Below are 286,534 nucleotides of genomic sequence, written 5' to 3' on the forward strand. Positions count from 1 at the left end.
ACATGCTTATGATTTTGTAATAAAAACAAGGGGCGTTATTTGTGCCAGACCCCTCTATCTAAAAGATTTTAATGACTCTAAATGTTGTATCTGCTCCCACTTGCCTCACAGATCTAAGGGGCAAATCCTCATAAGGACATAACCTACTTGTCTGAGATAATGAGTAATCATTAAAAATGTGAGTAATAAATAAGCATTTTAGGTCACATTCTCAGGATGATACCAATAAAATTACCCAGCAAAATAGCTTACATCCACTCAATTACACGAGATAAAAAGTTAGGATCCACATCTACCCTATAGTGCTGACTGCAACACAGCAATCCAGCTGCGCAGTTTCCCTGGACATTCTGAGTCTGCCCCACGTGCGCTCCTGCCCAGAGCCTTTGCACCGTATTCCTTGTTGCTGAAGGGACCTTTCCTTGAACGTTCACATGGTTCCCTTCCTTGCTTTGTTCAGGACTTCCATCAAATGTCACCTAGGTGAGGCTTCCCTGACTGTCCTATTTAAAACTGAACACCCTTGCCCTGACAGATGTGGCTCAGTGGGCTGGGCATCATCCTGCAAACCAAAAGGTCACCAGTTCGATTCCCCGTCAGGGCACATGCCTGGGTTGTGAGCCAGTCCCTGGTTGGGGACGTGCAGTGCAGGGGGCAGCCTATCAGTGTTTCTCTCTCCCTCTTTCTCCTTCCCTTGCCATCTCTCTAAAAGTAAGTAAAAATCTATATAAAATAGGGTAAAATAAAGTTGAATACCCTTTTTATCCGTTATATTGTTCTCCACAGATTTTCCAAATATATTATTCTCCACACTTAACACTATCTAGTATGTTAGATATGTTATATATTTATTTTGTTTATTTTTTGTTCCTCCCTAACACTCTAGAATGTAAACTCCATAAAGGTGAAGAGTCTCATGTCTTTAGTTCACTGCTGAAACCCCAGGGCCTAGAATAAGTGGCATGTAATGATGCTGAATATTTGTTGAATGAATACATAAATGAACAAAAGAAAGGAGAGTTAAACAATGTAGCTAAAACTTAAAATTCTATCAGTCAGGATGAGCTAGGGCAGCAGGTCTCAAGTACGTTTGGTCTCTGGACCCCTGCAAACTCTTAAAAAACTATTGAGGACCTAAGAGAGCTTTTGTTTATGTGAGTTAGATCTATCAATAATCACTACATTTTAAGTTAAAACTAAGAAATTTTAAATATTTCTTTATTGATTTTAAAATAGCAGAATAAATTCATTACATGCTAACATATTTATTATGAAAAATATATTTTGAAAAATTGAATGAGAAAAAGTGGCTTTGCTTTTATTTCTGCAAATCTCATAGATTTAATGGAAGACAGCAGTGTTCTCATACTTGTTTCTGTATTCATTTGGCTGCCATATGTTGTTATGGTTGAAATATGTGTAGTTGGAAGAGGGAAGAGTATTTTATTGAATAATAGCCTCCTCAAATATTTGTGGATAGTCTTCTTCGATATTACACCAAAACCCAAACATGTGGTAGTTTCTTAAAGGTTAGTTGCAACATGGAATCTGAAACCATGTCAAAGAAATTACTTGTATACTGTCACATTAAAATGCATTGGCCTATTTTGTTCTTTAAATGGATCTGTTCCCCATCCATAATTTGGTCACTTCCTGCACTGGTTCCTTAGAAAATTTTGATTCACAGAGTCATACTGATCTTCCATATTTTGATATTTCATTATACAATCTTAAAATATCACATTCATTAATATCCCCACTTATCAGAAAAGTCTTTAAAACCTGAGAAGCTTCAAACTCATAGCAGTGGATACACTTGGAATTTTATCATTACCAAAAATACTATGAGCTGTTTTCCTTAAGTAACTGGCTCAGGTGGACCACTTCTAAAAATAAAAAAAATATATAAAATAAAAATATAAAAAAAGAATGCTGTCTAGCAAACACCAAAGTCTGGACAGCCATAGTCATTCATTCAAGTAAAAATGTTACTTCATGAAAAGAGTGACTGGTCCACTCACAATTCACTGCCACAAGTGCTTTTTCCTTACGGCAACCATTACACTTGACAATTGCGTTTGATGTACTTCCCACTTCATCACAGTAGGATCCTAAACCCAACAGGGTATGGCGACCTGGGTGACTGCACAGGTCACACACCCATGAAGCAATCCCTGACTGCCATGGTTAACAAGGTGATTATTTTCACTGATGCAACAAAATATCAGAATAATCCGAATTTGAAACGATTGGAGTGGTGGGAATTGCTCATTTCTTCATGAGAATGCGGACATTCCGATTGAGCTAGGTAGGCATGCCAATTTAGCAAACAGAAATATTTAGGGACAGCACCCAGCACTGTCACAGACTGGGCAGGTCATGTTGGTTGAATTAATCACAGAATTTAATAGCCAAGAAGCTACATTTCCAGAATTCATTCATATATTTTGAGAAATGAAAAAGATGCTTTAAGCTTATGCATCTCCTTTGCTTAAGAATGCAAACCTTAGAAAATCTTCTTGATGTTATCAAGTCATCTTATTTTCTTTATGTATTTCAAAGTAAATTGCAGGCTTAATTACAAAAGAAAGTGATTTACCCATCAGTCAAGGCTCTTCAGGTAATTTATTGGCTATGTAATGAAAGTCCAAGAACGATCTTCAAGGGCAGCTGGTCTGGGCTCACATGATATCATTAAGAGCCATCTACATTTCACCTGCAGTGGCAACAGGCTACCTTCTTCCGTATTGGCTTCATTGTCAGGCTATACGTAATGCCTCAAGCAACTACAAGAACACATCAACTCCAATACCAAATCCAGTGGGAAAGAGTCCATGCCCCTCCATCGCACAATTAGAAGCCCCAGCCTGAGCCTCACGAGCCTGACTGACCTGACTCAGGTGACGTGTGCATTTTTGAACCAATCAGCAGCTGGGGAGATGGAATGCTCTGATTGCCTTAATCTTGAATATAAACACCAGCCCCAACTTCAGAAATAGAATCAGCTTCCTCGTGAACTGAGAATGGGGCTGGAGTGGGTGCTCCAAATGGAAATTTGGGAATTGTTATCAAAGACTGGAGAAGATGCTATATAGCAAAAGCCACACATGTCCATCACAAACAGAGAGCAAGCTACCCCTATCAAGAACACTCTGTGTCCCCAGAAACTTAGAGATGAGCTATGAAGCCAAGGACCATCCTAAAATTTCTGGCTGTGTTTCAGTGTTCTAGGTCACAAGTCCAGTTGCTTGTCTGAAAGTACCTATTTTTTTTCCTTCATGAAACAACAAATCAAAGCCAAGAGCCAGCTTAGGGACAGGAGTCCAGAGTCAAACCGAGGTGCGCTCTGAGGGAGTACACCCTGCAGTTCTCAAGAATGACTCAGGGCCATGAGCGCTATGTGTTCAGATTGGGTTTTAATTTAGAATTGTTTTTACAGTAAACGTTTAAACAAAAAATTGTTTAGTCGCTGTTATACCAGTGTTTTCATTGACTTGTTCAAAATGACTCTACCCATAATTATGCAAATCTATGTAAGTTTTATATAGTTATTTAAACATTCATTTTAATCTATATCTGAATATGCCACTACTAACAAAAATCCACGCAAGCCCCAAGATGCTATTAATAACCAAACCACCACTTTGAGCACCGAGAGTGCGGCTCAGATCTGACTTTCCACCTCCCTTTACCTCCCTTATTTATCTCCCCTATGCACATCCTAAGTTGCCTAAGGCAGAAGCTTTGCCTAAACTCCGTGGGCACTGGGCCAACTCAGAGCTAATAAGAATGATGAACTTTCACAGGAGACGGAGGTAATTGGGCACTGCTCCCGTAGGGGTGCGGGGAAGGGAAAATAGATGGGGCATTAGCTGCCGATGTATTCTCAGGGGACAATTTGCAGGTTCAATCTAACCAGGAAAAAAGCTGCACAAAACACTCTTGTAATGTTCAACACTGGGACACACCTTTGTGAAGGTGAGAGGTAACTCTGTTCAATAAATGGTGCTGGCAAAATTGGACAGATAACATGCAAAAAATGAAACTAGACCACCTTCTTACACCATACACAAGAATAAACTCAAAATGGATTAAAGATAGCCTTGGCTGGTGTGACTCCCTGGATTGAGTGCCAGCCTGCAAACCAAAGATCGCCAGTTCAATTCCCAGTCGGGGCACATGCCTGGGTTGCCAGCCAGGTCCCCAGTAGGGGGCACACAAGAGGCAACCACACATTGATGTTTGTCTTCCTCTCTTTCTTCCTCACTTCCCCTCTCCCTAAAAATAAATCAATAAATAAATTTTTTAAATAGATTAAAGACATAAATGTTAGACTCAAAACCATAAAAAATTCTACAAGAAAACATAAATGATAAAATTTCAGATATTTCTCATAGCAATATTTTTTTTCTGATATATACTCTTGGGCAAGGGAAACAAAAGAAAAAATATAAACAAATGAAACTACATCAAACTACAAAGTTTTTGCACAGCAAAGAAAACCATCAACAAACTGAAAACACAATCCACTGAATGGGAGAACATGTTCACCAATGATACATCTGATAAGGGGTTAATGTCCAAAATTTATAAAGAACTTACACAACTCAACACCCCAAAAAACAATCAATCAATTAAAAAATGGGTAAAAGACCTGAAGAGATACTTCTCCAAAGAGGATATACAGATGGCCAATAGACATATGAAAAGATGGTCAACATCACTAATTAGAGAAATGCAAATTAAAACCATAATGAGCTATCACCTCACACTTGTAAATCAATACACAAGTGTTGGTGAGGATGTGGAGAAAAGAAAACCCTCTTGCACTATTGGTGGGAATGCAGACTTGTGCAGCCACTGTGGAAGACAGTATGGAGTTCCTCAAAATATTAAAAACGGAACTTCTTTTTGACCCAGTGATTCCACTTGTGAGAATATACCCTAAGAATCCCAAAACACCAATTTGAAAGAACACATGCATCCCTATATTCATAGCAGCACTATTTACAACAGCCAAGATCTGGAAACAGCCCAAGTGCCCATCAATAGATGAATAGATAAAAAAGCTGTGGTACATTTACACAATGGAACACATGACCTTAAAAAAGGAGGAACTCTTACCTTTTGCACCAGCACAGACAGAACTGGAGAGTAGTATGCTAAATGAAATAAGGCAGAAATGATCTCACTTATATGTGGAATCTAATGAACAAAATAAACCAACAAACAAAAGAGAAACAGAGGCATGGATACATGGACTAGACTGACAACTGTCAGAGGGGATGGGGAGAGGGGAGTAGATAAAAGAAGGTGAAGGAACTGGCCAAAGAACATACATGCATAACTCACAGACAAAGACAACAGTGTGGCGATGGCCAGAGGAAAGTGGGAACGAGGGCTGGGTAGAGGTGGGCAAAGGGAGGGAAAACGGGGACATCTGTAATGGTGTAAACAATAAAAATAAAGTACTAAATTAATTAATTAATTTTAAAAAATGGAACTGCCTTGTGACCTAGTGATCCCACTTCTGGGAATATATCCAAAGGCACCAAAAACGCTAACTTGAAAGAACATGTGTACGTCTATGTTCATCGCAATGTTAATTACAATCGCCAAGATTTGGAAGCAGCCCAAGTGCCCATCAACAGATGAGTGGATAAAAAAGCTGTTGTACATTTACACAATGGAATACTACACAGCCATAAAAAAGAAAGAAATTTTATGTTTTGCAACAGCATGGATGGACCTGGAGAGTATTATGCTAAATGAAATAAGCCAGTCAAAGCAGGACAAATGCCATAGGATTTCACACATATGTGGAATTCAATTTACAATAACTAACCAATAAACTAAACTAACCAATAAAGTAAACTAACCAATAAAATAAAGGCTCATAAATACAGAGAACAGATTGACAACTGTCAGAGAAGAAGGGGATGGGAGGGGCTAGGTGAAAAAGATAAAGGGATTAAGCAAAAAAGAAAAAAAAAACAGCTCATTGACACAGAGAACAGTGCAGTGACTACCAGAGGGAAAGGAGGTGCGGGGAGGTAGAAGGTGAAGGGGATAAACGGTGACAGGAGGAGATCTGACTTTGGGTGGTGGACACACAACATACAGAAGATATATTACAGAATTGTGCACTTGAAACCTATATAATTTTATCAACCCATGTCACCCCAATTAATTCAATAAAAATTTAAAATATAGATACTCAAAGAAAAGGATGGGAGGGCTGGCCAGGCACCCATGACCTGTCATCACAGGCTCCCAGACTGGCGAGAGTCCCATAATGCAGGACAGTAGCCATGCATTTTTTTTTTTTTTGGCCCATCATCGGATCATTTCCTAAAGTGGGGGCTTTGTTTCCATGGCAATGCAAGTGTCACTGCTGAAACCTAGCTTTCCAATAGACAGAACCAGTTCACCCATTCAATGATTTAATAAATAATTACTGAGCACCGCCTGTGTGCCAGATCCTGCTCTCTACACTATAGTAGCAATGAACAAGTATAACAAATGGCTTACACTCATGCAATTTACATTATGGTCGGGGGACTCCGATGACAAACACACCTGGCCAAAACGAATGTGCAATCAGATGGTCACCACTGCTCTAAAGAAAATACAACAGTGATGTGATGGAGAGGCATGGGCAAGAACTACTTTAGAAACGGTGGTCAGGCAAGACCTCCCTGAGAACAGAAACTTGAACTAAGAGGGCATGGCGACTCAGCTGCACGAAGACCTGGGGAATAGTATTCAGATCAGTGGACTGGCCACTGCAAAGGCCGAGCAGGAAAGGGGCTTGTTCGGCGGGAGTAAGGCCCATGGGACTAATGCAGGAGAATGGTGAGATGAGGCTGGAAGCCAGCTCAGGCGGACAGGGAGCAAGGAATAGCAATGGAAGCAAAACAGAGACCTCCCACTTGCACACTAATAGCCAAAATGATGGTCTCCAATTGTGAATTTTACAAGCTGACGATCCATTCCATTCCCGAGGAGACGGACCTTGAAGTCCTTGACAGGTTCCTTTTATTTGCCCTTTACCGCCATCTCCTGGTTATACTCGGTATGCCCACGCCAAAGTCGACACAGTGGCTTAATGCAAGGCACCTACGGGACCCTGTGTGACTCCGTCCGTGCCCAGAACGTTACCAAAACCCTCCTAATTCCTACTAGTGTGCTAAACTAGATTAGTAACAGGGAGCTTCACAAAATACACAGAGATGGGACTTAGAACAAGAAACTTACATTTACTCGATTAGCTGGACTGAGCACCGGAATAGGACTTTCCAACATCCCCTACCAAAATTTAAAAATAATGCCTGGTTATCTAACAGTACCTGGGTTATGCCCGCTCACAACCCTTATTATGCTAAATTCCCCACCTTTAGGGCACTCTACACCTTAGCAAAAATGCTCTGTAGACACCTGTTCTTGCCATTAAAGGCAATACCAAGCTGATTTTCCCCTCCTCCTCCACATCCCCATCCGCTTGTTCTCACTCCTGCTGTCCCCTAATGCTCCAGTAAAGGGGGCGGGGGTGGACAGACGAAGGACAGGTAACAGCGTGGGATACTTTCGAAATCTAGTGCCCCCCCCAACCATGACCCCAAATATGCTGATTTGGAATCCTGATGATCCTAATTTGCCTAAAGCACAAAAGCTTTGCCAAAATTCCAAGGATACAAGAGCCAACTCATAGCTAATAATGACTTTGAACTTTCACATGAGGTGCAGGCAATGCACCCAGCTTACCAGACACTATGGTGTGGATAGTGAGTCGTGGATAGAATAACTTAAAACTGAGTATCTTCAAATGTATGGCCTGGGCCCTCCCTGCAAGTGCTGTTACCCCAGATCTACACTCCTGCTGACCCACGGGTAACTCCCCTCGCTCCCCGCCCCCTTCCCATGCACCCACAATGCTGGGATTCAGCCATAGTGATCATGACCCCGAGCTGCCATTGCATGGCCTTTTTGCTATGCTGAAATTTATCAGGGCTCCCGTGTCCCCTGGGATGGGTATGGGGCATTCCCAACCCAAACGGACGAGGCCACCGGGCCATCTTTCATCCTCATTGCCATCAGGTTTTATTGGCCAGCCACCCTCTGGAGCCACATCTACCAGGGAGATGGGCTCCTCCCCCCCACACCAGGGTGGTTCTGTCTGTTCATGAGAGGACAGGCAAGGGTGACGCTTCTGGAAAACAAGCTCTATTTGTCGAGCCTGTCTGAACAGGGTTCATCTGGGCCGAATTCCTGTCTCTATTGGGAACTTAGGTTGCTGCAGAACAAAAAGGGAAGAAACGGTACCCCAGATGTGACCCAAGGTTCCAAGGCCCCCAAAGGTTGCCTGAGTGCTGGGTGGCCCTTGGGGACGAGAGTCCCCTAGTATGGAGAAAAGGGGGCTTCTCTGCAGAAGAAAGTGTGATGCGGCTAGAGAAGTGCAGGAGGCAGAATAACGCCCCTCGAAGTCCGCATCCTGACTGCTGGAACCTGTCAATACCACACAATACGTGGCAAAGGGGAACTGAAGCTGCCAATGAAATGTTCGTTTATAGACTATTAGTAGAAATGTGGATGTTAAAGGTGATCCTGGTGGGAAGTCAGAAGACAGTGAGCAACATGCTACTGGAAACTGGAGGCAAGGGGATCTTGCCATCTAGTGGCTTAGGGGAATGTGTCCTGCTATGTGGAAAGGCGAACTTACAAGCCATGAACCTGAATATCCAGCTGAGCAGATTTCTAAGAAAAGTGCTGCAGGTGAAGCCTGGTTTCTTGCCGCTTATAGTAAAAATGCAAGGAGAGAGAAATTGATGAAAGAACTGTTAACCCAAAGCAAGCAGAACTTGATGGTTCTGGAAATACTCGAGCTATCCAAATGGCAAAGGATGCTAACATTAAGAGATTTGCTGTTAGGAAAACATGCTCTGGCCCTGGCTGACGTGGCTCAGTGGATTGAGCACTGACCTGCAAACCAAAGGGTTGCTGGTTCGATTTCCAGCCAGAGCACATGCCTGGGCTGCAGGCCAGGTCACCCGTAGCAGGTATGTGAGAGGCAAACCACACACTGATGTTTCTTCCCCTCCCTCCATTCCCCTCTGTCTAAAAATAAATAATATCTTTTTTTTAAAAATGCTCTGGAGAAAATGCTAAGAAATTGGCTGCACAAACTTTCCCAAATAAGTATCTCAGAAATATGAAAAGTTCTAAGTACTTAGTCACACACAAGATTCTTTGAAATAAGCCCATGAAAAGATGTTCAGCATCATTAGTCATTAGGGAAATGCAAATCAAAACCACAATGAGATACTGCTTCATACTTATTAGGATTGTTGTGTTGGGTTTTTTTTTTTTTTTAAAGGAGTGACAGTATAAATGAGGATATGGGGAAATTGGAACCCTTGTGGGAAAGTAAAAAGGTTGCTTTCTGCAGCCCAGGCAAACCCTGAGGGGCCTGACAGCTGCGACCACAGCGCTCCCAGTAACTGGGGCAACAAGTCCTTGCTCGAAACGGGGTCTGGGTTCCAAGTCCACCACAGAAGGGTATGGGGTGGGGAACTGTGCCTCACTGTGCACCTGAGCATCAGTTTGCGTTCACGTCCACACACAGCTGGGGTGAGGCAGTGGGCAGGCAGTTGGACTAGAAGAGAGATGGTCACCCGCAATGAAGGCCCAGCAAGCTCCCAAGAGCATCAAATTCAAGAAGTCTCCCCTCTACCTGGCACTGGTCTTAACAGGTCTGGCCACAAACTGGGGGGGAACCTGAGCTTCCATTGCACCAGGTAGGGGGCAGTCGGAGCCACAGAGTCATGGAGATTCAGGCAGGGGGTCAGTGTGGCACTTCTTGAGAAGTTTTGAGTTCTAGGTGCAGACGGCACAGCTGCTCTTACGTTAAGACAAAGTCCATTCCTACCACATCTTCTTACAAGGCCTGCCTGGGAATTCCCAGGCACTGGCAAAGAGCAAATGCAACTCCAGATTTATTGGTAAAAAGAAATTGTAGACTTGACTGGAAATTCCCACCCAGCCCAAGTAGCAGCACCAAACCGAAACAAGGAGGGAAGGAGGGAGGGAAGGAGACAGACGAGGAGGTTCTAAATGGGCATGTGGTCTTGGAAGGAGATGATCCAAGGCTCCAGGGGTAGGAAAGACAGCAGGGAAGGAAAGGCGGCCATGGCCCTGCCATCTAGAAGGGTAGCAGCTCTTCCACAGGGATGTTGAGGGTAACATCCATGTCCGGGGTGCACCTGGCAGGAAAGAGCAAAGACGGAGTGTGAGAGGCCAATAGGCGCACCAGAGTTAGAGTAGCAAGGGCATGTCCTCAGGGGAGCCCTGCTCCTTAGAACACGGGTACTTATTGGGGGAGCCCCATCCCAAAACACATCTGCCAGCTCACAGCGCAGCTGTGTAAGGATGCGCCTGTGCACACACACACACACACACACACACACACACACACACACACACACACACACACTGCAAAATGAAAAAGGAATGGGTTAGGCAGGACTGACGTTCCCCTACAGAGATCTAAGGTCAAGAGGAAGCAGGAACTCAGTTCTACCATGCTGGGCGCCCTCAGGTCGAACACTCTTTTTGGAGTCGGATGACTCGTTTGGAAACCTGGCTCCGTGTCACCCTGAGCATCCTATTTCTCCTCTCAGAGCCTCACTCCTCCAGTTGGTACCTGTGCAGCTCGCTATGTGACACATCCCAGGTGGGCCTCAGTTCCCCCACTGGCCAAAGCGGGGTAAGAATCCAACCTCAGTCACTGTGGGAGGATTAAAGGAGATCATGCAGGCACATGCTTGTGCTTGGGAAGTGACAGGCATTACTCCTTCCACACAGGTAGCAAAAGGAACGTGTTCCCGGCTAGGCTGAGGCAGCTGCAAAATGACCACGTACTTGGGTCTCCGAAGCAGAACGTCCGCAAACACGATCTCTCGGGGCTCCCGGATCTGGACTTGGAGCTGCTTCACCTCAGCCCTTAATTTGTGTATTTCCTGCTCGAACTGGTTGACAAACTGAGAGAGGAACAGCAGGGGGAACTGAGAAGCCAGGTACCCCTCAATCAAAGGGAGAAAAGGGCAAAATGGACAAAATCTAAAGACACTTAGAGAAATGGCCTGGGCTTTGTCCCCGGGACTCCAGAGAGGGGCCGCTCTGGCAGGACGGGGCTGGCTCACGAGTTAGTGACCATGTTGGATGGTCCTAAGAAAGGCGAGGGCATCGCAGGGAATGGAGACACTGCCGAGCGGGGGGCAGTGCTTGATAATGAAGGTGAATGAGGGCCGGGGGGATGGTGGAGGCCGCTCACAGACATGACTGACACAGGTGCAAGGTGATGAAGACGAAGAGGGTGGTGATGGCGGTCACTAACCAGGCAATGGGTGATGGTCAAGACAAGAATTAAGGGGTGAAGATAGGGGGTGACTAGGGACAGGAAAATGACGGTTGAGTAGGCGATGCTTGGTGATGTCACTAAAGGGTCATGCCCACTGATGACAGTTTACAAGGCAAGGCCTAGGCCACCACAAACCCCCTTCTCTGATGAATGACAAGTGACGGCAATGGCACCAGCAAGGAGAAAGGCCAACACCAGACTCCCAAGACCTCCTGAGCAGCAGATCAGGACAAGCTTAACACCCACGGGTCCTGGGGGCTGCCCACCCTCTGCTCCCACGCAGAGGGACCATCACCGTCCTTGTCCACTCACTTCTCGGAACTTGTCCACATATTTCGCCATGTTATGGTTCTCACACGTCTTCTGCAGAAGAACCTCCTCATGCGGTTGCTGGGTTTTCTGTGAATGAAGGAGCATCTGGCCCCCACAGGCCCCTCCCTGGGCAGCAATGTGCGACAAAGGCTGGCGGGGGCAGAGCGGTCTGGAGGCAGCGGATGGGGAAGAAAGCCGGACTGGACGGAGGGCCTGGGCGCTCACAGCAGCCGCTGGCTACTCACCACCACCAGAGAGCTCAGAAGCTTTTTCCTCTTCATCTGAATCTCATTAGACAAAGACTCCAGGACCATTTGGCGCATCTCATTAAAGTCATCCAACTCATCCTGGGGGCCACCAGGAGCATGTTGGCCACCAGCCCTGCCTCCCCCCTGGTCCAACAGGACAAAGCCAGGGGCTCACCTACCTGCTGATTGTCCTTCACCTGCTGCAGCTGACGCACAAGGTTGTCAATATGGACCGACTTGACAGGATACTCGTGGTCCATGTAAGTGCTCAGGAAGTTCACTTCCTCCTGTGTCTTCTTGATCCTGGTGTTCAGCTGCTCCACCTGCTGCTTCAGGCCTGCCGAGGTCAGGAGGAACAGGAGGCAGGATCCTCCCTCAAAGACCCCCTCCCAAGGAGGCAAAGCTCTCCTTGGCCAGTGGATTGGGTTCTGGGCTGCAGCGAGCTCACACCAGGCTGCGAGGTGGTGAAAAGTCAAAGCCCTGGAGAGTCTTTTACCCCCACAGAAGAGGCAAAACAGGGCAGGAAAGAAACTAAGGTGGTGCCAGATTCCGAGACTCATCCCAGCTTGCTTGGGACCTGCTCCGTGACCCTCACCAAGTCTACCCCTCTCTGGCCTTCAGTCTCCTCATACGCACACCTCCAACACAGCAAGCCCAGGGAGATGGGCTGACACCGGCACCCACCACACAGCCACAGCAGGATTAAAACAAAGTCTCTCCTGCCGTTCTCCTTGGAGGGCGTCCCCAGTCTCCAAGGCTGACTGACACACCGTCCCTCTGCTCAGGGACAAGAAGCCACGGGCTCAGCAGGATAACCGCTGGGAGGCCTGGGGCCTGGCCCAGGCACTGGCCCCCAGAGCGACCCTGGCAGGAAAGAGAGGCGGGCTTCAATTGGACTCTGGCTCCCCGCTGTGCAACCTTCAGCAGGCTACTTCACTTCTCTTAGCCTCAGTCTCCTCATCTGTAAAATGGGAGAATATTCCCTGCTTCACGGGTAGCTGTAATGACAGAGTGTGTCCATAAATATGAAGACACATGGGACCCGAGAGTGCTGAATGCTCCAAGGCAAGCTATTTGCAACTCCATCTGCCCAAGAAGGGCAGTGATGGGCCTGATGGCACCGGGACAGCAGGTACAAGGCGAGTGCCCTGCAGGTGACCTCCCCAGGGGGCCAGGTGAAGGTCAGGAAGCTTTTTGCATGGATTCTTACCGCTCATCTTGGATTCCTCCTTCTCCTTCCACTCCTGCAGCTCACACTTCATCTGCTGCAGCTTCTTCTTGTTTGAGGACCCCAAGATATGGACGATGGTCTGTGGGAGTGGAAGGGTCAGCTCGCCCACCGAGAGCATGGCTGCTTGGGAGACTCAAGGGCTGCCCTCAAGAGGTCCCCAAACCCAACCCCACTCCCAGGCCCAGGAACATCTCCAGAGGCCACAAAGCAGCCACCTACTCCCCTACCCATTCCAAAGTTCCCCTTTACTACCGCCCACTTCTGCCAATGGCCTCCCCACACACCCGGGCACACAGTCTCCATCCTCTCTCTCACCCAGAATGTCACCAAGCAGTTCGGATTTTATTCCCCAAACTGCATGCAGAGCCACGCCTTTTTCTCTATACCCACTGCCACTATCTTACTCAAGTTTTCTTCACCTCCTGTCTGAAATATAACAACAGTTACCCCTGAGTGGTCCTCTCCTTTGACTGATTCTCCACACGGCAGTCAGACTGATGTTTCTTTAAAAAGCAGCAACCTTGTCCCTCTCCCATTTGAAACCTTCCAATGGCTCCCCTCTGCCCTGTAAACAAGGCCCTCCTCCATCTGGCCTGGGCCAATCTTCTCTCCCTCTGATGCTTTCCTCACGCCTATTGTCTTGCCACGCTACGCAACATGTGGCTCCTGGAGCTGGCTGTGCCCCTTCTTACCCCAGGCCCTTTGTACCCATTTCCTCTGCCTGGAACACTTGCCTGCTCTCTCCCAGTTAATACCTACGACTGCATGTTTCAATCCAAGCATCAGTTTCTCCAGGAAGCCTTCCCGATCCCCCAATGCCTGGGTTAGAGAGCCCCCCTAGGCTCTGAGGCCCTCATCCCCATCGCAGTACACACGAATGTCTTTCTAACTGCCTGTGACCCCAGCAGAATGAGAGCTTGATGTAGACAAGGTGCCCCACTGGTCACTGTTTCCCAAGGGCCTACAAGAAGTACTCAGGAGGAAAAAAATTAATGGATCAGTAACAGAAAATCAGACAATGACTTTGACTAGGTATGGAGAATATTCTACTAGGTTTCCTTGGACTGAATAACTCTGCATTGTCCTTGGTCTCTGTTATGCACTGAATTGTGTCCACCCCCAACCCCACCCCAAATTCATATACTGAAGCCCTAAGCCCTAACATGACTGTTTTTGGAGGTAAGGACTTTAGGAAGGTAACTAAGGACAAATGGGGTCCAAAGGGCAGGGCCCTAATCTAATGGGACTGGGGTTGCAGGAAGAGGAAGAGATGCCAGAGATCTCTCACTCGGCGTGAGCACAGGGAAAAGGCCGTGTGAGAGCCCAGCAAGGAACAGCCGCCCTCCCCGAGCAGGGAGACCTCGCCAGACACCAATCCTGCTGGCGTCTTGATCGTATAGACTTCTGGCCTCTACAACCATGAGAAGTAAATTTTGGTTGTTTAAGCCAAAATTTCTGTGGTATTTTGTCACGGCAGCCCAAGCTGACCCACTGAGGTCCCCAAACTTAATTTTCTCTTCATCTCACAGGCTCCGGTGAGCTCAGTCCCTCTTTTTCCTGGGCAAGCTGCAGTCAGAGAGTGGATTCACTTCTCCATTAAGCACTGTCTGACTCTTCTTCAGCCAAACTCCTGGGTCCCCGGTGACCCTTCAGCCTCTCACCTAGCCTCTCCTCGAGGAGGCCACGACATCCCCTGGGCTCTCTGCATAGTCACTCTTCACCCACTGATTAGAAGTGCCACCACTGGATGAGGGTGGTAATCACAGCTGGCCGAAGGAACACAGATCCTGGCACCAGGCTGCCTGGGCTCAAATCCCAACTCTGACCCTTGCTAGCTGGGTGACCTTGAGCAAGTCACCTAGCTTGTGTTTCTATTTCTTCATACGTAAAATAAAGATAATAATAATGCCCACCCCACAGGGTTGTTGTAAGGATACTTGAGTACATATAAAACACTTAGTATTACACTGTGAAAGTACTTGCTGCTGGTAGTGCTGATGGCAGCTACTTTCTCCTGTACATCTACTGTGTATCAAGTACAGACCCTTCCCCCTTTGGAACGGGTGCTATTGAGTCTATTTTACAGAGCTCAGAGGTTAACTTGAAGTCTCTCAGCTAATAGGTACTGACGTTAGGCTGAGCCTCGCCAATCCCGATCTGATCCCAAAGCCCTGGTAGCTGTGCAACCGGCCGGGAGAGGCCAGGAGAGGGCGCCGGAGCGCTCTAGAGGGCGCCGCGGCAGGTCGGAGGCGCAGAGGCAGAGGCGGGGCCGCAGGGCCACCGGTGAGGCCTCACCCTGAAGACGTTCTGCTGCTGCAGCATCTCGCGCATTTCCAGGGCTGAGCTCTCCTCCGTGTCCTGGACGGTCTTGATCAGTTCCTGATTGAGCTTGGTGAGGAAGTCCCCCTGGTTTTGGAGCTCCTGGAGTGAGGTCTGCCAGTTCCTGAGCATCATCTGTGGGCGAAGGGAAGGGTACGGGAGGCGGTGCCGCGCCAGGCGGCCGGAGCTTCCCGGAATCTGGGGACCACTTCCCTCCCATCGTACACTCGCCTCCTAGTGGCCTCGACCGGTAACTGCGACCTGGGCTGCGAGGCGGCTCCCCATTGTCTACGGGTCACAGCACCTCCCCGCTATTTCATCCATTTGAAATGCCCGTTTTCCCATAATTTTACATTTCTGATGTGGGGATGCACTTTACAGTTAGTGCATGTTGCAATCGAACTGACATATATTTTACTAGTGGGTAAATAAAGGTGCGCCTTATTATCAATGGCTCTCTAGAATCAATGAAATATAGTAGTGTAATAATCATTGTAATAGAAAATGCCCCAGGTAGGTAAAAAAGGTGCCAGAGGCGATGGGCCACATCTGGAGGAGAAGCAGGGAGGCAGGCTGAAGCTAACAGGGTAATTGCTAACATTTCTCATCAGGCAGCTGAGCTGAGTGCTCTCATTGCATACAACACCCCTGTGGAAACAATGAGGGTCTAAGGGTTTGAGCCACGCCCAGCAGGTACACAAAATCTACAATAACACCGCCAACAACTGTTGAGGATCTACTGTATGTTTGAGCACTGTCCTCATGTGGCACATGGCACATGGTATCAGTTCATCCTCTAACAACCCTGTTTACTAACTATTTTACTGATAAGGGGTAAGCTCAGACAGGTTTAAGTGACTTGCACGAAGTCACACAGCCAAGAAGCGGGGACACGGGACCTGGAAAGGCAGATTTCTGACTCCAGTGGGTCTGTCTTTCCACTACACTAAGACAAGGAGCTGAGTGGGCTTAAAGCTGCAAGGTGTGGCTGAACCTCAAAATGATTCAGAATTGGATGTTAGGCAAAAAGACACACTGTGCTTCACATCTCAGCTCTATCACCACCCAAAGGAAACTGGGCACGTTAAGCTCCCAGAGCCCCACTAGACTCATATCGAACGTGGATAACTAACATTCATTTCAGAGAGCTGCTGTAAAAAAAAAAAAAAAATTAGGGAGATCACATTCACAACCAAGCCACTGAGTGGCAAAGCCTCGCACACTCGGTGTGCACTCAGTGAACAGGAGCTGACACCACTGGCACCGGCTCTAACCCTCCGCCCCTGCCATACCTATGTGCTCTCTTCCTTATTCCTTCTCTTTTTCCTTATTTCTCTGTCCTTTGCCAGAACCCTCCTGCCTTGCTATCCCTCAACTCCCATATCCCTCACATAACAAGAGCAACAGGGCAAACCTATGGAGTGCTTATTATGGGCCCGCATCTGTGCTAAGCGCCTTACACGCACTACCTCACTCGGCACTATGATTAGCCCTGCCTCTAGGAGCAGAAACAGACGGTCCGAGGGACTCCGTAAGTTACCCGTGGTCACTCCACTATCCAGCCTCCACATCTCCACACCAAAATATCTCCAAATACGGCCCGCGGGAACCAGAAGCATTTTGTGAATGGGCCAGCATCGCTGGGGCCTGCTCCAGCAATCCGTACTTCTAACTCCTTCCACTCCCAGTGATTCAGATAAACTGGAGAACTGCTGACCTCTGCTCTAGAAATGGATCTTCTCTGACCACCCGACCTAGTGTAGAATCCCTTCTTTGCTTCTTTCCTGACCTTTACCCCAATTTGTAACTGCCAATTACAGTTTGTAATTATGTCTTCCCCTTTCCCAACTTATTTTTCTCCTAGGACTTATCACCACCCAACATAACAGACATTTTTCTTATTATCTTGTTTCCTGTCTGTCCCCCACAAGAATGTCACAGCCAAGAGGGCAGGGACATTGGTTGTTTTGTCACAACTCTAACTCCAGCACACAGGACAGTGCCCGGAGCTCCACGAGTATGGGCTGAATACGCTGATGAGTTTCCCTTCTCTGGGTTTTTTACGTTCATTTATGTCTCTCCCCACTAACACGGAAGCTCCATAACAGCACAAATTCTGAGTGCCTTGTTCGTGGCTCTGTCCCCAGCACCCGGCATGGAGCCTAGCACACAGCAGGCACTCTCAGGAGCTGTAGAGTGAACAAATAATTGTTCTGAGGCTGGAAGGCACAGTCAGGATCTTACTCCATCTCCAAGCGCAAACCAACGGGGTCATTTCCACTCCCTTCCTCTGTTTCCATTCCCCCCCACCCCGTCTCCACAAGTCCATTCGCCACACAGCAGCAGCAGCACCCCAAGGACTCCCGTGAAAATCTAAGTTGACCACATCCCTATTCTACTCAGAATCCTGCAGGCTCTTCCCGTCTTACTCAGCATAAAAACACTGAGTGCAACATGGACTACAGGGCCGTACACAAGCCATCCCGCCTATCCTCACCTCCCAGCATCTCCCCCCAACCCCCGCCCGCCTGCCCGGCAACTGCTACAGGCACACCAACCTCAGGGCCCCGCACTGTGGTTCCTCTACCTGCCACATTCCTCCCTCCGATGTCACCTCCTTAGCAGCCTTCTCTGACCACGCTGTCTAAAACAGTCACAGCCACTCTCTCCTCTGTGCCTCTTTAGCCCCCTAACCTTATCTTTATGCCTCTTCATAAGCTGTTAGCATCACCACACATATTATACACTCGTCTTGTTTACTGTCTCTCTCCCTGAGTAGAAGGTGAGCTACCAACCGTCAGAGGCCACAGGACTGTGAACCCCACACTGAGCACGAGACCTGGCACATAGCGCCGTATTGTGCTGTGTATGATGCGCAGTTTTTTGCTCAAATTTGTGAGGGAAAAACAAGGATGTGCTTTATAGATGGGTAGTACTAATTCCATGTCTATATAAATGTTTTAAATTCTTTTATTTATGCTTACGAGTTAAAAGTGTAACTCTAGAAAGCAATAGCAACATCAGTATGCAAAATAATACCCTGGAATAAGATAATTGGCTTTGTTTCCAACTGTAAATAAATAAAAAATTGAATTACAAAATTAAAACTGAAGATTTTTGTCCTGAAAGTTTGGGCTGAAAACATGGGTGCGCATTATACACAGGGGCGCATTATACCTGGCAAAATACGGTAAGTGTTCAATAAATATTTGCTGACTAAATGAATAAATGACTACAAAGGACAGTTTTAGAAACTGGTAGGAGCACAGGTTTTAGAGCCAAATTGTCCAAGTTCATGTTCTTTATCAAACAAAAACACATGAACCCTTCTACAGTCAGGATAAAAATAACATTAGAAATATGAGTTCCTCCTTTAAGAATGCTGGGCTCCCTCTAAATCATTTTGCAACATTGAAGGTTAAAGGGAAAAAAGGTTTCAAAGCAAATATTTTTCCCAGTTCTTTATAGAGTAATCATTGCTCATTGAGCTATTAAACACTTTCTTGGAGAAGTTAAGAATTCTCCTACAGTATTTTGTAGCACTTACAGTATTTACTATTTTACTTTTTGCTATAGACACGAAAGCCCCCTCTTTCTTTTCATTATTTCAAATACTTTGAAACATTGTTCAGAAGCCATAAAAAAACGATGAATGGTGAGAAAATTAATTATCCAAAATTGTGTCAGCTTATGTTAAAAATTTAAGAGTACGCTTCTAAGCCTTGTTTCAAGATGCACTATATTCCATGATAGGAAAATGAACAAGACACAAATTGCATTCCTAAGGTAGGGAAATGAAAAGGGATTCCGATTGTTTTCCTGAGTCTTAAAACACAATGGCACTTTGCTTAACTGGCTTTGACCCCTGGTACTGCCATTTTCTAGCCATTTGACCTCATGCAAGTCGTTTATCTCCCTGCACCTCAGTTTCCTCATCTATGAAATAGGGATGGTAATAAGTGTGTTCACTGCGTTGCTGTGCGGAGGAAATGAATCGAGTCAGACTCACGAAGTGCTCTGTGCATGTTTGCTACCACCATCCCCCATCCCCCTCCCCCCGCCCTGGGCTCCCGTGCCTGAGGAGGATGCTCCAAATACCTTCAGTAGCCGGGATATGGCCTTTCCAGAATCCAACTTCCCTTTGTGAGGTTCCTGTGCGTTCCTCGGCTGGCCTGTCATCAACATAGAGGGCTTGGAACATCCTGAGGCGTGGGACAGGGCTGAGAGAGTGAGGGCACAGGCAGGCGGGATTCAGGCCCCGAGGAAGGCACCATCCATGAGAGATGGCCCAGGCTCCAGCCTCGCGCACTCACGACTTTGTGATTTGTGACAGTGAGACAAGGATGAAATGCGCATCCATCAGTACGCTCCTGGACCCCACTCTGGGCCTGGATATACGGGATGGAGAAGCCCAGGGCACCTCCACATACCCAGTGACTGGGTATGGACGGGGGGAGGAGAAGAAGAGGGAAGAGCCGGGTGCCTCCGATCTCTCCCACCAGCCTGGCCAGGGCAAGCTCAAACAGGGTAGGGATTGAGAGCAAGGACTAATGAAGCAGCCTGGGTTCGAATCTAGGCTCTGCCCTCTCTCAGCTGTGTGACCTTTCGGAGGTCTCACGATCTCTGTCCCTCAATCACCCCATCAGTGAAATAAAAATAACCATCATGCTTAGCTGATAGGGTTGTCAGAAAAATTAAATAAGGAGTTACTATGTTTTAAAGTGTTTAGAATAGTAGCTAACACCTATTGAGTGATGAATACACATAATTAGTTGTCATTGTTATTGCTAACGACCTGAGGATTGGGATCAGGACCACACCATCAGACAAAGGCTGATGCAAAGCTCCAACTGGCTATGAAATACCTCTAAAAGCTGTGGTCCTGCCGGAAAAGGAATATAGGAAAATAATTCAGATCAGAATAAGGCATTGGAAGGGCACATTCTTAGAATCCTTGCCTCCTCTCAGCATGTCAGCACAGCCTCTCCAACTGTGTCCACTCCCTGCCTGTCAGTCACTTAGTGGCCATCGGGGTTCTCGGAGCCACCGCTGAGGTATCTCAGTGCCTGTGTGCAAGGCATCCTTACTTTCCTTAACAGTGGTCTCAAAGCACTAGAGTGCTGCTGGCAATTCGGATACGCCAGAGAAGCCATGAAGCGCTTCCTTTAAGTGAAAAGGTGAAAGTTCTCAACAAGGAAAGAAAAAAAAATCAGATGCTGAGGTTGCTCAGGTCTACGATAAGAACAGATCCTCTATCCGTGAAATTGTGAAGGAGAAAAAAATCAGCTTGTGCTGCTTTTGCTGTCACACTTCAAGCCACACGAGTGACAGCCACAGTGCATAGTAATTGCTTAATCAGGATGGAAGAGGCATTAAATTGGGGGTGGAGGACATGACATCGTCACGGTTCACTGACCCTCCTCTGACACACCATCACCAGGTCAGTCGGAGCCTCTGCTCCATCACAGGGCCTACGTCATTCAGCTCCCTGCACCTCATCCTGTAGGTGTTGTGTCATCTCACATCATCACAGGGAGGGTGAGAGATTTTTTGAGAGAGACCTCATTTACATAACTTTTAATATAGTATATTGCTGATTCTTTTACTTTTTTTTTCTTTTTTCACAGTATAGTCATTCTATGCGTTTATCAGGAAAATCACCCAATCCAGTTTTCAGATCCTTCAGGAGCTAATTTTTAGCTAAGTATATACATTTAGGATTAGATATATGGATGTTAAGGCAAATCATGAACCAAAGGTCATAATTATAGGGAATGATGTTTTGGTCTCAATAAAATAAAGATCCTTCTAATAACGGGGTTGTCTATCCCCAGAATGGGCTGCGCCAGGGAGGGCAGGCACCGGCGGGTCGCAGGCTCCCATCCCTGCAGCAGCTCCCCAACTGCCCGGGGCCCACCTGTCAGGAGACCATAGTTTCCCCCTTATTGTTATTACCTATCAGAGAAATGGCTGGGTAACTGTCTGTCGTAATAGCAGTTGCCTGTCCTAACAACGGCTGCCTCTCGCTAGGGTGGCTGCTCGTCACAATACTGGTGGCCTCTCCCAGCGAGAGCTGCCTCTCACCATAGTAGCTGCCTATCATGATTCTACTTCATTAGTAGTCATTATAGTTTTTTTATATATTTTAAAGACATTTATTTATTTATTTATTTTTAGAGAGAGGGGAGGGAGGGTGGAAGGAAGGGAGAGAAACATCATTGTGTGAGAGAAACAACAGATCAATCGGCTGCCTCTTGCACAGACACCCACCCCCCAAACTGGGGACCTGGCCCACAACCCAGGCACACGCCCTGCACATGCCCCAACCAGGAATCCAACCGGCAACCCTTCAGTTCACAGGACAGAGCCATTCCAGCCAGGGCAGTAGTAATTATTGTTAATCTCTTAGTGTACTCAATTTATAAATTAAACTTTACCACACGTATGTATGTATAGGAAAAAGCATAGTGTTAATGGGGCTCATTATTATCCTCAGTTTCAGGCATCCACTGGAGGTCTGCCTCTGCGAATAAGGGGGGACGACGGCACATACCTGGTATTTCACTGTAATGAGAAATGGAGTGATTAACAGAGTAATTTTATGCTTCTAATTTAAAATGTGTAAATGAGATTATTTAGATTTAAGTTGAAAGATGTGAGACACTCTTATTAAATGTGTATAAATTCCAACACTTTTAAAAAATATTTTACTTATTTATTTTTAGAGAGAGAGGGGAGGGAGAGAGAGAGGGGAGGGAGAAAGAGAGGGCAAGAAACATCAGTTGGTTGCCTCTCACGTGCCCCCAACTGGGGACCTGGCCTGCAACCCAGGCCTGTGCCCTGACTAGAAATCAAACCAGCAACCTTCTGGTCTCAAGCCAGCGTTCAATCCACTGAGCCACACCAGCTAGGGCTGAATTCCAAAACATTTTTAAAAACACAAGACTACCTGTATTTAGTAATTTGTTTATTGTATGTACAAGAATTATTTAAATATCCAATAGTTTTTGTTAATCAGATAAATGAATTATTCAGAAATGAAAATAAATATATTAATTTTTAATGGGCCTTAAAAGATTTAGGGGAATCTAAAAAGATTTAGGGGAAGTTCCAAAATCACCCTTACAAGTACTTAAGATTTGTAATTTGAACTTAAGTACTTAAGAAAATATATAGCTTTCATATTTCTTTTCATTAATGGTGGTAGTACTGATTTATCTTTTTTTTTTTAGATTTTATTTATCCATTTTTAGAGAGAGGAGTAGGGAAGGAGAAGAGAGAGAAAGGAACATCAATGTATGGTTGCCCCTCGAGCGCCCCCCACTGGGGACCCGGTCTGCAACCCAGGCATGCGCCCTGACCAGAAATTGAACCAGTAACCCTCTGGTTCACAGGCCGGCACTCAATCCACTGAGCCATACCAGCTGGGGCTGATGTATCTTTTTTTAATTAAATTTTTTATTTTAAGATAAGTTCAGGTTACATGCAGTTTTAAGAAATAATACAGAGAAATCTTATGTACCTTTAACTCAGTTTCTCCCGATAGCAGCATCTTGCAAAACTAATTACAGTATCACAACCAGGATACTGACATTAAGATGAGCAAGATACGAAACAGTAACCATGAGATCACTCATGTTGCCTTTAATAACCACACTCACTTCCCTCCCCTTACCATCCTCTCCCCGACTCTGTCTCTAACCCCTAAAAATCATTAATCTCTTCTCCATTTCTATAATTTTGTCATTCCCAGAATATCATACAAATTGAATTGTGCGTATGTAACTTCTGGGATTGAATTTTTTTTTTTTTAACTCAGCGAAATTCTCTGGAGATTCGTCTAAGACATTGAGTATATCAGTAGCTCTTTCCTTTTTATCACTGACCATGGATCAAGCTGCCATGGTATGGATGTACTACAGATTGTTTAACCACTCACCTACGGAAAGATATCTGGATTGTTTCTAGTTTGCGGATATTATAAATAAGGCTGCTATGAAATATTCGTGCACTGGTCTTTGTGTGACAGTAAGTTTTCATTTCTCTAAAATAAAGGCATAAAAGTGCAATTGTTGGATCATTATAGGAATTGCATGTTTAGTTTCATTAAAAACTGCCATATTCTTTTGCAGCATGGCTTTAACATTTTATATTCCCGCTAGCAACAAATGCATGATACAGTTTCTCCTCTTTGTCAGCATTTGATGTTATCACTATTTTTCATTTTTAGCCATTCTGATAGGTGTGTGATGACTTCCCACTGCAGTTTAATTTGCATATCCTTAATGGATAATGATGTTGAACATCTTTTCATGTGCTTATTTACCATCTGTATATCCTCTTCAGTGAAATGTCTCATGTCTTTTACCCATTTTCTAACTGAATTGTTTTTCTGTTGAGTTTTAAAAATTCTTGATATATTCTACATAACAGTCCTTTGTCAGGTATGTGGGTGTGCAAATATTTTCCCCAAGTCTATAGCTTGTCTTTTCATCCTCTTAACAGAATCTTTCACAGAACAAAACTTTGGTTTGTTTGTTTATTTTTTTATAAAGTTCAGCTTACCCATTTATTTTTCTTTTATGGATTAAGCTGTCTGTAAAGTTTAAGAACTCTTTACTTGGCCCAAAGATTTTTTTCTCCCCTACGTTTTTTTCTAAAAGTTTTACACTTTTACATTTAATTTTGATTTCACCCTGGCTGGGTGGCTCAGCTGGCTGGAGCATCATCCCATACAGCAAAAGGTTGTAGGTTTGATCCCCAGTGAGGACCCGTACCTAGGTTAGGGGTTCAATCCCGTGTATGGAAGGGAATGAATTGATGTCTCCTTCTCACATTGACGTTTCTCTCTCTCTCTTTCTCTTCCCTCATATTCCCTTCTAAGATCAATAAACATATCCTGAGGTGAACATTAAAAGTTAATTTAAAAAATAACAGTAATAAGAATAATAATTTTGATTTCATTTTACATTCACATTTTGAGTTAAGTTGCAAGACTTAAATTGAGGTTTGTTTTTGACCTGTGAATGTCCAGTTGCTGCAGCACCATTTCTGGAAAAGGCTGTCTTTCCTCCAGTGAATTGCTTTTGCACTTTTGTCAAAAATCAGTTGGACATATTTGTGTGGCTCTATTACTGGTTTCTCTATTCTGTTACATTGGCCTATATGTCTCTCTCTCTACCAATAATATGCTGTCTTGATTATTATAGCTATATATTAGCCTTAATATCACATAAAGTGGCTCTTCCCATGTTATTCTTCTTTTTCAAAACTGTCTTACCTATTCTAGGGCCTTGCTTTTCTATATAAATTTTAAAATAAACCTGTCTACATCTACCAAACATTGCTAGGATTTTATACGAATTGTATTATATACAATTTGGGGAAAACTGACATCTTTACTATGTTGATCCTTTCAACTCATGAACGTGGTATGTCTATTAATTTAGGTCTTCTTTGATTTCTTTCACCAGCTTTATGTAATTTTCAGCATACAGATCCTATACATGTTGTGTTAATATTATACCTAAGTATCATTTTCTTTGGAGTGATTGTAAATACATTGTTTTAAACTTTGGTTCCTACATACTCATTGTTAGGCCAGACGACTGCATATGTTCACCATTCTAACAGCCCACCATCTTCCCAGTTTTCAGAGTCTTTCTGTTTGTGGTGTTACGTCCAATGTTTTTTAGTTGTAAAAGGGAGGACTAGGAAGGAATGGAGCTACTTCATCTTGGTAGAAATGACTGATTCATCTTTTTGAATACACAAAAGCTTTCCTCAAAAGGACATGACTTTGCACAGAACACGTTACCAACCTAAGCTTTAGTTTCCTTATCTGTAAAATGGTGATGACATCATCTCCATTGTAAGGAGTCAATGGGATAATGACCTCCCTGTATCTCAAGTTTTGTGTAGTTACATGTTTGAGGTTGGGACCATGAACTCCCTGTGACTAGAAACCCAGTCTGTCTCCTTCATCATGAGTCAATAACACTTATACCAACGCCAAGCACATCCTTAATGGGGCTTGGAAAAGTGGATGCTGACTGAATATATGAATGAATGAATGAATGAATGAGGCATCTACAACAGAGCCTGACACAAAATATGTCCTCAGCAAATGGTAGCTACTTTCAAACACTATTATTTACATAGTTTATTTCACTTGCATAAGGCAGGAATTTTTGTGGCCATTTCCAGGGGAAGGAAACTGAGGCGGTGACAGGTAACTGCTAGCAAGAAGGGAAACTGGAACACCAACTCAGATCTATGTGTCTCCCACGCCTACATTCTCTCCTCCTAAACACGGTTATGACTCTGGGTCCTAGAGCCAAACTGTCGAATGTCATAGCCTGGCTATGTCCATCCTACCTGTGCGACCTGGGGAGTTTTATCTGTCCATGCCTCATCTGCAAGAGAAGGTGACAGTAACAGCACCCACCTCATCGGGTTGCTTGAAGATTAAGTGATACTTGTAAAGTGCTGAGAAGGGCTGAGAACAGTATCGGCATGTGCTTGGTATATGTTCATTGCTCTTGTTCTTGTTGGGGCTGTGTCTGTTACATACCTCACTGCCTTTCCAATGAAAGGAAAGGGCAAGCGTTTCCCTGTAGATGATGTCTGAATACGGTTTAGTGTCAAAAACAAAGATTCTGTCACCACCATCAGGCCTCGTGCTCATCACTTCACATCAATGACTCTCAACAGGGCTGTTTTAGGTACCTTGGCAGCGTTTTCACAGATACCGGGGGACCCACCTGACATCTGTGAGTGGGTGCCTTGGGTTCTAGCCATCCCTCGGAACAGGACAGACCCAGAGAACACAGAATTCTACTATGTCCGGTCTGAATTTCCAAAGTCCAACCAGATACTAATGTAGGTGAAAACCCTATTTATAACTATCTGATCCCAGAACCTAATGTGTTTCACATATAAGCACAAAGAATATTTTGCAGGGTTTTACTGTAATGCTGAATTTAACAAGAAAGCAGCTACAATCAAGAGAAAGATTATGCTTTGCCTTGTTTAGAACTTCACCAAGAGAGGGGTACTACTCTGTGAATCATGGCAGCAATGAAAAATCCCTCTAGTATTGGAGTCCCAGTATTCCACCACTTGTCAGTCTGCCTCTGAAAACGTTACATTCACCAGGACTCTACATCTATGAGTTAGCTTCTGACTACTTTATCATACCATCCGGTGGAACCCAACCTGAGCATTACATACTGAACTATATGTTCCTTAACTATAAACGACTTTCCTTTTACATTATAGTTAGGGCATTATATTAATTTTTTATTATATATGTAGGTAGGTTAGAATATCTCTGAAGTTTATTCCAGGATACTAAAGGAATATTACAAAATATTTGTTATGAAAAGGAGTGTTGGGTCTGGCAAGGTTGAGCAATGATGCTTTAAAGAGACTCATTTAGCCCTGGCTGGTGTGGCTTGGTGAATTGAGCATCAGCCTACAAACTGAAAGGATGGCCAGTTGGATTCCCAGTCAGAGCAAATGCCTGGGTTGCGGGCCAGGTCCACAGTTAGGTGTATGAAAGAGGCCACCGGTCGATGTTTCTCTCACACATTGATGTTTCTCTCCCTCTCTTTCTCCCTCCTTTCCCCTCCCTCTAAAGATAAATAAAATCTAAAGAGATCTCATTTACCTGTCACAACAATCCTCTCAGGTATTAGTGTCTTCATTTTACAAATGTGAAAACTAAACCTCAGAAAGATAAATGCCTTTCCCAAGAGAATAAATGGCAGAACCACGATATGAAGCCATGCCTGCCTGAGCCAAGGTCTCGGAACTCCCCTGGAAGAAATAACAACATGTGGCAGAGACAAGCCTGAATTCGCCAAGCCCTGCTTCCTTTTCCTCCTGGGCACACAGCTGGGCTACATTTCCCATCTTCCTTTGTGGTTAGGGGTGGTCAGGTGGCTGAGTTGTGGCCACTGGAATATGAGTGGGAATGATATTATATCACTTAAAATCTGGGCCATATTCTTGCTCTTTCTCTCTCTGTTCCCTCTCTGCTGGCTAGATGCAGAAGTATCCAGCAGAGGACTTCAAGGCCTTACAAAATGTCATAGCCACAAGGTTAAAGGAGCCTAACTAGGTCCCTGAATAATCACGTAGAAAAGATTATCTCCTCCTGCCCAGATCCACAAATGTACTTTGACATATATGAGATATAAGCTTCTGTATTAATGCTTGAAATTGGAGATTGTTAGTTAAAGCAATCAGCCTACCCTAATACACGAGGAGGGGACCAAAAAATGGAATTTATTTATTAAAAAATGTGGATTTATTCTTACATTTTTAAACTTCAGTCATCTTCCAAGTACTGTCCATTTGATGCAATACACCTATTGAGACATTTTTGCCACTGCTGAAAGCAGTTTTTGAACTCTTTGATTTTGATGCCTATAGTTCTTCTGCCGTTTTGGGGGGGGGGGTTTAGATTTTATTTTTTATTTTTAGAGAGAGGAGAAGGAAGGGAGAAAGAGAGAGGGAGAAACACCAATAGGTGAGCGATACATTGATTGGTTGCCTCTCGCACACCCCCAACTGTGGGCCTGGCTGGCAGCTCAGTGCTCTGGGAATCAAACCAGCGACCCTTTGGTTCACAGGCCAGCACTCAATCCACTGAGCCACACCAGGCAGGACTTTCTGCCATTTTCTATTTCACCTCTTCCACAATGGCCAAACGTTTCCCTTTGAGGACTTTTTTCATTTGGGAAAACAAAAAAAATTTGCTCAGGGCAAGTATAGGCGAATAGAAAGGGTTGGGCATGGAGGTCTTACTGTGTTTGGTCAAAAAGTGCTGAACACTCAGCACAGTGTAAGTAGATGTGCTCATAAATCACACGTTGTGTAATGGGCTAATGTGCTGAAAGAGTCTTAAAAAAAATTCGCTGAAGCTGAACTCAGCCTCTGACAACAATGCCAGCTGGTACACTGATACAGAGGGGTTCCTAGAACACTCACCTAATGGGGGAAGCCTGTACTACAAGGAGCCCACCCTCAAAGTAATTCCAGGGTTCTTGGGGGGTCCGCCCTCATAAATGGTGTCACCAAAGGTCAAGAGCACCCACTCTATCCTATCCCCAACGCCCACATCATCCCCCAGGTGCTTCTGTTTACCTGGCTGGATGCTAATCCAAGTCTTCATTTTGCTTTTCTTCCGGTGGCTGGTTTGTAGGACTGGAAGTAGAGTGGGTGGCTTGATTTTCTGCTTAGACTGCTGCAATAGTCCATAATCCTACCAGACATAACCAAATCAGTACACAGCCTGGTGGGTTCAAATCCCAGCTTCACCCCTTACAGATATCTCTAAGCTTGAGTAATTGACTTTACCTCTCTGGACCTCACTTTTCTCATCTTTAAACTGGATCTAATTATAAATCTAACTTCCATAGGTTGGTGCGAGAATTCTGAGAGATATTTATAAAGCATGTGGCAAGTGCTCCATAAACTCCAGCTATCACTTTTTTTTTTATCAGCCAGTCAGAATTTACTAAGCACATCGAGGCTGTGAGGTGCAAAGAACTATGAGAAATAGAAGGCATGGAAAGGACCCAATAGGGAACCAGAGTAGCAATCGGAGACAAATAAGAAAGCAGTATAATATACCCCTATATTGTGATAAAGTGGTGAGAAAACTGAGATTCAGAGACAAGCGCCAAAAAATGTGTGACACAACAGGTCCTAGAATTCAGGTCTCCGGACTCTACCACCCCGGACATCGCTTCCACGGGGGTGGAGAGCAAAAGGATCGCAGGCTCAGGGTCAGCGAGCTCCCTATCCCCGCCCAGACCATTCCGTCCGTACTCACCAGAATCTGGAACTTACGATGGATTGTGGAGCAACTCTCAGAGTCGCTAGGTCTGGAAAGAGTTGGGGCGGGAAAAAACTATTATTTCCAACCAGTGGGGACGCAGGAAGGAAACGTGAAAAGAGCCGTGGAGTCTCGACCCCAAAACCGCAATTTACTAGGGACACAAACGAGCCTGGCCAGAACTCTGAGCGCTGCAGTGAGAGGCGGGGCTGGGGAGACGTGGTCGGGGAGAGGGCGGGGTCAAAAGACCGCGGGGAGACCTCCAACGTGGGCTGGGCAGGAGGACACGCATGCGCGCTTCACCACCTCGCGAGGCTCCTTTTACCTACTTCGGAAAGAAGCACGCCATTGGAGAAAATGGAACAAGCGTCGTGAGTCCGTGGGGCACTGATCTCTTGGGATGCCTATTTATTCGGCCTCTCCATCTTTCCTGTCTCAGCGTGGATTCCGTGGTAACTCAGGCCACTGAAACTTCCCTTGGAGACCCAACGCTTCCTCCCTGTCTGCGTCTCCAAGGAAACGGACTCAGACTACCGAGTGCCTAGAGGGACTAATGTCGCAGGGCAAAATGTAGCTCTCTGCACATTCCACTCAACTTGGTTTCAAATATCCTTCAGTTGGTTGTGCCTAGCATCCTAAAGAATGATGTAATATTTATCTTCTCATCAAACCTACGTCACTTCTTTCCCCATCCTTACTCTTGACTTTGCTTCCTATTTCACTAAGAAACTCATGGGACCAGTAAACTCAAAGGTTCACAGCACCTCATTTACCCACCTACTTGCCTCCCTTCTTTGACTATTTAAATTGTCTACTGAGACCAATTCCTACAATTATACACTGAACCCTAGTCTCACTTTCTCTTAAGATACTTCCACAGCAATTCACCCCGTCTTCCCCCATCACCCTGTCCTCTGTATTATTCCCATTGGCATACCAACATATTTTAAATTTTTCTGTTGAAGAAAGAAAAGTGATCCCTGGCTGGTGTGGCTCAGTAGGTTGGCGCATCGATCTGTAACCGAAAGATTGCAAGTTCAATTCCTGGTCAGGGCACATACCTAGATTGTGGTTCAGTCCCCAGGGCCAGACATGTACCGGAGGCAACCGATGGATGCTTCTCTCTCGCATCCATGTTTCTCTCCCCCTTTCTTTCTCGCCCCGCCCCCCCACTTCCAGCCCTGGCTGGTGTGGCTCAGTGGATTGAGCACCCGCCTGGGAATCAAGGGGTTGTTGGTTCCATTCCCGGTCAGGGCACATGCCTGGGCTATGGGCCAGGTCCCAGGCAGGGGATGTGTGAAATGCAACCACACATTGATATTTATTTCTCTCCCTCTCTTCCCCGGTCTAAAAATAAGATAATTAATTAAAATTTTTTTAAATGACCACTTCCATCCAGCTCCCCACCCATTTCTGCTTCACAGCAAAACTGCTACAGAAGTTTGCCTACTGTTTCCCATTTCTTCCTCCCTCTTCAGTCAGGCTTTCACTCTCCACTTCTTCACTGAAACTGCCCTTGTCAGCGCCACCAGTGACCTCCACTTTGCTAAACCTCAGTCACGTCTCAGTTCTCATTTACTTGGCTCATCTGCAGCATTTGGCACAATGGGTCATTCCCTCCCTCCTTGACACACTTTCTATACTTGGTATCCAGAAAACCTCTCTTGAGTTGCTTCCTACCTCTTTCTCTTCTCTTCTGCTGGTTCCTCCTCTTCTCTGTTTATTATTGGATTCTCCCAGGACTCAAATCTGGTCTTCTTTTTCTCTACCTGCTCTCACTCCATGTGTTCCCTTACAGTCTTATGACTTCAGATGCCACCTCTACCCAGGTGCTTCCCAGACTCACATCTTCAGCCTCCCCTGAATTCCATCCACATATATCCAATTGTCTATTCAGTATCTCCATTTGTACATGTAATAGGCAACTAACAGGCAATCTTTCCCCAGAAACATTTTCACTCAAGTCAAAATGACAACTCTCTTCCTGGAGTCATCCAAATCTGTCTGCAAGACCTTCAAAGTATATCTGGAACTAGACCACTCACTACCACCACCCACACACATACTCTGCTCTTTTCTCATGCGTGGACTGTACTATCAGCTCCCACTCTAGCTCCACTCCAATTCTCTCTCCACTCTCCAGATTTGCTAATAGAGCATAAATTTAAAAGTGTATTCCAGTTTAAAAAATAATTTAGAGCAGCAAATACAGTGGTACCTTGGTACTTGTCTTTGATTCGCTCCAACAAGTGGTGAGCAAGCAGCAAAGCATTTTCTCTTGCTGGGTGGCATCGTGATTCATACAAGTTCTAGCAAGTGCTACAAGAGGCGAGCATGTGCCTAAGTGCTGAAACATTTTTTCGTGTCAAAATGCAACGAGTGCTGGGTTTGACGAGTTCTGAAGCTAACAGGTACCAAGGTACCACAGTAATTTGAAATCATTTAAACTTGAATCAGGGTATGTTACTAAAGAATACCAGGCCAGCCCTGACTGGTGTGGCTCAGTGGGTTGGACATTGTCTCACAAAGCAGAAGTTCTCCAGTTGGATTCCAGGTCAGGACACATGCATGGGTTGGGGGTTCAGTCTCTGGCTGGGGCATATGCTGGAGGCAGTGGATGGATGTTTCTTTCTCACATTAATGTTTCTCTCCCTCTCCCTCCTTTCTCCTTTAAAAATAAATACATAAAATCTTAAAAAAAGAAATACTAGGCCAGAACTCCTAGCCGTATCCCCCTCTTTAAAATCACAGGAAAATGTTTTAAATTGCACTGCACACTATGGTAAACAGAAGAGACTGCTATGGTAATTGATCAGCCGGGTACTCTGGTCTTCCAGGACCCTCTTGGCTTGCCCCTAGAGCTGAAGGAATCACTGTGTTCGGCGAACCCATTTGCAGAGCCCTCTGTACCACAGCACTCCAGCTGGGAAGCTCTGTACCATGAAACAGTTAAAAAGCAGGAGGTAGCTCTATGTAGCAAACACAAGCGGTTGCCTACCCAACACTCATTTCTCGCCAACCAACTCAGCTAACAGCCCCTGATCTTATTCAGATATGCACTGACTTTAGAGGAGGTAGGTCCCAGCCCTAGTCCCAGCTTCCTCCCCAGTAGTCACGACTGATCTAAGCTAGGCTTGGTGGGCCCATTTCCCTTGCCAGTTATAGGCTTAGTCTAAGGCATGTAATAAAAATCTGGACAAAAAGTAGGGTGAGGAGTTCTACTCAAGAGACTTTTGGGAAAGATTTTCATCACACTTAAAAAAAAAAAAAAAAGACATTGCAGAAAAACATTCCCTCATCTGTTTCTAGATACTGTCATATCTATGAGGCATTCCCAGAATTGGGGAACTCTGCAAGGGGAGTTAACCAAATGGAAGGAAAATGGGGGTACCTGTTCCTTGACAGCATTTTTGAGCCATTAAATTAACCAATCCTGTTACCCATGTAGGAAACCCACTGTGCACCGAACTCTTTAACACAGGTTATCTCCTTGAACCCCTGTATTTGTCCTCTGACAGTAGATATTGATATCCCTTTGTAATGGATGAGAAAATTGGAGCTATGAAAACTAAGTCATTGGCCCCATGAGACATGCTGAAAATTGAAGCACTCAGATTCAAACAAGGGTCTCCCTGACTCCACAATTCACTTTTTCTTTCACTGAAGTTGGAAAGGTCACTGAAACACCCTGAAATGTACAGATACACAGAAAGAAGACAATGCTGGCAAAAGAGAATGTTAAATCCATCTCTTCAACCACCCAAATTTTATCAATACTTGCAAAGAACCAGTTGAGGCAGATGAGAAAGGAGTAGATTCTGTCCAGTGCTAACTTTAGCCATGGAATCTGTGCTTAAAGAGGTTTCCTGGAGAGTCTGATGCAAATAGTCCTTGATCCACAATGTCAGAAGCAAAGAGGTTTAATAAATAAATATAAGCCATCTATTTATAACTAGGGGCCCCCTTTCACTCTGACACTCAGCCAAATGATTTCACCCTAACTCCAAGCCCCTATGCCCTGTAAAATGGGTAATTACAGCATTGCTTTGGAAGATTCTATGTGCTAAGGCTTGCAATGTGCTCAGAACAGTACTGAGCACTTCGGCGCCCAATAAATTATAATTGTTATCATGAGTATGTTGGAGATCATTTTTAAAAAAATAATGGAATATAACTTACTTGAAAATGTGTCAAAAAAAGGACTGATGGACAGATACCGTGATATAGTAAAATTTTAACGGAAGTTAAAAATAGTAAAAAACTAAAGATAAAATGTTCACTGTAAAAGTCTTTCAACTTTCTGCATGTTTGAAAATGTTCATAACACAACGTTTAAAAAATCGCATTGTGGTACGCTTTGGGGGGAGAGAGCTAAGTTTTGTTTTAATAGAAAATGTATACAAAAGACAACAAAATGGGCGAGACCTTCAACTCTGTCCCGCCTTTGGGCTGTGAGCCGTTGGTAATGCTGCTTGAATGAAATCATCGAGGACCGCTTGCGAAATACCAAATCCTCGAGAGCGAGGCCCAAGGCTGCCAAACCCTCGCAAGGGACAGGGACCCGCTCCAAGCTCCCTACCCCGTGTCGGTGCCCAGGAGGTGGGGCTGGCGAGCCCCGGCGGAAACGCGGCTCGGCCGTTACCAGGGGGTTCCGGGCTGGGGCAGGCCGCCTCGAGCCGCCTGTAAATATTTTTGGCGGGGCGGGGAAAAGAAGCATCAAATTTCAAAAAAAAAAAAAAAAAGCACCCAAAACCTCACAGCACCGCGCGCGATGGGCGCCCTTTGGCTGCGGGAGCGAGTGGAGGATGCTGGGAAGGAGGTAAAATGGCCACCGGCGGCGGCCCGGAGGAGGAGAGAAAGAGGGGGCGGTCGCAGCTCCTGACCCCCGCGCGCCCAGCGGTCCGGGCCGAGGAGAGCGAGGGCGGCCGCGAAAAGATGGGCTGGGCTCAGGTGGTGAAGAACCTGGCCGAGAAGAAGGGTGAGTTCCGCGAGTCGCGGCCGCCGCGGAGGGAGGAGGAAAGCAGCAGCGGCGTGGGCGGCGGGCTTGGCGCCCCCGCGGGCCTGGCAACGCAGGGTCTCGGCGACTTCCCCCCGGCCGGCCGCGGGGACCCGAAGGGTCGTCGGAGAGACCCGGCCGGCGAGGCGGCGGACCCCCGCAAGAAGAATGGCGCAGCAGAGGCGGGCAGAAGGAAGAAGGCCGAGGGGGCGGCCATGGCGACCCCGAACAGGCCCGGCGCGGCCGAAGACGCGACCGAGCGGCCGCCCCAGGACGAACTCGGGACGGCAGCGGCGGGCCCGGCGGCTGGCCCGAGCAAGGGCCGTTTCCTCGTGCGCATCTGTTTCCAGGGAGACGAGGGCGCCTGCCCGACCCGGGACTTCGTGGTCGGCGCGCTCATCCTGCGCTCCATTGGCATGGACCCCAGCGACATCTACGCGGTCATCCAGATCCCGGGCAGCCGCGAATTCGACGTGAGCTTCCGCTCGGCGGAGAAACTGGCCCTGTTCCTACGCATCTATGAGGAGAAGCGCGAACAGGAGGACTGCTGGGAGAACTTTGTGGTGCTGGGGCGGAGCAAGTCCAGCTTGAAGACGCTTTTCATCCTCTTCCGGAACGAGACCGTGGACGTGGAGGACATCGTGACCTGGCTCAAGCGCCACTGCGAAGTGCTGGCTGTGCCCGTGAAAGTGACCGACAGGTTTGGGATCTGGACTGGGGAGTACAAATGTGAGATCGAGCTGCGCCAGGGGGAGGGTGGGGTCAGGCACCTTCCGGGGGCCTTCTTCCTAGGGGCCGAGCGGGGCTACAGCTGGTACAAGGGGCAGCCCAAGACGTGCTTTAAATGTGGTTCCCGGACCCACTTGAGCGGCAGCTGCACGCAGGACAGGTGCTTCAGGTGTGGGGAGGAAGGGCACCTGAGCCCTTACTGCCGGAAGGGCATCGTGTGCAACCTTTGTGGCAAGCGAGGACACGCCTTTGCTCAGTGTCCCAAAGCAGTTCACAACTCCGTGGCAGCTCAGCTGACCGGTGTAGCCGGGCACTGAACGCCCACCTGCTTGCCAGGGTGACTACAGAGCCAGTTAACCCCTCTTAAGTGCCAAAACTTTTTTTCAAACCATTTTTTATCGTGTTCGAAAGAGATCTTTTCAGACCTACAAAAGACATCTCTTTCTGCCTTCTTAAATCGAGTTTACTCCGTTTCAGCCTTTTCTGAATTGATGACTCTGTCATCAGTAATGACTACCGAGAACTGTAGTGTGCTGGTATGTCGCCAGTCCCTTTGTGTTTTTTAATTTTGTTTTCGTTTTTGTATTCGGGTTGTTTTTTTTTTTTTAATTTTTATTTTTTGTACTTGTTACTCCGTATGCCTTGTTTTCTCCCCGGATTTTCACCCTTTGGGCTGCCTGACTCAACTTCATGCCCTAGGACTAGGTACGAAGCCCAGCATGTGGTAGCCACTCCATCAGCAGTTGCTGACTTGAAAACATTGTTGACTGTGGCTTCCGTCAGGGTGTCTAGCGTTTGCAGCTCTCTCCCTCCCTTTTAATTTGCTGCTTCTAATCTGTGTGGTCTGAGAATTTGTGAAACCAGTGTTGTTAGAAGTGTATGTAATCTGAGTTAATAAGCTCTGAATGGTGGCCAAGGGCCTCTCTTATGGCATTAAAATGCATGGACTTTGTGACAGCTCTTTTGGTGGCTTAGAAGCCATTTTTCACAGAATCATGGAATCTAGAATTTTCCTGTGGGAAAGGACCTAAAAATTGGTTTACACCAATCCCCTGGTTTTCCAACAGTGAAACAGTCCCGGAGAGGTTAAATGACTGGGTCAAAATCACGTAGCTGTCTGGTGCCCAAGCTGGCCTGGAGTAGAGTGCCCTGACCCCACGCCCGGTGCTCATTCCACTACCTCTCGCACTTCACAACATTTTCCTCAACACTTGAGGGCCCAGGAAATCTCATCTCTGCAGAAGAGTGTGCCCAAAGGAATGCTAAGAAATCATCTGGGGGAGGAAGCAGAAAAACTAGATTCAGCAGGGGCTTCTGAATACTTGGGAGATAGGGAAGGGACAAAAGAATATAATCCAGGGTGCACTCATTGCTCCATGGGGTACCACATCTGGATTAAAGTGTGCCTGATCTTTTGGGGCCTTCCACTTCCCAGGTCATTGACACCAGTGACAAATGGGGGTGCTCCTGTGGAAGGAAACCTACCAAAGGTTTGTTTACATTTGCACCTTAGCCTCAATAGTTAGAAACCCCAAAGAAGCAGCTAATGGACTTCATCTGCAACCTCCTGACTCCCAGGAGAAAGGCTGTTTTAAACCAGAATTATAAATTGAGTTAACTCCAAAATGTACTTGCAAAACAGGCCAAGAGAGAGGGCTTTGGGTCAACTGTTACCAAGTTAAAGGAGAAAAGACAATACACTACTTTTAGTTTTTGTCTTCCCTTTGCATTATGTTTTGCTATTTCCTTGTGGCTTAGAATGTAAAATCCATTGTTAAAAGTTTGTTCTGAATAAATATTTATCTTTTGTATTGCTAACACTGCTGCGTTATTTCCTTTCAAAGTGTTAGATGCATGGGTACACAGACCCTACCTAGTTCAATCCATACTTCCTACACACCATTTGTTTGCCTTGCAAATACAATTCCATCCCCTTCGAGCAACACTTAGCACCTACTCTGTTGTGCCAGGCCCTTTGGAGTTGCTCCCCCCACCCCCAAACCCACTGTGCTAATCACTTAGCACACTGTTGAAACTCAAGTTTCAGGTCCCTAAGTCAGCACCAAGGAATCGGAATCACTGGAGCAAGGAAAAACTTTTTAGCAGACCTCCCCACGCAATTCTGATGGGCTACCAGGTTTGCAACCACAGTTGTGAATGGTACTAAGATAGTGAGAGGGACCCCGCCATTGGAAAATTACAAACCAGTGGGAAGGACAGAGAGAGGATGTCATTTTCATCACTTTACAGTTATTGCAAGTGCCAGGAATTGGATGTAAAGTATTCATGGGCTTTTTAAAAATGCCATCTTTCCCAGCTATTAAGGGAAGAAGAGTAAGAGTCCAGGGCTCTTCCTGGAGAGCTGACTCACTCCAAGCTAGTCCTGGAGATTTCCCTCCTTCACCCCAGACCCAACCCTCTGAAGAACTTCCCAGCTCTGATATGTTGAGATGATCCGGTCCTAAGAAAAGTTCCCAGGGTATTGATTCTCTGAATTAATGATTTCAGGGTATTTCCAGAGCTGCTATGGTGTAGTTGGAGCCTGGTTGGCTCCTAGGAACCCTGCCTTTGAGAGCTAGCTCAGCCCCTCTCCACCCGTCTCCCAAAGCAAACAGACCCTCCCCCGCTCCCTTTATTCCTCCCTCCTGTCCTCTCTCCCGCTCTGCCATCTCTTTCCCGTGTCTGCCCCGAGTTTTCCTCCCTCGCAGGGCTTGGAGGCCAGTGGCCAGGAGAAAGCCTGCATTCATCACACTTCGCTCCCCCTTCTTCCTAGCCGGCTACGTGCCAAGAAGCCTCCTAGGAAGGATCTTCCCTCTCCCCTCCCCCGCAACTCTCCTGGAGGGAGCAGAGGAAGAAACTTTCCCTGCCCATCCCCCACAGAATCCGCTCCTGGGCCTCCTGCCTGGCGATCTGGGGAGTGAGCCACGGGTTGGAGTGGAACAAACCTCCCCCAGCTTCCTCTCCCAATCTAGCAGCCCCCAAATTACAATTCCTCACTGTTCACGGGCTCCAGGGGAGTGTGCAGAGATCTCTTAGCTGCCAGGCGCTCTGCATTCACTCGTGAACAAGGCAGTGAACTTGCAGAGGGAGATACAAATAAGACACAAGCAATTTTTAACATAAGTATGTTTAAATACGTTGGAAAAAATTAAAAGTACAGAATTGTCTGAAGTACAGGTTTCCTAAAAGAGATAATGTCTTGTTTGAAACCAGTAAGACAAATAAAAGCCAGATGAAGAGGGAAGAGATATCCGAGCAGCAGAAAGGGCCTGTGCAGCCATGGACAATATCGCTCTGTTGGTTTGGTGTCGTCCTGCAAACCATGTCAGGTTCGATTCCAGTCAGGGCATATGCCTAAGTTGCGGGTTCGGTCCCCAGTCAGGGAGTGTGCAGGAGGCAATCAACGGGTCCATGTTTCTTTCTCACATCAATGTTTCTCTCCCTCTCTTTTTCTCTCCTCCTCTCCCTGGAATCAATAAAAGAAAAAAATAATTTAAAAAAAAAAAAAAAAACAGCCTGTGCAGAGACCTGGAACACAGTGTGTGCAGGCTGGCTGGAAAGTCACAGGAAGGTGTGGCCGGGAAAGGGCCAAGAGGCGGTGACACGGGGCTTGTCAGTGTTATTTGGAGGTTTGATTTTGTACTCACACCCGCGGGTCTGGCTGCCTCCATTGCATTCATTCATTCAACACGTATGTTAAGCACCAACTCTATGCAAGGGAATACAAGAAAATAGTGAAAGCCCATGAAGCTCAAATTCCAGAGTCACACAAATAGCTACATAATTACAAAGAGTGCTACTGCATTAAAAGAAACGTGGTGCTGTGTTTAATTTTAACAAGGAAAACTGATCTGGTCTTAGGGATCAGGGCTAACATCCCAGAGAACGTGTTTGAACTGAGATTGAAAAAAATATATAAGGAGGTAATTGAGAGTTGGGGGTGAGAGTTAAGGGGGGACTGGGGAATCAGCCTAGCAAAAGGGATAACAGGTGTAACAACTCCATGTTCGGAGGAGTCCTGTCCAAATCTAGAAATCAAATGAAGTCCAGGTTTGGAAACAGAAAACCACTCTAGTTATTGAAGAAAGCGATAGGCCCTAGCTGGGTATATGGAATGACTCCTTGAACACCTAGAAGCTGACCTGCCTGGGGAGCCACTGCCTCTCATAGTCAGGAAGGAGCCAGGAGGTCATCTCTGGAAAGGCTGAATTTGAGGACACTGCTGAAGCTGCCACCCAAGGATAGGATGCTGGGTCAGAGAGCCACTGCCACTTCTGCCAGAACAGTGAGATGTCAAGTGAAGCCAGAGACCGTGAGCTGGTGTCTGCACAACCTTCCTTACTAGCAAAGATAGCCAAAACTACTTGACTTCTGCCTTCTTCCCACTTTCCAAACCTCATGCAAGTGCATCTAATTGTTGGAGTCCTACGCAAAAGGAAATATTGTAGCCTTCCTGCCTGGATAGCACAGGAAGGCACATAATACAGTGGGAATGGATGTTGTTTGCCAGCTGACAGAATTCAGCCCAGCCAGTGTGGCTACAATACAGACGGGGAGGGAGATAATAAGAGTCTGAAGTGAGTCTGGAGATCTTAGGGGGTCCAGTCAGCCAAGTGTCTAATTTTTTTTTTTAATTTATTTTTAAGTAGTGAGCTAACTGAGCTGTGTGGCCTCAGGGAACATTACAGAGGCAAAAGAAGGGCCCTTGGGGCTTAGGAGAAAGAAAGAAGCAAGAAAGCATCTGGGGAAAGAGGGTGGGGAAGGGCCGGGTTCACCGACGCATATGCCTCTGTGAGTGTGAGAGAGAGAGAGAGAGAGAGAATGAGTGAATGTGGGAGGATCCCAAGTTTGGAATAAAATCTTGAGTTTGATTTTGGATGTGTTGAATTTGAGGTCTCCATAGAGGATGTCTAAGAGAAGATGTGGAATAGGTGATTCAATATGCACAGGCTTAAATTCTAAGGAGAGTTCTGGGCTTGAGAAATAAACATATGAGCCCCATAGCTAGAGCTTTCACACTCTTTAACCACGCCCCACATAAGATAGATGTACATTTTACATTGCAGCCATCAGACATGTATGCACATGTGTATTTATTTATTAAAAAACAACTATATGAGATGTATATAAAATATTAACCCTGTGGGTAGTTCCCTCATATTTTTTATTCTATTGCTTCATTGTTTTATAAATGCTTATATGACTCATTAAATTGATTTTATAATGTCCTAATGGGTCATGAGAGAAAGCAGAGGGGAGAAAGATTAAAGCAAATTGGATTGTACCTTAAGCAACTCTGTGAGAGTTTTCCCTGATGGAAAAGTATATAATGACAAATTAATAAGGGACAGCCAGAAAGAGGGAAGGAAAACAAGAGTGTAGAGCCATATAAACGGGGGGAGGAGAGTTGCAAGTGGCCAGGATTAACAACTGTATTGAATGCTGCAAGAGATCAAGGAAAATTGACTTTGAGAAATGTCAAGAGAGGGATTGAAGGGTACTTATTGGACTGAGTAATGTGGAAGTTATTGGTGGGGGTATTTTAGAGTAGAATCATGGGGGCAGAAGACAGACTAAGGAAAAATAATCTTAAAATGCCAATCCAACTCTAACAGGAGGCTTCTGGGCTCCTTTGGGACTTTATGCTCAGCCGGAATGCCATTACTCCTCATGGCAACTTAGGAATGGCGCCGACAAGAGGAGTTCATATGGTGGAGTGCGGAGTGGCACAAGAGCAAGCTAAGGATGAGCAGGAGTCAGATCATACCAAGCTGAAAGTGGAGTTCCGTGAGAGTGTACCAGACTTGTGCAAAGCCAATGGATACATGCAGCACCACTTGCTGGCTTGGCAGCATGACTAAGAATATTTAGAAAGGACAGGTTCCATAAAAATACACACAGTTATAGGAAAGAATGGAAATTTTGCAGCATTTTAAAATAAAGCATGGACTAACATCTTTGGAAAGCAGTTTGCTTGGCACTATCTATTAACATTTAAAATTTACATATCCTTTAATACAGCAGTCATTTATAGGAAATGAATCTATCACTAAACTTGGACATGATCACAAATATGAATGTATCAGGATGTTCACTAAAGCATTACTTGGGGTACCAAGGACTGAAAGCAATCTGATTGTCTATCAGTAGAGACCTAGTTAAATAGTCTGGTACATCCAAATGGTAGAACACTATGCAGCTGTTAAAAGGAACAGTTCTATATATATATATATGGAACAATCTCTAAGACACATTTTGAAGTGAACAAAGCAAGATATAGCATGCTGTTTACTTTTTCGTTTTACTTTTTCAGCTTTATTGAGGTATAACTGACAAAATCATTAGATGTAAAGTGTTCAATGTGATTTATATATGTATTAACAATTTTAAATAATGCTTATTTATGTACAGAATAACTGCAAGGATATTAATGAAATTGCTAACTGTGGTAGCTTCTGAGAAGAACTAGATAATAGAGGTTTGGGATGGAAGGAAAACTTATTTTTCCCTGTGTTTTTGTTTTAACTATTTCATGTATTGTCTCTGGCCAAAAACTAATAACAAAAATCAATGCAAAACAGAAGATTTCAAAGAAATTCCTGTAGGCTCTGCAAAGACAGGAGTCCATTTCCTCTATGTTTAAAAATAAGAAGCTTTAATGGGAAAGTTTAATACTCTACAGCAACCAACTCTGGTCTCTCTGCTTCAAAGCTTGGTCTCTTTCAATGCAAAAAAAAAAAAAAACACAAAAAAACAAAAAAAAAAAAAAACAGTCCTCAAAATGAAATTTGATCATGTTACTCTGCAGCTTAAGGACCTTCAAAGACTTTGTGTTCTCCCTGGGGCCCTAGGCCTGGCCTCCTCTGGGCCTCACCCCTTAACCCTGGCTGGGCTCCTGCTAGTCATTCCAGGAATTCACCCTGCCGGCCAAGGTTAACCCTTACCTTCCCCAGCGCTCAGCTCTGACGCCACTTCCCAACTGCAAACTTCCCCAACCTTCTAGACCAGACCTTCTCTCTTACATTTTCCTCTCCTTCCAACAGTTACTGCAGATACAATGATACGTTTATTGATGCCATGGTTTGATTGATATCTGCCTCTCTCTCTCAATTTTGAGCTTTTTTGCTCTTGGCTGTAGCTCTAGCATTTAGCACCATGCCTGGAACACAGTAAAAGGCCAGTAAGTAGTTATGGCATGAATTATCCAGAAATCGCTTGGCTGAGGTTACACATCAGGACATGTGTCTACTTGTCCCTATTTAATGATACCCTGGAGCATAGCCCTCACTGACTCTATGCTGAAGAAGGACTTCTCCATTCATCTTTAAAAAGTTATTCATTCTTTCAGTCTTTTCACATTTGCTGAGGTTCTCCCTCAGCCTGGGAAGGTGGGCCCATCCTCCCTATTTCTCTGAGGCAACATCTCTGAAACGTAGCCTGCCTATTGCCTGACACTAAGAGGCACAGAGGAGGGCGCCAGGCTCCTGGATCCCCAATGCCTAGCTTCCGCACTCCCTCCCCCTAGCAGGAGTGGCCCCTGCCCCGAGCCCCCACTACCTCTCCTCAGGGGCAGGGCAATGATTCTGTAGGCACATGAGGAACTGCCTACCCACAGTCTGCCCTCCCTTTTTTTTTTTTTTTTAATCCTCACCTGAGGACATATTTTCATTGCTTTTAGAGAGATGAAGGGAGGGAAAGACAGACAGACAGAGAAACAAAGACAGACAGACACACAGAGAGAAACATCGATGGGTTGCCTTCTGTACCCACGCCAACTGGGAGCCGAACTCGAAACCTCGGTATGTGCCCTAACTGGGAATGGAACCACAACCTTTCAGTTTAGGGGACTGACCTCCCTTTCTAAAACATTCTCTGAGCCCCCAGAATTCCCTTCCAAAATATCCCTAAGCTTGTTTACAGAGCCTTGGTGGGCCTTATCCTTGGGTCCATCTCAGCTGAGGGCAAATTGCACCCTTGATGCACACTTCATAGGCTTCAGGCTTAGGTCTCAAAGTAGCTCTTTATAAGACAGCTTGGATGTGGTGTCCCTCACTGATAGAATGGGAGGTAGCTGGACAAAGGCTGGGTGCAGGATCCAGGGGGCAGCTCTCTGGGCCAACACATTCTGGCCCAGAACTCCAGGGCTCTTGGAATTCTAACTGAACCTGGCCTTCCAGGTTGTTATGAAGGTATATTTGTCATGGAGTAGACTAGAATATATTTAATTTAACACATTACTGTAGCTTGATGTATAACTTCTGTTTAGAGGCACACGGTATATGGGACTCCAATTGCACTCTTGTTCCGGGCTCTACAAATGCCCATTTGGTTGTGTCATTTCTTAGCTGTATAACCTTTGCAGGACTGTTTCCTTACCAGAAAAATGGGTTTAATGGCAACTGCCTCATCAGGGCTGGTGAAAAAATGAAATGAAACAATTCATGTAAAACCTTTGGCAGAGAGCAGGCCCTCAGTAAACAGTAATTACCATTGCTATTTTTTCCTTTTTGCCCTCTGGCAAAATCTTCCATGATTTTCTATGTGACACCCAAACTGGTCTCTTTTGAAGGGTTTCCACACTGCTCCTCCCTCCTTACCCACACCAGTAATGGTAACCTCCCTGTTCTCTCCACGTAGTCAAATCGTACTCCTTCTTGAATTATGATAATAGCTACTGGTGAGGGCAGTTTACTGTTGCAGGCGTTATATTAAGAACTTGACATGTATTATCTCAGCTCAGTTCTGACACCAACTCAGTGAAGTGGGTACTGTTTATTTCTACCCAAACACAAAGATACTGGTATCTGGAGAGCGGAAGCACTGGCAGCTGGCAAGTGGCAAAGCCAGCGGGAACGCGAACCCAGGGCGCTTTAGGGCAGAGTCGGGATTCTGTCTGCCGCTGCATCCCCCCTGGCAGTGCGCTGGCGACGCCTCCACCCTTAAAGCTCTCAGGGCCAAGGCTATCATCCTCCGTCAGCTCTAGGGGTCTATCTACGGACTTTCCGCCCAAGAGGGCGGGCACTTTGTCTCACGCCACGTTGCCCACATCCTGGATCCTCCCTCCCTCTCTCCGCTTCCTTTCTCTCTCCCGCCCATTGGGTACTGAGTTCCTACCCTGTGTCAGGCTTTGTGTTCGTTCACGTGCGAAATGGTAACAGTGCAGAAGTCAGTAGAGGATGGAATTATATGTCATTTTCCTCTTTCTTCTTTATGCCTTTCTAGTTGGCTGATTTTTTTTTCCCCCCAGTGACCACGCAGGCCAGGTTCCTCGAACCCAGTTCAAATGTTGCTTGGCTAGCTTGGTCGGAAGAAGGCCGTGTCTCCTTAACTCCCAGCCCCCACGCCTGCTGCACCGGCCCTCAAATCCAGGCCGCCCTGCCCCCTCCGGAAGGGGGAGTTGGGGGCGAACGCCGAAATCTGAGTGGTTCTTTCAAGCCTCCGTTGCCGTAGAAACGGGCTGCACAGGCCTTGGCGGTCCATTACACCATCCTCCAGCGACACAGCCAATGGGCTCCGAGCTCCATCCTGGGCTCCGAGCTCCAACCTGGACTCCGAGCTCCATCCCGGGCACCCCCGCCCCACAGCTGCCCGGCAGCCCACCAATGGACAGGTCCTTTAGCTTAGAGCCCGCCCTCGGCCCCGGGACACTACCAATGAACTTCGACTCTGCTTTCCCTCTAGCTTCAAAGTAGCAACAGACTCGATTTTTTTTTTTTTTTAAAGGAATTCTCCAAATTAGAAGAAATTAACAGTAAATCCTCTGCCAGTTGTACCTTGAGTAATCTTTGGCCGGTATTTTATTTAAGGAGAACAAACTTCCAATTACAAATATATGTCATTCTCTTCTAAATTTTAGACAATGAGAATTTAGGCAGTGAAGTTGATATCTCCTCTATGTGGATTTGTTTCATTACAGGTATTTTCATTTAATTTAAAATGATCAAGGAACTAGTCATCTTTCCTTATTTGTATTTCAAATATAATATATGCAAATTAAAGACTCTAAGTTTTTGATACTGAGTTCATGGACATCGGCCTAAGTAATTGGTAGCTGACTTTTATTAGACAACTTAATTCCTGGGTTCAAAGCACATTAAAACTGTAGGATAAATGAACATTTCTCTTAATCCACTGAAGAAGTTCCATTTTTAAGACAGGCTGTGTAATGGCTTTGATGCCCTAGTCTAAATTAAATGTCTTTTTTAAACCTAGTGCCATTTAAAAAAATAATAAACTTTATTTTCTAGAACATTTTTGATTTATAGAAACATTGAAAATGCAAAGTTTTTTTTAATATCCCATCCATCCTGTTTCCTCCATTATTAACATCTTACATTTATATGGCACATTTGTACAATCAGTAAACCAATACTGATATTGTTATTAACTAAAGTTCATAGTTTATTCTGATTTCCTTAGTTTTCACTTAATGTCCTTTTTCTATGCCAGGATCCCATCCAGATTCCACACTGCACTTATCTCATGTGTCCTTAGGTCCCTCCTGGCTGTGGCAGTTTCTCAGACACGGGCAAGACTTACCCCTTTTGGTGTTGACTTTGATCACTTGGCTGAGATAGTGTTTGTCAGGTTTGTCCATTCTAAAGTTACTTTTCTTTTACCTCTTTCCCTGCTGTCCTCTCTGGAAGGAAGTCCCTATGCTTAGCCCAGCCTAAGAAGTGGGGAATTACACCCGGTTTCAACATAAATTATTTGGAATTTTTCTGCATTGAAGATTTGTCTCTTTACCTCTTTTTTTTTTTTTAAGTCAGGCATTTATTTATGTCACTATGGACTCATAGATATTTATTTCACACTGTAGGTTATAATCTAATACTACTTAATTTTGTTACTCAAGTTGTTTCAGTTTTGGCCTTTGCAACTCTTTTGCTTGGCTCCTGTGTCCCTCTGACACGCCCCCCATCTTTGTCTTGTCTTTTCATTGTTGTTCTGGAGCACTCCCTTCCTTCCTGGCCCCAGGCTCATCTTGCATATTTCCTGCCCCAGTCCTAGAATCAGTCATTCTTCAATGGAATTCAGCCCTGATGCCTCCTATTGAAGAATGATGTTAGAGACCAAGATCCAAGCACGAACTGTGCTCATTGCTGGAGTGGTCTTTCTTTGAGGCCTTTTCAACTAACAGGACAAAGAAATATATGCATATATACTAACCTGTATTTATCACATATCTATAAATATTTCTGTATGTAACCATCTGTATCTATATTAAGCTAAACATGAGTTCATACATGTATTTCCAACTCTCATCCATTACTACACGAATCATTCTAGCCTCCATCTCTTGCTTGTCTGTGTTATGGCTCCCGCCACCCACCAACCGTACTTAATCATTCAGTTTCAGTACACACGTAGAGCAGTGTCAGCATTGCTAACCCATACTCCCATGGGAAACTTTATCAACTAGAGCGTAGTACTTCAGTACAGTTTCTTATGCTTTTAGTTTTACAGACTCCACTCATTTCTCAAATTACTTAAGTCAGCAGCCTTTCCCCATCCCCTTCAGTAGGGTTGTTTCATACATTTGTAATACAGTTGACTGTCTTGTCACGTGTTACATTCTATCTTGGGACCCTCCAGATGTCCTAAATGATTTTTAACATTTTTTCATGCATTAATGTTCTCTGTGTTGTACGGTGCTATGGGTGTTGACGAATGTATAGTGTCCTATGTCCACTATTGCAGTGCCACGCAGAAAAGTTTCACTGCTCTGTGTTTCGCCTCTTCAGCCCTCTCCCCACCAAACCCTGACAACCACAGACCTTTATACTGCCTCTACAGTTTTGCCTTTTTGCTTTTTTTTTTTTTAAATAGAAGACACACACCAAGGTATTTTTGTTGTTGTTCTTGTTATAGCTGCCACTCATTGAACTTTTATCATGTCCCATGTCGTGAACTATTATGCTCTTCCAATTTTGCAGAAAATTAAACTGAGGAAAATGACAGTAACTCCCTCAAGATTCAACATTGAACAAGGTTTGACTTCATATCCTGGGAGCTGTGACTGGTTAAAGCCCCAGAGTATTCCCGTGTTTGACATTATGGGAATCCACTATAATTTAGCCAAAAAGATAAGCATGATTTAGGACTTTCTGGTTTACCCAGGCATTCTTCATTAATAGTGTCCCCTTTTATAATAAATTATATAGTCACCCCAAAGAGAAAAGCCTACTGAATTTCAGAGTCAGCTGGGATATGGGCTTTACTCCAGGAGCTGTAGAGATGGACCAATGGAGTGTGATGTCAGATTCACCAGATGGGACCCACTATCCGGATAGAGTCCTCCCTCCCATCTAGCCACCCGCCCTTCCTTCTCCCAGTCTGATTATCCCCCAGTTCCACCAACTGTGCCGCTGCTGCTGAAATGACTCCGACAGTGTCCTCTTCTCGCTGTGATCATGCCCCCAGTTCTGATCTCTCCGCCTGTGCTTCTCTGAGTTTCAAACTACATCTCATGGATTTACAACGCAGCATTCCATCAGGGCTTTTAAGACTTTGGGATTTCACAGAGAAGTTAAAAAACAAAATCTCCCCCCACCTCAAAAGAGAACATATTTTAAAGTTTGGGAATGGGCAAAAAGAGATTACCAATTTTTTATTTTTATTTTTATTTTTGCCAGGTAAAGACCAGCAAAACCTCCATCTTCTATATTAGCACTGTCTATTAGAAATATTGACTATAAAGCAAGCTGGGAAAAAAATTCAATTAAAAAAATCTTTTTAAGAAACAAAGCAAGCCATTAATGAAATTTAAAATTTTCTAAAAGTCACATTTAAAAGGGTAAAAAAACAAAGAAAAGAAGTGAAATAGTTTTAACATATTTTATTTAACCCTATATGTCCAAATAGTATAATCTCAGCATGTAATCAATAGAAAAAAACATTAATGTGATATTTTACACTTTTATGCTGTCTTTGAAAGTGGTGAGAGTTTTGTACATTTCAATTTGCATTAGCCATATTTAAGTGCTCAAGAGCCATATGTACATTTCTATACTATTATTCAGTAAAAGAGCCCCGAAGTACGTACACACACACACACACACACACACACACACACGATCATAATCTCTGAATTTTTTAAGAAAACATTTAGATGAATCAAAAAATGACTTGCCTTGGCCGGGTGACTCAGCTGATTGGAGCATTGTCCCATGCACCAGAAGGCCGCGGGTTGGATTCCTGGTCAGGGCACATACCTGTGTTTCAGGTTCAATCCCTGGTTGGGGCACAGAAGGGAGTCGACCAACCCATGTCTCTCTTCCTCTCTCTCTAAAATTAATAAAAACATATCCTCGAATGAGTACCTTTTTTTTTAATGACTTACCTTGCTTTTATCGTTCTCTCTGATCATTATGAATGTCTCTAAGGATCATGCCCATTTGCAGACTGACATTTTGGAGCTAGACAGTTGCAGGGGGTAGAGTTGCTTGATGGTGCCGGGGACAGCCATGCCCATCTGAGTGGCTCCTTCCTCCTTTCACTGAACAAGATATTCGGTCTACCTTGTGCCAAACTCTGCTGGGTGTTGGGGATAAAAAGGTGAGAGTGGAAATCAGGTGGCTCCTCTGATTTCATGGAGCTTCTGCTCTGCCATGATGTACCAAGTGGGGCTGTGTCTGCAGAGAATTTAAAACAATGAAACAGAGTCAATCTGCATTTTATTATCACCATGTGCCCATAATTCTAAACCACGTCACTGATAAAATTCCACTCCCTAAAGATAAAGTTGTTGGTCTAACTTGAGTCTAAATATTCATAAGCATCAAATTAGCATATTTTAATTACTTATATACCAATAAACATATTCTACAAGGAGGTTAATTCAGAGCACGCCCAGTTATACAGTCAGCCCCTAACACATGCCAGGTCAGACACAGCTACACCCATTAGTTTTGAGAATAAGTCCCTAACAGTCTGGAATTGTTCAAGCTTGTTTCCTGAGCACTTGTGTCTCCAGCCCCTTTGGCACAACATATGTCTGTGTTTAAACAATAGATTTGAAATAAACAATGATAGCACAGTGACTATGAAGCTGAAGAGCTAGAACTTCAGCTGCTTCAAATCTCACTTCATGTCACCACTTAAAGCCTTTGCACTGAAAATTTAAAACAGTAAAACAAAGAGCAAACTGTAAAGTGTGGTAACTGCAAAGTTATTATTTAGTAAAGTTGTATTATATTATTATTATTTAGTAAAGGTGTTTTACAGATTCTTAATTTTTACAGTGTTTTGTCTATAAACTGTAATATAATTAATGTACAGTAATTATTGCAACAGACGGCTATATAGGTATTTTCTTCAAAGAAATATATTAATGTAATTGGCCCTGGTTAGTGTGGCTCAGTGGACTGAGTGCCAGCCTACAAACCACAGGATTGCCAGTTCGATTGCCAGTCAGGGCACAAGCCTACGTTGCAGGCCAGGTCCCCACAGGGGGCACGTGACAGGCAACCACACGCTGATGTTTCTCTCCCTCTCTTTTTCCCTCACTTCCCCTTCTAGAAAAAAAATTAAGTAAATAAAATCTTTTTTTAAAAAAAGAAATATATGAATGTACTGGAAAATCATTGATTCAATACTTATTTCCTTTTTTGTATTGTACTATTTTTACTAACACACAAAGTTCAATAAAAGAATATTTTCACTGTCTGCATTTCTTTTCTTGCCATTATCAGTAGTATTATTCATTGTATTTCATGACCGTTATTGAAAATAATGTCATTTAGAGGAGGTAGGTATTTAAAAATGATCTGTTCCAAGTGACAAATGAGGTAGGTAGGCCGCTGGTACACTGAAGAAAATAAACATGGAGTTAGGAGGGCTATAAGGAGGCGGACAGGTGAAAGTGCTAGAAAGGGTGGGAGAAGGGATTTCACAACACCCTGTGCGGGGACTCAGCAGGCCTGATTAACTGGAAGCTGGTTCAAAACAGAGAAAGTGGGAGAGGAGGTTAGATGAGTGAGCAAGGGTCAGACCAAGCTTAGCCTGGTGAGCCAGGTGAGTCTGTTATTTATCTTGAGAGTGATGGTGAAACCATTGGAAGAGTTTAAAGAAGGGAAGACACAGTGAGATCTGTGACTGGAAAATCCCATCACTGTGTCTTCAGGCAGGAGAGTGGAATGGAAGGTGCAGGCACCAGAACGGAGGCTGGGCAGGTACCCAGATGAGAGATGATGGCAGCCTGCACTGGTGGGCTAGTGGTGGTCAGCTTCTCTGCAAGAGCCTCGCCGGCCTTGAACTCCCATGGCCTGTAAGGTCTAGACTCAGGGACTCCCATCTGGAAGGACTTACGGTAGTCTGTGTGTACTGATAACTACCACATCCCAGTGGCAGACTGGAGTTTGGGGTTTTGTTCTACTTCCTTCTCTGGGCTTCCAAAGGCATTTGAGTGCACTCATCACAGAGCGCTGACTTTTGATTTATTCAATAAATATTTATTGAGCACCTACTTTATGCCAGGCAGCCTCCTAGGGATAAAGCAGTAAACAGACAAACATCTCTGTCTCTTGGAGCTGACATTCTAGTGTAGGTGAGACATCGAAAAACAAGTGAATAAAATAACTGCAAATGTGGTAGGTACTATGAAGAAGATAGGAAAGGTGATGAAAGAGAATTAATGCAACCAAAATAAAGACACCTGATAATACCAAACTTGGGACAGGATGTGGATGAACAGAATCACTTATATGTTGGGGGAAAGGTAAATTGGTACAACTTGAAGTTTGGCATTACCTTGTAAAAGTTAGCAATCACATGTCCTCAGATGTGCAATCACACTTTCCATGCGATACTTGGGAGACCTTCCTGCCATTGAGCACCAGGGACACGTTTAGGATTGTTAACAGTAACACTCTTCATAAGAGCAAAATCCTGGAAGTAACCCAAATGATGGTGGACAGGACAATGGATGGGAGGGAAAATTGTGTATATCCCACAGTAGACCCACAGTAGGAAATGTATGGTACTACCCGGCACAGGTGCAATAATGTAGATGAATTTTAGCACTGTAATATTGAGTGAGAAAGTAAATACCAGAATATTGCATAGAGCATCATACTTTGATAAAGCTAAAGAGAATTTTATTTTTAAGGAAACATATTAGAAAGAAGACAAAAGAGAAATTGGAATCCTCATACACTGCTGGTAGGAATGTAAAATGGTGCCGCAAATCCATCGAGACAGAAAGATTAATGGTTGCCTAGAGCTGAGGGTTAGAACAGAGGTGAGTAGAGTTTCTTTCGGGAATGATGAAAATATTCTAAAAGTGATTGCAGTGACAGCTGCACAACTCCGAATATACTACTGATTTGTACACTTTACCTCGGTGAATAGTATGCTATGTGACTTCTATCTCAATAAGACTGCTAAGTTTGTTTTTTTTTTAATGGATGGGAACATTCAGGATAGACATTACATCAGGTGTAGGAAGGCAGGGGATGGGATGGGAAAGTTCATAGGGAAGGTAGGTTATTTTCAATTTTCCAGTTCTTGTGTTAGGTTGCTGATTTCACTGGTTTTTCTCATTTATAAATGAATACATAAAAATACGTATGGCCGACAATGACCGGCTCACAGACAAGTAATTCTGTACACCTGAGATGTACAGCGACGGGTAAGGAACAGCAGAGAGTGGCTAGGGCAGGCCTCTTAGGACAGTCTCATCTGAGCTGAGGCTAGAATGACATGGTCCAGCCTGTGGGGACCGGGATGAAGAGTTTTCCAGGCAGAGGGGCAGCGTGTACAAAGGCCACGAGGCGGGCCCAAGTCTCCTGTCTTTGAGGAACATCCAGGAGGCCAATATGTAAACAACAACAATAATAGCAGCAGTTACAGGACCAGAGTGAGACTTCTGAGAAGCCCTGAGCATTTAAAAGATGGCGGTGTCCATATGATTTAAAATATTAAATGGAAAAGGTGTAAAAGTGTTAGAAAAAACTTTAAAGCTTTTATTTTCCCCTTGATCACTAGGCGTCAGGGATGTGTTTACATCCATTATCCCATTTAATTTGTGAAAGAACCATATGAAAGATAAACTGATTTTTCCCCATTTTAAGACAAGCAAAGGAGGTACCACTATACGAAAACAGTAATTCTTACTCCGTCTAACACTGATACGACCAGGCTGCAGTTATGAATGTTCAAACTCAGGGACAGCGTCTAGAGAATCCGGGGAGGAAGCATTTGGTAGGGAGCAGGACCTTCTCCTTCTGAGTGCCCTGTGACTTTAAGAGTAATCCCCTCCCGCCCGCGCTGCTCCAATTTCCCTCTAGGGCCCTTGGAGCATCACCCCGCCCCCATCCCGCTAATGCGGAGCTTCACCTCAACCCTTCCCCCATTCCCCACACCCTCAGGCAAGGCTTTTAGCCCCTACGCGCCGAACAGAGGCGAAGTCTACTGCCAGACTAGTTCCCCGCGCCTCGGGCGGTGCCCACCCTCTACGCCCTAGCACAATGCCATTTTAAAGCCCCTAATTCCGACCACTTCCAGCAACTGACTTCGAGGGACTAGGCCTCAGCGGCCCCTCTCATCGCCCAAGTCCCAGTCGCAGTGAAGGTGACTTCTCCCGGGGTTAGCACACACCCCGCAGTGCCCGAGCAGGCTCACACGTGGTGAGCAGGGAGCGCGCAGCCCCTCCCCGCCACGCGCCTCGGGCATGCGTCGCCGACACGCCCCTTGATCAGGCCCCGCCTCCATGCCCGCGCGAGCCAGTCCGTTTCGCGGACGGGCTTTGCGCCCTAGTCCCGCAGCAGACCCGCTGCAGTGTTAGGGGACCTGGTTATGAGACGTCCGCACTTTCTCGAACCTCGCCCTCGGACTGTGAAAAACCGTCCTACTCAGGACTTGGTTGGTAGGCGAGGTGCCCCGACCCCTTGTGCGTTGAGCAGGGAAAAAGAGCTGGAACCGCAAGCCCAGGATTCGAGCCCTAGCCCACAAGTCCTCGGTGCATTGGATGTGAGCGTAATATTCCCTTCTTTCTCAGGATTCTACTGGCGCCTCGAACGAGATACTAAATGAAAGGGGTCATGGGACCCAAAAGCATTGTTGAGCCCCTATGTGGCTGGACCCTATCTGTAGTAGGCAGAAGCAGGAACTACATCTATGACACGATGAATCTACCCCCTTAAAGAGCTTTTCTGAGCCCGGTCTCCCTAATTCTTTTCTGGGACGGTCCAAAAAGGAGCTCCCCGAAAGAGGAGGGGACAGGGCTTACCTGACGGCAGGTGTAACCAAATCTAAAATTTCAAAGGCAATGCGGGGCAGGGGTAAAGCTTTCGGAACCAGATGGGAGACAAGATCGGCGCCCCCCCCCCACCCAGTCCCCAATCTAAGAAAAGAAACCGATCTCATCCGACACCCCCAATCCCAGACGCGAGACCGCGCAGCCCCGCCCCGTCCCGGCAGCCAGCGATTGGGAGATGCAAATACCGGGTTCTCTGCCCAGCAACGGGTGACGCGCCACTCGAGCGCGAGGCGTGGCCCGGCCGCAGCCCAAGCGGGCACCTCGGTGTTTACACGGGGCGGCCCCGCGCGCGCCGCAGCGGCCCGCAGACGGCGAGGGGGAGGGGTGGTGCGCGCGCCGGCGGGGCCGCGCGGGGAGAAAGACACTGGAAGGCAACCGGGCGGGGAGCGGCGCGCGCGGGCCGCGGCTGAACAGGAGGCTGCTGAGAGAGCCCGCGGGGGTCCGGGGGTGCGATTCCTCCGCCCCCGCAAAACAATGTGTAGCGTGCAGCGGGGCGCAACTTGCGGGAGGCGGCGGGGACGCGCCGAGCCCGCCTGAGACCAAGCCGCTGACCTCCCCCCGCCGTCCGTTGGGCCCGAGCGCCCAGCTCCTCGCTCCCCAGCACTCGGGGGCCGGGCCGAGCTGCGGGGCGGGGCCGCCCCTCAGTCGCTGCTGCCTCCTCCCCCACCCCCAGCCGCGGAGGATGCGGACGGCCCCCGGCGGCGTCTAGCGGCCCCGGGCCCAGGCGCGATGGTGCAGCAGCGGGGCACGCGGGCCAAGCGGGACGGCGGGCCGCCGCCCCCGGGGCCGGGGCCGGCCGAGGAGGGGGCGCGTGAGCCCGGCTGGTGCAAGACCCCGAGTGGCCACATTAAGAGACCGATGAACGCGTTCATGGTGTGGTCACAGCACGAACGGCGGAAGATCATGGACCAGTGGCCCGACATGCACAACGCCGAGATCTCCAAGCGCCTGGGCCGCCGCTGGCAGCTGCTGCAGGACTCGGAGAAGATCCCGTTCGTGCGGGAGGCGGAGCGGCTGCGCCTCAAGCACATGGCGGATTACCCGGACTACAAGTACCGGCCGCGCAAAAAGAGCAAGGGGGCGCCAGCGAAGGCGCGGCCCCGCCCCCCCGGCGGTGGCGGCGGTGGTGGCAGCCGGCTCAAGCCCGGGCCGCAGCTGCCTAGCCGCGGGGGCCGCCGAGCGGCAGGAGGGCCTTTGGGGGGCGGCGCGGCGGCGCCCGAGGACGACGATGAGGACGACGATGAGGAGCTGCTAGAAGTGCGCCTGGTCGAGACCCCCGGGCGGGAGCTGTGGAAGATGGTCCCGGCAGGACGGGCTGCCCGGGGACCAGCGGAGCGCGCCCAGGGGCCGTCGGGTGAGGGAGCAGCTGTCACCACCGCCTCCCCGACTCCGTCGGAGGACGAGGAGCCTGAGGAAGAGGAGGAGGAGGCGGCGGCGGTGGAGGAAGGCGAAGACGAGACGGTGGCGTCGGGAGAGGAGCCTCTGGGCTTTCTATCCAGACTGCCCCCTGGCCCAGCCGGCCTGGACTGCAGCGCCCTGGACCGCGACCCTGATCTGCAGCCTCCCTCGGGCACGTCGCACTTCGAGTTCCCGGACTACTGCACCCCCGAGGTTACCGAGATGATCGCGGGGGACTGGCGCCCGTCTAGCATCGCCGACCTGGTTTTCACCTACTGAGCCCACCGTCAGCGGGGCGCGCAAGCCCCCTAACCAGCTGTTTACATACAGGAATCAGGTATTGGGGCCCCTCGGAGGCCGAGGCTGGCACCCCATCTCCCACGCAGCCTCCCCCCTCCTAGACGTGCCCATCCCCCCCTTGAATCCAGACATGCCCCTCCCCCGCAGACACACCCCAAGGCAGCCCAACCCCCACCCTTACCCTGACATCCAAGCTCCTCCCCGTCCTGCCCCCTCCTGCACAGCCACCAGCAGCCAGCCCCCCCTCCGGTACACCTCCCGTTCTTTCCTACAGACCTGTGCCCCTCCCCCACTATGCACTTGCCCCTCCTCGAGGCCGGAGGACACGCCCCTGCCCTTGCTCCGGAATCCCTCCGCCTTTGCCTAGCCCGCCTCCTCTCCTGTTTAAGGGGGCGCTGGGGCCCAGCGGCCCCGAGCGCTCCTTCCCGGCCCCTCCCCTCCCAAAAGGGGGGAGGGGTGCGCTTCTTTTACTCTTGGAGCGCTGGGACCCGCCCCCTTCTTGCGCATGCTTAATGCTCCTTGGGAGGAGGGGGCTGGTCCCTCTGGCCAGCACCCGGCAGAAGTGGGTTGGGTACAGAGCTATCCTGAGAAATATTTTGATCTGGGAGCTGCGGCTTCCTTTCAACCCGACGGGGCGTCACTGCCTTAATGGGAGGAGCACTCAGAAGGGGGAGAAAGGGACTAACTAGCTGGTCTGGAGGGGTTGGTTTGGAGCTTGGAAATGTCCCAAGTGGCATAACCCCCTTTCGCTTTTGGGGTCGTCCAGACCCACCTGCACCCCCCCCCACACACACCGACTACTTGAATGCCTCTACAGCCTATCTTGGTCCCCAGAAACCTCTCTTTCATTCCCCAACCTGGGAATTGGGGGGTAGGGTCTTTCTCTGGAAATTCACCACGAGAGGAAGGGATGGCCAAGAAAACTCAGAACCAAGACACGTAATAGACTGGGTACAGGGTCCTGCTGCTTCCCCCCTCCCCCGGAAGTGCCCTGTCACTTCAGGGCACACTCCCAAGCCTGGGCTCCTGAAGTCCACAACCTTTTCCTGTCACTCAGGCCCCTCTGTGCCTACGGTGATAGTATTCAGTGGGAGAACTGAGGCACGTTGCTACTAGGGGCTTGAGACTGAGGCATGATAGCAGATGGAGTGTCGAGAAGAGCCTCATTTTTAAGACGAGCCTTGTTTTTAAGCACCTGACTTGAGACCATCGATTGGACCAGTGAGACTGAAGGGCGGTCAGAGCAGTGGAGGTGTGCCCTGTGCGCCTGTTTTTCCATGTGAAAAATAGGGATAACGATGCTGTAGGAGGAAGCTGTGTCCATTTCGGGGTGCCTTAGGGACTCTGCTGCCCCTGATGTTACCCGTTTAACTCCAATTCCCCGCTCAGGCCCCGCCCCTCCGGCCTCCGCCCCCCCCCCCCTTGCCCTCACTACCTGTATCTCACCGGCGTGTGTTCACCCCTCCGGGTGTCCACACACTCTCATTCACACACACAAATCTCAGGAACAAACGGTCCCAGAGTCCTCCGGGACCCCTGCCCAGGGTCTCTGCTGGCCTCTGCCCCACGCGTTCCCATCGCTGACAAAGCCACCAGCTGCCTCCTTTACGCTTGGTGCTCCGGCTCTGGGCCTTTCTTGCGCTCTCTCTTTTCTCTCTCTCTCTCTCTTTCTCTCTCTTTTTTAAGTAAACAACAACAAAAAGACAATGAAAAAAATCCAGAAAACGTCATGTGAGTGAAGAGATGTCATTGTCTGTGGTCTTGGAGAACTAGTCTAGTAGCTGAGGGGAGGGGTCCCTCCCATCTGGGGCACTGGCACCCACAGCAGGACTTCCGCCAGTCTGATGCCAGGACTGAATAAAGTGTATTTGCCCCTACCTCGCCCTGTGGTTCTACATGTCTGTGCCTTTCTTCAACCCTTCTCAGTTTTCCAGATTCAAGTCTTTTGCTTTAGCGCTGTACATGAAGAGCTGGGGGTCCTGGGCAAGGCACTTGGCCCCTCCAGGCCCCTGTCTCCCTCTATCTCAGGACTCCCTGACCCTCATTAAGGATGACAGACTCGTTCCTGCAGGGACCGGGCAGGCGACATAAATGGATGAGAGTCTGGGTGGACACTGGCTTCATGACCCACTTCCAGGTGGGGGCAACTGCTTGCCTGCCCGTTGTGACCTTGTGGGATTGCAGCCCACAGTGGCCAGGTGGCTAGGTTTTTCAAGAGAAAGTGAAGTTTGGGTATTTCTGAATATCTCAATTTCAGAATGAAAGCGGACTCAAATATTTTAAAATCTTTGTGGGCCAAATGAAGTGTATGAGGCATACCTGGTCCTGGGGGGTCAGTTTGACCCGTACCTTAATGAGGATTAAAAAACAGGATTGGGCCACACTGTCTGGGCTCAAAACCTAGCTCCATCCACCACGGCCTGCATGACCTTGAGCAAGTTCCCTTCACCCTGACTCCCATCTGTGTAACATGGGAATTGAAAGTACCTGCTTCTTGGGGTGAAATGAAGTTTGAGGTGAGAAGCATTTAACATGGTGCTCCATAAATTGTATTATTCCTTTGTCGAGAGGAGGAAACTAGGGTCAGGGTGGTGAAGTAATTCACAAGAGGACCTGGAAGCGGCCAAGGTCAGACACAGGGCTCCAAATCTTGGTGCTGTCTCTGTATTACTCAAGGGCGCCACTTCTCCCTATTTGAAACCAGATGGTGTAAGACTTGGCTCAGGGCCTGGAGTGGTGGGGTTGGTCCCAGTGCCTGGCACATAATTGGCCCAAAGTATACATTTCTTGAATGAGTGAAGAAAAGCAACGAGCCACAGTGATTCCTGCCCTTGAGGTTCTCGCCAGTGAGTTTTGGAAACCAGGACCAAGGCTTTTCACAATTCTTTCGTCCCCCTGGGGCCCCTCACCCTAGTTTTCCCTCTACCAGATCCTGTGGATTCCTCAGGTTAGACAAAGCCATTTCCCCAGTAAGAACCAAGGCCAAGTGTGCAGGCCTTATTCAGAGAGGGTCTTCGGGCCCTGGGATACCCGTAGATGACATCTGGAGGGCTAGAGCAGGTTTGGGAGGGCTGAGTGCCTACAGAAAGGTGGCCTGGGGCAGTGTAGAAATTACAGTGCTAGCGTCTCAGTTTCTTGATGGGAAGCAAAATGACAAAAAACAAAAAACTGTAAGAGTTGAGGTGTGGAAGACGTGTGTCACTCCGAACCGCCCCTGAGGAAGCTGTGGGAAGTATGGGCAGTGGAGAGCTCTAGCTGTCAGCTCTCGAGGGTCTGTCTGCTCCAGCTGCAGCGAGCCTCTCACCCAGGGCGGCCTGTCTCCCGGCGTCAGAGTGAGGTCAGGTATGACTGCCTGGCCACCTCACATTGGTGCGAGGCAGACGCTGGCAGGCAGTACTTGCATTGCCCGCCCCCCACACTCCCCCAGGGCCCCGCCGTGGGGCGTGGGGGGGGGCTTTGCCAGGCCTGCGTCACCCGTTGATTTCCTGTACCCAGTCCTGCCTCCCGTTTTCTTTTCACAGGTGTTTATCCCTAATAAATATTTTGCACCCCAAATTTAGTCTCTGTGTCTTCTTCTGGAGAACTCAGTCTGCAAGGGAGGGTGCAAGGGGCTGGACAAAGGGCGTGGTTCACTGGCTCGGCAACCGTAGCCGGGCACCTCTGATGCCCCCCACCCTTGGGAGGTGGTGTCAGGGGCAGCCTCTTCCATGACCCCCACTACTGCCCCAGACTCACGGTTGTACCCTGCCCAGTAGGCATCACGGAGACAGGCCATCTTCATCCCACAAGGCACTCCAGAGCCTCTGCTGATGTCATTCTCCTTCACAGTCTTTCCCTGGTCAAATCTTCACAGCCATCAGCAGTGTGTGTGTGCCCTTCAGAATCCCCAGGGTGGGGGCAGGGCAGTGAGAGGGAGGGGAAAATACCTGGCCGTTCACAGTGCTAGAGCGCTGGGGGACCTTCGGGCCAGGCCCTGCCCCTTTGCTGGCCTTAGTTTCCTTATATGGAAAGTGGAGGAGGTGGAATAGGAATAGAGGAGACACCATTTACTACTCGGTTCCTTCCATTTCAGAAGGAAATGGATTCTGACCTGAGAAAGGTGGGGAGATCTACTTATGTGGACTCTGGGGACACCTAGTGGCTGAAAGGAGTAGGAAGCAGTTGGAGCTGGGGGTCGGGGTGTGTCCCACAGCGTTGCTGCAGTCTGCCTTTAGGTCAGGTCCTTTGCCTGGGTTATTTGAGCCATCTTGGTTCCAAGACTTGAAAGACACTTACACACCGATATGTTGGTTATGTATTGCTGCATAACAAATTGCCAGAAACTTAGCAGCTTAAAACAACATATGTGTATTATTTTACGGGAGTCCAGGTCTGCCTCAGCAGGGCGCTGTGCTCCGGACCTCACAGGGCTGCCGTCAAGGTGTCGGCTGGGCTGCATTCCTCTCTGGGGCTCGGCCTCCTTTTCCTAATTCACATGGTGGTGGGCAGAATTCAGTTCCTGTGGGTAAGGACAGGGTTCCTGTTTTCTTCCTGGCCGTCACCTGGTGCCATATTTGATTCCTCAGAACCAGCCACTCAGCTTCTTCCTTCAGAGGCCATCTCACAGGGTGGCAGCTTACTTTGTCAAGGCCAGCAGGAGACTCTTTCTCAGCTTCGAGTCACTTGACTCAAGCTCTCTTATAAAGGACTTGCTTGACTCAATCAGGCCCACCCAGAAAAATCTCTGACTAACTAAAAATCAACTAATTTGGGACCTGAGCTGCATCTGAGAAATCCCTTTGCCGTATAATGTAACCTCATCACAAGAGTGACACCCATTATACTCACTGGTGTCACCCACAGTGGGGAAGGGCTTAAGTCCATCCTGCATACTGGAGGGTGGGAATCATGGGAGCCATATTAGAATTCTGCTTAACTGTGGATTCTCAGGCCTATAGCTCCATTCCAACATTGCCAGACCCGTGTGTCTAGCTGCCTTCTTGTCATCTCCACTGGGATATCTAATTGGCACCCCAAACTTAGCATAACTAAACATGAAATCTTGCTTCCACAAAGCTCCCAAGCCTGCTCCCCAATCTCACCCACATCTTCACATATTAGTAAAAGGCCAAAAATCTCAGCCGTTTTGGCTCCTCTTTTTCTCACAGCTTCAGATTCCTTGGCTCTGCCTTCAGAATGTGTCCTGTGTTGGCACTTCCCACCTCTTTCATGGCCACTCTCTTGGTTCTGGCCCCCATCTTCTCTCTTCTGGATCTTGTACCAACCTCTTCATTAGACTCCTTGCTTTCTCCTTTGCCCTGTTCACAGTCTTATTTGTCCACACATTCACTAGAGGGATCTGGTTAATCTATAAATCAGACTGTGTCCCCCCACCCCCTGCTCAAAACTCTCCAGGGCTCTCCATCTCATTCAGACTCAAAGCCAAAGGCTTGTGGCCCACCTGGGCACCCACCTCCAACAGCTTTTTCCTTCTCTCACCGTGCTCTAGCCATATTGACGTCCTTGCGCTTCCTCAAAACTGCTAAGCACACACCCACCTCGGGCCCGTTGCACATGCTATTCACTCTGTTTGAAATGCTCATCTTCCAGATATTTACTCCCTCACGTCTCCGCTTCAATGTCACTACCTCAAAAAGGTCTTCCCTAACCATTTACACGAAGTGTCACCACCACCCCCTTTATACTGTCTCCTTTGCTTTATTTTTCTTTATGTATTCATTTTTATTTTTTTTAAGATTTTACTTATTTATTTTTAGAGAGACGGGAAGGGAAGGAGAAAGAGGAGGAGAGAAACATCGATGTGTGAGAGACACATCAGTCAGTTACCTTCTGCACACCTCCAACTGGGGACCTGGCCCTCAAGCCGGGCGTGTGCCCTGATGGGGAATCAAACCAGCGACCTTTCTGTTTGCAGGCCAGCGATCAGTCCACTGAGCGACACCAGCCAGGGCTGCTTTGTTTTTCTTAATAGTATCTAGCACATATAATTTTTATTTGTTATCGATATTTCCAGTTGCATGTAAGCTTCATGAAGAAGACTCCACACCTTAGGTTATTCAATGTGTCATTCACTCACCCAGTCAGCAGACATTTAACGAGGGTTTGCTTATGCCAGACTCTGGGCAGGTAAAGGTGAAAAAGACAGGCGTGGTATGTTCTCACTGAGCCCACTAACCTGAGAAGGAGACAAACACGGGTAGGGTGCACTGATGGAGGTGGGCAGCGGGGCTGGGAGCACAGAGGAGGCACAGTCCAGGCACGGAGCAGGCTGTGGTCAGTGATCTTCCAGGAGGCGGTGACTTTAAGCTGTGAGACCTCAGTAGGTGGTTGTGCTTTTATTTTATTTTATTTTTTAAAGATTTTACTTATTTATTTTTACACAGAGGAGAAATAAGGGAGAAAGAGAAGGAGAGAAACATCAGTGTGTGGTTGCCTCTCACGTGCCCCCCTACCGGGGACCTGGCCTGCAACCCAGGCACGTGCCCTGACTGTGAGTCAAACCGGTGACCCTTTGGTTCGCAGGCCGGCACTCAATCCATTGAGCCACACCAGCCAGGGAAGTTGTTGTAGTTTTAGAACATGGCTTCAAGTCCTTTGACATTCTTTCCATAAATATCTTTCCCTTGGAACCTGGGCTGGCCTTTGTGATCCACTTGTAACCTATAGGATGCAGCAAAATGATGCTGTGCGTTTCCAAGGTTAGGTCACATTGAAGCACCATGTAAGAAGTCCAACAACCCTCAGACCATCATGTGGTGAAGAGTCCAAAACACATGGGGAGACCACGGGTAGGTGCTGCAGGTATGCAGGCACCTGCTCAGGGGCCAGACATGTAGACAAAGAAGCCTCCGGGTGACTCCAAGTCCCCTGTCATTCCAATCACTCCCAGCTGTTGCAGTGTCTTCCCAGCTGAGATTCAGCCATCATGGAGCAGAGACAAGCCACCTCCTCTTGCTCTGTCTGAACTCCTGACCCATAGTGCTCACGAGCATAATGAAATGGTGGTTATTCACACTTCTCGGTGGCGGGGGGAGGGCGGCGGGGTGCAGCAATTATAACTAGAAGAGTAGGATGAAGCTTTCCAGACACCAGTAAAGGCAAATGGGAAAACTCAGAGAGGCTGACATGGGAAGAAGCTGGCTGTGGCTGGAGGGGTGATGGGGAGAGAGGAGATAGACTGGGCAGAACATGAAGGGCCTTGAAGGCATTTGGACTTTCTCTGAAGTCTCCACACTGAAGCCCAAGGGGTCTTTTGAAAGCACAGATCTGACCAACATGGAAAACCTTTCGGTGGCTCCACACTACCTTCAGGATAAAGTCTAAAGTTCTTGACCTGGCATTCAAGGGCTTTTGCAATTGATGTCTTTACTGTTTTACAGACTCTTCTTCAGCTACCAGCTATGCCTTAAAACTGCCTCGGCCATGCCAGGCCACTCTCCATGACAGTGGCCTCCCAAGCCGTTTGTCTTTGTTCTTGTTGAGAAGTTGGAGCAACGCTGGGCTAAGCACATTGCCTTTTGGTGCCTCAGTGCCCTCCTCTGTACAGTCAGTTGGCTGGGCTAGAGGCCTTAAGAACGCACCCAGCCTGGCATTGTAGGAGCCTACAAAAAGGTGGGAGAAAGGTGCTTGAAGCCAAACCTGCCGGTCTAGCTTCTCCCAGGTTGCCTAGCAATAGATTCCAACCCTCTCCACAATCCTCAGAGGTCTCTTAGCAACAGGATTTCCTGTTAACTAAATGAATGTGAAGTTCTGCCTCTTTTATCTTAAAAAAAAAAAAAAAAAAAAACTCTTACACCATGGATCTCTTTAGAGACCTGGATATGAACCCAGAATGGAAAGAGGCCTGAGTTTGCAGTCACTGGGTGATTTGCTCTGTGACTTAAAGAAGTTACCTGACCTCTCTGCTTTTAATGTAGATTATGAATACCCGTCAGGTGTTCCTTAAGGCTTTCCCTCTCCTCATGTGTGTGTTTTATTTGACTGCTAAATTTATGCACTCCTTTTTTATTGCATTTTTTCCATTACCATTAATCCGCCTCACACGCCCTCTCCCCACAATCACCGCACTGTTGTCCATGCCCATGAGCCCTTTTTCCTTTTTGCTACATCCCTCCACCCCTAACTCCCCGCCCCCTATAAGTGTCATCTGCTCTCCATCTATGACTGTGTCTCTATTTTGCTTGTTAGTTCAGTTTGTTCATTAGATTCCCCATATGAGTGAAATCATATTGGTGGATGAGTGGTATTTGTCTTTCTCTGACTGGCTTATTTCACTTCACATAATGTTCTCGAGGTCCATCCATCCTGTTGCAAAGGGTAAAATTTTCTTCTTTTTAGGGCCAAGTAGTATATTATTGTGCAAATGTCCCGTAGTTGTTTTATCCACTCATCTATTGATGGACACCTGGACTACTTCCGTATCTTGGTGATTGCAAATAACGCTGCAACGAATATAGGGATGGGGTGCTTATGTTCTTTTAAATTAGTGTTTTGGGTTTCTTCGGATATATTCCCAGTAATGGGATTTATCCACTCTTTCAACAAATTTTTACTGAGTGCCTACCCTGAGCCAGGCCAAGTCTTTAGGACTGGGGATTCTTCAGTGAGCAAAACAGACAGCCCCGGCCTTCGTGAAGCTTTATGCCCTCGCGGATGGAAACACACAATAAATCAGGACTTAAAGAGATAAAACAATGGCATGTGGTGAAGGGGATAAAACGTGAGAAGAGGCCACTATTGCAGATGAAGTGCTTGTATCAGTCAGGGCGGACTAGAGAAGCAGAGGAGAAAGAGCAGAACCGTGGCTTCGCCCTTTGTCCTGCCGGTCTCCTGTCCTGCCTGTTCCTCTTGGCTGCGCTCAGCTGGGTGCCAGCTGACAGGGGCAGCGGGGAACTGCAGCCTGGGCAGGGAAGGAGCACGGAATGGACTGGAAGGCAACCAGACCCAGAGCTGTCTGGGATTCCTGGTTGGCCCCCAGCATTTTCCTTTCACTTCCTGCCTGCCAACTTTTGGGAACCCTAGGATGATCCTCTTTTCCTCCTCTTCCTCTTCCTCCTCCTCCTTTGAACATTTTGATACTTTAAAAGAATTGTGGTAAATACACACAACATAAAATTTATCACGGCAACCACTTTTAGGTGTGCAGAGCCGGGGAATTAAGCAGCCCCATAGCTGTGCGACCCCTGCCACCATCCATCTGCAGAGCTCCTTTCCTGTGGCGAGACGGCAACACTATACCCGTTAAGTAGCCCTTCCTCTCCCCCTCTGCCCAGGCCTTGGCAAAAACCATTCTACTTTCTGTCTCTGTGCTTTGACTATTCTAGGAATCTCATATAAGCGGAATTTACATTATTTGTCTCTTTGTGACTATCTTGCTTCATTTAATATAAGGTCCTCAAGGTGCATCCACGTTATAGCAAGTGTCAGAATTTCCTTCCCTTTTAAGGCTAAACAATATTCCATCATATGTATATATTACATTTTGTTTTTCCACTCATCCATAATTGGGCACTTGGGTTGCTTCCATATTAACTATTGTGAATAATGCTGCTATAAACATGGCGTACAAATACCTCTTCAAGATACCCTGCTTTTAGTTCTTTTAAATGAAATTGCTAGATCATATGGTAACTATTTTTTTCATTTTTCCAGCAATTGCCATAGTGTTTTCCATAGCAGCTACACCATTTCTCACCAACATTATATCAGGGTTCCAATTTCTCCACATTCTCACCAACATTCGTTATGTATTTTCTGTTTTTTGTTGCTTTTTTTTTTTTTTTTATAGTAGCCATACTAATGGGTTTCAGTTCCTAGGATCATTTTGAGATTCAAGCCATCATGGGCTTTTTATCCCAGGCTTGTGCGAGGTTTTTTGTTTTTGTTTTTTTAGCATAAGAATTCTCTTGAAAATTTAATCATCTTATATACTTGACGTTAGCCAGTTGCATGTACTGAAATCACACCCATAATTTGTTTCAATACATAGTGCTTAGGTTTGCTTAATTTCTTTGCTTTCTTACCCCAAAGAGCTCTCTTAATTTAATGGCAGCTGTCAGGAATAATAGGTGGTAAAGCCACACCCTTAATATAATCTTGGCCCCGAATCATTTTACCCATCTGAGAGTATTTTCTATCCAATACCTTTTAAAATCCAGTCTCTTACTTTAATTGACTTTAGCCTGAGATACTTTAATCAATAGAGAGGTTTTTTTAAATGGGTGTGAAAGCCATATTCTTCACCCAGAGGTTTTCAACTTTTTGCATCTCATGGCACACATAAACTCATTACTGCAATTCTGCAGCACACCAGAAAATATATTTTTGTCCATCTGACAAAAAGAAAATAGGTACCATCTTTATTCATTCACACCAGATGGCTCTTGTTCTGTTGGTCATTGTCATTTTTTATTTGACAGTTTAAAGGAAAATAGGTCAGTTCTCCCCGCTAAATAATCAGTATTGCATGTTTTAAAAACTCTTGCAGCATACCAGTTGAAAATCGCTGCCTTAACCTAATCTTTGCCTTGGAACATTTTAAAAATTAATAGATTTTACTGTGCTCAGCACCTTTTAAAAGCTCATTTCTTTCTACTTGGGTTTAAGAGGCATTAGACTTTTCCACTGCTGCAAGGACCTAAACTTCTGAACTCTATTCCTTTTATTTATGTTTGCAAATGAACCAGTTCTTTCTTGAGTTCATTTCTCTCTTAAACATTTGGACAAAGGCTTCCAAAGGTGCCCTTATTATAGTCTACTTCCCAAGTCACCACCGTAAAGGTTTTACAAATTGTTTTCCTTTTGCGTAACAAGGATTGCCAGCTTTCTTGCTTGCTGTGCCAACCACTAAGGTATTGCCACTTATTTTAGTTTTGGTTACATAAGCAACCTAAAAAACTACTTCTGGTATCGGTTTCTTTATGAGTCAAGATCGGCTGGATCGTGGCATAGTTAGCAAATTATGTGACATATCAGTGGATTGACAGAGTAAAGGCTTATTTCTTACTGAAACATATTCTGATATTGTGACTCTTCAGAGCATCTGTCCTCCCCTCAGAGACTCAGCCATCCGGGCTACTTCCCTCTGCTGCCACTGCCGTCTTCTGACACTACTGTGTCAGCATGCAGTCCCCACAATTGTCGTGGCAGGAGAAAAGATAACTGGAGGGTCATGTACCAGCTCTTAAGCGCTTTAGCTTTTCTAAAACATGGCCTCTCGAATTATGTGACATTTCTTCTACAGAGAGTTGGAGAGTATATGTTTGCCCCTTGAATCTGACCTCTGGAACCAACAAAATAGGGTGGAAGTGACACTATGCTGGTTTCTAGACTCTAGCCTTAAGAAGTGTACAGCTCTCACCTCCTCTTTCCTGGGTTACTCATTCTTGGGATCCAGCCACTGGGCTGGGAGGAAGCTTGACAAACTGTGAAGTCCCACACAGAGAAGAAGAGAGGCCCCTGGCTCTCTGCCCTAGCTGAGCTGCCACCTAACTGTCATTCCCAACTTGCCAGCCATGTGAACAAGCAATCTTGGGAGTCATCTTTCCAATCCACAGGCAGCCCACGCCAGCTGACGCTAAGTGGAACAGATTCAAGCCTTCCCACTGAGGCCTACCCGGACTGCAGATTTGTAAGCAAACAAAATGATTGTTGTTGTTTTAAATCACTAAGTGTTAGGTTGGTTTGTTATGCAGCAATAGCAACCAGGAACTAGTGCTTTGGCCCAGATAGGACAGGCATCGCTCTACTCGTAGCTCATTGGCCAGAACAAATCACATGGCTTTTGTCTAACTTCAAGGGGACAGGGAAATATATGTGAAGCACTTGGAAGCACCAGCTGTCTATGTCTCTACCACAATATTTTAATAAAACCTCTTTGGTAAGGTGACTTATGAACAGAGATCTGAATAAAAGCCAGAAGCTAGCAAAAAGCAAAAGGCAGAGAGACAAACAAGTACAAAGGCTCTGAAGCCTTGAGGTAGGAGTTTGCCTGATGTGCTTGGTTCATTCCAGGAACATCAAGAAGGCCAATGTGGCCGGAGCACAGTGAGTGAAGGAGTGAAGGAAGATGAGGTTGAGGAGGTAAGGTGGTGGGGGAGATACAATGATAGGCCATAGTAGGGACGGGCTTGGGACATGTACTGCTGCAAAACTATCTCACAATTTAGTAGCTTAAAGCAACACCGTTTGATTATATATCAAGATTCAGTGGGTTTACAGATTCAGTGGCATGGTTCTTCTTGCTCATATGACAGCCTCTGAGGGCTCCAGTGGGCAGGAACATCCAAGATGACTCATTCATATGTCCGATGCGTTAGCTGGTGCTAGCCGTGGGCTGGAAGTTTGGCTGGCCCCGGCAACTGGAGCGCCTCCACATGGCTCGGGCTCCTTCAGAATGTGTACTGGGGTCCAAGAGGGAGCAATCCACAATGCGTGTTCCAAGACGGGGAAGAGAAAGCCGGGCCTCTTGAAAGCTAGGTCCAGAACTGGCACGGCATCATTACTTTCACCACATCCCATTGGTTAAATCAGTTGCTGGGCCAGTTCAGATCCACGGGACGGAGAAAGAAACTCCACCTCTCAAAGGGCAGGGTGACCAAGAGTTTGTGGCCGTCTTTAACCCATCACAGTCTTTTCCTTTTGCCCTGAGTGAGATGAGATGTCAGGGGAGGGTTTTGAGCAGGGGAGGAGAGAATCGACTCACACTTTAAAGGACCGTGGTTACAACTTAGGGAAGAGACCACTCAGGGCAGGGTGAAAGCACTGGGTGGCGGGAGAGGCAGGGGTCTGAGATGGTGGGCCACGTTGCCAAAGTAGGGCCCTGACGTCCAGGTTTGTCACGCTGACACTGGACTGTCCATTATTGTGAACACTAACTGCATTTAGCTGAACTTAAACTTAAAGTAATTAAAATTAAATAAGATTTAGAATTCAGTTTCTTAGTCATACTAACCACACTTCAAATGCTTCATAGCCAAATGTGGCCAGTGGCTCCCATAGAGGCAGCCCAGATACAGAACATTCTTATCTTTGCAGAAACTTCTATTGGATGGCGCTGCCTTAGACCTTCTCATCTCCTACAAGTTTCTGTGTCTAAAATCTTGAACTACAGGGTCCCACACTCTGACTTCAGACCCCTTCCCTTCCCATCCAGCTATTTTTTTGGACTTCCTTGAGCTCCTCAGTCTAGAATGCCTGCATCTTCTCTAGATTCATCTGTTCCCCTCCTGGGCTGCCTTAGCACCCTTCCCCACTGAGCCAGGATTCTCCTGAGGTTCATTATGGGATATGCTCTCACCTCTGTTCCCTGCATCCCCATCACTCCCTCCTTCTGCCCCCGCCCCATGCCCATCCAGGAGAACCTCACTCAACCCAGGAGCTGGGGTATCAGCAGCCTTCTTCACTCCCGTTTCTTCTGACACTGCCAAAGAAAGTGAGAGCCATGCGGACCACTGTCTCCACAGATCATGGCCTCAGAGTCATCAGAGCCAATTCAGAGTTTGCCACATTGTTACCAAATGACCTCAGGCGAGTGACTCATCCTCCCAAGACCCAGGCTTTATCATCTGTAAAATTGGAATTATCATAGCTCCTATCTCATGAGATTACTGAGAAGATAAATGATCCAGGCACAGAGTAAGTGCTCAACAAACGATATTTATCACTGCTTTCATTATTATTATTAATTGTTCCAAGTCTTCATTACCTTTTCTAAAAAACTGTGGTAAGATATACATAACAGAAAACTTATCATCAGTGACATTTAGTACATTCACAATGTTGGCCAACTCTCACCACTGTGTAGTTCTAGAATATTTTTTAAAAGATTTTACTTATTTATTTTTAGAGAGGGGAAGGGAGGGAGAAAGAGAGGGAGAGAACCATCAACATGTAGTTGCCTTATGCACCCCCCACTGCGGACCTGGCCTGCAACCCAGGCATGTGCCCTGACTGGGAATCAAACCGGCAACCTTTTGGTTCACAGGCCAGCCCTCAATCCACCAAGCCACACCAGCCAGGGCTAGTTCTAGAACATTTTTATCACCCTTAAGAAAAACCATTAAAGCAGTACTCCCTAGTCTTCCCTTCCCCCAGCCCCTAGGAACCATTAGTCTGTTTTCTACCTCTATGGATTTTCTGACTGGATATTTCACATATATAATCATACAAAATGTGGCCTTTTGTGTCTGCTCTGCCACCCTTCTTAGGCCTCCTGTTGAACTAAAACCTTTCTTTTTTTCTTCACAGATAACGGGTCTTGTTTTTCTCAAGAGCATTCAATTTATCAGGTGTCATGTCACTCAACTCCCACCTATACACTAACGTAACATTAATAGTAGTAACAACACGATCCAGGTACTTTGCTAAGTGTCCTAGATGAGCATCTCATTTCACTCTTTATAAGCCTCTGAGAGGCAGCCACTAATATTATCTCTATTTCACAGTCAGGGAAACTGAGGTTCAGAGCAGATAAACCGTGTAAATAGCAAGTGGCGAGACCAAGTTTCAAACCTGGATCTGTTTGACTTCAGAGTTCAGCTCACCACCAGCACACTCTACTTCTTCTCAGTGGCCACTCTCCGCTCCCTCCCCAGGAATTGGCTAGTTAGTTATGTAGCAAAGGACACTGGATTCTTCCTGTGCTGGCTCAAGCCTAGCTTATCCTTCCCTGCCTTTAACCTCACCCCTTCCCTTCTCCTCCAGAACATCATCCATCCCCTTTCTGATATTATCAGAGCTGAAGCTTGTTCAAATGGCAGTGGGCTGAAATTGTCTAGTGGCTTCTTCATTCACTTGTCTGATGACTGAACTAGGATGACTCAAAGGCCAAGTGTGGCTGAGGCTGCGGTGCCTTTCTGTGGGCTCTCCATGTGGTATTGGCTTTCTCACACCATAGCAGCCTCAAAGTAGGCGGACTTCTTGCACAGAGCCTCAGGTCTCCAAGAGCTAGAGCTTCCGGGGCAGTGGGCAGCCTTCCACATCCTAGTCTTGGAAGTCAGGGCACAGTATCCACTATACTCTATTGGTTGAAGCAGTTATCAGCTCACTCAAGGCACACAGAGAGGGTACAGAGATCCCACCTCCCTACAAGCGCTAAAGAATTTGCAGCCATGTTTTAAATGATCACAGGTTGTCTCCCCCCCCCCCGTCTCTTTAGTTCATTTTAGTCTCTAACACCCCCTTGAATCCATTTCTCTGCAAGCTCATTAGGCAAGACATCAGCGTCTCTGGTCTGGAGTCTCCTGGATGGTTTCTCTGCTGCCACTCTTGAGCTTTCTATCCTGTTCCCCTAAGGGGCTAGCAGCCAGAGGGATCTTTTTATTATTATGTTTTTCATCCTCACTAGGGATATATTTTATTGGCTTTTTGAGAGAGAGGAAGGAGAGAAAGAGAGATTGATTGGTTGCCTTCCATACTTGCCCTGACTGGGGATTGAACCTGCAACCTAGGTACATGCCCTGACCAGGAATCAAGCCCACAACATTCTGGTGTTCTGGACAATGCTCCAACCCACTGAGCAAACTAGCCAGAGCCAGAGGGAAATTTTGAGTGCAAATCAGATCACATCCCTCCCCTCTTTACAATCTTTCCATGGATCTCCATTTGTCTTGGATGAAGTCCAAACTCCTTATGCGGTCCTGAAGGATCTCATGTAGCCTGCCTCTCCACTCAAGGCCTATAGTTTGAGCTCCGTCTCCCTGACTCTCTCTCTCTCTGTTAAATGAGTACAGTACATATAAGGCATTTACACAAGCCTCTGCACATAATGAGCATCATACAGGATGGGGCAAAAGCAGGTTTACAAAACACAGTTTATTCTTGTATTATTTATTAATTATTGTATTGTTTCCACAAAAACAACGGTAAATCTACTTTTGCCCCAGTCAATACATTTGATATTATTATTAGTCTGTGTTTAGAAAATATTTATTGAGCTGCCCACTCAATGCCAAGCACGATGCGAGGCTCAATATACAACAATGAATGAGAAAAATGTGTGGAGTTCATTCAGCCTCGTCTACCAGCCCTTAGCAGGAAGAGAGACAGAATGGATGCTCCAGACATGAAGATATGTCTGTGCAGTTGTGCCCAATTAAGCTCAGAGAGGCGCAGTGACTTTCCCAAGGCCACACAGCAAATGTGGGACAAAACCAAGGTCGTAGGCACATGACAAGGAATGAAGTGATGAAGCTGCCTGGCAAAGGCTTGCTCTCCACGGAGATGAGCCATAGGCAAACATTGCATAGGGCAGAACCAGGGGTAGGTTGGGAGAGAGAACAAGGGAGCCTGTCTCATTGGCTCCTTCCTAGGGAAGAAAGCTTCTTTTCCAACCCCAATCCCAATTCCCTTCTCAAGATAAGGGTGGGGCGGGGGCGGGGGGCGCAGAGTGGGGCGGGGGCGGGGGGCAGGGTGGGGAGCTGATCCTTAGCAAGGGGTAGAGGCTCAAACAGGAAAAAAGATTGGGGAGAGGATGGGGGATTCAATGAGAGGGCGAGGGCTTCAGTGAGAGATAAGGGGCCCTGGTCAGGACTCAGTGAGAGGCGAGCCTCAACGATGGGTGGGGGCTCAGAGAGAGAGACGGGAGCCCGTGAAGAGGGTGAGGACTCTGAGAGAAGACGCGTATTTGCATACTGGGGTGAGGGCTCCATGAGGGGACTGAGCCCTGGAGAGGGTGCTGAGGGTACGGTGAGGAAATGAAGGCTCAGTGAGGGCAAAGGTCTTCAGTGAGAGGGACTGATGCGAGATTCGGGTGAGGAGTGTGAGGGGACTGCATGAGGGGTATAGTCCAGAGAGACAGTGGGATCTGTGCGGGGGGCCTGGAGAGAGAAGGGAACTCTGGAAGGGGACAGGGGCTCGCGATCCTGCAGGGGTCCGCAATCTGCAGAGCTACTCCTTGGGGGGGCCCATCCGCCCGGACTGCGGCGCAGGCGCGACCGAACCCGCTTTTGCTCTGCTCTCGCTCCTGCTCCCGCTCAGCAGAGACAGCAGGCAGAGAGGTGAGTTTAACCCCACTCCACGGGCGGCCCGACCCCCACCCCGAACCCCCACCCCTGCCCGAATGCCCAGCCCGGGCCGTGTCCCGCCTCGGGCAGCACTGCAGCGCCCAGACCCTCGGGTGCCTCGGGCTTTGGGAAGTGGGATCTCAGTGAAGTAACAAGGTGCAGCGATTGCACCAGCCATCGCCCCGAGACATCTCCGGGGTGATAGGATGGGCGGAGGCTTCAAAGGACAAGACCCATATCTCTACTAAAAATCCATCCCCCCCGCCCCGACTAAGTTTACCTCTAGGGGAAAGGATGAGGTTACTCTCGACCAGGGGACGGTGGTCGGGTCAGAGACATTGGTGCGGGGGGCGGGGGGGGCAGGGAAATTGGCCTGATTTCTCTGGCCTCGTCACCCCAGGAGGGCGTCCCTTCTCCCGGCCTGGGTCGCGCCGGGTGCCAGAGTGGGCGGGTCTGGGGCTCTGGGAAGGACTGAGGGGGGCGGTGCAAAGAGGCGCGATTCCATCCATCTCCAGGCCCTCAGCCGGTCGTCTTCCCGCGCGCCCTGCCCCCAGCGCCTACCCGGCCGCAGTGCCCCCTCACGGAGGCTGGGCCCCCTCCCCTTCCCGCTCCCTTCCCAGAGAGCTCCTCCCCGCTGCCGCCTCGGGGCGCCTCCCCGGCGTTCCTGTGGCAACCCTGGTCCCTGGTACCCGTGCTGGGTCCGCAGCATCCTCTCCCTCCCTCCTCCAGAGCGCCAGACGGCTGGACCGCCTCCCGGCCGCCGGAGGAGGCGGGGGGAGGGGCCAGGCCGAGGGGGCGGCAGCGTCAAGGTCACCTTCCTTCTCCGCTGCCAGCAGGATTGAGTAATAACGTGTATTTGGGGAAGGGCAGCGAGTTGCAGGGGAGGAACTAACCCAGGGCAGCCGTGCCTGAACTCTCTCCCCGCCCTCTGCTTTATTGTCTTTAATTAAGGTCGCTGCACTAACTCGGACTCTTCTGCGGGCCCCATTCATTCTCCCACCCCCGCTCCTGGGCTCTTCAGCCCGGGGCGGTCCCCGCACTGGCCACGCCTCCTTAGAGCTCCGCCCCGCCAGCCCTCCCCAGCCCTCTGGCCCTTTCACTCCGCCTTCGCTTTTAGTCTCTGCCTTTTCCCTGTTAATTCCTTCCTTCCTTCCTTCCTTCCTTCCTTCCTTCCTTCCTTCCTTCCTTCCTCCCTTCCTCCCTCCCTCCCTCCCTCCCTCCCTCCCTCCCTCCCTCCCTCCCTTTCTTCCTTCCTCCCTTCTTTCCTCCCTCCCTTCCTCTCTCTTTCTCTCTCCCTCCTTTCTTTCTTTTTCTCCTCTTTTTCATCTGAATTGTAGGTGGGGGCTGTGAAGAGCGATTTACAGGCAAGTGTTAACTACAGCACACCTGTGACATGTGTGGATCTCTGGGGGCCCCAAGAATCACAGCAGCACACACTGTGGCTGTGTGTGTGTCTGTATGTGGGTCTCTATTCATGTGTGTTTGTATGTGTATGCTTCTCTATGCTGTGTGCGTGTATCTGGGTGTTTCTGTTATAATCTGTGGGCCCGTCTGGAATGTCTCTTTGTGGTGTATGTGTGTCTTTGTTGGTGTGTGTCTCAGTGCTGTGTGTTTATGTGTGTTTGCCTGTGTATGTTTCTGTTTGGGGGGGGGGGGGTTGCTGGTGAGTCTCTCTGCAGAGATTTGAGGGCCACATCTGACTGGCAATGAGAGGAAGGCTGGAAATTTGTCTTCCCCTTCAGTGTAAACTCATTGCTTTGTTTTGTCTGAAGCTGCTCAGAGGGGCTGAGGGCCATCATTGAGGTGGGGAAGGCAGGAGCCTAGTCCTTCCCCAGCATTGCCCCATTCCCTCACTTTGATTCCAGTCCTACCTGGGTGTGGATACACAAAAACCTGTCATTCCTGAGACCTGTGGTTCCCTTTGTGAGAAGAGAGGTTCTTAGATAGGTGTGTTGGCGACCTTTCAAGGCCGAACAGGTTCACGGGATTCCTGCAGATGGAAGAAAAAGTCACAGTGCCATGGGGATGTTTGACATGCCTTTATTCAAGGGTGGGCGATCCATGCGTGCTGCAAGCTGCGTGGCCCCCCGTGGCCCCGCGTGGCCCCTGCATCCTCAGAGGGAGCCCCTGCCCCCTTATATACTGAAGACAGACAAAACCAGCAGGGAGCCAAAACAGGTCGAGATTCTGTGCATTTGAGCCCACTCAAGACTATGGAAGTACTTATCGGGCCCAGTCTCAAGGTTATGAGAGCACTACTTACCTTAGTTCCCCAGACACCTGGGTGAGGAAGCCAGATTGCCTCCGTTTACCTACAATAGGCTTCTCCAGAAATCTAACAGCCTTGACCCTAAGGGCCCCCGATCCCAAGGGCTCCTGACTTTCACCTCCTGTGGAGTCAAGTTTCCTTGGGACTTGGAGGTTGTTGCCTTCTGAGTGGCAGCCCTGGGGAGAGATCTTTTCAGGCCTTGCAGCTTGGGGAGCTCTGCCTGACTGGACAAGTGTCAGCCAGGACAGTTACCCCCGACGGTACCCTAAAAAAGGGTGGGGATTTTGAGAGATGGGGATGAGGACCCCTCACTCCAGTCATGGGACTCAAAAAGTTCAGGATAAAAATAATCATGAAGAAATTACAGTAATAATAATCACAGCAGCTACCACTTCTTTTGGCCCCGGAACACACAATAACTATACAAAGCAAGGTGTAATCATTAGCTCTGATTTACAGATGAGGAAACTGAGGCTTAAGGAGGTGAAAGCACTTGTCTAAGGTCACACAGTCAGGAAGTGGTGGATCTAGGATTCCAGTCCAGACAGTGAGGCTCCAGAACCCACAGTCCCAGCCACTGAGTGGCCTCCAGAGCAAACACACACCTTTATTGACATCTACAATTGCCAGGCACTGGGCTAAGCACTTCAGTGGGTTGGCTCTTTCACAGTGTACTAGGGAAAGCCAGGCCAGGATTGCAGGAGGCCCGGCTGTGCTATGGTGTGCGGTGTCTTAAACAGAAGTAGATGAGACAAAGATTTAGGAGCCTGGGAGGGTCTCCATGGACAGCTCTAACTGACCTTTCCCTCTATTCGCTCAACCTTGCCTACCCCACAGGAAACCAAGATGCCAAGCTATGACCGTTCCTGTGGATGTAGCCGGGGCCCTAATGTGGAAGACGGCAAGTGGTATGGGGTCCGCTCCTACTTGCACCTCTTCTATGAGGACTGTGCAGGTACCGCCCTCAGCGATGACCCTGAGGGGCCTCCTGTTCTGTGTCCCCGTCGGCCGTGGCCTTCACTGTGCTGGAAGGTAAGGCCAGATGAGAAACAACTCGTGATTTCCTGTCGGGGAAGAGGTGGACTCAGTGGATAGAAAGGAAAGGGATGATGCAGCAGTTAAGAGTCTTGCTACATTCAAGCAACAGAAAACCCAATTCAGATGAGTTTAAACAATAAAGGGAAAATATCGCTTATTTTACAGAAGAGACCAGAGATTGTGTGCTTTCTGGCAAGGTTCGATTCGGCAGTTCAAACCATCACACCAAGGACTCAAGATTTCTCTTAGTCTTCAGGCTTCCCGTGCGGCCCCCACCCTTACAGCCCCTGTTAGCTTCGGGTTCTTCCCGCATGTTCGCAGCTGGCTGCTACTATGCTGACCCTCAGTCTTCCACTCCACACCATCCAAGGGAAATCCTCTAGTATTTCCTTCAGAAAAGAAACAATGCTTTTTATTTCTGGAAGTCCTAGTGAGTATTGCATTGGCTCTGATTTGGTCACTTGCCCAGCCCTGAGCTAATTACTCTGACCAGGGGGGTGGTTTATGCCGATTGGCAGGGATGGGGGTTCATCCCAGTTAAATATTACTGTGCTTTCCAATGATTTATTGGGTCATTGTTGTCAGGGCAGTGGAAGACATGGGAGAAACAATCAATGTTCATATCAGCCAGGGAGGGTGCTCGGTTAGGGCGCACTGTGTGGGTAAAGTATGGAGGTGGCAGCGAGCCAAGTCCCTACAGTGGGCATAGCTCTGTGATAAACACTGTTAGAAGACTGAGGCACAGAGTCCCTTCCCTCTGCTTTCAAAAGCCTTTAATATAGTGGGGAAGTGAGGTGCCAACCGGAACCGAGTGAGCGCACAGCCTCAGGCCAGGTGTGCAGAGGAAGCCAGGAGAAGGAGCGCTCTCAGTGCCTGGGGTGATCAGGGAAGACTTCCAGGAGAAGGCCAGTGAGTATTTTACATTTTTAAAGTCTTCTAGCCAGGCAGTGTGCTAGGCTCTGGGGGACACAAAATTGAAGAAGACGCAGTTCCTGTCCTCAAGGAACTCCTAACTGTGGTTCATTTAGTTATTCTGCCAACTTTCCCTCAGATATTACTCTCTACCAGTACTGTGCTAGGCATGGGAGACACGTAGCGAGCCAAAATAGACGCAAGCCTCTGCTCTCATGTCTCCCTCAGCTCTCGGTCCGCTGGGCAGGCAGACATCACTCGCACAGTAAGCAAAGTACACACCCTAGTATACACTAAGGTGAGTGCACTGAAGAATGAATGGGCACAGTGTTTGCACAGGGCAGGTGACTTGACCCAGTTCAAGGGTGTCCTGGAAGGCTTCCCTGAGGAGGTGAGGTTTAAGATGAAATCTCAGGGATGTGTAGGAGTTGATAAGAAAGAGAGATAGAGGGTAGATGGCACAAGGGGATAAGATAAGACCCAAATAATGGTGGAGGGGGACTCAAGAGTGGCAACAGAAACCCACTGCTAGGTGGGAGCTGGGAAGGAAATTAATCAAGAGGCCTCAGGATTCCAAGTAGAACATGACAATGTGTGCTCCTTGTCAGAAAGATCCTAGCCGGTATGCCCTGTCGTTCCCACCTCTTCAGGTTGGATTAAGCACTTGCCTTTAAGTCCAATTGGGATCCAAGGTGACGCCTTGTCTGAGAGCCCCTAGTTGACACTGACTGCCTCCCCATCTGTCTGCCTCTCTTCAGATCAGCCTGTCCTCGGGGACTCTGCTTCTGCTGCTGGGTGTGGCAGCCCTGACCACTGGCTATGCGGTGCCCCCCAAGCTGGAGGGCATTGGAGAGGGCGAGTTCCTGGTGTTGGATCAGCGGGCAGCTGACTACAACCAGGCTCTGGGCACGTGCCGCCTGGCAGGCACCGCGCTCTGTGTGGCAGCCGGGGTCCTGCTGGCCATCTGCCTGTTCTGGGCCATGACCGGCTGGCTGAGCCAGGACAGCAAGGCAGAACCCTTGGACACGGAAGCTGACAGCCACGTGGAGGTCTTCGGGGATGAGTCAGAGCAGCAGCTGTCTCCCATCTTCCGTGATGTCAGCAGCCAGGCTTGGTTCTCGCCGCCTGCCAGCCCCTTTGGGAAATCCTCCGTGCAAACCATCCAGCCCAAGTGGGACTCTTGAGCTGCTCACACGGCCAGAGGAAGCACCAGGCCCAGAGTCTGGACCCTTCCTTCTCCTACCACACCCCACCCTCCCATTGTCTCTTTAACTTTTCCCTGTCAGTGGGGACCCTCATTTCTAAGCTGCCAGAGGCTCAACTCCAGGTCACAAAGTCTGGAGCTCACATCCCCATGCCCATTCCCAGGGGGGAGGGCCCCAACTCCTCCAAGATGCCAATCTTCTCCAAGTCCACTCAAAACTTCCCAGCCACCCCTGCCTTCCCCAGGCCCTTCAGGGGCAGGAACATCTCCCTCAATCTGTCTGTACTCTTTTCTCTCTGTGACCAAACCCCTACCCTTTCAAACCACCAGCTTCTGCCTCTGTATTATAAGGGGTTTGGACCAGATTCTCAAGTTCCATGACTTTCCTATTCTCCCCTGATGTACGTGTTACCTTCTATAGGCAAAAATGGGTGTGGGGTGGAGCAGCAGGGGCATTCTTATCCACCCCGGCCAGCTGCACCAGGATGCCTCAGGATGGGTCAAATGTGCCCATTGGGCTTCCTGTCCAGGATGGCACAAAAATATTTAGCCGCTGGAGTATGTTTTCTTCATGCATTTTGGCATCAGAGCCTCTGTCCACTCCACCCTGGGCTATTACTGGCCCCAGTGTACAGATGAGGTGGCTGAGCAAGGCTGGCCATCTGCAGGAACACCGACTCACATCTGTTGACTCCTCCTGAGCCAGCAGTTTAAAAAAATATATTTTTAAATATTTATTAATTTTAGAGAGAGAGAGAAACAGTGATCTGCTGTTCCACTTATTTATGCATCATTGGTTGATTCTTATATGTGCCCTGACCAGGGATGGAGCCCATAACCTTGGCATATTGGGACGAGGATCTAACCTATTGAGCTACCGACTGAGGGCTGGGCCAGCTCTTATTCTACAGCTGTAGCAGGGTCCTGCACTTCCGGGCTTTCGTGGGACCCGCAGGGGCTAGGGACAGGCTGCTTGGCCCAGAGAGACTAGCTGGAAGCCTGATGATCCCAAGTGGCTCAGAAAATACTTTGAACAGACATTTAAGTGGTCCCTAAGAGCTAGGGGCAGGAGAACTGGAATGGTTTTGTCCCTCCAAATCCCGCAGAAACAATCACCCGCAGGTGACGCACCGTCTTCGGTCTCCGCCACTAGGGGGCGTTCCAAGACAGCTGGAAGGAACAGTCTATGCCACGCCCCTACTCCCAGGCTCAGTGTCGTCCCCAGCCCAGAGGGACCTCCTGGGGTGGAGGGGAGCGGGTGCCTTCAGACCTCTACTGCCAGGTAGGCCCTACTGCCCTTGTGCCCCAGGCCACCTCTTCCATCCCACCTTCCCATTCAATAAACAGCTGGGGTGGATCCTGACTGCTTTTTTCCCTGGACCACTGGGGCATGGCGAGGGAGGAAGGAGGCTGCCCTGTGTGCTGGGTCCTTAATTCCATTATTTCTCATTTGCTCCTTGGGAGAAAGGAGATTATTACCTTCATTTTACAGATGAGGTAACTAATGGTGAGAGAAGTAAGGCAACTTGCCTAGGCTTCTGGAGGGTGAATTTAAATGCCTGCTGGGAAGGAAGTTGCTCAACCATTTTGACAACCTGCTGCCGCAGCCCTGACGGAGAGGAAAGGCAAGGACAGCTTATTTTAGGGAGGGAGATGGAGCCAAAAGTGGAATATTGACCAGTGATAAGAACAGCTAACCCCTACTGGCACTTACTGGGGCCCAGGCTCTGTTCTGTGTTTTACAGACCCAATGCGCTGTCCACACCTCAGAGAATGGGAGCTCCGGCCTCCTTGTTGCTCCCGGCAAAAGCTTGAAGTCATTTTTGACTCCTGTCTTTCCTCACAGCCTCAATCCAATCAATCAGCAAGTCCTGTCAACTCAACCTTGGAAATACATCCTGTACCCAAACATTTGTCACCAAACTCACAGCCACCTCTCCTCTGGATTATTGCATCAGCTTTTTCCTGGTCTCCTTGCTTCCCACTTCTCCATCCCCCAAGTCTAATCTTTACAGATCAGCCAGATAAATCCTGTTATGTAAGTTAGGTCGTATCCTCCTTTGCTCCGTACCAGCTCAAGGTCCCCACCTCACGCAGAGTAAAAGCCAAAATCTTCCAGGCTTCTAGCCTCCAGAACTGTGAGAGAATAAATTTTTGTTGTTTTAAGCCACATAGTATGGGGTGCTTTATACAGCAGCCTTAGGAAACAAGCTGTAAACTGGTGCAGCCTACAAGAGAGGTAGTGTGGCAATATCTAAAAGGAAAGCAAACATGTCCTTTGATCCCTCCTTCTTGTGCGGGTATATCTATAGGTTCAATAATACATATTGGAACTTGGAACACAGCAGCACTGTTTGTCACGGAAAACACTTGGGAACAACCTAAATGTTCATTGATAGGGGACTACGTAATAAATCATGGTACAGTTACACACTGGAACACTATATAAAAGAATGAAAGAGCTCTTCATGTACTGATCTACACAGATCTTGTTAGGTGAAAAGGTTCAAGGTGCAGAACGCTATGAATACTTTTAAACCATCTGTGTAAAAGGAAGACTTATGGGCCTTGCTTGTACATGCATAAAGTCTCTGTTGCCTTTGGTGTCTTTGGGGAGGGGACAGGGGCTGGTTGGCTGGGGAGAGGGGTGGCAGAGAGACTTGCAGTCATTTTGAATTTTGAGCCATGTGAGTGTATTTCATTTAAAAATATAATTAACTTTAAATTTTTAAAAAATAATATACTTGATTAGACACCTTTAATAAATTGGGGAGAAGGGACTTCCCTTACAGAAGAATTTCAATAAGTAGACACCAGAAGATTGAAGGAAGTGCTAAAAGGGGTGGGTGAAACTTTCAGGTGAAAGAGGATACCTGCATAGTCTCAAAGTATCTTCCCTCTGAATATTTATTAATTTTTGTGGCGACTTTAACCTGTGTCCTCAAGTTCTTTGGTGCTCTGCCGTCCAGGTGGTGAGGCTTAGTTTCCATCTCCTGAGTGTGAGCTGGACTCAGCAACTTGCTCCCAAAAAATAGAAGGTGGAAGGAGAAAAAGAGACTTCACAGCGGAGAAATCCGCCAGGCACTACCTTAACCAATGATACTGTAGGACCCTGAGTGATGCAGCGGGGAAATATACTTCACCTGTGTGGTTCTCATCCCCCCAGATCCGTAACTTCAGCCTAACCATGGTAAGACCCAATTAAAGGATCCTACACAATCGGACCAGCCTTATTCAAAAGTGTCAAGGTCATGAAAGACAAAGAAAGGCCAGGAAACTCACCGATTGAAGGAGAGTATCTAGGAGGGTGTCTAGTAACTGGCTGGACTGTCTTTGTAACTCTTGGACAAATCTAAAATTATTTCCAAAACAAAAATTAAAAAATAATACAATTGTTCTGGTCAAGATGGAGTAACAGGAGTCAGGCTCACTCTCCCACCAGGAAGAACCAAAGAATGAACCAGGAAATAAATGAATGAGAGGAGCCCCACAATTGCCCCAGGCAACCTCCCTGAGTTTCCAGCCTGGGCACAGATTTCAGTACTTTCTCAATAAACAGAGGAGCAAGTGGACAGGAAATGAGTAAGGGTAGGGAAGATTTGACGAGCACTGCCACCCAACTTGACCTAACTGACATTTGTAGGGTGCTCCACACAACAAGCGCAGAATACACAAGGCCTTGGGCCGTGGTGGCTCCTGAAGACCCAAGGGACACATGGGGGCCCTAAATAGACACAGAGCTCATAGCTGCCTCTGGTCACCCTCTGGTGCAGCTCAGCAGTTTGACAGCCTTCCCCTACCTCAGAGGGGAGCTATTTTTGCTCTCTCCTGCATTCCCTTCCCTCTTTGAGGTGGGGAGACTTGGGAGAAGGAAAGAGGAGAAGGGGAGGGAGAAGGAGGAGGGAGAAAGAAGGGGGTGTCCACCTTCTGCTCCACTTCTTATGCCAGAGCCTGAGCGCCCACCCCCACACTACCCAGAGGCTCTCCCTCCTTCCTGCTGAGTCTTGCATTTCCTCCCTCATCCCAGCTGACCCAGGGGCCAGCCTCAGAGAAGCTCCTCCACCTCACCCCCAACTGGACAAAGAAGGGGTGATCTGGCGCCTTTGCCTGGCCCCTGGGGACACTGTGCCTGGGCAGGGAGCTGAGAGGCCCCAAGGTGAGAAAGAGAAACACAGGAACAGTCATATAGATGGGAAAGGTGTTAGTGATGGGGGGGAGGGAGAGTGTCCGTGAGTGTCAGATAGGGAGTCCAAGAGGCAGAGGGTCTGCAACATTCATGCCCCAAACCCTTCGTCCCAAATCTTACGTCAAGAGCAGGCTGGGAGTAAGGCAGTCGGCCGGGTTCAAGTCACTGTGTGAGCCTGGGAAATTTTTTAACCAATCTGAGCCTCACTTTCTTCATCTCTAAAATAGGGCCAATAAGGATACCAAGCTCTTGAGATTGCTTGGAGACCTAATGAGCTTAACACTGTGCCTGGCTCATACAAGTGCCCATTAAATGCTAGCTATTGTCATGGAGGAGGAGAAATCTGAGGTTCAGAATCAGCAGGCAACGCACAGGTTATACTTAAAGATGACTCAGACATGGTCCTGCCCTCCAGGGACTTCTAGTCTAGCAGAAAGAATAGTCTGATAGAGAGACAATGGGGATATAATAGGGCAAGTGCTGTAATAAAAGGTAATGTCACATGTCGCAGAGGACAGATGCAGGGAAATTCAGAGGTATAGCCTTTCTCTGTGCCAGGTTTTGCAGTCAGTCCTTTACACAGACGACTTCTCTTAGTCTTCATAGCACATCAGGTGGTTATCATTATCTCTAATTTACAGAATGGGAAACTGAGCCCAGAATGTTTAAGCATCCTGCCAAAGGTTGCACAGGTGAGATTTGAACCCAAACAACCCAGGGTCGGAATGCATCCATAGATACAGAGGTGATGCCAGTCCCCCCAGATTCTCTCAGCTAACTAACCTGATGCGGGGTGGGGTTGCACACACAGCCTCTCACACAGGTTCACACAGACACGGGCAGGCCTGTGCGTATCTACCCAGATAAACATCAATTCCTGCCCATGACAAGAGCTCAGCAAATCCTCTGGAAAACCATCCCACTGGCGTGCATTGTTGGAAGAAATTAATCAGCCCGAAAGACCACACAGACGCACGCATCCATATGTAAATTGGTGGACTTGTATATGAGTCCTTGAATAAGCATGTTACATGCGTAAAGAGCTGGGCTTCAAACCCTGGTCCTGCGATACTAGGAAGTGGAGTCTGTCTCTATTGCTGTGCAGTTGTGTTCATGAGTGAACAGATGTGCCACAGTTGGCACCCCACGCTGACGTTTCCTGTGACCTTGGTAGCATGACATCCTCTCCCGGACCACATCCTCACAGGTCTGTTCACAGGTGTGCTCTGTGGATGCAGGGTGATGAAACCAGTGGCTCTGGCCTTGCTCCAAGTCAGCCTGAGTTAGGTCACCGAGGGCTGGGAGCTTCCTGTCCCAGCCCTACCCAGCCCCAGAGCATGTGACTTGCAGCCAAGCCCTGGACATCAGGAGACTGGTGATGAAAGAACTCAGGATTTCATAAGCTGCTGGCCCAGGACATGTGAGAAGAGCAGGGAGAAGAAGGGAGGAAAACAGGATGGCCACTGGGGTGTGCCCTTGGCAGGGTGCACAGACCAGGTTTGGCAGGGGAAGAGCTGCTGAGCCTGGGCATCTAATGGGGCACTCAGCGGAGGCAGGCTGACTGGGGGCGTGGAGTGGGAGGGAGCAGGATTGATTGCAGCGTTGCCCCATGCTGATCCTGGAGGCCCACTGCCCGAGAGAGTGACGGAAGGGGTTCTGCAGCACAGATGAGCAGAAGAAGGGCATGAATGTCTCCTCTCCGCAGACCTTGAGTGCCCGCTCTCAGCTCACCCTGGGCTGGGCTCTGACGAAGCCCAGTGAACAGGGTGGATACAGCCCTGCCTTTGCACAACTGACAGCTCAAGTGGCACCAGTCAGGCCGGGCGCAAAGTGGCTCAGCCGATGTGAGCAATCATCAGCGTGTCCGGGGGAGCAAGTGTGAGCAAGAGGGGTGTGTGCGTGCGTATGCATGTGTGCCCGAACAGCCTGGCATCTGCCACTGTGTGTGTCCCCATGAGCACAAGCACAGCCTCCTTCTTCCCGGCCCCAGGCCTCTACCTGCCCCAGTCCTGCCCAGCCTTGGAAGGAAAGCGCGCAGCTCAAAGCCGCCTCCCTGGTGCCCAGGGGTGCGGGGCGTGCCCAGGCACCTGCTCACATTGCATGCACCGGAAGTGCCCTAGGGAGGCCCAGACCGATGTGGAAATGACACCTTGGCCACTGAGTCCTCACTCTGGGCGCAGGTACTGTACGTGTTCTGGAGACACATTGACCAGCTGGGTGATCTTAGGCCTGTCAGCCTCTTTGAGCCCCAATTTCTAATCTAAAAAATGGGGTAAAAATACCCACTTCCAGCCTTGTTGTGAGATCAACTCAATGCATCATGATCCCAGTAAGCCATGATTATTTTTCCAGAGGCCTCATCTCCTCACCTAGAGGGCCTGTTCCTCAGCAACACCCGCCGGGCCTCCTAACCCGGTTTCCCCCACGACGCTTCACCACACAGGACTCAAATAAATACACGCCATAAGGATTGCTGAGCAAAGTTGTTCTTCATACACGATGATAGCCACTAGCTCTTAAATAATACTAATCAGCAGCAATTTTGAGTTTTATTACATGTCAGGCATTGTGCTGAGCACGTTCCATGCGTTCATCCAACAATTAATTGAACACTTAGGTGCAAGGCTTCTTGCTAGACAAAGGGATACAGCAACCCTGCCTTCAGGGTTCTTGCTTTCTAGTGGGGGCAGGAGGGACAGACAATAGCATTTAAGTGCGTAATTGAGATCACTTCAAATGCTGACAAGGGCTGTGAATAAAAAGACAGTTATGGATTAGAGACAGACTGCAGAGCAGAGGCTGGTGGGGTGGGGTGCAGGACCCTTCACGGAGGGTCTCCTGGAGGAGGTGCTATCTGACCTGAGACATGAAGGAGGAGAAGGAGCCCGGGGAGATGGAGGAAAGGCTCGAGGCAGATGGAGCAGCAAGGGCCAAGGAGCTGGGGCAGGAAGATTTGGTTTGTTCAAGGGTTAGAGAAAAGGGGGTGTGGCTGGAAGGCAGGGACGAGGTGTACGTGGAAGGAGATGACTCACCAAGGCTGGCAGGAGTCAGCCCCTTGATTATCTTCTCAACTTTGCAGACAAGAGAACTGCTGCTCGCCAAGGGCATGGCTGGCCCCACGTTGCACCTCTGATTAGAGGCTAAGCCGGGGTTCGAATCCAGGTCTGTCCTGGCTTCAAAACCAGGCTTTTTCTTTCTTTCTTTTTTTTTTTTTTTTTAACTCCAGGTTGCTACAGAGACACACATCTAAGCGATACATGCCAATACGTGCACATCAGCACATACGCTCTGCCCGCTAACCCACAATGAGGGGGTGTGGGCTAGACTGTCACCGAGAGCTAGACTAGTAGACAGCCTAAGGTACTAACTAATATTTTCGCTGGTGCCTTAAGAGGCCAAGTAGGAAGGCTGGATGTCCCCTTAGCACCAGCCTTCCAGAGCCTCTGGGCCAGGGAAAACTTAAATGGCCGGAAGAAGGAAATGGCTTCCTAAGGAAGGGGGTGGGACCCCGGAGTGGCCTGCGGGGGTGCAGTGCTGGAGGGTGACGGCGACAGTGACAGGGCATGGGCACCTCTGGGAGGGGAGGTCAAGCCAAGAACAGAGGAAGCAGAGGGAGCTGAGGCTGCGAGCAGAAGCACAGCCCCTGCCCGCCAGCCACCTGGCCTCTTCTTGCCCCCGCTGAGTCATCTCTCAATGGGGCGCTCGCCGCCCACCGAGGCGGCCTCGGTGGCGCTGACCTTGAGGGGTTCTCTTCCTGATCTGCTTTTGCGGCTGTAAAATGGGAAAAGATTCATCTGTCAGGACAAGAGAAACATGTAAAAGCTGCATGAAGACACTTCGGTTTTTCTGAATCAGGCTGGCAAAGATCAAAACCTCGATAACAGCCCTCATGGGCTCTGCCAGCAGGGGGTCGATTGGATGGAGGGTCATCAAGAAATTTCCATCCAAAATGCAAATGCACAAACTTTTGAATTAGTCATTTTGCTTCCAGGAAATTAGCTCAGGGATTCTCTCCAGTCCTCACGTACGAACCCCGCAGCATTGTTTGTTATAGCAAAAGACTGGAAATAATGAAATGTTCATTGGCAAGGAAAGGTTTCAACAAACCAGTATATCCCTACAATGGAATACTACAAAGCTATAAAAAAAAATCAGGAAGGTCTTTCTGAACTGATGTGGAATAATCCCTAAGGCAAATTGTTAAATTGAGAGAAAAAAGCCTCCTGAAGGACCGGGTGTCTGCTCCCCTCCGTGTGAAGGGGGAGAGTAAACAGCGAGAGCTGCAGCAGGGCCCGTAAAGGCCTTGCTGGCCACATACAGCATCCTTTTGCAGATCCGGGGCCTCCCCAAACCCTGCCTGCAGCTCTGACCTCAGAGAGACTGTCCTCTCTCCTTGCCCTGACTCAGCACAGCCCTGGCTCACCCCCAGTGGCCCTGGCTGCCTCCACACCCAGCTCCCACCCCGCTGAGTCACAGTGTGGGGCTGGTCAGAGGACGGCTCCGTGGGGCCCCCCAGTTCAACCCAGCCCCTTGGCCATCCTCCACCTGAGATGGGGTAAAACGACCAGAGGGTAGACCAGCAGGAGCCAAGCTCTTGCTGCCTGTTCCTGAGTGCAGCCCTCCTGGCTCCTGAGAGAGTATCTCTGACCAGGCCTCGGTTAGAGTTGGGGTTTATCTGGGGACTGAGGTCACAGGTAGTGAATGAGAGCAGCCATTTTCAAGCTTTTTCATCTCATGGCACACATCAACTAATTCCTAAAACCCTATAGCACACAAAAAAATACATTATAGTTTTCACCAATCTGACAAAAAAAATAGGTATGTTTTTAAAAGAGTTTATTTATTTATTTTAAGAGAAAGGGGAAAGGAGGGAGAGAAACATTGATGTGCGAGAAACACGGTCACTGGTTGCCTCTCACACACCCCAACTGAGGACCTGGCCTGCAACCCAGGCCTGTGCTCTGATTGGGAACTGAACCAGTGACCCTCTGGTTTGCAGGCTGGCACCCAATTCACTGAGCCACACCAGCCAGGGCAAGACAACATAGGTATAATTTTGATTCATTCACATCAGGCAGCTATTGCTGTGTTAGCTGTTGTCATTTATTTTTATTTGACAATCTGAGGGAAAAGAGGGCAGTGCCCTTGACTAAATAGCCAGGCACTGCATGTTTTGGAACTGCTTGCAGCGCACCAGCCAAAAATCGCTGAACTGGAGCTAAGTGTGTCTGCAGAGCTGTCAGTCAGGAGCTGGAATCGGACTTTAGGTCAGGGGTCAGCATGGGAAACAATGCACCCATCCGTGACCAAGTCAGCGCTCAGTTTGGGGCCAGGGTCAGAATTTAGCCACAGCTGGGGCAGCGATCAAGGCTCAGTGTTCAGGCTGCATCCAAGATTTCAGGGCAGAGTCCTGTGCGAGTCCAAAGTCAGGGAATAGGGTTCTGTCTATGACCGGAACTGAGGATCTGGGCTCAGACATTGTCCAGGGCACCGGCCTAGTCTTCTCTTTCTCCACAGAGGGACTGAGCCTGTGGGTTGTCTCTGGACTCCTCGAGCAGCACCTTCCAGCCTAAAGTGCCATCCCCCAGGCCGGTGAGCTGCACCTGCCCCAAGCCTCCCCTCCATCCCCTGGCCCTCCCCAGCCACTCCCCAGGACCAGGCCTGGCTGGGTGTTTCCTGCAAGTCCTAACAGTCCCCACTCTGGCACTTCAGGGGACCTGGGCGGGGGTTAGGGCTGTGGGGCAGCACTATGTGCGTGACCCAGGGGAACGCCTTGCGCAAAGTGCTCAGGGGAACGCCTTGCGCAAAGTGCTCTCGTGCAACTGCCTGCTGGCTGAGCATCTTGACACCCGGCTCCTACTCTCCATCCCACCCAGCAACCTTTCTCAGAAAGGGGATGGCTGGGCAGTGGCCTGGATTGAACGCCCGTAATCCCTTTGCTGCCAAACCGCTCACGGTTTCAGGACCAGCAGGAGGCAGGCAGGCAGGAGGGGATCAGATGACAGCAATTCATCAGCAATTCCAGTACTAGGAGGGGGTGGGACTGGGGCTCCCTCCTCCTCCCAACTGGAAGGTAACAAGAGAACTAGGGAAGGACCCCTGGAAGTTTGGAGAGCCCCACCCTGACACATACAGCAGTAATTGTGTGGCTGAAGCCAGGGAGGGACTGGTGGCTGCCCAAGGTCATCTGACTGTCAGAGGCAAGATCAGAACCAGAAATCAACTTTCCTTCCCTGTGCAGAGTCTAGCTCCAGATTAGGGAGGGGACCCCTGAGGAGGGCCTGGGACCTCCCCAGGAACCTTCAACCAACCTCATGAAGACTCCTGAAACAGGACAGACAGATGCTTTCAACCACACCCACCTGGATTCAAGCTCCCCTGGTTTGCTGTGTGATCCCGGGCAGGTTGCTTCCCTTCTCTGACACGTTTTTTCACTTGTGAAAAAAAAGGGCATATATTCATTCTTGGCTCACAGAGTTGTGGTCAGGATTATATCAGGGAGCAGTTGAAAGACACAGCCCAGGCCTGCCACATGGGGAGGAGGGCTCAGGAAATGTGTCCCTCCTTCTGCCGTCACTCTCATCTCTCAAGCGGGGGTTGTTTGGGGAACTGGGGGAGAGGCTGGAGCCTAGTTTCTATGGAAATAACATTAGCCACTTATCATCAAATGCTTACCACATGCCAGGAACTTTTCTAAACACTTTGCCTGTGTTCATTCATTAATTTCCATTTAATCTAATAACAATTACCAATAACAATAAGCAGTTCAATAACCCTATTTACCCAGGATGGTAAAGAGGGAGGATACTGTTATCAATTCCATTTTACAGATGTAGGCTCTGGGTCTCAGCGTAGCTATGTAACCAAAAGCAGGTCCAGCTGCAAAAGCCAATACTCAAGAGGCAGGTGCTGATATAAAGGTAAGTGGTTTACTTTCAGGTGGCGACAACCTGGAAGATGGGGGACTCGCTTCTCAGAGCCGACCGTTACAAATCCCCACTATCAATTTTTCTTTTTTTATTTTAAAGATTTCATTTATTTATTTTTAGAGAGAGGGGAAGGGAGGGAGAAAGAAAGGGAGAGAAACATCAATGCGTGGTTGTCTCTCACGTGCCTCCTACCAGGAACCTGGCCAGCAACCCAGGCATGTGCCCTGACTGGTAATCGAACTGGTGATCCTTTGGTTCACAGGCTGCCACTCAATCCACTGAGCCATACCAGCCAGGACCCCCCTTACCAATTTTTTGTCCATTTCTATGGAAGTTAGAAAGTTGAATTCAAAACATTTAAGAAAACTAGAAAAATTCAGGATCCAGTCTAGTTCATAAGAGAAAAATAGCCCTGGCTGGTGTAGCTCATTGGATTGAGCCCTGGCCTGTGAACCAAAGGGTCACCGGTTCGATTCCCAGTGCAGGACACATGCCTGGGTTGCGGGCCAGGTCCCTGGCAGGGGGGGTGTGAGAGGCAACCACATATTGATCTTTCTCTCTCTCTTTCTCCCTCTTTTCCCCTCTCTAAAAATAAATAAAATCTTTTAAAAAAGAGAGAAAAATAAAATTTTACAGATAATTAACTGAACTAGAGTTTAATTTATACAATTGAAATATAATTTTTCTCCTAAAATCTCTTTTTCATCAAAGAGCCAAATCAAGACTAATTCATTTACCGCATTAGGTCCAGTTTCAATTTGGCCTGATTATTTGCATAAACACAACAGGAATAACAATTGATCATGTAGGTTTTCACAAATCTACGCTGCTGGAATGTTACAAAGAATCTTCGGATTGAGCTTTAGTTAGTCTCTCAGGGTGAAGAGGCCAAGCCACACGGTTGCCATCAGGCTTTGCCCCAATGCCTATAGGTTGCGTAAACTCTTCAAATTCTCAAGGTCCTCAAAATGTCTGAGGTTCTTTCCTGCCATCTCCCAAGAAAGGAACTTTTGCTCGTTAGCTGGAAAGAATGCCATGAACCATATGGATAAGTAAGGTATCCGGCCATTTCTCCAAGGGGCTTTTATAGGCTCCAAAGTCAATCTTTATTCCTTAAAGCTTCTTGCTGACATCCAGAGTCTAGGCATGTCTCTCAGACGTGACATTCCAAAGTATTGGCTAATAAAACCACAATTGGAAGCTGGAAAAAAAATCAGATCCTATTGGATTCATGCAAATAAATATATTGCCATGAAAATAATGATACGCCTTAAGAGTTTCCAAATTCTGGAGGGATCAAGTAGGGAGAAAAAATATAAATGCTTCACTATTGCTACAATTTACCAAATTGCTCTGTGAAAACAAACAAGTTTTTTTTAAAGTCAGTAATATTTTGAACAAAGTCACAAGAACAATAATTATCCTCAGTTTATTCAGTCCCACAATCAATTCTTGTTTATCCTGATTATCTGCCAGTATCTCTATGAACCCAGCCATTTCCCAGATCCCTACAAATCCCCATCTATTTCAAAGGTGGGATCTGAAAATTTATTCCCAGAAACTGATATTTTAGAATAAGTCAGCAGATGTAACATTTTTTGCAAATGCTTCAAAATACAATGGCTGTCTCTAAATGACAAAAACATATTCAAAATGGCCTGGTTATAGATCAGATTACAATCAATTGACAAAGGAATTTGCTTTTTTTTTTTTTTTTTTTTTGGTAACAACATTTTAAGACAACACTAAAACTTACAAATGAAAGTGTATCAGAGTAATTGATTAATTAATTTGTCCCTGACTGCCAATTTTACCTGGGGGTTTATTTGGGGAAATAACAATTGATTTTGGAAAAATCAAAGGGAGCCTTTGGCTTTTTCACTTGTCATTAAAATTATCATTCTGCTTTACTATCTATCAATGTTCCTTTCTTTTTCTTTTTTATTCCTAGTTTCCCTGGTTTCCATTTCCCTTTTTGAGAAATTCCTTCTCCAATGTCCTTCTTTCCTCTACATCCTTTTCCCTTATCCTTTCTTACCTTTTTCACTTCCTCAATTCTTTCTGTTTTCGCACCTTCCCTCTACACAACCTTCTGCAACTTCCACAGACCCTCTGTGACTCACAGGAGCCCTCTGCAACTTCCACAGACCCTGTTTGACTTACACAAACTCTGCAACTTACTCAGATCTTCTTAGTTTGTTTCTTCTTAACTCATTCAGAAATAACCAACTTTAGACTAACCTACTTCCAATTCTATTTCCTTCCACATATACTGTCATAATATATGTTTATACTTTTTATTGTCAAAACCATATATTTTTCCCAGCTCAATTAGAACTTTCAATTTTTACTTCGGTGCATACAAAACAGCGAAGATCAAACCAAGTCCCTAAAAGACGAGAAAGCTAGCAAAAAACGGTAACCAAAATTTCATTTCAGGCAGAGGAGAGAAACAGAGAGAGCTCTCAAACAGAAGCAGAATTCCTCCCACAGAAAAACAGAAAACCAAAACGTTAATTCTAGGGACAACGAAAAATCAGTAATTAGCACTCTTTAGAGGGACACATTTATGAATACATTTTATAACTTTCAGAAATTGTTTCCATTGGCAAATACATTTACATTTTTAAGAGGCATAATAGAGATAACATGAGCTTTTTTTTGTAAACCCAGGCAAAAACAAACATATTTTATGTTAATAAGTTTAAAAGACATTATCCAGAGTTAAACTACTCATTTGGATTCCTGTTGATTACTGCATTCCTTTAGCGTGCTCAAAAGTAAGCTGTTCGATAACCATATTTTGTCGTGTACAATGCTCACTCTTTTGCCCAAAATCCTGAGGGAAAAATAAGGATGCACATTATAAATGGGTAGTACTAATTCCATATCTATATAAATATTTTTAATTATTTTATTTATGTTTATGCATTAAAAGCATTACTCTAGAAAGCAACAATATCCATATGTTCACAAATAAGTGCAAAAATTCCTTTATAATACAAAAAACATGTGTCTAAATATAAATAAATAAAAAATTGAATTAAAAAATTAAAATGGAAGATTTTTTTCTTGAAAGTTTGGGCCAAAAATGTGGGTGCACATTATACATGGCAAAATAGAGTATCTACTGACCTCGACAGCTTTTAGGAGGCTGGCAAAGCGGGGTGGGGGAGACCAGGCTTGACATGGCTTTAGCAGCTTAACTTTAAAATGCCCTTTTTTTTCCTTTTCCTTTTCTTTCTGATTTTCACTGTCTGAAAGGGGAGTGAGATCTTTTCCACTCTTTAAACCATCAGTTGAAATCCTTCCTGAGTAGAATCCTTATGATGTAACACCACAAAAGCTTACACATAATAGACCATATCCCATTTACCAGACCTTTGGCAAAACGATTTGAGATTGAGATCAAACGTTCCTTTCAAAACAGAAACCAAAACAAAACCTAAAGCAAAAGACAAAGTTCAAACAAATGAGTATTCTCAAATTAAATCCTCTAAAAGGAGGAACTGGGGCTAGTCTTAGAATCTTATCTCACACCAACCAGTACTGCGAACGACCCCCACGAGGTCCAAATGGCACGAAGCCCTAATGGCAGAGACAGAGGATTCCCGGTGCATACAAAACAGCGAAGATCAAACCAAGTCCCTAAAAGACAAGAAAGCTAGCAAAAAACGGTAACCAAAATTTCATTTCAGGCAGAGGAGAGAAACAGAGAGAGCTCTCAAACAGAAGCAGAATTCCTCCCACAGAAAAACAGAAAACCAAAACTAATAGATAATCAAAAAGCCATATGAAACAGGAAAAGCAAACAATACCCAACCAAAACCAAAAGAGCACTCCAACCAAATCCTATAGTGGGGAACTGGGATTTTTTTTTTCTTGTCACTGAGCTGTGCCTACTGATGAGCGGCGCCTATTGATTCCTACAGAATCCCAAATGGTTCACAGAACCCAAGCGATGGGGCCGGGGCTTCTGGTTGTGCACACCAGGGACTTGACCCAGTTTGGGCTCCTCAGTCCACCAACAACCCTTTTCCTTTCACCAGCAAAGCATTTAAAGGCAGTTGATGCCTTGCAAGGACTGGGGCCCCCATAGTCCCGTTTGGAGTCACCATAAACTAATTGAAAAGAATTCTGGCTGCCTGCTGCTGCAAAAGCCAATACTCAAGAGGCAGGCGCTGATGTAAAGGAAAGTGGTTTATTTTCAGGTGGCGGCAGCCTGGAAGATGGGGGGCTCATGTCACAAAGCCCATTGCCCCATCTCAGTGGAGGCAGACGTTTTTATAAGGAGGGTGAGGGGAACAGAACAAAGAGATCAAGGAAGGGGGTTGAAAAGTTCTCTACATGCAGACTAGCACAGTCCATTGCAATAAGGCAAATGATGGTCCAGTGCACAACATTCTGGTTTAGACATCCTGACTTTACGTCATGCTGGCTCCACAGTTGAAGGTCAGCAAATCTCCTGAAGCTGGGATGCCTGAAAGTTGGCGTCTGTATCTTTTGAAGTTAGTTCCTGGGATTCTTGTACAAACCTGCTCTTCATCTACAAGTCACACATTCATTAGTCTCAGCACTTACAGAAACAATGTCAAAAGAATGGTGGGGTGCGTTACAAATTCCCACTGTTACAGCTTAGTGACTTGTTCAGTGTCATATAAGTAGTTCAGGCCAAGGAGGTGGCATAAAGCAGCCAACAAAGACCACCCCGGCTTTGAGTGAGACCAACTGGTTGTCTAATCCCATTGCCTGCCTCGCTCCGCAGGCCAGTGAGGTCAGCTCTCTGCGCCCCAGTTTCCTCATCTTCCTCCAGGGATGAAAACAGCAGCTTGGTGGGGAGGTCCGGAGGATGCAGTGAAATGATGTAAGGAAAGCACCCACAAAGGCCCATACTGAATCCATGGGCACAAGAATTACGTTCTTTGCAAAGAAAACCCAGGCTCACAGGGCAGACGGAGCAAGACCACCCAGCAGGGCTATGGCTGCCACTGGGCTACCACTGGGTTGATGCTGCCCCCACACCGGCCTGCCTGCCTTCCCCAGGGCCCAGCCTGAGCCAGATTCAGATGACGAAGGGTTCCTGCAAAGCCCCTGGGAGACCCTAGAGAAGGAGGAGGTGCCCAGGCTCCTATTAAGGGCTCCCCAAGAGGAGCAGAGCTAGAGCTGCAACTATTGAGTCACCTGCCACCTTTCCCAAATCCATTTATTAGTTCTATAATCTTCTTCCGATCAACTCATTTCAAAATTTATTTAAAATGGAATTATTTTATTTATTTTTTTACTGTTGTGCAATTACACATGTCCCAATTTTCCCCCCATTGCTCTCCCCAGCCCCTCCCACCCCTAAAAGGGAAATTTTTAATTACTGACCTGAAATGGAAAGTCACTATTATTTGCCGTAAAGGTGAGGCAACTGTAAAATTAAATACCAGGAAAACAAAACAAGATTCTTAAGTTCTAGTTAAATCCCATTTCTTGTGATTACTTTGAGCTAAGTCCTGCTTTTTTTCCTTAATATATTAGGTATTAAAGATACAGAAACTGTGAAAAGAGATCCCCCCCAAGTAACTGGAGGAACAGGAAGAAAATCAAAAGGAAATATGCACATCACGATATGATTCAATGTTACGTAATAGAGTTCAGAGACCCTAAAACCATCTGGCATCTACCATTGCTGTACATATCATATCTTGGAAAACGCTGACCTAATCCAACTCTCTGTTCCTATCTTACGTATAAGAAAACCAAGGCCCCAAAAAGAAGAGGTGATTTGTCTACAATCTCACAGGGTCGGTGGCTTCAGCCAGACCTAGACTCTAACCAGAACTCGTTCCAAAGCATCATTTCCCTTTAGTGGGGAGAACTTATAAAGATAAAAATTTAAAGACACCAGTCATGGGATTTCAGGCACATAGCAGTCACCAGCGACACCTGAGTGGAATGGAAGGACGCAGGCTTGCTCCTATCATAGCAGGCCCTCCGACCCCCCAGCCCCACCCTCCCTGGGATCCCAGCCCTCTGACTTCCTGCCCTCAGCAAGGGTCAGAGTCTGGGCTCCGTACAGCTACAGCAAGTAGAAGTACAGCTACAGCAAGTAGAAGTGCAGCCTGCGTGGCTCAGACACGTGGGCAGCAGGTGTTCTGCGCCTGGAGAGAAGCGAATTTATGACAGCAGAGCTCTCTCTCCAGGAAAGTGCACGTTTTTACATTTAATTTGTTTGGCGAGGCGGGGGGGAGGTGTCGGTCACCATTTATTTCTTGCTTTTTAGCAAATTCTTATATAGCAGTTATATTCCAGGCACTTCAAAATTACCTTATTTAATCCTCATGACAAACCAATGAGGTAGGTACTATTTCTAGTCCCATTTTAACCATGAGGAAACTGAAGCACAGAGAGCTTAATTAATTTACCCAAAATCTCAGCACTTGGAGTTGGTAAGATTTGAACCCAGGAAATGCGGTGTGACTCTAACATGCAGCTGCCTCGCTGCATTTAATCCTTAGGACTAATGCAAGGAAGGCATAATTAATTGCATTCTATGGATGCAGAAACTGTGGCGCAAGGCTATTTTGCATTTATGTTGTAGATCCGACAGACTCTTCACTTTTTCGCCTTACACCCTGGCACATGTCAGGAATTCTTCGTCTGGGGTTGTGCTATTCAATACAGCACATGTGGCTATTGCACATTAAAAATGTAGCTAGTGTGACCAAGGAAATGAATTTTATGTTTTATTGAATTTTAATTTTAAAACAGGTTAAATACTTTTTCCATTAAATACAACTTAACCTAATTATTTTGGTAGACAACATTTCACTTTAACCATCGACAATTTGGCTTCCATGCTGATTTGTGTCCAAACTAAATGTAAAATATACACCAGATTTTGAAGATATTAACATGAAAAAATTAGGTTATCTCATTCATAATTTTTGTATCTGTTGAACTGATGACATGCTAGCTGTATTGGATTAAATAGAATATATTATTAAAATTGATTTCACCTGTTTCTTTTTAGTCTTCTGTAATGTACGACTAGAAAATCTGAAACTAGACATGTAGCTCATGCTACGTTCCATTGGAACATGCTGATCCAGAGAACTGAGATTTGACATCCCCAGCTGTGACAAGGGACTCAGACTTGGGGACCAAGCCCAGAGTGTTCCGGAGAACATACCCGCAAGTGTGACGGAGGCTGCTGGCTTGTGAGATGCCCCTTGCCAGTGTGGGCCATGGGTCTGTAGCGCCAGCTTGAAATCCAAACCATCTCATACAACAAGCTGGGTGGTCTTGGGTAATTCCCCCCTTGACTTATCCATAGAATGGAGGTGACAGTGTCCCTCTCACAGTTCCTGAAGGGCCTCAGGGCCTTTGCACTTACATTTCCCTCTGTTTCCCCTCACACCTTCGCACTTGTCTTCCCTTTTCTTCCATAAGATTCTACTTTAAGCATCACCTTCCTAATGATTCCTACTGAAAATATCCAACCCCAGGCATATTTGATAGAGAACAAATCTATCCTATTTTAGGGTCTCAAGACCCTACATAACACCTGCAATCTATTTTAAATGACCTTGGTTTGTTGATTTTCTTTTCTTGATAATGGCTTGTCTCCCCACTGATTTATAGAATCTGTGAGGACAGGGATAGGTCAGTCTTGTCACTCATGAGTCTGCTACATTCAGAACATGACACAGCATGAAGCAAAAGGTTAGGAATAAACCCAGCAGGGTGCCAGCCACATAGACCTGCTCAGAAGACAACCATCCCTGTCTTGTTTTGCCCCTTAGAGCTGTGAGACCTTCTAACCTGAGTCTAGGTGTCTTGGTGTAGAAAATGAATTCATTTTTCCCTCCCAGGCAAGGGAATCTTCAAGGTTAAATGAGATCCCAGAATCCCCTGCTGTTCCCTGAAGGCTCTGAGACACAGGTGAGCTGGTCCCTGGGGTTCTGGAAGCAGGGAAACAAAGGTGACTCCCTTGGCCTCCCATTCAACCTCTGCCTGAGGAGGTGGGGTTTTTTTGTTGTTTGTTTTTGACCTGGTATATTTCAACATCAAGACCTAAAAAGGAGTTTCATTGAAAGGTGCTTGGTGCTAGGCTGCCCAGGGACATTTCGCCAAACAGCAAGCGCCACTGTGGCCTGCCATTCCTGGGGTGCAAGTTCTGTTACAGGTGCCTTCCCCTCTCTGAGCCTCCATCGTGCCCACATTTTTTACGGAGCGCCTACAGTGTGCTACACACTATTCTAAGCATTTTACATGGATTAACTTAATTCAAGCAACAACCCTATGAAATGAGTGCTGTACTATTTATAAGCCCATTTTATAGAGGAGGAAACTGAAGCAGGTTTTAAGTAGGTTTTCTGAGGTAGCACAGTGGGTCTGGGCAGAGGTAGGGTGCACTCTTAGGCAGGCTGCTTTCAGGGTGCTTACTCTTAACCAATAGGCTGCACTGCCTCTATCAAGTGGACGCTGTGAGGGCCCACCCAACTTCATGCTTCCCCAGGGCACTACACTGGCTCTTTTGAGCCCAGAGTCAGCTCCTGTAAGTCTGTGGTTTTTGCGAAGTTCCTGGGCTGCTTTCCCATAGCTGAGCCTCGTGCCGCACCTTAGTAGAACGGGGATACAGGAACTTCCTGCCTGCCACGGGTTCTCTGAAGGTTAAATAAAGCAATGGTGGGAAAGTGCCTTACAAACGGCAAACACCCGGGAGACTCTCACGGTTTCCTCTTTGCCTCCTCAGCACCATCTTGAGAATCAACGACGTTCTTCCCATTTCACAGGTGAGGAAACTAACGCTCAGAAAAGCAAAATACTTTTTCCAAGATGATAGCGGGAGTCAGTGGCTGGTGTCTACGCTCAAACGTGGGCGCGGGGCGGGAGGGGAAGTGGCTGGAGACGAGACACCCCGCGAGGGCCGGCGAGGCAGGTGGTGCCCCGGGCCAAAGCCGGAGCGGTGCGGGAGGGGCCGAGGCCGCGAGCGCGGGCGTGACCCGGGGGGGGCGGAGCGCTGGGGACGGATGGTGCAATCCTCTGCTTGAGCGCATCAGGCCGCGAACGATTAGCTCAGGTTTGCATCACCCAGCCAGCAGCCCAACGAAGCCTGGCGTCCGGCGCCTCCGGGACATTTGCCTAGAAGCGGCGGCGGCTCCGTACGCGTCGGGCTGTAGGGTGTCGAGGCCAGAGCTCCGACGGGCACCGAGCTCAGCCGCAGCGGAGCGGGCCCCAGTCCACCAGGGGTGTCCCGGCGACTCGGAGCTGAGGCGGCGGCAGGAGGGCAAGGTACCGGGCAGAGGGCCGGGGGCGGGACACACACACACACACACACACACTCACAAACTTTTAACAAACCGGCTGGTAGGGGTGGCAACCTGAGCCTAGTGTATCTGCCGGGTCTCAGGTGCTGCGGCTCCGCAGAGCTTGGGGTCGCCCGAGTGTGGCCAACTCCGACTGGGGAGAGGCGGAGCGCCCCGGGTGTGGGATCTGTGTCCCGGGGTTGGGGGTCGGGGGGCGGAGAGAGTCGGACACTGAGTTGTCCAACTGTGGCCCCTTTGGGTGAGTATGAGGCAGGAGAGTCGTGTGGTTTGGTGCGAGGAGGTCTGTGTGTGAGGGACTGTGGGGGACATTGGAGGACTGTGTCACTGTGGGGGTGCGTCTGCAGGGGTCCGCGTGAGCCTGTGGGGTCAGGGTGGGGATATGTCTCGGGGCTCTGCGTCTCCGTGGACGGTGCGAGCTGCGGGGATGGCCGAATACCTGGTAGCCGGTGTTGGCTGTGCGGAGGGCTGGGCTGCCCGGGGGGCAGGAACCCGGGCAGGAACCCGTGCCGGGCGCGTGGGAACGCGGGTGCAGTGCGCGGGACGCAGAACCCCGAGGAGTGGCAGGCGTCCGCCGCCGGTGTGCACCTAGCGGTGCGGCTACGGGTCTGCACGTTGCGTTGTGCGCGCGCGTGTTTGGGTCCTGGAGACGGTGTGTGTCTTACTTACAGACAGGGAGGGGGAGGGGAGGGCCCAGGCCCGCCCCTTCTCACAGCCCTGGGGCCCAGCCTCCTTCCCTTGGACTCACTCGCTCCGAGCCTCCCTCCGACCCTCGGTTCCTCCGGACACCCGGCGCAAAAGCTTCCGCTCCCGAGGGAGGAGCCTGGCTGCGGGCGGAGCCTGGGGCGGGTAAAAGGAGGGGGAGGTGGCGGTGGGTGGGTCACAGACTGTGTGCAACCTTTGGTATCAGTCGTGCAGTCCTGAGTGTGATAGGTGGGAAAGCTGTGTGTGTGTGTGTACGTGCAAGCGTGGCCAGGGAGAGAGACGTGCGTGTCACTTAATGATGTGTGCGCTTCTGTGGATATGTGTCTTGGCTGGCTGGCTTGGACAAAGTGTGTTTTTGAGGGGCATGTGTACACCTGTCTCCCCTGTTGTGTGTGTTTGGTATGACCCGCCCTTACCACCACCCCCCGCCCCCCACACCGGCATCAGGGTGGCAGGGATTAGAGGCTGCCTGCATCCTGCAGTGGAACTCCCTCAGTGTTGCCTGCAAAATCCCTAGTCCAATGGGATGGGGTATCTCAGGCCGCACCAGGCTCAGGCATGAATAGTGTCAAGGTAACCTGAGTGCTGTACAAACCACCGCCCCTACCCCACCCCTCCATCCCCCCAACTCCCGCCCCAAAACCAAGCCAGGGTGTCTCTGCTTCACAGGGCACAAAGCATCTACACAGCCAGGGATCATCTTGCTTGACTCGGAAACGCCCATGAGATAAGCAATGTCCTCCTAGCCTCATCCCTAGGGAGATTTCTGAGACTCCCAGGGGTAGCACTTAACCTATCCTCAGCTATGAATAATAATAATAATAATAATAATAATAATAATAATAATAATAAACAGTAGAGACCATTTCCTGATACAGGGTCCTGTAACACGGCCATGCAACTTTATTTTTTGTTTTTATTTATTTATTTTTTAAAAAATATTTTATTTATTTACCTTTAGAGAGAGAGGAAGAAAAGGAAAAAAGGAGAGAGAGAAACAGCAATGCCCAAGAGATACATGGTTGCCTCTCACACGCCCCCAGCAGGGGACCCACAGCAACCCAGGCATGTGCCCTGGCAGGGAACTGAACCAGCAGCCCTCCAGTTCTCAGGTCGGCACTCAGTGGTGTGGTCCACTGAGCCACACCAACCAGGGGCTTTACATTTTTATATTTATTTTTTTTAAAGATGTATTTGTTTTAATTTCTTCACCACAAAAATCCTATGAACTTCGCATCCTGTGGAGGAACTAAGGCTCAGGAAGGTTGAAGGCCTTGCCCAGGGCCACCCAGCCAGGAAGGGCCAGCCAGGAATAGATCCCGGGAATATTTGATGACTGCCACCCCCATCGCAGTCTTACCACGACAGGATTATGGTCTTTCACCCAAGGTGGGGGTCCCCTCCCTCCTTCCCAAGGCAGCCCGTGCATTGGGAGTAGCATGATTGGAGAGTTGGGCGCCAGTCTGAGAATCAACTCTGATATTTCCCCATTAATCCTGCCTCAGACTGTTGAGAAGATCTTTAATTGGGGTGAAGTCTCTCTCCCTCTAACACCTCATACCCGAATCTCTTCGTCCCTCGTCTGGAGTCTGAACGGATGGGCAGATGAGTCCTGGAGAGAACTTTTCTGCCCTGACATGTCATTGCCTGTTCCTCTACCCACCACACCCAGTTGCACAGCTGCAAGGGTGGTGGCCTCCTTCACTGTTGAATGAATGAAGTCTTGGGGCCTCTGCGAGACCTCCCCTCCCTGCCTCACTTCCCACCTGATGACGAAGCTGAGCTGGCAGTGGATGACTCTGCGTGTGGGCTCTCTGATTCTAGTAGCTCCTGGGCCACCAGGCAATTCTAGATAAAGTTCACAACTGAAAAAAAGAAATCCACTCTACCTGTTTTGAAATACTCAAGCAGTAAATGAATGTAGAATCTTTATTTTTAAAATATTGAACTCAAAAATTCACTTCCTCCTGACCAGATCCCTTTTTCTCCTAGGAGTCTCCCAGGAGGCCAAGAGCTACTGTGTAGTACTTTCGTCTGGGTCCTGCCAGACCTTTTCCTGTGCATTTCCAATCTATAGCTATATAAATATGGAGATACCTCATAGTGTATGCTGCTGGGGTTTTTTACATAAATGAGATCATCTTAGGTGTAGTGTTCAGCAGCTTGCTTTGTTCACTTGATGATATATCCATTCCACAGTATGTACTCAAGTGCACATACCTTATTTATTCATCATCCTTCCTCTCTCCTTCCCCACTCCATCCCTCCCTCCTTCCCTCCCTCTCATGGGTACTAGCTGCCTACCCTATAATACTCAATGGATATCATGCAGTCACTCTTCCTTTCTTTCACCAACCACCAAGCTGCGTGTTTCCACTTCACTCTTATTTCACTTAATAGTTCACTCTGCAGATCTTTTCAATTAGCAATATAAAGAGTTAACTCAGTCTTTTAAATGGGTGCAGTTGTTCCATGTATGGGTGAAATATAAGTTAGGTAACCAGTGTCCTGATGATGGATGTTAAATTGTATCTATCACATGGGCTGCAGTAATAACCTTTGCACTGGTATCATTACATGAATAGGTCAAGAGCTTCCTGGTCCTTTTTCAGAACTGTATAGTATTCTACTATCTGGCTCTACCATGATGTTTTAACCAGCCCCTACTGCTGGACACTGGGAGTGTTTCTGGCCTTTTGCTCTTAGACTCAAGGCTCTGAAGAAGAGCATTTGAATTGGAGGACAAGTCACAGAAGCAGGACACCCAGTCAAGGGTGTGTGCAGTTTCAGTTGAATGCATTCTGCCAAATCACCCTCTGTCCAGGGTGTGCCTTCCCAGCAGAGGAAGACAGTGGCCACTGGACAGCCTCACTTTAGTGTCTTCTCCTTCTTTCTAGACACAAGCCACCCGTCCGGCGGTTCCTATGGGTGCTCCCTCCAGGAAGAAGAAGTTAAAGTTGGATGATGACCTAGACACTGAATGTCCCACCCGGAAACAAACTCGAAGTGGACCCCAGCCCAAGCTGCCCCCCTGCCCACTGCCCCTGAGACCACCTCCTGCTCCAGGCCGTGCCCCTGCTGTGGCCACTGCCTCCTGCCTGGGGCCCTATGTCCTCCAGGAGCCTGAGGAGGGCGGCCGGGCCTACCGGGCCCTGCACTGCCCCACAGGCACCGAATACACCTGCCAGGTAGGTGCCCCAGGGGCCGCTCTCCTTCAGCATCACCAGGGGCCTGGAAAGAGCCTTGGCTGCAGAGGATGGTCAGGGCTGAGGAGTCCTTATATTCACTCGGTCCTGTGTGTACTGGGGAAGCGGCCAGTGAGCCCCTAGTTCTCTGTCAAGCCCCAGGCTAGGTTGAGACCAGAGAGGTAGACCAGATGGTCCCAGCCCTGGGGAATTCATAGCTTAGGCCCCCATAGCGTGATACATGTTGTAGGGGTGGAGCTTAGGGGCCATGAGAGCACAGGGGAGAAGCCATTCAAGGGGGTTTCCAAAAAGACTGAGGAGTTTGCTAGGGAGGAGTGGGAAAAGCGAGGGCTGGGCGGGAGACAGCTGTGCAGAGAGGCCTAGAGGCGTGAGAGCTTGGCGTTCCCAGTGGCCGAGCGGAGAAGGTGTGCAGTCCGGGCAGGAGGTGGGGGCTGAAGGCCATGGCCTGTGAAAGTTCTAAGGAGTCCTAGGCTCCTCCCAAGGCTGTGGGGAGCCACTGAAGATATTTGCACAAGAGAAGAGGAGCTATGGTAGACCTCAGAACTTCTGGGACCCTAGAGGGCATTGAGCCTACCCTGTGGCCATTTTACAAATACAAAGACTGAGGTCAAGAGAGTAGAAGGGTCATGCAAGAATCCACATAACATTGGGCCTGGCTTCCTAGGGCACGGTCTAGGGTTCTTGGCTGAAATCAGGGACTGGGCAGAGCTAAGGCCCCCTGAGGATCAGGCTCAATAGGACATTGGCAGGTCAGAGCCCAAAAGGACAGAGATGAGAAAGTATAATAACAGGCACTGACTGCTTAGTGTACGTAGTGTCTTCTAATCTTCACACACTTTATGAGGTCATTATGGTTATTGGGCCCATTTTATAGATACAGGACACTGAGGATCAAAAGGATGTGGTTACTTGCCACATGGCAGAGCCAGGAGGTGTCAGAGCTGAGACTGGGCCCTGGCAGGTGGAGCCCAGAGCCATGTGCCCCACGCTGGGACAGGTGGTTCAGACATGAGCAGGACAGGTTTGCTTTCCAAGGGCAGGTGTATGGGAGACAGGAGAGGCCCGGTACATAGGGAGGGGCAGAAGGAGATCTGGATCCCTTGGGAATGCACGGAGAAGCAAAAGGACTTAAGCCCCCAACTGGGACCAGCAGCAGCTGGCTCCGGCTCCTGCCGATGGGGGTACAGAGGACAGGAGGACGCATCTGGACATGCGGTCCAGCCATCAGCTTTGCCAGGGCCCTGGGCTTCCTGAGGCAGGTCCCCAGTGCTCTGCCCTAGATGCTCTAAGGAGCCCCTGAACTCTGGGTCCCCTTCCTGCAGCAGCATCACAGGCTCTTTGCTGTTCCTACTGGAGAGGCAAGTCCATGCCGAGGGGAGCGGCCAAAGCAAGCGGGAACCAGAAGCCACACGCTTTCATGTGGCCCCAGTTATTTAGAAACATGTAGGGGAGTCTACTGGGATGTGCCTGTCCCTACACCAGCATGAGCTGGGGGGGTTGACCTGCCATTTCCACATGGCTAGGGTTTTCTGATCAGCGTATAGAAAGATAAACAACCTGTCTGTAAATCATTGCCTAATTCATTAACTAAACAAACCAGTGAGCACCAGCAAGCACCATGCTGTGGTTCAAAAACAGACAAAGTTCTGCTTTCATCAAGCTTGCATTCTAGTGAGGGACTCGGACAAGCGAGCCAGTAAAACTTATGTCAGGTGATCTAAGTGCTATGGAGAAAAGGCTCGGAGCTGGGAGAGAGAACAGGGAGGGTAGGAGGTGCGTGTGCTTTTAGCTAAGGGAGGTCTGGGAAGGACTCTTTGAGAAGGTGACATTTGAGCAGTGACTCGGGAACCAGCCCTGTGGTTTTCTTAGGGAAGAGCATCCAGGCAGGAGGAAGGTCAACTGCAGATGCGCAGAGGCAGGGATGTGCTCGCCCTAACTCAGAAAAGTCTGTTTTTGGATTATTTCCTCCGTGCCACTCACCTTTATTTTTTAAGACATATGCTTACAATTTTTTCCTAATGGATTAAACACCTATTGCATTCTGTATTTTTATTTGCTCAAATAGCATGCAAAAAGGGTTTATACCAGCTGGGCCACCGACTAGCCATGTGGCCCCCAACGAATCACCTTCCTGCTCTGAGGCCGTAAAGCCCCAGCTCATTTCCTGACAAGCTGAGCCACTCTCACCGCCTGCCTGCCTCCCTTCTCTCCCCGACCCCGCGCAGCCCTGCTGATCTTTGGTTGTGTTTCTAGAGCTGATCAAGCTCTTTCTTGCCGCAGGGCCTTTGCACTCTCTGTGGCCCCCATGTGGAAAGCTTATCCCCCAGGCATTTCTGAATCACTCAGCTCACTTTCCCAGAGTCCCTTTCGAACCACACATTCTAAAATAGGTGCCCTCTTCCAAGAAGGATGTATTCCAGCGTCCTTCTTGGCTCCTTTACAACGCTTATCAGAATGGTGTTGATTGCTTAGTATGCATAAATATTTAGCTTTTGGGCCTGTGTACTGTGTCCCGTATTGGACTGTGGGCACCAGGAGGGCAGGGACCATGGCTGTCAGTCAAGCTGGGCACCCAGTGGCTGTTGCAGGTAGGAATGAATGAAGGGTGGGCAAGCGTCCATTCTAGAGAGTGGAAGCTATGGTGGCGGTAATGATGGACATGAAGTTACCTCTGTATCATCCGCCCTTTTGGACTTCCCTGCTTTCAGGGTTATTTTTGTTTGGGTTACCTGTTAGTTTTCAATTATCTTAAGTTTAAGGCCATATAAGGAAGCCGTAAAGAGCACTTGATGGCTTTGTGGCCTCTCCGCTTTGTCAGGGTGTAGTAGCTTGCTGCCGAAGCACTTGACACAGTGTGTAGCACCCAGGAGTGTCTAAAGGGTTGGCTGTGACTGTTTCCAAGGCCAGCCTGGGCTCCACGCGGGCCCCACCCGCGCTCACGGCCCTGCCCCACCCACAGGTGTACCCGGTCCGCGAGGCCTCGGCGGTGCTGGAGCCCTACTGGCGGCTGCCCCCTCATAGACACGTGGCACGGCCGGTGGAGGTCCTGGCGGACACACGCCACATTTACGCCTTCTTCCCGCGGCCCCACGGGGACCTGCACAGCCTGGTGCGCCGCGGCCGCCTGCCTGAGCCTGAGGCCGCTGGGTTCTTCCGCCAGATGGCCGCCGCCGTGGCGCACTGTCACCAGCATGGTCTAGTCCTGCGAGACCTCAAGCTGCGGCGCTTTGTCTTCACTGACTGTGAGAGGTGAGTGTGGCAACAGAGAGCCCACCCGCAGGCACACCCAGGAGATGTGTAGTAATGGGGAAACTGAAGCTCAGGACGGCAAAGGAGCCTTCGCAAAAAGAGGAGAAGCCGGGACTAGTGCCACTGCCTGGTTCCCAGGAAAAAGTTGACCCAGTCCTGTTGGAAGCCCCTTGGGGTGGAGCATGGCCTTTGTGATAATAGGGACGGTGGTGAAGGGCAGAGCTTCACTGTCTGACTCGGCCTGGGTCCTGACAAAACGAGGTAGGTACTGTTGCTTCCACCCGACAGGTGAGGAAACAGAGACACAGAAAGGTCAGCAAGGCCCAAGATCCCAGAGCTAAATAAATAGTAGAGCTGGGATTTGAACCCAGATGTGACTCCAGAGCCAGGGTCCTAATTCCCTCGGAGCTTGAGAGCGGGGAGGCCTGGCTGGGTTCCTTGCTCTCTCTGGGTGGCCCAGCGTCTCTGGACCTCACATTCCCTATCGGTAGGGGAAAGGTCTGGATTGGCAAGATGGTTCCAGGACTTCAAGGTCACAGGCAACAGCCAAAATGAGTTCCCCACACAGGACCCTTTTCCTGTAAAACTGAAAATCAGTGATTTTTGGAGTGGGGGACAGAAAGGGACCTGGCATCTTGTCCCCCCTCACCTACTCCTGGGACTATGCAGGATGGTCGTCATGAACATCCATAAAGAACATCGATTTCATTTCAAGATTCTTTGGGCGGGGAGGAATGTGACCCCCTTGAACTTTTAAAAAACTTTTTATTTTCAAATACTTTTAGACTTACAGAAAAGTTGCAAAAAATAGTCCAAAGTGTTCCCGTATTTCCTTGACCCAGTTCCCCCTAAGGTTAATGTCTTACACGACTATAGTACAACTACCACGACCAGGAAATTAACCTTGGTGTTGTGCTATGAACTTAACCACTGATTGGTTCGGATTTTACTAGTTTCCCTCTCTGCCCTTCTTCTGTCCGGGATCCGCCCAGGTCTCCACCCTGCATTCGCAGGTCACATCTCCTTGGCCTCCTCCAGGCTGACGCAGGTCCTCAGTCTTTTCTTGTCTTTCTTGATCTTGATACTTTTAAAGAGTACGGGTCAGTTATTTTGTCGAATGCCCCCAATTAGGATTCAACTGATGGTTTTCTTACGCTTAAGTTGAGGTTAAACATTTTTGGCAAGAATATCACAGCAGTGATGATGGGCCCTTCTCAGTGCCCGGTATCAGGAAATACATGATGGTGATATGTATCACTGTGATATTAACCTCAGTCATTGCTTACGGTGGAGTCTGCCACTGTTTGGTTCCCAACCTAACCTTTGTAATTAATAAATACCTTGAGTAATACCTTGTAATTAATAAGTACCTCAAGGTGCTTTGAGGCTTTGTGTGTCAATACCATTTCTCTTCAAACTTCCACCCACTAATTTGAGCAGCCTTCTATCTTCCCTGTAGCAGTTATTACAGTGATGTTTGCCTACGAGAGATTTTCTAATTCCTTCTTTCCTTCTGCGTTTTATACTCTCAAAACATGCCTTTGGTAAGAAGTGGAATATGAAATTCATAATGAGTTTTAAGCCATTGCACAACTTCAAATCATTTTGAGCTTAGGGTGAGCACAACACCCCCAGACCTCCTAGAGGTGAAAAAGTGCTTCTTTCTCTTTTCAAGGCAATAGTCTGAGAAGCACTATCAGTAGAAGAGGGGCTGAGGGGTCAGACAGACCCGGGTTCAAATCCTGATTCTACTTTTTAACCTGTTGTTTGGCCTTGAGCAGTGGCTTCACCTGCCTAAGCCTTGACTTCTGTATCTATAAAATGGGCCGATAATGCTGACACGAACCCCCACACCGTGCCCCCGCTAACCCATGCCGTAATTCGCAGCATTGGTCACCATCTGTGAAATGCCAGCAAACACTTAGGAAGCGGTGTCATAGGAATAAAATGAATAGCAGTGGGCATAGAATGGTTGTTATTAAAGTAATCTAGGTGCTCACTGGGAGGTGCTTAAAGCAGAAGTTGCAAATGGTGGGCTACACATTTTTGGGGGGCAGGGTGCCCCACATATATGTTTATTTTGTTTTCAATTGAAGTAGGTTGCCAGCATTTCCAAAATGTGGACTCCTTTGTTAAAATATGATTTCTGGCTTCCCTTGGAGAAACATAGAAATGTGGGGTCCCCTTGGGAACCATGTGAGCGGTTCCTAGCACTGGGTGTCGGGGGCAAGAGCTGACATCCACATCCCGGCCCCATACCCTGTGGATGTAAAAGGGTGTGTTTCTCACAGGTTCTGTGAGGATGAAATGAGACGCGCTAGGTACCAGCTCAGGGCTAGGTGCCCAGTGGGCAGTTCATAAATATTGACCGTAATGTTGTTAACATTACCCTTTCTAGGCAGCGTTTGTGCTGAGATGTTTGTCCCAGCACCACTTCCTATTTCTCTCATTTTATTACCTGCCTGGACCATAAGTTTGCATCTGTTTTACAAGATGTTTAATGCCCTCAGTACCTCCCACCCCAGGGACCGTTGGGAAATGTGTTCCTTTCAAAGTCCTGGTTCAAATTGAATTGCTCTGTGACCTTGTGCAACGGCTTGACCTCTTGGAGCCAGGTCTCCCTCATCTGTAAAATGGGCTCAGTCGTCCAGCCACACAGAACTGGCTCAAGTCTGCCAGATAGCAGAGGGCACTTGGGGAGTGGGTAACATTCAGGGTGATGGTATGAGGTGGTGACTTGGGGGTTCCAGCAGGAGCTGACACCTCTGTGTCTCTCCCTGCGGCAGGTCGAAGCTGGTGTTGGAGAACCTGGAGGATGCCTGTGTGCTGACCGGGCCGGATGACACCCTGTGGGACAAGCACGCGTGCCCAGCCTACGTGGGACCCGAGATCCTCAGCTCACGGGCGTCCTACTCAGGCAAGGCGGCGGATGTCTGGAGCCTGGGTGTGGCGCTCTTCACCATGCTGGCCGGCCACTACCCCTTCCAGGACTCAGAGCCTGCCCTGCTCTTCAGCAAGATCCGCCGGGGGACCTACGCCCTGCCTCAGGGCCTCTCGGCCCCGGCCCGCTGCCTGGTCCATTGCCTCCTTCGTCGGGAGCCAGCTGAGAGGCTCATGGCCTCGGGCATCTTGCTGCACCCCTGGCTGCAGGAGAGCCCGACGCCCTCAGTCCCGGCCCAAGCCCACCTCTGGGAGGCTAACCAGGTGGTCCCCGAAGGGCCAGGGCTGGAGGAAGTGGAGGCAGAGGAGGGAGAAGGGGAGGTGTGTCTCTACGGCTAGGGCCACCCTAGCAGACTCTCCGCTGTGAACTGTGGGCTGAGTCTGGGGCATCCCCAGGCTCTCTCCTACCTCTTTGGACTGAGGCAAACCTGAAGTGCCTTCTAGGAGGGAGAAAAGAGGAGGTGTGTGTGGAGCATGCTGTATTCACGCCTGTGTGGATCGCACACCTGTGCACACGGGCTCACGCATTCGACTGTCTTTCTTGGGAGCTCCCTGTGTGCTCTGTTCTAGGTGCTGAGAACACAGCTCTGACCAAGAGACAATATCCTGCTCACAGAGCTGATAGTACTTTTCCATGCCCACAGGCCATTGTCTTGTACTGGACTGGGTGCACTTACTGCAGGTGACGACATCCACTCGTGCTGGCACCCGGCACCTCTGCCCTGGGACAGTGCCTCTACAAACAGCCCAGCTGCCTTTGTATCTTCTACCTTTCAGAGAAAGGGAAGCATCCTGTGCCAAAGGCTTCAGGCCCCCCGTCCCCTGCAACTTAGGGCTCCAGAGCCCCGGCAATGCCGAGAATTCTGCGCCAGCCGCTGGGCCCTCCTGGTCACGGGATCCTCTGTCCAGGCCTGAGCCCAGGGTCTGGGCTGGAAAGCATGCAAACTGTGAGGCGGGTCCTCATCTGACTCAAAGAATGGTTGGGAACGAGGGTCCAGGCCTGTCTGCTGCAGCAGCCCCTGACCTGAGCACCGGAGCTGGGGGACAGGTGCAGGTGGGGTCTGCCCCCTGGCAAGTCCTAAGCCCAGTTCTGGGGACATTTGGGGTCTAGGACCCCACATCAGCACTATAGATTTTGTATACCATGAGTATATATTTTTACTTTGTGCCTAATAAAGGAGTTATGGAATACTTGTATTTCTCCCAGACATTTCTTCTATCCTCTCTTGTCAGCTTCCCCAGACCAGCCCCACGGCAAGCCCTCTGCACTCCCTCTCTTTCTTCTGGAGGCAGTGGTGTCTCAACTGGGAAAACTTTTGCCTGCAAGTAACTGAAACCCGGAGTCAGAGAAGCTTAAAAAAGAAGGGGGAGGAGGAGTCCTGGCTGGTGTGGCTCAGTTGATTGAATGCCGAGTTCTGGCCTGAAAACCAAACTGTTGCCGGTTTGATTCCCATTCAGGGCACATGCCTGGGTTGCAGGCCAGGTCCCTGGTTGGGGGCACGTGAGAGGCAACCACACATTGATGTTTCTCTCCCTCTCTTTCTTCCTCCCTTCCCTCTCTCTAGAAATAAAATCTTTTAAAAATAAAAATAAAGGCAATGTATTTCACACAAAGTACGAAGTCAACAGGTAGGGTGGGCTTCAGGGATGGTTGATTCAGCTCTCAGACTTGTTAGCAGGAACCCAGCTCCCCTGTGTCTTTCTGTCTCTGTTGTCCCTGCTGTCACATTAGAGATATCTGTGACCTGAGGAAGGAAGGTGGCACTGTGGTACTTGAGAACTCAATACGCTTGAATCAAGAGGCTTGGTGTTTCTGGGCTCCGTCCGTTCCCTCCTTTCTGTGTGGCTAAGCCCTGTCCGTCCCTAGAGGCTGGACCTGGAACCTCATCTGACACTTGCCAGAGAAGGCCCGCCTTCCCCTGCGCCACTGAAGCCACCGAAGCCCTCATGCAGCACCCCTGCATCACCCCCTGGGGTGCTTGCTTAAAAATGCAGGTCCTTGGGCTCTGCCCAGACCTAGTGAGTCAGATGCCCAGGGGTCTGCTTCCTAACAAGCGTCCTAGTGATGCTGCTGAGCATCCTATTTGAAGAACCTCTTTACTGGGAGAAATCCGGATTCCTTGGGGACTCAGAGCTCATTTCAGTCCCTTCTGTGCCTGTTTGACGCCAGCCCAGGTGTAGAACAGGTATAAATTCTGCCCGCTTGTGAGACTAGGATGGCCTCACAGGTGTGGGAGGGCTTTATCAAAGGTCAAAATCTGCGCCCCCACTACTGCTGTGCCAGCTTTATAGGGAGAGACGTAACTCTTACACCCTCATCATTCTCGCCCCCTTACCTGGCTTTGTGGTTCTTCAGAGCACTTAGCACTGCCTGGCAGAACATTCTAGATCTGTTTGTGTTAGTTTCATACTATGCTTTGTTTACGATCATGTCCCAAGCTCCTAATATAGTGCCTGGCATACAGAGCAGCTCCGTAAATGTTTGTTGAATGACTGAATGAAAGCTGTTGCTCTGTAGATCCTACATGCCTGGAGCAAAGCCGGGGCACCTATTACGGATGGTTAATGTTTACTGTGAGCATATACCACGTCCCAGGCATGGTACAAGGCCTTTACGTGTATTATCTCATTTGACACGTGAGAGTCAGCCTCAATGCTCCTTGACCCCTGGCATCCATGCCCTCGTTAGTCCTCTCCCACCCTGAGCTGGGCTGACCAGTGTAACTAATAGGAGACTGTGAAAATGGTGAAGCGTGACTTTTAATGCTAGGCCATAAAATATACTATGGCTTCTGCCTTGTTCCCCTGCATCTTCCGTTCTGAGGAAACCAGTTGCCATCTGACTAGGACACTCACAGAACCCTACAGAGAGGCACATGTGGCAAGGGACTTAGGCATCTTGCGATAGCCAGCACCAACCAGGCATATGAATGGGCTTTCTTGAAAGTCTATCCTCCGGCCCCAGCAAGCCTGCAGTTGGCTGAAGCTCCAGCTAAAATCTTAACAACAGCATCATGAGAGACCTTTAGTCAAATGACCTAAGAAACTGCTCCCAAACTCTTAACCCATAGAAACTGCAGTTTTAAGCTACTAAGTTTTAGGGTAATTTGTTACCTACTAGTAACCAATAACTGATGCAGATTCTCACAGCAGCCCCATGAGGGAGGTACCATGATGGTCACCGTTGTACAGAGGGACAAACTGACACCCAGAGAGGGGTGACGTCTTGTCTGGGGTCACCCAGAGAGTAAACTGCGGGGCTGAACCCAAGTTTGAGTGACTGGAGTTTATACGCTGGCATAAAGGATGTCCAAAGTGGATGCCAGCTCAGCCCTTGAGGGACCAAGGCTAAGACTGGAATGCCCGAAAGAATATATCTGCTCCTAACACCAATTTGTGCAGGTGACCTCGGGGCTGAAGGGAACGTGACCACCATAAACTGGCAGAATCAGCAGGAGAAACAAGGCAACAGGAGTGAAAACCAGCAGAAACACACATTCGGAGTTTGGATAACGATATTATCAGACATAGACTGTAAAACAAAAATATATACTAATAGGGCTTAAATAAAGAACAAGCTTGAAGCTATGGCCAAAGTATAGGAATTATATCAAGAGGCCTAACAGACTTGAAAACCTAAATGAACTTCTAAAATAAAAAATACAATAACCAAAATTAAAAATCCAAAAGATGGGTTAAACAGCAGATTCGATGTGGCTAAAGAGAACATTACTGAGATAGGGATCAGGCATCCATCACAGATTCAAGTATTCCCACATAGACACATCATAGTGAAAATGCAAAAAAGCAAAGACAAAGATAAAACCTCAAGAGCATTAGATGGTAAAAACAGAGATTTCTTTCAAAAGAACAATACCACAACATGGATGAGCCTCAAAAACATTATGCTAAGTGAAAGAAGGCAGTCACAAAAGACCGCGTATTGCAAGATTTAATTAAAATGTCCAGAATAGGAAAATCTACAGAGACAAAGAGTGGATTCGTGCTGGGGGCTGGAGGGTGGGAGATGGCGAGTGTCTGCTAATGGGCACAGGGGTTTTTTTTGTTTATTTTGAGGGGGGATAAAAATGTTCTAAAGTTGGATTGTGGTTGCACAACTTTTAAGTGTATTAAAAAACCATTAAATTGCGCACTCTCGGCAGGTGGATCTTATAGCATATAAATTATATCGCAATAAAGCTGTTTTAAAAAAGAACAGCAGTCAGACTGACAGGTGATGATGTCTCCACAGCAACCACGGAAGCTAGAAGACAATGGAATGCTGCTCTCTTCAAGGCGCTGGAATGCCAGCTAGAATTCTGTACCCAGTAAAAATGTCCCTCAGTAATGAGGTCTAGCTCTGGCTGGCTCAGTGGATTAAGCACCAGCCACCAAAAGGTGGTCCATTTGGTTCCTGGTCAGTGCACCTGCCTGGGTTGCAGGGCAGGTCCTCAGATGGGGGCGTGCGAGAGGCAGCCAATTGATGTGTCTCTCACACATCAATGTTTCTCTCTCCTCTTTTCTCCTTCCCTTCTCCTCTCTCTAAAAATAAATAAATAAATAAATAAATAAAATATTTAAAAGAAAAAGAATGAGGTCTAAATAAGGACTTTCAAAACAAAAACCAAGAAAGTTTATCACGAGAAAATTGTCCTAACAGGAATTTTAGAACAGCAGTTCTCAAACTTGGCTTCACATTACAAACACCAGACAGTGTTAAAAACTCCTGACCCCTTGGCCCACTCCCAAGGATTCCCAATCAATTGATCTGAGATGTGGCTTGGTCTTTAGGATTTTTACAAGCTCCCCCACGCAATTCAAAAGTCCAGCCGAGGTTGAGAACCTCTCTTTTAAGGGATGTATGTCAGGCAAAAGGAAAATGATCCCAGGTGAAAGTCTGAGATTCATTCATTCAACTGACATATAATCCGTAAGCACCAGGAACACAGCAGGGAGCGAAAGAGACAAAGTCCCTGCCCTCTAGAAGAGGGAAACAGACAAAAAACAAGATAAATAAGTAAAATATGCTATTAGATAGTAATACATGCTTGGGGGGTGGGGGTGGAATGAAGCCAGGAAGGAGACTATGAAATACCGGATGTAGATGCATATATGAAATTTCAGATAGAGTAGACACAGAAAATCTTTCAGTAAGAAACAAAATAAAGGGAGAGAGCAAGCCATGAAGATATTTGGATCGTGCAAAGGCCCTGAGGTGGGTGTATAGTCTGCCTTGTTCTAGGACTCAGAAGGCCACTGGGGCTTGAATGGAGTGAGCCAGGGAATAGTAGTCAAAAAAAGGGAGGAGGCAGTTTACAAGTTTTACCAGGCTTTTGAGTGAGATGGAAACTATTGGGAGTGTTTTGAGGAGTGACATAGTTTGATTTACATTGTAACAGGACCCTATGGCAGCTGAGTGGAAAATGGACAACAGGGGCCAAAAGGAGAAGCAAGGAGCCCAGTGAGGAGGTTGTAAAACCCCCGAGGAGAAGCGACGGAGAACAGCGGGATGGGGTGTGGAGAGGGTGAGAGGTGGCAGATTCTGGATCTATTCTGCAGGGGGACCCCACAGGACCTGATGATCTATGGGATGAGGGGTGGGAGGAAAATGAAGGGGCAGGTTGTCTGGAGGATGCCAAGAACTTCCAGCGTGTCGCAGGCAAACGCAAACTTCGTTAGCAGCCCTTTAAATAAACAGGTGGAGAGCAGTCTGGCTGGCTGAGGGTGAGTTCCTGAGCCCTCCGGGTCCGAATACAAATCCGACTTGGTGGTCTCGGGCAGTTCTTAAACAGCGTCTTCGTTTCCTCGTCTGCAAACCCAGCTAAGGACCGGGTCTGCGCACCCCTGTGCTGGTGGCTTGGCGGAGCTGAGACCCACTCCGTCCAATCCCCGTCCGCGGCCGCTGCCCCGCCCCTGCCCCGTCCTTCCCGTCCCCCCAGCCACCCGGCGGAAGTGCCGGCTGGGCTGGGCAGGAGAGAGAGGGTCGGGGGAGTCGGGAATCCATCCGAGGTGGAGTGGGGCTGCCCGGGGCCGACAGGTTGAGCGCCCGGGGCCGCCGTGGACTGGGACAGGGCAGTGTGCGGCTGCGACTGCCTACGGTGGGCCGGGTGCTGGGGGTAGGGACGGGTAGGGTGTCCCGGATCCTGCGACCATCTCCCGCCCCTACTTCCGGGGCCGCCACTTTCACTTTCTCTTCCGCCGAAACTGCTCCCCTCCTTCCGACTCACTGGGGCTGGAAGGCTGGGAGCTTGGCTGAAGTCACGGAAGCCGGGGCGCTCCCAGCGGGGAGAAGTGGGGGCCCTGCCTGGGGCTTCCCAGCGTCCCGGCGGTGCGGTGTCGCCCCGCCAATACCAGGCCTGTCCCGTTTTTTTCGGTCGCCCATTGCGGGCTTGGCTCGGTGCCTCCTGCCTTTTCATCTCCCACGCAGGGTCCCGGCTTGTCCCCTATCCCAGGCCCCGTCCCCGATCCTCGGGGAGTGTGATGCCACCGACTGCTGCAGGGGACACCGAGGCACAAAGAGGGCTCAGGCCACGCTGGAGGCCCCTGGCCGGGGCTGAATTGCTCCTGATCGCTTGCCCTCTGCCTAGTGACCTGGAGATAGCATTTCCCCGGAGCTAGAGCCCCCTCCTGGGGTGATGGGAGCAACCACGCCAAATGGACGAGAAGACCAAGAAAGGTGGGCAGAGGCTGGATGCGACTGGGAAACTTCGGGTGGAAGGTTGGCTCTGCTAGGACCCTTGCTCCCCTGCCGAGAAAGGCCTGGGAGAGGGGCTTTATCCCTGGCCTCCCTCTGCCCACTCGCCCTTCAGTTTCCTCCCTTGGGGCCCAGTTACTATCGGAGCTGTCTGGTCATTCATTTATGCGGTGGCCCTGAGGCCTCCGTGGGCCAGCTCTGGGCTGAGATGGGAGCTCCCAGAGGACACAGGAAACCTCCCAGGCTGGTGGGGGAGACAGACCTCACTGATCTGAACACCAAGGGTCCTTGCCTTCCCTCTTGCCCTCTCCACCTTGTGTTGTAGAACATAAATCAGGTCATGTCACACCTGCTCAAAAACCCTCTGGTGCTTCTCTGGGTTCTTAGAACAAAGCCCAGAGCCCTTGAGTGGCCCACTGCGCCCTTCTGGCTTGGCTGACCCCATGGTCTTCCTCTGTTCACCCCTTGGTTATTCTTCTGGAGCCCTCCCTGGCTGTTTCTGATCTAATCCAACCACTTCTTCAAGGCCTTTGCTCTTACCTTTCTCTCTACCTGGAACACTCTTCCCCAGTTGGGTCTTGAAATATCCAGCTTCTCCTCTTTCAGGTCTCAGGTTCAATGTCACCTCGTCCTAGAAGCCTTCCCTGATCTCCTTGCCCTGTTTAGTTTGTTGCCAGCATGGACCACAATCTGTTTTTCTCTTCTATTAAACTTGTCTGTCTTCTTACTAGGGTGAAAGGTCCTGTTTATATAATTCACTGCTGAATCCCACTTTCTGGGACAGTGGCTGGCACACAGTAGGAACTTAGTAAATGCATACTAGCCAAATGAATGGAAGTAAGGGGGACCTGGGGATATGAAGGAAAAACAGAACCAAATGAGGAGGAAGGGGTACTGGGGCGTATCAGAGAAGGCTCCTCAGGATATGTAGGAGTTCACCAGGAAGACAGAAGAAGCAGCATGTGCAAAGGATCCCCTCCTGTCTCCGCCCTTACCCCAGCTCCTGAAAATTAACCCTGTGCTAACTTGTGTCCACTGTGTTGAATTTTAGCCGAGGAGATGGCCCTGAGACTTGCCCGAGCAGTGGCAGGCGGGGATGAGCAGGTGGCTATGCAGTGCGCCATCTGGCTGGCAGAGCAACGCGTACCCCTGAGAGTGCAACTGAAGCCTGAGGTGTCCCCAACACAGGACATCAGGTGAGGAGTGCATGGCTGGCCAAAGACATAGGGCTCGCTGAACCCCAGTGGGCCATAATATATTCTTGCCGATAGAGTTACTCTTTTATTTTTACCTCTTTCACAGAATTTATTTTACACTTATTATACCAAACGGCATCTTAAACACTGACATAGAAAACGCCTAATAAGATAAGGCAAAGACAAAAGTGTTTATCTTATGAGAAATGAGATACACCATCACTTATCATCTTAAAAAATGATTGAACTTTAACTTTCTTAAACATATAATTCTTTAAAAATTGTATATTTATTTATTTTAACCCTCACGAAGGATATGTTTATTGATTTGAGAGAGGAGGAGGAAAAGAGAAACATCTATGTGAGAAAGAAGCATCTATCAGTTGCTTCCCAAACACGCCCCGACTGGGGATTGAACCTACAACCTTTTTTGGTGTATAGATTGATGCTTCAACCATCTGAGCAACCTGGTGAGGGCTAAGTTTTTTATTGATTGATTGATTTTTTTAGGGAGAGAGGGAGAGAAACATCGATTTGTTGTTCTGCTTATTTATGTATGCATTAGGTTGATTCTTGCACGTGCCCTGACCGGCGCTCAAACCTACACCTTGGCATAGTGAGCAGTACTCTAACCAACTGAGCTACCCAGCCAGCGCTAACTTTCAAATTGAACAATGCATTCACGAAACAACCTGCAGACTTTGAGTGTTAGCAAATTAAAGAACATTTTTAAGCAGACACGACTGTCCTAAATTGTCTATTAAGTAAGAATTTTTCACACTTTACTTATAGTAGCGGTAATGGCGGAGCTGGAGAACATTACTCCTTCTCCGAGCTGTCCGGCGAGAACCACCAATAGCGTGGTGGAACTCGGGGCCCTTCCAGTGCCACTGCTCCCGCTGCTTGCAGAGGTCAGCCCTCGCCTCTCCCCGTGCCTGTGGTCTAGTTTGGTGATCCACTGGGTGTCAGGCTTTCTTCTGCTAGCCTTGTGGAATGGGTTGGCGAGAACAAACTCGGAATGTGTACGTGGAATCTTCAGCAACCCAGCAAGGATTGAGGACTCTCAGAGCCGCGCTAGAACAGTCATTCTTACCGGCAGGCTCTGGTGTCAGGAGACCTGCCTTCAAACCCCAGCTCTGTCACTAATCAGCTGTGAGATCTAGGGCAGGTTATTTCACTGCTCCGAGTTTCAGTTTTTGTCATTTTAAAAATGGGGCAATGGTAGCAGCTACCTAACAGGGTTGTTAGGGGCTGCTTTAGGATGTTAGGCCTCCTGTTACAGAAAAACACGTAATAACAGTGGCATAGACAAGTTTGGTGGCAGGCAGTCCGGACGCGGAGGATCTGCTCCTGGGGTCCTCAGGGTCTCATGCATCTCCTGTCTTGTTATTTTGCCGTTCGTGGCCTCCTTTTGAGGTTCACATCTCAGTCCAAAATGGTTTCTCCAGCTCCAGTCATCATATCAGCATTCTTTTTTTTTAAGATTTTATTTCTTTATTTTTAGAGGGAAGGGATAGGAACGAGAAAGGGAGAGAAACATCTATGTGTAAGAGATAACCAATCGGTTGCTTCTCGCATGCCCCCAATTGGGGACCTGGCCCGCAACCCAGGCACGTGCCCAGACTGGGATCGAACCAGTGACCTTTCAGCCCACAGGCCAGCACTCAATCCATGGAACCACACCAACAAGGGCACATCAGCCTTCTTATCAGCAGGGAGGAGGAAGGGAAGAAAGGTAGCTCCTCCCACACTTCTTTTAAGAGCACATACTTCTCAGAAAGTTACATTTCTTCCACTTGATTTCTGTGGACCAGAACTTACTCCCCTAGCCACACTCAGCCTGAAGGGAGGTTGTAAATAGAGCCAGGCAGACTGCAAGAGCGCAGAGGCTCTTGCTCTGGCCGGGCAGCTCAGTTGGTCAGAGCGTTGTCCTGACTTGTCAAGGTGGCAGTGTGACCCCTGATCAGGGCACATATGAGAATCAACAATGAATGCATACATAAGGGGAACGACAAATCCATGTTTCTCTCCCTCTCAGAAAAAAAAAAAAATCAATGAAGTTTTTTAATGAAAGAAAAGGAATTCTGGGGTTCTCACAGCAAGAGAAGCAAGAGAAAGTGGATACTGTTAGTCTTTGGCCCAGGAAACCTGCAAAAAAAAACCAGCTGGGATTTTGATGAGGGTTACAGGGAGTCTCTAGATCGATGGGCCATTTTGTTTGAAATAAAATACTTACGTATCCTCTTCTTGATACATCAACTTGAGAGGGTACCTGTGCCTTCCTTGTTATGAAAATGAGGAATTTAACGTACTCCTCTCTCACCTTTCCTTTTCCTGACTTTGTGATTTTTGTGAAAGTATTGCAGTGCAAGTCTTCCCAGTTGACGCTTCTTGACCCCCCGCCATCACAGCACTGTAGTTTCTGCTGTGAAACCGCTGCTGCAGCCCCCTGCCCGTGCTGTTCCGCTCGTTGGGTGTGTCCTGCAAGGTCGACAGCTGATTCCTGGTGGGCCCGGGCCCGGGCCTGGGTGGCAGCGTGCGCCCCCGGAAGGGTGTGTACAAAAGGCGGCCAGTCAGTGTTTCTCTCTCACATCAGTGTTTCTCTCTCCTTCTCCATAACTTGCCCCCTCTCCAAAATACAAAATGTATGTATATTAAAAAAAAATACTGCTGCGCCACAGCTTTGTTTATAGCCATTGTACTTGTTAATATTATAATATGATTAGCTGTTACATCAATCGGTAAAAGATGAGTGTTGAAAGAGAATTGTTTTTATGAAAAAGAAGTTGATTGCTTTAGAAAGACAACATAGAGACATGTTACAAAAAAAAAACAAAAAAAACAAAAAAACAACTTACCACTCTAGGGTGAGGCAATTGTAAAAAGAAAAAAGAAAAAAAAAAGATAAAAATCCAAAAGAGTTCTGTACTGAGATGCTTTGAGAGTGTCTTTAGGTTTTTGCTCCACTTTAAAGAAGCTGATACTGCAAATCATGGACTATGTATGGTGGGCACGGTTCATCCAAAAATAAAAAACGGGAAACTCCCAAGGCAGGTTCACACTCAAAAAAAGCCACTGGCCGTTCCCCTGGAGATCGGCAAATAACTGTGTATATGTCACTTGTGAGGTAAAATGAAGTGTTTAAGGTTTGTCTGTGACTGTTTCTGTGATTCTCCGCTTGAACGGATTTTCTGATTGAACTGATCAATACTGACTGAGGACATTGGATATGAGGGCTCCAACTGTTATTTTTTTGTTATTAGTGCTAACGTTATAGCTTTTAGCTTTTGTTTTTTTAAACTATCATTAAGGCTTCTGTGCTTTGTCTCTAGGTTGATTCTAAAAATCTAAACCCACTAAAATAGCACTTTCCATTGAATTATGGAAATATTATTCATTGTAGGACAAGTAGTACTATTGAAAGTGTATACACTTTTTAAAAAAATGCATAATCTTTATTATATTTTTTCCATCACCGTTTTGTCCCCTTACCCCCCGCAGCAGTCACCGCCCTTTTATCCCTGTCCATGCGTCCTTTTTGCTTGATCCCTCCACCCCCAACCTCCACTGCCCCCCACCGACCAGCTGTCATCTGCTCTCCATCAGTGAGTCTGTCTCTCTTTTGGTTGTTACTTCAGTTTGTTCATTAGATTCCACATATGAGTGAAATCATGTGGTACGTGTCTTTCTCTGACTGGCTTATTTCCCTTCACATAATGTCCTCCAGGTCCATCCATACTGTTGCAAAGGGTAAAATTTTCTTCTTTACAGCCGAGTAGAATTTCATTGGGTAAATGTCCCATGGTTGTTTTGTCCATGGGACATCTATTGATGGACACTTGGCCTGAAAATGTATGTATGCTCTTTTATATTTGAAATGTTTTGATGGTGAAGGTCTAGACCTCTTAATTTCCTTTTAGTTCTCTTCCATTCTCCTGCATCAGACTCAGCTATTTGTATTTCTTTTATTTCCAAAACTTTTCCTATGGGAAAGTGGATAGTAAACTTTTGAAGTTTTTACATGTCTAAAAATGTCTATATTTTGCCCTCACTTCATTGATAGTTGGCTGGGTGTTGAGAATCATTACCCTGAAGAATTTTTGAGAGTATTTTCTGGAGTATTTAAAAGTAAATCTCAGATATTATTTCATTCATGAATAATTTGATGCCTTAAAAAAAAAATAAGGACTCAGCCTTGGCCGGTGTGGGTTGGTGGATTGAGAGCCACCCTGAGAACTGACAGGTTGCTGTTCAATTCCTGGTTGGGGCACATGCCTGGTTTGTGGGCCGGATTCCCGGTCGGGGGCATGTGGGAGGCAGCAGATTGATGTTTCTCTTGCATGTTGATGTTTCTCTCCCTCTCTTTCTCCCCCCTTTTTCTTTATCTAAAAAATAAATAAAATCTTTTTAAAAAAATAAGGACTCAAAAGTAACCTTGATACCATTTTCACACCTAAAAAATTATTAGTCCTTTAAATCCTCTAATACTCTGTTTATATTCAGATTTCCCTAATTATCTCATTACTGCTTTTTACACTTGTTTGTTCCAGTGTGATCTGCACATAACATGTCTTATTATTGTCTAAGCCTTTTTTATTCTCTATTTTTATGCTATTAATTTTCTTAAGAAAACTGTTCTTTGATCTTTAGAATTTTCCTACATTCTGGATTTATTAGTTGCCACCACAGGGTGTCATTGACTATCTCTCCTTTTTCATGTGAACTTGTAGTTGGATCTGAAGGTTAGGTTAATCAGGAGTCACTTGTAAATTTCCAGTTCTTCCTCATTTCCGATTGCTTGATGCAATGTTCTCCTAGATCTCTCTGATGGTATGAAATGAGCTTTACTGTTACTGTTTTGCTTCCTAATTTATGTTTCGTCTGGGATCATTTCTGGTTTTTCATCTTAGCTCTCCCTTTTTATGCTTTTGGTCTTCCAAAGCTGCTTTAGGATCCTTAAGAAGGCTGGTGTTTGAAACTACTTTCTCTGGAAAAAGACTGTTTGGATTGAAATCCTGCCTCTAACACTTATTAATTGGTTGCTTGGCAGAGTCACCATAACCTGTCGCTCACGTTTTTGTCTGTGAAATAGGGATAACAGTAGTACCTGCCTCACGGGTTTGTTGAGAGGATTCAATGAGTTAATTCATATCAATTCATATCACGTGCTTTGCAGAGTCTTAGCATTCGGTAAATAACAACTGGGGGCTGCTGGGGGCTGCTCAGCTGAGGAGCCAGGGAGGGAAGGATAGAAGGGGTTGGGGAGGCGGTGAGGGGCCAGGTCAAGGGCCTTTGTGTGCACGGTGAGTGCGGAATTCCTAGGAGCAGTGCGTGGCCATCGGAGGGGCTAAAGCAGTGGATTCTTATAAAAGAGGAAGCACAGGGGTGCGAGAATTCAGGAGATAGGCCTCTCACACAGCCTGGGGGCTCCTGTGCGTGTGTGTCCGTGTCACGCGCAAGCGTACAAACTGGCCCATGCTTACAGCTGGTGGCGGAGGTCGGACCCGCAGCCGGAACCCTTGTTCCCACCCTGTTCTTCTCTGCAGGCTGTGGGTGAGTGTGGAGGACGCTCAGATGCACACTGTCACCATCTGGCTCACAGTGCACCCTGACATGACAGTGGCTTCCCTCAAGGACATGGTGAGTGAGCAAACAGAAGGGAGACATCAGGGCCGAGGCTTCCCATTTTGCCCTGGCTGTACCCCGGTCCCCCTTCCCACTCCCTCTCTCTGCACCCCACCTCCGCCAGGTGTTCCTGGACTATGGCTTCCCGCCGGCCCTGCAGCGGTGGGTGATCGGGCAGCGGTTGGCCCGGGACCAGGAGACCCTGCACTCCCATGGGGTGCGGCGGAATGGTGACAGTGCCTACCTCTACCTGCTGTCAGCCTGCAACACCTCGCTCAGCCCTCAGGAGCTGCAGCGGGAGCGCCAGCTGCGGATGCTGGAGGGTGAGGCTCTGCTCCCGAGGGACGGGACTCACCTGCGGTCGGGACTCACCTGGGGTCGTGCGGCTAGACTGGAGGAGCTGAGCCACAGTGGGGAAGAGAGGCCAGAGGACCCCACCCTGGGAGGGAGTCATGTCGGGACCCATTTTGGGAACAGCGGCCTAGGGGAGAGGACCTGAGTTCAGGCCTGGCTCTGGCATTTCTCCGCTGTGTGGTCTCGGGTGAGGCCTTGCCCGTCTTTGCTCATTCGTTTTCTAAATTTGTAAATTAGATTAGATGATAATCACTAGTGTTTAAATGTTTTACTTCATGTTTTTAAATATTTCAAACCTGCAGAAAAGTTACAGAATTGTACAAAGAATTGTATCACAAATTCCTGGTGGACCTTTTGTGTGGGTTCCCCAAATAGTAACATTTTACCACATTTGCCCTGCTTTATCATCCTGTCTATAAAATTATTATAAAATCTCTTTGTATCCATATAAATAATTTTTTTCTGAACTGTTTTCAGATTAAGCTGCAGACATACTGGCCCTCTCCCATAAATGCTTCAATTCAGCGTGTATCACCTTTTAAAAAAGACTCACTTTCTTGTACTACCACATGCAGCTTTCAAACTGAGAGAATTAACACAGATACAGCGCCTTCATCACACGTCCCTTGTAACATAAGCCCTGGCATTCAGTTGCCTCTCTCTGTCTCTCTGAGTCTTTGGTCTCCTCAGTCTTCCCTTGACCCTCCTGACACAGACGTTTTGAGTCCAGGCCAGTTTTTGGTTTTTGTCCAATGTCCCCTCATGAGTGGACCAGTCAGTATTTTGGCAGGACCACCGCAGGAGTGTGGCTTGTCCTGGGTGCGTCACTTCAGAGCAGTGGATCTCCGTTGTTCGGCAGGGTTTTTAAGCCCCGAAGACTCAGGAGCATTCTCGGGTGGCGGAGGGACCCTCAGCCAGATCTGGGTCCAGCTGGTAGGACCAAGCTGGAGACTCATCCAGGGAGGAGGGAGAGGACAGGAGGGGCTCTGTGCAGGATGCAGGGTTCCTGGCTGACTAGGGCGTGTGGACGAAGCGGGTTGCATGGATCCGCCAGACTCTTAACCGTTCTTTCCAGATCTGGGCTTCAAGGACCTCACGCTGCAGCCCAGGGGCCCACTAGAGCCGGCTCCCCCGAAGCCTGGGGTCCCGCAGGAGCCAGGGCGGGGGCAGCCTGACGCTGCTCCTGAGCCCCCACCGGTAAGCTGTCCGTCCCCCGTGTCCCTGACCCCGCCTGCCCTGGCCCCTCGGCGCACTGAGCTCACGGAGCCCTTCGTCCCCAGGTGGGCTGGCAGTGTCCTGGCTGCACCTTCATCAACAAGCCCACGCGTCCTGGCTGCGAGATGTGCTGCCGGGCGCGCCCCGAGACCTACCAGGTCCCTGCCACGTACCAGCCGGACGCCGAGGAGCGAGCACGGCTGGCGGGCGAGGAGGAGGCGCTGCGCCAGTACCAGCAGGTGGGCGGGATGTCCCCAGGCGGGCGCCTGCAGGCTGGGCCGGGAGGTGGAGGCCAGGAAGGGAGGCCCCTCCGTGCTGCTGCTTCTCCGCAATTGCTGCCTTGCCCCCTCACGGACACAGGGCAGGCAGTGACACCTTCACTTCGCTGTGACCCTCCCTCTCCTGGAGGTCATCCTGTGGCTGAGACCTTGCTCCCTGGCTGTGACGCCCATCCAGGCTCACATGCCCTGCCTCTAGCTCTGACATACACACCAATTGTGCATGAAGTGCACCTGGTAGACACCCTGGCTGCGCCCCATCTGCCACTCCTTCACCCGCCTGTGACCTCCTAGCTCTGCTTTACTCAGCCTTGACCTCACCCTGGACCCTTCGACCCCTGATTGCCCTGCCTCTCTGGCCGTAGCCTACCCCTGATTTCCTGTGACCCCAGGACCTGGCCCCTCTCTGCTCCCAGGGGGGTTGACCCCTCCACCCCTGGGGCCTGCACCTCTCCAGCGCACCACCAGTTGTGACCCAAGCACTGATTACACTGAGGGGCCCAACCGTGAGAGCTCCCCGTCCGATCAGATGCCCCCATTTCCACCTGTGTGTCCTTGGGCCTAGTGCCGCCCTGACCCGCCCGAGCCATCACCTCACTCCTGGTCCCGTCTACAGCCTTGGCCTGGCCCATCCTCCCTCCTGCCTTGCTCTGCTCCCTTATGTACCACTTCCCCCTTCACACACCCCTGACCTACTCTGATCTTGACCCTCCTCCTCCACCTCCATCCCCTGGCCAGGCCCCAGCCCCACCCGGCTTGGCAGAAATGGGAGCCCTGTTACCTCTGACCTGCTCCTCAGACTCTGGCCCCCCTTCCTTTCCCTACTACCATTGCCCCCTCGCCTGGCTTGGCCCCTGATTGCAGCCCAGCTTGTTTCTGCCTAGCCCTCCTCTTGCCCTGGGCCCTACCCTTCCTAGCAGCTCTTGCTCACGCTCACACTCACTGCCTGGCCACCCCCACCCCTACCCGGGGATCCTGTCTCCCAGCCTTGTCCCTATTCTGGGAGGGATCTGACTGCAACCCCTCGTTGCCCACTTCCTGGTCTGACTGGCCCCCGGCCCCGCCCCATGTGCCCAGCGCAAGCAGCAGCAGCAGGAGGGGAACTACCTGCAGCATGTCCAGCTGGACCAGAGGAGCCTGGTGCTGAACACCGAGCCCGCCGAGTGCCCCGTGTGCTACTCGGTGCTGGCGCCCGGCGAGGCTGTGGTGCTGCGGGAGTGTCTGCATACCTTCTGCAGGTGCGGGCCCACCCCCAGCCAAGTGTTGATGGGCCACCAATTACCCAGGGCAGAAAGGGGGTGGGTCCTGTGCTCACATCTGATTGGATACCCACAAAACCCTGCCAGGTAGGCGCTGTCTCCCCATTTTGCAGGAGAGGAGTGTGAGGTACACAGCGGCCGCATGGCTCGGGCATTCTGGCCCCAGAGCCTGCGCCCCTCACTACTCCCGACCCAGGCCCATGCCATGCCGGGGCATCGCAGTCCTAGCCCTGGCCACCTGAGCCAACCTCTGGCCCTGCACCTGGCTGGTGGGCAGCCTGCCCCCTTCCAAGGCTTCTCCCCAGGCCCATCCGAAGACCTGGGCTGGGGAGAACACATCCTGACATTTGGTGAGCAGCGCCTGGGTGCCAGGGGCTGTGCTCGGCCTGGGTATCCAGGAAGGAAAGTTCCGCTTCTGCCTTCTGGAGTTGGCATTCCAGTGGGGATGCCAATTATTTGTCAAATAATCACTAATACGGTTGTAAATTGGGACAAATGCCAAGTACCAGAGGATTATGGTAAAAAGAGCAGGGGCCAGGGAAGCCCTGGAGGCCGCTGGTGTGGGTGCGCGCCTGGCCTGTCTGCAGGAACAAGGGTTCGGTGTGGCGGGAGCAGAGGGGTGGACAGAGCTGCCAGGGGCGTGAGTCATGGGGACTCCGCGCAGTTAGGGGCTCGGGCTTGTTCTGAGCCTTGTGGGATGGGAGTTGCTGGGGAGGGGCATGGTGGACGCAGGGAGCCCGGGAGGAGGCTGCTGCAGTCCTCCAGGCAGTCGGGGCTGGAGAACTGGACCGGAGCCGCGGGGCGGCCGGGAGTTGAGGCCATAGTATCGGGCTGGTGGGAAGGACAGGAAGGGAGGGAAGTGCTGCGGAGAAGCCACCAGGGGTCAGACCAACGGTGTGAGAGTGGAGCCCCGATAGGTGGGGTTCTGACCCTCACCTCCACTCCATCCCTCCCCCAGGGAGTGTCTGCAGGGCACCATCCGCAACAGCCAGGAGGCGGAGGTCGCCTGCCCCTTCATTGACAACACCTACTCCTGCTCAGGCAAGCTGCTGGAGAGGGAGATCCGGGCGGTAAGGCCGGGGCGGGGGCGGGCGGGGGCGGGACACCCCGGTCCTAGGGCGCCAGGCTCGGGCAGCAGCCGTATATCTAGAGCCCTCTTTACGTGGGATGCTGGGGACCCAGGCAGTGAACAGGGCAGGAACGGGGGGAGATAACTAGTCAGGAAACCCCCTTGTGAAGGAAAGACCGCCGAGCAGTTAAGAGTGGGCCTGGGTGACCTCCAGGCAGACAGCCCTCAGTGCCGCAGTCCTCTCGTCTCAGATAACGTCAGAGTTAGAGTTAGTTTCTGTTTCAAGAGTTGCGAAGATTACAGCAGAGGATTTGTGCAAAGCATTTAGAGTGGTACTTGACACCTGGCAAGCCCTTGTCCGTTAGCTTTTGCTGTGTAACAGGTCATTCAGACTTAGTGGCTTAAAACAACCGCATTTAGCTCATGAATCTGCAAGTCAGTAATTTCGGTTGGGCTTATCAGGATGATTCTTTTGGTCCAGGTTGGGCCTAGCTGATCTCCTCTGGGCTTAGCTGGTGGGTCAGCGGTCCTGGACCGGCGTTCCATGGTCTTACTGAGACGGCCGGGATGACTGCGCCTGCCTCCACTGAGGCCCCCCCGCCTTCCAGCAGGCTGGCCAGGCTGCTCACTGGCGTCTCAGAGGTCCAAGAGCAACGGGCGGCAGCCTCAGGGCAGGAGTGCTTTCCAAGTCTGCTCCTTTCACACTTGCTGCTGTTCCACTGGCTAAAGCAGGTCACATGCCCAAGCCCAGATTCTGTGCAGGAGGGGACCGCCCGCGAGTGTGGAGTCAGGGAGACGTGAACAAATTGGGGCCGTTCCTCCAGCAGTGTGTCACAGTGCTATCTCCGTCTGCACCTGCCTGTGTGTTTGCTGTTGTTATTGTTACTAACGGTGTTATCACGTTCTCGCTCTGATTGTTGGTGCTCTTGAGCAGGTCCTCTCCCTTCTCTGGGCCTCCCTCTCCCCAGCTGTGAAGTGGACTGTTTGGCTTAATTTATAGGTTTTAAACTGCTGAGGAATGGCCTTCCCAGAACTGGGCATCTTGGGATTCCCAGGCAAAAACATGAGGCATAGTCATGTGCCTATGGCCAAAGGGGGCTGAGGTCCAAGTGGGAGACCCCACAGGCACACAGACCAGACCCCTGTTTCTTCCCATCACTCCTGCCTCTCTCCTGTGACCCTTCTTCTGAAAACCCTGCTCCCGCCACCCCCCGCCCCTTTCCCCAAGCTTGTCCTGGGGCCTAAGGAGTTCTGCCCCGGGGGGAGGACAGGCAGAGGGGTAGAACTGGGGAACTCCCGCCCTTTACCCCAAGAGCAGCCCCATTTTTATCTCATTTGTGGGGTGTCTGAGGAGGGCAGCTCCAGGAGTTGCTGAGGCCCCCTCTCTGCCCTGGGGAGCCCGCAGTCGGTGCCCAGAGGTGTTTCCTGTGCAGTCCACCTATGCCCTGGGGCCCCTGCGAGTGACGTAACCTCAGAGTGACCTGAGAACAGGCAAGTGTGGCAGAGAGGAAAAGGGACAGGGATCAACAGAGCCATTCAGTGGGGATTGTTTCTACAAGAACCATGCCTAAAGCATAGAGAACCAGTAGAGAAATGAAAGAAAAATCAGCATAAAGCCCATCATCCCAGAAGATCCCTGATTTCGTTTTTCTCCTGTTAACTTCAGAGTCTCTAGGATGACATGTTTTTCCTGTTTAAATCAACTTTATTAAGGTCTACTTTGCTTCCAATAAAATGCACCCATTGTACGTGCAGTTGGGTGAGTTTTGACAAATGTATCTTGTAACCACCACCCCAATCAAGATCTAGAACATAGGCATGATTTTTATTTCATTGGAACTGGCAGACACACAGCTTTTGCTATTTGGCTACAAAATCTTTCTAAATATTATTATAAATCTCCATGGCACATCTTGTTTATACCTCTTCTGTTAATAATCCCAATGTCTCAGTTTGTAAGTAATGCTTCAGGAAACATTTTGCTTAGTGTCTCTTCTTATTATTTTCTTAGGATAAACTTGTAGAAGCCAGTGAGTCCCAAAAGGATCAGAAAGGTTTGGGATGGTTGTAACATTATTGCCACGTTGTTTTCTCAGAGTGAAATGTACCAGGATTCTGGTTGAACCCCCTATTTCCCAGCATTGCTTGTTACCATTTTTGTGTATTTTTTGTTGCAGTAAAATACATATAAAATCTACCATATTAACCCTTTTTAACTGTGCAGTTCTGTGGCATAAAGTATATTCATGTTGTCAACAATAAAAATAAAGGACAAAAAAGTATGTTTACATTGTTGTGCAGCTATCATCACCGTCTATCCTCAGAAGTTTTAATCCGCTTTCTGAACGGAGTTTTTAAATACTGATGTGAAGAAAAGAGCCTGGGGTGGGGTTGGACTGTATGGGTTGGGGGCCTTCAGGAGGATATTTGGTGGCCAGGAGGCCACATGCCAGGTGTTCCGAGCCCTGGAGACCAAGGCTGTGGTCTCTTGGCAGCTGCTGAGCCCCGAGGACTACCAGCGCTTTCTGGACCTGGGTGTCTCCATCGCTGAGAACCGCAGTGCCTTTAGCTACCACTGCAAGACCCTGGACTGCAAGGGGTGGTGCTTCTTTGAGGATGATGTCAATGAGTTCACCTGCCCCGTGTGTTTACGCGTCAACTGCCTGCTCTGCAAGGTGGGGATGGGGACCCACGCTGCTTAGTCACCTTAGTCCTGCCAGGAGCTCACTGCCAGTCGGTGCTTGTTCCGCAAAGGGCCTGGTTGTCATGACTTCAAGCTCCCCGTCATTGAGGGTGCCCGGCCCCCAAACTGAGCCTAATCCTTGGGCCAAGCGCTGACCCTGGACTGAAACCTGATCCCAAGTCCCTCCCCAGACAGAACCTCCATGTACACTGAGCTCTGGCCCGGGCCTGAGCCCTGACCCCGGCCTGAGCCCTGACCCCATGCTAAGCCCCAGCTCCTGCCCTGCACTGAGCCTGGACCCTAAACCCAGGCCTACCCCTGCCCCTGACATCTCAGCAGTTGATTGGTAAAGAGACTGGCCAAGAGTAGGCACGTCCGAGCCTAGCCACCCTAAGCAGGCTTAGCTTCCGAGCACCAGGCTTGCATGTGGACCTAGCTAGGCACGAGGGGCCGCAGCCTGGGTGAGAGGGGGTCTAGGGGTCTCCGTGCCCGTAAGGACTTGGAATAAATGGGTATGTAGGACTATCATACACGCTGACCCTGGCTTCACTTGCCTGGCCTCAGCAGGGGGATGACTTAGAAAGCGAGGTCCTCTGCGGAACAACCCTTGGAGGCGCTAGGTGTGTGCGGATGCCTGTTCTGTGCCCCACCTCTCCCAGGTGCCTACCTGGGGAGCCTTCTCACCTCGAGCCCCTCACTCGCTGCAGGCCATCCACGAGCAGATGAACTGTAAGGAGTACCAGGATGACCTGGCCCTGCGGGCTCAGAACGACGTGGCCGCCCGGCAGACGACAGAGATGCTGAGGGTGAGGCCGGGGCAGGGCTGAGGGCTTTGAGTTGCGGGAGCTAGTAGGGGCATGGGGACTTCTCAGAAAGGGCTGCGGTTCCCAGGGCCCTGAGGCTCTGACCTCCCTGCTGCTCTCACTCCCATCTGGAGCTGGGGCTTGGGGATAAGCGCTCAGGTGACAAGCAGCAGAACAAGTGACTGGGTGGAGGAAGGGAGGAGACTGCAGAAACGGAGCAGAGGAAAGTGACTCACTCCACCATCCAGGTGGCGGAGTCTGCAGTCTCTGCGGCGGGGAGGGGGCCGGGCAGGGGAGGGGCCGGGCAGCCACCCCGCCGGCCCGAGGTCAGCCCCTGCTCTGCCCCAGTCCATGCTGCAGCAGGGCGAGGCCATGCACTGCCCGCAGTGCCAGATCGTGGTGCAGAAGAAGGATGGCTGTGACTGGATCCGCTGCACCGTCTGCCACACCGAGATCTGCTGGGTCACCAAGGGCCCACGCTGGGGACCGGGGGTGAGTCCTTGGGAAGCAGAGGCTCAGGGGAGCTGTGGGAGGCCCCCCCACATGGGCCTTGCCTGAGAGTGAGGAATATTTTGTGATGTGAAAATTATATGAAATCTGGCCCTGGCTGGGTAGCTCAGTTGGTTAGAGCATCAGCCTGATACACCAAGCTTTTGGGTTCGATCCCCGGTCAGGGCACATGCAAGGGTCAACCACTGAGTGCATAAATAGGTGGAACACCAAACTGAGGTTTCTCTCTCTCTTTCTCTCTCTCTTTACTCCCGCTTTCCTCTTCCTCTCTAAAAATCAGTAAGTTAAAAAATAAAATTAAAAACAAATGATATGAAATCTGGATTTTAGGACTGCCACGCTCATTCCTTCACATACGGTCTCTGGCTGCTTTTGTGCTACAGAGGCAGAGACTGGCCCGTGAAGCCAAAAACTGTCTGGCTCTTTACAGACAAAGGCTGTGACCCTTGCCCTAGAGGACAATGATTAAGGGTTCAGCCTGGAATCGGGGTGGCTTGGGTGCTTGACCCTGGCACACGCGTGCTGTGCAGGGCAGGCTGTTCTGCCTTCTCTGAGCGTCAGCTTCTTCATCTGTAAAATGGAGGTGGCACCTGGGCCTGTCCCCCTCAGGCTTGTCAGAATCAAAGGGAAAGGTGTGAGAAAAGTGCTTAGCAAGGTGCCCATCATATTGCAAGCACTTCGTATGTGGTAGCTGTCCAGGGTGCGTTGCTGGAATTGGGGGTCATGGTGGTTCCATACACACAGGCATCGAGAGAGATGGAGGCGGAAGGAAATGGCCGCTTTCCGTTCTGCCCATGTGCCGACCCTCACAGAACACACGGAGACCCCCAGCCCCTCTCCCTGTTCTGGGTCTGGGATAGGCAGGCAGAGGCCATGCAGTTGGGGTGCCCAGTGGCCTCCGTCAGGTCGCCGAGGCTGAGCGGGCCAGCTGAGAAGTGGGGGGAGCCTGCCCAGACGACGGCCTGGAGTGGAGTGTGCACTGTGTTGGGGTGTGAGGGAACAGCGGGGGGCACTGTCTTCCCTGCCCTGACCTTCTCTTCCGTCATCCCCCAGGGCCCCGGAGACACCAATGGGGGCTGCCGCTGCCGGGTGAATGGGAGTCCTTGCCACCCCAGCTGTCAGAACTGCCACTGAGATGAAGATGGCCCGGTCCCCACGCTGACCCAGCCTCATGTCCACAAGCTGCTGCGGGACAGGGCAGGTGCTTTGGCTCTGATTTCTGGCCTGGGAGATGCCTGTGTGCTGTGCTGAGACGGGCCCAGCAGAGGCCCACGCCCCTGGGCTGCATGGGCGGCCTCGTTTGCTGTGTGTGTTGCAAGTGCCCTGCCGGAGCTGTCTGTTGTCCACAGCCGCCTCTGCCCCAGTGCCTTTGCCCTTCCCCTGGGGCTTGCTGGCCAGACCTCTCATCTCTTCTGTGCGGCTCCCACTCCGCCTGGCCTAGCCTTAAACACAGCCCTGGCTAGAGGCCTTGCTGGATGGAGCCTCTGGGAGCCTCACGGGAGTCCACCCTCTCACCCCCGTCCACCACCGTTTCCCACACCCGGGCACTCGCAGCCTGCCACTTCCCCTGCCGGCTCTCTGGGGCTGACTTTTCTCTGGCTTTGCTGTTGAAGGCCTGGGGCCTCTTAGAACTGCTGCTAATCCCATTCAGAGCCAAGAGGGAGACCAGGGAGCACACCCCCCTAGTCCAGATTCCGCCTCTCCCTCTTTGCCGCTGGTGTAAGCCAAATAAAATGGTTTTCCAGGAAGGGATGTGAGTGATGTCTGTGAAAGGCACGTGGCCTGGGATCCTGCACACACGCACGATCCCGAGCTCTCCAGGAACTGCAGCAGGAAGCATGTATGAGAGCTGCCTGGCACCCCTGCGCCCAGCTCAATGGGGCAGGACGCTCCCCGCGACAGGCGGAGTTTGCAGAGTGCCGAGAGAGACCGCAAAGCCAGGCCTGCAGATCCGTGCGGGCGTGGGGGTGGGGAGAGGCTGAGCAGCAGGTACGGGCTGGCAGGAAAAGCTTGCAGCTGCCTCTGGCCGCTCAGTGGACATCCAAGGTTGGGGAACAGACATTTCAGGACCAGGTGAAGCTCCTGCAGTTGAGGGGTTAGGTTGTCCATCCTAATTTTAACATCTCAGGCAAGATGCCACAGTATTATGTAGTATTGATATAGTCCAGCAATATTTGTTAGTCCCCTTTCTGTGCCGGCCAGAGGTTAATAATACATAGTTCTGGGTGTACATTCTCTTAAGTTTCTGAGGCCTTCCCCGGTGAGATCGGGTATTTGACGGCCCGCACGCTGGGGCTGTGATGTGGATCATCACAACAAGCGGAGCATGTCTCTGCTGTTCAGGCCTGCACTCCTGGCTCCAGAAGTTGGGGCATGTGGTTTTGGGGGAATGGGCTCTATTTGAGCCCCTGGAAACTCATTGCCACCCTGCCCTTGGATGCCAAGACTAGAAAGAGGCGGCCCCGGGCACCGTGAGCAGAGCTCTCAGAGGACAGGCATGCCTTACCCACTCCCTGTGCTGGCTCACAGCGCTGAAGGGGGGCCGCCCCCCGGGGAGCAAGACATGGCCAGCAGAGCCACCGGCTCGGAGGAGCAGGAGCAGCTGAGACCTGGACTGCAGGAGTGAGACGGCCCGCTCAGGGCAGAATGCTCTCTACCAGCTGCCCCCGCCTCCTCTCCTGCCGGGGCCCATCTGGCACCCTTCAGGGGCCTGGGCCCAAGAGAAAGGCAGAGAATGTTCTCTTGGTTGAGAGGACGCACACTGTACATCCTCTGTACCAAGCCACCGTCTGTACTCAGTCCACCCAGTACTGTTTGAGAAATGTGAATTTGTTGCCATTTTGAAATGGAGAGAGAATCTATAGGCCTAGCCTTTCTTGAAAGGGTTGAAGTGTGATAATCTCAGGTCTTCAATTCCATGTGGCAGGAACAGCCGGGTCACACAACAGAGCTCTCTTCACGAGGGTGCCCACCACCCGCCGGGTGACCATGGTCTTCATCACCCCCAGTGTGCCACACGCTGGGGTATTTTCAATGCCCTTGCACCATTTCTCCTCTCCTAAATATTAACAGGTAGGAAGGACGTATTTCTTGACCTATGGTTGTATAAAAAGGGAGAGCAAGGCAGGCAGAAGGCCTCACTGGCTGTGCGCGCACTTGGCCCCCTTCATCCACAACGTGAACAGGGAGTTTGAGTTTGAGGCAGCCTCCCGTGCCATACTCACCGTACCAGCGGGGGGAGGACTAAAGTTAGGTTCCCCCTGGCCACGTGGCTCGGTTAGAGCGTCTTCCCAGTACGCCCACTGGGGGTTTGATCCCCAGTCAGGGCATGTACAAGAGTCAACTAATGAATGCGTAAGTGGAACAAAAAAATGGATGTTTCTCCCCTCTCCCCACCTCTCCCTCTTTCTAAAATTTAAAAAAAAAAAAAAAAAAAAAAAACCACGACCAGCTCATGGGCAATCTCTACTGCAGGGTCAGGGGGAGGTGCCGCCCTCTCCCAAGGGGTTACCCCAGGCTGGGGCCCCAGACTTTGGGAACCAACCCATTGCCAACTGGGCAGAGCAGACTTGAAACCACACCCCATGGGCTTCAGACTCAAACCACCTACCTGAAGCAGCAGCAGGTCCCAAATGTACTTCAGGGGCATAATCTTTGTCTCCCAGAACAGGAGGTGAGCACAAGCCTGCTGCTCAAAAGAGCAGCTGCTGCTGCTGTGAACAGGAAGTGGAGGCTGGGCCCTACCATCTGTGCCAGAGCTAACACGTCTTCCTGTAGTGTCGCCCCCTTCCTCTAGTAAGCCGGGGGGGGGGGGGGGGGAAATGCCGCTATCAAGTAGAGGGCCTTCGTGAAGGCAGGAGAAAAAGGCAGCAGGAGCCAGAGCAAAAGGCACCAAGGGGACAGCAGGGCGGGGAAGGGAGACGCGGTCAGGCTGAGGCTCAGGCTCCACCCTCTCTTGCTTGGATTTGGCAAAAGCCTTTGGCCTAGTCCTTTGTCACCACTTAGTCCCTGAGTGAGCACGGGACCAAAGTGTAGGGCTGGCTAAAGGTATTTACTGATGAATAAATGTTCACCAAAACAGAATCCAAACACTTGCATGACCTTATAGTGTGTAAAGCATTTTCCCAAACATTTCATTAAACTGTCCACATGAGATGGGGCTACCCCTATCTTACTGTTATTGACAACGAGTCTGAGACGTTGTCACTTGCAGAAGCTCAGGCTGCCATGAAGTAACACACTTGCCATGATGCCACCAGTAATTCTCTCTCTCAACCCACTTTTGCTCACGGCCCATCCTCCCCTCCACAGTGCTCAAAGCTGTCCTGACCTGAACTCCCAAGTTCCCTTCCACTGACATTGCCTTCTCCATCTCTCCATAGGCCCCAGACTCCAGTCCTCCTGGGCTTTGCTGCCTACAAATCACCCACTTTTTATGTAGCTACTGTTTGTACACTACTTTTCCCTCAGCCTTGCATGTCGTGTGCTATTTTCTGACACCACTTCTCTAATTCTCCAGCACCAACCGGCTGTCCAACAATTCACTTCTGACACTGGAGTCAACATCAGATCCCACAAGTCGAAGGGCTCAGGCCCACGAGACTGCCTCCCTGCAGGCGCCCGCCGCAAATACAGTGCCAGGCTGCCCACGCTGCTGCCTGGCCAACTTCAAATTCAGGGGGTTCCACCACTCCCTCTCCTATCTCCCTCTCAATAATTTGCTAGCAGGGCTCACGGAATGCAGGAAAACACTTACATTTGCCAATTTTTTAATAAAGGACATAACTAACAAATGTCTCAATGGTAGACATGAATACAGCATGGTATGGGGAGAGGGTGCACGTCCCCCGAGCCCTCTCTGGGCGCACCACCCTCCCTGAAGCTCTTAAAATCTCTGAATGAAGAGTTTGTAGAGTTCAATCTCCAGCCTTCCCTCACCTCCTAGGTCAGTGGGTGGGGCCAAAATTTTCCTGTCTAACCACTTGGCCTTGGGGTGACTAGCCCCAATCTGAGGCTACCTAGGGGCCCACGGTAAGTGACCTCATTAGCATAAACTCAGGAGGGATCAAAAGCGATTCATTACGAAGGACAAAAGACACTCCTAACAGGAAATTCCAAGAATTTTAGGGGAACAGGGGACAAATTTCTTTTACTGTATATACTTTCAATGTTCCAACTTTCAAAATCCTACTCTTTAGACTTAACCATCAACTCCTATAAAACTGCCAGTGAATCTGCTACTCAAAGAAAAAACGTCCTTGAAGGCAGCTCTGATGTAGAGCCCCCAGATGCAGCGATCCCGGGGGCAGCCCTGTTCTCCACCAGTCGGAGCTCAGGGCAGCGAGGGCAGCTGGCCGGTGGCAGTGGGGCAAGGCCAGGGAGCTGAGATGCCGGCTCAGCCCTGGGCGCCCTCCCCTCTGGCCTCTGGGCCAGGGAAGCGTTAAACAAACATCCCAGCTGACGTGGCTTACTTGCCTCCGTGATCAGCCCATCCTTGGGGTGGAGGCGACAGGCAATGGGCACTACTCCGGGATCCTGCTAACCAACAGCTGGGGGGTGTTAAGATGCTGTTTGAAATGGATGGCGAGAAAAAGCTCTCTCAGCTCCTTTGCGGACAGACACTACCGGTGGAGGCAGAGTTGTGTTCACAGCAGGCTCCGGGTAGGTTCCAAACCTGAACGTCGGCCTTCAGGAGCAGGGGCATCCCCAGAATAGTGTGGGAGATAGTCAAGAGCACCCCCGCCTAACATCCCACACCGCCCGTGCCGCTGAAGTGACCGGCGGCACGTGGCAGCGGCGGGAGCGTGTAGGTCGCCCTGCCTGCAGACGAAACAGAAACAGGGCTGCAGGCGTCACCCAGCTCTCCGGGCGGGCGAGGCGGGCGAGGCCGACCGGGAGGCCACAGATGGTCCCAGGCCAGCGGGGCGGGGCACAAGGCCAGACGTCTAAGATCAGATTCCACTCCAGACAAGTGTTGGACAGGACAGAATGACAGAAGAGATGATTAGTAACCACGTATGGCTGTGTATTTCATATAGGGCTCTGTACAAAATATTTACACATATTCTTTACAGAACAGTAAACCACCTGAAGGTAGAAAGATAATGTTTTATTCTCATTGACGCGGTGAATCCTGATGTCAGGAAAGCTATAAAACAAATGAACTTGCTCCTTAGGTCATAATAGAAGCAAATGCCGCTTGCTTCCTGGGTTCCAAAAAGCTGTGTGGCCTTGGGACCCTGATCACATGCACCCCCTCACGTCTCCCCCATCAACTCCTTCAGTATTTACAGACATGCCCGAGTGCTCGTGGCAGGGCACGCCGGTGCTGCTGCGCATTTGTACCAAGAGGACAAACACACTGAGGGAGAAGACTGGGGATACGTCACATCATCCCCTCTGGATCCTGAAAGAACTACCTTTGTCGTATCTTCCGCTTTCTAGGTTAACCCATCCAAATCACACTCACCCAGGTGGGACTCCCACTATAGAGAATGACCCATCGCTAAGAGCTTTTTTTGTTTTAAAGTGCTGAATGTGACTTAATGTAGAGACACCTCTCCTAACCTCCCTGGGCTTGCCAGCTGCCTGGCATGCTAAATGCCCTCCCCTCTGCACACAGTGGGCATGAAGGAAGGATGCGGAGGCCTGGGTATGGCAGGTAGAGTGCTTCTGGCATGTTCACATTGAAACACCTGTCAAGACAGAACAGTGCCAGAGAGAGACCAGGACAATACAAGTACATGGCTGCTTCATACTATACAACCCCAATTCTTTAAAGAAGCAAAAGGCACTTTTTTTTCAAGCCAGAGTTAATCGAAAACAAACCTGGCTTCACTGACAGGAAAAGCTGTCCCAGAAGGACTGAACGACCCATCTTGTCCCCTACGGCCTGCAGGGTCCCCAGGCAGCTCAGTGTAGGGCACTGGCTGTTGCAGGCCCCTCCACACTCTCCAGGCTGCAGTCTGTCCCTTTCTGGGTGCTGAACATTTCCACTGGCATTTCCGACCAGGAAGGAGAGACCAGCAGTTAAGAAGATAAATCAAACCCAAAAAGCAAAGCCTAGGTAGTGAGTGGGTGCCTGTTCGGGAAGAGATGGGTAATCGGAAGAAAACCGCGATGGAGACACAGAGCGGGCACTTCGGAAGCGAGGAGCTGTTTGCAAACAGCAACTCTGGCCAAAGGGAAATGTGAAATAATTGCATAAAAAGGAAACCTCAGGGTCTTCGAAGCTCATCCTTCTGATGAGAAACAATTTTTTTCCATGAAGGAACTATTATTTTTAAAGTGAGGGTACTTTACATGTTGAGTGTTACATAATTCTAAAAATAGCAATAGAAGTGTCTTTTACAAGCAGCTTTGTGTGGCTTGTGGAAGACAACAGACAGAAAAAAAGGGGCAGTTAAAACCAGTCTACATCTTGGCTGTAAAATTCAACATTCCTTCCCATTTGACTGGAAATACCTGGGATTTCTAGGCTGAAAATCGGTCGGATTTACCCAATAACCTAGTTCCCACCTGTCCCTTTGATTTCTGACCGGCTGAAAGAGCTGCTCTTAAGAAGGGCCACTCTTGTTCCCGGGCTATCCTGCTCTGCCCCCTCACCTCCGTGCCACTGCCAGACATCCTTAGCAGTAGCTCCTTCCCTCTTTGTCCTGCCAAAGCAGACAGAACAGGAGGCGGGCAGTCAGCGGTCCACCTTCCTTACTACTAGGCAGCCAAAAGGGTCCCCAGTGACCAGGCCTAGTGGGTTCCAAAGGTAGTTGGGAGCTAAAAAGAACAGAAAACAAAACAAAACAACCCACCACTTCCTCCAACACAAAAGGAGGCAGCGGAGAGCCCACTCAGAAGCCCACTGTGAGGGAGAAGAGTTCTGCGCCCAGGCCCCCAAGCGCCCAATGTCAGACAGGCTCTGCTACTGGCCTCTGAGGCAAAGGCAAACCATGGCCGGGCCAGGGAGGGTGGTAGGAATAGAAAACCCTTGACAGAAATCCTTTTAATAAAGGACATTCCATCCCTCTCCATCCTTCCATGGAAGGGCAAGACCTTAAAGTAATGTCAGAGGAAGAACCTTCTCTGGCATTTAGGGGAACAGCTGCAGCTGAAACTTAGGGGCCCACTCCAGGGCACTCTTCACCACAGCCAGAGCGGCCGCTCCAAGAGCCACCGTCAGCCCCATCACCGCCAGTTTCACAAAGCGGTTGGTCCTTGGTTTGGTCAGGATGTCCTTTGCTCTATCCTCCGCCTGCAGAAGTCCCCGAAACCGCTGCCGCAGCACCATGTCGGGCCTCTGCTGGGCTGACGCCAGCTCGAAGTCTTTGAAGGTAGAGGCTGCCGTTCTGCAGAGGAGGAGGAGATAAAAAGGAAATAACATGAAGAAACAGAGAAGGAAAGAAAAACTAGATTAAATAGGCTGCGGGCAGAGCCATCCATTGCTCAGAAAACTCTTCTTCATGAAGACCCATCAAAACTGAAGCAGGGATTCCTCTGGCATAAGCACAGACCTCTGGGAACACCCCCACAGCCCTGTCGCCACCAGACGCCATCTCCCATCGCTCCTGCCCACTGACAGACACCACCGACTCAACCAGTGGCTTGGCCTCACTTACTTCTCAGCCTGCTGCTGGGCAGCCGCCTCCCGAGCAAGTTCCGACGGGGGAAACTGAACAAAGAGGTCTCCAGCTCTACTAATCAGTGTCTCATAGGGCAGGTCCTGAGGGATTTGGGACAACAGGTGGTGGACCGAGGCCATGTCACAGTCACATTCCAGGACTTCCTGCTCTCGATACAACACGATCTGTGGAGAAGAAGGCTTTGCATCAGGGACCAGAACACACGAGGCCTTGGCCACATGCATTTCATTCTCCTGTAACAGGGCTCACCCCTTATGTGTGGCAAAATCCTGTACCCATTTAGGAAGCAATAATGCACAGATCTGAGTGCTTTTCCTATTGGGCTGACCCTTCCTGCTAGAGGCAACCTTCTACCCAATGCTGTGAAAGACTGACCAATTAAATGAAGGAGATTCTTTTAAGAGGAAGAAGAGGCGAAGGATTACTGGAAGATTCCTGGAGCTCCAGCACAGAATAAAATGGTTCAAAGCAGTAGGAAGAATGGGCTTGTTCTCTTTAAAGAGCAATGAAGAGCACGTGTGAGTCTACACCTGCACCCCCACCCCGATGACCCGGGCCCCCTGCTAACTGGAACACCCCCACACCCCTCAAGCCATCTCAATGTTCTACCATACCACCACACTCCTTTTCTTAAACCTGGACTTGGCAGTTTGTACTTGTTCCAGGACATGTTGACAGGAACACATAATTCACAATGCAGGGGAGCATTTTAAAGGTTCAGAAGAATCAAGCAATTGTCTTTGTTTAACCAGCATTTCCCAAACTCATTTTTACACAGAACACATTCTTCCATGATAGCCTCCATTGCCGCTGCATAGAATGGTGTCCAGGCACACCAGCCTGGGAAATGCTATCTTTTTTTCTTAAGATTTTATTTATTTATTTTTAGAGAGGAAGAGAGGGAGAAAGAGAGGGAGAGAAACATCAATGTGTGGTTGCCTCTTGTGCGCCCCTAACTGGGAACCTGACCCACAACTCAGGCATGTTCCCCGACTTGGAATCGAACCAGTGACCCCTTGCTTTGCAAGCCAGCACTAAGTCCACTGAGCTACATCAGTCAAGGCAGAAATGCTGTCTTAAAATGATCAAGCTGCTGGCTCATGGCCTGTACCTACCACAGCTGTAAAGTAAATGGGCATCAGGGGGTGGCAGGCCAGGAAGAAGTCGTATAACCGCACAACATGCCTGAAGTCAGACAGCACATGCCCAAACCAGGTGATGAGCCAGCTGAGGGCAAAGATTGTCCCCACCTCGGCACTAGGAACAAGGAAATCCAGATGTTAGGTTCCCTGCTGAGTCATCCCTTTCCTTTTTTCTGGGCCTTCTTTGTCCTCAGTGCTGTGAGAAGAAAACATTTGGGAAATATGCTTTCTGGAAAATTCAGCCACCTAAGAATTCAGCATTTTTTCCCTCATAAAATACAAAGTCCTTAAAATGTACCCACCATCATGACATTAACACTACAATAGGATCCCAGTCACCTTATTTCACTGGGTGATCTCCTGTGGCCAACAAATGTCTACTACAGGAAAAAGAAGCATCTATTTACAGAAAACAATACCATGATTTTCCCTCTGAGAAAGTCATACCCTTTTGGGGGGCACAGACACATATTCTCAGGCTTGAAAATACAACTCTATTTTTTTAGTTAATATGAGATGACAAGCATCTTAAGACATAGATATTTTTTTTAAGATTTTATTTAATTACTTTTTAGAGAGAGGGGAAGGCAGGGAGAAAGAGAGGGAGAGAAACATCAGTGTGAGAGAGAAACATTCATCAGTTGCCTCTCACTCGTCCCCAACCAGGGACCTGGCCTACAACCCAGGCACGTGCCCTGACCGAATTGATGACTTTTCAGTACACAGGCTGGCAATCAGTCCGCTGAGCCACATCAGCCAGGGCAGACATAGCTATTATTAAAATTAAAAACAAAAGAAAGAAAAAAAAGTCAGGCATTGGCCGAAGACACATTTCTAACTTAATTAAGAAGGAAAAAAAATCATATATGAGATTTGCAAAGAAATATTTCTTCTCCTTGGTATTTTGGCAAGTAACACCATCCACCTTGTCTTTCTTGCCTCTGGACCCTACAGGACTGTACTTCTCCTGTGGCAATAACCTCAAAGTCTACGTTGGTGCACTTACCTCATCCTCCTCTCCCCACTAGATGTAAACTCCTCAAGGGCATGGGTTGTCCCAAAAGAGCATAGCACTCAAAAAGTGTTCCAAGACTGTGTACAGAACTGAATTATCCAGATTACTGATAACTGGAAAGGACAACTCAGAAGAACTTAACACTAATCAGTATAAGATGATGATGAGCTAGACTTGTGAGGAAGAAACAAAGGCTACAGAAAGTTGAAGGTGTGTGTGTACACAGACACATATATACCTCTGCATGAAGTCATGGAGTTCTGGATTCACCTGGTCAATGATGGGCATCAGATAGTTCAATATATGTTTGGTGTTGTCCATTGTTCGATCCATGAAATCCCTAGGGGGAAATAGTAAGCTTGGTCAGACCAAACACTTAGATCGGGGTGGGGGTGGCATGGGGCTCAAGCCACCAAAAACACTGATTTCAGTGTTTTCACTGAAGGGCTGAGGAGTTACCCTCATGGGGACCTGGGGAGTGATGCCTGCCTCTTATGTCCCTTTGTGCTGGTACCTGAGATGGTGGGTAGATAGTTTTTCTACCAGCGACGTTGCCAGCCTCTCTCCTACAACCAACAGAAATGTGACCACGATGTCATGGTAGCCCTGGTAGTAATGCAGCTGAGGGTTGCGCTCCAAGATGAGGAGGATGATGTCGATCAGCTCTTCCTGGAGCCCTTCTCTCTGTTCTTCTGGCATGCCTGCGGGTGCGGGGGTGGTGCACGTGAGCGTGGCGAGCAGCCAAGTAACACAGAGGTTAGGAAAACAGACAGCAATGGATTTACAGAGAAAGTGGTTTTTTAAAAAAATTTTATATATTTATTTTTAGAGAGGGGGGAGGAAAGGGGAAAGAGGAGGAGAGAAACATTGATGTGAAAGAGAAACATTGATCGGTTGCCTCTCGTACACACCCCAACTGGGAACTGAACTCACAACCCAGGCATGTGCCCTGACTAGAAATTAACTGGTGGCATTTTGCTTTGTGGGATGATGCTCAACCAACTAAGCCACACTGGTCAGGGCTCAGAGAAAGTATATAAAAAAAGAAAATCTGCATCTTAGTAACACATCGAGGTCCACACACATAAAGGAAATATGTGGCATGCAGAAAAGAGCCACCGACTAGCCACCTCACAGCGGGAGAGCCCGGACGCCTCCTCAGCCAAGGCGCCCCAGCGCACACGGCCAGCAGTGGGACTCTGGCCGCACGTGCCTCCTGATGCGACGCACCAAAAAGGACTCCGCGCCACTTCTGCGGTATTCCTGTCAAGAAGGTATAAACCTAAATCTAACGCTGAGGAAATACCTGACAAACTCAAATTGAGGGAAATTTTACAAAATAGCTGGTCTGTCATAAAATACAAAGGAAGTATTCCAGATTAAAGAAGGCTAGAGATATGATGCTTGAAATGGGAACTACATGAATTTGTACTTCCTTTTCCTAAAAAGGACATTACTGGGATAAATGGTGAAATCTGAATGGAATCTGTCGATTAGATAGCAGTGTTTCTTAAATGTTTTTCACTGATTTTGATAAGTGTACTGTGATTATATAAGAGCCTTGTTTTTCAGGAAATGTACCCTGAAATATTTAGGAACAAAGAGGCATGATGTCTGTAATTTATTCTTAAATAATTCAGAAAAAATTTATGAACGTGTATATGGCTGAGAGAAAGCAAATATAGTCGGATGTTAACATATGAGAAAATCTGGGTAAAAGGTATGTGGGGAATTTTTTGTCCTAGTTTTGTAAACTTACTGTAGGTATGAAATCATGTAACAATAAAAAATTTAATTGCATGTTCCCCTCTGAACCAAACTAAACATCACAGGAAATATTGATCTCCTTGATCCAAAGACACGGCTGGAAGCAGGGCAGCCTTGGGGGCGCTTTGTGAACAGGCAGCTGGCCCCGGCAGCGGTCAGCGTGGCTCCTCAGATCACCCGGTTTTTGGTATGAAAACACCCAGTCTTGGCCTTTGGAACAGCTTTAGAAGAATGGCACACCACATAGCTTTCCTACACCATTAGTTTTTTCAGTTAAAAACAGGTCCTGTAAGAGATAACAGCTAATGTAGGGGCCCAGACTAAACTGAACAAAAGGTTTAAGGTAAGAGCAAAGTTCATCTCTTACCTATATTTACCTCACTCCTTCTCAAAAGGACACACTTGCAAAGATAAAATAAAAAAAGAAAATGAAGTAAATCAGGTACAAGGATAGGTAAGGTCAGAAAGTAGTAACAGAAGACATTAAACCTTGTTTGAATTTTCAGTATATAAGAGCGGTCAGCTAAGCTCAGAAGAACGTGAATGCGAAAACAGTATTAAACAAACCACATGGTAAGTTCAGCCTACGGAAAGAGTATCATAGACTGATGTTACATAAATAAAAGAGGAATAATGGACTCAGAGGGAAAACAGGGGGGAGAAAGGGAGGCATCTGTACCAGCTGGTCTATTCCCTAGCAGCAGAATAGGGAGACCCTGCCTCACCTAACCTATGCACCAGCCTGAACCTCTTTCAGAAACTTTTCCTCTCAAGCTATTGGCCTCAGCTTACGCTGTAGACTTTCCTAAAACCTCTCAAAGGTCCACCAACCCCAATTAAGCAGCCACTATCCTCAGTGTGCCCTCTACCTCTCGCTAAGCAGCTTCCAGCACTAGCAGCAGCTGGCCTCCAAGTCCAGCCTAGGCAGCCAGCAACTGCAGATCACATCGCAGCTCCTACCGGGTGACCCTGGGCTGGGCACAGGCAGTGGCTGACCTGGGGATGCACCAGAGCCCCTCCCCTGAGGCCCCAGAGCCAATACACCCGGTGGCCACTGGCTGACTTCAGGCCACCTCAGAGCATTGCCCAATGAGCTACACAAATGACGCACCCCAAGGGTGGACTTGGCAGGCACCAGAGCCCTGCTAAACTGAATCCCGCTCTGTGGGGTCAGCCGCTGCACAACAGCTTGTCGGCTACAGTCACAGACAGTCCTCACAGCCAGTCAGCCTAAGGGTCAATCCCACCCACTGATGTGTCAACAGCAATCAAGGATCAACTACCACAGAGGGGTGCACACAACCCACACAAGGGACACCCCTGGAGCATCTGGCCCAGGTGACCAGGAATCCGCAAGAACACCTACTACATAAGACTGCTCTCCAAGACTGGGAGGTGTAGCAAATCTTCCTAAATACACAAATACAAACACAGAGAGGCAGCCTACATAAGGAAACGGTCCTGGCTGGTATGGCTGAGTTGGTTGGGCATTGTTCCGAAAAGTGAAAGGTCACCAGTTCACCTGCTGGTCAGAGCATGAGCCTGGGTTGCAGGCCCAGTCCCCCGTCGGGTGCATGTGAGAGGCAACTAATCAATGTTTCTCTCACACATCAACGTATCTCTCTCTCTCTCCCTCCCTACCTCCCCTCTAAAAATAAATAAATAAAATCTTAAAAAAAGAAAAGACAGGATAAAAAAAACTAAACAAGGAAATAAAGAAACATCCTAAGTTAAAGAACAGAACAAAATTCCAGGGCGGGGAAAAAAAACTAAACAAAATGAAAGCAAACAACCTACCAAGTACACAGTTCAAAACAGTGGTTATAAGGATGCTCAATGAACTTAGGGAAAGAATAGATGAACTCAGTGAGAATTTCAAGAAAGAGATAAAAACCATAAGGAAGAACGCATCAGAAATGAATATAAGAACTGAAATGAAAACTACATTAGATGGAATCAACAACAGATTAGATGAAGCAGAGAATCAAATTGGTGATTTGGAAGACAAGCAGAACACACACAAGGAGAACAGCAAAAAATTTTTAGTTTTTTTTAATGAGGATAGTTTAAGGGAACTATGGTACAGCATCAAAGATAACAACATTCACATCATAGGAGTGCCAGAAAGAGAAAAGAGAGAGCAAAGGATCAAGAACCTATTGAGAAGAAATAATGACAAAAAACTTCCCCGACCTGGTGAAGGAAATAAACATGCAAGTCCAAGAAGCACAGAGTTTCAAACAAAATGAACCCAAACAGGCCCACACCAAGATACATAATTAAAATGCCAAAGATTAAAGACGAAGAGAGAATATGAAAAATAGCAAGAGCAAAGCAGTTAGTTACCTACAAGGGTACTTTCATAAGACAGCTGATTTCTCAACAAAATTTTGCAAGCCAGAAGGGATTGGCACAAAATATTCAAAGTGATGAAAAGCAAGAAGCTACAACCAAGATTACTCCCCAAGGCTATCACTTAGAATTAAAGATGTACAGAGCTGCTAAGACAAGAAAAAGCTAAAGGAGTTCATCACCTCCAAACCAGTCTTACAAGAAATGTTAAAGGAACTTCTTCAAGAAGAGGAAGGAAAAAGACCAAAAATATGAATAACAAAATGGCAATAACTACATACCTATCATTTATCAATAACTATACTTTTGTATTATTATAAAAGACATATTATTAAATGTCTTTTGATGGATTAAATGTTCCAATCAAAAGACAGGGTGCCCCAGCTGGTGTGGCTCAGTTGGTTGAAGCATAGTCCTGTAAACCAAAAGGTCAACAGTTCAATTCCAGGTCAGGGCACATGCCTAGGTTCAGGTTCAGTTCCCAGGAAGGGCACATAAGAGAGGCAACTGATTGATGTTTCTCTCCCTCCCTCCCCATTTTTCTAAAATCAATAAGCATGTCCTTGGATGAGGATTAAAAAAAAAAAAAGACACAGAGTGACTAAATGGAAATGAAACAAGAACTAACAAAACTCACTTTAGATCAAAAGACAGATATACTGGAAGTAAAGGAATAGAAGAAGATATTTCATGCAAGTGGAAAGGGGAAAGAAAACCTCATGTAGCAATATTTATATCGGATCAAATAGACTTTAAAACAAGGCTATACCAAGAGACAATGAAGAACATTTCATATACAATAGTCAAGATATGGAAGCAACCTAACTGTCCATCAATAGATGATTGGATAAAGAAAATGTGAGACATATATACAATGGAATGTTAACTTGGCTATAAAAAAAGAATGAAATCTTACCATTTGCAACAACACAAATTATGCTGTAGAGGTAATGCATTTAGTAAAATAAGTCAGATAGAGAAAGACAAATACTACATGATTTCACTTATATGTGGAATCCAAAAAACAAAATAAATCAACAACCAAAACAGAAACAAAGTTATAGATATGAGAACAAACTGATGGTTGCCAGATAGGAGGGTATTAGGTGGCTATGTGAAAAAGGTAAAGGGATTAAGAAGTACAAATTGGTAGTTACAGAACAGTCACAGGATGTAAAATAGAGCATAGAGAATAATATAGCCAATAATGCTTTAATAACTATGTATGTTGCCAGGTGAGTACTAGACTTATTGGGGAAATCACTTCCTAAGTTATATAAATGTCTAACAACTATGCTGCATACCTGAAACTAATATATTGAATATCAGTGATAATTAAAAAAGAAAACATGAAAAAAATAAGTTACAGCAAAATATAAATGTCACTTTTTTTTTTTTAATAAAAAGAATCCCATAGCACTTACTGTCATCTGGTAACAACATAGGGTAATAAATGTGATATGAATAAATGTTTAAGAACTATTCTCCCAACAAAGAACACCTAAAAAACACAAACTGTATTGCTTCTCAACAATTTCTCACATCATTAGTCATTTCTAGTTGGAGACAGTTTGGAGAAGAGTAATATTATCTCTTTTAGCATGATCTAACCTAGCTGTTTTCTTGACTTCGTTCTAGAATGAATCTCTTTTGCATCATCTAATACGAGGCTCAGGTACTCATCCAAACCAATGATACGGCCCTCTAGCTGCATATTCACTTGCTCATAAAGCCACACCTGAATCTGAAATCTATTTTGCAAGTATCTGAAGACGAGGTTGATGGGCTGCCTGTCACCTTCTGCACATCTTGGCCCTGGCCACAGCGCACACCATGGTGACAGCTGACAAAGGCCTCACTCAGCCGTGTACTACCGCAAAAAGCTACTTCTGGAATCTGCAGGTTTCTTTTTTAAAAGTTTATCTTCAACATATAAGCCTAAATTAAAGCTATTAAAAACACACAAATAAAAATCAAAGCAGTAGGATAGGAAAAGGGGATTGGACCATAGGCATATGTTGTCATAAGTTGTATATATACAAATACTGAATCATGTTGTACACCTGACACTAGTATAATGTTGTATGTCAATTATACTGCAATAAAAATAAGTAAATAAATAAAATTAAAACAAAAAACCAGGATGGCAGGCCACTGGCTGTATAAGAATCACAAAAACCTCTCCAGGGGGCGAAGATGTAAGCAGGAATAAAGGCTCTTTAAAAGACAAAATCCAAGCCAAATCATGGGCTCGGAAGAGCGAGGCAGTGGGTTCACAGCCGCAATGTTCAACCTTCGTCATCCCATGGCGCACGGAAACTAATTACTAAAATCCTGCGGCACATCAAAAAATACTTTAGTTTTTTTGCTGATCTGACAAAAAATAGGTATAATTTTGATTCATTCACACCAGATGGCTATTGTTGTGTTGGCTGTTGTCATTTTTTTAATTTGACAATCTAAGGGAAAAGAGGTCGGTGCCCCTGACTAAATAGTCAGGTAGTGCATGTTAAAAAAATTTTTCCCCTATGGGCATGGGCTTTATTTTGAGAATGATTGGGGGAAGAGAGGGAGGAGCTAGGACTGGTGGATATATGGAGGGAAGGGCACCTTCCAACTTTCTCAACTTTCTTTTTAATTAAGTGCATGTTGCCCGGAGGTGAGGAGGAGTGAGAATAGCTGCAGAAGTGAGAGGAAAAGGGAAGGTCATGGAATGGACGCCAGGGCCAGGATATGGGCACTGGGGGGTGGGGAGGGAAGGCACCCTTCATATTCTGAGACTCAACCAAGGTCATTGCTTGATGCCAGCTTTCCCACCCTCCTCGGCCCCCGATCCTAGCTCCTGGCCCAGATGCCTGCTCTACTAGCTCCATCAGCTTCCCATGCAGAGGAGGGGGATGAGGATGTGGAGAACGGTGGCACCCGCCGCCTCCAGGTCCCTTGCCTAGGAGAACTGCTCACTCAGCCTGCCCTGAAGTCCCAGCCAGAGTCAGGAGGTCAGGAAGCCAGGGTGCAGGCAGGAAAACAATTGTGCCCTTCACCACCCCTCCTGACACTCTGCCCCTCCCTGGCTCTTCACATGAGCTGGCAACTCTTGGCTCAATCCTTGTCTATCTCGCCTTCGCCCTGTTCCTCTGGTCTGGCTGTCTGCCAGCGGAGTGGATCACTGCAGTCCTTGGTGTTGGGTCAGAACAGGGCAACTACCTATGGCCACGAACCAGGGAGGCCACTGTGGCCACATGGAAGACATCCGTGACACTGTGCTCAGAGGACCAGGAAGATCGCTCCACATAGGACACGGCCCCCACCTGCTTGGCCAGCACAGTGCCCTGCTTAGGCGTAACAGGGATAAGCCCCTGCTTGCACAGCCCCCTCCGTGTGGCCAGGTCAGCCTGCATGTCCAGTTTACAGCCAACCAGCACAACCTTGGCATTGGGGCAAAACTCCTGAGTCTTTTCTCTCCTCGCCTCTTCTTGAGGACACTGCAGTGTTTCTGGTCTGCTAATGTTAAAGTAGATGAACACAGTGTCTGAATCATGATAGGTCAGGGGCCAGATGTTACCACAGTTAAGAGGAATTTAAAGTGTCCCACGTGTTTAGGCTCAATGCGGCACTTGTCCGTCTCAAAGCTCATGGTGGGGACATACCTCAAAGGGTAGGAATCCTTGGCGAACACACTACCGCAACCTCGCGGTGGCCGCTCTGCCACCCCCTGGTCCCTGCTACATACTGCCCACCTTCCCTGCCCCACTCCCAGGCCTCACGGGCTGCCCACACTGGCATCGCGGGGGCTGTGCTGAGCCCCCCGCCAGAAGCGCTCTGCCCCCCTCACCCCTGCTCCAGTCCGAGCCCCTTAAAAATTCTTGCAGCACACCAATTTAAAATCAAATCACTGGTTCAAAGGGTCTCGTTCCCTTTGGCAATTCTCTTCTCTTTATGTTCCTAAAGGCAGAGTTGCCAATGGAAGAGAAATAGATCATAAATACGAAGTTTGGTACCCAATTTCCTTCATTGTGAAAATGGAGACGATGGTCATTCTCCTCATTCTCCCTGGAATGGGAGAGCCCTTTTAGAAATGGACTCCAAACATGAGGGAATGGCCTCCCTTCTAGTCCAAGGAATTCAACATATGTGTATGCAAGATATCACTATTTATAAACCTAATCAAAGACGGTATTAATAGTTCTTGTTAGTGTCCACTTCTAAACCAACCTGCTCTTTAAAGCCAGACTGATGGTTCTAGCAATTCCTACTCTCTTCTGTGGCTCTGAGAGCAGGGAACAACCTGGTCTTCCATTTACCCCTTCTAGGCCAAGGGAAATTCCCTTTGGCTGAGGCTCTCAGCGGGGGCCTGAGAGTGACAGAGCACATGAAAGAATGACTCAGCAGACTGGGAGCTCACGTCTGGTCCCAGTGCGTGCTGAAGTGGAAACGCCCCGGGCCTGGCAAGCATCGACACAGGAAAGTAAGGGCAACTGGGACAGAAACCTCCGTGAAATAAGACAGAGAGCTCCTCACCAGGAGGAAACCGCCGTAAGGACCGCCGGACGTCCAAAAGCACTTGTTGGTAGTCCTTGCTCATCTGTCGTAGGTTTTTCCCTATTGGAGGAAAAGGAACATGTCATTGTAGGAATGTCAGGGAAGCCAGATCAGGAGTAAAACATTCTGGTATTAGACCAAAGCCAAGGAGGACATATTCCCATGTTTTCCTGAAGACAATATGACTCAAAATACAACATGTGGAGAGGAACCCCGAATTTATTTCTAAACACGTTTGATGCAAGTCCTGATGACTGTAAGAGGAGGGGTTGCAATGCCCAGAAGGTTCACAGAATCAGGTGGAAAGAGCAGCAGAGGAGAAGTGAAGAGGCCAGGGGCCTCCCACGGCATCATTGGGTAACTGCTCTGAATTTCAAAGTCCGCATCTGTAAAACCGCAATATTTCCAACCTGGCCAGTGTGGCTCAGTTGGCTGAAGCATCATCCTGTAACTCAAAGGGTCACAGGCTCGATTCCCAGTCAGGGCACATGCCTGGGTTGTGGGTTCAGTCACCGGTGGCGGTGGGTGTGAGCGTGTGAAAGGTAACTGATCAATGTTTCTCTCTCACATTGGTGTTTCTCTCCCTCTCTCTCTGACTCCCTTCCCTTCTCTCTAAAATTAATAAGCATGTCCTCAGGTGAGGGTGGAAAAACAAATGGCACTATTCCCTTCCTTAATGGAACTCTCAGGTTACTGTAAACATCAAAGAGGCCAGGGGCCCCCTGTGGCATCACCAGATAATTGCTCTGAATCCCAAAGTCCACATCTGTAAAATGGCAATATTCCCTTCCATAATAGACCTCTCCAGTTTCTGTAAGGATCAAATAAAATCATAAATAAGATCAGAAACCATAGACCACTGAACAAAACTCTAACATTTATAAAGTCTACGGAGCACTGAGCTGTTCAGAAAGGAGTATTAAGATAAATTCACATAAAGAAGAACCTAATGTCTCTCTCTTTTTTTAGATTTATTTACTTTTAGAGAGAGGGGAAAGGAGGGAGAAAGAGGGAAAGAAACATCAATGTGTGAGAGATACACATGCCTCCAACTGGGGACCTGGCCCGCAACCCAGGCATGTGCCCTGACTGGGAATCAAACCAGTGACATTTCGATTCACAGGCCAGCATTCAATCCACTGAACCACACCAGCCAGGACCTAACTCTCTTGACCCAGAAATTCTAAAACTAGAGTGCGAATAGGAAGCAGTACTTGTATTCAGGTGATAAGCCCGATACAGTGTAAAAGTAAAGAGGCAGTCTCTAGCTACTGTATTTTATAATAATATGTACATACTACACATGCGTGTATATATCTAAAACAAGTATATATTTCCCTCAACCCAAACTGAGTATTGTATAACAAATCTACATTTCTTTCACAGACCAAAATCAAAAGGTACCAGAGGAGACTGTGCAGAACATCCCCACACAGGTTTCAGTTTATAAAGATATGGGAAATCTGGACCCTGATAGGAGCACATCATCTCAGGATGCAGAGCGTCAGCATGGCAACGCCTTATCCTTCCACCAAAAAGTTGACTGCTCTGAGGCAACCCAATTCAAAGACAATAACAAGTGGTAACTTAGCACCTGCCAGGCTGCACTATGACACTGTGAACTTTCATTGGCGGAGGCCGCTTTAATCATCTCCAGCATCCGGCACACCACAGGAACACAACTACTATCTACCAAATGAGCAAAAGAGTCCCTAGCAGTTGGACTTTTGCCCCACATGGCAGAAAAGCAATCAATGTCTGTCGAGTGAACGAGTGGCCAAGTGTGCTCCCTGCTCGGTAGCGCTTTCATCGGTACTCTGCTCTGAATTCCAAGGAGCTCCTTTTACTACAGCGGCCTTGCAGGTTAGTTCGGTAACAGCTTTTCACAGAATTACAGAATTTTAGAATTCAAAACGACCACAGTATCTCCCAATAAAAAAGTTATTTTATGTTTTTAAAAAAAATATTCCTTCTCCCCCGGCTTAATGTTTCTCAAAATGTAGTTCATCTACATCAGAATCAGGTGGAGTGCTTGTTAAAATACAGATTCCTCTAAGTGAATACAGACTGGAACAGGCATGTTTAATAAACTCTCCTACCCAGCCAATAACAGCTCCCTGCACACCTACCTAATAAAAGCTTATTCCATTTTTGAATAAACTTCTACTTATTAGTTTGGCCTTATAGTCACAGTTGACCCAATCATACCCTAAAATGCTTCGGATTCACTCATCTCCTCTTGGTCTGACATTAGCATAAAAATCAAAGATCCTGGAATTCTGTTTCCCTTGCCTCCTAAATAAGCTCCCCTCACAGGATCCCCCCACCCCCTTACCTGGTATAGGAGGTGGGTCATTGGTGTTGATATTGAGGAGCTTGGGCCACACTTTTCGTCTGATCTCATCGGTCAGGAGCCCTCCTTCGCTAATAGCCATGCGTCTCAGGGCAGCCACATCAGGGGGATCGCTGTTCAGAGCCTGGTATATCTCTGCCACTTTCTTTTCCCTTTTGGCGTTAAAGCCTGCAAAAACAAGCAAACAAAAACAAAACAAAAAAAAAATGCGGGTGTGGGTGCATTAGGCGCATATTCAGCATGTGCACATTTTCTTCAGGGCTCAATCTCATAATTTGGTCTGAGACACAGGTAGGTATATTTAAAGCCAACCTACAGATATTTAATTAGCACATAACGTGCAAAACAGTAAGGAGATATATCATGTAAGTAACCAGCAAGGAATTATAATTATAATAAATGCTCAGTAAATTCAGTCATATCTAACAGTTACCGTTGATGTTTTCCTAATAGAATGCCTCTTCTTTCTTAATATCAAGCTTTAAAGCACATATATCTCTCTAATATAATAATTTTTTCTGTAGTTTATAGAGGAAAAATGTATATGTACGCCACCAAAATTCAATACTACATTTTTAAAAAAAAAACCACAAAAGTTCCCAATTATTGGTAAAACATCAGAATCACAGAAATATTTTCAAAATCAGAATGTAAAAGGGTACATTTGGGTCTCTAGTGTGGATGGTAAAGGAGGCATGATACTACACACAAAGCAACTGTTTCTTAAAAACTATATTAATTACTGTGATCAGGAAGTAATGTTTTAAGCATCTTACATCTGTACATGATAGTTTGTTATTTATACACATAAATACTGTGTTTTTACTGTTTTTACAGTAAAATACTGCATTTTACTGTGTTTAAAATACTTTTTAGGAAAACCAAGAGCTTCTGGTTGATGTTTATCCTATTTTTTCTATTTAAAATAAAGTAACAGGTTCTTACAGTTTTCATGCAGAATATCTAATTTTGGGAATGGCAAACACAAAAAAAGTAAAACAAGACACCGTAAAAGAGATGTCACAAAGGAGTGCCTGATACTTTCCAAAAAAAGGAATGCGCAGACACCAGGAGCTCAGAGAACATCATGGGTCAGACTGATCTGAGAAGTTTAAAAAGGAAAAGGAGGATTTTAAGAGGCTGGGAAGGGAGAGAGAAAAAACACAGAGACAGGAAACACAAGGCCCTTTCATTTAACAGTAAACAGACTCATTCAAAATATTTATGTAGCATATACTAGGTGTCAAGCACTGGGGTTACATATGGTAGAAGATGACATTAGAAGGTAGGTTAGGCTTTAGAGAAGACAAATACTGAAAAGTAGATTAGGTTTAGAAGGGACACTAAGCAGCTTTCCTCAATAATTTCCTATTCTGGGACAACAATATACAAACTGTTTCCATGACAAAGCTGTACATTATTAATACAAATGAAAGTTGGTACTAATCTTCCTGGTTACCTACCTATGGGAGCTGTGATATATAAATTAGCTGGTTTGGAGTCACATGCAATGGGAGGTGCAGAGAGAGAAATAACATAGGTGACTTTTAACCTAAGTAAACCTGTTTTCCTGTCTATTCTGTTTTTTCCTTGGTAACCTAGTAGACTGACCGTCTCTTTCCGTTTGAGAGATTCCTGGTTCATGCCTACAATCCTGGCATAACTGTTCACAGCAAACCCCTCCTGTGACTTGTACTTTCAAGTATGTCCCAGCTCAGATGCGAAATTAAATGGTTACTCTACCTAGAAATCATAAAATTAAGCTTCAATTTCCTCTAACAGTGCAACACCTAACCAGTTAAATGTTTGTTTACAAGGTACGTCAAGCTCCTGGCTTGAGTGTGTCCATCTGTCTGTCCATCATCTATCTGTCCATCTATCCACTTGTCCATTAGTCTATGCATTCATTTATCAGTCCATTATTTAATGAACATCTACTTGTAGATAGCACTGTACAAAGGAAAAAAGATTAATTTGAGCTCGGAGTAGTGTGGCTCAGTTGGTTGGGCGTTGTCCTGCAAAGAGAAAGGTCACCAGTTCAATTCCTGGTCAGCGCACATGCATGGGTTGCGGGTTGGGTCCTCATAGGGGAGCCTACAAGAGGCAATAATTGATATTTCCTTCCCTCTCCTTCTCCCTCCCTTTCCCTCTCTCTTAAAAATAAAAATAAAAATAAAAATAAAAATAAAAATAAAAGATTAATGTGACTTCCTCCCAGCCTTTGAGAGGCTCTCCCAGTAGGGAGGGACACAAACCATTATTATTCATGATATAACAGAGTCATGAAGAATTATGAAACTCCAGACAAAAGAATGACTGCTCCTCATGCACTCGGGAAAGGCTTCACCAAGACTCTACTCTGGTACATTCTTTAAGAAAACTTTGCACACGGGAGACTGGTTGAAGAGAAGGCATTCCGGGGAGACAAAAGAGTGTGTGCAAAGACCTCGTCACACGAAAGAAACATCGTGTCCAGAAAACACAGAAATAATTCTGTGAAGCTGATGTGTGAGGTAAAGGGAGAGGACAGAGGCTTGAAGGACTGCAGTAAACGTAGCTTATGGAGAGTCTGGGCTTTATTCTACAGTCAAGGGAAGACAGGGAGGGATTTTACTTTGGGTCAAAGGACCACACTTTGGAAGAGAAGGGTATATGTTTTCAAAGAGGGATTGCAGACACACAGGATACAGAGAAGACTTCTGCCTCAGAAGACTGGGACACAATATGAGCAGGAATTGATTAATTTCCAATAATGAATATAAAGTACCAGATAACCTGTAATTTTTTTTTCCTTAGAGTTTCCTTATATTTTCTACACATCCCAAATTAAGAACACTTAAATGGTAATATGAACACTGCTTGAGGTAAGCTGGTGTTTAGAAGCCCTGTTAATCTACCTACTAAGAGTGTGGAAAAATTTTCTCTATTTCTTTAGATATATATCTACCCTGCCGCTCCTTCCAAGTAAGCTATTCAGCAATCTAGGGGAAAGAAAAACCAGTGCTTGTATCCTGGAGAAAATAACACTGCTTGCAATCAGCTGGATTTCCACTAGGTTCTGGTAAATAATCTGCCAGAATTTTTACTCATTCTGAACCCAAACCACAGTTCCAGTACTTAGTTCTCTTAACACTCTGTTCCAATTCTATTTTTAATCCTGCATTTTGAAATTTACTACTATCTTCTGTTTTCAGTGCTCTGTGGGAATGCATTAAATATATACAGAAAAGAATTAAAAAATTAGCTTAGCTGTTGTTCCTTTGGAAACAGTGGCCTGTAATAAACGACATTATTCTCCCCATACTACTGTTAAGAACATACCCACTGTGCAACTCTAAACAGAGTCCTGCACTGCTTAACAACAGGGATATGTTCTGAGAAGTGTGTTGTCAGGCAATTTCGTTGTTGTGCGAGTATCACAGAGTACACTTACACAAACCTAGGTGGTATAGCCCACTACACACCTAGACTATGTCGTATACCACCTTCATATATGTGGTCTGTTACTAACCAAAACACTGTGTGGTATGTCTATAGATTTGTAGATTCTTTGGCCTTTTTCTAAAGGTACTGCTACTTCCCAGAGGAGGATGCTGCTCAAATGGGAATTTTAGCTGCCATGTGTTCAGGCCCCAATATCACCTTCATCAATCCCACATTCGAGTGATTAAGTATTAATCGCAGATGAGGAAGGCACTCCTAAGCATGCCACCCCCCCGTACACAAATATTTATTACACCTAACATATAAGCTCTCGTTGTGACATAAAAAGGGAGGAGAAAACAGAAAACTCAAGTGAGCTAGAGATATATAAATTACAGAATGATAAGGTCAACAGCTAGATTACGCAATGAGGAAGAAAAATGTTAGCGAAGTCTCAGCTGAAACTAATTTACACATTTCCTCTTCACCTCAGAGAAAAATCATAGAGCTATTTCTGGGATACTCAGGAAAATATTAAAATTAATACTAACTACCCTGTTTTAAGATCAATTTTATATATGGATTTTAGGGTGGGACACACACTTCTGGGCTTGCGAATGTTATCTTTGGGCTTGGGGTAGAAGCCCCCATTTCATCGGGAGGCAGCATATATGTAATGTCAATCCCCCTGAATCATTTCTTCTCCAATTTCTTTTTGCCTCACTTATAAAAGAGATGTATTACATATCCCAAAGTTGATACCTCCCAAATGCCTTTAACAGGAAGAGGTCTTGGCTATCATAACCACGACAAAATGAAATGATTATCCTACAGCTGGCTGCAAAACATAAGACGCTGCTATAAATAAATCCCTGATGCCTGAAAAGCAATTCATTCACCACAGGAAAAAAATGATACAGGCACTACTTGGCCTGCTCTCCATTAAAACGATCATTTTAATAAGGGGCACTGAAGCAGCATTTCTTAAGAATTCAGGTAAAGATGGCTGAGCCCGTTATTGTCTCAAACCTTTCCCAACTCTGGCTGCAGAACCCAGGTAAAGATTTCTACTTGCTCAGAGCATCAGGTATCTCTAAAAGCCCCTGGTTTGGGGAAACAGATACATACTATATATGAGACAATGACTAAAGATGAACTCTACCTATGCTTCCTCTAAAAGTTTCTCCATATCAGCAAAATATATATTAATGACTTACAGTAGGTAAAAGATCTACATATGAGTACTTAATAATGGAATCTTATGTGAGAGTACAAAATTCCACACTTATTACTTGGTTTAAGCTTGCATATCAAGAAAGCTTTGTAGCCTTTAAATAAAAGTTAAACTCAAACTAAGTAATGCTAGCTTTAATGAAAACAATGGAAGAGGCAGTCAGAGGGAGAGAGAGAGAGAGAGAAAGGGAGAGATTCCCTCCGACAGTCACCACTCTGTCCCACCCCTCGAACTCCTAATGTTGATACTGAAAATTATCTTGAAATTTTGTCCTTGAGCCCTGGTTAGGGGCTCAGCTGGTTAGAGTGTTGTCGCATACACCAAAAGATCATAATTTCAATTCCTGGTTAGGGCACATGCCTAGGTTGTGGGTTCGATCCCCAGTCGGGGCGTGTACGAGAGGCAACCAATCAATGTTCCTCTCTCACAGCGATGATTCTCTCTTTCTCCCTTCCTCTCTTTCTAAAATCAATAAACACATCCTCAAGTAAGGATTAAAAAAAATTTTTTTTAATGCTTGAACTTAGTATCTATACCAGAGAAAGACAGTAGGAGGGGAACAGCCTTACCTTTTCCTGAGTAAGGTTCCCATTAAAAACAAAATTAGACAAAGTAGCCTCTGTTTTTGAAGGTCCTATTTAGTTTCAACGAACAGTACCAGAGTTAGCAGAGATTTGTTACATGAAACATAAAGACAAGAACCAAGCACGTATTAAGAAAGACTGCTTTACTCTAACAATGCAGAAAAATATTATAGAGAGTAAACCAATCGGATCATGAACTCTACAAAGGAGAGCTTCTAGTGGTAGTAACTTTGTCAATTCTCTAAAAATAGTCTGATTTCTAAGTTCCTCCTATTCATCCAGGGTAGTAAAATCAAGGAAAATGGGAGGTAAAGTCTCAACACCTAGGCACAGTTGCACTACAACAGGTCACAAGACCTGTACCACTTGGGGCATTGACTATTATTATTCCATGAAGAAAGATGTCATACAAACACCAGCAAAGGGTCACAAAGTCAAAGGGCTCAGGGAAGTAACATGATGAGTGAGCTGCACTTCCCTCCAGGACTAGAATAGGAGAAAGGGAGATAACAGAAAATGAGCCCAGTGGATATCAGGTGCTTCATCAAAATATGTGAGCTGAACATGTTATATAGTTCTACAATATTATGGATACCACCCATCAGAGGATGGAAAAGTGGGAAAGCTACGTTAGCCTTCTCAGAGGAAAAAAGATTATTTTACTTGGTGCAGAGTAAACATTATTAATTTTAACTGTCATGTCTTAATGATATGTAAAACATATTTGAAAACAGCACACAACAAAACTATGATTTCACAGAATTGTATGAAACACTTATTAAACGATATAAAAAACAGAAAATTCCTTTGTTCACAATTAAATAACATTCAAATAGGTGGAACAGGAATGAGACATAAAGTAGATTAGTGTTTGCCAGGAGCTGTGGAGACCGGGGAGTGCAGAGTGATGGGCTTTCTTTTTGGAATATTAATGTTCTGGAATTAAACAGGGGTGATGATTGCACAACCCTGTGGAAGTACCAAGAACCACTGAACCGTACACTTTAAAAGGGTTCGACTTTATGGTAATTAAAAGAAATAGGTGGTCATGCATACTACCTATGCAAATCAAGACCGCGACAGATGAATGAAGTTTGGGAACCTGCCTTACAACTAGGGAGGCGGCACGAGGAGTCTGCGGACGGGGCCGGACAGTCTCAGGACGGAGGTGAGGCCCGGCCTCAGCTCCCAGAGACCAAATTCTCCCTTTCAGATGTGACAAGGTAGGGTGCAGAGTCCCCGCCCCTTCCTTCTCACTGGGGACGTGGCTCTGCCACCACGGTTTCTCGGGTCTCATCAGCATCCGTGGACGCCCCCGCTTCCAGGCTCTGTTTCCCTTCAGCCTTTTCCTCTCTCACACATCCTGACCCCTGTTCGGGGCCCTGGGCACATCCTACGCGGCCTGTCGGGAGCCCCTTGCGCCGGGGCCCGCTCCTTCGACAGCTGTCCCCAGCTCCTAGGGTCGCCCCTGTCGCTCAGGCCGCCCTCGCAGGCCACTCCTCGACACCCTGGTCGGATTCCGTACCTGCCTTCTTCGCGCCGCTGTCACAGCGACTTGAGGTGGGGCTGTCGCCCTCCGCACTCCCGGAGGCCATGTCCCGGGGGCCCGGGCCCAGGCCCGAGCCCCGGCCGGTGGTTGAGCCGAGAAGAGACCGGGCCGCCGGCGCGGCAGCCAGAGCCCGCCCCGCCCCGCAGGCTCGGCTCGGTAGCCAGCTGCGCGCAGGCGCGTAGGCATCCTCGCACGGGCTCCGCCCCCGCGCCGGCACGTGACCGTTCTCTACGCTGGAGCCGGCAGCCGTCACCGGGGCACACGGGCAGGTACCCTAAACCGAGAGAGAAAGTGCAGGTAGTGCGTCAGGGAGAGTTCCACCTGAAGGGTGGAGCCGGGCACTCTTGAACAAGTGTGTTCTGCACCAGATTTTGTCATTTCTTTTTTATAACTTACCATTTTTCTTATTTGTAAAGAATATTGATTAATAAGAAAAGTACTGGACTCAGAGTTCTTGGGAAAGTGCTTAGAATACTATTAAACATATAGTAACTGCTCAGCAATTAGAAGCCAGTGTTTTGCTTTCCAAGGATTTTGCCTCCTGTCCCACCTCTCCTCACATACTCCTGTCATACTTGGCGACTTAAGGGTTTTATCAGAACCATTGTACATGGTTCCGCAGTTCACTGCACAACGCCAGGAAGCACCGTTCATATAGATGATTATGTGACCAGTGCCCCTTTCAGTTATACAAAACTGGCCACTCATTCAAAGTGAGCATCTGTCTTAACAGGTTTTTAACCACCTTCTCATCTCTAATGACTCCTTTCTCTCCAGTTGGCCACCCATTCTCTCCGTCACCCCCTTATTGTTGTGGCCGGAAACTGCCCCACTCCCCTCGAGTTCCCATGATTTTGGTTGGTGGATGACCCCCACCAAAACAGTTCTTTATTCTCCCCAAACCTCCAGCCCACTTGGTTTACTCCTGGCCCCTCTTGGTCTCATCCTGCCCATCCTGTTAAATCCAAGTTCCGTGGTCTATCTACCATGAAAGTGTAAGTCCTTTTTAAAAAGTTTCTCTGGGTAGCTTTCATGAACAGAAAAGATTACTTTGAGGTTAATTTGATTTTTTAAACTAATATTCAATTTATTAAAATTAGAAATCCCCAAATGGAGTTTTCTTAATTTCAACTGACACATTTTACAATTCCATTCATAAATCCAGAAAATTTTAACCATTTCTTTGGTCCCATGAATAAATTTGGTTAAGTAAAAGTTCCATTGAAGATTTGAAATTGTATTTATAAATTTAATCATTCACTTTCATCTTTTAAGTATTGCAACTTTCTAACAATGCCTTTGAGTCCTTATGTAATTCTTGTAAATAAATAACTTATAAATATGTTGAGTCATGAGCTCTTTTAAATGTGTCAATACAAATTTAATAAGCCTTCTAAGCGGAACCTATTCACAAGTCAAATCTGTTGTCCAAATACACATTTGTAATCTGTTACAACGATCTGTTAGAATTCACAAAATTATCTTAAATATTATAAGAATTTCAACCATCACATTTCCATGGATTGCTTAATGCAAAAACATTAGCACTGTGAGTTTAAAACATTTCTAGTCTTTATTCTAAATCATAGTTGAGGTTAAAAGATGCTTATTGCTCTGAAGATTTGTCATCCCAAGTTTGGGAGTAATAGACTCAAGCAATTTAGGGTAATTTATTCCCTCATTACCATGCTGGCGGGTGGATTCTTGCGGTGGTAGTGATGGGACAGTGACGCACTCCCCTCCCCACCATCACAATTCTAGGGCTAAGGAGGCTTGGGCCAGCTCTCATCCTCTGTAAGACAAGAAGGTGGCTGGGGAAAGGGAGAGGCTCAAGCTTCTGCCAAGTGCTCGGCAAGACAAACTAGGTGTCCCGTGGAGATAACCAGTTCCTGTCCCAGGCTCATACCCCATCTTCCGGGCAGCACATTGTTTAATCGCAGTTCATCGGGAATGCCAGTCATTTTGCCTCATAATTCCTCGTGCCTACTCTCGTTGAAAGGAGTTCTGGTGGCAGATGAGAATTTTTTAAAAAGCCTTCTTGGGTCAATAGAAAACAAGCCTATGATTCAAGCATTGTGATGGTCATGGCTGTTGCCCTGTTGCATGAGTTTGGAGCCTGTAGTTGAACCACACCCTGCTGGGCTGGTCTTTCAGGGGGCCCAGGAACCAGGAGGCGTGAGTATCTTGGAAGACGCCAAAATACAAACAGGTATATCACCGAACTTACTTGTTTGCTTAACAAATATTCATGAACCTAAACCAGACCAGGCCAGTGCTGGGACCCAACATAATGAAGTTTTATTTTCTGTTCTCTCAGGGTGGTAGGGAGATGGACTCTTCAACTTACAAGAGATGACAAGTCCTAGGAAATGGGAAAGAAGTTTAGAAGGTTCTAGAAGCCCAAACCACACTTAGAAGTAAAAGGGTGATAAAGAAAAATGTCCTGGGGTAGTGATTTCTAAGCTTATGCAGAGGGATGAGTAGTGTAAGTCAGTTGGTAGGGGGAAGAGCATTCTAGGCTGAGAAAATAGCATAGGCACTATCAAGAAGCTAGGAGAAAGCAAGTCAGTCTAAAAACTAAGTGCTTTAGTATTCTTTTAGCAAAGTATGAAAGAGAAAGTGGAACTTTGACACTAGTGAGGACAGAGAAGTATGCAAGGGCAGGTCAGGCAGGACCTCTCAGGAGTTTGGACCGGGTGGAGTTAGCAGGGTGGAATTAAAGAATTTTTAGCACTGAACGTGGCCTTTGATGTCATCTAGATTAATCCTCATTTCCAATATAAGAATCTCCCCTACTTACCCGTACAACAAATGTTTACAGAGCACCGAACCTGTGCCAGGCTGTGAGCTGGGATGTAGTGACACGTGTCGAATGGCTCAGTTTCTAATGGAGGAGACAAGTAAGGCCAAGTGAGCAAACAGTGAGACGGGACAACCTGTAAATCTGAAAGAACATGGAAAATCCCAGTGTACATGCCTGCATAATCCCTTCCCTGTGAGTGTGGGCAGCGCTTGTGAACATGATGCGACTTCACTCTTGTGATTAGGTGATGTTGTAAGGTAAACATGAGGGAATCCGGCAGATGTAATGAAGGTCCCTAACCAGTTGACTTTGTAGCCAAAAGGGAGCTTGACTTGGGGAGAGTCCTAATCAGGTGACTCCTTTAAAAGAAGTTGCAGGTCTTCTCTGAAGAAGACTATTTATTTATTTATTTATTTATTTATTTTTTAAGCAAACGTATAATTTATTTTTGGAGAAAAATAATTAAAACTAAGGTTTTTCATTACAGGGGAGAAATAACAATAGGAAATCATACCATGGTTACATGTTAATTACCACATTCTGTTCACTTTAGATGTGCTTAACATGTATTCACTGACGATATGAACTTTTGAGTTTTAAAAAATCACAAACTCCTGTCAACGTAAATTCATAAACGTTGAAATAAATACCCTAGAAATAAGTAAAGTTTAAAAACTGAAGCCTTTGACAGTGTTTATAGATCAACCTAAATGTTAAGTACAAATAGTACAGCAAACAAATTGACATTACTACTAGTTTCCACTTAATTTCTTCATAATATGGCTGTCTGGTGTTGCATTCATAAAGATACTTCCTACAACCACATGGGTACTCCAGAGATTATGATGAATCACTTTTCAGCAGCCAAGATCATCAACAGAGAATCCTAAATGTTGATAGCGTTCATCTGTTTCAAAAAGAATGTTGTTTGTATATGGTCCAAAAAATGCCAAACCAGATAGTGGGTCAATAAAGTCAGCCCAATAGCCTTCGGCTCGAAGAGCGTAGCATATTTCCTTAGCACCACTGATGAACTTTTATAAGAGTATTTCTCTTTCATTTTCTACCTCCTCACTCCAAATAGTCCTATCATTCTTAGTTTTCTGTGTTACAGTCAGAATCATTAGTTTGTTGGTGGTCACTTCTGGAAACAGCGACTGAAAATCTCTTCGCAGCAATTCTGGACATGTTTGGATTACACACTTTACTTTGGCACTTTCAAAGTACATTTTCTGCACTGTTAACTTCTTGTTCAACAGGTGCATCATTACCCTGAAATTCATTCACATATTGTGTCATCACAAACTCGTGTCTTTCACTTGATAAAGGTTCTCCAAGAATGTCAGGTAAAGTTTTATGAACCTGGCTTTTCTTCTGTGACATGGTCCCATTGAGGTCACAATCAAAACCTATGTTCCCAGGAAGTTGGAATCTCTGACCCTGAGGCCCAAATGGTCCCATAACTTCATCAGGCCATATTGTTCGAGAGCATGTATCAGGAGGTGCAGTGGCCACATGAGACTCATCAGAACCTAAAGATCCAGCGGTTGAAAAGGCTTTGGGATTGACAACCCTTTTAACTAAAGAATAAAATCCTGGGAGATAGGAAACCAATCTGGCTCTGTTACAGAGCACATTTTGGCCATTTCTAGAGGCGAGGGCAGACGCAAAATATCTTCGCTTTCGTAGTTCCGCCAGTCACCACCACTGCCTCCAGCTGTCCAAGAACCTGACTCTCCCCACCTTGATAATGGGGACCTGAAGGAGACATTTAAAACAGCATTCTCCTGTTGGCCTTCAAGAAGTGAACCTCCATGTGGAGAAGGCCACATGGCAGGAAACAGCGGTGGCCTCTAGGATGTCAGTCCTACAACAAAAGAAACTGAACATGGTCAACAGTAAGCTTGGAAGAGGGCATGGAGCCTCGCTTGAGACCACAGCCTTGGCTGACAACTTGATTTTAGCCTGGTGAGGCCCTGAGTAAAGGTCCTGGCTGGCCCACATTTGGATACCAGCACCACAAAAACTGAGATAATTAAATTTGTGGTATTTGGTTACATAGCAAGTGACTGAAAATCTCACCCCACAAAAATCTCAGGCAAAGATTTATTTATTGGCTCACATAACTGAAGTTCTTGCCTTTCTGTATCCCCTACCTCCATCTCTCAGCTGCCCACTTCTCTATGGTGACTGAATTACAACCCCACCTAGACCATGGGATCATAACATGACCCTGAGAGCCTCGGGTCTCACCACACTCGCTATACACTGTGAAACACCGTGATTTCTTTGTCCCGGCATTTCCAAGGAAAGTGTTGATGTGTCTCACAGACTGGCTTAGTCACCTGCCTAGGCCTCAACCAGTCACAGTAGTCGTCATGTGCTGATTGGATAGGTCAGAGTCTGACGCTCTACCACGGCGGAGCCCTGTCCAAAACCCTGGGGCTGAGAGTGGGAAAGAAGTGAAAGACATAAATTTTAATGATTGCCCTCAGATTTACAAAACACATCTTTTTTTAAAAAAAGATTTTATTTATTTTTAGAGAGAAGGAGGGAGAGAGGGACAGAAACATCAATGTGTGGTTGCCTCTCATGCAGCTTGCAACCCAGGCATGTACCTTGGCTGGGAATCAAACCAGCGACCCACAGGTTTGCAGGCCAGCACTCAATCTACTGAGTCACACCAGCCAGGGCTACAACACATATCTTTAATTCATCAGTTTAATACCCTTCAAATACCCTGCTTCATATGTAGGAAGTCTGAAGACCTTACAACAGTAGGTTCCCTTTTCCTTTCTATTCTTCATGCTATTGCCATACTTTCATTTTCGTCTTAAATCCCTTCTTTTCCCTATCTCCTCCCACTTGCCTGCCCACCCCATGCTTGCAGACAACTACTTTACATTTTGTGGCTATAGTTTTGCATTTCCTACAATTTTATATGGCTGGAATCATACAGTATGTAGTCTTTTTGGTCTGGCTTTCAGTCAGCAAAATTATTTTGACTAATTCATGTTGTTGCATGTATCAAGTTTATTTCTTTTTATTTTCTTCTCTTAATCCTCACATGAGGATATGTTTATTAATTTTAGAGAGAGGGAGAAATAAAAAACATTTATGTGAGAAGTTGATCAGTTGCCTCTCATCTGTGCCCTGTGTATGAAACCCAAAACCTAGGTATGTGTCCTGACAGGGAATCAAACCCATAACCTTTCAGTGTAGGGGACAATTCTCCATCCAACTGAGCCATCCAGCCAGGGTATTTCTTTTTATTGCCCAATATTTTATCATACAGTCATAAAATTCACTTCCCCATATGCTATAAATACACAATTCATTGCTAATATTTTTGCTTTAGACCTGAGGTTAGCAAAGGAGGGCCCATTTGCAAGCCAAAACCAGCCCAGTACTTGATTTTATATGGCCTTTTACAATTTTAAATGATGGGGGGGGGGGAATCAAAAGATTACTGGCACATAAGAATAACATGAAATTTTAATGTCCATAAATAAAGTTTTATTGAAACACATCCATGCTCATTTGCCTATTGTCAAAGACTGCTTTTATGCTGCAACAGTAGAGTGGTTGCAGTAGAAATCATGACCCACAAAACCTAAAATATTTATCTGCTCCTTTACAGAAAGTTTGCTGACCTCCTACCTTAGACTTGTTTTTAACGTAATTAAAAATTCTTTTTCTTTCACTTCCTCCATTTTCCAGTATTTCGATCTGTTGTTCCACTTATTTATGCCTTCGTTGGTTGATTCTTGTATGTGCCTTGACTGGGGATTGAACCCACCTTGGTGTATCAAGACAATGCTCTGAGTTACATGTCAGGACTACTTTTAGTATTCTTAATTTTGTTTTGCAGATCTATATTTCTGTCTGGCATTATATTCCTTATGCCTGAAGAACTTCCTTTAGTATTTCTTGTAGGTCATCTGGGAATGTATTTCCTCAGGTTTTCTTTTTAAAGCCAGGAAAGGCTTTATTTCTCCTTTATTTTTGAAAGGTATTTTCACAGAGTATGGAATTCTGGGTTGATAGTTTTCTTCTTTCTTTCAGCATTGAAGTCACTCCGTTGTCTTCCAGCTTGCACAGTTTCTGGTAATTCTTAGTTTCCTTTGTAGGTACTGTGTCACTATTCCCTGAACTGCCAGTAAGATTTTGTTTTAGCATTTAGAACATGATATGTCTAGTTGTGTGTGTACCTTTATTATGTTTGGTGTTCTTTGAGTTTCTTCAACCTATGGCATGTCTGTCAATTTTGGAGAATCCCCAACCTTTATTTATTTCTTCAAATATTTCTTTCTGTGCGAGTTCATTTGGCCTCTTGTGCCCCAGCGATCCACTAGGGGGAAGAGCATGCCCTGGGGAGCTGCTGCAATGGGGCCCAGGAGCCACCACAGAGAGCAAACCAAGTCCAGCCAGCACAGGTGCCCCGCCGCGCCCAGGCTCAACCTGAGGCAGAGCTGTTTGGCTGAACCCAGTTTAGATCCATTGAACCCAGATCAGTTGCCCTAGGGATCTGTATCCTGTAGGAAGATAAAAATTTTTGATGAAAGGACCAAAGAGCAAAAGAAAAAAGTTAGTATTGTTTTCTGCCAACCTTTATTCCTAGAATCAGCCTTTTCAAGTGCCAGGGGATTGTTTCAGTTTTTACCTTCAAAGTCCCTGAGGTTCTCTCTTAACTCTCTGGAGGCATTCGAACTGTAGTCCCCAAGGCCCATCTGTACCCGAGCCCTGTGCCTTGGGGCCACTGCGATGTCAACATCCACTTACCTTCAGCATGCATTCTTTCTTTCTGCCACCTGGGAATTTCCGGTTCATTTGAAATTGGTTATTTATTTGAAAATAAGTGTCACTTTAGTCAGCATCCTCACATATTTGGAACAGAAGGCGGGGGCCTACATGAGTTAGTTGTCTACCATTTTAGGTAACCTGATTTTTTTCCTGGGGAACTTTTTTTTTTTTTTTTTTTTTTTAACACAGTTGAAATGACTCCATATACACAATTTTGTTTTCTGTTCTTGTATTTGAAAAGAACACATTTCCCTATGGGCTTGTGTCTCATCTGTCTCAAACTCCAGTATTCAGTACCGGACTAGGTTCATGGACACGAACAAATGTTTGTTGAAGGGCATCTTACATAAACACACTCTGGAAAGACCAGTCAAGGTGAGTGCATAAGGAACCCTGGGCTGAGAGGAAGCTGAGTGGGTGAACAGGGAACAGAATGAGATATATACCTCAGGAGATGGGGAAGAGCTATGGTTATTGGGACTTCCTCATAGGAAGCTCATGGCCCAGTTCACAGAACTGATTAACACAAAGAATCAAGGTCCTGCCTTTCTGTGTAAGTCTACAAAGTATGTTCAACTCCGACTCATACAGCAGGATCAGGAAACCACTTACCAGCTGCTGTTGCTTTCTTTTTCTCACTAGAGCCAGGAAAATGCTGCCAAAGCAGGTGATGCAAGAGTGAAGCCGACTCTGAAACACCCAGTCCCCTGAGGAACTTCACCAAGGAACAGATTGGCCATCCTATAAACTCCCATCTGGAGGTACCTGGGGGACACCTTCTTACATTAAGGCCAGTTAGAATCCCTGGTGATTGTGGCTACAAAGCAAACCCAGATAGTAATTTGCAACAGTGCAGAAATAGTTGGCTTTTAGTAGAGAAATTAAAAATTTAGAGGAGACAGAGTGACAGAACTGTGGGGGAAACTCTAAGATGATGGGAACAGGGCAATGGAAATTAGAGCTGATTTGTTGAAAACCTGTCATATTTAATGTATGCAGTTTTTCTTCTAGGAGACACTTTACTGCCATCTACTGTAGAATTGTAGAAATAAACCCACAAATGTATGGCATCCCTATAGATGTGGCAACTTCTGCACACAATCTGCACTACTACAGAAAAATCTGGAGCAGTAACGAGCATTTAATTCAATTCTCTATTAGACACTGTGGTGGGCACTTTTCAAATACGGCATTTAACCTGAACAAAATCCTACGAAACAGGTACTTACACTCGTTTTATAGATGAAGAAAATATGAGGACCCTTAGGGCAGGGAGGAAAAGGAGGGCATGGCCCTGAGAGGACAGAGGGGCTGTGTCCCTCTGCTGCTCCTGGAGACCTCACGTGGGCTGTGGCTCCATGGGTGTTACAGCGTCTTTGTGACTTGGTACGTCTAAAATGTTTTATAATAATTTAAGTCACTGTGAAGATTCAGAGAAGCCAAACAGCTTTGATTAGAACCACGGCATTTGCAGTTCTACTAGGTTGCTTCTCTGAAGTGGTTAAATTTAGCACAGAAATCATATTATAAAACCTAGGAATACTTGTTTACATTAGGATTACAGACACAAACTATCTGTAACACTCTGTGTATCTCTTCTACTTGGACAACAGTCTGAATTTCCTATTATAGGTAAGTGATGGAAGGCAGAGATAATTTAGCATCTGGGTCTACTAAATTGGTCAAGATCATTGTTTAGCCTTCACTTATTTCAACAAGGGCTCATTAAACAAACATTTTCTTATGTTAATTCAGTCTGAGGCTTGTGGCTTATAATTACAGTTCCAAGACTTAGGACAAATTTCTTCTGATCTTGAGATGTTCTTTATGCAACAATACTTCTATTAGCTTCTTTGTGGTGGGGAGTGGGAAGGTGGAAGTGGAAATAGAGAATGTAATTATCATTTATTAAGCATCTATTTTGAGTCTGGTGTGGTGCTGAGCAATGTCCTTGTGCTATTCCACTCACTCCTCTTCAATCGTGAGGAATACTGGCACACTTTACAGGAAAAAAGTTTTTTATAATGATGTACCGATTAGTTAGACATACAAGGTCATCAAGGAGTTTTGTTTTTTTGAAGATTTTATTTATTTTTAGAGGGGGGAGGGGGAGGGAGAGAAACATCAATGTGTGGTTGCCTCTCATTCGCCCCTTCACTGGGGACCTGGCCCACAACCCAGGCATGTGCCCTGACTGGGAATCGAACTGATGACCCTTTGGTTCGCAGGCCAGCACTCAATCCCCTGAGCCACACCAGCCAGGGCATTTATTCGGGAATTTATATGCAGGTGGGAGAGAGACAATAAATCAACAAAATAATACTCTAAGAGTTCAGGGGTTAAGAAAATAGGGCAATGGCACAGTGGTAGTGATGGCGGTGGGACAGGCAGAGAGACACTTTAGATTAGGGCAGACATCAGCTAAGATCAAATGGTTTTTAAAAAAAGATTTATTTTTAGAGAGTGGAAGGATGGAGAAAGACAGGGGGAGAAACATTAATGCAAAACAAACATTAATCAGTTGCCCCAACAGGGAACCAAACCTACAACCCAGGAATATGCCCTGACTGGGAATTGGACCAGCGACCTTACTATTTGGGGAACAACACCCAACCAACTCAGCCACACAGTCAGGGCTAAGATCAAGGGTTTTAGACCCATTTTGAGGAGGGAAGAGGGGACTACTTTACTTCAAAGCATTTTAGCTAACTTTTTCCTCAAGTTAGGAAAGGGCCCTGGAAAGACAGCCTCACTAGTAAGCATGTTACCAACAATCAGCCACAGTTGCTAAAGCTCAGTCCCAAGAGAGGAGGAATTCTCTCTCTAGCAGGGGGGTAGGCAAAGACTAATGATTAAACTACTTACTCAAACCCAACTCTAAAGGGAGGATCTGCCAGTGGGTATCTGTAGGCAGTGATGACAAAACTAGACTTTTCAAGAGATTCTCAGTCAGTCTTAATTACAACCACACTTGACAACAGGTGAAACAAAATGAAATTTAAAGACTGAGAGGAAATTAAAATTTCCAAGTATGTCAACCGATAAACCAATCTCCAATTTTCCCAGTACTTTTAGGGCTATAATAATTAACCATACTCTGAAAATCTTTTTTTCCAAAACATATTCCTGTTTCTAATAGGCTCTAACAATGTAATCTTCCCATACTTCTCATGTATAAAATGGGAATATTAGAAATTCAAGTTCATGTTAGGCATTTCAGATATAAGATACTATACAACAGTTCCTTTTATCTAAACCATACTTCTCAACTCCCAGTACTGATAGCATGCAGATGCCATTAGATAGTATGCAATGAAGATTTAAATGAAACTAGGAATTTGGGATAACATTTCCTGAACTCAATTTTTAAAATTTGTAATTAAATAAGAAAGAACAAAAGGCAATTTAAGTATATACTTTCGTAGAATTTATTCATTTGGCATTGCTAAGCAAGTAAACTCAGTTTCATCTCTTTTACCAGCCCTCGAGAGTTTTGATTTAAGCTGCCAAATACGTTCCCAAAAGCTCATCAGCTCAACTTCATTACAGGCACCGCATCTTCGACAAGTTGCCCCCAGGGCCGGGGGTATCTCCAAGGCTGACCTTCCGCAGGGAGGTCTTTTCTGCTGTGAGCAGCTGGCTTCATGGGTCTTTTCATTTAAGCATTACTCAAACTTTCTAAAATGAACGTCAGAGCTGAAAAGGAATTCAGAAGGCAACTCCTCCAGTCTCCTCCTGACCGAACATACACAGAAGTCCAGAGAGGTCCAGAGATCGTATAGTCACTTGCTAACAAAGTCAGGACCAAGAACTAATCCTCTATACAGGGGGCCAAGGAAATTAGGTTTATAAAGGACCTAACAGGTGCCACTTAGCATTTACAGATTCAATCCCAAGGATGCAGTGGCCCTATTTTATAGATGAAACCAACTCAGAATTTAAGTAACGTGCCAAGCAGCCAAGTACTTGACATGGGCAGGAATGAAACCAGTCCTGTTTATGAACATCATGCTCACTTACACTCTAAACATCAAAAACTCCCTGACTTTGGTGCTCCTCAATCTTAAGCTATCCCACTTCGAATCTCTATCAACCCAATATTAAATTCAAAGTAAGTGAGAACTAAGCCATCTATCACACACGGTGTCGGTTGGAGAAGCATACTGCTCAGGCTGTAGGGATATTTCATTTGTTTTAATGTTTTTATTTAAAAAAAAATTAAAGACCTTCATGGCACAACTTCTTCCCAGCACAGTTATGTTTTAGTTATACCAATTACAATACAATTACAACCAATAAACCAAGAGGGAGAGGGGGACTTCTGACTTCAAACTTAAAAATGGGGGGGGGGGGGGGAGCCCACTTAAAACAAAGTTAAAAATTACTTAAAAAACCTTTCAGAGTAATTGCCAACACAACTGTTTTATATTGGCATTCCATTTCCTGCCATCTGATCAATGCAGACACAGGTAGTGCTGAGAAATAAAGTGTCCCAATACAAGGTATACAGATGAGGTAATTTACAACAACAAAGAAGTTGTTACTCTGTAAACCCTTGCCCCCCCCACCCACCCAATTGGGTCTTTTTTTTTTTTTTTTTTTCATGCTTCTGCAGTGACTCCGTAAGTAGCATTTAAAAAACTTCTATTTCTTTTAAAAGGCTCTTGGGTGGCATTTCAGAGTCCTCTGCATTCACCTTCAGTTTCTTGCAAGGTCTGATGCGTGTTAGGAGGTTCATCTGTCTGTAGCTCCCCACATCAGCCTCTGCTACACCTAGATTCTGAGCTACAAGGATGGGGGTGTGAAGTCTTGATTTACAACAACCCTCCTCCCCACCTAAAAAGAAAGAATTTATTAGTCATAAGTGTCCTGTTGAAATCACAATCCAGTGCAAATGTAATCACAAATTGCATCTCTGGCACATCTGGCGCTTTTAGCTTCTGCACAAATTCAACATGGTAACCCCCACAGCATTCTAGGGCATAAAAGGGTCAAGAACAATAAATATCCACTATAAGTGGCCACAAGGAAAAAAACCACCCTGCCACACAGTCAGAATGTTTTCCCTACAGTTGAGAAGCATTGTAAAAGGAGGCTTCAGCTTTCTCTAAAGTTCACCATTATATTCACTAAAGCCATCACCTTGATAAAGTTACTAGAGCCAAGATGGGTTACAAAGTTAGTTAAGTTCATTAAATTCAACTCCTCAAATAATTACATTTACCTATGATGCCCAGGTGAGAAAGGCTTATGAATCTATAAAGGTAGGAGAATGGGGAACTAAGACTTTAGGCTTTAAAATGTTGGAAGAATTTTTCCTAGTCCCCACAAGCAGCTACTGTAATGAAATTAACAGGAAAAAATACAGAGCTGATGGTTTTGCTATTGTGCTTAAAAAACTAGGCTTCCTCAGTGAAGCACCTGATAAACTTAGGTGGTTGGATTACAGTGGAAAATCCACTTTACATACACACAAACACACAAAAACTGGCGACTTTTTCCATCCTCAATCCCTGCATTGCTGAGACACAAAATGAATTTTATGGCAAAGGATCCTTAATCCCCAGAGACGCTTTGGCTTGTGGTGCTTTTTTAAGGCCTCTCTGCCCTGCCCGGTACCATGGGTCGAACGAGGGGTGTATAAAAATGGGGGCTTAGGAAGCCTCCACGGTACAGGGCTGCAGGCCCCTCAGATGTGAACGTGAGACACCCACCCAGCGAGACCTTTACACAGGGAACTTAAATCTAACCTTGATAAATAAAACCAAACGTTTATTTACACCAAAGAATTCCAACACTGGATCTTTCACATATGAAGGACAAAGTATTATATATACACACAGCAAGGGGTGGCAGGGCTGTAACAAGAGAGTTTATAGTTTTCCCATAATTACAGGTCTACCATTTCAGTTTCACTGGAGACAGTGGCTCTGCTCCTACCTCTCAGATACATTTACAAGATTGAGGGGCAGGTCTTCTCACTGGATGGCATGTGAGGATAGGGGAAGATAAGAGGAAAAGAAGGTAGAAAGCTTAAAATGAAACAGTGTGGCCACATCTCCCATTAGCTCTTAAAGCACTGTTAGCATGAAACCCATATAAACAAGGTTTTTTTCTTTTGTAAAAAGCAGTAAGTTATACCCAGTAACTAACTGAATTCAAAATGGCCAAGTCAAAGAAAACTGAAAAAGATTTTGCCTTCCCCCTCCTACCAGCTATATATGTTGGGAGATAAAAGAGGAGAGGACCAAGGTAAAGAGCCTGGAAGGGAAGGTTATTCAAGTTTTAAACTAAACTGAAACTAAACTTATAAGTGAGTTAGCTTTAGGGTCAGGTCAATAAGACATGATTCATACTGAACAGAAGTTTTCAGGACTTGGGGTAGTTTTTCAGCATTTCAATTAACTATTAAGACATATTTCCACTAGATTCACCAGGAGAACCCCACTGAAGCACTTTGGGAGTTAGGTGATGGAAATGACTAGCAGGGTGCTGCTTTCATAGTTGGGTCCCCCTTCCTTCCTACCTCCCTTGAAGAAGCTACATTTTTGTAATCTCTGAAAAACAAAATGAGATACAAACCCCCCAAAGTGTGGGATGGTAGGGGAGCAATGGTGGGCATGGGAAGAAATCTCCACCCAACTGCAGCTGCTGGAATTGAGGCTGGTTTATCTTTGTTCTTTAGTGATGAGGAACTGAATTTGGAAGGGGAGAAAAAAATTTATCTGTGAAATATTCCACTTGCAGGTAATTTTTCAGGGAATCCCCTGAGTTATGAAAAGTTTGAATTAAAAAAAAAAAAAGGAAAAAAGATAAAGAAAATCAGCCTATTATAATTTTTTTTTATGACTGAACTACTATAATTCCACAAGCAACAGTTCAGACACGGTGCTTCTTAAGTATTTCACCCCTCCCCGCCAGGCGCAAGCTGCATCAAGGAGAGAGTGGACTCCTCCACCTCTGCTCAGGCATCAGGAGACATAAGGGGCCATTACTGCTGGGCGCCAGCGGCAGCTGGGACAGGCATCCCGAGGGGGTTGGCAGCAGCAATCACTGGTGAGCCTGCCAGAGGTCCGAGGGGCGAAGGGGTTGGCACTGAAGAAATCCCTGAAAGAAAACAGCTGAGAGTGAGGCAGGGACACCAACCATGGAAATATTAGTCACCAGTTTTTCATAGTACTTACCTCAAAAGTGACACAATAATAATTGTTTACTGAAGGCATCTCCTTCACAGATTTTTACAAATTAAACTAATTTCAAATTAAATTCTTACAAGTTAAATTAAAGTGGCAAGTTCTAATAAATTTAGGAAGTAAAGAAATACATGACTGGCAAGTTTAAGCAGTCTGTCCAAGGTAAAAAGCAAATTGGCAACTATGCTTGGATTCTACCCGAGGCCTATCTAGCACAGCACTGTGCACATTTCCTGCTCTGCAACCTGTAACACAGTGGCCAACAGCCACATGTCACTACTAAGCACTTGAAATGTGACTAGCACAACTAAGAAACTGATTTTTTAATTTTATTCAATTTTAATTAATTTAAATAGCCACATGTGGCCAGTCACTACCATAACTGAACAGCGGAGGGCTAGACTCAAAGCTCATGTGCTTACATCAGCTGCCAGCTAAAATTTCACAACTGCTTAAAGTCCTTTTTTTTTTGTGGGGAAAGGAGCACCCATCTCTAAGCTAACATAGTGTTTAAGAATTTATTTCCATTTCATTTCTTCCACTCATCTAATGATCAGAATTAGAGGACAACTGCTTGTTAACTGTTCTCAATCAGCCAGTTACTCAATTTTCAAAATGTTTTTTGAACAGGCAATGTATTTACATGACTCAAAATACAAAAGGTTTAAAATAAAGTACACAATGAAAAAATCTGCCTTGCCCTGTCACTTGGCCGATTTATGGCACTATTTCTGGGGTATATCCTTACAGAAATACTTAATGCATTTACATGAATATAATATTATAATCATATTTATATAAGAATTATATATAGGAATGTGATTATATATTTTTGCCCACTCCTGGTCCTGGATATGGTTCTGTAGCTTGCTTATTTCATTTCACATTACCTTGGAGTTGGAGCTAGAAAAGAACACAAAACACTCATTCTTTTCTCTGGCCATATAGCATTCCACTGAATGAATGTCTCATAATTCATTTAACCAGTTCCTGAGAGCTGTTGTCGGTGTTTCCGTGTTACAAATAAGGCTACAGCAAATAACTTTGGATAGACATCGTTTTACATATAGGCAGGATATTCAAGAGAATGAATGCCAGAATGCAGCCAGTTCTTCGAAAAACTGCAATAACAGCAATTCTTTGGGGGTGTCTGAGTAAATGCCCTCACCACCCCAAGTGTACCCACACAGATGCTGCCTACACACGTAATTCTGAGAAGAGGCCTATAATTTCTTTTGAATAACTGTGTAGTCTGTACAAAAACTTGCTCTAAGTCACAGAAACTCAACAATAATAAAAAATAATTTCATATAAACCTTTATAATTTACTAAGCACATTATAGTTGCTCTGGAAAAAAAAAAAAATCAAAGAACCATTCTTATACACACATATACCCCATGTACAAACCCCTCCTCTACTTCCCTCAATTTCTTGTTTCTGAGGACCATGTATGTCAACTACTGTCACTCTAAACTAAAATAAAAGGACCCATTTCGTTCTTCATGACTTGTTGGGATGTTCATGTCCCACAGTGAGGAATTTTAGGATTCTGGCCTAGAAGAGCCTGTTGATTGTCTACTCAAGTATACCAAGTGTCAAAAGCATCCTGAAACCCAGTGGAAAGAGTCACACAGGTCAGGCTATCATTATAGAACAAAGGAGACCCACAAGAAACCAGCCAAAAACAGGGACCAAATCAGGCCACAAACACACAGAGAAGGATAACTGACTTCTACCTTTTGTTTTTAGAAATTTAACAAAAGCCCTACTGGTATGGCTCAGGGGGATGGATGTTGTCCTGCAAACTAAAAGGTCGCTGGTCAATTCCAAGGCAAGGGCATGCCTGGGATGCAGACCAGGACCCCAGTTGGGGGCACGCAAGAGGCAACCGCACACAGATGTTTCCTTCCCTCCCTCCCTCCCTCTCTCTAAAGTAAATAAAAATCTTAACTTAAAAAAAAAAAAAGGAAAGAAAGAAGCAAACTCTGGTGGTGTGGTTCAGTGGATTAAGTGCTGGCCTGTGAACCAAAGGATCGCCAGTTCAATTCACAGTCAGAGCCCACGCCTGGGTTTCAGGCCAGGTCCCCAGTAGGGCGGGCACACAAGAAGCAACCGCACACTGATGTTTCTCTCCCTCTCTTTCTCCCTCCCTTATCATCTCTCTAAAAATAAACAAAATCCTTAAAGAATAAGTAAATAAAATTGTTAAAAAAAAAATTTAATAACAAACTGACCTGACATCATATTGGCGCTGCTGACAGGCGTACTGCCTCCTGGCATGCTAGATGAGCCCATTCGAGCCTGGTCCTTAACAACAGTGTCTAGGAAAAAAGAGAAAAATGTTAGGTTCTGTTATGTTTAACAATTGAACTACTGGTCTTAAAGCAGTTGCCCTCATTCTTTGAATTTTATTTACACTTCATGTTATTCCCAGAAGAACTTAAGGTGGCTCCGTCTTCACCATGAATTAGACAAATAACAGAAAACAGAATCATCTTTCCTGTCAAACTAGTAAAGGCAATCTCTTAAATGAAATGGTAGGAAGATGAGGTAATTATCCATGGTAGAACTAATTTAAAGCAAAACCGATTCCATTCGGGTTTAATGAGACAATATAATCTAACTTCACTTAGAGGGTGATATATTATCAAAGTGAACTGATCTTACTGCAGTCCACAACTCAGTGGTCATGCACAGTGCCATATAGGACAAAGCTGTAGGTTGTGCAAGTCAGTACTATTACCACAGACTTCATGTCCGTCTGCTTCAGGTACAGGAGGATGGGCAACAGTATAATCGATGAACTACAAAACCACCCCACTACTCCAAGGAACAATCCAATGTTGAAGCTAACATCAAAGTAAGGATGGGGTGAGTCTATGTGACATCTTCGCCAAGGACAGCACACTTAGCCATACTCACAAACCTAAGTCAAGGTGTTCATACAGTTAAGACTTTCAAGCTGCCTCGGCTCTCTCCAATAAATGATAACCAGAGACAGGACAGATATAGGGCTATGTCTTACAAAACCACTCCAGGCTGTCTAGCCACTGAGAAGTATCACCCACACAGTAAGAAAAGCAGTTACTTAGGAGCAATCATATTAAGTACTCTGTTGGACAAGAATCCTTCCAACAATTCTATAAGACAGCTGCCATTACTGTTGCCATTTGAAGAAGCTGAGGCTCAGGCAAAAAGGCTTTGCCACGAGCTAAGCAGAGCTGGGATTCCAACTCTCTTTTGTAGGGCTTGTGAGTCCAGAGCTTTCTTCACAGCATGTATTCTCTTTTGCCTTGCACAGTCTGCTGGGCAGGCCTGCACAGGCTCTGTGGACTGGACAGCTGGACTCACAGAAATAGGGGTGCTCCATGGCTTCCCTTGCAGTGAGCCGTGACTGGTGATCGTATCGCAGCAGCTTGTCCAGGAAATCCAAGGCCTCAGGGCTGACAAGGTGCTGGTTTTCACTGTGGACAAAGCGTTCCCATCGCTTACGGGAGTGTCTGCAGAGCCAAATGGGGTAATGAGAAATGAACCAAGGTGCAGCGGAGAAGCCCAACATTTCACTCCTAGGTTTTCCTTAGTGTCTGGGAGCCTAGCCACTAGCAAAAAGAGATCAAAACTCGAGAGAGTTTTATAGCACTCTGTCACTGGGGGTACAACCAAGCTAATTGGAGAGACTGAAAACTGCAGAGTTGCACAAAAGAAAATTCTGAGTCCTCACAATTTTACAAAACATAATTCAGTTCCTTTACAGGACTGAATACTTCTGCACACTAAGAAGGATCAGGTGGCTGGGCTAACCAGGCCTCTTTCCCATCCCCACACACATTCCTAGCATCTCTGCCACTTGGCAGCAAAGCCTTTGCATCAGGGAAGTCCACCTCCTGGTAAGTGGTGAATGAATTAGTACTGTGTCTAGCCACTATTTTCAGAGTCCATATTCTGCAGATCAGCCTTGAAGCATGCATTTTCTATTGCTATTTCTTTCACTTAGAGTGGGTTTAGTCATTGGGAAAAGCAACCTAAATCAAGACAATTTGATATTTGAGTCAACTGTAATCCTTCTACTAGAACTGACATTCCATTCATTTTACAGGAATCTTCTGACTACAATCTCCACACACAGACTCCTTTACATAAATCTGGGAAAATGGCCATTCAGTCCATTGTTTTTATCACAGGATTACCCGAGTAGCATCTGTAGCACTGACCCACTGATGCTTCAGCAATGTTGGCAAAGAACCTATTTTTTGAGGATCCAAAGTGTCAATCTACAAAGTGTACCTTAAAGCACTTAAGGCACGGATGCACAGATTTTATTTTATAACTCACCTGCCCAAGATATCATTGAAACGTGGATCTAATTCAATGTTGTATTTGTCAATATAGTCATATAAATCTTCTGTCCCCAGTACCTTGGCTATCCTCACCAACTAGAATTGTAGAAAAGACAAAACCCCATACAAACACGTTACATGATTAAATAATCAATTAACCACGACTGGATTAACAGAAAGGGATCATCATGGCTATAGGCATGAACATTACACCTAATTTACTTCAAATTTCTATACACGGCAGGAATGGATTTCCACATAAAATTCCCTAAATCAGTACTCAATGTGACAGTGTCAAAAAGAAAAAAAAACAATTATAACCTTCCCCTTGAAATGTCTCTCTGATGAAGTCTTATAATTTTCCCCCTCAAAACCCAGCTACAGGTGTCACTTCTTTTGAGAAGCTCCCCTTGTACACTCAGACCACTCATTCCCACAACTGCCTTTTGTACCTTGTCTACAATTCTACTCTCACATTTATAACTGTAACTTATTTCCTTATATGTTTGATTCCGTTACTAGATAGACTATGAGCTACTTGAGAGGCTGAACTAATATTTTTTTAATATATTCCCAATCCTGCATGGCACCTGATAAAAGAGCTGTTGATTTTAACTGATCTTCAAGGGGAAGTGAAGCTAGTATAAAGAATATCATCTGTATTTCTACTGACATCAACTCAATCTGTATAAAGAGACAAAAAAGGATCAAAGAAATACCATATATAAACCAACATGTTGAAGAAAACATTTTCAACTCTAATGAAAACTCGTATTAGGAGATTCTGTTTCACATGTATAATTTAAAATAAAACAAACACAAATGAAAAATACTAGGGGAAAAAACAGTGATTTCAAAAGGCTAAACTGGTAGCTCCCAAAACACCAATATGAGAATCAATGTTGAGTTGGCTGAATAAGCCATGAATTGAAAATTATTCTAGGGCCCCACTCTCTGAGATTCTGAATTAACAGGTCTCAGGTTGGGGTTGGGTGTTTCAGCAAAAATCCACTGCAGTTTCTACTAAGCAGTCAGATCTGGCCATCACTAGGTTAGACCAGTAAACTCCCTAAAGGGAACAACTTATATCACCTGATCATAATTGTCATGTCCATGGAAAAATGGCTCCTTCCGGAAAATCATACTTGCCAGCATACAACCCAAGCTCCACATATCCAAACTATAATCGTACATCTGCATTAAAATAAAAAAAGAAATCAGTTATAAATGAAAAAACAAGAGTAAATTATCTTGTATTTTCAAAATAAAAAATTGCTCTTTATTAAAAAAAAAATCGCTCCACTAAAAAGTCCAAACACCAATAATATCTTCACATATTACTTTTCAATTTTCTATGCATTTCCCGTTTTAAAACAATCTGTATATACTATTTTGAATTACCTTTTCACTCACATAAGAACATCTCAAGTTGTTCGCCTATGGAAACTTTTTAATGTGTAGCATTATTTTATTGCACAAATGTTTCAGAATTTAATCTTTAATTTTCCCATAATAGGATAAATATTAACCTATAAATAATACAAAAATATTTTTATGCATAAAATGTTTGAGCTCATGATTACATTCTCAAGATCCCAATAAAAAAATTTCTAGGCTAATGTCCAAACTTTTTAAGGTATCTGATAACACCTGGGAAGACTGGGCATTAAAGTACTCCCAAGGACTTTGTTTATGTGAGGAGAAGGAGGAGGGCATTTTTATTTTTAGCAGAGGAAAGGTCTTTATATATAGAATACATTTATGAAAATCACAAGAAGGCATTTTTTTAGTTTAGTCCTTAGGCTGGTTAAACCTAGCTTACTACTCTCAAACTAGCTCTAGAGTTTCTAATTAGAAAAAGTTAGCTTTGGTGTAATTTTTTTTCAGTATCAAATGCAGATCAATGGATATTCTACTGACATTATGACAATAAAAATGTAAGTTATGGTAGATAAGCTGAGGTGATCTATATTTTATATTTTACACCTGTATAAAAGAGATGCCATGGATGTGTATAAATGATCTCCTCAAAAGCACAAAATTGTATTTTTCACAAATTATGTACAAAATAAACATAAACCGAAGTTTTATTTGCCTTTCTCTTCTCACCTGATAGTCTACAAGTAGCTCTGGACCTTTGAAGTATCGAGAAGCAACTCGGACATTATATTCTTGGCCAGGATGGTAAAACTCAGCTAAACCCCAGTCTATTAGCCGTAGCTAAAAGGGAAAAAAAAAAGAGAGAGAGAAAGTCATGAGCAATTTTATCTTTCAAGCTACTCGACATGCTGTCTTTAGAGTACTCTTTTAAAAATACAAGCCATGTCACTTTCCATTGAAACCCCTTCAGTGACTACTTATTATACAGGGGTAAGCAAAAGTAGGTTTACAGCTGCCCATATGGAAAAATACACAATACAAAAATCAACTCCGTGTTTTGTGTACTCACAACTATAAACCTTGTTCTGCTCACCCCTGTAGTTAATAGGAAAAACAAACTTGGAGAGCTGTTTAACTTGACATACAGGGTTCTCCATGACTTAATTCTTGTGCTACAGGGAGACTTGCTGAAAGACAATTTCATTCTGTGCTTCTGCAAATTTCTCAAACTGCTCACCTGAATAGTGTCCAGACTACCCAACCTAGACTCCTATTGGTGAACATCTTATCTTTTAAGATATATAAGTTAGCCACTTCACTGGAAGTTTTTTCTAAATTATCAAGTAGAACCATTGCCTTTAGCCCTCCTTGAACCTCAAGTATACTTCTTTAAGAGAACCTATAATACTTAAAAAAACAAAACCCTCACCCAAGGATATGTTTACTGATTTTAGAGAGGAAGAGAAATATCAATGTAAGAGAAACACTGGTTGCCTTCTGTATACACTGTGACAGGATCAAACCTGTAACCTTTTGGTATATAGGCTGATGCTCCAACCAACTGAGCAACCTGGCCAGGGCAAACCCACAACTCTTCTATTGTATTTTTGTTTTCTATCTTTCTTTTTCAAAATGTACTGCAAACTCTTTGAAGGTAGGGACTGTTTCATTTGCCTTTTAATTTTGAAAATTCAACATACTGCCCAGGACACATGAGAAAAATAAAAAATATTTGTTGAGTGAATGAAGAGAAAAAGGACATAAAATGGCCCTTATCAAAATGTATCTTAAAAGTGGAAAGTACTAGCAAGGACAAAAGGCAACCTTATCTGTCCACTGTTCAAAGTATAACTGTGGTTTGAAGTGTCGGTAGTAGGCCTGCAAATGCCTGACTACTCGTCACTGTCTCTCCATAAGTTCACTGTTAACTAGGTACACTGTCCTCCTTGTTTTGGTAAACAAAGGGAACTACAACAAAATGTACAATAAAAAGAATAATAAAAAAATAGTTTACTTTTAGAGAGAGGGGAGGGAGGGAGAATGGGAGGAAAACATTGATATGGGAGAGAAACACTGGCTGCCTCTCTCATGCCCCCAACTGGGAATCTGGCCTGCAACCCAGGCATCCACCCTGACTGGGAATCGAACTGGCGACATTTTGGTTTGCAGGCTGGCACTGAGCCACACCAGCCAGGATGAAAGTATTTCTTTTTTTTTACAGTCTTTCTCTTCAACCCCTTAATAAAAGTGCTCTAGAGCTATCCCTGAGTTTCCTTTCCTATAAAATATTCCCAGATGACTATTTCTGGTCTTGTGGCTTCACACACAACATATGAGCATTTCTCACCTATACTCTCTGGCCCATGTCTCCTATCAGCCATCTTTCCATCTCTGACCACCTAACAAACATCTCAAAGCTAAACTTCTCATTATTCTGTTTCTCCCACAGCCTCCCCTCTTCTTCTCAGTTAAAGGTCATACCATTGATCTTGTCATTCAGGCCAAAAAATTTCACTCTGGACTCCCGTGTCCCTAATACCCCATATCTGCCAACGAACCTTGTTGGCTCTACCATATTCTGACCATTATTATCACTTCCACTCCTACTGCGCTGGTCCCAGCCACCCTGACTGATTTACTGCAATAGCCCCTTCTCCTAGTCAAGCTACTTTCATCTTGCCCTCTATTCTCTACATAGCAACCAGAATACTCCTTTTCAAAAGCTTTGTATTTAAAAATTATTATAAATTCACAGTAATTGGAGATATTATATATCCTTCACCCAGCTTTACATTTCCTCTAAGGGTAACATCTTATATAACTACAGCATAACACCAAAACCAGGAAACTGACATTGGCACAATTCACAGACCTTATTTTTCTCCAATTTTACATGTTGGGGTGTGTGTGTATGTTTGTATATATAGTTCTATGTATATTTATCATGTGCAGATTTTAATAACTCCTACCATAAGATACAGAACTATTTCATCACCAAAGATGTCCCTTGTGCTATTTGTTCTCCACTTTCAAACCTGTGGCAACTCCTGTTCTCTAACTCTATTATTTTGAGAATGTTATTGTAAGTGGAATAATCAGCACAACTTTTTGAGATATTTTTCCCACTTAGCAAGAGATCCAACCAAGTTGTTGCATTATCTTTCCTTTTTATTGCTGAATAATACTCTTCAGTCATAACACTGCATGGTATAAATATACCAGTTTGATTAACCATTCACTCACTGAAGGGCATTTTTCCTCCTCATTTCAACTATTACAAATAAAGACCACCTTCAGCCCTGGCTGGTGTTGCTCAGTGGATAGAGCACTGGCCTGTGAACCAAAGGGTCATTGGTTCAATTTCTAGTCTAGGGCACATGCCTGGGTTACAGGCCAGGTCCCCCGTGGGAGGCGCGTGAGAGGCAACCACACATTGATGTTACTCTCCCTCCCTTCCCCTCTCTCTAGAAATAAAATAAATAAAATCTTTTAAAATTATTTATTTATTTAGAGGAACAGAGGGAGAAAGAGGAGAGAAACATCCATCGGTTGCCTTCCACATACACTCCAAGTGGGACTGATCCCACAAGCCAGGCATATGCCTTGACTGGGATTCAAACCGGTGACCCTTCACTTTATGGGACAATGGGCTCAACCAGCTGAGCCAGAGATGTTTGTCTGGCTTTTAAAGAACCTGAAAAACTATAAAACAATAGTCTGTCACTTTCCAAAATGGCTGTGCCACCTTACATTCCCACCAGTCATGTACGAGAGACTTGAGTTTCTCTGCATGAGATGGAGCAGGGGCAGGGGGGAGAAAGATCTATATGAGAAACATCAACTGGTTGCCTCCTATATATGCACCCCTACCGGGGACCCAAACTCAGGCAAATGCCCTGACTGGTAAGTGAACCCACAACCTTTTGGAGCATGGGATGAAGCTCCAACCAATTAAGCCACCTGGCCAGGGTGACGTGTAGTAACTTTTAAAAATGCAAGTAAGAGCTTGCCAACCCTTTCTTCAAACCCTGCAAAATCTTGCATCTTCAGGCAAAAGGTCTGACAATGATACTTAAAAGTTTTATGTGATCTGGTTCTCTTTACCTCTCTGACACCATTTCCTCCCTATTTCTCAGGTCATTCTAATCCCAGGTCTATCCTTACCACTGTTCCAACAACCCAGGCACATTCCTGCCACAGGGCTTTTGCATCCTCTATCTAGGACACATTTCTTCCCAAGGTTGCATTTCCTGAATATTTCATCCATTTCACAACTGTGCACATTTAATTCTCATAACAACCTGATGGCAATGCAGGGCAAATATTATACCTGTTATACAGGTAAGAAAGAAGAGGCAAATGAGGACAGAGTTACTGTTTTGCCTACTACACTAATCTGTTTCCTTCTTGATAGTATTCTTAGGAATGTGAATAAATAATGGTTTAAACATTCTTATTTGTTAATTCATTCATCGAAGATGGGTTGTACAGTCTAGCAAGCTAATGAAGACATTTGTCAGTCCATCACATTACCTTTCTGTGCTCATGATCAATCATGACATTATGGGGCTTCACATCTCTGTGCATAATTCCCATGCTATGACAATAATCCAGGGCCTGTAAAAGAAATAGGTAGAAAACAATTAGCTTGCTCAAGAGTGATTTTCTAGTCCAAGTTCCTTACTTATTCCTCCATTGTTTCTTTTCTATCCTTGCAGCACCCCTGGGAGTTACAGTTAGGACAATCACTGCTACAGCCATTCTTCAGAAACTTGCTCAAGATCCCAAAGTCAAAATCATGGCCTCTGAATGTTAACTTTTATTCTTACACAGTTGTTACAACATCCTTTCTGTTCAAAAAGACCCAAAGTGTACACCAATTGCATCACTTCCAATTTTTCTCCCTTACTCAAATTTTGGATTATTTTCATAAACATAGACCCCTCCAAAGAAGAGAATTGATCTGTACTACAAAACTGTTATTCATAGACCAATAATTCTTTAGAAGTTAAGAGTTTACAATAGGGGTTGCTAAAACCATGGCCTGTATATGGCCTGTAGCCTTTTTTGGTGAATGTTTGTGTTAATGGAACAGCCATACCTATTTGCATGTTGTATGTGGCTGTTTTCATATTACAACAGCAGAGCTGAGTAGTGTGAGAAAGAACCTATGACCACAAAATCAAACATTTTATTGTTTATCCCTGTAGAGAAGTTTGCCAACTCCTGATTTATGATATCAAATCCAACTTGAAAACCATGTCCAATCTCAAACTAAGGTGAACTGAGTAGCACAACCGTTGGGATTTGCTAATCCCAGCTTTTAAATCATCTGATGTCTTTGGCCAAATTCTTGTCCTTCCTTGAATTCCTATGGTTCCAGGGCTAGGCAAGCATACCCTTAATTTTATGAAGTCCTGCTTGCCACAAGACTACATGAGTCAATGGAAAGATCAAATATCTCTATTGGCACAGTCTCTTCAGGGTACTTCTAAGGTTCAAATGCAGGCTTTACGTCAACCATCATTTAGTAAGAAACTTTAGCCAACTCCTAGCAATTTTCTCATCTATAAAGCTGATATTGTGCCTACTAGGAGCAAGATTTTGGTGATCTCACTTTAGAAATCAAAGTCCACTCTAAACCATCATCTCTAAGCAGAGATTTACATAATCCTTAGGACAATGACCCTTTGACAGCTGAGTTTACTGTTTTACTTGTTCAATTTTAAGTGAAATAAAGTACACCAGAAGCTAGAACACCAGGAGCTATTTTTACAAGTTTAAACAATTTAACTGTTAACTTTCATAGGAGCAAGATGGAAATTAAAAATATTTAAGGGGCCCCAGCTCTCTCCTAAATACCCTTTCCAAAGCATTCTAAAATTATATTCTTAGCAAACCCTATTCTATAACCTTTACATTAGAATTCTGATGTTATTAACTTATTAAAAACTTACATGAAGAGGACCCTTCTTTCAACATATTTTACAAAGAGTCATTTGGGCTATTTAACAATGGGAAGTTCAATCTAAAGATACTTAGTATCCAAGGTTCCCTTACCTTCAGAATCTCATACATGTAAAATCGAATATCATAGTCTGTTAACGTCTGGTATAATTGCTGTTAAAGACAAATGCAACATTTAAGCCATGAGACACTGCTGATGGAAGGCAATTTCTCATCTTCAGTTGTAGTAATTCCAACCAAGACTTGGCTTACTTGCTACGGTTCCAAGATCTTTCTCTACACCAGTCTCTACTTCTCCAACATAACATTCACTTTAAAGAGATACTTTGAATCTTTAACTCCATATGCAAAAGTCAAGAATTACTTTAACTTCTATTTCTGAAACTATAATCCACTGTTGGGAATATACCAATTTATGTAAGCAACATGCATTTGATATACATTTGCAATTGAGTTTGCTTTTCATTTACCTCCAGACCTTCTCATAAAAGGCATTTTGGCAAATACACAGCCTCCTTAGTAGGGAATTACCCCATCTGCAGATCACCAGTGGGTATGCAGATGGCTTGCTGACAACTCTGTCAAGCCAATTTAACAGAATTATTCCTGTCCCAAATTGAAAGTAAATTTTGAACAACTGTTATGTATCCTCTCCAGTTGTCAAAGAGTTATGGTCTTAAAACAAACAAACAAACAAAAAGCACAAATCATTAAATGGTTAGCGATGTCATCTGACATTTTCTTTGAAGTTACTGTTTTGATTCTAAAACAGTTCTTCCTTTTTTCCTTATCTCAGCAAAAGAATTCAACCATTTATCGATACCTAAAATTTTCTGATATTGGACTAGTGGAAAGGTAAGTCAAATACCTTTACAACTTAAAACCCAAGAGAGTGTCCAAATCTTCTATTGTACTAGATTTGAGAATTGTTTGAAGTAGGCTGCTGGATGGGTTGGAAGTCAGAGAGATCTACGGTAGAGGTACGTGTTGTAGCAGAATTTATACCACCCTTACCTACCCATTCCTTTTTAAGACCTAGAGCCAAGAGTTTCTGAGAAATCTAAGGTATAAGCAGACCTCGCTTTTATATCCAGTACATTCCTTCTGAACACTGCCATTTTAAAGTGAAATGCCCTTGCCAGATTTTGTCTAAACACGTTATTACTTTCATTAAATTTGACATCAGTGGAAACTGTTAAGTGAATAGTAAAGATGGTGAGAAGTAAACATATTGGTCATTAAAGAGGGCACACAATAAATCAAAGTGCAAATACCAAGATGTGGAAATTGGCAGTTTGTACAGGAGTATTTCTACCTTAAAATTTAACACTGAAGAAGAAAAGCTCTTTTTAAGCAAGTTAGAAGGAAGCTCTTCTAATGGCATCCCTACAAGGCCTACTACATGGTCTAAAAACCTAACAACTTGAAATGGTTGGTTATATATTATACCTTGAAGTCTGTGTTGTTTACGTGTTCAAAAACCAAGGCAGGGGTTCGTGACTAGGGAAAAGAAAAAGAAAACACACATTAGCAATAGCCCCGGCAGCTTTAATGGGCACAATGTTTGCGGATGCTACGTGGTGAATTTGGCAGTCCTTGCCTCAGTAGTAGGAAACCCTCTATTGCTACAAGCCCTCCCCACTCTGATCATCACCACACTTAGGTCATTTTTGGGATGGATTTCAAACAGAAGACATGGAGCTGAAGTCTCACCAGGCTCTAGGCAGCCCGACAATGCGCCCATCGCCCATCGGCATCGGACCTGAGTTTGCAAAATGGATTAACACATTTCAGTTTCCAGTGCTATCAGTCTCTTAGCCTAGAAGAATAAGAAATAGTCTGTGGGTGGAGGTCTCTTTGAAAGAAAGACCCAAGCTAGTTAAACGCTATAACTGATTAAGTACTTGTAAAGCAGCACTTAGTGGTAGAGTGGGAACAGAGAGAGGCCAGCTGTGCTCTGGGTCAAACACCACCTCAGCCCTGGTGGGCCTTGTTAGCATCTACTATACTCACCACAGGGTCTTTTACAATGTCTGCCAGTGTGATGATGTTGGGACCGCCTCGCAAATTCTCCAAAATCTTTATTTCGCGCTTGATTTTCTTCTTCTTTACTGGCTAAAAGGGTAAAAGTACATTAGTGAAGTAAAGTATTTCAGGGTATTTTGGCAGATAATGTAATACATAAATGGCTTACTTATGAGCTCCTTGAAGGAAGGAAATGTGTCAGACTCATCTCTGAATCCCCTTCTCCTAGCCCTGTGCCAGGCACTCTGTAGGTTACTTAGCAAATGCTGAATTGAAAGAAAAGTTTTCCATTCCAAAGACCAGATCTCCTCTGCAGAATTAGCATTTAATTCCAATCATCAGTCTTAATGTTAACTTTTTATAACTATACAAAGTAGGATTATAAATGGTAATAGTACTAAGGTATACCTCGATAAATCTTTTACCAATTAGGATGAAACATGAGCTTTCTGTTCCTTCCTGTAAGTCTACAAACACCCAACAGAAGTGAGGGAAACAGGACCAAGATCAAGGATGGCCAAACCATCTTTGCGCAGCACACTGTGGGTTAAACGTGGGCCTTGACGTTAAGACTGCCTAATGCGAATCCTACCTTCATTACCTGCTGGTTCTGTACCTATGGGGAAGTTACATAACCAAAGACTTTAATTATGGGTAAAATGATCAAAAAGAGTACCTACCTCATAAGATTGTTTCAAAAACCAAATGAAATATATGAAAAGATCTCAGAATATGACCGGGACACAATATCTGTCTAGCCTCATGATCAGTATTCCCCTCTCTCCATTCTAAAAAGACCACTCTGCAGAGCCCCTTGAGTGTATCTTCCATACAGTCCCCCATTTTCTCCTCACCCATCATTTCCACATCTGTCCTGGGGCAGAAATGCTTTTCATTTTTCTGAGGAGGGCTTTGGTCCAACTGCACCTCCTCCACAAAGCCTTCCTCCTAAATAGTCTAAAGTGCTGGTCCAAAAGAAATATAATGCAAGTCGCATAGGCATTTTAAAAAAAGAGAGACAAAATTAATTTTAGTAATATATTTTATTTAACAAAACATATTCAAAAGCCTTATTTTAACATGTAAATCAATATAAAAAATTACTAATGAGCAATTTTATATTCCTTTTTCTTTTCATACTAAATAAGCCTTTTAAATCTAGTATATTTTATCCTTACAGCATATTTCAGTTTGGACCAGCCACATTTCAGATGTTCAACAGCCACGTGTGACCTGTGTCTACCATGTCAGACCATGCGGCTCTTCCCTAGGGGAGCTAGTCACTTTGGACTACTGACACACTGGATACAATTCTTGAAAATTGTTTTAAGTAACTATCATTTCTTCACTAACAAGATCAGTGGTTATTTCAATGATCAATAACCTGGATTTTTTTTAATACACAGATTCCCAGGATCCTCCTATGTTTGTTGAATCAGAATCTGTAGAGTATTTTTTAAAAACACTGAGCCATGCCCTGACTGGTGTGACTGGGTTGGTTGGGCCTTGTCTTGCAAACTGAAAGGCTGCTGGATTGATTCCTGGTCAGGGCACATGCCTGGGTTGCAGGCCAGGTCCCCGGTTAGGGGTGTGCAGGAGGACCTGATAGATGTTTCTCTGGCACATCCATGCTCCTCTCCCTCCAAAATTAAATCCTCATCCTTACATAATAAAGGTAACAATCTACTAAAAACAAAAGCATGAAATATAACCAAAAATAGAGAAAGTCAGTATTAGACAATCAAATCAGTATTAGACTCAGAGAGAAGACTAAACCTTTATTCCCTTCCTCTTCCACAATCTAGCTGTATGACTCATGTCAAATCACTTCTCTTTCTTTCGTTTCCTGATCTGTCATATAAAGGTAATCTCTATTAATTTCAGAGGACACAATAGAGGTACTGAAGCACTCCAAAAACACTTTCAAATGCTACTTTAAAAAGGCATCACTATTACTTAGAACAAATCTAAATTCCAATATCTCTGAAATTACAATCTCTCTCTTCTTGTACTAACCTTGAGAATTTTAACAACAACTTTTTCATTATTTGTGATGTTGATGGCTTCAAATACTTCACTATATTTACCCCGGCCTAATTTTCGAACCAGCTGGTAGTCATCTTGATTTCTGTGAACAAAGAGTCAAAGTCATAATGATTTCAGAAGTTCAAATTATCAATCACTAATTCAACTTATAAAATTCTATTACCAATAAGAAGAAAAGAAATAAGAGGTACCAGTAAGAATAAAAGAAATAAGAGGTATTTCAAATAATTCCCAAGTTGGTTTCTTTGTATTTCTTTTTAATTGGGCCAATTAAAAATGTGTATGTGTGTGCATGCATGTGCATGCGTGTGTTCCACATCCTAGAATTAGAAAAATGTAAGCCTTTCAATCCTACACTGTTTACATCTTTATTGGCATACCACACACAGACAACTTGTTTTAGGATCTACTACGTATGCTTGCCTCCAACAATAGACAGCTTTCCCTTGGAGAGTAATTTTTATATATTCCTATCTCCCGTTGCCTGGCCCAGTGATGGCGCTTAACAGGAAATAAATACATGTTATAAATATATTTCAATTAAGCACATTTTGGGAGCAGCTGATTTTTAATGGGCGCTTTTTTTTTTGCAGATTAAATGGCTTTCAAATATATAGGCTTGACCTCCCTCCTGTCCATCAAGGCAAGCCCTGAAGGCAGTCCATATAATGGAGTTTTGCAAACTACACTACAGATAATGAACCACAGTTAGTGGGTCCCTTCCTCTACTTTTGCCTGTATTTTTTTTACGACCACTAAACAACATCAGAGGTAAAAATAAATAAATAAGTAAGTAAATAACATGCCAACATTCTCTCTCTGCTTCTCCTTACAACTTAGAGAACTTTTCTCTAAACAATGACAAACATGGTCCATTTAGTAAGGCCTAAATTCTATTTATTCCTGGCTGGAGACACTGAGAATCCAACATGTAACAAGTCAGCCATTCATTTTCCTCAAGCAGCTAAAAAGAAAGTAAATGAACAGAGAAGGCAAAGGTAGAAACAACAATGAACAACTTAATAATCAAGGCAGGTCTAGGGGAAGAGAACTCTTATTTCTGGTTGAGTTCTCCTCCTGTGGGAAGGCACAGAAAACAAAAGCAAGCAACCAGACAGCACCACACCAAAAACTCAAAAGGGGTATTTAGTGCCATTTTAGCAGAACTAAGTGCAAAATACTCAATTTGAATAGAGTAGTTGAAATTTCTGTAAGACACAGAGGTATTCTAGATCCTAAAGCCTGTGATATAAGGAAAATTGTTACATTTATCAATAATGGCAACATTTATTGGTATTGTACCACTGGTTCTTGACACTATCTTTAAAGCACACTGTGCCTTCTCGGGCAGAGGCAACGTACCCAAATATGATTAAAATATACCCACAACAATTTTGGGAGTCTATATTTGTCCACTTACACACTATGGAAGTCACATGTGGACAGATATAAAACGTAGCCTCTAAGTTTTCAAATGGTTTTCTTTTGCATTTGAATGTCAAAATGCTTTTATCACAAAAATGTATGACCTGATCAATTAAATACATATACCATGTTGGAACGAGAAATGCAAACACGCAAATGAGACTGCACGGAGAATCCGGAGGGCAAAGGCAGCTGTTCAGGCACAGCGCAACTGTTCAAGATGGAATTTGGGCTGAATTCCTGTTACACATGCCTAGTCTCATGACAAAGGCAAATGTTTAGGGTTTAATTTTGCTTCTGATTAGAAAGAGGACACCTTTCTGGAGAACTGTTTCATCCTTTAGAATCATGAGAGAACATTCTCTGACCTCAAAAACACTTTATGTAAGAGTTTGGTGTTTTCGATGTCTATTAACTGCAAAGCCCTTAGCTGAAGCAAGTTGACAGGTAACTCTTGGTTATCAGCTTTGTATAGAGAATATATAAATCAGAGGAAAGACGACTGAAATGTTTCCTAAATAAGCCCATCAAAACTGTTAATTTGTCAAAGCAATACCTTGCTTCTTCATTGAAGAAGAAAACTCAAATCAGACTTCAATCTTGAGGCTTATAAATGCACAGCCAGAGAGGTTTCCTGACATAAATTACTCAACAAATCCACAAGAGTCAAGCCCTTTGGGTGAGTATAGTGAAGTAAAAGGAAACAATTACCCCCATTCCACCACATGTGACTCGTAATCCCAGTACTCCCGGGGTCTGTGCGTATTAACATCTGTGTAAACTCTGGCCCTGCTTGGCACGGGTCCCGACATGTCAGACAGGTTGGCGAACAAAGCTGAACTTGATGTTTGGAGATCTGGCGGTCACCGTGTCCAGAGGCAGCTGGGAGTGAGGGGTATAAGACTTTGTTTCAGAATGCTTTTCTTCAAACTGCAAAACAAAATGCACAAGGGCCCAGGAATCATTTTTTAAAAGCATACAGGAAGAAAGAAAAATCAACTTACAACAATGGCTTTAAATTTACCTTTGGCTCGCCTACCTATTAAATCAAAGAATATATACCAATGCTGTTAGTGTTTCCCTTAGCATACAACAACACCTATTATTAGCCCAAACACTATTCTGCAAAGTAACTTGTTACCTCCTCAGCTAAAGTTTGGATAGCCTGGAAGGGAAAAATGGCATTGAGAATAGATCCAGCATTACTACTATTTATACATTCTACAGAAAGTTGCCAAAAACAGTACTTTTCTTTTTGCAGCTTTCTACAACTGAAAGGCTCTGGAATGGTGGCAAAGCAAAGAGTACAAACCACCAGTCCAACTCTAATTAATTTGACAAAACAAAGAAGGAAATATAGACTTGTTCCCACACATCAAAGTTCAATATCATTTTATATGGATCCAAACCATTTGGGGAATCTTACGTAATTATCAGTTGACCCTGACCACTATTTGAAAGATACACTTGATTGCATTAAATTTAAAAATAAAACCTAGTAATTTCCCCTTAATTTATTTAGTATAGGTACAAGTTTAATAAAAACTGATAGAAAACAGTAAGCTGAACTAATGCAAAATTTAAAAAAAAGTCCATGAAATTTTGAGAAATATGCTTTCTACTAAACTGGTAAACTAAGTCTCCTTTATGATGTCTTCCTTAAACATTCTCTGAGATTCCTATAGCATTTGTTGATTTCTGTTACTCTGTATTTAATTACAAATGTATTGAGTCTCCAGAGATCAAAACCTGAGGAGGACACATCATCATCTATGCAGTTTTCTCATTAAGACTTTGTAACCACAATCTAAATACAAGGAAACACTGGACAAACAAAAAACGAGGAAGATTCTGTTTAAAGTGTGTGTGTGGGACATACAATGTGCTCTTCAAAAACATCAATATTATAACAGACAAAGGAAGGCTAAAAAAACAAGATGACTAAATACATGACCTACCCTATCCTGAACGGGAGGGGGGGTGGGAAATGCTATTAAAAGACAATACTATCAAGATCAAATGACAAAACTGGAACTTAGATGGTAAGTAAGGTATACTCAAGAGTATACTCACTCTGGCCCTGGCTGGGTGGCTCAGTTGGTTAGAGCGTCGACCCATATGCCAAGGCTGCAGCAGGTTTGATCCCTGGTCAGGGCACATACAAGAAGCAACCAATGAATGCATAAACAAGTGGAACAATATATCAGTGTTTCTCTTCCTCTCTAAAAATCAATTAAAAAAAAAGAGTATAAACTCACATATGATAAAGCAAATGTGGTAAAATGTTACAATAGGTAAATCTGGGTAAAGGAAATACAAATATTCTCTTTATTAATTTGTTGAAACATACATTTTTAAAAATCATGGCAAAATACACGCACAATTTACTACTTTAACCATGTTTAAGTATAGTTCAGTGGCATTAAATACATTGACTTCATGTGCAACCATCACATCCTCTGATCTCTGTAATCATTCATCACCTCAAACTGAAATATTGTACCCACTAAACATCAACTTCCACCTCCCCCTAGCTCCTTGTAACCACCACTTTATTGTCTCTATGAGTTTGACTATTCCAGGTACCTCATATAAGTGGAATGAGATTATTTGACCTTTTACATTTGACTGACTTCACTTAGTATGTACGTGTTCAAGATGTTTAAGATTGAATAATACTTCTGTGTATATACAGACCATATTTTTTATCCATTCATTGGTCAACAGACACTTGGGTTATTTCAACTTTCAGGGTATCATGAACAACACTGTGATAGATGTACAAATATTTTTCAGAATTCTTGAACTCTTTTATTCATTTATTTTGGGTATATATCCAAAGGTAGAACTGCTGATCACATAATTATGTTTAATTTTTTGAGGAACCACCATATTCTCTTGTACACTGGCAACATCATTTTATATTTCCATCAGCGATACACAAGGGTTTCAATTTCTCCACATCTTTGCCAGCATTTTTATAGCAGCCATCCTAATGGTGTAAAGTGGAATCTCACTGTGGTTTTGATTTGCCTTTCTCTTATGATCAGTGATGCTGAGCACTTTTTCATGTGCTTCTTGGCTGCTTATCTATCTCCTTTGGGGAGAGAACTACTCAAGTTCTTTGCCTATTTTTTAACTGGGTTTCTTTTTTTTGGTTGTTGAGTTGTAGTTCTTTATCTTTTCTGGCTATTAATCCCTATGGGGTGCCCAAACCACAGCTTGCAAGCTGTATGCAGCTCAGGATGGCTATGAATGCCGCCCAACACAAAATTGTCAATTTACTTAAAACGTTAGGAAGTTTTTTTGTGACTATGTGTCACAATGTATTTCATGTGTGGCCCAAGACAACTCTTCTTCCAGTGTAGCCCAGAGATGCCAAAAGGTTGGACAACCCTGCATATGATTTGCAAACATTTTCTCTGTACTAGTTGTCTTTTCATTCTGTTGACAGTGCTCTTTAATGCACAAAACTTTTAAAGTTGATAAAGCCCAATTTATTTTGTTTCCTGTTGTATATACCTCTGGTGTCATATCTGTATTATTTTTTTCATCTCATGTAAATTTGAAGTTACTTCCAAATAAAAGGTTAAAATAAAATTAGTATAAGAAAACTGAGGCCCAGAAAGAAAAAAGTTTACCCACAATCACATATTTAACAGCAGAGCAAGGACCAGAAACCAAACCTCTGGTTCTTGTGACAGGGATTTCTTTTTGCCATGTAATCATAAACTAGTAGGACAACAACAGCTGACATCTACAAATATTCATTATGTGTCAGCCAGATATGCATGTGGATTTCACTTAATCCTCACCACACAAATGGTGAGAAAGTTGTTATTCCCATTTTACAGATGAGGAAACTGAAGTAAAGAAAGGTTAAGTTACTCGGCAAAAGACAGAGCTGGAGGAGCTGACATTCAACCAGACTATTAAAATGGGGATAAATGTATTTACCTCACAGGTTTGTGGTAAGGAGTCAATAAGTTACTGAATATAAGCTGTTTAGAACTATGTCTATTTGAGAGCTCTCAAAGACGTATTTATGACAACTGCATGTTTTCCAATGCTGTATTTAAGCTGGAGTTTAACTACCATACACAAAAAAAGATATGCCAGAAGACATGACTCCTATGACCATGGTTTCAGTGGCTTAAGGCTTTAAGAGGATGAGTAAGAGACTGGGATGGGGATTAATGCTGTACTGGGAAGTGAATCAAACACAATCAGTGATACTCCCCCTTTAATACAGGAGATCAAAACAGCGAGGTATTACCTATTCATGAATTCTCCCATGCACAAAACTCCTGTAACTTGCCTCTGTTAAAGTCTGGAGTCCCACAAGTATACACTTTAACTCTGAGGTCCTTTGAGTATAAATTCAAATGGCCATAAAACAGCAAAATTGTTCAAGTACTTACTAAAAAGTCAACCAAAACAGTTTTAAAAATTATTTCCAAATATTTTTTCTTTGGTTTTATAAAACAACCAGGGTGATGGTAATCTAATTTCTTTACTTAATACTGGTTAAGTGTAAAAAACACACACAGACATACCAAGCAGACACTTTTATTGTAACCTTTGTTCTTCCCAAGTAACAAGGTCCTTTGTGCCATAGGACTGCCGGCTTTTTTTGATGGCTATACGCCTGCATTTACAACAGTGAGACATGAGAAAGATGGGTAAAGGTGCGTCCATGTGTACACATGCGAACAGCCAGAACAGTATAGACAACAGCTGAAACCACTAGAAATACTGTCACCAGATTATTTATGACTTTTAATGAAATGATACCGAACTTTTAAATTCTTAGCTTCTCTGATAAAAAAAAGTATCTTCCTTTTTGGTCTCCATATTCCTTTATAGGCATTTTATTCTTTTGCTTGACATTTTAAACCTGTAAGACACTCTTTACCTGTGGATCTCAAAGCCCTTCTACTATCAGCTTAAGAAGTTTGTAAAATCAACACAAATTTAGTAACTGGGATGAGATGCAACAGGGTGATGAAACAAGCAGTGGAGAACTGGTTTCAAATCCCTAATTGGCTACAGGATCTCTACTGGGCTTCTTCCATCTTTGGATTCATCACTTATAAAACCTGCCTAACTGCACTAGCAGACTGAGGAGATCAAATGAGGCAACTTCCAGAAAGGGCTGAGAAACACCAAACACATGTAAATTATTATTACACCAAAGCTCCTTAGTGAAAACTAATATGAAGAAACCTATCTTTAAAGGGCCAGTCTTCATTCTTAGCTTTTGCTAAAACACAAAAATTATAGAAGCTGTCATTAACTCCCAGCCTCTGAGGGGCAACTCATGGGTGGACATGACATTACAAAATGAAGCCTCATTTTTCCCTGGAAACCACCTGACTCACATGGAAAACATCCCTCAACTCCCATTTATTAGCCCATGTATCACAGCCTTACTAGCCAAGTCTTCCTCTGCTCTCTCAAGGCTCTGGCATTAGCCATGAAGAGCAGAGCAAGACTATTCACTAATGAAACTCAAGATTCTCAAGTACTTGTTTGACTGGCCCTTACAGTTTTTTATGCTTCATTACCTGGTACTTAATTTATGAACTAGTGGATTTGATTCTCCACTAGGAGGACAACTAGCTGTTTTGCACACCTTCCTCTCCCCGCTTCACATTACTGTCATACATACCAAATAATCTGCTTACAGTAAGTCATTCACAGATTTCAAATGGCTGGCCTTCAGTAACTATATGGGGAGAAGATAACAGGGTTCTTGAGCTCAGCAACTTCAGATAAATAAAATGATGCAAAGAAAGAAGGAAGGGTGGTGAGATGGGGGTAAAAGGAGGAGTGAAAAGATAGGAAAGAGAAGTAATCAAAGATAAACATTATTCAAAAATAGTATTTCACTCTTACCTCTTTAAACCTTTATGTATAGTGACATGCAGCTTAACATGAACAAAATAAAAGAACAGCCTAAATTTCTCAGTTACTGGTTTGGTTCTTTCATACCTTCCTTCCTTTGTTCATCCCTTAAATATATGAGTACTACAAAAAAGTACTATGCCAGGCCTTCAGAATATAAAAATGAGCAAGACCTAGCATAGTGAGACAAATATGCCTTTATCTGTAGATTAAGGATAATGGAAATTCATCAAAGAGTTTTAATCAGAAAAGTGACTCATGTATGTTTTTAAAACGTTTGCACTGGCTGGTTATGGGACAGGCTGAGAATAGATTTAGTGACGGACAAAAGGCTGTTAACAGTCACTTATGTGAGAGAGATGACGGACACTTGACCAAGGGCTGTTAGCAATAGAGGTAAATGGACTAACATGAGGAACAAAAATTTATGGTGTAAAAATAACACCTCTGGGTGGATTGGATAATGGGGTAAAGAGTGGGAGGTGAGTTAGATTTCTGGTTGGATAGACTGCTGATGCCATTCATGGAAATAGAAAACATGTTCGAAAAGAACTCACCAGCCAGGTTTTTTACTTAAGGTTAAAATGGCTTTGAGACATCAAAAAGGATACTGAATAGGAAATTAAATATCCCAAGTCTGGAGCTAAAAAAGCTTCTCATCTTTGAATATCTTAACCTCCCAGCAGGTCCTTGAGGCAGGCATTTCTTTCCCTCATCTACAGATAAGCTCAGAAGCTTGACCAAGAATATCCACTAGAAATGGAGTTGGGATGCAAAGTCAAGCTAGTTGATTAATAAGGGTTCAAGTCTTCATTCCGACAGAATTTAAATCACTTTCTAAACCTCATTTACAGTAGTCATCAAACCTCAATTTCCCTATTAGACCCACAGCGCCCCCAAGTCAAGATTTATGTGAAATCTTTTTACTTTCCGAAGGCTTTGCACTTTGTATGATGCACAGCAAGTATTTGTTGATCAAATCAATGCCAATTTGCTTTTATTATTTTTACTTTTTCCTTTTTAATTGAATTTATTGGGGCAACACTGGTAATGTTCATTTATTTTTAAAAAATAAAATAAGAATGAGGTTGTCTCCAAAAGGCAGAGTGCCCCCAGACACTTACCATCTGGTACAACACTAGAGGGAACTAAAAGATCAACTCAAGGGTTCTAGAGTAACTGTTCCCTTTGCTCTCTTTTCCTCCCAATATTATAGCTTCTTCTACTAAACAACAGGGCCACAATTAAGATTTGTCTTTCCCTACAACAATAATAAAAATTAAGAAAATAGTGGAGAAACTTTATTTTAGCAATTTTTATAATAGTTATTTGAAGTTTGAAAAAGTGCCTGAATCCTGAATATCCTCAAGGTCAATTCTCCTTCTCACTGTCCCTCACACCTGCATGCCTCAAGAAAACCTAACTTATCAAAAAGTATTACCTTTCCCAATAACTTCCATTTAAAATAACCTTACTTAATCCTTACTGTTCCCATGCAATTGCATAAAAGCAGATGTAACGTCAGTGGCTAACAATTTCAGACCACTATTTCTATCTCAAAAGCTCTCAGACTGACTCTGAAGGCATGGCTAAGTTTTGTTTGTTCAATGCTTAACCTAACAGAAGCCAATTATCATCAACTATGACAAATTATCTTCTCAAAAAAATTTCCCCTACTGAAGTCAGAACATACTTATAACCAAAGCCAATTACATGGATAACTTATTTCATTGCTTGACCTATTCTTTATAAAATGCAAGGAAATGAAAATTCCTTTAAACAATAAGGTTAAAATATACACTGCTAAAATCAGAAATTTATTGACAAAAATGAAACATAATAGAACTAATTAATTTCAAGAAAAACTTCTCTTGCCCTCTTCAGCCAGTCTCTCCCTTTAATCTCTTCTGTATGATTTCTATTTTTCAACCTGACAACTAAAACGCGAGAGCCTAGTAAATGGTCTAATACTAGAAAACTGTACAAGTTGATTAGTCATTTGTTCTAATGTACTTTTATAGATTAATTTTCTAGTAGTAGAACTGTAAAGATTATTCTGGAACTTAAAATTTAAAAAGTTAAGTCCACTTTCAAACTGCAATACAATTTTATTAGTTCTTATGACCCTAATGTTTATTAGGGTCGCTATCTTCAAAAAGAAGAAAGTCCTCCTGCCATCCCTAGCTCATCCACTGTGAATGAGCAAGATCTCAATCATCCAGACAGGACAAAGATTTCTATCACAAAGAATGAGAATGTGCTTATATTGCATTTACTGCATGATTTAGGACTGCCTGTTGAGAGGAAAAGCAGTTGTATGAGGAAAACACCACCTTTTAAGCATTGCTGCAGGGAGTGAATTCTTCCTAGCAACCAGGCAGCACGTACTAGTAGGAGAGAAGCAGGATTTGTGGAACAAACTCCGAAGAAGCAGCGGAACTACGTGTATGTTCATGCTTTGTTATAGAAGCAGACAAATACTGAGTCACATGAACTTACCTTTTCCCCTTTCAAAAGTGGCACTGTTTAGAAGGCCATATGAACACAAAAAAGGATTTAAGTAGTTAATACTACCTGGAACGCTTGCCTCAAAAGTCCACAGTTGCCTTTCATTTCTAATACTCTCCTTTTAAATCAAGAGTAGAATGTCCATTCGATAAGCATTTATTGACCATTTACTATGTACCAGGAAACGTGCCTGTGGCCAGGAAGACCATTACAATCCCAAGTGATCAGTGCTTAAATGAAATAAGGCCAGGTGCTCTGAAAGCACTGAAGGGAATTTAAGTCACCTACCAGCCTGGGGAAAAGCTGTCAGGGAAAAAATAACACTTAATTTTGACAAATGCACAGGAATTATTCAGGTGAAGAACACTAAAACAAGAAATTGTAAAGCACAATATTTTAAGAAAGTTAAGAATTTTTAACACCTGTAATTTTGACACTAAAACTGCCAAAGGCTGGCACACCTTGTTATCCCCTATAAAGAAGCAAATCCGACCAGCGGCCTTTTTATATCTGATTTGGAGAATACTGGTGCATTCTACTTGCCTGTTTCTGTGTGCCTAAAAGAAAAAAATAGAACCACTAATTCACAATTATTGCAATTCAGATCTCACTCTTTCTTTCTCTACTCCTCACACAATTAGTTTTACTGCAGACGTTGCAGAGCAAAATGCCTAGAAAGGACAAGTAACTAGGGGGTGTAGATGATCCTTAAAAGTGCGATTAGAGCTTCTTAGTTTTCAAAGTAAGAAACCAAGATTTTTGCAGATAATACCCCTGTTTTCGGTAATGGTGGCTAGTTTATTTGGGTCAACCCTCCCAATGTGAACTAAAAAGAATGGATTAAACTAACTCACTCACCCCCCACCCCTCCTCCTTCCCTCTTCCTTTTTCTGTCTCTCATTCTTAAAAAAAAATGTAAGCAATTATAGCCAAAAGTGAACCCATAGAAGCAAGCAAGTAATAAGCAAGCCCAAAGAGTCTGTTGATCCCTAAAAATTAAAAATTTTGTTCTGACAGAAACCAAAGCCCAGTGTTCTCATAAGATGAAGAATCGAATAGGAGAATCCCTCCAGAATAAGCTGAGATTTCAGTTACAACCATAGGGTGAGAGTGAATGGAGCTCGGGCCTGGGGCAGTGGAAGGTCCAAGCAAGTATTACAGCCTTATGGAGGGAATATCAGATCTGAAGCTTGTTTTAAGGTGGTCCCTGGACCCGTAATGTCCACAGATGCCTGACATGAGTAAGCTCTTGGTGGAGAAAAGTACCTTCCTATATGTTCGGGCCTTAAACAATTCCTACAAATAATTTTCCAAACACAACATCCATCTTGTAATCAACTATGCATTGAAGAAGAAGACCCCAAAGTAAAAACCCACAGAAAAAGAACAGACCATAGAAAAGACCCACAGAAACTTCCGATCTTAATCAGACTCAAACTATGAAATAACTATGCTTATAGGAATAAGATGTTTCTAAATATCTGCAGGGAACAAGATACTTTAAAAACTAGGCTAGAAATTATCCACAGTGTAGCAGAGAAATCAAAACAAAGGAAAAATAAGAGAGGAATAATTCTGTGAAAGGTTTGATATACTTTTAATAGGTATTACAATAAAAAGAAAAACGGAGTGAACAAAGGCAATGTTACAATGGTTGAGAATTTCCCAGAAGCAACCAGATACAATCACATTCCAGAAACCAACAAATCACAAACAAGACCAATAAAAAGAAATCCACAATATGTAACAAAATAGCAGAAAAGAACAGAGACAAGGAGAAATCTGAAAAGCAAACAGAGAAGACAAGTTTACATTCAAAGGAGCAACATGAGAACAGTTGATTTTTCCAAAAGCAACAATGAAGCCAAGACAGTTTAATACCCGCAGTGTGCTGAGGAAAAAAACCTGCCAAATTAAAATTCTATATCCAGTAAATACCTCTAAAAAAAGAAGAAAAAGAACATAATCCCATTAGGAAAGTTTGATTTGAAAGAGAAAAGAAGGAGCAAGAAAGAGGAAAATTTATGTCAAAGTTCGAATAAACATTGACATTGACTAACAACAGACTTTGATATGTTATGGTTCCAAGTTATAATATCTATGATGGCTGTTTATTTACAGGACAAAAATACCATGTATTTTCAAACTAGAAAGCAAGGGGAGAATTAAATGATAAAATGAATCCAAAGAATGATATAAGAAAAATCATAGAACATAAGACACAGATAAAAGTTAAATAGAAATATGGCTACTTATATTAAAATATAAATGAAATAAATTATCCAGGTAAAAGGCAAACACTATGACAGACTGGATTAAAACAGAAACCCAAATGAACCAGAATAACCAAAACAGTTAAAAAAAATAAATAAAGCCAGAGGAATAACACTAATTTTAAAATTACTACAAAGCCACAGTTATAAAAACAGCACGGTATTAGCGAAGGGGTAACATCAATTGAACAGAATGGAGAGTACAGATATAAGACCCACACAAATATTGCCAATTGATTTTTGACACAGGTACAAAGGCAGTTCAATTAAGAAAAGAAGAAAAGAAAAAGAAAAGTTCAATTAATCTTTTTTATAAATGGTTTTGGAAAACCTGTATATCCATCTGCAAAATTAGGAACTTCAACTTAAACCTCACACCTTGTATTAAAAAAGGACTTGTACCTATAGTAAGTAATTCAACAAGAAAACTACCCAAACAATGGGCAAGAGATCTGAAGACACCTCACAAAAGATATAGAAGCATAAAAAGATGCACAATATTTTTAATCTTTAGGGAAGTCTAATTAAAATCAAAATAAGATACACTATATAGATCTATTAAAATGGCAAATATTTTAGAAAGTGAAAAAAAATGACAATAAGCTGAAGAGGATTCAGAGTACTAGAAACTACATAATTCATTCCTGCTGGGAATGCAATGTGCTATGGCACTTTAGAAAACAGTTTGGCAGTTTCTTATAAAGATAAAATTACATTTTTCATGTGACCCAGAATGCTACTCATAGCTATTTATTATAGAGGAATAAAAACATGTTAATAAAAGTCCATATATGTACATTTATAGAAGCTCAATTCATAATCAAAGACTGTTAACTAAGTGGATAAATTGTGGTCCACCCATACAATGGAATACTATTTAGCAATAAAAAGGAACTAACCATTGATACGACCTCTATGAATCTCAAAAGCAGTATGCCAACTGAAAGTGGCCAGTTTCTGGCCTGGGTAAATCCCTCCCATGACCTGCTAACAGCAATCAAGGCCCAACTACAAGAGGAAGGTACACTAAGCCCACACGAAAGGTGCACCTCAAGCACCCAGCTTGGGTAATAGGGGAGGCTGTGCCACTGGACACTACCGGACACCTCTACATTAGGCCACACTACCGAGGTGAGGAGTCAAGTCAGAGCAGCCCTACCTAATAGACAGAAACAAACCCAGGGAGGCTGCCAAAATGAGCAGACAAGGAAACATGGTCCAAATGAAAGAACAGACGAAAACCCCCCAAAAAAGAACTAAACAAAATGGAGATAAGCATCTATCAGATGCAGAGTACAAAATGCTGGTTATAAGATGCTTAAGGAACTTAGTGAAGACCTCAAGAGCATAAAAAAGATCCAGTCAGAAATGAAGGATGCACTAATTAAAATAAAGAACAATTTACAGAGAAACAACAGTAGAATGAATGAAGCCGAGAATCAAATTAATGATTTGGAACATAAGGAAGCAAGAAACAACCAATCAGAACAGCAAGAAAAAAGAAACCCCCCCAAATGAGGGTAGTGTAAACAGCCTCTGGGACAATTTAAAGCCGTCCAACATTCGCATCATAGGAGTGCCAGAAAAAGAAAAGAAAGAGCAAGAAACTGGAAACATATTTGAAAAAATAATGAAAGTAAACTTCTAATTTGGTGAAGGAAAGAAATAAGATGGATGCAAAGAGGCCCACTCCAAGACACATCATAATTAAAAATGCCAAAGGTTAAAGATAGAGAATCTTAAAGGCTGCAAGAGAAAAACAGCTAGTCACCAACAGGGGAGTTCTCATAAGACTCAGATGGTTTCTCAAAAAAGACTTTGCAGGCCAGAAGGGACTGGTGAGAAACAGTCAAAGTCACAAAAAGCAGGGACCTACAGCCAAGATTGCTCTACCCAGCAAAGATATCACTTAGAAACGAAGGGCGAATAAAGAGCTTCCCAGGCAATAAAAAAAAAACTAAACGAGTTCATCATCATCAAATCATTCTTATATGAAGTGTTAAAGGGATTTAAGAAAAAGATCAAAATTATGAATAAAATGCAAAATAATACAAATCTATCAACAACTGAATCTAAAAAATAAACTAAGGAAACAAGAAAAGAGAATAATGGCTATGGAGAGCATTTTGATGGTTGCCAGATGGGAGGGGGTTATGGGGGAGTGGGTGAAGAGGTGAGGAGATTAAGAAGTACAAATAGGTAGTTACAGAATAGCCATGGGGATGTGAAGTGTAGTACAGGAAATGGAGTAGCCAAAGAACCTAAGCAAGACCCATGCTTTCGAACAATGGTTTGGGGATTGCCTGAGGGAGTGGGTGGTTCTGGATGGAGAGGGACAAAGGGAGAAAAAATGGGACAACTGTAATAGCATAATCAATAAAATATAATTTTATTTATTTATTTATTGAGAGGGGAAGGGACAGAGAAAGAGAGGGGAACATCCAGATGTGGTTGCCTCTTGCATGCCCCCTATGGGGGACCTGGCCTGCAACCCAAAAAGGTGCCCTGACTGGGAAATGAACCAGCGACCTTTTGGTTCACAGGCCGGCACTCAGTCCACTGAGCCACAGCCAGGGCAATAAAACATAATTTAAAACATTTTTTAAAGACAAGTTTCAAAATATTATATATTGTTTGATTCCTTGTATATAACATTTTTGAAAAGATAAAATTATATTAACTGAGAACAGAATAAACTGCCAGAGAACAGGGGTGGGAGACTTGGTGTGACTAACAAGGGCTCAGTGTCCTGGTTGTGACAGCGGTTACTTCAACATGTGTGTGTTATAATTCATAAAACTGAAAACACAAAGAACCAATTTTTTTGTATATTAATTGTAAAAATTCAATTTACAAAAGGGAAAAAAATCCTATCAAATCCCAAAACATTGTGCCCTAAAACACTGAATAATTAAACACAGGATAACAACTTTATGCCAGTAAATCTGAAATTCCTAGAGGAAAGACCAAAACTGACTGACACACACACATTCACAAAAGAAAACCCTGAACACTTCATAACCAGTTCAATCAGTATTGTAACTGGGTATCACTTTACAACCTCTGTTCTATCCTAACATCTTTCATTCTCTGGTTTCTCTTCAGATCATATAAATCTTTCGCCTTTTACTAATGTCTTTCTACTGCACAACTTAACACTTCCAAAAAAGTTACTAAAAAGTTACAAATTTTGTAAATGTTAAGCAAGTGAGTATTGAATATACTCCTCCCCTCATTCCCCACCCTGTGCCTTTACAATGCCCTCCAATTCTGCTTGCTAGGGGAATTCCTCACTCTTCAAGAATCAGTTTACATCCAGATGAGGCCTTTCCACTCCTTTCCAAAATAGGAAAGCACTTCCTCTGGAGCCAAAGCACCTCCACATACTCATTATGGCATCACATGTTTTTCTTTTAAAGATTTTATTTATTTATTTTTAGAGAGAAGGGAAGGGATGGAGAAAGAGATGGAGAGAAACATGTGAGAGATACATAGATCTGCTGCATCTAACACGCCCCCTCCACTGGGGAAGTGGCCTGCAAACCAAGCATGTACCCTGACTGGGAATCAAACTGACAACCTTTTGGTTCATAGGCTGGCACTCAGTCCACTGAGCCACACCAGCCGGATCTCATCACATGTATTTTGTTTATACACTTTTCTCTTAGCAGATAATGAGCTCAAAGATCTGGACTCTTATTTCTCTTAGTGTATGCCCTGTATTTATCATAGTGCCTAGCATGGTGTTCCATACGTGTTTGAAGAACTGAATATCAAGACAGTAGTAAACAATATTTTGGGCAAAAACTAACTTTGCTTGCATATGGTCCTTCTGTTCAAAATTAAGAAAAGCTGCTTGGCTGTATGGTGGATATTTAATCTGCAGCTGATTTTAAAGATGCTCTTCAGTCTCACATATAAATGTTATCACACACATTAACACCAGAGGTAAAGATCATACTATCACTTCCCAAAGAGATGTGAAACCAGTCAATGTGTGAAAGATGCCTCTTTGGAGCCATAAGCTTTTATGAGGCTGTGTGATTTACCCAATGTGATGAGCACAGTGCCCAAAAATCTTTGATAGAGCTACAGAAAAGGTTCAGTACTGTTACTGAAAGACATGAACCTTGAAGCCACTAAGAACAAATATGACTTTGGATCTGTCACTTCACCTGTCTGATTACAGTGAAGAATCTACAGAATATAAGAAATACTATTCTCTTCCACCCCTTCCTCTACTGTCCTGGAGGTAGATTACAAAGATAACAACTGTACTTCCTGAGGTGATGGATAAGCAATAACTAATCATGCAGGTCATCCTAAACTTGCCAACAAAACACAGGCTGGAACTGAGGGTGGCAAATACTGGCTGACTTCCAGTTATAAATGTATGTGAATGTTTATGGTAAGACAGTCCCTGCTTCTTGGGATTTATACTGATTACTTCTAAACCTAACAACTCCAAGACCTAGGGAATATTATTCCCATTTTACAGAAGGCAAATATATCAAAGTAATTGCTACAATGTCACAGAGAGGTGATTTAAAACTATTCTGTTTTAGATTCACAGCCTATTCATTCTGTTCTACAGCAAACATTTATGTCCTATTTGTCTCACACAATGTTTCCCTCCTAATTTTTAAAATTGAGGTAAAATCCATGTAATATGAAATTCACCCTTTAAAAAAATTCACCATTTTAAGTGTACAATTCAGTGATTTTTAGTATATTCACAGTGTGTGATCACCACCACTTCATTCTAGAACATTACCAACCCCCCAAAAGTAACCCAATACCCTATAGCAGTCATTTTTCACACCTCCCGCCCCTTTTCCCCAACAACCACTTGTCTGCTTTCTGTCTCTATGAATTTGCCTATCTTGGACATTTCATATAAATGAACTCATATGACATGTGACCTTGTGTGTCTAGCTTTTTTCATTTTGCATGTTTTTCAAGGTTCATCGATGTTGTAGTTTTATTCACAGTAGTTAATTCCTTTTCATGGCTAAATACACCACATGGATATACCACATTTTGTTCATCCAGTCAACAGTTCATGGATATTCGGGTTTCCACTTTTCAGCCATTACGAATAATGCAGCCACAAACATTCCTATACAAGTTTTTAACAGTGTTTTTAGAAAATGAATCAGCTATTAAGGTGAATTATGTGTTACAATGTTTTGTAATAGCCCTGGCTAGGTGCCTTAATTGGTCGGAGGGTCAGTCATCTTGTACATTAAAAGAGTTGTGGATTTGATCCTCTGCTGGGGAGCCTGTGCAAGGCAACCAACCGATCAATGTTTCTCTCCCTACCCCTTTCTCTTTCTCTTAAGTCAATGAGCAGCATATCCTCAGCTGAGGATTAAAAAATATTTTGTGATAGTGTGACTTAGTTGCCAACACTAACCTCAGTTTCTTAAAAAAAAGGAAGACAACGTCTGTCTGGTACCAATGATTCTATATTCCTGCACTGACAAAATCACTGATCTAGTGAGCTATCCAACAATGGACTCTAAAACCCATCCACTGGAAATGAGACAGGTAAACCTGGACAATTCTATTAATTTAGCTTACTGGCCCAACTCCTGTAGATATTTGAGTTAGCAATCCCTGCTCTACACTAAATATATAAACTTATAAATAAACCGACATTTTAAAAAGGTAACTGAGAAAAAATACGGGCAAATAAAATGTTCAGCATTATCACATGCAATGGCAAGCACATTAAAGATCTTAATTTAAGACTATTTGTTCCTTAGGGGAGGGGAGCGGGGGTAACAGGGGAAAGAAAGAGAACATGTACAAAGGACCGGAAGACAGGGACAATGGGGTGGGGGTTGTCTTTGGGAGCAGAGGTTGGACAGGGCAGGGGAGAGCAATGGGAGGAAAAATGGGGACAACTGTAATAGAACAACATTAAAAATAAATGAATTTTAAAAAAGACTATTTGTTCCTTGATTTAAGTTTCCTTTACTAGTCCAATTAGAAACTCTAAAAAACACCTTGGAGCAGTTCATAGTATGTTGGGTTTTTTAAAAAAAGATTTTATTTATTTATTTTTAGAGAGATGAAAAGGGAGGGAGGAAAAAAAAGAGAAAAACATCAATGCCTCTCATACACCCCCCCCAAGTGGGGACCTGGCCCGCAACCCAGGCATGTGCCTTGACTGGGACCTGAACCAGCAACCCTTGGTTTGCAGGCCTGCATTCATTCCACTGAGCCCCACCAGCCAGGGCCACAATACGCTTTTTGTCAGTTAAGAAATACAGAACCACCCTGACCCATGCAGCTCAGTTGGTTGGGCATCGTCTGGCAAAGTGAAATTGCCAGTCTGATTCCTGCTCAGGGAGCCTATGAGAGACAATCAATCAATGGTATTCTCTCTCCCTTCCTGTCTATAAATACATACATACATACATCTATCTTACCTTAAAAAAAAAAAAGGAAAAAAGAAGAAAAGAAATACAGAACTGACAATGGATCTATGGAAAAATTCCAATGGTCAAGGCCCCTTCCCCGCACCGCCGCAGCACTCCTGGCTTACCTCTCCCACCTAGCACTGCCCCGGCACTGTTTACACACCCATATCTAACTGAACAAAGCTCGAAGGATAGAAAAAACTGTATCCTCAGCAGCCTACCACTGACATGTAGAAGATGGCCCAGAAATACTTGTTGAAAGAATATTGTGACAAATGATAAATCAGGCAAACGTTAAAGTATTAAAAGTAATAAAGAGGGAAAACTATTACTTGGACAACACAAATTATGACACTGAAAATGGAGTTCATCAATGAGATCAGAGGTCCATAAACCCCTTGTAAGTAGGTACCAAGTAGTATGTGCAGGTACATTTTTTTTGAAGAAAAGGTCTCTAGCTTTTATTATGGGCTCAGAGGAATCTGTAAACCCCAGGAGAATTAAGAATTGGTGAGTCAGACAAAAGGAAATGTACATTTTTAACATTGTAAAACATCCATTTTAAAAGGTTAACTTGTTAATTTATACAACTATTAAACAATTAAATTTCTTAAACTAAGTATACCATATTCTTTCCTGAAGGAAGAGAAGGAGACAATGTATCTTTGGCTTCTATTTATGTTCTAGAATGAGCCCCAAGCTTGATGAATGATTAACAAAATATCAGCTCCACAGTCAGTCAGGTGAGGACATTGAGTTTACACAAGGGAACTGTATTTTTGCTTCACATTGTTATTTAAAAAATAAGAACTTGAATTTCTTCATAAGTGTTCAAACTTCAATCATTTAGTGTCTTACATTTTTAAGTATATCCCTTGAATTATACATAAAAAGAGAATTTCTTAAGGGTCAGAGAGATACTTAAAAATGGCCTTTTCTGAACTTAAAGCTAAGATTATTTTAAGACTGGTGGCCTCTTGAATCTTAAAACTGTTAAGATACCATTACTGAACTTTTTAAATTAGTGCTCCCAGCCTTTTAAAAAGTGAAAACATAAAAGAGAAAATAATATTTGTATTGCACACTGGAATAAATGATAAAGACCTTCGGACCTGGTCACTGACTTGGATGCCCTGTACCCTGCCGCAGGTGACCAGGGGACTGACAGGACCAGTATCTCCAAACACCTGTAATTTCTGATATAGTACACTGGCTGAAAATTGCTGTTTAACTGACCTATGGAGACCATAAGCTAAACGTCAAAATCCACGCAGGTTGAGAAAACTATTTTGTAACTCCCCTTAATTCAAGAGCTATGCAATTATCTTCACACCTTTCGAGTACAGTCCAGATATGACACCAATAAGCAACCATCTCTTTTGAGAGAACATGTATTTGGAGGTCATGGAACAAAAATCCCAAAACAACGAACTAAACCTTTTAACCCTAACTTGGAAGAATAAGCCAAAAAAATTAGCTTTTTCCTCTGCTTTATGATTCTCCTTTCCTGTCTCAAATTTACGTGGTAAACATGGCCAAGAACATTATTTCTTATCTATCAATGTCATATAAGTTGTGGTGTTTTTGTTTTTTAAATAAGAGAAAATTATACAGGTAAAAATGGTTAACAAGTGGCTCCTTGACAGTTCCCCTAACCCACTCTGACCTTCAAATTCCAAGACTCCAAGTGCACACTGAGTAAGCAAGAAAACAACCTGTTTGAAGCCAATAATATATTTTTTTCTGGTCCTGCTAAGAGCTGAATTCAGAATATAAACATTCACAGTAACACCTGATAACTCATTAAGTTACTGCTTGCTTAAACTTACAGGATATTTAAGGCATTATAATTCTAACATATCACTGAGCATTCTGTTTTTATTCCCATTGACAAAGTTGATAACGTTGTTATTTTAAAAGGCAAAACACTCAAGCATTTCCATAAAACAAGTCAGCAAGTATGGAGTAACAACAAAAAAAAAAAGTTGGACCCTCTGTGTGAATTTTATTTCTCCACCTTTAAATGAGAAAAGGAATCAAACTGCCGATGTTACATAAATAATATAGCAAGAGGGGGAGGTCTTCTAATGAAGGGAAGCACTGTAAGAAAACCCAAGCAGTTTGATATGAATTAATACAGTTCTACCTCAAACACCTGACAGAAGCCTGAGTCCAGTACATTCTCCAATAATACAGAATATAGTGAGTGATTGCAAAAGATGATATTGTACATATTTTTACCAGGCAACACAGGAAAATAAAGTCACAATCTGACACTTTATTCCATTGACCACAACTTTCTAGAAGCGAAATATAGAAAACTTCAGTTGAGACCTAGAGTAATCTAAAATATAATCGAGTATTTATGTATATAATAATTATTGCTATCATTTGAATGCCTCTAATAAGACAGGCCTGTTATGAACATACAATCTCATTTTTGAAATAAACATGTCCAGAAGTTAAATGACCTACCAAGTCACAGGATTACTAAGTGGCTAGGGCCAGATCTGAACCCAACTCTGCTTAGATTTCAAATCTAAGTAGATTTTCACTAATTCAACTCTCCCTAATTCTGAACATTGATTCAATAACAGCCTATCATAAATACAATGAAATGGACTGATTTAAATGTGGAGGCAAGGTGAAGGGTGGAGCTCATGAGTTGCAACAATCAGAAGTCTTCATTATTCTCTTCCATGAGGCCACTAAGGTATAAAAATCAGGTTTTACATGATGGAAGAAAAACTCCAAGGCACATGGCTATCTGTATTCATGCTATATAATGAGTCAGAAACACAAAGAACACATTAACTACTGAAAATTACTGATAAAGACAGGTTCCCTCTCTACCTAAGGAGTGTGTGACTTAAGAATACAGAACAAATAAGAAAGCAAATTGGTGCATTACCTAAGAGAACAGGACATACAGATGATGTCAATGTGGGATAAAGTTCTTCAAATACATCCCTAACATACAGATGCACTAGTTCCCAAACTGCAATCAAAGAACCACCGAGAAATAAGACCTCTGATTCAGGTTCACAAGACTACAGGTGAGCAAACTTTGAACTTTCCCCAAATCTGAGATGGGATTCACTTCTCCATCTAGAAGCAAGAGAACCAAACGTTCATGAAGATAGAAGACTACTCTGGTAATATGCACTGTACACAAGTAACAGACACTGGGCTTGAGTTACATAATGACCCACCCCTAAACAGCAGCAATCCGGTACCGCACCCAATCAGGAGGCCACACCAGAAACAGGAAATACAGGTCAAAAGGACTCATTAAAAAATAAGAACTCCTGGCAGCAGAAAATGAAAATAAAGAAAAAAGAGTAGCAGCACTGACAATGAACACATTGTCACTGACAGGAAAGGGTAAAAACTCATTAGTCAGGTACCCAGCATTTCATAATTTATCTCCTTTAATCCTCACAGTAACCCTGAGATAACATTATCTGCTGCTTTAGTTGTTAACCCTCACTTGTGAGGGTTAATAACTAAGTACTACGAACCCCCATTTTACAGGTTAATAATTAAGCTGTCCAAAGTAGTTATCTCAATTGTTTAGATGACAAAAATCCAGGCTTGAGAGACATTAAGTAACGGTCCCCAGACTTGGTCTGCCTCACTCCAAAGCTGGAGTTCTTTCCAGCAATTCTGTTCCCCCCTCCGCCCCGCCACACACCAAGTGATGTCAGTTGAAGAAATCCATTAAGAATGAGAAATTCTCCACTCCCTGCCCCAAATTTCTGTAGCTGTTTCAGAAACTATACCTGAGATACAAAGCCAATAGGAGTATTCATAAGAAAACTTCTCAGAAAACTACTAGTTGTGGAATAATAATTATCACAAAATGTCCTCAGTTGTAAACTTGAGGACAGGGACAATTTAGAGATCCTTAGCACAGCACCTCTCTGAAATGGAGTAGGCACTGAGTGAGGAGTCTGTCGAATGAGTAACATCTCTTGTTACTCATAGATTATAAATTCAATAACCCAAAATGGCTATTTTGTACTTTGTAATATAACATGATTCACTTCTTTAGGAAAATAATTTACCAATTCATTTTTAACAAGGTTGCTTTCTTAAATTTTGTAGAATGTTAACAAGATAACTAAATTGAGAAATGCCCATTAATGCATCAGTCATAATTAAAAAAAAAAAAATCCTCATGTGAGGATATGCTTATTGATTTTAGAGAAAGGGGAAGGGCGGAGGGAGACAGACAGACATCATTTTGAGAAGGAACTATGCAGGACACGCCCCAACTGGGGATAGAACCCGCAACCTTTCGGCTGTACAGAGATGACGCTCCAACCAACTGAGCAACCCCACCAGGACCCAAGCAGATTATAATGTTGCAGCGAACAACAAATTTAGAAAAATCCACAAGACCAAAAAGTGTAAAAAGAAAAAAAGTGGCCAATATAAAAGTAGTTAAGATGTGACACACATAAAATTACAGAAGATTATTCTAAGTATACCCTGGTATTTAACCCCAAACCCCTCACTTCAGATAACATGGAATCTTCTATGCAAGAAAACACTGTCACCACTAATGTAAAAAAAGCTTGCCCACCATAGCAACTGTTGCTAAGTAGGTGTCTTATGTCTAAGACATAGAATTTGTAGAAATAAGTGAAATGCCACTCCTAGCATGCTACTGTGAATTCATTCACCTTAAACTTTTAAAAAGACTCGATTTCTATAGTGTGAAAAAAGTTTGGTCAGCAACTAAGTCTGCCGATACCTCCCCTGGAGCATACCAGATATTTAAGAAAAACTGCCACTTGTCTATAACCCAATGTAAATATATCCTTTGTTCCAATGACAGCACTTCCTTAATAATCCTAGAGGAATTTCTTCATTTGAAAAACGAGCTGGCCTAGTTTTCTCTCTATTAAGAAACAATTAAATGATACACTACTTTTGAAATTATCCATCTTAGGAGTTCAAAGAAATTTAGGTGTATGAACACACTAATACTCTTGTGAAATGAACAGGTCACCCAATGAACTGTGACAGACCAAGACCAAATCCAGTTTCTCATTTTAAATCAACTATTACAGGAATTATTACCTTAAAACGCTAAGTCCTTACCTAATCGAATGCCAAATCATATCACTTCTTAATTTCTGAACTTACACAAATTGTACTGTAATATTTATGCAAAAGTCATATAGTTGTCACAACAATAATATGTTATAACAGTTAACATCTTTTGGGCACTTACTGTGTTCAGCACTTTGCTATATGTGTTACATGCATTACATCAATACTCACAATTACCCCATGAGGAAACTGAGGCACAGAGAGATAACCTGTACAAGGTAAAATCTGGAAGGACAAGGCAAGGAGTGGTTGGTGCACAGGGATATATAGCAAGTCCTCACTTACTGTTACCTGTAAGTCACAACTTTAAGTGAAATGACACATCTGGAATCCCAAATTTGCCCTGGTCAGGCAGCTCAATTGGCTGGAACACCGTTCCATACACCAGAAGTTTGTGAGTTTGATTCCAGGTCAGGGCCAGTACAGGAGGCAATGAATTGATGTTAATCTCTCTCCTCTGCTTCCTCTCTCTCTAAAATCAATAAACATCTCCTCAACTGAGGGTTTTTAAAAAAAGAAAAAAAGGAAACCTAATTTTACCACAGGCTAATTGATGTAAACAAGAGTCAAGTTCCAATGGCATCTCACCAACCTTCTAACGAAAGGACATTATTCCAGGACTTGCAGTTCAAAAGCCATCAATCTCCATGGCCTGGACCAGGATTCTAGGCCAGCTCTAGGGCTAAGATACTTACTTGGTTGAGCCACTTAACCTTCACGTGACCCAATTTCCTTTATTCTAAACCCAGAAGTCCAACGATAATCTCAAAAGTCTTTCATACTCTGAAATGCTCTAATTTTGTAATCAGGTAACTAATTCAAAAAGAAACAGTCTCATTTCCTCCATTCTCTGAAGTCTCCCTCAGTAAAGTTGAGAGCCCACATTTTATGAATCTAATTCAATAGGCTGAAGAACAAAAACTACTTTTTCTTAAAAGCTAGACTCCCCTCTGCAATTATGATCTCCAAATATGACTCTTAACCTCAAATGACAATGTCAGGGAGAAAAGACCTTACAACACCTTTGGGTTGGGATGGGAGGTATGAAAGGACAGATCACTATACGTACTGGTGGTTACCAATTCATAAAAACAATCACCCATTTGTATGTCCTCTAAAAAATAAAACAAAACAGAAAATAAGTCTTTAAACAGTTGTCACAAACTCACTGCTTTATCCATCCAATGGCTGGTGTGGCCCAGTGGACTGAGTGTCAGCTTGCGACACAAAGGGTTGCTGGTTCGATTCCCAGTCTAGGACACATGCCTGGGTTGCAGGCCTGGTCCCCAGTAGCAGGCATGCAAGAGGCAAACCACATTGAGGTTTCTCTCCCTGTCTTTCTCCCTCTCTCCCCCTCTCTAAAGACAAATACTTAAATCATTTAAAAAATAAAATAAATTTTAAAAATTAAAATTAATGAAGAGCCCTGGTGGGTGTTGCAGTGGCTAGAGCACTGGCCTGCGAACCAAAGGTCTCTGGTTCAATTCCCAGTCAGGGCACATGCCTGGGTTGTGGGCCTGGTACCCAGTTGGGGGAGCACAAGAGACAACTATACATTGATGTTTCTCTCCATCACCTCCTTCCCCTTTCTCTAAAAATAAGTAAATAAAATCTTTTACCCAACACATTTATTATAGTCATGGAAGAATAATTAATTTATAGAAATCCTACTAAAATGGCCTTATAGCTCTGGAATCTACATTAAGACTAAGCTGGTCAAGTAGCCCCTTCAAATTGCATATAAGGACAGTAACAGGATACTTTAATATTAAGGAAGAGATATAGGTTCCATTCAATCCCATCATTCCGCAAAGTCTTCCAGGACCAAATCACTTTATAGAATAATCTTTGCCTCCTTTGTTCTCCAGAAAATAATCCCCCAATGATTCTTAAACAAAATCAGCCAAACCATTCTATTAGTTTTCTATTGTTGCTGTAGCAAATTACCAGAAACATAAAATACAAATTTATTATCTCACAGTTTCTACAGGTCAGAAGTCAGGTGAGCTTGGGTGGGTGCGTCCTCTACTTAGGGTTTTACAAGGCCCCAAATCAAGGTGTCCACAGGGCTATATTCCTTGCTGGTAACTGGGAGTAATCTGTTTCCAAGCTTATTTTGATTGTTGACTGAATTTAGTTCCTTTTGGGCACAGGACTGATGTCCCCATTTCCTTGCTGGCTGTCTGCCCACATTCCTTCTTATGCTTTCCATGTGGCCCCCTCCAGGAATGGCAGGCTGAGTGCCTCTCAGGCTTCAAATCTGACTGTCTGGAGAAAGTTCTCTGTTTTCATGTGATTACATTGGACCCACCCAGAAAATCCAGGGTAATATGCAATAGAATAATTTCCTATCTGCGAAGTCCCTCTGCAATGTAATGTTAATAGATTCCAGGGATGAGGGTATGGACATCTTTTTTTGGGGGGGGGGGGGGGCCCACATGTCATTCTCTCTACCGCATCCACCCTCTGGCCTTCCAACTAAAGCTCATCAAGTCAAAAATCCCACCTGTCATCATCCAAGTCAGGTGTGGATGAGGCTCTGGCTATAATGCAAGGTCTGGCACAAATAACACCCTTTTTTTAAATTACAAAATCCTAAGCATGTAATTCTGTAACATAACAATATCACACTCAAGCATACCATATGACATTTTATGTGAAATGTTCAAGTTAACACCATAAATTATTACACCCATATTATTATCCTACCAACCGCACTCAAGCAGGTGTTACTTCTGCCAAAGCCTGTACACTTAACTACAACCCCTGGTGGGTCAGGCACATTGCAATGTTATAAACATTCTAGTCCAAACAGGAAAAATGTAAGCAAAAACAGATCCTTTGGTCCAAAGCAGTTTCAAAACCTGAGCAAACTCCATTCCATTTCAAAACCAGAGGAAAATCCTCAGTGGCATTCAGCTCCACCTCTCTGGGCCCTTGGTTCCAAACATGCCTCCCTTTCCCACTTGTTTTTTGGCGAAAAGCAGCACAGTTACACCTGAGTAGTTTTACCAGCCTGCTTCCTGCCAGTAGAATTTAGGGGATTCACAGCCCTCTTTAACTTCCTATTGTCTCTCTCAATCCAAGCTGTCATTGTTTCTGCTGGAATCCAGAAAGCTTTACATGAATTCACTCCATTAGTCAGACTCACAACCACAAACCAAGGAGGCTGCAACTTCAGGACTGCTTGGAAATCTCCTCAGCCAAATATCCAGGTTTATCACTTACTAAGTTTTCTTTTCCATGTACCTACATGACACAATTGTAAGATTCTTTGCCACTTTGTAACAAGGAGCCTCTTTCCTCCAGTCCCCAGTGCATACCCGACTACCTGAGCTCTCACTAGCAGAGGCACTAATATCCACATTGCTAGTAACAATCTGTTGTTCTAGGCCTTTTTCTATAATACTCAAAAATTTTCTGGCCTCCACTGCCACTCCCATGTTTTTAGGTAACAGTACCCCACTCCTGGTACCAAAATCTATACTAGTGTTCTATTGCTGCCATAACCACCACCACAAAAGTAACGATTTAAAACAACAGAAATTTATTGGGTGAACTTGGCTATGTCTCCTGCTTAGGATCTCACAAGGCCAAAATCAAAGTGTATTCCTTGCTGGCAACTCTGGGGAAGACTCTGTTTCCAAGCTCATTCAAGCTGTTGGCCAAATTCAGTTCCTTGTGGCTGTAGGACTGAGGTCTCCATTGCCTTGCTGGCTGTCAGCCAGGGCTGGTCTTTGCTAGTAGAGACCACCCACATTCCTCCTCATGGTTTCCACGTGGCCCCCACTAGCAAGAGCAAATGAAGTTCCTCTTATGATTCAGAGCTCTCTGATTTCCCTTTATGCCCCCTCTTTTTAACTTCTAGCTGGAAAAAGTTCTCTGCTTTTAAGGGCTCATGTGATTAGACTGGACCTACCTGCAAAATCCAGGACAATCTTCCTATTTATTTAAAAATTCTTAACCCTAATTACACCTGCAAAGTCCCTTCTACCATGCTACTTATGTAAAGATTCTGGGGATTAGAGTATGAACATCTTTTTTTGGGGTGCGGGGTGGGGGTGGGGGCGCATTCTGCCTACTACAAACCCAAACTCTATGGAAGATTTTAAACTCAGTTCCTAAAGAAAATTTTTCCTTTCACCAAAAGAGTATGGAAAGAAAGGTGTATGTTCAGAGATAGAGACAACAGTAAAATCAAGGACTCACCCTGAAGAGAATAGCTAGGTGACAGGGAAGCTTAAAAATACATTGTGGAAAAGCAGCTGCTACTTGTTTCATCCCCAAAGAGCAAGGCAATTAATTAATCCATTAGGCAGAAAGTAACCCATTGCACCCCCTTAAATGCATTCTTCTCTGCTGTATTCTGCCCAAGAGGACACAACTAGACATAAGTTGCCCTAGGGTGACCTTACTTTGTAATCATTCTAAGCAAACTTTCAAAACCTTTTGCTCCTCATTCAAGTCCTACACCCTCCTCCAACAGAAATGCAACTCACCTATTTCAAAGTCACAAAAGGACAAACCTATTCAGGTAAAACTGCAGGTGAACTTTTTAAAATGATGGGAGGGAGAACAAGTATTGGCCCTGATCTTTCAGTCCAAGGTCCACCAAGCCAGTTAACCCAAAAGACAATGAAACTAAAACACTGCAACAACTACAAAGATAATATTCTGAAGCGTTAACTACTGTCAGATTCTCGGCTATAAATTTTACTTAGAACAGGGCAACCTCAAATATACCAGCTATTACTATTACAATACTATTTACAATAACATCTATCGAGCACTTACTACCTGCAAAGCACTGTGATAAGCACTCGATACAAATCTCATTTACTCATTATAAACGTATAATCTAGAGAATACTATCACACCCATTTTACACATTGAAAAATTGAGGTTTACAGAGGTTAGGTCACACAACTATGTGGTAGTAGCGCAGATATTTGAGAACCCAGGCAGTCTGGTTATTTACCACTGGGTCTATACTCTAACCTCTTAGATGGAGGGGGTCTTCCAACTCTCAGAAAAAAAAACCTTCCCCCCTCTAGCTTTCTTTTCATTTCCTCTCCCCACACACCCTTCTCATGGAATACAGCAGTTGAAAGATAATGATGTGTTCTCAAATTAATTTGCCACCTCCTTTCCAGAACTCTTTCCTTCCCACAATAGCAAGAGCCAAGAAGCAACTTCTCCTGACCCTGACTATGCTTCCCAAAAACAAACTACAGAAGCTCCACCCATCACCTGCCTCGGCTAAAAATGTTCCAACGCCGGGGGTTGGGGGGGGGGGGGCAGGGGAAGAAACGAAATAAAAGCCCTACTCTTTCAAAAGGTCACTAATAACATATACTCTTAGCCAGCCTTTAATTCTACATTTCTCTCCTCTTCCACCCAGGCCCCCAACTAACCCTTAACTCCAACTCCAACCCGGTCTGCCCCACTTCGTCGTTCCCTCCTCCTTTCTCCCCAGCGACCTCGCCCTGAGTTCCCTCCACCTTGCAGCCCAGTCAGCAGGTGGGAAGCCCAGCCTCGCCCACAGGGACCCTTGGAAGGCCCCCACTCCAGCTGCTAGGCTCCCCAGGAGGGTTCACACCACCCTACCCAGCAGGCACCATTCCCCTAGGCACCGGCCCCCAGCATCCCCACCCCTCAAGCTTCCTTCTCCCTCTGGCGACCCCCTCCTCCAAGTTGCCCCCTAGTCCCCGCCCCAGTGCAGCCCTCTTCCCTCTATTAAGCTGGACTCCCGAGAGCTAGTTACCACCCTCACGTTAGCATCTGACCCCAAGTCTCGCTCCCCGCCCTGGGTTGGGGGTGCGGGTGGCCCCGGGCCTCCCGGATGGGTTGCAGGCGCCTCCGCTGGTGTGTGTGTAGAGGGGGGGCAGGGGGAGGCGACGGGCCGCTCGGGAGTATGCTGGAAGCACAAGGGGCGGCCGCGCCCGGCTGCCCATCCTGGGCCAACCCCCCACCCCCCAACGGTCTCGCCTGGCGGCTCCCAGGGTACCTGTGGTGCAAGCGGCAGCAGTAGCGGCCGCTCTCCCCTCTCCTCACACAGACAATATGGCGGCGGCGGAGGAGGAGACACACGGCTCGGCCGCCAGCCGCAGGGACCAGAGCGAGGCTGCAGCCGCCGCTGACGGAAGCGGAAACACCCTCCTACTAGCAGGGGGGAGGGATTACTTCAGGCTCCGCCCCCAGCGGAATCGCGCTGAGTGCGGCCATGCTGGGATGTCTTATTGTAGCCCTTGGTTCACTTTTGGACTAGGACGAAAATTGGAAGGCGTCCTGCACGCAAATCATAATAAAGAGACTTGCAATAATTGAGCGCGTTTTACTTCAGTAGCTTTAAGAGCTGACGAGAGAGCAAACACCAACTTTTCCCTAAGTGTACAATTGGTTTGACCCAAGATAAGATGGCGGTCCCTAGGTTGCCCGCACTTCACCAAGCTGACGAGTCCCATCAGTCTACAAGCCGTCCCGCCTTTCTTGAAAAGAAGCATGCGCGACCTGCAGAGCTGTAGAGCGAAGCATTTTGGGAGTTGAAGTCTCTTGCTCGGACCCCTCGTCCAGAATTAGGGTTCCAGCAGCACATTTTTGTCTGCTCAAACTTCGAGCTCAGAACAAGCGAACGAAAGTTGGACCCTGGGAGTGGTGTGGCACAGGGGTCGAGGAGGTGACGATATTGACTTTCTAGAGACTGAGACCCAATTCCTGCTTCCCACAGGAGACGTGTTTAAAAGCTTCTCATCCAGAACAGCGTTTTCACCCTTTAGTCTGCCCCCACCCCTCGTTCTTCCCCGGGCCACATCCCTAAAGTAACCACAGGGCACTTTCCACCGTGCAAACCTGATCGTGGCGTCTTCTTGGTTAAAAATCTCCCAAGATTCTCCTTTGTACACCAAAGATAGCAAATCTCTCCTCTTGACATCCAAGTATCTACATCATTGGGACACCCCCCCCCTTCCATTTCTGTCCCTCCTTTCTCAAATTCTTGATGCACCCACCTGCTAAAACTGCAAATTATTCCTGGAATTTATCCGCGTTGCTTTCCTCCCTTCACACTGGCAGTTCCTTCTGTTACTGTTACTTCCTGGACTGGATAACTTACAAAAAAGTCCATTGAAATAATTTAAGGATCCTTTCTTCCGAGGATCTTCCTTCCCTTAAGCTTCCCCAGACCGAGGCACCATCATTCGGCAGCCTGAGTGGTCCCTAGCCTGCGTCTTCCATGAGACTGTGAACCCCCAGTGGACCGGGCTGAGTCTGATAATCAGCCTGTCCCCTGCAGCCTTTGCTAAAAGCTGGCATAGGTAAATGTTACTGGGAGGAATTCAAGAATTAGTCTTACTTCTGATGGGGCAGAGGTGTGAGGGCTGGAACAAGGGTGAGGAGGCTGGGTTATTTTGGTACTACCAGCTATTATCCCAGAGCTGCCTCAGAAGAGCTGCCTCAGAATAGCTGCCTGGCCAAGGGATGAACCTTCTCCCCACAAGCTCCAACCCTCCTTTGGCAGTTTGTCAGCTGACTGGCACCTCTGCTCTCAAAGAGACAGTTTCCTCCCCCATGGGATGGCATGGGGGTGGTGGCAGCCTCAGACTTACAGCGATGGCCTCAGGTAGGTGGCTGTGACTTTTTTTGGGGGGCCTCATTGTCAGACAGGTCTGTGATATTTGATCTCAATAGGCTGGGAACCCACAGTATTGGGTGCCCTCAGGCTGATCATTTGCTGGGCCTCTGTTTACCCACCTGTGGACTGAGGAAGTTAGAGAAGATGATCCCAATGTTTCGGTGAAGCTGTCTTTCAAGAAATGACTAGCCTTCCACTGAGCTCTTGGACCATATCTTTTTGGCTCTCATGGCTCTGTTTTCCCCACCTTTGTTCACATTCATTCAGTTTATAGCTATTAATCATTTGCTATGAGCCAGACATTGGGCTAGGTGCTAGGAATGTGTTATAAGCAAGACAGATATCAGTTCCTTATGGAGCTCACTTTCTAAAGGGAGAAACAAATAATGCACAGGTAGACAAAGGAATAAAACAAGTAATTTTAGGTAGCAATAAGTGGTATGAAGGAAAAACATAAGCAGATGAGAAGAAGATAAGAGGGGGGAGAACTGTAGCCTGAGTGGTTCAGATGTTCACTGTGAGGATGGAACAGCAAGTGCAAAAGTCCTGAGACAGGAAAGAGTTGATAAGTTTGAAGGAGACAGGGCAGCTGAAACACTGTGAATGAGGGAGAGAAGGTAGGAAATATGGTGGGAGAGGGGAGAAGAGCACTCAGGCCATGGTAAGGAGCCTGGGATTTCATCTGAAAAGAGTGTGGTATTTACCAAGACTTAGCCCTCACACCTTTCCTGTGATCTTAGGCCCCTTATACAGCATTATTTTTCATTCTTTCACCCAACTCTAGACTCCATCCATGACTTAATTCAGAGGGTTTACCCAGGCACTCACATATAGTCCCTTTGTGCTATGCAGGACATGGTTGAATCCCAACTCCTGCCATCTCCTAGGCCAGCCTGTTATAGGCGTCTGGTCCCAAGAAGCTCCCAGTTTCCAGTGTCCACTAGTTATGGAGCCTCCAAAGACCAGCTCAGTTATCTTTCACATTCACTCTTTCTGACCCCCCACATCACAACTCTCAGGCTAGACTTCCTTCATACAACAGCAACAGCACAGTTAAGGTGTTGACAGTAATTTCCCTGTGCCACACACTGAATGTTCATCATCTCATTTAATCCTCACATCAGCCTGAAGAGGTAGGAACTAAAAGTATCCCATTGTACAGATGAGGAAACTGAGGTTCAGAGAGATTGCAGGACATGCCCAAGGTCATTTGTCAGAGATAGAATTTGCATTTCAACCTCGGTCATACTAACATACTCACTGCGCTGAGAATGTAAATGTATCAGCTTTTTATTGGTGCTTAACAAATCATCCCAAAATAGAGTGGCTCAAGCCAACAATCACTTATTTGGTTGATTCTGTGGATTGGCAGTTTGGATTTGTCTCAGCTGGGACAGCTCTTTTCTGTTGCCTGGGCTCATTCCTTCCCTTGCAGTCAGCAAGCTGGCAAGGTGGGTGTTGCTATGTGGCCTCATTCACAGGTCTGACTGCTGAGTGGGGCTGTGGCTTAAGTGCCTTAGTTCTCCTCCATGTGGCTTCTTCAGCAAGCTAGCTCAGGCTTCCTTACATGATGGCCTCTAAAAGGAAGAGAACAAAGGCAGCAAGGCCTCTTGAGGCCTAGGCTAAGAAGTGCCATAGAACCACTTTCACCGCATTTTCTTGATCAAAGCCCATAATATGGCCAGTTCATACTGAAGAAGAGAGGAAATAGGCTCCATCTCTTGATGGGAAAAATATCAAGTCACACGGCAAACAGCCATGTGCTTTGTTCACAGGCAGAGTTGTTGTGGCCATCTTTGCAAACAACATATCATACTAGGTGGTCATATATAGAACTGGTTAAGTAAATTGTGTTATAGCTATACATGGAGCTATTAATAACAAACAGAACTAATTTTTTTGAGCACTTAGTATGAGTTAGGCACCGTACAACATGCCAGATGTATATTAACTCTTTTAATCCTCACAGCAGCCCTTTGAGACAAGTACAACTTTTATCCCCATTCAGAGAGTGAGCATACCAAGTCTTAGAGAGGTTAAATAACTTGTGCAAGGTCACACAGCTAGTAAGTGGCAAAGCCATTAAAAAGAATGAGAATTTAACATCCTTACATGTAAAACTGGCCCTGCCATACTGTTATGTGATAAAGAGCAAGAAACAAATCAAAAGTTTGGTCAAAACACACTTAAAAAACACCTTAAAAGTGAGTAGACGTATATGTGTTGTATAATTTTACATAAAAGCATGGAGGGTTTACAACAAACTACTAAGGGAACTTATCTCTGAAGACAGGAAGAGGAGGGAACCTTTACTTTAAACACTCTGTCTGCATTATGCACATTTTTTCTGTTTGCATTTTTGTACAACAAACATGAATTTTTATTTCAAGACTCCATAAAGAAAAAGTATTTTAAAAATGTCTCTCACCTCTGTCTTCATTTGATTTTTACATTTACTGTGGTTTTTTTTTTCCTTCCTTTTTTCAACACTGCCCCAGTCCAGCCCCTTATCAATTCCGGCCTGAAGTCCCGTGACTGCCTTGGGAGCCCCTCTCCCCACCCTCTCCCATGCGTTCTGCACACCGCAGCTGGAGGAAAGTTTATTAGCCACCATGTTTCTTTCTTGCTCAAAAGTTTTTAGTGGCATTGCATTGCCTTCGGGGAAGTCCAAACCCCTTGGCCTGGCAAAGATGGCATTTGTAAATTTGACTCCAGCTTGGTCGGATTCCACCTCTGTCACTTTCTTGCAGTATAACCACGGACAGACAAGCTATGTGACTTCTCTGGGCTTTAGTTTCCTCATCTGTTGAAAGAAAAAAAGGAAAGAAAAGAGGGAGGGAGGGAGGAAGGAAGGAGGAGAGAAGTAGTTTGGTTGGGAGAAAGGGAGGGGGAGAGAGAGAGAGAGAGAAAGTGGGATATAGCATGGCATGTCTTGAGGCAAATTAGATTATGGTTTTAATGGTCCCCCCCACCCCCCCGCACCCATTTCTGCCTCTGCCATAGAAGTGGAGCTGTCATTGGTGCATTGCGTCTTTTGAAACAGAATCCCAGTCAAAGTTGCTATAGCAAAGTATAGGCTAAGAATAGTTTTCTATTTTGGTGTTTAGTTTGTATCAAATTACATTTTTTTCCCCATGAACTCCTTCTCTTTTGAATGATAGGAAGCTAAACAGGTAGGAAGAGGATGTTCTGTGTCAATTTAGGGAAGCAGTAGCTCCTGTCCAAATCCCCACCATCAAACAGACTGGTCCAGAAAAATCTGTTAATACATGGAGCAGGCCTGATCTGGAGCCAAGCCCAGCAGAGCCCAGACAAGATCAGCCAAACCCCAAGTGACTGCAGATGAGAGAGAGAGAAATCAATGTTTGCTGCTGTTAGCCAAAGGCTTTTGGGGCAGTTTGTTATGCAATATAATTGTAGTAATAGCTAGCTGATTTACCCATCTCATATGGCTCTCGTCAAGATTAAATGAGCTGTACAGTAAAGTCCTTTAAAAATTTGATGGCAAAGGTACAGGCAATGGGAGCCACTATTATTGGGGGTGCAACTGTGAACAAAAAAAGTCCCTGTTCTCATGATCTTATGCTCTGTGGAGAGATGTGTGGTATGTCAGATGGTGATGACTGCTCTGGAGGAACACAAAACAGGGAAGGGAGAAGGGAGTGCTGAGGTGCAATTCCAAATGGGGTAAATGGTGATTCTCGAGCAAACACCTGGATGAGATGAAGCAGGGAGCCATGGGCTATGTGGGAGAAGATTGTTGCAAACACGGGGAATAGGATGGGCAAAGGCTGTGAAATGGACTCATGCTTTGTGGGTTTAAGGAACAGCCAGTAGATAGGGTGGTTGAGCTGAGTCACCCAGAGGAAGATGACATTAGGGAGAGACCGCAGGGCTAGATCGTGCACAGCCTCGTAGGTCCTTGTGAGGACTCTGGCTTCTGCTCTGCGCAAGGTGGGGGTATTGGTCGGTTTTGACCAGAGGGAAGACAGGACCAGATCTGAATTTCTACAGGAATTCCCCAGCTGCTGGGTGTAGAAAAATGAAATGGGAATGAAGGTTGAAGCAGGGAGACCGGGTAGGAGGCTACTGCCACAGTCCAGACAAAAGAGGGTGATGGCTTGAGCTAAAGTTAGACTCTGGGGTTATTTTGGAAGCAAAGACAAAAGGACAGGTTGGGTATGGGGTGTTTGAGAAAGGTCTGGAGAAGATAACGCCAAGGTTTTGGGACAGAGGAGTTGAAAGAAGGAATTTGCCCCTAACTGGGATGAGAGAGGCTGTAGGAGGGGAACTTGGGGGTGCGGGAGAAGAAGGGAGGAATGAGTGGCGCCACTTGGGGCTTGGTAAATCTGAGGCACCCATCTGACTTCCGAGCGGGGATGCCTAGTTAGAAGCTGCACGCAGGAATCTGAGCCCAGGAGAGACGTCCAGGCTGGAGATGCAGTTTTGGGAGTTGTTAGGGACTGAACTGCTCCTCCCCAAAATTCAGATGTGACTATATTTGGTAATAGGGCCTTTATGGAGGTAATTAGGTTAAATGCAATCATAAGGGTGGGGCCTTAATCTGATAGGACTGCTATCCTCCTAAGACAGGAAGAGACCTCTGAGTTCTCCCTCCCTCCCTCTCTGAGTGTGCACAGAGGGAAGGCCCTGTGAAGACACAGGGAAGAGGCAGCAAGCCAGGAAGGGAGTTCCCACCAGAAGCCAGCCCTGCTGGCACCTTGATCTTGGACTTTCAGCTCCTACAACTGCGAGAAATAAAAAAATAAATGTCTGCTTTTAAGCCACGCAGTCTGTGGTATCTTGTTCTGGCAGCCCAAGTAGATTAACACAGGAGTCCTCATTGTAAGAAATGGTTTTTAAAGCCAGGCGACTAGGTGAGATTTCCAAGGGAGTGAGCATAGACAGAGAAGGGAAGAGGACCAGGGACTGAGGCTCCAGCGTTAAGAGATAAGGAACCAACCAAGGAGCGTGAGAAGGAGCAGCCAGTGAGTATGTCCTGAAGGCCGAGTAAGGAAAACATTTCAAGGGGGGAGAGTTGATGATCTGTGTCAAATGTTGCTGAGAGGTCAAGGAGATGAGAACCAAGAGCTGATTTAGTACAGCGGGGGGCGTTCTTGCTTTGACAGGAAAGAGTTTAGGCAGAACGGTGGGAGTAAAACTCTGACTGGAGTGGGGTTAAGAGAGGGTAGGGGAAGATTTAAATACACACATACAGAAAAACAGAAAGGAAAAGGAAATCTTCTAAGAGTAGCAAGTCAACTAATAAATCTAGAAGAGTAAGAATTAGAAAATCACCATTGGGCAGCCACCATAGTAATTGTTGTTTCAGGGGAGACTCACAGCTGCTGCAATCAGTAGTAGGTTAAACTTTGTGGAGAAACAGGATATTTGCACAGTCTTAGAGTTTTCCTCACAAGATAGTTATTACAAGAGGTAAAATAGTAACTTTACAGTGAAGAAACCCAGCGGACACATCAACCAACTGATCAAAGTGAGCGTCACTGTACATGGGGCAAATCGACATCGTGTGCCGCCTGATGGGAGGCGCTGAGAAGGACACAGCATCCCTTCAGTGGCATTTCTGCCAAAAATGCTTAACTGATTCCTGAGGAAACATTAGACGAACCCAGATTCAAGGGCATTTCTACACGATAACTGGCCTGTACTCTTCAAAAATGTTGAGGTCATGAAAGACAAAGAGTGACTGAGGAGCAGTTCTAGAGTAAGGGGACTAGAGACACAGCACTGAGGGTGATGTGCGACGCTAGACCAGGGAAAATGGTTTCCACTCCCTATAAAGGACATCAGAGGAACAACTGGTGAAATTTTAGTAAGGTCTATGTATTACATAATAGTGTTGTGTCAATGGAAAAATTCCTGATCTTGGCTTTTTTTAAGAGAGTGTCCTTGCTTTAAGGAAATACACACTGCTTTTTAGGCATAAAAGGACTCATGTCTACAACTTACTGCAAAAGAGTTGGAGGAGGGGGGAAGAGAGAATGATAAAGATGGTAAAATCTGAGTGATTCATATTTGGGTATTTTTTGGTACTATCTTTGGACCTTTTCTGTAATGGGAGGAGAGCAAGTAGAGACGCCTAGGCAGTGACTACAGACAAGTTTTTGAGGGGTTTTGCTTTAGGACTGAGGTTGGGATGGTAGGGGGAGAGCAAAGTGGAGTCAAGAGCAGTTACTTAAATGCAGAAATATTAGCATGTTTTTATGTAGATTGGAAATAATGATGCAGGAGGGAGAAGACAGAGAAGGATGGGGTCTATACACAAGATGAGACCACGGCTTGGGACATAGATAATTGGGCCATGGTCACAGAGGAGAGGGCAGAGTATTTATAAATGGTAGCTGTGTAGGAGAGGAAGCTTGTGGAAGCATTTTCTGATTGCTCTGATTTTCCCTGTGAAATAAGAAGGAAGGTCTTCAGCTAAGAGTGGTAATAGGGGAGAAGGTGGCAGAGGTGTGAGGAGAAGTTAGAAAGAAATTGCCTGGGGGAAATGAATGGGCCGAGGGCACTGTAGTGTCCAAGGGAACCGCAGTGAAGTTGTCAGGCAGAATTTAAGATCCCATTGGGGCTAGCCATCAGGAAAGTAAGGTGAGACCAGTCCGCACGGTGGTGTGTCGTTCTTCAGCCTCGTTTCACTGCAGGGGAACAAGCAAAGAGGAACAGAGAGTTGGTGTCAACCATTGTGGGTTTAGCCAGAGAGGGGCAGAGGCATCTCTCGGGAGTGTGCAGTGCGTGGGGATAACGACACCCACGGGCTTTAATCAGTGAGAAGGGAAGTGAGGCTCAGTGGATCAGAGGTCCCAGTGGGGCTGGATCGTCAGACTTGGGGCACGGGAGAGAGTGAGCTGGAAAGATAGGAGGTGATGGTCATCGAAGTGACTACTTGAAATTGAGGGAATGGGGTGAGGGTGCAGGTAACGAAGGTGACAGGTCAGCTGCTGGGGGTGGACTGCCACGGTGGCAAGGCCACATGTTGGTGCCCCCAGCCAATAGCCAGCCATTGAGCCTTCAACTAATCACAGGCCTGGCCAATATCTGGCTGCAACAAAGAACTGCCCGCCTGCTTCTTTCCAGTGTTCTTGACTCACACAACAGTGAGAGAAAAAGCAGTTGTTTTAAGGCACTAAATACAGGAATGGTTTGTGATTCAGCAACAGTAACCAAACAGAACTGCTGGCCCCACTGGGGTTTCAAGGACTTATTAAGTCTTAATGCCCTAAGGCATGGGGTTTGTTTTTTTTTTGTAATGAGCTAACTTCTCCACTTCCTCCATTTGGTTGTTGGAGGCACCAGGGTTCTGAGAGGTTTAGTGACTTATCTAAACCTGCACAGCTCGTGAGCGGTGAGGTGAGTTGGGATCTGAGCCCAGGCAGTGTGGCTCAGAGCTCGTTCTCTCACCAGCGCAGGAGAGCGGGCTGTCCCCAGTGCGTGGTGTCTGGCACGTGCAGGCTCGTGCTGAACGGTGAATCGGATTGTGCCCGGGATTTCCTCTGCCTTCCATTTTCTCCCAGTCCGTGTGGTGGAGGAGACAGGCCATCTCCCTCCTCTGCTGGCCACTTGGTCTGCCAGTCAGTGGGTTCTCCTGAGTACCTACGTTGAAGCAGATACTTCTCTAGGTTCTCAGTACCCAGAGGGAAACAAATCAGGGTTCTGTTGGAGCTCAGTCAAGCGGGGAGAAGGAACTTAGACAAATCTATTCCTGCAAACTGGAATTTTTGCTAGGAGAGAGCAGCAGGTGGGGTATGAGAGAGCGTAACAAGAAAAGCTGACCTAGTGGAGGGAGTAAGGAGGAGTTTCCCTGGTGAAGACAAAGAGGGAGTTGTTTATGGGCTGACCAAGGAGGAGGAGCAGCTTGGGCACACGTCCTGGGACAGGAACATGCCCGGCGCATTAAAGGCCCACGGAAGAGCCCAATGTGACCTGAACATACATGGGGAGTGGGGAGTGGAGAGAGCATTGTGGGAAATGAGACAGGAGGAGTGGGCCGGGTCCTGTGCACCAGGTAGAGGAGTTTGGCTTAAGAACAATAGGGAGCTATGGAAGGTTAAATCAAGGGAGTGACTTCTTATGATTTTACATTTATAAGAGATCTCTGGCTGCTGGGGAAGGAGTGAGGAGGAGCGAAGCAGGAGTGGCCTACATGAGAAGGGATGGTGGCACAGGATGGAAGTGGTGGAGAAGGAGAGGACTAGGTCATTTTGGGACCTGTTTTGGAAACCGAGGCCCCATGCTTCCAAGGACAGCACCCCCGGCTCTCCCAGTCTGCTGGGGCTTTCAGAGACTTCTGCCCTGTGGGGTGACAAGTGGGCAATTGGATTGGAGGGTGGGCAGCCAGGGAAGATGAACCCTGACCTTCTCCTGGTGTGATATAGAATTGGGCTGTGAAGGAGCCACAGGGACCTTACTGGGCAAATGGAGCATGTCCTTAGAGGACCATCGACACACTCTCCATTTAACGCTGGGCAGGCCACTTCCCCACTGTGAGCCATAGTTTCTATCTCAGTAACATGGAAAAGAATAGACAGTACCTACCACACTTTGTTGATATCACCCCTATTTTACAGATGAGAAAACTGAGCCTCAGAGACAGTCACTGTCCCAGGGACACCCATGAGTAAGTGTCACAGCTAAGGTGGGAACTCAGGCCACACCTGTACTCCTGACCTCTCAGCTCCCCCACCCACCTCTCTACCCTTGCCCGGGCGCCCTTTAGGCTCGCAGATATTCAGCTCACCCAGCGCGATCTTTCCAGAGACCCGGGAGAGCCGGAGCTGGATACTGGGTTGGTAGGAGCATGGGCTTGTGTTCAATTTCCAGCGCCACTCAGGGACCTTATTCTGTCTGAACCTCGGTCTCCCCCTCTGTGAAATGAGGTAACACTACACACCCAGCGGGGGAACTGTGAGGATATAATGCGTTGTACGTGGAAGACACTGGCCAGCCTGGTGCCTTTTGCGTGCCTGCTGCCGCTGTGACTGTCATGCAGGGTAACTGTGGGTTGAAACCCTAGGGACCCAATGTTCCTTTTAACAACAGTTGTGGTTCTTCTTTTCTTTTCCAAGATGAAATTCCTGGATAACATAACCTGCTGACTCACATCATTTTCAACATAAATAAGATCCTAATAGTAACATGAAAGAAAAGCAGATGAAAGTAATTTAGAATAAATGAATAAGTAAATATTTGGGCACAATACATAGGAAACATCACAAAGTAGTTGGGAGATGGTGGCTGTGGGTGGGATCACTGAGAATCTGCGGGCTGAACCGTGAGCTCCAGCAACTCCAACACCGTGACCCTGTCTCAGCTGTGATTGTCCAAAATGTGAGCGGCTCTAGGAAAAGTTCTGGACCAAACACAACCCGGTCTGGTGACAACTTATGTGGAGGTCACTTTCCTTGCAGGGTCACTGTGTAGTAAAACCAAGCAAATACACTCTATGCTGGAAAAGGCAAAACTATAGAGACAATGAAAAGATCAGTGGTTGCTAAGGGTTTGCAGGGAGGAGAGAAAGGATGACTAGATGGAGCACAGGGCATTTTGGGGGCCAGTGAAATCCTTCTGTGAGGTTCTGTAATGAAGAATATAGAACGTTATACATTTTTCAAAATCCGTAGAGCTGTGCAACACCAAGAGTGAACCTTAATGTAAACTATGGATGTTAGCAAATAATAATGCATCAATATTGGTTCTTCCGTTGTAACCAAGGTATCACAAGGTATTCATAAGAGGAGACTCTGTGTGTGTTGGGGAGAGGGAGCGTGAGGTCCTCTGTCATTTCTGCACAGTTTTTCTGTAAATCTAAAGCTGCTGTGAAAAATAAAGCCTAATAAAAATTAACAAAACAAAACAAAACCCACACACATAGTGTTTGCATTGAAACAGAATTTGGCCCCAGGCTCAGATAATTAAAAACAAGGTTTTCAAAGATGCCAATTACTAAAGGAAAATTTGAATATTACAGAGGACTTGAGGCCCACCGCAGGACGTCTGCGCTCCGGCTCCCCTCCTGCCGCATGCCTGGGGCGCCCCCCCATCGCTGCGGAGTGCCCAGGCTCCTGGCGGTGCCTCCCCGCTTAGGAGCTTGGCACTAGACCTTCGCCCTTTGCACCTTTACCATGAAGAACGTCCTTCAGAACTCACAGCCATCTGCTTGTTGCTCTTGAGTGATGGCAACATGGTCACCTGACTGAGAAATCTCCTCAGCCTCAGGAACCTCAGGGTGCCACCGTGGAAACAGCTTGCCCTTCAGTTCCAGAATTCCGACTTCAAATCTACACCCCAGCCGCTTCCTCATTGTGTGAACTTGAGCGAATCAGATCAGTTCTCTGTGCTTCAGTTTCCCCATTGATGGGAAAGAGGGTGATAATACTTGCCTCACTGAGTATATTCATTCATTTGGTAAATAACTATTGAGTACCTACTGTTTGTACTGAGGATACAACAGTGAACAAAGAGATAAATAAACATCCCCGTCTTATTGAAACTCACAGTCTCACAGGAGGATAGACAAAAATCAAATAAATATGTAAGATAATGTCAAGGATGAAGAAAAATAAGACAGGGTCACAGAGGAAAAGAGAGTAGTAGGGCAAGAGCTCCAAGGCTTTCCAGAGGAGGTGGTATTTGAACAGAGGCCTGAATGAGTGAAGGAGCAAGACATGCAAGTATGGCGTAAGAGCATTACAGGCAGAAGGAACAGCAAATAACAAAGGCTTGAGGTGAGAACATGCTCGGTGTGTTTGAGAAACAGCAAGGAATCCAGTGCAGCTGGCAGGGAGCGTGGGAGAGCAAGGAGGAAATTAGGACAGAGCAACAGCGTAAGAAATCTGGGTTTGAAGTTATTCACTGGGGAAACCCTCTGATGCTGTGTGTCCTTGCATGTAAGAAAAGAAGACGGGCATGCTCGAAAGCCAGCCTTCTGCCCGTGACCCTGGTCCATTCAGTGGAAAGTGTCCTTCCTCTTCTCCCCGGTGTCATAGAGTTGGAGGTGGAAGCCCCAGTCGGGCTGCAGTTCCCATAAAACGCCACCAGGTGGTGACTCTAGGTTGTGTTTCTAACGTGGAATAGTGATTCCAGAACGTGGTTCCCAGACGTTGTCAGATCTTCTGGAGAGCTTGGTAAAACACCAATGGCTGGACTCTACCTTTGGAATCATAGTTCTGGGGTAGGGCCCAAGAATCTGCATTTCTACCAAGTTCCAGGTGATGTTGATGCTGTCGGTGCAGGGACCCCGCTGTAAAAATCCCTGGTTGGAGCCCTGAGGTAGAAACACAGGTAAGGTAACATAGGTGTCTGACCAGAATACTCCATATCTTCCTATTATATTTAGAATTAAATTGAGGCCTCTTGCAGACACCGCCCCCCCCCCATCCTCACCATGATTCAGGCCCTGCTTTCTTCCCTCGCCCCACTTCCTGCCAGTTGCTAACTATGGCCACAATGTTCCTTGAAGCCTGTTTCTGCCTCAGGGCCTTTGCACATGTTGTACCTACCCCCTGGGTTGCCTCTCCCCCAGCTTTTCCATTGGCTGGCATCCTCTCGTTCCTCACGTCTCAGCTGACCTGTCCTCTTTGGGGAGGCTTCTAGGCCCCTCAAGCTGGCGGCCCTGCTCGTGTTCATCCTGTATTTTTCCTTTTTAGTGCTTATGGAGATTTTTTTTATTATTTATCCTCTATCTCAATTAACCAACCATCTGTCTCCTCTCTAGACTTTAGGCTCTTGAAGGCAGGGACTATGTCTGTCTTGTTTTCTGATTTACCTCAAGTGCCCAGGATGGTGCTTGGCAGCAAATAATGGTTGAATAAATGAGAAAAAAAGATGAAGGGATTAAGCAAGCAAACAAAAAACCTCATAGACACACAAAATAGTATGGGGAAAAAGGGGTAGGGGAAGTAGAAAAGGGTAAAGGGGGATAAATGGTGGCAAAAAGAGACTTGACCTTGGGTGGTGAACATACAATACAATACACAAATGAGAATTGTACACGTGAAACCTATGTAATTTTATTAACCAGTGTCACTCCAATAAATTCAATACAAACAAAAAAGACATCCAGTCTCTTCTAGAGGATCAGTGGGTAAACAGGGTACTTATAAATTGTATGACATGCAGCATCAGCTCACTCTAGCCCCAGGCCTGATGGTCAGAGTGTACTGGAAGGAAATAAAAATGAATAGCACCATGTTTGCAAATCGTTTACAGTCTTGTGAGTGTTCTTAGCTCACTGTCCACTTCATTTGGTGAGCATGGGAGCTGCTGCCCAGCGTTCCGGGCTGTTGGGCAAAGACACTATACAAATAACAAGCTGAGAGGCATTCAGCACTTTAAAATTTATGAAGTTCTTCTACCTCCATCATTGCATTGTGTTCTCGGGCTTAAGAAAAAAATCATCCAAAACTCAAAAATAAAACAAAAGGAGGACTGCATGTCCTTTGTGTTGCATGCTGCAGCATTGTCCAATAAGCCCATTCAAGGGTTAACTAACTCTCTTGGGAAACAGGTCTTTGTTTGACTTGTCATTTTTTAAATTTATTGGGGCCCTAACTCAGGGAAATTATGGGCTCACCTGTAGATTTGAGTTGCAAATCATTTTTCTCCAGTAGAAGACGCACCACAAAGGTTACATTTGTTCTGTCCTGTAGGACCTTACCCAGTTTCACTTTGCAGTCTTATTCTGGCATTCATTTAATGCTAATGAATCACATATGGTTTTGGCACATGCTCACTTTTTGTTGGTATGAGAGCCATGTTTTTAACTTTTAGAAAATTAGCTTGTGGGACCAGCACCATCTTTGTGAGAGGGGCGGATGTCCCTGTTGTTTACATGGGTCTAGTGAAGCTCAGAGGGGTAGAGCCATCATCTCCATGAGTAAAAGTGGTGAAGCTGGGACTTGACTTTTTGTTGCCCTGACCTCTGAGCCCCATCCTTCGGTGATGCCATATCCTGGTGCCCCATGCTGTTTTGGGTACTTTATAAACTCATCCAACTTAATTCTCAACTCAACAATACCAATGATGTGTTACTCTTTCAATTATAGAGATGGGGGAACTTAGGAGAAGAACTGGAAAAGAAATTACCCAATGTCATCAAAGTCTTCGAAGGCTCATGGCAAGCTTTTTGGAGTTAGACAGACCTGAGTGTTGGCTCTGGGCACTCGTTCTAGCTCTGCGACCTCATGCACATTGCTCACCTAATAAGAGCCCCTCCCCTGTGGGGGCTGTTGGTAGTGTTTACAAACAAATCTAAGCCTGGGACCCACACAGTGCTTAGTGGCTTACTGTTGCCAGCCTCTCTTGTTTTGGAATCTGGAAGGAAAATGGAATTGATCTGGCATTGGCCATTGCCAGGCTGGCTGGGATCAGAAGAATTCTGGAAGGGACAGGCAAATGCCTAGGGAGAATGGGGAAAGGAGTTGCTGAGCAGGAGTGTGGGAGCTCAAAGGAGTCCCCAGGGTGCTACGGTGGGTACAGGTATGGAGGACTAGCCACACCTCCGATGTGTCAGCCAGGAAGAGCAACAGAGCTTGGGCTTTGGGGAGGCAGCCTGAAGCTTCCAAATCTGTAAAATGGAATAATAATGACTCTTCCCTGTTTTGGATCAGTGTGAGGCTGTTGGGGGATGGTGGGCTTAGCTGGTGCTGTATTAGAGTGTCCTCTGGGACTTGACTCTTGTCTCAGAGTAAATGGAGCCTCGACTGTGGCTTTTGTGAAACCTGAAGATGTCATCAGTCATGTAATGATAAGGGAGATGGTAGATAATATCTGCGATAGCATAGGGAGGTTCTTCCTCAGAGTTCTGGGCTCGTTGGGTCAGAAACATGGCACAAATACACAGCTGAGGGTGGTTTAGGGTTTTGTAATCTCCAAAGTCCTTCCACATTATTGCATTGCATCGTGTGAAGACACATTCTGAGGCACAGGGAGGCTAAGTAACTTTGCCTAAGGCTACAGAGCGAGCAAGTGCAGAACTGGGTCTAGAACACAGCCTAGTTCCCCAGCTGGCATCTGAGTGGAGAGATGGGTCACACAGCAAAATGGGTCACACAACAAGCTAAGAGGCCTGTGAAGGGACCGGAGGCTCTTCTGGCCACGCCTGCTGTCCCCTGCTCCCCATATCTGCCCCCTGGAAGCTGCTGGAGGTGAGGAGAGAGGCAGGGGTAGGGTGCTGAGCCTGAGGGGAAGGCAGGCTTTAGGACCCAGGCCAGGAGTAGGGGGGGGGAGAGGATGGAGGAAGGTGCCTCCTCCTCTCCCTCCCCCACCAGCAGCTGAGGGGAAAGATAGTGGCCTGAGGAGAAGTAGCTAGAGCCCAGAGGAGGACGAAAGGAAGAGGCTGAGGGGTGGAGGGAACAGCTGCAAGGGGAGGAAGCAGAGCCTGGAGCCCCAGGGGACAGGGGTAGGGTGGGGTGGGGGCAGCCCAGGCCCTTGGACTAGGGTTCTGGTCCCAGACCCCTGACACTCCAGACTCCACAGGTAGAAGGATCCTGAACTGCGCAGAGGTTTTTCCTCAACGGAGGTCCCCGTCACTGCTGTGCTAGGTGATCCTGGGGTCCCCGAGGCACGCCCAGGGCCCGTGTCCTCAGTGGCTCTCACACCAAGCCCAGCTGAATGACCGGATGGACACTGTCCGCGGCATGTTGTCATCTGTTCATTCATTCGTTCATTCATTCATTTGTTCAACAAATATCTATGGAGGGCTCACTGTGTGCCAGGCTGGGTTCCCAACAGTGAACAAAGTCCCTCTGAAGAGAAACTCCGTTCCTCTTCAGGGAGCTGCCAATCTTGTGGGGGAGATGAACAAAACACAAAACACAAATCAGTGTACAATCACACATCAGACTGTAAAGCCAGTGAGTAGATGACGAGTGGGTGGAGCAGAGCTGTTTTCTGAGGGTGGTCAAGGAGGACCTCTCTGAGGAGGTGACATTTAAGCAGAGATCTGAAGGAAGTGAGGCAGCAGCCGTGGGAATCTAGGGGAAGAGGGTTCCGAGCAGAGGGAATAGTCAGCGTGCAGGCCTTGCGGCGGGAGCACGCCTGGCAGGGAGGAGGCTGGAAGGCCGAGAGGCCAGCGGGGATGGAGGTGGGTGAGTGGGTGACGTGAGTGACAGAAGGTGAGGGTGGACAGGAGCGGCAGGGGCTGAAGCCGGCAGCACAGGGAAGCTTGTGCAGCTGGCTGTCGTCAAGGACAGCAGCTTGGCCAACAATCAGGAACACTAAATATGAAGGGAAATAAAAATGTCATGCATGCTTACTACTCGTCAGGCACTATTCTAAGTGCTTGGTATTTACTGTTCTTTTAATCCTGGCTGTAACTTTGAAGGTGGGTAGTTTTTTCCTTAATGTATATGTCCATTTATATTTACATAGATTATCTCTCCCCCTCTTTTTTTATTGAGTGAAAATTTAGTCACATACAATTAACCATATAAAGTTGACAATTCAGTGGCATTTAGTACGTTCACAATGTTGTACAACTGCCACTTCTGTCTGGTTTTGAAACATTTTATCGCCAAAAGAACACCCTGTACCCATTAAGGGTAAGTAGTGTTTTTATCCTCGTTTTGCAGATGAACAGGGACATGTGGTGGTCCTAGCCCCAGGTCACACTGCCAGGAAGAGGAACAAGCTGGCTGCAGGTGTTGAGGGGAACATGATGACAAGCTCCCCCGGGAGCTCCAGTCCCTTTGGACATCCCCAGGTACCAGTTCCCAACTGCCTTATAAGGAGGGCGTGCCTGTGCCCCTTCTTTGATTTTGTTTTATGGACGGGGTGGGGAGCACTTGATGCCAGAAAAAGAGGGAACACTCTGGAAGGCAGAACAGTGGCTCCAGCACTGTTCACGTGGAGGGGAGTGAAGGCTGAGTTCAAACCCCAACTCTCCCCCTACCGACTCTGTCATCTTTTGTTTAACACATTTTATTTGTTTGTTTTCAGAGAGAGGGGAAGAGAGGGAGGAAAAGAAGGAGAGAAACAGAGTGGTTGCCTCTTGCATGCCCCGAACTGGGGACCTGGCCCAGAACCCAGGCATGTATTCTGACTAGGAATCAAACAGGTGACCTTTCTGTTTGCAGGACGACGCCCAACCCACTGAGCCACACCAGTCAGGGCCAGCTGTGTGATTCTTGAGCAAGATCCCTCTCCCTCCACTTTTTTCCTTTTTTGTGGAGTAGAGATAATATGAGCACCCACTTCACTGGGTGCTGGGAAAAGTGAGTTACCCGTGAACAGTTATGTGCTCAATAAATAGCAGCCTGCATTCACATTGTAGCACTCTCTGCTCCTGGAAATAAATTTGGTAGCTGCCTAAATGCAACCTCAGTGTTGGGACTTCCAGACCATCTGGAAGGAGGTACCCTTCATTACTAGAAAGAACTCAGTCTGACTGGTAAGCGGTCATAGATTCTGAAGATTGAGAGCATGGTGCTAATTTTTTTTTTAAACAACTGTATTAGGAGATAATTAACATAAAATCAAAGGTACTCAAGGTTAGCCATCTTAAGTGTGTCTTTCCCTGGATTTTGACAAATGTACGCCCTGTGTAATCACCACCCAATCAGGATACAGATCATTTTCATCACCCCCAAAGGACCCTGCCGCCCCTCACCCACCAACCCTACTTCCTGGGCCCAGGCCACCACTAATTTGATTTCTGTCACTGTCGCGCTTGTTTCTAGAATTTAGTGTATTATGCATGGCAGAAGTCGGTAAGTGGAATCAGACAGCATGTATTGTTTCATTCCTGGCTTCTTTCGTTTGTCTTAATGTTTCCAAGATTCATCATATTATTGCAAGTATCGGCTGTCTGTTTCTTTTTATTGCCTGGTATTATTCCTCTAATACTGCTTACAGGCCTCTAGTGGGTCAGTTGGGCTTTTTGTTCAGTATAGAGCCTGCCCTCAGTACATGTCCAAAAATCCTCTGCTTTCTGTTCCTGGGCCTTAGGTGCAGCTCCCTCCCATGGGAAGGAGAACCCAGTCTGAGTGGGTCCTGGGAGGGTGGAAGAAGCCCTCACTCACAGGGCAGGCCACCCCTAAAGGACACACTCTCACTCTCGCCAGCATCGATTACTCTTAGTAAAGCTCTGCCATTTTCTCTCCTCCAGGGACTCACTCCCAGGCGATGTCACCCAGCTCTGTGACTTTAGTCCACCCATATCCTGATAACCTTTAAATGTAGATCTAAAATGTAGACCCAGCTTCTCCCCTGAGCTCCAGATGCTGATATCCATCCAGCTGTCCCTCAATTGTGCCTTAACCTACTCCTCCTGCATTTCTTCCTGACTCAGTAAAAGGGCCACCCAACACCTAAGGACATCTGGTCTCCTCCCACCTCCTCCCTGCTTCTTGTCCACCTGCTGGCCCTGGTGGTGTCATCTCTAACATACGTCTATTGTAGAGTCCCATCCCATCTCTTCCACCCCACCATCGCTTTCATCTTTCAGTTGACCTGCTATGGCAGGAACCCCAGCCGGCCATGTAGAAAATACTCATTTCAGGCTCAGGAGCTGATGGCCAGGGGCGGGTGTGGGCTTCCAGGGACACAGCCGGGAACCCCAGCTCTAGAAGTGACTCCTTCTGCTACTCATTGTGTGATCCTCAGCAAACCACACCCCTCTGCAGTCTCAGTTTCCTCCTCCCTAAAGTGGGGATGAGTATGTCTTGCCTCACGGGCCGGGCCGTTGAGAAGGTCCAATGAGATAACTTTGCCCGAGGTGCGGGGAGGGAGGGGAGGCCTCCAGGAGGAGCCAAGGATTTCATGCCACAGGTATTTTTTGCACAGCTACTATGCGCCAGGCACTTGCTTGGTTTGGAGGACGTGATGGCAAACATGGATATCACTATCCTTGCTCTCAGAGCTTTAATGGTGGTAGGAGAACAGGAGACAGAGGAGGGCACCCTGGCATGGCTCGCAACGGGGCATGGAGAGGAGGCATTGGTCAGAGCTCAGTCTGTGGGGCTCGAAGAGCCGGCATGGGGCCGGGGGAGGAGCCCTCTTCTACCCTAAGCCATGGGAGGACATGGGGGAACCTCAGACATCAAGTTCAGCCGGGGCTCTTGCCCAGGCGAAACAGGAGTTCTCTTTCTAGAGGGGCAAGGAAGGAGCCCGTACTACCGGGCTATGGGGAACCACCTGCCCGTTCGGGTCACATAGACTCCCCTCCCCTACTTGTCTGGCAGCCTCAGCCCCAGGCTGGGAACCTCCCCAGCAGGGACATCCCTCCGCAGGAGGCCAGGGCCCTGACAAAACGTTTGGGGTGCTCATGACAGCATTTCCCAGCTGGCCCCCAAATCAACTCCCACTCAGCCTCTGGGAGAATCTCACTCCATTGAGCCCCCAGGGCTCAGTTCTCTGCCTCTAGGCTGGATTGGACCATGTCCTGGCCCAGGAGCGAATAAAAGACCCCTGTGTGTGTGTGTGTGTGTGTGTGTGAGAGAGAGAGAGAGAGAGAGAGAGAGAGAATGAGCGTGTGCGAGTGAGTGTGAGCGTGAGAGAGAATGAGTGTGAATACGTCAGAGTGTCAGTGGATGTGGGAGAATGAGTGTGATTATTGCATGAGAGAATGTGTGTGTGAGAGATTAAGAGAAGTGCGCGTGAGAGAGAATGAATGTGTGTGTGTGTGACTGTGCAGAGCACGAACGATCTCTTCTGGCAGGACCAGGCAGCTGGACTAATGGTCCACTTCCCCCTGGTCTGGAGGGCCCCTCCCGGCCCCCCGCTGCCCTGATGGGCCAGGTCAGCGCCCCCCCCCAAGGAGTCCCCAGCCGCTCCCCACTCGGCTTTCCTTGTATTGTGCACGGCCTGGTTCCTCGAGGAAATGGGGCGGCTGTTGGGTGCGGGGGCGGCCGCCAGCAGCCCCACCCCCTTCCCCCCATTGTCACTCCTGGCTTTGGCCCTTAGCCCCCGCTGCCGACACTAAAAATAGTCCGGCTCACAGGGAGTCAGCCGCACCCCTGAGCGGGCCTCCAGGCTTGGTGTGAAGTCAGGTTGCCAGCACGGTGCTGCGGGCAGGGGATGGGGGGGTAGGACAGGCGGGTGGGGAGGGGCCACAAGCGGCCTGGATCAAAGCACATTAGGGTTATGGGAACTCAGGTGTCTTTCTTCCCCTCTCTAAGCCTCAGTTTCCTCACCTGTAAAATGAATGTAAGGATTCCTGCCTGCATGGCTGCTCTTCAGCGTGCACAGAAGTGTGGCTAGGTCCTGAGTGCTCTGTTCTTGTCCTGCCGGGAGGGGCGTGCTGCCTGAGTACCTGGAGGGCCTGAGGGGAGAGGGTGTAAGGCCCCGTCCTTACCCCGACCTCTAGTGGCTGCCAGGGACTTCCGTTTCCTCCCAGCAGAGAAACCCACAGGGGAGTCCAGAAGCGTCTGCAGGTTTACCTGGTGAGCCCTGGCAGCTAGCAGCCCTCTGTCTGCGCCTCTGAGATCAGGGTGAGATCACACTGTGAATTATGTGGCCAGCCTGGGGCTCAAACTTGTGCCTCCAGCCTCTGAGAGCTGTGTTTTTTCCGCTTTAAGGGTCTGCCTCCATGCTGATGACTCTAAAGACTTCCTGGCTGGGATAACCCTGCCTTTCAGTCCACAAACACATGATTCATTGAAAAGGAAGACGAAGACATTGGGTAGTGGGCACTGATGTCCGAGCTCAGGGCTGGGGGCTGGGGAGCTCCCCAAGAGCTTACGTGAGTGGACAGCGGGCCTCAGAGGCCACCTGTGGCCTCGGATCTGCGCCTCAAAGGGGGAGATAGCAGCACGTCTGTCTGTCTACCAGCCTCTTTCTCCCCTTCTTTCTTCTTTTGTTCTTTGTTTTGTTTTTGCCATGAAATATTTCAAACATAGGCTCCTTTATACATGTTCGGAGTCTCAAACTCTTCGAATTACTCTTGTCACAAGCTTTTGTGACTGTGTCTTCCACTAATCTTGGGTCCTGGGGCAGAGGCTGAGACCTTATTATTATTTCCCGTGTCCCCCAAACCAGTGAATACTCATGGTGGGAGTGGGCACCCACACAACCCTAATAATGTGCAGATTTGTCTCCACCCACATGTATTTTGGGACTTGTGGGGACACTTTGTCATCTAGTTTTCTTTGTAAATCTTGTCTATTGGTTCTGGTTTCCTGCCTAGTTGCTTTGTTTTGATGTGGGGATTTGGAAAGTTTCAAAAACTGGTTCCCCCTCTAGCACAGCCACCTTCACAGAAACTTGGCTCTTTCTGAATATGTATGCATATGGGAAAACAAAACAAAACAGGGCTCGAGGGATGGAGGGCGGAGGGCCGGGTCTCCTCGGACTCGAACTCGGACTCGGGTTAAGGTCTGGGGCTCCCTGCACCAAGCAAGCTTAGGCATCCCGCCTGGTTCTTACCCAGACGCTGGTGCATCCTGCTTTTTGGACTGTGCTTTGCACTGTGTTTTGACATTGTTCCAAGTCAGTATACAGAGGACTTCCCCATTTAACAATAAAAATGGCTGCATATAAAGAGGAGATTTCTAGCTTTTTTGTATCATATACCCCTTCATCTGATGACAGGATAGACCCCTTCTCATAATCAGTTTTTTTAAGCACATAGAGTGCCTGATTACACTTTAAGAAGCCCACTCTACTGGAATGTTATTACTGTAATCATAACAAGGGTTTTGATGCTGGAATGGATGCATTTCTTTAACAGCACATTAAATCAAAGGTGTGGGTGCAGGTCTCAGGTCTTGAGGAGCATAAACAGTTTGTGGAGGTGCCTGCAACCACTGTATTGTCACGCAATGGTGTCTTCAACTTCTGTTGTGGCAAGGCTCCTGCTAGCCCTGCTGTGGCTCAGGGTTCCCATGCACATTTGAAGGACATGCTGCATCTTAGTTAGAGGTTAGTGACTATAAAGTTGTTATTTTTCCCATCCAAGTTCACAGAGTCCCTGAGTTTGGGACCCCAGATTAAACCCCGCTAACAAATGTGGCTGTCTCTCTTTTTATTCGCTGGGTCTCTTACTGAAAAGTTACCCTATTTTAGCATTTCTCCACATCTTGCCATTGTACAAATGGGAAACTGAGGCCCCGGCTGAAGAATGGGCTGGGTTGGCAGAGCCCAGGGCCCCGACTCCTGACCCAGGTGCTCGCCCAGCTCTCCCCGCCGCCCGGCTGGAGGAAGGGAGCCGGCAGGCCTGCCAGGAGCAGGTTGGCAGCTGGTGTCCTGTCCTGAGAGTGACCCGGCCCTGCCTGCGCCCTGCACCCCACCCTGGTCGGCACAGCTGTGGATGCAACAGGAGGCTTGGCTCCGTTTCACCCAGGCACATTCCTGGCCTGGCCACAATTTTTTTTTTTTTGGTGACTCTTTCTCCCACACCCCCCACCTTCACCCCCCTTTTCCTAAAAAAGGCTCTGTCTCTCCCCAGAGGGTCCCTTTGGGCGCGGCTCCTGGAGGGAAATGTGGCCTGGATTTCCTGGAACACACGGAGCTGGAGTCCCAGTGCTGGGAGGAGGGGAGCTGCTGGCGGCAGAGGAACACCCTGCCCCCCAACATAGCTGGATTCTCTGGAGAAAGGGGGTGAGCTGGAGCCTCCATATTCCCATTACATTGGCCCTGGGCACAGAGGCACCTCCGGCTGCTGTAGTGATGGGCATTGAGGCACCCTCCTGGGGAGTCATGCCTCTGTGACTTTGGACAGGCCACATGGTCTCACTGAGCTCTGCTTTCCTTGCCCGTTAGAGTGGAGCCTTGTGATCAGGACCCACCAAACTTGGTGGCCAGTCCAGTGAGGCGCTGGTGTGCTTGGGCCCTTCCTGGACCCCAAGGGCAGCATCAGCAAGTGGGATGTTTAGGGGCAGCTGGGGATGCAGGTTTGGGGATGTCGTTGGGCAGGAGTGAAACTGGAGACCTTCCATCCTTCCTTCATTCATGTGACAAATACCTGTTGAACACTTACCATTTTGCAAGCACTGGGGCTTAGCTGTGAGCAGGAAGCCGAGTCCTCGCTGCCTCCTCGGGCTCACAAATACCCAACAATAAACACCCCCTGTGGGGTCAGGCAGAGATGACTACTGTGGGGAAACATAAAGCAGGTGTAGAGTCAGGGAGGGCCTCTGCCGGGGTGACGTGCATGAAGGGGGGGGCGCAGTGTGTGCTGAAGGCTCTCGCCAGGTGAGCAAGGGAGCGAGTGGGGGAAGGAAAGGCTACGCACAGTGGGAGATGAGCAGAGAGAAGCGTGGGACCTGTAGGCTGAGGCCAGGACTTCCCTTGATTCATGAGAAGCCACCAGTGGCTCTGATTGTTCAGTGACACGGTTTGTAAAGTGAGTCACCTGGGGGTCCTACAGGAGATGTGTATGTGGAACACCAGCTGGGAGGCCAATCTGCTTGGGACCCGGCATAGCTTCTTGCTGGCTCTGGGACCATGGGCAACAGGTTTCCCTCCTCGTGCCCCAGTGTCCTCCTCGGTAAAGCGGGGCTCATAGCATATGGATAGCTCAGAGGAAGGACCCTGAGAGGCACAGCCGCAGCTCTCCATGGTGGGAGCTGCTCTTTTTGTGAGTCTCCGTGGAATGCAGCTATTCTCTTGGGGGAGAGGCACTGGTGGCAGAGCCAAAGGCTGTCTTTGAACCTGGGTGTGGGTGTGGCTTTAAGCGAGGCTGCTCAGCTCTTGGGGACATGTCGGGTTATGAAAGCTTGGATGGGCATATCTCAGTTATCTGTGGCCCTTTTCCCTTTTTGGGCACAGAGCTGGATTTAGGGAAGCCTCTGGGACAAAGGAAGGGGAGCAAGGAGCCACCCTGAGATGTGTATGTAGGGCGGGGGGCAGGGTCCTCCTGAGTTTTTCTGTCATCTCAGGATGCCCTGCCAATCACTGACCCTTCCCCAGAGGAAGCTGGGACCCAGCTGGTATGCTCATTCATACAGCCTTCTCTCCCCTGCCTTGAGCCTCAGTTTCCTCATCTGTGAGGTGGGCACCGCAAGTCTCAGCCCCTGTGGAGATGAGGAGGTTTGAGGAAGCAGTGGTTTGTCAGGCATGAGGTGCTTGGACAGGACCCTTCTGTTGGGATGGGAACCCCCTGTCTGAGCACTGTGCTAACCCCTCTGTGCATCAGCTGAAAGCCAGTGTGACCAAGTCACTCTTTTGGAACCTTCGGTGGCTTCCCTTTGCTCTCCAGATAGAGAAAAAACTCCTGTCCCAGGGGTGCAGGCCTCCAGCCCTTCTCATTAGTACCAACTTTGTTCTGGCACGAAGGCCTTTCCATTGCTCCTTGTGCCCTTTCCCTTTGGCCTAGTCAACTTTTACTCCCTGTTTAACTCAGCTGTCTGGTCCTAGAGGAAGCCCACACTGGCCTGTTGCCTCGGTTGGGTTCACTGATGCCTGGTCTAAATGGTGCTGTCTGCTCTCCTGGTAACACTTGTCACTGGCGTGGTTTCACGTATTGGGACAATTTCCTGGTTATTGACTCTGTCCATGTTAAGACTGTGTATTCCACAAAGGCAGGCACCTTGTCTCTTTCACAACTGTGTCCTCAACATCCAACACAGTGCCAGCACATAGCAGATGCTCAATAAATGCCTGTTGGAAAAATGGAGGGATGGAATCCTCTTGACAACCAGAGGAAGGAGGTGGTATTATTCCCTGTTTACAGATAAAGCACAGGGAGGTTAAGTAACACGCCCCAAGGTCAGACAGCCAGAATCAGATGGTGTCTGTCTGGGATGTCTGCCTGCCAGCGGGGCCCAGAAGGTGGGCAGATGGGGTTATGCAAAGAGGAAACAAGACCACTTGGACAGGGTGGGGGTATAGGGGTGAGCCCCACCCATCCGTGTTTTCTACTCAAGGATGATGGTTTGTGGCTGTTTTCCTCAAGGGCGACTCAGGTGACCTTCAGGTTGGGGCCTGCTGAGGTCCCAGGGGCTGGCTGGGTGGAGGGCCCGGTCTGGCTCAGGCTGCCGTTCTGGCCCCTTTGCCGCCTGCTGGCTTCAAGCACAGATTACAACTTCCCCTCCTCAGCTGTCTTACGCAGGCCACCTCCGGCTGGCCATTGTCTCATTGTTTGCTGAGGGAAGCTCCAGGAGGAAATTAACCTGCTGCTCACCCCAAGCAGGGAGTTTCACCCCTCGTCCCTACTGGGAATGCCTGGGGGCCGGGCAGAAGGGGGTGGGGCAGGTAGCAGACAATACAACGGGCAGCCTTGAAAGGAGTGAGCTCCCAGGCAGGGAAAAATGCAAGCAGAGGCTACAGTACATTCACTGGCAAACATTTATTTGGCCCTATCATGGGCCAGCTGTGTGTGTGTGTCAGAGAGCTGGAGATACAGATGTGAGACAAAGGTCTTCTTAAGGACCCTGTAGCTGATGAGATGTGCTTTGCAGGGCCCTGAAAGCCACATGCCTCTGGGGCCAGGCAGGTAACAGAAACCTGAAGGCATGTGAGCAATAGAGAGTGGTGGGACCTATGACAAAATGAAAACTGCATGAGCCTCCTTTTAGAGGACTTTGAGTCTAATTTCATTTAACAAGGTGCTATTGAAACCAAATGAATCGCTCCATACTGATGCAGCCTGTAGACTCCCAGTCTAGGCCTTTAGAAGGGGATTCTTATTCTGGGGTGAAACTGGACCATTACTCATTATTGGTGTTCCTACACCTCATTCCCTCAACCCACCGCTAACTTTAGCTGTAGCTACTGTGAGTACTTTCCAGCACTCTGACAGCCTCTCATTTCAAGTGCCTGTCAGTCTTATGGCTTCTCTGAAGCCTTGGGAACTCTCTCAACCAGGATCTGGGAGGAGCTGACATGCCTGGGGAAACCCTTAATCACTCGAGGGTAGGAGTTGGTGCATAAGTTTCTCAGCCTTCTACCCGTTGGAGGTGATTCCTCTTGGTTGCTCAGATGGTCTGAATGAGATAGGACGCTGGTTGCCTGTATCGGAAACTGGCTCACTAACTCACCTTTACTTCCCTTCCCTTGTCTCACTCTCCCGGATTCCTCTGGCTTCCTGGGCTACTGCTACCCAAATCCTGGTCTCCGGCTCTAACTTCAGGGGAACCCAAACTAAGACAATCTCTAATGTTCTTTCCAAATAGAGTTTATGATTCTAACCTTATGTGATTCTAAGATTGACTATATTAACTCTGTGATTACACATTTTTATAAGTTAACCCATCGGTGGTTCCAGAATGACATCATTCTAGTATGGCTAAATCACACCCATCAGCCATGAACTCAGGTATGCAAGAAATAAAACGCGCCATTTTCTATAACTGAATTTTGCTTCTCCTGAGCTCCTATTTTTCCTGATGTCAGAAAATGCAAACTTCAATGAAATAGAAAAAGTCCAGCCATTTTAGATCTGAACATGATAGAATGAGTCGAGCTTTTCCTTTCCTCCTTTTTTTCCTGGGTGTTTAGTCCTGGATGGTGGGGGCATCTCAATATTGGTTGGGGATGAGAGGGGGTCCGTGACTGGTATATCTGAAGCCATAGCGCACATCCGGCCCCCAGCCTGCCTCCCCCGCTGGCATCCACTGGGAAAATCTCCACCCATGTCTATACTTTGACCTCAAACATTTTTGAATCTTACAAGCTCTAGTACATGAATTCACTTACATATTGTGATGTCTGTTATGAAGGGAAAAAATAGGGTGGCAGAGAATGGCTCTTGAGGAGGCTTAATTTTAGACTAAGCGTCTAAGGTCAGAGGAAGCCATCAGAAGACTTAGCAGGAAAGGGAGATGTCTGAGTTTTATCTGTAGCTGTAAAACATTTGGTAACATTGAAGGCATTTCCTGCACTTTTGGGTGCACCTTACCTTTCCCCTATTTGTTAGTGGCCTCTGTTACCTTAGAGAGAGGATAATGGGGCAGAAAAGGAAGAAATTATTTTCTTAGTCTCTAAGGCCAAAACTTCTGGTTTGCAAGAGGCATGGAAGTTTAGCCAAAGCCCTGAGTAATTTGAGGGTATACAATTTCTGCCATAACTAGTAGAGTAAGAAGAATAGATGAGTCAAATTAGTTTTTCTGGTTAGGAAATGAGATAAAGATTATCTGGGAGGTGGGGAGAGGGAAGCGTAGCGGTGATCTGACTTCCCTTCCTTCTGCAGCTGCTGATGGCCCCTCGGCTGAAGACTACGTTTCCCAACCCCCCTTGCAGTTAGGTGTGGCTGCAGGACCGGGTTCTGACAAAGGATCAGGTTCTGACAAAGGATCTGTATGTGAACTCAATGGTGTGCACAACTTTTGGGTCATGTATTTAAAGACAAAAAGGGCTTCTTTCCTCCCATTTCTAGAATTTGACATGGTAGACAGGGCTTGAGAAGCCGTCTAAGTCCACAAGATGGAAGCTACATGTGAAAGATGTTAGAGCAACAAAGCGGAAAGAACTAGGGTTTCTGGCACCACGGGACTCCATATCAGCTTGGACTGCTCACCCTCTACCAGTTAATGAGAGAAATCAACTTCTATCTTATTTAGGACACAGTTAGTTTGGCTTGTGTTACAGCAGCTGAATTAGCATCCCAAGTAATACAGAGAGGCAGATATAGGAAACTGCGGAACATGTAGATGCGGCGCAGTGACCCTGAAGGAAGGACACAGAAGCCTGGGGTAATCTCGAGGGACCAGATAGCAAGACCCAGGTGGCACTGCTCCAGGTCGAACCTAAGGAAACCACAAACCTCGATGCCTGAGTGAGTGTGCAGGCCCCCTGGACCGGGACCCTTTCTGCACAAATCAGGAAGTGGGGGAATAAGTGACTGAGGGGAATAAAGAGACAGAAGACACCTGGAACTGAGAAGGATTAAGCTGCTACTACCCAGTGGAATAGAGGCTATTTATTTTGAGTGTGGGCTGACAGTTATATCTGCTTCACATTTTACTACTATTATATGATGATGATGATGATGATGATGATGATGATGATGATGCCTAGCCCAGCAGTTCCAGGAGGCTAAAATTTCTCCATAAATGTTTGCTGAGCACTGAGGCTCAAGGCTGAGGCTCAGGTCCCAGCCCAGCCACCAACTTGCCTTGAGCATTGTGTACGCCTTCTCTGAGCTCTGGTGACCTCGCTGGGGCCATAAAGGGGTTGGACTTCACAATGTCCATGGTGGCTCTTTCTGCACTGATGTTCTGTGATTCTCCTCGGTGTCTGACACTGGAGGGAGCTCAGGAAAAGTGTGATAAAATGTCTCTGCCCCAATCTGTGGAGAGACAAGACCCAAATACATGGGCACACACATATATACACACTTAAGCTAACATGGATAACGAATCACTAAGTAGCTGGTGACCTTGGACCAGTTACTGTACATCTCTGAGGCTTGACTTCCTCACATTTAAAATGAGGATAATGATAAATACCTTTAGGGCTCACATGGAAATTAAACGAGGTAGTATATGTAGAGCACTGCACTCAATGCACATGATGAAGGTTTAATACATGTTTGTTTTGCTGAAGATTGTGAATCATGGCAGGAACCAAGCGACAGGTAGAGAAGGGCAGGGCTAGGAGGCCTCGAGCGTGGAACAGAGAGATCCCTGGGGGCCAGGGTGTGAAGAGGCTCTTGGATGAGGCGAACCGTGAATAGTGCAGGGACGTGGCAAATTGTTAGCAGAGGAAGAGGAACCACTAGAGGAAGAAGGAGAAAACAGACAAAGGGGCAAAGCGGAGTCAGGCTTGGGAAAATCATGTCCTCCCCTGAGCCTTATTGTCCTCATTTGTAGAGTGTGCATAACAATACCTGCCTTGCAGGATTGTTGCAGTGGTTTCTTGAGATGACATAAATCAGGTGCCTGTGAAGATGCCTGGCTCTGGAACCACATCAAATATTTGTTTCATTTCTTTCCCTGGAGAGTGGACTCACAAAATATCAGGGTTAGAAGGATCGTCAAAGAATATCCACGGTGCCAAGACGGTGTGGCTCTGTTGGTTGGAATGTCATCCCGTGCACTAAAAGATTTTGGGTTTTTGATCCCTGGTCAGAACATATACCTAGGTTGCCGGTTTGGGCCTGGTTGGGGTGCATATGGGAGGCAACTCCCCAATGTTTTTCTCTCACATCAATGTTTCTTTTTCTTTCTCTCTCTCTTTTCCCCTTCTTCTCTCTCTAAAATCAATGAATGTATCCTTGGGAGAAGATTAAAAAAAAAAAGTATTCATTGGTAACACACACATCTATTCATGAACTATTCACCCATCATCCATCAGTCTATCCAGCTATCACTTAGCCATTTTTCATTCATTCATTTAAATGCCAACAATTCATTCATCATCCATTCACCATCCATTCAGCCAAATACCCATTTATTCTTTACCTGTCATCTCTTCCTTACCCACCATCATGCATTCACCACCAAACCGCTATCCATCTACGTATCCATCCCTCATCAATCTATTTATCATCCATACAGCCATTCAGCGGGCCACCCATCATTATTCCATCTATTTATCATCTATCCATCATTCATCTGCCTACTATTATAATCATTAATAGCCATCCCACCTTCTCTTCTGCATTCACTAGTTCCTCATCCATTCATTCTTCATGCATCTATCCATCTATTTATCCCTCATCTATCCATCCATCCATCAATTCATCCATCCACCCATCCATCCATACATACATATATTATTCCATTGGTCATTTATCCATCCACCATTCTCATACATCAAGCATCCATCCAACATATTTTTCTCATTCATTTCTTCATATCTATCATTCACAAGCCAATCATCAATTCACCAATTTATTCTTCATTTATTCTTTTTTAAAAAGATTTTTATTTATTTATTTTAGAGAGAGGAAGAGAGGGAGAAAGAGAGGGAGAGAAATATCGAAGTGTGGTTGCCTCTTGTGCGCCCCCTACTGGGGATATGGCCTGCAACTCAAGCATGTGCCCCAACTGGGAATAGAACCAGTGACCATTTGATTCGCAGGCTGGCACTCAATCCACTGAGCCACACCAGCTAGGGGATATTCTTTATTTATTCATCTTCCATTCACTATCCATCCTTCATTCACTCTTTCCCTAAACATTTTTTATTAGCCACATCTCTCAATGTCTATGCATCTTACATCTATATAACCACATACAATTCATGTAACCATTTTATTGTCCCTCTGTATCCATCAATCCAGGCATCCATTCATGTGTTTCATTTTTCATATCACCTGTTAAGTAATCTGTACTAGGGATACAGACTAAGTAAATTACAATCTGTCCTCCAGTAGTTCAGAATCTAGTAGGGAAAGACAGACAAGCCAGCAGTTATACATAAGCTGATGGCAGCTGAGACAGAGGAATGATTGCACCGCGCACGGTTGGGGGAGAACACAGAGAAGAGAGCCACACACTACCTGAGGGAATGAAGAAAAGGTTCACAAAGAGGGTGGCAGTTGAACTGGGTCTAGAGGGATGAGTGGAAGTTCAACTGGTGTATTCGTGGGGGGAAAACTGAGTCCTAATGTGAGGAAGAGGCTGGGCACAACCATACTGAGAGTCAGCAATGGGACAGAGACTTGCAACCAGACCTCCGGCCACCTAGACGGCCCTGTTTCCACTTCCCCAATCTGGGAGGACACGTCAGTGAAGAAGCCCACCTCCAGCCGTGGGAGAGTGCCACTGCTGCTGCGGGGTCAGGCTGCAGGTTGGGTAGCAGAGCTTTCCATTCAGGGAGCAGTGCCAGCAGGGGTCCTAGGCCAGGCAAGGACTTGACAAGGGAATAAAAGCCTGGCCTTGGGAAGGAGGGAGAAAGATAAGGACAAAGTGAGGTGAGGGACACTTAGATATGGGCTTCTTAGGTAAAGCTGGATCAAAAAAGAAACCCCTAGTATGTCCTTATTACCTTTACTCAAGCAATTAATAATAGTATCGTGATTACTCTAACAGCCACATTTTATTGAGCATAGACTATGTGTTTAACACTGTGCTATATGCCTTCCACACATATCTCATTTTGTCCTTCACCCACAGAAACACTAAGTAATTACTTTTATTTCTATTTTACAGATGAGGAAACTGAGTCTCTGGGAGGTTAAGCTAGGATTTAAATATAGTCCAGCCACAAACTCTACCTTTTTTCCATGGCTTTCTCTCATTACTCCTTGGGCATGGTGTATGGTTATGCTAGTCACTGAGCAGGGGGGATGGGTAGGGAAGGAGCGGAGAGAGAAGAAAGAGGAGACTCATACATGACTTAGACACAATTATTCACTTAGTAAAATGTATACTCCATCATACTGGAGGTTTTTCTGTACCCCCAGACTCTTAAACAGTGTCTGGCACATAGCAGACACTCACAAAATGTTTGTTCTTGTCTGAATTCTATTGCAAAGAAAATGGATGACCCATGAAAATAGAGAATGTAAAATGTAGAATATAGGAAACATACAGGTTCGTATGTTTTAACACAAATCCAAAGCAATAATAACATCAAGAACATAGAATCATAGAATTTTTATGTCTCTCAAGTCTGTGCGTCAATGATTCGGGACGAGCACCATAGAGCTGGGGTCCCAGCTCCTTCCGTCCTGTAGTCCTGCCGTCCCCAGGGAGTTGCGCTGCCCAGACGACCCCCGCTTGCCCACACCGCCGCCGGCGGGCAGGGGGAAAGGCAAGGGGCAGCCGCGAATCAGCAGACGCTCGTCTCACTTCTGCTTCCATACCACTGGTCAGAATTTAGTCACATAGCTACAGCGAGAGGCAAGGGGGGCGGCTGGGAAATGTAGTCTTTATTCTGTGTGGCTAAGTGTTCGGCTAGAAGTTAGAAGTTCTATTTCCATAAGAGAAAGGGAGAATGGATATGAGGGGCAATCTTTGGTTTCTGACAGAGAGGAGAAGACATGTGGGCACCAGCTGCCACCACAGTGTGCAGACTCTGTAGGGAAAGACGGCCTCTCTCACAGGAGACTGCAAGCGCCCTGAGGGCGGGGGCCTCTTCTAAATTTTTTAATCCTCACCCCAGGATATGTTTATTGATTTGAGAGGGAGAGAGAGACAGAGACAGACAGACATGGATCTGTTGCCTCTGGTATGCACCCAAACCGGGGATTGAACCCACAACCTAGGTGTGTGACCTGACTGGAAATTGAACCCGCAGCCTTTTGGTGTAGGGGACAGCACTCCAAGTGACTGAGCCACCCGTCCAGAGCCAGGGAGCTATTTGAATTACCCTAATGTCCCTGGCAGCTTCTAGCTCAGACTCACAGAGGACCTCTCAGACCCTGGGTGCAGACTGATGATTTGATGGAATCAGAACAAGTGGGCTAGAGGGTTATTGCTGGTGATGACCAAAGTGGAGGGGGTTAAAGGTCAGGCTGGGCGTCTGGGAGGCAGCCAGACACAGCGGAGAGACACAGGAAGGCGACTCGCAGGAGGGCTGGACTGGGTAAAGGGGCAGAGAAGAGGCTGAAAAGGCGGAGGCAGCATGGAGGTCAGGGGAGGATGGCTTAGTTAACACAGCTCTTTCCTCAGTGGGTGCTCAGCAGCCCACACAGCGCCTTGGCCTCTGTTAGCTCATGGGTGAGGATAGATAGTGCCTAGGCTGGGAGGGGAGAAGGGGGACGTGTGTGTCTTGAATACCACGAGCCCATTCCTGTCAGAGAAAACCATCAGTGGTTTCCTTCTTTCCTTCCCTCTCTCATCCTTTCTCCCCCTCTCTCTTCCCTTCCCTTCCCTTCCCTTTTGTCCTTCCTTTCTTTTCTCCTCTATTTATTCAATTTGTCCCAAAAGTTTGAATCCTTCTTCCAGAAAGCATTTATCTTGTACTGGGGGCTTCATAGAGGTGTCCAGGTCTGTTCTAAACTGGGTGACACATAGTCCATTCTTTCTTTCTCTCTATATGCATGTATATGTATATAAGTATATGTCTAGAAGTACACATAGACATATGCATCATGTGTAGGTGTATAATCTACATACATACATATATAATCATATGTGTCAGGGGGCACTATGCTAGTCTCTGGGGAGCACAGTGGTGAGCAAGCCAGACAAGAGTCCTTGCCCTCATGGAGCTACGGTCAAGAGAGATAGATAATACAAAACTAAATGCACACATAGCTGTTATTATTAATTATTAAATCAGCCCTACAAAGAAGCACAGAATGCTCTGACATACTGACTATTCAGTCCAGCATTCATTATACAAATATTTTAACAACAGAGATTATGTTAGAAGATAATTTTTCAAAAGAATAAAACCATGCCTCTTGTTCAAATATAAAATGAACATGTGTCAAAGTTTTCATTTAAATCATTAACTTATGAGGGAACCAATAAAGTTTTAGAACTGGTTCAAAAGAGAATCCAAAGAAAAGATGCACATGCGCACAAATGAAGAACGCTGAAATTAATTTGCTAAAGATGCAAAATTGTTTTCTTCCAAGCAGACTGGGACTGGTGGGAACCAATTGCACCTCAAGCAGATAAAACTTATTTGCATCTCTACGAACAAGAATTATTTGTATTATGATCAGTCTTGTTACAACTTACAGAGATGTTTGATAGCTCAAAGGTAAAGTCATGATCACCGTGGAATCAGATAACCTGAAATGTGGTGAAGACGATGTATAGCGTTCCATAGCACATCCAGTGATATTTGTGGGTTTTTTTTTTCCTATTTCAAAGTCCTTTACAACTTTCCCTGATACGAGTCAGGCCTGTGCTAGGCATCGGTAACACAGAGGTGAGTTGTGCAGACACTGTACCGGCCTCAGGGGGAAGGTTATAATGCGCCTTATGTTCTAATAGTGGGTGCGGGGCTGGGGGATGCACAATTTCTGGAAGCCAAACTGACTCTTTGCCATTTTTGTTTAAAATCAGATTATAAAAGAACTTTGTACCCTGAGAAAAACCAGGGCTCTTCTGTCTAGTTCTAAATCCCCAAATAAATGATGTCTTGGGCCTTTCCTGTGAGTTACTGACTCCCTAACAAAAACTACTTTATTTCACTTCTGCGAAACCCCATCTGACAACATGTGATTGCCTTTGCAGATATAATAATCAGGTGAGAAAATTGCTGTTTTTTTCTAGCTTGGACAGACTAACCCTTGGTAATATTTTTCCCTTGAAGTATTTTTTATTTGGTGATATATTGTTCTAAAACCTGAGCCTTCTTGTAACACTTCTTTTCAGGTAAATTTTTGTTTGATTTCTAAATGTTTTTGTCTCCTAATTTTCTTTGAGACACAACACATACACAAAAACAACAATAACAACCATCACCAAGATAATTACAGATTGTTGTAGGTGCTGTGAAATCAGTAAGCATAGTGATACAATACAGATAAACTTGGGAAGAGAGAATTGCTTTAGATCAGGGGTCAGCAAACTTTTTCTGTAAGGGACCAGACAGTAACTATTTTAGGCTTTGATGGATATCTAGTCTTTGTCACAACTCTCAACTCTGCCATTGCAGTGGGAAAGCAACCATAGACAATATGTAAATGAATGGTTATGGCTGTGTTCCACTAAAACTTTATTTATAAAAACAGGCAGTGGGCCAGATTTAGAATATGGGCATTGTTGGCTGATCCCTGTTTGAAATCATGCAAGAATTTCCTGAGAGTATGATATTTAAGATGAAACTTGAAGAACGAAAAGACTCTCGCATTCCAGGCAGAGAGGACAGAGTGTACGAAGACCCTGAGGTAAAAAGTGTTTGGCGTATCTGAGGAACAGCATAGGGGTCAGTGATGGAAGCACAGTGACAGGGAGAGCGTGGGAGACGAGGTCAGCGATGGTGGCAGGGGCTGGGTCACACAACACCTTGTGGACCACAGTAAGGAGTATGGAATTTGTCCTAAGAGCAAGCTATTATAGGGTTTAAACTGTGGAACGACTATATCAGATTTTAAGTTTAAAAAGAGAACCCTGGCAGCTGTAAACTAGAGGGGCACAAGATAGAGGGGTGAGCTTAGCAAGTGGGCTACAGAGTAGATGACAGCAGAATAAAAGATGGCCCTGGAAATAGACAGAATGGTTGGACTGGAGAAGCATTTTGTAGGGCTGGACAGGTACTGCGTGGGGTCCTTCTCAGCATCAAAGACAACCCCTCCTCCCGCTGCCTGCTGCAGGGTGCCTGAACTCCTCCCCCCCGTCACCAGGGCTTCCTGATGTGGACCCCGTGAACTGTCTGGCCTCACCCTCTCTACTCCTGACTTTTGCCTCGCTGCCCCCCACTTCCAGAAAAATGTGCAAGGTTCTACAGTAGAGCCTTCTGTCTCCTGACCTTGTACAAGTTCTGGGGCTCACTTGTCTGTCAGGCGACAGGCTTCCCCCTTTAGACTGTGAGTTGCTTGAGAACAGGAGTTACCACCGATTTATTCCCACAAAGGGAACAAAGTCACAGAATCTTGATAAACATCAGCTGACTGAATGAACAACAAACCCATAGTGCCTAGCAGAGGGCTCCAGCCATGGTTTGTGCTGATGCTCATTGAATCGATTAGTTTATAAGACAGTGAACAAATGAAAGGAATGAATGAATGAATGAACTCATGGTGCCTAACAGCAAGTCTGCTTACAAAACAGACTAATATATTTTTGTTTTTATTATTTAAAAGTTGAGTATATTTAAACCATATATATCCATACGGTTTAAAGAATACAAAAAGGGATATTGTGAGAGTCTCATTCCCACTTCTGGTTTCCACCACTTTTATTAGTTTCTGATCTTTTCAAGTGTCTTCATGCAAATGTATGCAAATGAAAAAAAATATATTGTCAGTGCCCAAGGCCACGCGGTGAGATCTAGCTGGGACTGAGCTGGTAAGGACTTGTTGTCCATCTCTCATTTACCCTGAAGCTTGAATCGGAGCCCCACACTTGGGCTTCATTCTGGCTGGGGCCTTGACCTCCCACCTGGCCTGCAAGCAGGGGAGGCACAGCCCCTGCCTGGAAAGAGACGGCCAGGTCCACTGCTTTCTAACAGCGGGCTGGCGGTGACAGGTCCCACCTGAGCTGCTGCTAGGTGGAGCCACGCCTGACTGAAGGGCAGCGAACCCAGAGCAAGAGCCTTCCTCCCTTTCCATTTCTCCTTCAACTTGTTATTAAGGAGAAAGTCTCCGTTGAATGCTGGTGTGTTTTTAGCACCTCTCTTAACACTTACTTCCCTTTATAACAGAGAGCTGGCCTCCGCCTCGGAGCCTTCTGCAGGCAGCCAGATCTGGCAAGAATTTAATGACATTGTTTTGTTTTCATTGTACTTATTTTTATGGTTACCTTCTATTTATGGCATGAGATACTGGTTTTCCATTTATGGAGGGATTTAAGTTCCCTTTTGAAATGAATATTTTTATGTTTTTTAAAGGAGGGCCCATTTAAAGAAAGAAAAATGTTATGTAACTGGCAGCACAGGTGGTACCCATTTTAAAGAAGAATGTGATGGGCCGAAGAGGATGTAATGCCTCTCGGTCAATTGCTTCTCCCGGTCCCTATTTAACAAAAAAGACCACTGAGGCGTAGTGAGGGGAAGGGACTTTCTCAAGGTCACACTCATGACACGGACTGAGAACTGGACTGTCTGGTCCCCCTGTAGTGGGGACAACCTGTGCCAGAGGAGTAGGGCAGGGGTTAGAGACTATGTGCGCTTTCGTTGGCCAGGCCACTACACAGGCCAGGGGCAGGATCCTCCAAAGCTGACCAGGTCACAGCTGAGTGCACAAAGGACCTGGGCCACAGGGGAGGAAAGAAGCACGCTGGTGTCATCCGGCACTGACCGTGTGCTAGACTTTGCCCCAAGAGGAGTCAGGGATTCAGGGGAGAGGTATACGCTGCGAAAATAACTCACGTTCCTGGAGGCAGTGTGACAAGTGCTCCAACTAAGATATTGCCAATGCCATCTGGGGCTTTTGCCGGCAGAGTGGTCATTTCCCCATTTTCTCTTAGGAAATCATCCTTCCCCCTCTCTTGCCTGTTGTAGCTCAGGCCAGGCAAAACCCACACCCACAGTAAGGGTGGGCACTTGACTAGGCCAGGCCAATCAGAATGCTTCATCCCTCTGGCCATAGAGATTGACATAAATTTGGCCACGTGGCCCAAGGCAGGCCAATGGGGGCCTTCCCCAGGACTTTTGCTGAAACTACAAGGAAAATGGCCCATTCCAAAGGGGTTTCTGAAAGGATAGGTCATGATCCAGAGCTGCTGGCAGCCATCCTTGTCACTAAAAGAGGAGAGGGTCTCTGAGAATGAACCTGGCATTGAGGAAAGCAGGATGAGACATAGAGACAGCTAATGGTATAATGTCATCTGGATTCAGCCTTAAAATCAGTGCCCTGAACTCAGTTCTGGAAGCCAATAACTTTTTTTTTTAAGAGTTTATTTATTTATTTTTAGAGAGCGGGAAGGGAGGGATAAACGAGGGAGAGAAACATCGATGTGTGGAGAAACATTGGTTGCCTCTCATGCGCCCCCTATTGGGGACCTGGCCTGCAACCCAGGTATGTGCCCTGACTGGGAACTGAACTGGCGACCCTCTGGTTCACAGGCCACCACTCAATCCACTGAGCCACACCAGCCAGGGCAGATGGAGAGTTTTAAATATTGGACCAGCGAGGTCTGTGCTTTTAGAGAAGTCACTTTGGCTATTCATTGCAGCATTATTCCTAAGAGAAAAGACCAGACATAGACACAACAGTATGGTGATTTCCAGAGGGAAAGGGCGGGAGGAGGCAGAAGAAGGTAAAGGGGGATAAATGGTGATGGAATGAGACTTGACTTGGGATGGCGAACACACAATACAATATACAGATGATGTATTATAGAATTGTATACCTGAAACCTGTATAATTTTATTAACCAATATCACCCCAATAAATTCAATAAAATTTAAAAAAAATATTTGGAAACATCCTTCATATCCACCAAGTGTGGACTCGTTAATATGTTATGGTACATATTCCTCTCGAAGGGAATAATATGCAGCTATGAAGGTGAATGGGGAACCTCTTTATGCACCAATATAGAATCATTTCAATATTTTTAAAAAAATGAAGCAAAGTGCAGACCAGGGTATATAAAAAGCATCTATTTGTGTTTTTTAAAAGAGAGAGGGTAAGGTCACAGAATATCTTCAGCTATATTCACAGGAAAATAGCCAATGGAAGCCTTCCCTCACAAGGTTTTTATGAAGATTAAACGAGTTACTATTAGGCAATTGCTTAGGAGAGTGCCTGGCACCCAGTAGGCACTGGATAAGAGAAAGGTTGCCTCAGGGGACAGAAGGGAGGTGCCTGAGAGGTGGGCAGAAACATATGTTCACCGGACATTCTTAGGTACCTTTTGAATTTGTTACCGCGGGCAAATAGTTTTGACACTTTTTTAAGAATTAAAATTAAATGTATCTCGTTAGATAAGAGATAATCTGTGAGGGGTCACACTGGCAAGAGGTTCCACTCAGAATTCCCAGAATCAGCTGGAATCGGTCAAAGGCTACATGGTGTGGTGTGAAAATCAGGACGTGAAGAGAAGGCAGAGGGGGACACCAAAACATCCACACCCCAGGGCCCACTATAAAAAGCACATTTAAAAACACCAGACTGGAAATGTTTTTTTTAATATTATTATTATTTTAAATAGCAAAAGCGCGTCCCCCCAGGAGGCGTGTTGCAGCTGCAGCGACGGCGGTTCCCAGGTGATGTCAGCCCTGGCCAGGCGCCAGCCCCGGCCCCTTGGAGACGGTCTTGGTGGGTTCAGCTTGACTGTTTTTCCTTCCTGAGACTTGAGGACACCTTCCTGTCTCAAAGAAAGCAGCCTTTCCAGGGCTTTCTGAGAGTCGGGGTGGAGGAGGTGGTGGGCCTGGGCTGAGAGGGGAGGACAGGCGTTGGGGGGGCAGTAAAGGAGGGAGAGAAGGGGGAGCCCACATCCAGAAGCATGAGGGTGGAGAGAGCAAGACAGGCCAAATCCTGGGTGGCTCCTTAACCATCCCACAGAGGGCAGGAGGGGATGTCCTCCTTGGGAATCCATGGCCTGCCTCCCTGACCCCTTCCTCGCCTTGCCCTGGCTGCTGCCTGGGGGACAGATTGGGGTGGGGTGAGGTTGGGGGGTGAGAGACGTTCCCACGGAGTTCCCAGCTGGTCAGCGCCTTTTCTGCTCCCTGAGGTCTGGGCCCATCCCTCTCTCCTCTATGGCTGAAGGCCTGTTGCCAGTGTCTCCCGAGCTTCCAGGCGGCGTGGGTTTTCTACAGACAGACAAACTGCAGAGCTGGGTTCTGGGTCCAGTTGCATTTCTAGCTGTGGGGCCTCAACCCGGCCACTGCTCCTTTTGGAGCCCCATCTGTGAAATGGGTGAAATGGATTTTGCAGGCTGGCGTGCAGCCTGAGTGAGAGCACAACGCCTCTTGGTCCTTTGGCAGGTATTTGAGAAGCACCCACTGGGTGCTGGCACCGTGCGGGGCACCGGGGATGCTGCAGCACGACGGCAGCCAGAAGGCGTGGCGGGGCAGGGGCTCTGTGCTGGCTCTGAGGCCTGGGGAGAGGTGCCTCTGCCTTGGAGTCTCAGCATTTAGCCCCAGGGCAGCAGAGAGCGGGGGTGGGGGGGGCGGGGGGGCCCTGGACCCTGAGCACTTGGTCCACATTCAGGCCTGTCACTTAGTGGCTGTATGACCTTGGGGAGCCACGCCTCACTGGGTTGGGGAGGAGTTGCTGAGCGACAGGGCTCACGCAGCGCCGGACCGGAGGCGCAGTTGTGATTGCTCTCCAAGGCTTGCCCTGCTGTCGCCCCTTCACAGAGCTGCCCAGAGGATACGCCGTCGGGGGTCATCAGGTGCCCCATCATTCGTCTGATGCAGGGGTGGGATGCATCCGATTTGCAGAACTTTTCACACTCGGCAAGGCCTTCTCTTATCTCTGAAGCATCATTTTTACTCTTCCTCTCTCCCAGCCACACATCCCCACAAGCCTGGGAAGCATCCATCACATCTTTATGGTTTGCTCAGACCCTGCTTTTCTGATGGAGGCTCCACAAGGCAGGCACCACCTCTGTCTTACTCTCTGATCACCCGTAGAGCCTTGCATGGTCAATACACGTTTGTTGACTGACCGATGGGCTGACGCACCCCCTTAAGTTGCTCTGTGAAGTTAAGCTCTGTCCTGTGGCCTCCTTGCTGTGGCTAAGGTGACGGCATCTGGAGCCAGACCCCCTGGGTTTGAATCACGGCTCCTGCCCACCTCCCATCCTTGAAATGAGGATGACAATAGTACCTACCTATGCAGGTTGTCGTGAGGCCATCGTGTAAGTCACTGAGAGCGGTGCCTCTGACTAGTGAGCCCTGTCAACAACACTTGCTCTCATACTTACCGCTGCTCTGTGACATGTTACCAGGCAATGACTGGGACACATGGAATCTGGTTCTGGTTTATCTATGACTCAGTATGTGACGTAGGGGACATGCCTCACCTGCTCTGGGCCTCGGTGTCCCCCTTGGTGACTTCCATTTAGACCCTCCAAGAATCCGTGTTTGAGCCTCTCCAGTTCTGGCAGTGTCAGTAATGCTGGGGAGCCTGTGGGAGACGCAGCTTCCTGGACACACCCCCAGACTCAGAAGCCCTCGGTACAGCCGGGCCCTGGGCTCCTCTGGGCAGAGGGGGGTGGGGTAAAGAGTCTGGCTGGAGGATGCTCTCTGCCGTCCTGTTCTGGAAGCCCCGGTTTGGCTGGGCCCTTATAGGGTTAGGTACCTACCTGGTGAAGACCTGTGGGGCAGTGGTTGAGAGCTCATTGGGCTCTGCAGCTAGAAAACCTGGTTCAAATCCACTTGCTTATCAGCCCCCATGTGACCCTGGGCACGTTCTTTAACTTCCCTGTGTCTAAATTTCCTCATCTATAAAACGGGGCAATAATAGTACAAATTGTTGAATAGTCTGTATTAATTAACTTAGGTAAAGTGCGAAGACCAAGGACTAACTCCTAGTAGGCCCCCAAAGAGTCAGGCATTTTTCCAACCTTAAAAGATCTGAGCATTCAGAAAAAAAAAAAAAAATCAACTCTTAAATTTTACCAGCCTTCCCTCCTACAAGGCCAGTCAGTCCGAGTTCACAAAGCCCTTCTGGTCCGCCGTGTGCAGGCTGCCCCAAGATGGAGAAAACCAAGGCCCAGAGATGGGCAGACACCCACCCAGGTCACACAGGAGCAGTGGCCCACCTAGGCCAGGCCAGGTCTCCAGCCTTGCGGCTAGCTCACCCTCCGTGCCTCCCGGGTTTCTAGGCCCCACTGGCCTGCCCTCTGACCCCGGCCCCCTGGGAGCCTGATCGCAGACCCGTGGGGTCTGAATGTCTGGTCTGAATTAGACACGCTGAGAAGCAAAAGCTGGCCGCCCCCCCCAGCAGGCCGCCTGGTGGGACCGGGCTCACAGCTGCTGAGGCTCACAGGGACATAAATCATGGTGGCAGAAGGCTTGGGGGCTGGGAATACCTTAGCCTCCCAAAGGGCACGGGGGCCTGAGAGTCATGGGCAGGGATGCCTGGGTCCACTGGGGTTATTTTCCATCCTCTGTTGGAGCAGCTGAAGCAAGGGAGATGAGAGGGGGCCGGGACGCCATCTGGCCGGCCTCACGCCCTAGCAGGCCAAAATCGCGACTTCAGCTTCTTATTCTGCAGTCATTTACAAATCCACAGAGAAGTAGCTAAAGTAGTGAAGGGAACTCCCTATACCCTTTACCTGGATTCAACAAGTGTTAATAGTTGGTCACATTTGCTTTATCCTTCTCTCACTTGCACATTTTTTTCTGAACCATTTGAGAGCATGTCCCCTCCATCATGTTCCTCTACCCATTAATAACACTTCAGGGTGTATTTCTTCTTTTTTTGTAAGAAAGATTTTATTTATTTATTTTGAGAGAGAGAGGAAGGGATGGAGAGAGAAAGAGAGGGAGAGAAACAGCAATGTGTGGTTGTCAACGTGTGTGTGTTGGGGGCAGGGGTCTTGCACCCCCAACTAGAGACCCAGCCTGCAACCCAGGCATGTACCCTGACTGGGAATCAAACCAGCGACCCTTTGGTTTGCAGGCCGGCACTCAGTCCACTGAGCCACAGCAGCCAGGGCTCAGTGTGTATTTCTTAAGCACAAGGAGACCCTCTTACATAATCATAGTGTTAGCAAATTCAGAAAACATAACATTGACCCATACTTTTATCTGTTGTGCTTATTGCTATTTTGTCAACTGCCCAATAATGTTCTCTGTAGCATTTCCCCCTGTAGTACAGTATCTAGCACAGTGTCATGTGTTACATCTTGCTGTTCAGGTCTAGGTTTTTGATGTCACGTCCACATGAAGTAAAACCTGCAGACAGAGTTGAACGGAGATGATCAGCTACACATGGATGTCCTAATGTTTTTGTAAATCCTCTACTTAATGTTCTCGTGGTAATGCACTATACTTGTGACTGTGTATGGGTGCACAAGAGTTAACTTGCCAAATATGCCATAGTTTTCAGAATTCTGTTTTGTGGTGTTTTTATTTTTTTCATGTAACAGGAGCCTAATAAAATGGAAGTGGCTCCAAATGCTGTGTGACTACGGTCCATTGCTGTCCCTCTCTGGGCTCTGGTTGCCCCATTGCCGTGCGCAATTTCTGAGGCATTCCCACTCGCAATCGTGAACTTAGGGAAAGGAGCCCTGCATGCTCCCTTAGAGGAGGGAGACCTGGGTTCTTGGACGCCCAGCAGGTTGCTTCCTCTGGATTGGCTAAACCTCCTCATTGTGAACTGATGGACTCTAGAGCATTCTTGCTCACGCTGATGTTCCTTGCATCCAAGAAGGTTTGGGCCGGGGTGCAACCTGGAATGTTAAGCCTCTCCTTTATGGTCCGAGGTGACCTGGCTGAGGTTGGTCATCCGCTCCCTCGACCCTGAGATTCTTTTCCCTGAGCTCTCTGACTCCTCTGGCTCTGAGTCACCCTCCCTCAGGGAGCCTGGAGCTGAGTTGGCCCATCCTGAACGCAGAACGTGTGTGTGTTGGGGGCAGGGGTGTTAGCCAAACGGCCCCCAGACGTACTGGTCTGCAGCTGTGCCTCTCCCAAGTCACGTGTATTGGGCTGGCCTTGCAGTTCACAAAGGCTCGCAAACATTAACTGTCCATTACCCAGGAAATCAGGGAAGACAGGGAGCTGCAAAATGTGCAGAATGGAACACTATGCAGTAGGAAAAAGTATGAAGCAGCTCTTTGAACACTGGAGTCTCCAAGGTATGTTAAGCAAAAAAATTCAGAATATGTAAACTGCTGTGACTTGTATGAAAAAACTGTATGTGACTTGCCTGTACCTGCAGACTATCTGTGCAGATACAGATACAGAATCCCCAAGGCCCTGGTTAACAGCGATTGTCTCTGAGAGCTGGGACCCAGGGAAAGTGGGGAGCGGGGAAGGAGAGTTATTGTCAGTTTCTTCTGTATTGTGCCTTCTGGACTGTGAACTCTGTAAGTGTACTAGCTACTTTAAAGGAAATACAACAGAAAGAACCGGCCTGAGCAGAGCGGAACAAGGGCTCCTGGGATGCTGCTAATGGCATTTCTTGATCTGCATGTTGGGTATACAGGTGTGCTCAGCTTGTGAAAACCCATTATGTTGTACACTTAACTGCACATGCACTTTCCTCCATGTATGCTACGCTTTGATACACAGTTTTAACTTAGTGTGCTGTAAATGATTGTGCAAATATGTTTCACAAAAACTGCAGGATTAATGGTAACTGTGCTTCTCTCTGGGACGGGTGATCTCTCTAGGGTCTTCTAGCATTTGATTTTTTTTTTTTTTTTTTTTACAATGAAAACATAAGCAGAGAACCCTATAAATACTTTTTTAGAAACAATTACCAGTATGGAACATTTCCAGACGGACACACAGGAAACTGATAACAGCAGTTGTCTTTGGGGCGGGGCCTGAGGGAGGTATGTATTTTTCACTGAGTACTATTGGATACAGTTTACTTACCCTGTGCATAAATGGTCTACGAAAACGATTTGACAAGGCAAAACAAATACTTATCATTTTGTCCCATCTATTTTTGCTGGTTAGAGGTCAGGCCAAGGAGACTCAGAGGGGTCAGGCAACTTTTCAAAAGTCACCCAGCAAATCTGGTGGCAGCAGTGGGCCTCCAGCCCAGAGCACCCAAATGTCTGCTCTGCCCCCCACTCCCAGGTTTCCTGCCATTGACGAGGCCACAGTCTTTTTCCTGTGGCTTTGCCAGGGGCTGCCTGGATCTGGACCTGGGTAGGTGCAGGGAATGCAATGTGCTTTCCTAATTAGCTCCCGAAGGGGGAAGCGCAACTGGATAGGGACACCGGTGTCCCTGGAACACTGGGGAAGCAAGGTAGAGGGCACTTGGGAAGCTGTCCTGAGCCAGGACCCAGGCCTCTTGGGGCCCTCTTTCCTTTACTTCTTATACCAAAGGGATTAAGTGTAGTGATTTCACCACCCACTCCAATCTGGATCGGCAACTTCACCAACCCCTTTGTTCTCCTGGGGCCTTGGCTTTGGTTTTCATCTGTGAGGGGTGGGTTTGGTCCACCCCCGTGGCGTCTGGCACAGTGAGGGCACTGGGTAAATCTATTTGTTTATCTGCAAAATGGACAGCCCCCCTTGAGGCTCAGAGGGTCAAATGCAGGGGGTGGCAGGGCAGAGTGGATATGACCGTGGACTTTGCAGCCACGCTTCAGTTGGAAAACAATGTAAGTGCTAAATAAATTTTGAAAATAGGCAGGTGAGCCTACCTTGAGGAAGGGGCCCTGCCTGGCCTCACCGCCTCTCCTGGCTCCTCTGCCTGCCTTCCCCTCGCTCCGGCCTCCCACGCTTCTCTGATCCTGGTCGCACAGCGACACAGCCTCCGCTGCAGAGCCAGGAACTCCCGGCTCCACTGACCCGCTGTCCCCGTCACCGTCTCGGCTGAATCTGTGAAGTGAGGAAAACACCAGCCCCTACCTTCCAGGGCCGGTGGGAGAGGAACTGGGGTCACAGAGGCCGGCACTGCATCTGGGGCATCTGCAGCATGGGAAGGAGCTCACGTTAGGTGGACACACTTCACGTTGTCACCCTGCCACATGCCAGCCATGCACCTTTAGGTGTCATCATTCCTCCAAACCATCTCAGTTAAAACAGGGCTAAGAGTATCTCCTTTGAGCACATGCTCATGTGCACGTGTGGAAAACTGTGTGCCTGCACAGCCCCGCTTGTCAAGGCAGGGTTGAAAAATGGGTTCAAGTACAGGTATACCTCGTAGTATTGCATGTCGCTCAGTAGCGCTTCACAGATGTTTTCTGGAGGCAAGACCTTCCACCAGCAAAAAGACTGTGACTCACTTCATCGTCATCTGCTTTATTGTGGGGGTCTGGAACCAAACGTGCAATATAATATCTCCGAGGTATGCCTGTACGGCACGTTTATAAAGTGGAATAAGCAGCCATTAAAGGAATGAGGAGACCCTTTACTTCTGTGTTTTAATTTGAGATGACAGCCAAGTGAGATCAAGAAAAAAAAAATGCAAGGAGCAGAAGCCTGTGTAATGTGCTACCATTTGTGTAAAGAATGGAAGGAAAAAATTACATTTTTTCCTGTATTTGCTTGGTTTCTCATAGGGAATGGGAACATCATAAAAAAACTGGTGGCTGAGGCTGCCGGTGCAGAGAACTGGTAGGTGGAAGACCAGACGGGACTGTCGGTGACACCCTCTGTCACCGACAATCTTTGTTTTCACCATATACCCTCTTGTACCTTTTGAATTTTGAACCATGTGAATGAATATATTCCTTATTCAAAAATGAATGAAATTAAGGTTTTTTACCAGCCCCCCGAGACACCTAAGAGGTGCTCAAGAACACGAAGACGGAACCTTGGTGACCGCGACTTCTGGGGCCTCCCTGCCTTCTCCCAGGCCACGCCCTCCAGGGCCCAGGGCAGCGCCCGTGACATCTGTGCCTCTGCCGAGGTCCAGGCGAGGGGCCCCTCGGACCTCTGTGTTCTCAGGCCCTTCCCTTCCTCAGTTGGGAACACCTTTTATTTAAAAATACCTTTTATTTTAAACCCACCAATCCTTTCTCTCTCTTCGCGCGCGCGCACACACACACAGACATGCACACATCCTCTGTCACCAACAGTCATTGTTTTTGCAAAAGTTCTGCCTTGTCTCTGACCAGCCAGGGCTGGCGCCAGCTGCATGGGTCTTCACAGCTCTCCGGGGTGGGGAAGAGATGTCCCAGGGGGCCTGTCCAGAGGGTCGTGGGCCCGAGCCATTGTCCTCTGGTCCCTACACAAAGGAAGGGAAGGTTCAGCTCCTGGGGTCTTCTCCCCTGTTCAACCAGTGACTGGCTTCCGGCCTCCTTCTCCAGGGTCCTGCTTGGAGCAAATGCCACCGGGGTCCAGGCTCATCTCCGCGGTACTCGAAGAGGGGCCACCCCCCTCACCTTCAAGCAGCTGCCTCCCAGGTCACGGCGGCCACCCTGTAGGAGGGGAAAAAGAAGTTCTGAGGTTCAATCAGATCGCCGTGAACATTGGAACTAACCTTTGTGCCCAGTCACAGGGGACTTAATAAGTAAACCACAGCCACACAGTAAAGTTCTCTGCAGCATAAGGCAGAAGAAACTCTCTACGAATTGATGCAGAATGACGTCAAGATAACATTATTTAAGGACAAAAGCACACAGGAACCTGTGTGCTGAGACCCTGAGAGAGAAGGACACACAAGAAAATTGCTGATCGGTTTTCTCAGAAGAGAGGAATTTGATGATGGGGAGATAGAGGAGACAGATGGGAGAGAGGTATTTTTGCTTTTTTCATTTCTTCCCCATGTGATTTGTTGCTTTTTAAAAAGAATCCAATACATTTAAGAATCATAGTATTTTACACTAAAGGGTAAAACAGAGCCCACAGTGGTTAGCCCCCCGCCTGGCTACATGCCCGACGGCTTCCTCATTGACCTCAGAAGTAGACTGTGGATTTCTCCTCCCAGCCTTCACTCAGGGTGTTCCCGCTGCCAGGAAACGTGCTCTCTGGTTCTGTCTCCCTGGGAAGGTTTCTCCATTCCTGCAATTGCCTCGCACTTCCTGCCTCTCCTGGGACATTCCACCAGGATAACTCAGAAGGGGAAAGACTGGGTTTCTCTTTGTCCCCATCAGGCTGGGAGCTCGGGGAATGTTTTTCACTCTGCGGCCCCACTTCCAGCCCAGGGCCTGCCATGCAGCAGGTGTCAAATGACGTTTGAATCAGTGATGCCCACTGAAAGATGAGCTAAGAGTGGCAGTTCCTGAAGCCACCTGTCCTTCGCCCCACAGGGGCAGTCTCTACCCAATATCCTGACATCTGACAAATGGGTTTCATCCTCACTGTAAGCCAGCGAGGTCACAGACAATGAAGGCCTCCAGCTGTTGAATGATTGGCCCAGAGGCACCCAGCCAGTTGGTAAAAGGGCTGGACTGGAAATCCATGTTGTCTAACAGTCTGTCTTGTTTCCAAGACATGATGGTGTCTGAAATCCCACTGTGCATCCTCACCCCCTGAGCCTTGCTAGGAGCTGCTGGGACAGGCATCTTTCTCAGCCATCTAGAGAAATAGCTGACCATCTGGGAGCTCTGCCCCTGCCTCCCTCCGCCCCTGGGCTCAGGTTGGGGCAGATCCATCCAGATGTGAGCCCAGCCTCCCTCGAGGCTCTCGTGGCCCAGGGACAGCATGTCCATTCACAGGCAGGGCTATTTTGAGGGCTGAGGCCACAGTCCCAGCAGAGCCTGGGGCTTGGGCTTCTCAGACAAACTCTGGCAGGAGTATCTGAGAAGGGGGGTTAGGGGTGGGGGCAGGGGAATTTAATGTTGATCCTGGGGGATAGAAAACCAGCCTCCTACCCTTTCATGCTATGTTGCAAGGAGAGCCACTTCCACTCAAGTCTGGTGGTCCCTGAGAGACCTTAGCCCCACGAGACTGCTAGGACTATACACTTCCCTGAGCCTCAGTTTCTTCATCTATGAAATGGGGACAATAGTTCTACTTGCAAATGCAGCTGCAAAAAAGGCTTGTAAACTGCCAAAAGTACTTGAAGAGGCCCTGTCTCTTAGGAACTCAGTGTCAAGGGCTCTGGGAAGCACTATGGTTAGGAAAGGGGCTCAGTGAGACAGATCTGGGCTTCGATCCCTGCTCTGCCTTGGACCTGTTGGACCTCAGGCAAGTGACTTCGCCTCACTGAGCCCCGTGTGTAAAGTGGAGTTACTGTGCAGCTTATAGACATTAACCCAGGTAAAGTCCTAAGCACAGTGTCAGGAGCACAGCAAGTGTTCCGTGTTCTTCATAGGTATTATTGTATTATCAGCATCATCCAGCAATGGCACCTCCTAACCCTAATGCCTTCTATGTCACTTCTGCTCCAGAGCTGGGTACATCAAGTGGGGAGGGTTTTATAAGATGATCCCATCCCACCCACTCCCCCAGGTAACAGAAGGGGAAACGGTAGAGACAAGAAGCCCCTTTCCATCTCCACTTGCTATTTCTACCACAGAGGGCCACACCTAACCCCTCCTTACAGAGGAAGATGCTCCAGGGAGATGTTTCCATGGTGACCCCAACACCAGATGAGTCAGGTGAGAGGGAATTGGTAGCTCAAAGTGGAGGGATAGGGTCTGGAGTCTTGGAGCTCTCTGGCCCGCAAAGATCAGCAGGGAGCCCCCCAGGGGTTCCCCAAGACAGACAGTTTCCTTCCAGTCAAGTCTTTGAGGGGCCAGAGCTGGCCAGGATGGCCCCTTTCACCTATTCCCCAAGGAGCCTGTGGACTGGAGAGCATCGCTTCTGTAGCCAAATTTGGCTGGGTTCTTGGTTCTGTACGCGATCTCAGGGAAGCAGCCAGACACAGGCGAGGGTTCGTGATCTGCGGGGCAGACCTGAGACCAGCAGAGAAGTCCCCGGGCTTACCTATCATGGGCGCATGACAGACACACCTTCTACCCCAGGCCTGCAGTTACAGGCTCCCCCACACTAACTTTTCCCATGTCCCAGTCACGCAGGCCTGAGTTCGAACCCTGTCTCCATCATGGGCTGTGGCTCTGAACCAGTGACAGCATCTCTAAGCAGATAGGGATAACCCGAGCACCTGCTTTCCAGGTTGCTGAGGAATTGTAATGATAATGTGTGAAGAGTGCTTAGCACAGCAGACCGATGCTCATCAAGACCGCTGTGACTGCTGTCCCTGGCCAGTCTGGCCTCTCCTCTGTGCTCCACCACCTTCAACATCTTCCCCTTTCTTTCCCTACGTCATGTTTCTAACCACAACTCTTGCTGTACCCCGATTCCAGAACACCTGTCTCTACCCTCTCATCTGCCTGCCTCATTCCCGAGCATCCACCAGGAACTTAGCCTGCTGGCGGGGTGCTTCCTCTGGGCTCCGATAGTCCTCTCGTGTTCTTCCTCCCCACCACTGGGCCACAGCCTCCCTGTCCTCCTCTCCTGGCCCTTGGCCCTTGGTCCTGACACCACACTGGGTGTTCCTGATTGTGGCGAATGCAAATCCACAACCGGCTTCTCCGCGAATGTTCTCAGAGCCAACAAAAGGTGCTGGCTGTTGGGCAGCTCAGCTTTGCTGAACTGAATGAATGGGCGAAAGGTGGTGGGGAAGTATCACCGAAGGCCTAGTCAGTGCTTCACACACCAAGCAGGACTTTTGAAGGCCCACCCCAACTTGCCAACCCAGCCTGAAGCACTGACTGGGATGCACAGCTGAGAGCAGCAAGGATCCTCAAGAAAGTACAAATCTGAGACTGAGAAGGCTGACTCAGGCAACCATGGAGTCGAGAGGCTAGAATGTGAGTCTGGTGAGCTAGAAGGGGGTGGTCTGTGGCCGGGACACTGAGGCTTCCTCAGAACAGAGTGAAGCAAGCAGGGGACCTAGGGCAGCCATGGGAACCAAAGACTGGGGGACTCAGAGGCCTGACTCCAGTCCCCCATGCGCTTTCCCTTTTGAAAGGACTGTAGTCATCCTCTGCCTCTGCTTCCCCAGATGTATATGATAACTGCTGGAAACCAAAGTTGTCACATAGACCAGATTCCTTACTGCAGGAAAAGCCTAGGTCAGAAGGGGGAAGGCCGGGGATGAAGCAGGCTCCTTGGGGCTTGGGCAGGAGGAGAGCCAGCTTTCAGCCACAAGAGTCCCCTGGCCATCTCTGTGGCTGCCCAGCCCCATGCATCCCCTACCAGCTTGCTTCTCATCCTTAGCCAGGACAGACCAAGGGAACTCAACTGCAGCTCTGCCCAGCGACTCAACCGTGCCCTCCCCCAGCACTGCATCTTTCTGGGGTTGGGTGCCCTCTGGGGACCCCTTCTTCGCTCCTACTGCTCATCAGCTGGATACTTCAGGCTCTTGGTTGCAGGTATGCATCCATCCCCTTTTCTTCTGTCTCCTGCCTTTGGATCAGGTCTTTGGATAGGAAACAACTGTTTCAAGGTTGGGGTAGCTCAGGGCAACACACACCAAGCAGGCCCAGAGCCTGCCTTCTGGCTTCCCAGCTGAGTAAGTGGGCCATGGGGTGTCCAACCTTTTGGCGTCTCTGGGCCACACTGGAAGAAGAGTTGTCTTGGACCACATATTAAATACATGAACACTAATGGAAACTGATGAACAAAAAAAAAAGTTTTAAGTAAATTTAGGATTTTGTGTTGGGCCACACTCAGAGCCATCCTAGGCCATATGTGGCCTGCGGGCAGCGGGTTGGACACCCGTGGACACTTTCTGAGCCTTAGAGGCCCACAGGCAGGATCAGTACCTGCCCGATGGAGTTCTTGCGAAGCTAAAAAAAAGATGACCAGGAAAGCACATGGTATATAGGAAATGCTCAATAAATGACAGCCTTTGTTGTGATTTCCTCATGCCCACTTCCTAGCACACCTATGGTTGAGGGGCGGTTGTCCGTGGAAGAATTTTTCAAACATACAAAGCCTGGCCGCTTTTCCCTTAGACTGTCAAATTAAAAAAATGACAACGGTCAATACAACAGCCATCCAGTGTGAATGAATCAAAATTATACCTGTTTCTCTTCAGACTGGCAAAAATATATTTTTTTGTATGCTGCAGAATTTAGTGATTAGTTTATACGTGCTGAGAAGAAAAAGGTTGAAAACCGCCGCTCTGGGCTTTGCTGCACCCTTTCTGATTGGGAGACATTACGCGGGTACTTCTGTTCCATACCAAACCCTGGGCTTCCAGTACCAACGCCCCACGAACTCTGCGTCGTCCTCCCGCCTCACCGGGGTCTCCGGCCGTCTTTTGCTCCGTAAGAGGCCCCTTTTCCTGCGCCCCTCCACCCCGCGGCCGGCCGCAGTCCTGGGGCGCCACGTACTCACCCCCTTGCGCTGGTTGCTGAGGCAGAATGTGCAGATGGAGCGTGGCTGGCGGCCGCCGTCGGGGGTGGCGGGGATCGCGTTCTTGCCACTGCCGGCCGCGCGGAAGCACGGCTGCCCGTCGTCGGCCGCGTCGCCCAGCAGCAGCACGTTGGCCAGGTGCGCGATGTAGCTGGACGCCAGGCGCAAGGTCTCTATTTTGGACAACTTGCGGTCCACCGGCTCAGTGGGAATGAGCGTGCGTAGCGCCGTGAAGGCCGTATTCACGCTCTGCGTGCGGTCCCGCTCCCGCGCGTTGGCTGCCTGCCGCTGTCGCACCACAACCACCGGGCCGGCGCCGCCACCCGTCCGCCGCCCGCCCCCGGGGCCCGGACCGCGTCGCGCCGCCTCCAGGCCCTCGCAGCAGCCGAAAGACTGGTCAGAGGCGTCGCTCTCGCTGCGGTTCTCCTCGTCCTCGCTCAGCAGCCGCACGTCCGGGTACAGCACGTGCGCGCCGACGGGGCGCAGCAGCGCGAACGCCATGGGCACCCGGCCGCGTCCCTCCTCGCGCAGTGCCCCAGCCTTGGCCGCGCCCCGCCGTGCGCTCTCGCGCGCTCCCACGGCCCCGCCGGCCGCCGCCTTATAGCCGAGGGAGGGGCCAACCACGCGGCCGCCCCGGCCTGAGCGGGTGGGCTCCATCCTGGCCAATGGGGACGCGCCCGCCGTGCCCGGGCCAATGGCGACTCGCCTGCAGCCCCCGTTCCCTAGGTTGAAAGCGGCCCGGGAGTTGGTGATCCTCCCCGAAGGCTCCCAGTGCCCCCCGGCTAGCCGGGCAAACGCTGGGGGTCCGAAAGGGCCGGGGGGGGCGGGGGTGGATGTGTGAAAAAATGATCTCGTTACCCGTAGCCTAAACCTGCAGAGAGACTGAGAGCAGGTCCCTTCTCTCTGGGCTTCGGTTTCCTGGTTCGGAGAGAGGATTGGGAGAAACCATCTCGGGTATTTGTGCCCTCAGATTCTAATCCTGTGGTTCTGCAACTGTCTTGTGTAAGAAATGGGAACGGGGGCATTGCCAGCACAGATCCCCGAGTCCCGCGTTCTGACCCAGCAGGTCAGGAACGGAGCCGAGGAAACTGCAATGCGTGCGCGGTGGTGGTGTCTGAGGGCAGCCCTTTGGGAAACACTGTAATCTTTCCAAATAAAGATTCGATGGTGTCACATCTCTGATGACAAACTTAAAAAAAAAAACCCCACACATGCAACAAAACTAACGCAAAGCAAAAATAAAACACCAACACCAATAGCTCCATTCATTCATTTATTCATTCAATAAGTATCTGTTAGGTCCCCCCTAAGTGTCAGGCATAGTTTTAATTATGAGGGTACAGACTTGAACAAAACAAATTCCTTGCCGTCACAGAGTTGACATTTTGGTTGAGGTCCTGCTGTGTGCCAGACACCAGACAAACACTTTACTCTTTAGTACTCCTCACTGAAGTCGTGGAGGGAGTACCCCGGATTTCCAGATAAGAGCTTTGGCCTTCAATCTTACAAGGGGCTGCTTGGCTTCAGCAGTGCCTCCATCCCTCACCCCCACCCCCACCCCCAGAATCAAATGCAAGTTTCTCTCCCTCATTCTCCACAGTCCCTCCTTGGACAGCTGCAGACTCCCTGACTCTTGCACAGATCCCCCAGCCCTTACCCCAGGCTGTTCCCTCTGCTGGAATGCCACCCCCGCCAACACACATGCACACACACTGTCTTCCCTGTTGCCTTCCTTCCTTCGGGAAACCTTAGATTGCTCCGTCTGACACATCTTCCTCCTCAGGGGCCCTGGGAAGAATTACTGAGCTGACCATGGCTGCGGGGTTCCTGATGTTGCTCATGCCCCCTTCTCAGCTCCATCCTGGGGACTGGCCAAACCTACATCCACTCGGCCCGGACCAAAACCTTCTCTTCAGCCAAAGTGGCAGCCGGTGTGGCAGCGAGAGCACAGAGAGTGACATTGAAAGGCTTCTAGGTGCTTTCGGGCTCCATCTTCCTTCCTTCTTGAAGATATCTCCCTGCCCTGCCATGTTGTTGTGCTTTTCTCCTACTTCCTTGACCCAGGCCAGAATGAGGGGGTGGTGGGGTGGCTGGTGGCTGGAGGGTATCTCTTGGCTTCCAGGAGAGCAGCCGCTGATATTTTCCTGCTCTAGTGTCTGCAGAAAAGTCTGTTCCCGCACCTGGTTCCCCCTACTCCTACATTTGACCATGACCTTGGCCAGGCTGGGCTTTGCTGAGGAGGAGGAGGAGGGGGAGGAGGTTGCACAGCCCCCTCTCCGCAGGGCCAGTCCCACATGCAGCCCCAGGCCAGGCTGCTGCTTCCTGAGCCGATGAATTATTACCGGGAGATTTCCTTCCCTGTCTGCGCCTCCTTACAGGGGCTCCCGGCTCCCTTCACTTTCGCTTTCTCCCCCTTCTCCCCCTCTCTTAAGCTCTCCGCCTTCAGGTGGCTTGGAATTCCTCTGTCCAGTCCCCTCCCCATTCCAGCTTGATGGGAGAAGCCAAGCAGGGCGTGAACTGGGCCCTGAAGGGGGGGAGGAGGCAGGCTTGGTAAGCTCATTCATTCATTCGCTCATCAGGCAGGTTTTGACACAAGGGGGACCCGGGGAGTAAAATAAAACCATGAATGAGACTGAGCCTGGACTTCTGCAGCCCAGAGGGGAAGGCGAGTTGTAAACAAAGAATTTCAGGACAATGTGGTAAGAGCAAGCCAGGGTCTGGCATCAGAGAGACCTCGTTTTGGCCCAAGGCTAGATGTCTCTTGATGTCTCAGTTTCCTGCTCTGAAAAAGTGGAGATAATAATAGTACCCGTTAATAGGGCTGGTGATGGTTCCCTGGGTTTATGCCAAAAAAGCCAGGGCCTGAAACACAGGCTCAGCACCTGAGAGGAGTTTGTGGTGGTGTTGTGAGGGGCGGGCCCCAGGCTGAGGAGCAGCTTTCACTGCTCCAGGCTTTGTCCCTGGGGGTGGAGAGGGGGACCTGCCACATTCTCAGCTCACCCACACGAGGGGCTTCAGCTCCCTCTGCCCTCTGATCCTCGCTCTGCTCCAGTCACACCCACCCTGCAGCCCACCGCTGCCTGGCAGCTATTGTCCCCAGATATCTCTTTAGCTTATTCCCTTACTTTCTAGTTTTCCCTCCAAGCTCATCTTCTTGGGGGGGGGGGGCCTTCCCTGGCCACTGGGGACTAAAACAGCACCTGCCCCCCCCACCTCCCAGCACCCTTCCGGCGGCCCTCCCTCTCCCCTTTGCTTTATTTATTTCCATAGCATTCATCACCGCTTTCGCTCATTCACCAGCAACTATTAACTGAGTACCTACTATGTTCCCAGCACAGTTCCTGGTTCTGGGAATGCGGAAGCAAACATGCTACATATTTATTCATCCACAAGGATGTCGGGCAAGAACTTTGTATTTTGCTCGTCTCATTTCCTCTCCATTACAACCTTCTGAGGTAGGTATTGTTTTTATAACCATTTTACAGATGAAGAAACCAAGGTTCTAAGAGAAAAGTGACTTGTCTGAGATCACACAGTGGGCCAGTGGAAGAGCTCAGGTAATTTGGTTTCCTTCCCCAACCACATGACCTCTTAGGTGGCCCAGAGGTATGTGAGGGCTGAGTAGGAGTCTGCCACGCTGAGAGAACACCTGGGCTTCCATCCTGCTGAAACATTTTGAGTTCCTCTGAGGCACCAGCTCCGCACATCTCTGAGCCTTTGCCTAGCTTCCCTAAAAGTCCTCTGTGCTCGGTCTGTTCATGTAACCCCCATCCCTGCAACCACTGATCTTTTTGTATCCATAGTTTTGCCTTTTCCAGAATGTCCTAGAGTTAAAATCATACAGTGTATAGCCTTTTCAGATTGATTTCTTTCATTTAGTAATATGCATTTAAGATTCCTTTATGTCTTTTCGTGGCTTGATCGCTCATTTCTTTTTAGTGCTGAATAATATTCCATTGTCTGGAGGTACTATGATTTATTTATTCATTCACCTACTGAAGAGCAGCATGGTGACTTCCTAGTTTTGGCAATTATGAATAAGGCTGCAGTAAACATCCGTATGCAAATTTTTGTGTAAACAAAAATTTTCAGCTCCTTTGGGTAATTAACAAGGAATGTGATTGCTGGATCATGTGGTAAGAGTAGTTTTAGTTTTATAAGAAACCACCAAACTGTCTTCTAAAGTGGCTGTACCATTTTGCATTCCCACCAGCAATAGATGAGAGCGCCTGCTGCTTCACTTTCTTACCCGCATTTGGTGTTGGCACTGTTCCGGATTTTGGCCATTCTAATAGGTGTGTTGTGGTATCTCGTTTTCATTTGCATTTCCCTGATGATGTATGATGGGGAGCATCTTTCATATGCTTATTTGCCATCTGTGTGTCATCTTTGATGAGGTGTCTGTTAAGGTCTCTGGCTTATTTTTTAATTAGTTTGTTTTCTTATTGTTGAATTTTAAGAGTTCTTTGTATCTTTTGGATAACAGTCTTTTGAAAATACATTTCCCCAGTCTGTGGCTTGTCTTCTAATTCTGTTTATATTGCCTCTTGCAGAACAGAAGTTTTAAATTTTAATGACATCAGCTTATCAATTATTTCTTTCACGGATGATGTCTTTGGTGTACCTTCAAAGTCAAAACCATAGGTTCTCTCCTATGTTATACTTTAGGAATTTTATAGTTTTGTGTTTTACCTTTAGGTCTATGAACTATTTTGAGTTAATTTTTGTGAAGGGTGAAAAGTCTGTGTCTAGATTCATGTTTCTGCATGTGGTTGTCCAGTTGTTCCAGCACTATTTGTTGGAGAGATTGTGTTTGCTCCATTGTATTGCATTTACTCCTTTGTCAACGGTCAGTTGACTATACATATATGGGGGTCTATTTATGGGCTTTCTATTCTTGATCTATTTGTCTATCTTTCACCAGTTCTACACGTGTAGCTTTACAGCTAAGTTGTAGCTGGGTAGCATCAGTCCTCTAACTTTGTTCTTCTCCTTCGATATGGTGTTGACTATTCTGGGTCCACTCTAATATTTTTGATACATGTCTTTAAACTGCCTGTGTCTTTGTGTGAGTGGGTTATTAAGTTATGCAAATCGTAGTTTCTATAGATCTCTTTCTTAGGTTGTTTGTGTACTCGACACCGTGTTCAGTGAGCTGAGTCCAGCCCGAGTCCATTACTTCTAACTGCTGCTTAGTACGTATGGTGTGAGCACACCCCCCCTGCCTCCTTTTTCCACTTCTTCAGGGATAGACACTGTGGCTATTTCCAACTCCTGCTTCCCCAAGCAAAGCCGTGAACTTTTTTTTAACATGACATTTTTTTCTTTAAACTCTCATTTTTAAGATTTTATTTATTTATTTTTAGGGAGAAGGGAAGGAAGGGAGAAAGAGAGGGAGAGAAATATTGATTGGTTGCCTCTCCACACGCCCCCAACTGGGGACCTGGCCCGCAACCCAGGCATGTGCCCTGACTGGGAATTGTACTGGCGACCTTTGGGTTCGCAGGCCAGCACCCAATCCACTGAGCCACACCAGCAAAGCTGTGAACTTCTGATGGGTGACTCTCATATACTCCTGTGCGTGTTTCTGAGATATACACCGGGGGCAGGATTCCTGGGGCAGGGAGATATTTACACTTAGCCTAAGCACCGTCTGCACCCTAGGATGGCTGCTGCACCAGCAGGGCATGAGAGACCACTTCCTCCACATCATCCCTGGCACTTGGAATTATCTGTTTTCCTGTTTTAATGTGCATTTCTCTAGTGACAGAGAAATGGGTTGTTTTCCACCTCATTGTGTTGCCTCTTCCACAAGACTGTGCATTCTCTGAGGGTAGGGGATGTATCCCAGAATCTTAGGCCAGAGCCTGGCACATTGTGGGCAATAATAAATACCTGATGACCGAATGACTGACTGAATGAATGAATTAAAAGGCTAATACACAGCCTTCTACACCTACTTTGTACCAAACTTTGACCTAGATGGTGGTGGTACCCGTGTATATGTTTGTGTGCATATGAGGGGACACATCAAGTCCTACACCTCAATCTACTTGGAGAAAAAGACCAAAGATAGTTCGAATTTATTGATGGCCTACTTTTTGTCCAAAACTCATAGGTATAGTAATCATAACCTTAAGTTCAGGTAAACAAGGTAAAAGTGTATTCCTCACTCATATTCAAGGTATTTGCAGGTGCGGCAGGTCTGGCATTTTGTGGTGTGGCAGCCAGCCTCCAAGGTAGCCCTCAGAGATCCTTGTCTCCTCATCTTTACCTCCTTCTGTAGGCTGTTCCCCCACTGAACCGGATCTGAATTGTGTGACCAAAAGAGTGTGGTAGAGGTCAAAGTGTGTGCCCTCGGAATCTAGCTGATAAAGGCATTGAGCTTCTGCTTTGTTGTCTTGAGTCACCCGCTCTGGAGACGGCAGCCATCATGCCACGAGGACATTCAAGTTGTCCTGTGGAGAGGCCCATGGAACCTGAGGTCCCCAGCTTACGGCCAACACCCATTTACCAACCACGCGAGTAAGCCTCCTCAGATGTGGATCCTGAATTTCTGACCCATGGGAACTGTGAAAAATAACAGAGAAAGGTAAAGATAATACTTGTTGGTGTTGTAAGCCCCTAAGTTCAGGGTATTTGTTATACAACATTCGACAACTCGGGCAGGTGGTGACTCCGTCTATCATTTTCGCTCCACCGCATGTGGCTTCCACTCCTTCGGTTGCCTCCTGGACCAGTGCGGCTGCTGGAGCCATCGGGACGTCACCCCAGCTGGTGAAAAGGAGAAAGAGGCAGAAAAAGAAAGGGCACACTTCACCCTGTGAGGGACACTTGTCCGGGAGTTACAGTCTCACCTCTGCTCACGTCCCACTGGTCAGACCTTGTCGTTTGACCGTACTGTACTGTACGCAGTCTTGCTGAGAAAAGTAGTGTCCACTGAAGGTGGCCTCACAGCCAGCTGAGTAGTGGGTTTCCGTCAGCAAAGAAGGAAAAGAGATACTGGAAGACAACCAGTGATGCTGATAACCACCAAGGTGTTATCTCTGGATATAATACAGTGTCACATGGTTAAGTTTGAGATTTGGGAGCCTGATTGCCTCGGTTTAGCTCTGCCATTCACCAGCCAAGTGATATTGGGAAATCTATTGAATTTCTCTGTGCCTCAGTTTCCTCGTGCATAAAACAGGGATCATAATAGAGCCTACTTACCTAGGGTTATTGGGAGGATTAAATTGAGTCAAAGTGCACATCATTTGTAAGAGTTCTGGCACATGGTATGTGCTGTGTAAGTATTAGCTGTTATCTTTATTTAATCCTTACGAAGGGTTTTCTGAAGGTCACACAACCAGTGATAGAAGCAGATTTTGGCCTGACAGCAAATTTTCCCACTTGCCTCATCCCATAGAAATTCTTAGAGAACAAGATCACGACCCTGGTCAGTACTCGGGACATAATAAGCATCCAGAAATATCTGTTGAATGAGTGTGTCAAGTAAACATTTAAACCCTTCTGACACAGACATGCCAGGTTTTGTTGTGTTCTGTTGTTCCGCTCGGGTTAGTGAGAAAGCTCCATCGACTTCACTCACGTGGCCCCTACGGGCTGGGGCTGGGGTCTTCCATCCCGCCTCCAGAGCTCCGTCCCTCTAAGGTCCCTCCAGGCCATCATTTTCAAGAGTGAATTCCTGAGAACTCTTGTTCTGGGAGATGCCCAGGGTTCGATGACTGAGAAAAAAAGAAGTCTGGGAAGCTGCATTCTGCGTCTCCCTTGTGGAGAGCTGTGGCCCACTGGCATGCCAAAGGCTCTGAGAAATCCTGCAGCAAAAACCTCCTGCGGCTTTACTTCCACCCGCATTTTCTAGGCTTTTTGTTGACCACAGATCCTCCCACACAGGCTCCCCTCCCCACCTTGGACCAGGCACCTAGTAGAGAATACAGTTTAGCAGACATCTCTCCAGGCTGACGTCAGTGACATCCGCCTCGCTGTGAGTGGCTTCCATTTTTTCTTGAAGGCGTGTTCGACAGGCATGGGGGAGGTGAGCAGGTGGGCGCTGGTTACCAGGCGGAGCTGGGCTAAGAGGGGAACTTCCAGGCATTTTCCCAGAGCCCCTTTCTCTAAGGGATACTAAAACATCACTGGAAATGTAACAGTAGGGGAAAAATGTGTTTCCTGGCACTTCTTTTAGGGGAAGTGCAATATAAATTGAACTAATAATAATCCAATGGAGGGCTCACTCTTCTAAGCACTCGTGTGCATTTTCCCTTTTAGCCCTCAGAGCAGCACCATGAGCTAACTACTGTTAATATTCCTGTTTTGCAGATAAGTAGTCTAAGGAACAGAGAGGTTCAGTAACTTGCCTAAGGTCACATAGCTAAAAAATGGACAAGAATTCTTTAATGAGTTGCTTGTGGTGGGCTTGAAGCCCTCTCCAGGGTAGTTTAAGCTTAGATGCTCACAGAACTCTGCTCCGGGGAGCATGGATCTTTTAGCTGAAGTGCTCAGACTTTGTTGAGCCCTCACAGGTACGCAGGTTGGCCCTAATACCAATAATAAGGAGTCACCAAGGTGATGAAGAAGATCAAGATGTAGCTAAATGAGACCACTGTTTAAGAAGTCCTTTGAAATTCAAGGCATCCTGTTGAAAATCTTTAAGGCTGAATGTCAGGGGGAGGGCCCTCATCTAGAGCTCAGCTGCTGGCTCCCCTCCCCTCTGCAGACTAGACGGTGTGGGGAGTGAAAGTTGGGGAGTGGGCCCCCGAGATCTCTGACATCACCCCCACATTTGAATCTTCCCGGGTGAGGTGCCGATCATGCTACCCCCAGTTCCAGGTTCAGAGCCCAGCTCAGACAATGGGATGTCAGAGAAGAGTGAGATCAGAGACCCAGAGCAGCCTGGAAAGGCCTCCTGAGAAAGGCAGCCTGGATCAAGTTTAGGGGCGGGCTCAGCTACCCTAAAGGAGGGAACCCCATGACGAAGCGGTGTTTTAGTTGACCCTCAATGGTCAATGGTGATGCTGGCACAACAGGTATATTTGTGGGTTGCCCTCCTAGGTTGGCATGCAGACCTGCTGTTCACCTACACAACATCCAACCCCCAACAAGAGAACCCCAATTTGTCTAGGGCAGCAGTTGATTTAGCTATAAAACTTCCCCTCTCAGCCTTCATTGTAGCTAGGGGTGGCTATGTGGCTCGTTCTGGACAACAAGATGAAGATAGAAGTTCCTATGGAGGGTCCACTTCCTCAAATGAAATGACAGAGTCTTGTGAGAAGGCTTTACCTTTTACTTTCACCTTCTCTCTGCCTGGAATGGAGATGCAATTCCTGGAGGTATAGCAGCCATGTTGGTGCAATGAGGACAAAAATCACATGCTAAGGAGGGCAGAGTGAAAAGCCAGAGTTGCTAGGTCTCTGATATTCTCCTTGAGCAGCCACAGTGCACCCTGATCTCTTGGGGAGGAAAAAAATCCCCTCCTATTTGGTGAAGCCATTGTGTTGGGTTTCCATTACATACAGCCAAATGCAAGCCGTATCAATACATCCAAGTCTCACAATAATGTTCATACCATTATCATCTATAGAGCCCTGTGTGCCAGGCACTGAACTAACAACAATACCTCACACCCATTGTCTCATTACATCCTCACCATCCTAGAATTACCATCATGTTACAGAAAGGGAAAGAGGGCTCCCAGGAGTTAACTTAAGAGAGGAGCAGAGTCAAGATTTGAACCTGGGCCTCTAATTTCTCTGTCTGTGTTAATAGCCATGGTGATTTAAAAACATGACCCCCCACTCTTCCCTTCAAGAGCTGAGATCTATGTCCCCTGAGTCTGGGCAGGTTTGTGGCTGTGGTGGCTTGCTGAATTTGGCAGAAGTAACCATCTGTGACTTCTGGACCTGGGTCATAAAAGGTGATGCAGCTTTGGTCTTGTTCACTGCAATCCCCTTGCTTAGAGCTCAGAGTTGCCATGTAACAAGTTTAAATGCCCTGTGACCGCCATGCTGTGAGGAAGCCCAGGCCCCATGAAGGCGCTTGGGATCAGATGTACTATTCTTCCTCCCTTCCTAGCCCAGGGGACAGATAAGTGAGTGAAGAAGCCTTTGTCTGATTCCAATCCCAGCTGTTCAGTCACTCCCACATTTGAATCTTCCCAGGTGAGGCCTCAGACATCATGGAGCAACGAGCAGCCTTCCTTGCTGTGCTTGTTATTATGATTCCTGAAATACAGAACTTGTGAGCATAAGAAAATGGTCATTTTAAGACACCAACTTGTGGGGTAATTTGTCCCACAGCTATACTAATTGTAGCTGTAGCTCAGTGGAATGCTTCCCAAATATTATTTTCACACCTGAAAGTACCCAAACCCTGAAAATTTAGTTGATTTTTTATTACCCACTGTAATTATATTCTGTAAAGTCACTGCCAACATCAAATTAGCAAATACTGAACCATGGCTTCTGGGGAATATACAGGATTAGCTTCCTGTGAGCTTCCAGTCACAACCTTTTGTCAAGCGATCAATACATAGCCTTGTTTTATGTGTGTTTCTGTTTAAAGACACCTTATTTGATGTGAACCGTTGATTCATGAACACTGAGCTCACGGCCAAAAGCACTGAAGCTCACACCTGAACGGAGCTTATCTGACGCTCGTATTTTCTCCGTCAGGCGCGTCACCGCCTTTTTGAGCTTAGGGACACTGCGCAGCGCTTCAGCACGGGGCCTGAGGCCCATTTTAATCACCAACAAAAGGCACATGTGTGAAGTGTGGCACTAAGTGGACCACGGAAAGGACACGTGTTTACAGTATGAGAGCAGAAACAAGAAGGCAGAAGGTGAGCTCGATCCGCCTCCGCTGGGAACGCGCATGTCCGGTGCCTCAAATCTTCCTCACTCCGCACAAACGCGTGAGTGACCGTGAAAGCAATGGCAAGTGTTCGTTCGGCCTCACAAATATGTATCAGCGAGAAGGCAGATTCACAAATATGGAATCTGTGAATTGTAAGAATTGGCTGTGTTATTTAATAAGCTTAGGGCGTGCAGTCCTGATGCATAATTGGAGCGAGGGAGGCTTGAAGCGGGGGAGGCATGAAGCGTTTCAAGAGGCTCACTTTCCTCGCTGGTAAAGTGCGGGTGAGGGCGCCTCCCCTGCCAGGTTCCCCCTGCGGAGGAAAGGCGTGCAGCGCTCGCCCCTTCTCTGTGGTTTCGCTTTCTGCACTTTCGGTTACCCGTGGTCAACTGTGGTCTGAAAATATGGAAGGGAAAATTCCCGAAGTAAACAATTCATAAGTTTTCAATCGCACACCGCTATGAGTAGTGTGGTGAAGTTCTGGAGGGATGTCCTGCTTTGTCCAATCTGGGACGTGACTCAGCCCTTTGTCCAGCGTCTCCATGTCCCATACACTCCCCACCCATTAGTCACCTACGAGCCATCTTGGTGATCAGAGCGACTGTCATGGTATCACAGTGCTTGTGACAAAATAACCTTTATTTGACTTGATAATGGCCCCAAAGCACAAGAATAATAATGCTGGCAACTTCAGAGAAGATGCAGAATGCTTTCTTTAAGTGAAAATGTAAGTATATACAGAAAAAAATATAGTCCTGTTTGCTGATTCAGGCATCCACTGGGTGTCTTGAAATGTATCCCTTTCAGATAAAGGGGGACCACTGTAATAACAGTAACAACAACTATTATTTATGGAGGACTACATGCTAAACACGTTACATACCTGGTCTCATTCACTCTACAACAACTCTGTGAGATAGAGCCAATTATTACACCCGTTTTACAGACCCAGCTAAGCTAAGGGACTTTGTGAGATCTTACAAACTACATCAGGCAAAGCTGGGTGTCTGGCGCATCTCTGTCTCAGTCCCACGCCCATGTTCTTTCCCACCTTTCTCCCCTGATTGCCCATGAGCTCGGGTTTACAAGATGCCTGGTGTGTAGTATCCTCAGTAAGTGGATGCTTTGCTACTGATTCTAAACTGGGACCTGGGGCCCTTGAGGCGGTTCTGCAAAGGGACAGGGGAGGCTGAGCTCTGGGGCAGGGTGGGGGCCAGAATAGGAGGCATCGGGGAAGGACAGGAGCCTGCGTGGTGGGAAGGCAGGGCCGGGAGCTGGGAGGATCTATAATCAGACTCCGTGGTCCCTCCCACAGAGGGTTAAAGCAGCTCAGCCTCCTTCCGGCTGAGCGGAAACCAGATTCTGAGAGCTGAGCGGGGCTCCAAAGGGATGTTTTTCTTCTCCATTTGTCTGCCGTGGCTGGCTCATAAAATCCACCGGAACTCCATGCTGAACTGAGGAATTCCTGCTGAATAGGACATGGAGAAGGCAGGCAGCGGGGAGCCCTTGTGAGAACAGAGACCACCCCATCTTCAAGGCCCCACCTCTGGGTCAGGTGATGCCCTCTGGGGGCTTCACAGGGTTCTTTGGATGGGGCATGTACAAGGAAGAAGCGATACCCCCTCCCCCCAAATGAACTTGAGGGGCAATGAATGAGAGCAGACAGGGAGCTGTGGCACGTGAATGGGGCGAGATTCGCGTTCTCCCTTCTATGTTGGGTGGCATTGAGCAGGTCTCTGCCTATTGTCTCATCTGAGCACCCCGAGCGAGATGACCACTGCTTGTAATTTCCTAGTCAGAGGTTGAAATTTGAGGATCTTTCTAGCTAGTCGGCACCTTGCATGCCTCTCTTCCTGTGAAGGCAGTGGGATTATTATCACTCCTCTTTTACAATAAACGGAGGATCAGAGAGGTGAGATGGCCTGTCCAATGTCACCCACTAACAGGGGCAGGGCAGGGTTCAAACCCAGACCTTTGGTGCCAGAATCTACCTCGCAAGCATTCACTCTCCTCCTTCCCAAAGTGAGCATTCCTGATTCTCCTTGTCCTCAGATGGCCTCTTCTATGTCTCCTGACTGACCCCTCACTCTTTAAGACTCAACTCATGCATTGTCTCCTCCAGGAAGCCTGCCTTGGCTAGCCAAGCGGGGCTGGGCCTTCTCTGTGGCTGGCCACACCCCTGCAAAGTAACGGTTTTGATTACTGGGCTGAGAGCCGAAGTGAGCAGAGCCACTTCCGATTCTTCCCTCTTCCTCCTGCATCAGCCAACACAAGAAACTTTAAATTTGCCTTGAAGATGCTAAGTGCTGTGGCAGTTTTAGAACAACGTTGGGTGGTGACTGATTTATGGCAGAAGTGATTCTCAATGACCTCTGAGGCTGGGTCATAACAGGTGATGGAGCATCTACCTGGTTCACTGGAACGGTGGTTCTTGAAGCCCCGAGTTGCCATGTAAGACGTTCAAATGCTGCCCTGGCCAGTGTGGCTCAGTTAGTTAAGCGTCATCCCATAAACCAAAAGGCTGTGGTTTTGATTCCCAGCCAGGGCACATGCCTAGGTTGTGGGTTCAGTCCCCAGTCAGGGCACATGTAAGAGGAAACCCAATGGATGTTTCTCTCCCTCTATTTCCCCCACCCTTCCCCTCTCTCTAAATCAATAAGCGTGTCCTCAGGTGAGGGTTAAAAAAAAAAAGTCCAAATGCTCTGAGACCACCATACTGTGAGGATGCTTAGGCCACATGGAAGGGTCAGGTGTAGGCGCTCCTGCTCGCAGTCCTAGTCTTCAAGTCATTCCAATCCTCGGGGCCTCAAGACAATTCTGCCCTTGGCTATTGCCTCAGGTCCAGTCTCGAGTCTTCCCGGCTGAGGCTCAAGACACCAGGCAGCAGAGGCAAGCCAGCCCCGCCCCCCACACCATATCTGAATTCATGAGCATAATAAAATAGTTGTGCCTTTAAGCCATTGAATTTTGGGGTAGTTATTACATACGAATAGTAACTGGAACAGCTACCAACCAGGACAAATCACATTCATTTCTTGCCAGGATTATTGCAATGGTCTCCTCACAAGGCTCTCTGGTTCCTCTCTTTCCCCTCCACAGTGTGCTCTTTATACAGCAGCCGGAGAAGCCCCGTAACGTGCAGATCAGACCATATCCCTCCTGTGGTTCCCAGCTCACTCAGAACAAAAGCCAAATCCTTAAAATGCCCCCCGGGCCCTACGTGATCTGCCTCCTCTCTCACCCTATTACCCCTCTGTCCTATCTCATACCCTCCCCCCAACTGACTCCTCTCCAGCCACACTGGCCTCCTTGCTACTCCTCATACACCTGCACTACTCCGCCTCAGCACCTTTGCACTTGCTGTGGGTAGTGCTCCCTTGCCTGGGACACCCTTCTTCCAGGTGTTGCTGGTTTACTTCCTCATCTTGTTCACATAACTGCTCAGATGTCACCTTCTCATAGAGACCTGCTTGGTCTACCCTACTTAACACCATGACCCCTCCTCCTCACTCCCAAACCATGTGCCTTTCTCTAGTTTTTATTTTTCCCTGGCTCTTATAACTGCCTAACATACTATACATTTTCCTCAGCGTGTTTTTTATTTCTTGACTTTCCTCTACCCCAGAATATCAACTGATAGAACAACGGTCACTGTTTATTCTTAAATGCATTCCCAGGGCATAAAACCCCTCCATGCTGGCTTGCTGAATGAATGAACGAGCTGCAGGAGTGCAAGCATGGGGCTGTCTTGGTGAGGAAGCAGGTGGGGGTCAGGAAAGGGCGGGAGTGGGGAGGCCAGGTAGAGCTAGTGCGGCCAGGGCTGCAGAACATTCCATGGAAATGACAGCTTGCTGCACCTCTGGGGAGCCCTGAGGATGGGAGAGCACAAAGGCAAGGCTTTGAAGATGCAAACGAGGGGCGTCTCCCAGGGCCTCCCCCCTTCCTGGTCTGGTGCGCCTCCGGCCCTGCTAGTAAACAGGATCTCTGGGCAACTGCCTGAGAACTCTGCCCAGCACTCCAGAGGCCTTGATTTGCTCCTTCCGGCTCTATAAATTGGATCCCTGCAAGCCGTGACATCCTGGACATTGCTAGGGGAGGTGAGGCAGGGCCGATCTGTTGCAAAGTGCTGTGTGGAGCCTTGAGCAGGGCGCTGCGCCTCAATTTTCTTGTCAGCAAAATGGGAGTCATGAGAGTGTGGACTCCAAGGCGTGACTGTGAAATCGAATGAATTAATGGCACGAAAGACCTTGGGCAAAGGGGGTGGTCCAGGCACCTGTTAGTGGGTAGAGGCACAGGAACCGAATGCCAGCTCCGCCACTGAGCTCAGTCTCTTCGCCTGCAAACTGGGGTTAATGTGAGTCACTAACTTCCTAGGGTTGTTGAGAGATTCAGAATGCAGGGGACACTCTTAACACCCAGTAACCCTGCCATAGCTGTTAGCTGTTATTGATGGCAATTGTTCTAAAAGTGGTAGGGAATAAAATGTTAATGAGAAGTGACCTGGGACCCCAGAAGCCTTGGTTCACACCCCAGTGGGGGCCGCGGGCTGGACACAACACAACTTTAGCCCTGTGCCTTTTGTATACATTTTGTTTTGGCCATAGAGGTGATCTCCTACACACAAGGTCCCTTCCCCCCATTGCCTCTGTCAAGGCCACCCAGGCGAGCACACTGTTCTCCTAAAAGGTGCCACAAGAGTAAATGTCTAGTCTGGAAGCCAGCCCACGAGTAGGAGGGTGGGAATTTCAAATCGAGGCCCCGCTACTTCCCAGCTGTGGAAACCGAGACTTGTTACTTAATTGCTCCATGTCTCAGTTTCCTCCTTTGAGAAAAAAGTATAGTAATAGCACCCACCTCTTACCATCACCATAAAAATTGAATTAAAATGTGCCCGTGCCTGGCAAGCATAGAGCATTCATACATGACAGTGTTATTATCTTCATTCCACCAGTGGGTAAACTGAGGCTCAGCCAAGTGAAAGAACTTGATCTAAGTTATCAATTGTGATGTTTACTGGCCTTGAATTGGGATTAGTTTCATTATACCATTAGAAGTCCCAACCAATGAACTTGTTGTTTGTGAGCTAGCCCCTTTTATCACTTAATGACTTTTTTTATTTTAGTTAAGTTTAGTTCAGTTAAGAAGTTCATACCAATAATCTAAGAAAAATGGATAAGGGAAAAACTTAATATTGAGAAAATGTCATCCATGAACTTTGTCCCAGAGAGCTAGGGAAACAATTGGCCCTGGTG

At 46.5% G+C, this 286,534-nt stretch overlaps 9 protein-coding genes and 3 pseudogenes across 11 annotated transcripts; 5 read left to right on the forward strand and 7 right to left on the reverse strand.

The window, feature by feature from the left end:
• Positions 1 to 10,118: 10,118 nt before the first annotated feature.
• CUNH20orf96 (chromosome unknown C20orf96 homolog) lies at positions 10,119 to 30,064 on the reverse strand. The gene is made up of 11 exons (XM_054574163.1): positions 30,048 to 30,064; positions 29,370 to 29,421; positions 28,679 to 28,796; positions 19,625 to 19,728; positions 15,503 to 15,661; positions 13,187 to 13,286; positions 12,156 to 12,313; positions 11,974 to 12,075; positions 11,729 to 11,815; positions 10,918 to 11,036; positions 10,119 to 10,259 (listed from the first exon to the last, which is right to left on the reverse strand). The coding sequence occupies exons 1-11, from the start codon at positions 30,062 to 30,064 to the stop codon at positions 10,199 to 10,201; spliced, it is 1,077 nt and encodes a 358-aa protein (XP_054430138.1). The 3' UTR covers positions 10,119 to 10,198.
• Positions 30,065 to 34,171: 4,107 nt separating this feature from the next.
• On the forward strand, positions 34,172 to 36,833 carry ZCCHC3 (zinc finger CCHC-type containing 3). Its single transcript, XM_054573455.1, has one exon. The coding sequence runs from the start codon at positions 34,197 to 34,199 to the stop codon at positions 35,412 to 35,414; it is 1,218 nt and encodes a 405-aa protein (XP_054429430.1). The 5' UTR covers positions 34,172 to 34,196; the 3' UTR covers positions 35,415 to 36,833.
• A 17,252-nt stretch (positions 36,834 to 54,085) lies between these two features.
• Positions 54,086 to 55,184, forward strand: SOX12 (SRY-box transcription factor 12). The gene has a single exon (XM_054573456.1). The coding sequence runs from the start codon at positions 54,086 to 54,088 to the stop codon at positions 55,031 to 55,033; it is 948 nt and encodes a 315-aa protein (XP_054429431.1). The 3' UTR covers positions 55,034 to 55,184.
• Positions 55,185 to 72,020: 16,836 nt separating this feature from the next.
• Positions 72,021 to 79,606, forward strand: NRSN2 (neurensin 2). The gene is made up of 3 exons (XM_054573457.1): positions 72,021 to 72,051; positions 75,164 to 75,358; positions 77,035 to 79,606. The coding sequence occupies exons 2-3, from the start codon at positions 75,173 to 75,175 to the stop codon at positions 77,458 to 77,460; spliced, it is 612 nt and encodes a 203-aa protein (XP_054429432.1). The 5' UTR covers positions 72,021 to 72,051; positions 75,164 to 75,172; the 3' UTR covers positions 77,461 to 79,606.
• A 16,677-nt stretch (positions 79,607 to 96,283) lies between these two features.
• Positions 96,284 to 109,184, forward strand: TRIB3 (tribbles pseudokinase 3). The gene is made up of 5 exons (XM_054574164.1): positions 96,284 to 96,305; positions 97,681 to 97,877; positions 101,512 to 101,802; positions 104,780 to 105,069; positions 107,856 to 109,184. The coding sequence occupies exons 1-5, from the start codon at positions 96,284 to 96,286 to the stop codon at positions 108,346 to 108,348; spliced, it is 1,293 nt and encodes a 430-aa protein (XP_054430139.1). The 3' UTR covers positions 108,349 to 109,184.
• A 4,807-nt stretch (positions 109,185 to 113,991) lies between these two features.
• On the forward strand, positions 113,992 to 131,445 carry RBCK1 (RANBP2-type and C3HC4-type zinc finger containing 1). Of its 2 annotated transcripts, XM_054573926.1 has the most exons (13): positions 113,992 to 114,046; positions 114,462 to 114,685; positions 115,755 to 115,899; positions 121,446 to 121,539; positions 121,649 to 121,847; positions 122,954 to 123,075; positions 123,159 to 123,332; positions 124,449 to 124,609; positions 125,589 to 125,700; positions 128,195 to 128,374; positions 129,090 to 129,188; positions 129,534 to 129,677; positions 130,749 to 131,445. In XM_054573926.1, the coding sequence occupies exons 2-13, from the start codon at positions 114,664 to 114,666 to the stop codon at positions 130,827 to 130,829; spliced, it is 1,533 nt and encodes a 510-aa protein (XP_054429901.1). In that variant the 5' UTR covers positions 113,992 to 114,046; positions 114,462 to 114,663; the 3' UTR covers positions 130,830 to 131,445. The 2 variants fall into 2 exon arrangements, with proteins under 2 accessions (XP_054429901.1, XP_054429900.1); XM_054573925.1 differs by lacking the exon at positions 113,992 to 114,046 and having other exon boundaries at positions 114,104 to 114,685.
• Positions 131,446 to 135,783: 4,338 nt separating this feature from the next.
• On the reverse strand, positions 135,784 to 158,446 carry TBC1D20 (TBC1 domain family member 20). The gene is made up of 8 exons (XM_054573927.1): positions 158,263 to 158,446; positions 151,479 to 151,664; positions 149,123 to 149,203; positions 141,000 to 141,186; positions 140,724 to 140,825; positions 139,444 to 139,585; positions 138,305 to 138,492; positions 135,784 to 138,034 (listed from the first exon to the last, which is right to left on the reverse strand). Exons 1-8 carry the CDS (start codon positions 158,330 to 158,332, stop codon positions 137,779 to 137,781), a joined length of 1,212 nt encoding a protein of 403 aa, XP_054429902.1. The 5' UTR covers positions 158,333 to 158,446; the 3' UTR covers positions 135,784 to 137,778.
• On the reverse strand, positions 146,161 to 147,252 carry LOC129070567 (small nuclear ribonucleoprotein E-like; annotated as a pseudogene).
• Positions 147,695 to 148,387, reverse strand: LOC129070568 (rho-related GTP-binding protein RhoN-like; annotated as a pseudogene).
• Positions 158,447 to 161,546: 3,100 nt separating the features above from the next.
• Positions 161,547 to 162,787, reverse strand: LOC129070940 (methylmalonic aciduria and homocystinuria type D homolog, mitochondrial-like; annotated as a pseudogene).
• Positions 162,788 to 171,643: 8,856 nt separating this feature from the next.
• Positions 171,644 to 218,644, reverse strand: CSNK2A1 (casein kinase 2 alpha 1). Of its 2 annotated transcripts, XM_054573928.1 has the most exons (13): positions 218,511 to 218,644; positions 190,978 to 191,196; positions 188,812 to 188,923; positions 186,784 to 186,885; positions 186,220 to 186,270; positions 184,864 to 184,923; positions 183,337 to 183,420; positions 179,533 to 179,643; positions 178,516 to 178,617; positions 177,419 to 177,519; positions 176,438 to 176,586; positions 175,321 to 175,407; positions 171,644 to 172,999 (listed from the first exon to the last, which is right to left on the reverse strand). In XM_054573928.1, the coding sequence occupies exons 2-13, from the start codon at positions 191,076 to 191,078 to the stop codon at positions 172,884 to 172,886; spliced, it is 1,176 nt and encodes a 391-aa protein (XP_054429903.1). In that variant the 5' UTR covers positions 191,079 to 191,196; positions 218,511 to 218,644; the 3' UTR covers positions 171,644 to 172,883. The 2 variants fall into 2 exon arrangements, with proteins under 2 accessions (XP_054429903.1, XP_054429904.1); XM_054573929.1 differs by lacking the exons at positions 188,812 to 188,923; positions 190,978 to 191,196; positions 218,511 to 218,644 and adding an exon at positions 186,965 to 188,802.
• Positions 218,645 to 265,155: 46,511 nt separating this feature from the next.
• On the reverse strand, positions 265,156 to 270,997 carry TCF15 (transcription factor 15). The gene is made up of 2 exons (XM_054573459.1): positions 270,372 to 270,997; positions 265,156 to 265,537 (listed from the first exon to the last, which is right to left on the reverse strand). Exons 1-2 carry the CDS (start codon positions 270,927 to 270,929, stop codon positions 265,463 to 265,465), a joined length of 633 nt encoding a protein of 210 aa, XP_054429434.1. The 5' UTR covers positions 270,930 to 270,997; the 3' UTR covers positions 265,156 to 265,462.
• Between the last annotated feature and the right edge of the window lie 15,537 nt (positions 270,998 to 286,534).

The sequence above is a fragment of the Pteronotus mesoamericanus genome, unplaced genomic scaffold (assembly GCF_021234165.1).
Source record: "Pteronotus mesoamericanus isolate MK-2021 breed Mesoamerican mustached bat unplaced genomic scaffold, CSHL_Meso_final contig_25, whole genome shotgun sequence".
Lineage (NCBI taxonomy): Eukaryota > Metazoa > Chordata > Mammalia > Chiroptera > Mormoopidae > Pteronotus > Pteronotus mesoamericanus.

Excerpts from the sequence above, each read along its gene's own strand:
- CUNH20orf96 (XM_054574163.1), bottom strand. Across the intron at positions 12,314-13,186 it reads GGAGGAATCCAAGATGAGCG|GCCTGAAGCAGCAGGTGGAG; the intron begins GTAAGAATCCAT and ends TGACCTCGGCAG. Across the intron at positions 10,260-10,917 it reads GTTCTGCTTCGGAGACCCAA|GTGCACCCCGGACATGGATG; the intron begins GTACGTGGTCAT and ends CTTTCCTGCCAG.
- ZCCHC3 (XM_054573455.1), top strand. The coding sequence starts at position 34,197 with ATGGCCACCGGCGGCGGCCCGGAGGAGGAGAGAAAGAGGGGGCGGTCG.
- SOX12 (XM_054573456.1), top strand. The coding sequence starts at position 54,086 with ATGGTGCAGCAGCGGGGCACGCGGGCCAAGCGGGACGGCGGGCCGCCG.
- NRSN2 (XM_054573457.1), top strand. The coding sequence starts at position 75,173 with ATGCCAAGCTATGACCGTTCCTGTGGATGTAGCCGGGGCCCTAATGTG. Across the intron at positions 75,359-77,034 it reads GGCCTTCACTGTGCTGGAAG|ATCAGCCTGTCCTCGGGGAC; the intron begins GTAAGGCCAGAT and ends GCCTCTCTTCAG.
- TRIB3 (XM_054574164.1), top strand. The coding sequence starts at position 96,284 with ATGACACAGCATGAAGCAAAAG. Across the intron at positions 96,306-97,680 it reads GACACAGCATGAAGCAAAAG|CCAGCAGCCCAACGAAGCCT; the intron begins GTTAGGAATAAA and ends TGCATCACCCAG. Across the intron at positions 105,070-107,855 it reads GTCTTCACTGACTGTGAGAG|GTCGAAGCTGGTGTTGGAGA; the intron begins GTGAGTGTGGCA and ends TCCCTGCGGCAG.
- RBCK1 (XM_054573926.1), top strand. The coding sequence starts at position 114,664 with ATGGACGAGAAGACCAAGAAAG. Across the intron at positions 123,333-124,448 it reads CGCTGCGCCAGTACCAGCAG|CGCAAGCAGCAGCAGCAGGA; the intron begins GTGGGCGGGATG and ends CCATGTGCCCAG. Across the intron at positions 129,189-129,533 it reads AGACGACAGAGATGCTGAGG|TCCATGCTGCAGCAGGGCGA; the intron begins GTGAGGCCGGGG and ends GCTCTGCCCCAG.
- TBC1D20 (XM_054573927.1), bottom strand. The coding sequence starts at position 158,332 with ATGGCCTCCGGGAGTGCGGAGGGCGACAGCCCCACCTCAAGTCGCTGT. Across the intron at positions 151,665-158,262 it reads CAGCGGCGCGAAGAAGGCAG|GCTTTAACGCCAAAAGGGAA; the intron begins GTACGGAATCCG and ends TTGTTTTTGCAG. Across the intron at positions 140,826-140,999 it reads CTATCTACCCACCATCTCAG|GGATTTCATGGATCGAACAA; the intron begins GTACCAGCACAA and ends ATTTCCCCCTAG.
- CSNK2A1 (XM_054573928.1), bottom strand. The coding sequence starts at position 191,078 with ATGTCGGGACCCGTGCCAAGCAGGGCCAGAGTTTACACAGATGTTAAT. Across the intron at positions 178,618-179,532 it reads AGCTACTTGTAGACTATCAG|ATGTACGATTATAGTTTGGA; the intron begins GTGAGAAGAGAA and ends ATTTTAATGCAG. Across the intron at positions 177,520-178,515 it reads GACATGACAATTATGATCAG|TTGGTGAGGATAGCCAAGGT; the intron begins GTGATATAAGTT and ends CTACAATTCTAG.
- TCF15 (XM_054573459.1), bottom strand. The coding sequence starts at position 270,929 with ATGGCGTTCGCGCTGCTGCGCCCCGTCGGCGCGCACGTGCTGTACCCG. Across the intron at positions 265,538-270,371 it reads GGACTGCGGCCGGCCGCGGG|GGTGGCCGCCGTGACCTGGG; the intron begins GTGGAGGGGCGC and ends CCCCTCCTACAG.